The sequence below is a fragment of the Dryobates pubescens genome, chromosome 18 (genome assembly GCF_014839835.1).
Source record: "Dryobates pubescens isolate bDryPub1 chromosome 18, bDryPub1.pri, whole genome shotgun sequence".
Lineage (NCBI taxonomy): Eukaryota > Metazoa > Chordata > Aves > Piciformes > Picidae > Dryobates > Dryobates pubescens.
In genome coordinates this window covers 22,641,092-22,879,822 of record NC_071629.1, presented here as the reverse complement: position 1 = coordinate 22,879,822, position 238,731 = coordinate 22,641,092, and the positions used below count along the sequence as shown (strand labels likewise).

The 238,731-nt window shown below is 55.6% G+C and overlaps 11 protein-coding genes across 22 annotated transcripts; 7 read left to right on the top strand and 4 right to left on the bottom strand.

Moving 5' to 3' along the window:
• Window positions 1–16,341: 16,341 nt before the first annotated feature.
• On the bottom strand, window positions 16,342–19,632 carry SNX12 (sorting nexin 12). The gene is made up of 4 exons (XM_054169641.1): window positions 19,417–19,632; window positions 17,310–17,405; window positions 16,971–17,095; window positions 16,342–16,529 (listed from the first exon to the last, which is right to left on the bottom strand). Exons 1-4 carry the CDS (start codon window positions 19,579–19,581, stop codon window positions 16,427–16,429), a joined length of 489 nt encoding a protein of 162 aa, XP_054025616.1. The 5' UTR covers window positions 19,582–19,632; the 3' UTR covers window positions 16,342–16,426.
• An 865-nt stretch (window positions 19,633–20,497) lies between these two features.
• Window positions 20,498–42,124, top strand: FOXO4 (forkhead box O4). Its single transcript, XM_054169652.1, has 3 exons — window positions 20,498–21,023; window positions 32,502–33,743; window positions 41,627–42,124. Exons 1-2 carry the CDS (start codon window positions 20,625–20,627, stop codon window positions 33,723–33,725), a joined length of 1,623 nt encoding a protein of 540 aa, XP_054025627.1. The 5' UTR covers window positions 20,498–20,624; the 3' UTR covers window positions 33,726–33,743; window positions 41,627–42,124.
• A 7,379-nt stretch (window positions 42,125–49,503) lies between these two features.
• LOC104296354 (sestrin-3) lies at window positions 49,504–57,109 on the bottom strand. Of its 3 annotated transcripts, XM_054169597.1 has the most exons (9): window positions 56,946–57,109; window positions 53,988–54,191; window positions 53,623–53,805; window positions 53,298–53,528; window positions 53,103–53,214; window positions 52,742–52,863; window positions 52,162–52,352; window positions 51,384–51,528; window positions 49,504–50,843 (listed from the first exon to the last, which is right to left on the bottom strand). In XM_054169597.1, exons 1-9 carry the CDS (start codon window positions 57,009–57,011, stop codon window positions 50,754–50,756), a joined length of 1,344 nt encoding a protein of 447 aa, XP_054025572.1. In that variant the 5' UTR covers window positions 57,012–57,109; the 3' UTR covers window positions 49,504–50,753. The 3 variants fall into 3 exon arrangements, with proteins under 3 accessions (XP_054025572.1, XP_054025571.1, XP_054025570.1); XM_054169596.1 differs by lacking the exons at window positions 49,504–50,843; window positions 51,384–51,528; window positions 52,162–52,352 and having other exon boundaries at window positions 52,404–52,878; XM_054169595.1 differs by lacking the exons at window positions 49,504–50,843; window positions 51,384–51,528; window positions 52,162–52,352; window positions 56,946–57,109 and having other exon boundaries at window positions 52,404–52,878; window positions 53,988–54,914.
• A 4,266-nt stretch (window positions 57,110–61,375) lies between these two features.
• IL2RG (interleukin 2 receptor subunit gamma) lies at window positions 61,376–65,486 on the bottom strand. The gene is made up of 8 exons (XM_009896135.2): window positions 65,396–65,486; window positions 63,520–63,610; window positions 63,097–63,281; window positions 62,801–62,943; window positions 62,531–62,693; window positions 61,964–62,072; window positions 61,808–61,892; window positions 61,376–61,704 (listed from the first exon to the last, which is right to left on the bottom strand). The coding sequence occupies exons 1-8, from the start codon at window positions 65,481–65,483 to the stop codon at window positions 61,501–61,503; spliced, it is 1,068 nt and encodes a 355-aa protein (XP_009894437.2). The 5' UTR covers window positions 65,484–65,486; the 3' UTR covers window positions 61,376–61,500.
• Window positions 65,487–68,042: 2,556 nt separating this feature from the next.
• On the top strand, window positions 68,043–113,070 carry MED12 (mediator complex subunit 12). 2 transcript variants are annotated; one of them, XM_054169784.1, is made up of 44 exons: window positions 68,043–68,203; window positions 68,578–68,682; window positions 69,487–69,678; window positions 71,231–71,390; window positions 72,651–72,826; window positions 73,074–73,184; window positions 76,126–76,380; window positions 78,453–78,599; window positions 78,883–78,982; window positions 79,955–80,091; window positions 80,888–81,019; window positions 81,417–81,543; window positions 82,162–82,391; window positions 82,802–82,882; window positions 84,066–84,239; window positions 85,476–85,620; window positions 86,491–86,609; window positions 86,734–86,877; window positions 87,625–87,788; window positions 88,034–88,165; window positions 91,240–91,467; window positions 92,120–92,264; window positions 92,535–92,655; window positions 93,343–93,444; window positions 94,129–94,242; window positions 94,515–94,678; window positions 98,797–98,976; window positions 99,153–99,224; window positions 99,454–99,614; window positions 99,706–99,867; window positions 99,945–100,056; window positions 100,286–100,375; window positions 100,726–100,835; window positions 101,311–101,446; window positions 101,708–101,869; window positions 102,377–102,754; window positions 103,077–103,230; window positions 103,426–103,631; window positions 104,062–104,142; window positions 106,368–106,585; window positions 107,231–107,381; window positions 110,374–110,529; window positions 110,658–110,739; window positions 112,647–113,070. In XM_054169784.1, exons 1-44 carry the CDS (start codon window positions 68,105–68,107, stop codon window positions 112,688–112,690), a joined length of 6,459 nt encoding a protein of 2,152 aa, XP_054025759.1. In that variant the 5' UTR covers window positions 68,043–68,104; the 3' UTR covers window positions 112,691–113,070. The 2 variants fall into 2 exon arrangements, with proteins under 2 accessions (XP_054025759.1, XP_054025758.1); XM_054169783.1 differs by having other exon boundaries at window positions 110,371–110,529.
• Window positions 113,071–118,140: 5,070 nt separating this feature from the next.
• Window positions 118,141–163,240, top strand: NLGN3 (neuroligin 3). 5 transcript variants are annotated; one of them, XM_054169627.1, is made up of 9 exons: window positions 118,141–118,240; window positions 140,102–140,136; window positions 140,285–140,842; window positions 141,899–141,958; window positions 148,678–148,737; window positions 151,343–151,492; window positions 153,121–153,306; window positions 159,327–160,116; window positions 160,511–163,240. In XM_054169627.1, exons 1-9 carry the CDS (start codon window positions 118,212–118,214, stop codon window positions 161,346–161,348), a joined length of 2,706 nt encoding a protein of 901 aa, XP_054025602.1. In that variant the 5' UTR covers window positions 118,141–118,211; the 3' UTR covers window positions 161,349–163,240. The 5 variants fall into 5 exon arrangements, with proteins under 5 accessions (XP_054025602.1, XP_054025603.1, XP_054025604.1 ...); XM_054169630.1 differs by adding an exon at window positions 137,679–137,837 and having other exon boundaries at window positions 118,162–118,240; window positions 140,102–140,842; XM_054169628.1 differs by lacking the exon at window positions 141,899–141,958.
• A 4,496-nt stretch (window positions 163,241–167,736) lies between these two features.
• On the top strand, window positions 167,737–170,778 carry GJB1 (gap junction protein beta 1). 2 transcript variants are annotated; one of them, XM_054169643.1, is made up of 2 exons: window positions 167,737–167,788; window positions 169,786–170,778. In XM_054169643.1, exon 2 carries the CDS (start codon window positions 169,794–169,796, stop codon window positions 170,631–170,633), a length of 840 nt encoding a protein of 279 aa, XP_054025618.1. In that variant the 5' UTR covers window positions 167,737–167,788; window positions 169,786–169,793; the 3' UTR covers window positions 170,634–170,778. The 2 variants fall into 2 exon arrangements, with proteins under 2 accessions (XP_054025618.1, XP_054025617.1); XM_054169642.1 differs by lacking the exon at window positions 167,737–167,788 and adding an exon at window positions 168,972–169,093.
• A 665-nt stretch (window positions 170,779–171,443) lies between these two features.
• On the top strand, window positions 171,444–172,699 carry LOC104296351 (gap junction alpha-3 protein). Its single transcript, XM_009896140.2, has one exon. It carries the CDS (start codon window positions 171,482–171,484, stop codon window positions 172,469–172,471), a length of 990 nt encoding a protein of 329 aa, XP_009894442.2. The 5' UTR covers window positions 171,444–171,481; the 3' UTR covers window positions 172,472–172,699.
• Window positions 172,700–173,075: 376 nt separating this feature from the next.
• ZMYM3 (zinc finger MYM-type containing 3) lies at window positions 173,076–210,811 on the bottom strand. Of its 3 annotated transcripts, none has more exons than XM_054169305.1 (25): window positions 210,733–210,811; window positions 197,593–198,453; window positions 196,579–196,622; window positions 196,134–196,206; window positions 195,051–195,342; window positions 194,437–194,614; window positions 193,808–194,020; window positions 193,098–193,248; window positions 192,428–192,543; window positions 188,230–188,316; window positions 187,774–187,924; window positions 187,020–187,192; window positions 186,431–186,596; window positions 182,700–182,758; window positions 182,078–182,246; window positions 181,382–181,497; window positions 181,064–181,238; window positions 180,110–180,256; window positions 179,255–179,358; window positions 176,940–177,108; window positions 176,667–176,818; window positions 176,075–176,189; window positions 174,961–175,215; window positions 174,757–174,874; window positions 173,076–174,404 (listed from the first exon to the last, which is right to left on the bottom strand). In XM_054169305.1, the coding sequence occupies exons 2-25, from the start codon at window positions 198,437–198,439 to the stop codon at window positions 174,206–174,208; spliced, it is 4,269 nt and encodes a 1,422-aa protein (XP_054025280.1). In that variant the 5' UTR covers window positions 198,440–198,453; window positions 210,733–210,811; the 3' UTR covers window positions 173,076–174,205. The 3 variants fall into 3 exon arrangements, with proteins under 3 accessions (XP_054025280.1, XP_054025281.1, XP_054025282.1); XM_054169306.1 differs by lacking the exon at window positions 210,733–210,811 and adding an exon at window positions 210,155–210,212; XM_054169307.1 differs by lacking the exons at window positions 186,431–186,596; window positions 187,020–187,192.
• A 1,251-nt stretch (window positions 210,812–212,062) lies between these two features.
• NONO (non-POU domain containing octamer binding) lies at window positions 212,063–226,947 on the top strand. 2 transcript variants are annotated; one of them, XM_054169465.1, is made up of 11 exons: window positions 212,063–212,172; window positions 212,485–212,659; window positions 214,994–215,187; window positions 216,166–216,467; window positions 218,569–218,664; window positions 219,658–219,854; window positions 220,121–220,205; window positions 221,330–221,432; window positions 222,668–222,710; window positions 223,252–223,361; window positions 225,869–226,947. In XM_054169465.1, the coding sequence occupies exons 2-11, from the start codon at window positions 212,494–212,496 to the stop codon at window positions 226,004–226,006; spliced, it is 1,434 nt and encodes a 477-aa protein (XP_054025440.1). In that variant the 5' UTR covers window positions 212,063–212,172; window positions 212,485–212,493; the 3' UTR covers window positions 226,007–226,947. The 2 variants fall into 2 exon arrangements, with proteins under 2 accessions (XP_054025440.1, XP_054025441.1); XM_054169466.1 differs by having other exon boundaries at window positions 212,064–212,172; window positions 212,485–212,614.
• Window positions 226,948–231,295: 4,348 nt separating this feature from the next.
• On the top strand, window positions 231,296–237,779 carry ITGB1BP2 (integrin subunit beta 1 binding protein 2). The gene is made up of 11 exons (XM_009896129.2): window positions 231,296–231,424; window positions 231,592–231,641; window positions 231,733–231,789; window positions 232,352–232,497; window positions 232,639–232,751; window positions 233,006–233,064; window positions 233,923–233,993; window positions 234,236–234,338; window positions 235,670–235,789; window positions 236,248–236,310; window positions 237,446–237,779. Exons 1-11 carry the CDS (start codon window positions 231,361–231,363, stop codon window positions 237,692–237,694), a joined length of 1,095 nt encoding a protein of 364 aa, XP_009894431.2. The 5' UTR covers window positions 231,296–231,360; the 3' UTR covers window positions 237,695–237,779.
• Window positions 237,780–238,731: the final 952 nt, after the last annotated feature.

Sequence of the window (238,731 nt, the reverse complement as noted above, 5' to 3'; positions counted from 1 at the left end):
TCTGAAGGTTGTCTAGTCCAACCCCCCTGCCAAAGCAGGATCACCCAGAGTAGATCACATAGGAACACATCCAGGTGGGTTTGGAAAGTCTCCAGAGAAGCAGACTCCACAGCTGCTCTGGGCAGCCTGCTCCAGGGCTCTGCTACCCTCAAAATGAAGATTTTTTTTCCTTATGTTCGTGTGGAACCTCTTGTGTCCATTGTTCCTTGTCCTCACTGGACACCACTGAGAAAGAGTCTGGCTCCATCCTCCTGACACACACCCTTTATATATTGATCAGTATTAGTGAGACCCCACTCAGCCTCCTCTTCTTTAAGCTAATCAGACCCAACACTCTCAGCCTTTCCTCACAAAGTTCCCATTCCCTCATCCTATTCCCAGAAACCCTCTTACAACAGCCGCCCAGCAGGAGGCTGTTTCAGGCAGACGGAGCAGCTTCAGGCACTGAATGTTGGTCCAGCTCCCAGACCTCACACACATCCATCTTCCCAGTGCTCCATCCTCACCTTGCAGTCTGCTGCTCTCTCCACCCTATTCAGGGCCCTGATCCAGCAGCACAGGCCAAGGGCCAGAAGCAAGCACAGGCACTGAGCTGGCTAAGCACGTCCTGACAGGAGCAGCAGGAAGGCAGAGAGTGTCAGGTCACAGCCAGCACCAAGGAGTGTGGCTGCAGCCCAGAAGGGGACACAAGCCCTGCAGAAACAGATCTGAATCATCCCTCAGATGCCCATCACCCTGCACTGTCGTGCACAGCATTATGTCTCAAGTTGGAAGGGACCCATCAGGACCATCAAGTCAAATGCCCTGCTCTTTGCAGGAGTATCCCAAACTCACACAAATAACTAAGAGCATTGTCCAGGCATTCTCTTACCTCTGACATGCTTGGTGCCATGACCACTTCCCTGAGGAGCCTGTGCCAGGGACTGGCCATCCCCTCAGTAAAGAGCCTTTACCTAATGCCCAGCCTGAAATTCTTCCACCACAGCCATTCCGTTGCTTTGTATCCTCTTGCGGACACCAGAGAGGACATCAGCAGTCGGAGCCATGGAGGGATAGAATGGATCAGGTTGGAAGGGACCTCAGTGATCATCTACTTCAACCCCCCTGCCATGGGCAGGGACACCTCTCACCAGCCTGGCCTTGAACACCCTCAACAAGGAGGCAGCTACAACCTCCCTGGGCAACCTGTGCCAGAGTCTCACCACCCTCACACTGAAGAACTTCTTCCTCAGCTCCACTCTAACCCTGCTCTGCCTCAGCTTCAAACCATTCCCCCTTGGCCTGGCTCCAGACCCACTCAGCAAAAGTCTCTCTGCAGCTTCCTGCAGGATCCCTTCAGGTCCTGGCAGGCAGTTCTGAGGTCCCCCTGGAGCCTTCTCCTCTCCAGGCTGAACACCCCAGCTCCCTCAGCCTGGCCTCACAGCAGAGTTGCTCCAGCCCTTGGGTCATCTTTGTGGCCTCCTCTGGCCTCACTCCAGCAGCTCTGTGTCCTCCTTTTGCCGGGGACAGCAGAACTGGAGGCAGGATTGGAGGTGAGGTCTGAGCAGAGCAGAGCCCAGGGGCAGAATCCCCTCTGCTGCCCTGCTGCCCACCCTGCTCTGGCTGCAGCCCAGCACACAGCTGCCTGCTGGGCAGCAGGAGGCACTGCTGGCCCCTGGGGACCCCCAGGGTATTTTTTTGCAGGGCTGCTCTCAACCCACTCTGCACCCAGCCTGGATTGGTGCCTGGGGCTGGCCCAGCTGCAGGACCTTACCCTGTGACTTGTTGAACCTCCTGCAGCTGGCCCTGGCCACTTCTCATGCCTGTCAAGATCCTTCTGGATGCCATCCCTGCCCTCCAGTGAGTCCAGCTCAGCACACAGCTTGGTGCCAGCAGCAAACCTGCTGGGGCTGCCTCAATGCCACTGCCCCTGTGGCTGACAGAGAGGTCAAACAGCCCTGGAGCCAGGACAGACCCCTGAGGAACTCCACTTGTCACAGGTCTCCAGCTGGACATGGAACTGTTAATCACAACCCTTTGAGTGTGACCCTGTAGCCAGTGCCTTATCTACCAAGAGTCCATCCATCAAGTCCATGTCTCTCCATCTTAGACACAAGGACACTGTGGGACAGTGTCACTTGCCTTACACTCACTGCCTCGTGTTTTGTGCTGACCCCAGCACAGCTGGCCCCTTTTCAGTGGCATATAAACTGGACAGTAGCATTTCCAACTGGAACAAGTGATGAGATTATGGCAAGACCACAATGCTGAACCCTTTAATGCCAGGGCAAAAGGGAATCCCTTGTCTCTCTGGGCAACTCTGAAGGCCATAGTCAGTCCCAAACCAGGCCTCTGCTCCTCAGTCAGCACTGATGACATGGCAGGACACTGAGGGCTTGCCCCCAGGGCTGTCAATCTCTTGTACCCACAAGATGCAATTGGGGAAGGCTGCAGCTGTGCCTTCAGAAGGTGCATGCTGAATTTTACTGATGAGGGGGAATGGAAGGGGTGGATAAGGGCACAGCACCTTGCTTTGTGTTGGGGGGATGAGGGTTTACTGTGTGGAGGCTGTCACTCGTATCCATAACATCAGCAAGCTCCCTGCTGTGTCTGTGGGAAGAACACCACAGGAAGAGCAACTTCTGCAGATGAAGATGGAGGCCAGCAAGCAGTGAGAAAGGATTCACCTAGGGCAGCTGCACATCCCTCTGTCAAGTGTAACACTCAGTTATTGTCTAAGCCACCTGTGGCTTGGACAGATGCAGTTCTGCTTTCACTCTAAAGCTCTTTGGGATTGCAGTAGGGTGTTGTCCATTTCCAGAACACATCTGAACATCCCAAAGCCAAAACACATCCTGCCAGCACAGGTTGCAAGTGTCAGGATTTACTGTGGTGTGGGATCTGTGGAAGGGAGAACAGTGGAGGAGCTCTGTGGCCCAGCAGGAAAGCCTCCACACCACCCTGGACTGGACATTAGCCCTGGGGGTGCTGCAGTCTGAGGCACTTGGCAGTGGACTTCTGCCATTGTCACCTCCAGGTACCAGGCCACGATCTGCAGGATCCCTCCATCCCCTCTGGCACAGGGAGTGAGTGCCAGGGTCAGGACTGCAGTTTAGCCAGATTTGGCGACGACGGAGGTTCTTGGAATCAATACGGCTGACCAATATGATCGCGTATTGATCCTTTATTGTTCCAGTATTGCAGGCCTGTGGCTCAGGCCTATGGTGAAAGCATGGCACAGTAAAGCATGGAAGGAAAGGAGATAGGACAGGCAGGAGAAGAAGAAGTGCGTAGCAAGGACACTGCTACAATTTATATAACCTTGGAGTGCCTTGTTGGCATGGACTCATTGGTCCCCTGTGAGTGACCACACATCACACTACTGTAGATTATTGGTCCAGCTATGGATGACACACGAGGTTTGGTGATGCAGTGCATGTCCTGTTGTCCCCAGATAACTCACTATGCTTCTAGCTACCAGCGTCTTGTTTTAGTTACAGTGCTGCAGGCACTGTTTTGGCATACTGGTAGCTGGCTCTGCACTTGTGCTGAGCATGGCCTTACCACCATGTCAGGCTCTAGGCCTGCACTGCCAGATTGCTCACACCGCTCGTCGCTGGTGTTCCCACACTGCAGGGCTGGGCTGTGCGTTGCCCCTGCCCCTGGCAGAGCAGAGGTGGCAGAGATGAGTCCCTGGGCTGGGTGGGAGCCCCGGTCTCTGCCACCCCCCAGCCCTGCCAAGGGGCAGTGGCACTGGCACAGCCCTGCCACCGTGCCAGCTGCTGTCAGAGATGCTGCTTCCCCTGTGCAGGGGAGGCCTCATGTGGGGATGCAGCTGTGCCCACCGTGTCTGTCTATGTGGCAGTGGTCACCACCTCCCCTTTGAGCTTCCCAAACACTGGGGGCAGCCATGGCTGGAGCCATGGGACAAGGTTTGAGGCATCGTCTTCTGGCATCCATGTAAGGAGATGATGATTTCCCAGATCCTGGTCTGCTCTGGATCAGCCTTGACAGATGATTGTGCAAACTAAACTGATTTAGGGCAGAAGGATCTGGCATCTCTGCCTGTGTGCTGCCAGTTGAGCAGGGGCAGTGGCCAGCCAGCAGCAAGGGCCCCAACACCCACAGCTCGGCTTGGTCCTGGGGCTGCAGCAGTGAGCCCTGCCCCAGGGCTGTGCCTGCAGTGAGAGAGGCTGCAGCACCTGCTCTGGCCTTGTGCCAGGCACTGCCCGCCCTGCTGCCCCAGGCCAGGCTGCCCTGCCAGCCCCTCAGGCTCCAACACTCGGGCACAGCTGAGTCCTGGCACTAGCTCCTTGCAGGTGCTCCCAGCTCTGCCCATGCCTGTGCCTCCGTGTGCTGTGCTGGGTCCCATCACTGCCCCTGGTGGGCATCTCCTGGCCGGGGGCAGCACTTGGGGTCCTGCTGAGCATGCAGCCCCTCCAGCACCCTGGCTCTGTGTGCAGTTGGCCAAGCCTAGCAGGCAATGGGCAGGTGGTGCCACTGCAGCCCTCAGCTCCTGGCTTGGCACTGCTGCAGCCCCCTGTGCCCTGATGCCCCCTGTCCCCACGCATGTGTGCATCCATGCGCTGGCCTCGTGTGTGTCCATTTGTGCCCATGGTGATGTCTGTGCCCGGCTCCAGGCCACCCCTCTGAGCACCACTGGCCCATGCTGTGTGCCCATTGGGAATGGCAGAGCTCCTGACCTGGGGCTGGGTGCTGGGAGGCCTGGGGAGCTCCCACCACAGCAGCTCAGCAAGGAAGGCTCTAGCTGGCAGCCGTCAGTCTGTGCCATCGGCCCCTGCTGGTGCGGTGCAGTGGGTCAGTGCCATCCTGCCATGGGCACAGCCCCTGTACCTGCTCTGAGCCCTGGGCTTGGCACCCCAGCCTTGCCTGCCTGCCCACTCTGGGAGCCCTCTGTCTCTCTCTGCCCACCAGCTCCTTCTGCCCCATGCAGGTGAGCAGAGCACGTTCCTGGGGGGAGGCTGCCAGGTGCTGGGGGCCGCAGCCTGGGCTTTCCCCCCCATGCCAGTCTGGAAGGGCATTTTCTGGTTTGGGAAAAGACAGCAAAAAGCAGAGCCTGGCTTTGCTCCCCAGAGGCCCAGTGAGCAGCTCTGTGCACAGCTGCCTGTGGTTTGCCCATCAGCTGGGCAGGTGCCACCCAGCTCTGCAGCCCAGGCTGCACTCCTGCTACTTCCCAGCCCTGGGGCCTGGCAGAGCCCTCGAGGGAGCCAAACAAGCCCAGAGCTGCTCCCCTGCCTGTGCCTCTGCCACTGTGTGGGTTCTGGGCAGATGGGGCACAAGTGTGGGCAGGAACATGGGCAAGGGAGCCAGGGAGGCAGGGCTGGCTCCTGTTACAGTGCCATCTCACCAGTTCCCCTGCCAGGGGCAGCATTTGGGCAGCCCCTGTGGGAGCTAAAGCCAGGTCTTGGCTTGTGATCTCCCTGTTGCTGCCCTGCCTGGAGGGAGAGCTGCCACTGCAGAGCCTGCCCCTGCGGTGCTGCTGTTCTGCCAGAACAGGGGTGGCCCTGGCATGTGGAGATGGATTAGCAGATTACATTTTGCATTGTGATCCATTTGGCAGCGGCAGCCAGAGCAGGCTGGGCCGTGCTGCTCTGAGGCACCAAACAGGCCCTGGGGCGTTAAGGAGCTGCCTTCTGCCCTCCGAGACCAGGGAACACGGATGGTCACGATCTTCTTCCCCGCTGCTTCGTGCGGCAGGGCTGAGCTGGGCAGCTGCTGGGCGGGACACATCCGTCAGCAGGCTCATCCCCTGGAGCCTATCAGTCTTACTCATCCGCTCCAGGCAGGTCCCAGCTCTTCTGGTTTGTGTGGTAACGGATTAAGCGGTGCCCGGCCCCGCGCTGGCACGGGGCTGTGCCAGCCGATAATGCTGCCGCCCGAGCCGCGGCGGGGCCAGCTCCGATGGCGCAGGCTTAACCTTCTGGCCCTGCCTCTGCAGCCCTGCCGCAGGAGCTTGCTGCTGGTGGTGGCTTTGCTCTGCTCGCCGTCCTTCCGTACGCCGCAGCTGGTGAGCTGGGTCCCGCTCCTGCACCGCGCCACAGAGTGGTTCTTGTTACAGCCTGCCCCATGCTGCCAGCAGGCTGAGGCCATGGCACGCCTGGCAGGAGGCTGCTCTGCTTCCTCAGGGCTTCCAGGAGCACCTCCTTTGGCAGACGACTGTCCCAACACACCCACAGCCTCACCCCACGCTGGGAGGAAACCCCGTGCAAGGGCTGAGAAAAGGAGAAGGCAGAGGCAGCCAGGGTGGCAGATTGATGGCACAGCTGTCACCTTGAATAGACTAGAATAGGAATGGAATGGAATGGAATGGAATAGAATAGAATGGAATAGAATTAACCAGGTTGGAAAATACCTCAGAGATCATCAAGTCCAACCCATCATCCAGCACCATCTGATCAACTCAACCATGGAACCAAGTGCCTCATCCAGGCTCTTCCTAAACACCTCCAGGGATGGGGACTCCACCACCTCCCTGGGCAGCACATTCCAATTCTTCCTGGGAAGAGTTTCTTCCTGACATCCATCCGAAACCTCCCCTGGCACAGCTTGAGACTGTGTCCTCTTGTTCTGGTGCTGCTTGCCTGGGAGAAGAGACCAGCCCCCACCTGGCTACAACCTCCCTTCAGGGAGTCGAAGAGAGCAAGAAGGTCTCCCCTGAGCCTCCTCTTCTGCAGGCTAAGCAACCCCAGCTCCCTCAGCCTCTACTCCCAGGGCTGTGCTCCAGACCCCTCCCCAGCTTTGTTGCCCTTCTCTGGACACCTTCCAGCAGCTCAATCTCTTTCCTAAGCTGAGGAGGCCAGAACAGGACACAGGACCCAAGGTGTGGCCTCAGCAGTGCTGAGCACAGGGCACAATGACCTCCCTGCTCCTGCTGGCCACACTGTTCCTGATGCAGGCCAGGATGCCCTTGGCCTTCTTGGCTCCCTGGGCACACTGCAGGCTCATGTTCAGCCTACTGTCCACCAGCACCCCCAGGTCCCTCTCTGTCTGGGAGCTCTCCAGCCACTCTGACCCCAGCCTGTAGCAGTGCCTGGGGTTCCTGTGGCCAAAGTGTAGAACCTGGCACTTGGATGTGTTCAGTCTCATGCCCTTGGACTCTGCCCATCTGTCCAGCCTGGCAAGGTCCCTCTGCAGAGCTCTCCTACCCTTAAGACCAGGCCTTAAGCCTGGTTTCTTTCCTTAAGCTAGCATTTCAAAGGCCAGGCCGTAGGCCTGACTTCATTTCAAAGAGAAATAGTGAGCAAGACTTTGTTGGTTTTGGTTTTTTCCTTCTTTGCTCTGTTTTTTGGAGAACCCTGAGTTTCTCATCACTTCAGCTAGTCAGGAGGGGGTTTGCTGCCGTTTCACCACCTGTTCTGGAACGTACTGCTTTTGTCACATGTTGCTTTCAAACCTTTTCCTTTGCTTCCTAATCAATAGAGGTCAGGTATGTAAACTGAGATAAGAAAGGAAGTTTATAGTATGAGTTGTTTATCAGGAACTGAGGGCGGGTGAGAGGCTCACTGGAGTACAAGCCCTGGTTGCCCAGGTACCCTGAAGGGTAGTTTAAGCTCCTTTGCTTGGTGCTAACAAGGAGTTGGCTTCAGGGTTCTTTAGAGAAAGAGCTCCATGTCAGCCAGGGAAAGCGACCTCTGCTTCCAGCACATTCCCTGCTCACAACTTGGAGAGGCAGCCACATGGTTGCTGCTCTGGAGGTTTCTCTTGGGCCTCCCCAGGTCTCTCAGTCTGCTGGCTGCCCTGCCAAGGCTGGCACTGCTCCAGCAGTGTGAGCATAAAGGGTGTTCTCTTCTCATGGGACCTTTGTGTGCTGGTGAAAAGTGTCTGAAGGCAGCCTGTGGGCCTGAGTCTTCTGGACACACAGTGTGCCCCAGCCAGGAGCCTGCCCAGGGCAGGACTGCTGCTCCAGGACCCTGTCAGCCTCTGTGCTTGGCAGTGGTCTTTGGCAAGGATGCCTCTTCTGACTGATGCAGCATGGTGCCACGTGGGTACCTACGTGTGGCAGCACAGGCCAAGAGCTGAGAGCATCTATTGACTTGTAAATGTTCTCTTCTGCCTGTGGTTCTGTCTGGGACTGCTGTGGAAGGAAGGGATCCTGACCTTTACTGCAGCTGCAGTATCTGAGGTGGATTCTCCTCAGAAAATCCATGCAGCCTTTGCAGAGGGTGTGCTGAAGAGGAAGGGTGCATAGAGTGCTAGCCCTGCTTTGGGACTTGCTAAACGAGACACTTCCTCAAGGTGGAGGTGAGTGGGAGACTGAGGTCTGCATAGAGCTGGAATCAGCATCTTGCACAAACAGGGACTGATGCCTCCCAGTCACCAAACAGGTCAGGCACCTGGCTGAACAGATTCTGTGTCTTCTGTCACACACATGGGACTGATGTGCCCACACCAGGTTCTCCTAAGAGCAAACTGTTCATCCCAGACATCCATGCTGATATCTCTCTTCATCTTCCTTACGTTTTCCTAGCTCCTTGCCATGTTTGCCCAGGCAATTATTCCCTCTGTAACTGGTATGCTCCACCAGGGACTCCCCAAAGCTGCTGCTTGGCCATGCTGACAGTTGGCTGCTTGTCTTTGTCACTTTGGAGTCAGTGCCCTGCTCAGGGGCAGCCTTCATCACAGCCTTCTCAGTGCTGTCATTGCTTCAACCTGCTGAAGACCAGACCTGCAGTTCCTTCAGGCCTCCTGACAACTCTGCAAGCACAGCAACCTGCCTGGCCAAACAAACAGGCAGGAGACACTGCCACAAGCTGTGCCATCCTGAGGCATTTTAACCAACACCAGCTGGCTCCATACTGTAGGTTTCTGGACAATGCCAGCAGCTGACCCCTGGGAGACAAAAAGGTCCTCCTGCCATCATGTGAGATATGGACAGGCTGAGAGCTGGGCAAAGGAGAACCTCATGAAGTTCAGTGAGGACAAGTGTAGAGTTCTGCATCTGGGGATGAACAGCCCCAGGCACCAGTCCAGACTGGGGGTTGTCCTGCTGGGAAGCAGCTCCATGGAGAAAGACCTTGGAGTGCCGGTGGGCAGCAAGTTCTGCATGGGACAGCAGTGTGCCCTGGGGGCCAAGAGAGCCAAGGGCATCCTGGGGTGCAGCAAGAAAAGTGTGGCCAGCAAGGCTGGGGAAGTTCTCCTGCCCCTCTGCACTGCTCTGCTGAGACCACAGCTGGAATACTGTGTCCAGTTTTGGACTCCCCAGCTCAAGAGGGACAGACACCTGCTGGAGAGAGTCCATTGGAAGCTATGAGGATGATAGAGAGACTGGAAACTCTGTGCTGTGAAGAAAGGCTGAGAGCCCTGGGGCTGTTAAGTCTGGGGAGGAAAAGGAGAAGGGATCTGATCAATGTCTGTAAATACCTGAGGGGTGGGGGTCAAGAAGGGGCCAGGCTCTTTTCTCTGGTGCCCAGTGACAGGACAAGGAACAATGAGTACAAGCTGGAACCCAAGAAGTTCCACCTCAAAATGATGAGAAATTTTTTGTCACTGTGAGGGTGCTGGAGGCCTGGAGCAGGCTGCCCAGAGAGGTTGGGGAGTTTCCTGCTCTGGAGATCTTCAAAACCCACCTGGATGTGTTCCTGTGTGAGCTGCCCTGGGTGACTCTGCTCTGGCAGGGGTTGTGGACTGGGTGATCTCTAGAGATCCTTCCCACCCCCAGACATTCTGTGATTCAGTGGGTCACTGAATGCTCACACTGTCCTTTCTTTTCTGTTCCACAATGCTTGCCATGATGGCAGCTAAAGGGGTGGTGTTCAACCACCTAAAATCAGCTGCAGGACCCAAGAACTGCAGGGGAAGCACACCAGTGAAAACATCTCCTTCCAAGTCTGACACCACCCCACCACTGCCAGCGTGTGTGCCAGCAGTCAGAGGGTGCTGCCTGGGCTGGGGCAGAGCTGTAATAGCTTGAGGCTTGTCTGGGAGGCCTCAGATAAGGGGAGTTCACCAGGCAGGGTCAATAGGAGCTGACATTGAAGACCTCCTTAACACATCACTCTCACACCTCATGTGTGTGCAGGCTGCACTTCACAGAATCCCAGAACAGATCTGACTGGAAGAGACCTCCAAGCTCACCCAGTCCAACCCCCAGCCCAGCACTGCAGAGTCAGCACCAAACCCTGTCCCTAAGCACCAGGCCCACAGCTGCTGGAACACCCCCAGGGATGGGGACTCCAGCACTGCCCTGGGCAGCCTCTTCCAGTGTCTGAGATCCCTTCCAGGGCAGAAATATTTCCTGCTTCCAGCCTGAGCCTGCTGCTGCAGCCTGGAACCATTGCCTCTGCTCCTGTCCCTTGCCACCAAGGAGCAGAGGCTGCCCCCTTCAGGGAGCTGTAGAGAGCAATGAGGTCTCCCTCAGCCTCCTCTTCTCCAGCCTGAACACTCCCAGCTCCCTCAGCCCCTCCTCTAGCCCAGGGTCTCCAGGCCCTTCTCCAGCCTCACTGCCCTGCTCTGGACAGGCTCCAGCCCCTCAATGTCCTTCCTGCAGTGAGCGCCCAGAGCTGAGCACAGCACTCGAGCTGTGGCCTCCCCCATGCTGAGCACAGGGGGACGGTCACCTCCTGTCCCTGCTGGCCACAAGCCAGGATGCCATTTGCCTTTGTGGCCACCTGGACTCCCAAGGGATTTGCTTTTGTCCTTTTCCTGTGGATTTACTGGCTCAGTCTCACCATAGGCTATTTCTTCAGTTACAGCTTCCAGCCCCTCCTCACACCCCTCACACTACAACTCAGCTGAGTTATCTCTATGCTTACCTTTTGCCACGGCTCCCCACAGGTACTGGCAAGCCACTTCCCTGGCAACCAGATTATGCCCCATGCTCCCTGAACCAGCTGCTGCACCCACACTGACTCTCAAGGTCTTATAGCAGCTCGTGTGGCTCCCACAGAGCTCTGCATCCCTAAGGAAAGCCCTCTGACACTGGGGCTGCAAGGTGACACTAAGCTGAGTAGTGTGGTCAAAATACCACAGCTACAAGATGGCATTCAGAGAGACCTGGACAAGCTGGGAACATGGGCCCAGGTGAACCTCCTGAGGTTCAATAATGCCAAGTGCAAGGTCCTGCAGCTGGGATAGAACAATTCTCCTATTCGGTCCAAGCTGGGGGGTGATGAGATGAGAGCAGCCCTGCAGAGAAGGCCTTGGGGGTGCTGGTGGGGGAGAGGTTGGACAGGAGCCAGCAATGGGCACTGGCAGCACAGAAGGCCAAGGGCAGCCTGGGCTGCATCCAAAGCAGTGTGGCCAGAGATGGAGAGAGGGGATCCTGTCCCTCTGCTCTGCTCTGGGGAGACCTCACCTGCAGGGATGGGTCCACATACGGGGCGCCAACACATGAGGGACCAGGAGCTGATGGAGAGGGTCCAGAGGAGGCCACCAAGATGATCAGAGGTCTGGAGAACCTCTGCTATGGGGACAGGCTGGGAGAGTTGGGGCTGTTCAGCCTGGAGAAGAGAAGGCTCCAGGGGGAACCTCAGAGCTGCATTTAAAGATCTGCAGGGGAGCTGCAGGCAGGCTGGGGAGGGACTGTTCAGAAGGGGCTGTGGGGATAGGCCAAGGGACAATGGTTTGAAAGTGGAGCAGGGCAGAGTCAGGTTGGACATCAGGAGGAAGCTCTGCACAGGGAGGGTGGGGAGACACTGGCACAGGCTGCCCAGGGAGGTGCTTGAGACTCCATCCCTGGAGCCATCCAAGCTCTAGCTGGAGCTGTCCCTGCTGCCTGCAGGGGGTTGGACAAGATGCCCTTGGAGGCTCCCTTCCAGCCCAACACATTCTATGACTCTACAGGGCCTCACCCAGACATCAGGGAGTGACAAACTGCCTGCATCAACCTCCTGCACAGAGAAAGCAGCGGGGCAGGGCTTCCAGCACTGGCAGGCAGGGACAGTGAGGGACTGAGTTCCAAGTGCCTCTTCCCCACCAGCTGCCCCCAGCCGCTGACTCAAGCCCCCTGCTAATAAAATGGCAAATGGCAGCGAGTGGCTGCAGAAGCCCACAGTGCCTCCTCCCACACCCACTGTGGAGGGGGTTCAAGGCAGACACCTGCCTGCATGGGTCTGCCTGGGTCCACCTACCCTACCTGGAAGCACCACGTTTGTCCAGAAAGGCTTGCTCAGAGCCATGCTGTCTCTCCACCCACCAGAGGCCACCTCCTCCACACAGCAGCCCTCAAGTGTCTGGCTGAGCAGAAGCACCCAGAGTTGGTCTGCTCAGCCCTTTGGAAAACAGCAGGCAGCAGCAGGCACTGGCCCTAACCCAGCAGACAGCAAACATCACTGCAAAAAGATAACTTTATTCGAGGTAGATAATGTGTTCCTTCAAGGGCTCCACAAATGTCACTGGCCAAGTGGCTCAGGTAGGTGGACAGGTGGCTGTTGTGAGTCTCTCTGGGTGCTGGCTCTCAGTCTTTCCCCAATTCACTGCTCACCTCCACTGCTGCATCTTCAGAACAGATCCTTGGGGAGCAACAGCAGCATCTCAGCACTGCTGCTCCTGGTGGTCAGCATCTGCCCCGTGGGGAAGGCCATGGGCTGCGTCCTGCCCCCCGGCAGCCCTGTTATAGAGCACCCCCGCAGGCTGCCCAGCACCAGGGCTCACCCCACATGAGGGAACATACCTACTGCTTCTGGCTAAGCCTGCAGGAAGGAGGTGGCCCAGCAACAGGCTTCACTCTGGGCAGTATTCTCAGCTGCAGGCTGGAGTCAATTACATGAGTGCTCAGCCCAACCTCAACACCTCACCCCGAGACCATCTGAGGTGGCAGCTTGGATCCTGCTCTATGCCCATACAAGAAGCCAGCCCTGTCCCCACAGAGCTGCAGGCCTGGGCTCCAAGCAGCAGTGCAGATGTCATCTGAATTGCAGGTGTCCTGCAGCCTCCAAAAAAGCCAGCCCCACCTACCAAGTTTACCCTTCACTTGCTCCATCTCAGCCTTCACACACACCACCTCAGTCTTCAGATGCTCCAGCTCCTGCAGACTGGCAAGGGGAGGGTGTAAGTGTAATGCAGGGGGTGGTCAAGCACCAGAGTGACCTGCAGTCCTGCCCCAGCACAGCCCTTCCTCTGGAGAAGCATCTCTGCAGCAAAGCATGCACACAGTTGTTCTTGGGGAGCCCTGGTCACCCCTCTCCATATGTCACAGCAGGGCCCTATTTTGCCATCCAGCCCTGCCTCAAGAGCCTGCCCCTGCTGCAGTGCAGCCCAGCTGACCCTCCCAGCCCAGCATCCACAGCATCACTGCTAGGCTGTGCTCAAGGCAGCAGCAGTGCCTGGCGAAGGAGCCTCTGCCTGCTTGTCAGTCAGCAATGCCCAGTGCCTGTGGGTCACAAGGATCCTTTTGCCAGGCTACAGCCACACAGCTTCAAGCCCTAAAACTGCTGGCAAAGGCACAAACATCTTTTGTAGGGAGGAGACCTGGCACTTTGGAGCCTGCTACCAGCATGTCAGGAGGTACAAAAGTGACTCTGCAAGCCACAGCAGCTGTGCATCTTTTCAAAGTCACCTAAAACACATGGAGTCCTCTGAGTACTGGAGAGGAGGAAAAGCCACGCAGCAAAGACAAGGTCTTGTGGAAACCCCAGGGAAAGGCTAAAACCATTCAGGTGCCAACCAAGAAATTGGCAGCCACAGGTCCCATTGCCTTGCACCTGTGGCACAGCTGGCCCAAGTCATTGCCTGAGAGGTGCTCTGTGGTGCCAGGACACAGCTGGCTCCTACTTGCACAGCAGGGACTGCAGCCTTACGAAGCGAAGTTGGGAAGCAGGAGAGGTGCTGGAAGTGGAGTGCTTGCACAAATAGGTCTGGTTGGCTACACCTGTGAGAAGCAGCATCACCACCACTGCCATCCCCAACCCCCATGCACGCAGGCCACAGCTGCTCCAGACCGCGGAGGAACCTGTCCAAGGGAGAGAGAAGTCTTTAAGCCAATAGGAGCTGCCGGGAGATGATCCTACACCTTCTAGCTTCCATCAGCCCCGGGCTCCTGTTCACGCAGCTAGGACAGACAGCTTCACCCAGCACGGTGGGGTCGGCCTTCTCTTTCTCCGCAGGTTCCAGGACTGCAGGCTGCCCAGCTGCAGTCGTGGGGAAGGCAGCACACCCTCCGTGCAGAGCAGGCACCCCCAGGCATGCCTGTTCAGCCAAGACCCCGCGGGAAGCAGCACTGCCCACGTTTCCCCATGCTCAGCCTGACACAAGGCAAGAGCCCAGCGCAGACTCACCGTGGTGGATTCATTCTCTCCAACCATCCCGGCTCACCTCGGGCCCGCAGCAGCGGGCTCCTGGCCGGCCTTGGGCCTGCCGCCCAGCATCGGTCTGCATGCGGCGGGGGCCGGAGCCGCGCTGCGCCGGGGCCACGGCGGGGCGTGTCCGGGGCCTCGCAGCCACCCGTGCTGGGACCGTCGAGGGGTGACGAGGAGCACAGCGGCACAGCCATTAAACCGTCATGCCACAGGGGGCTGCTCGTGTCCGTGCGCTCGGCCGGAGCGGCGGCGAAGGAGCGCAGCCGGGACGCGGGGGCGCAGCAGTCGTGCTCCAGAGCTGCGGTGCAACGCAGAGGGGTGGCCGGCGTGCCGGTCGCGGCTTCCCCTGGGGGAGAGGGAGCCGGAGCTCCCCACAGCGCCCTCCTGCCACCGCATCTCCCACACCCCTGCTCCCGTCCCCTGCCGCCTCGGGAGCCTGCCCGCGCCCCGCCCGGTCCCGTCCCGCCGCCCCGGCACCGCGCAGGACCAGGCAGAGACTTGGCTTCACAGTGGTTTAATGCGAACGGACGCGGACGTTACACTGACGAGGTGCAGACAGCTGGGTGGGTGGCAGCCGCGCGGCAGGACAGGCAGGAGGAAAGGGCCGCCCCAAGCGTGGGCCGGCAGCAGCACGACGGGAACGAGGGCAGCCCCAGCGGCAGGCACGGCCGCCTCCATCGGCATCTGCTTCTGCGCTGCCTCCCAGCCCTTCCTGGGCCGAGCCAGCCCCCAGAGCAGTTCCCTCCCGGTCTCAGCGACTTGTCCCCCTCCCTGAGAGCCGCCTCTAGCCCAAGAGCACGAGTTCCTCACCAGCAAAGTCGGGAGACCTTAGGGGTTGCACTTGGTGGGAACAGGAGGGCAGTCACTGCAGGTCTGTCTCCAAAAAAAGGCTCAGCTGTGCCACTGTAAAGTGATCAAGTGCTTATAAACCAGCCAGCCTTGACCTGAGAAGCTCCCCAGCCGAGGCCCCACTTCACTCATTGCAGCTGTGGCAGCTGAAGGAGCCTCCAAAGGATAGTTCTGCTGCAGCAAGTCACAGCCTCGTGGTCCTCCTCAAGGTCTGAGCACCTCCCTGACCAGCCTTGGGCACTCGCTTCCACACGAGTAACTGCCTGGCTCACTGCAGAACAGGGGAGAGCACACAAGGAGCTGCTGCTACTTCTGCTTTGTAAACACAAGTCTAAGGCAGGGCTGACTGACCATTTTCTGCTGTCCCTTTCTGGAGAGGTGGCCTCATCCCAGGCCCCACTGCTGGGTTCCTCTGGTAACAGCCATCACAGCCACACACTGCAACACCCCCCACCAGTCCTCTCCTGCTCCTCAGACAGACCTGTCTCCTCCCCTCTGCAGCTGGGATGCAGGAATAGGTCACCACAGCTCAGCTGAGCAGGGAGCTGCTGGAGACACTACCACGCTGCTCCAGAGCAAAGCAGGCTGTGGTAGGATTCAAATCTTGGGCAGAGGCATGACAACACACACTGCTGCAGCCCAGCCTGCCCAAGACCCCACTTGCCAAACTGCCCCTTCAGAGCATCATGAGTGCACACATTGTGGGAACCCCTCGAGCTGCCAGCAGCACATCAGAAAGGAGGGGGATTAACACAAATACACCAAATGGGTCTGTAATGCAGGAGGCCGAGAGCAAGGTTAGAGTAGGTCTTGGGTTTCAGCACTTCCAGACAATGAAGAATGGGAGTTTCATGCAGGGTGAATGGGGTGGACAAGAGACCAACACACCCAGGCACCTACTCACTGTTTTGGATAAGCCTTACTAAAACTCTAATACCTGATGCGATCACTGACCAACATGACAACTGCTATTCTTCCAAGTCTCCTGCAGAGACGCTTGGGGCTGCACAGACAGGGGAGTGAAGGTCATCTCATACCTTCCTGTACAGGGAGAGAGGCAGCTTCTACACCGTAACGCCATAAGCAAGTTCCTGCTCCACACCTACTCACATCTTCCTCCGGGTGCGGGACAACGCGCTCACTCGCCTACATTTTCATACCTTTAGGCCAAGACCACAGCCCAGCAGAACAAGCTGCTGCCAGGTACAGAAGAGGAAAATGCTCAACAAACTGGGAGGTTCAAGAGAGGAAAAGCTGGTTCAGAGAAGACAGATTTAGTGTAAAAATAAATGTCATTTTTGCAGGAGGGAGGGTGGAATGGAGGAAGACAGTGCCAGGTGCTCCTACTGGCGCACTTTCCCGGGGACGTAGTTCCTATCGATAGTCTCCTCCTGCAGGAACATGTGTAAGCAGCGCTCGTTCTGTGCCAGGGGGTGTCCAGCAATCCTGGAAGAAAATCAGGTGTGGAAGTTAGCACAGCTGCCCCCAAGGTGCCCACCCCTCTGGAGGGAGCGAGGCAGTGCTGCACACACACACATGCTAGGCTCAGCTGTGCAACCGATGCCTGAGCACAGAGTGCTGCGCCTCACACCATACCCTGCAGGAGGGCATCAGCATCCTGAACCAGTGCCACCCTGCATGTGGGTCTGCAATGCAGCTGTGCTGCTGCTGTTTGCTTCACTCTCAGATCTGAGCACTAAACACAGCCCATGCTCCAAGCAGGACTTGCTTCAGGACCATGGTTTAATCACCCAGCCAGAGGGACCGCCCCTGAGCATGGCACCTGCATGCAGCACACCAAGACTCCTCCCCACTCAGCCCACAGCCCTCTTCCAGCGGCAGCAACCAGAAAGGCAGCACACAGCAAACCCTGGACATGAAGCTTACTTGTTTATAAACTGTTCTAGTCCCTGTCTCCGCTCCTCAATGAAGGACTCCTCAAAGATGCCTTCATCTCCCCGGAAGGGCAGCTGTCGTTTCAAAGCTTTTCCAGGCAGCGGTGGCACTACAATCTGAAAGCACAGAACGCCGCTCTCAGTGCAATGGCCACCTGCAAGAGCATGTCCTTTGCCATTTAACACTTCCTTCCAGCTCCATTATGTGCACAGAGATCAAGCACAGCAGATGCCCACCATCACAGTGTCTCTTCTGGTCAGTTATCACTACACTACAACTGTTCCCACACCTCCTGGATGCAGGAATAGGCAGGTCTGCGCCAGGCCTCACCTTACTGTCTCGTTCCAGCTCATTCTTCAGCCATTCAAAGTCACTGTATCGCCTCCTCACACACGACTCCTTCAGTTTGAAGATTGGAAGGTTTGTCTGTAACAAAAAGAAGTACTTAACCTGCAGGTTATTTCTGAATGGAATAGAATAGAATAGAATAGATCAAGTTGGAAAAGACCTCAGAGATCATCAAGTCCAACCAATCACCCAACACCATCTAGTCAACTAAACCATGGCACCAAGTGCCTCATCCAGGCTCTTCTTAAAACACCTCTGGTGATGGTGACTCCACCACCTCCCTGAGCAGCACATCCCAATGGCAAATCACTCCTCCTGTGAAGAATTTCTTCCTAACATCCAGCCTAAACCTCCCCTGGTGCCAGATAGTATTCCAACATGTAGCTGAAACCTGAAGCTGTGTGTAGAAAACCAAGCTCTCTGAGAAGGAAGCGTTATGACAACACTCAGCTTCTTTATCCAGGACAGAACACAAGTTCTGAAGCCCTTCAGAATCAAGCAAGCACTTGCAGGCCACTCCGAGCCAACCATTCCCACCTCTTCAAGTGACTATTTCAGGAACACACCCCCTCCCCAGAGACACACACTGCAACCAAGGCTCTCATACAGAGAAGGCTGAGTTTATTATTTTCTTTTTTAACCCTGAGCTCACTCCATTTTGAAGTGATCTACAGGAGAGCTTCACAGCAGCCTGCAGGGCAAAAGAACTTCCAACCCAGCACTGGCATTTCCCTGGAAGAACTAAGGAAATAAGTCTGTTCCCAGCAACTGTTCAAGGCTAGATCTCATGCTTCAGTCTTCTCTCAGAATGGATCACCCTAAGACACGAGCACCTTTTTCACTAGTGGCTTGTGTCACTGGAGGAACAACTGTGCAGCAATTCCCCAGCCTTCTCCCTCCTGCTGCTGGAGTCTAAAGACTACCAGCTACAGTAACTTCACCTCTACCTCACCAGCACAGCCTGAAACATTTTAGAAACTGAGGTAACAAAACCTTCTAGCAAGCAGCACTCAAATGAACACAGGTATTGCTGCAAGGTGTTTACCTGTATTCTCATGTCTATGAAATAAAACCAGCTGATTTCAAAGCATCTACACAAAAGCTACTTTCAGTGGGCCTAAGAGGTTCTCACTGCCACCTGGCAGGCACCCTTTGGCAGGCTGATGTAAATCAAGCATCAGAAGAAACACAAACACCCAATTCTGCTGTAAGTTGGTGGAGACTTAGCAGTTAAATCACACTGCAAACTGAAAGCAACATCAGCATCCTAACACATGCTGAAGGTAGCTTGTTTGATGTGATGCAAAATTTTACTCCCTTCCGCTGCAAGATGCAGAACTGTGAAGAGGTCCTCAGCTCAGTTTAAGGCACAGTGAATAGAATCCTGAAAGAATTGCTCAGTCTGGATCATGAACCTTGTAAAATGATCAAGCAGTCTCACAAAGGGCAACTAGACTGCACTGTGATCAGGTGCAAAGATACTGCTAGCTAGCTTTCCTCCTCTGCTTGACATAACCAGCTGAATGCAGTCACGGCTTGCTCCGCAGTGACCCCAGTGGTGCCGAAGGGACTCCAGAGAAAAGATACAGAAGGCTGCTGAGGCAGCACCCTCCTAGTCCTTGCTCATACCAACCCTCGCTGGATGCCGAAGGGCTCGGGCAAACCCACCAGCTGCGACTGCTCCGACCTTGAGCCCTATTCCACGGGAGAGCCGCAGGCAAGCTACCAGCCTCAGCCCGGCACTACCCGGCTTGCAGGGCCGGGGCTCACCTCTTCAGTCCCCCACCGTTGCGGTTAAGCACTAGGCCTACCTGGCTACCCCGAGTGACAAGAGATACACCCAGGCCTCCCTGCTCCGGCTCCCCACGCACGCGTTGCCCGCACAGGCCGCGCTGGCCAGTGCGCCGAGCCCACCCCCGCCCCGCCCACCCTTCCCTGGCCAGCTCGGCATCGCGCACCGAGCACTGCCGCCTCTCCCCAGGTCGTACACCCGGCCCCCTCAGCCCTGCCAGGGCCCACACGGGGCTCCACGGCGGGCTCCAAGGCCCGCCTGCCCGCCCCGGGCCCGCAGGCCCCACGGGGGCCGCACCCGCATCCGAAGCTCGTAGCTGGTGTATCTAGCACGACCCATGCCCACAGTCTGTGGGTTGAAGATGTCGATCTCAAGGAAGTTGCTGGGTGGCCCATACGCGTCCGTCAGGTCCTGCGGCTTGGCGTTCAAGCGCCGGGTATCCGCCACCGCCGCCTCCGACATGGTGGTGCCGCCACAGCCCCGCCCGGCCTGGCCCGCCCACTGCCGCAGCGCGCTCCGCCCGGGCACGCCGTGACGTCCGCCCGCTTGCCGCCTGCATAACGCGGATGGGATCCAGGGTTTGGGGCCCCGCAGCCGCCGCCCCGCTCGCGCATGCCACCGCGGCCGCCCGGAGGCCGCCTGAATAAGCGGAGAGTGTATTCAGGGCGCGGGGCCGGCAAGGGTCGGCCCAGGAACCTGCCACCTGGGCTCGCTCGCGACGCTGCCCCGCGCCGCCTGGGCCGCCCCAGCCACTCGCTGGCCAGGCTGTGCAGGGCCTGAGGCCGAGTCAGCTGCGTCAGGTGCCCCGGGCGAGGTACTGGGTGCGGGCCAAAAAAGCCGTACATTACGACTGCACCATACAGCATCCTGAGTGAGATCGGCCACGGGCGCTGCACGGCGCAAGGGGTCCCGCGGCCCCAGAACCTGGTTGCTGTAGTACTGACGAACAGCTCGGGGCTCGGGCCCGTCACGCCTTGCGCTGGGGCGTGTCCCGGAAATGAAGTGCCGCCCGTGACAGGCCGGCGCGGGGGAGCAGCGGTGCTGTGCCTGCAAACCCCTGCGTGCCGCAGCGGGCTCTTCTGACAGTGGAAACTACATTCCCTCTGGGGAGCTCCCGGCGAGGCCCTGCCCGCGCGGAGTCACCGGGGGCCAGAGACCGGGGAGCGAGTTATGTAAGTGCGGCCGCGGCGGTGCCCGCTGGGAGCTGTAGTCATGCCAGTGCGCTGCCTGCCACGCTCACCCTTGGGCGACTCGCTCCGCCTTCCCACCGCTCTGCCGGGGGACACGCTGGGTACTGTAGTCCACGGGCCGGGCCAAATCGCCTGCTGCTGTCCCGCCGGGACTACCGCTCCCGGCGTGCTCCGCGCGCGCACGCGCAGGGCGCGGCGTTGGTCCCTGGTAAACAGAGCGGCGCGGCGGTGGTGGCGGGGCCCGGGTCTCACAAAGGGGTCGATGCGTGGCGACAGAGCGGCTTAGACCTAGCGGCGGCTCTACGGCGAGTGCCTATGGCGGAGGCGGGCTGTTCCGCCGCCGCCACGGCGACGCCAGACATCGACCCCGACTTCGAGCCGCAGAGCCGGCCGCGCTCCTGCACCTGGCCGCTGCCGCGGCCTGAGCTGCCGGCGGAGACTGGCAGCGCGGCGGGCGCGGCGGAGGAGGGTGCGGGCGGCGCGCCGGTGGGGCCCGGGCGGGCCGAGGGGGCGCGGGCGAGCGGCGCGGCGGCGCGAAAGGGCGGATCTCGGCGCAACGCCTGGGGCAACCAGTCCTACGCCGAGCTCATCAGCCAGGCCATCGAGAGCGCCCCTGAGAAGCGGCTTACGCTGGCGCAGATCTACGAGTGGATGGTCCGCTCCGTCCCCTACTTCAAGGACAAGGGCGACAGCAACAGCTCCGCCGGCTGGAAGGTGCGCGGCGGGTGTGGGCCTGGTGAGGGACGGGCTTGGCCTTCGGCGGGGCGCCCGCAGCGTGCCGGGGCCGGGGCGGGTTGTGCGGCTGGGGAGAAGCGGCTGCCTGAGGCGCCGTAGCGCTCCCTGCTGCCGAGCCGATGCTGTCGCTTGCCCCGGGCCGCCGCACGCCCCGTCGCGCAGCTCCGTGCTCACCTGTAGCAACTCGTCCCTAGCCAAGCTCAGCGCACTCGACGTTGGTGCCAGCTCATAATCCTCACGCAGCAGCCTGGCAGCCGGGGGGTCGGCTCTGCCGGGAGCTGCTTTGGTGGCACGAATCTGCCCGCCCGCGAGTGTGAAATGGGGTCTGATCAGACCCAGCCCAAGCTCCAGCTCTGTGCAGCTGGAGCAGAGAGGAGTGGGCTTCTCTCGGTGGGTCGTCATGGTATTACTGCCCTTTGTGGATGCTGTTGGTACCTTTTTTGTGCTTGGAAGGTTTTCCAGGGAAGAAGTGAGAGTCGGTTAAAAAGCTGTAGCTGAGCAGCTGTGCATCAGTTAAAGGGTTTTTAAATATGAGGCTGTGGCTGTCATTTGACTGTGCTAAAGCTCAGTGTAAATAACTGTTACATAGCAGACATTCTTGGCTTTCAAGAGGCTCTCTTTAAACGGAGTGCTCTGTCCAGGAGCAGTGCCAGTGCCGTGGCTGTGCAGGGACTGGGGACATCTGCTGGAGTTCAGAAAAGGGAAAGCAAAGTCTCAAGTCTGTCTTCTCTCGTCTTGGAAATAAGCACGTGTGAAGCTTTTAAAGAGAAGAGCTGAACTCTGTTTCCATTCTCAGCAGGTGGCAGCTTGGTGCTCCTTTCTTTTTAGTCGAACGGAGCCAAACAATGAGAAAGGGAGATGTGGCTTGCAAAATAGCCTCTCAGGCTGTCCTGATAGATTGCAGTGGATGCCATGGTGGCTGTAGCCTGGAGTTGCACTGGACTCCCTTCTGCTTGCAGCCTGCCTCTCCCTTTGTGGCGCTGGTGAGCGGCTCTGCCGTGCTGCAGCTCTGCAGGAGCTTGAGCCAGGGAGGCTTAGGGCTTCTGTGGCTCCAGCTGTGCGTTCCCCTGCCTGCCTGAGCACTAAGTCAGCACAGAAAATTAATCTGGAAAGAAGAAAACACGAAATCCCCGACTGGTGTGTTCTGCGAGGTTGGCTCGCAGCTGGGGCGGGTCTCCGGAGCGCAGCCGCCTGGTGCCATGACTGCGAGTGTTTGCTTGGGAGAGGGGAGGAACGTGGTGAGAGGGACGCAGCTGGCACAGCTCAGGCTGGCACGGGCCGGGACAAAACTTCTCACCTTTCCTGTTTATTTGGCTCCCTGACAGTTCCTGGAGAGTGCACAAGGTTTGACTAAAACTGGCTTGACTTTTCCACCCACCCACAGTCCCCTGTTCGCGCAGCTTGAATCCTCCTTCTAAAGATCTGATTTGGGACAGTGCTTGAGTGCGTTTCCTTTCTTTTCAGAAGATTTGGTGGTCACACTGGAGGACAATTTTTTGCTTCCACAGGCTGGGTGTGCTGTGCAGGTCCTGCTGCTGCTGTGTGGAACCATGTTAATTTGTCAGGCAGCACTTGGGACTGGTGCATTTTCCCTTCAGGAAGGTGTCTGTATCTGGCAGCAGGGCCCCAGACTTTAATCTAGAGTTCAGTGTGGCTTCTGAGGTGCATTCCCAGGTATCTCATGGGGAAGGTGAAATATAGTGAAGTGTCCTGCTGGACTGGGTGCTGGAGTAGGTGGGCTTCTGGCTTGTTGTTTTGTTCCATTCATTCCTGTGTAACAGGGCTGGCAGTCTTTGGCTTTGCTCTGTGCTTTAACATATTGATCTTGCACAAAGGCAGAGATGAGAGTTTGTGCAGGTACAAGGATACAAGGGTAGAGGTCCCTGCTTCAGACACTGTTGCTGTAGCTGGTTTTTGTTTGGTTGGTTTTCTTATTTGTGACTTTTCAATGTGAGATTCGTTTGTAGTTTTTCACCCTGGGAATGAACTAACTCAGGCCTGGCTTTAGTAGAGGAAGGGAACAGATAATTCTCACTAGAAAAGATGGAGGAGAACAGAATGCTAGCAGCTGTGGTGGGAGTCAGCCTGTCTTATGCTGAGCACAGTTTTAAACCCTGGGCTTTAGCCAGTAGGCAGATAACCATGACAGAAACACAGCTCAAACTGTTTAAATGCCAGGGGAAATTCTCCTAAGCCCCAAGTTTTTAAACAACTATTGCCAAAGTCTGGGTTGCTGTGCAGGGGGAATGTGGTTCATCTTAGGTGCCTGTGGGGAGGCAAAGCCTGCTGCTGTATTCCCTCTGCTGTGTTTTAAACCCTGCTCACTCTCAAATCCTGTTGGCAGAGCCCTGTCCTGTGTGACCACAGAGCTCTGACTTCTAGTCTTGCTTTATGTTAACATGCAGAGATTTCCAGGAGGTTTTGTAGTCCATTGCATCAAGGTGCGTTAGATGAGGGCAGGTTAGACATTTACCGTTTCAACCCTGTGGAATCAACCAAATCAGTTCAGTTTGGTTTTGTGGCTTTGGCCTGATGGATGTGTGTGTTGTATTTAAAACAGAGTAAACAAAAGATGCCTCCTTGGCTGGGGAATGGACCTCCTTGGGGTTTTGTTTTGGAGCTGTGAAACTCTACCACCACCCCCAGCCCCCAATTTTTAAAGTAGTGCTTGAGTTGTTTTAACTTTATTGATTTCTCAGTTTTGAACTGGGTGAGTTTGGATGAAGGAAATGGATGTGGAGCTGCTGCTAAATGCTGATGCAGCATTTTGATGCCTGTTAAGAGTATGTACTAAGCTCCCAGAGTTACAGAATCATAGAATGGTCTGGATTGGAAGGGACCTCCAAAGCTCATCCAGTCCAGCCCTCCTGCAGTCAGCAGGGACATCCTCCCCTAGATCAGGTTGCCCAGAGCCCTGTCCAGCCTCCAGGGATGACTCCTCAACCACCTCCCTGGGCAGCCTGTTGCAGTGTTCCAGCAGTTGTGGTGTTCTTGTGTTGTTTGGGCAGAACCATACTGATGTGTGCTAGTTCTAACAGGGGACTTCAAAGGGGAGATGAAAAGAAACTCATCTTGTAGAACTTCTTTAAAAGTGCACTCGAGTTGCTATAAACCACATCAGCTCCTTTAGAGCTTGCTAATCACTGCCCAGCTGCCATCCTCCACTGTACAATTGGGGGAAGCAGAGCTGTTAGGCTGCCAGGGTGTAACTTGAATTCTGGAAGAATATGTTTTCCAAGAAGGTGGTGTTTGTTGTTCTGGAACCACTTCACGTGCTCTGTAAGGGAGTGATTTGCTGGCTGCACAGCCTGCCCTTTTCCTGCTGTAATTCAGCTGAAGTTAAGAATTAACCAACCCTGAAGGCAGAAGTCTCCTTGCTGGGCTTTGTAATCATAGAGTCATAGAACGGTTTGGGTTGGAAGGGACCTCCAAAGCTCATCCAGTCCAAACCCCCTGCACTCAGCAAGGACATCCTTCACTGGATCAGGTTGCCCAGAGCCCTGTCCAGCCTCACTGTGAATATCTCCAGGTGTGGAGCCTCAACCACCTCCCTGGGCAACCTGTTGCAGTGTTCCAGCAGCCTCCTGGTGCAGAACTTGTTCCTCACATCCATTCTCCATCTTCTCTGCTCTCTTTTCAAACCATTGCCCCTGGGGCTGTTCCTGCAGGCTTTTGGGAACAGTTCCTCTGCATCCTTCTTGTAACCCCCTTCAGGTACTGGAAGGCTGCTCTAAGGTCTGCCTGGAGCCTTCTCTTCTCCAGGCTTAACACCCCCCATCTCCCTCAGCCTGTCCTCGTAGTAGAGGTGCTTAATCCTCCCCTTGGTCCTCTGCATGCTACTCTGTGGATAAGAGGATAATTCCTTCTGGCTTTGAGATTACTTGGGGAAGGAAGGTTTTGAGGGTTTTGAGTAAAGCAGAAGTGCATAAAGCCCACTGAAGCAGCTTGCTCTGGTTGTTGCATTTCTTGCAGCTGTGAGTATGAGCAGGTTTGGCACAGCAATGTTCAGCACTGGTCTTCTTCAGGGAAACATGGTTTGTGTTCTCCCAAAGCTGTTGGCTGTGTAAGAGCAGAGTGAATTTTAAACCCATCCTTTTCACCCTTCACTGAAGCCAAAGCCAGACATTTCCTATGCATGCATCAAAGAAAGACTAAAGGATGCTGCAGCGTTGCACTGGTTGCAGGAGGCAGACAGCACAGCTCTGTGCTCTCTTGGGTTCGGATGTGTGACTATGCACACGTGTGCAGCAGCTCAAGCGGCTGAAACATTCTGCTGGTCTGAAACAGGTGGTGTCATCCAGCTGGCAGCTCATCTAGCTCTTCATCTGTGTTACAGTGGGCAGCATTTGGCTTTGAACCCCTTCCCTGCTTGTCTGAGGTGCACATTGCTCATAGCTGATCTTAATTGTTGACCAGGAGGGTTGGGAGATCTGGCTGAGGCCCCTCAGATGCTTCCTTGCATGTACCTTGCAATTCAGTTTATGGTGATAGTGACTTCACATGGCACTTTGGGACATGCTTTAGTGGCCATGGTGGTCTTGGGTTGATGGTTGGACTCAATGGTCTTAGAGGTCTTTTCCAACTGAGACAGCTCTGTGACTCACTGGCTTACGGTGCTGTAGTGCTGGCTCTGAAGGGTCCCTGGCCTCTCAAATTGCTGAGGATGTCTGATCTCCTGGCACAGAGTGCACAGCGCTCCTCAGCTTGGAGCTGCTCACCATGAGGGCCTCTGGAGCTCCTCACTGGAAGAGCAATAGGCCAGTATACAAAGGCAGGCTTTCCTCTTCTAAGTGTTTCTGCTGTGCTGCAGCTGGTAGGTGCTGCCACCTTGCAAGCAGATCCCAGCTCAGTGGATCCAATATTACAGGAGCACTTCTGCTGGGAAAGTTATCAGTGTGCTGCCTGCTCTTCTCCCAGCTTGTGCTCTTTGTCCCTGCAGTCAGACCTACACAAAAGCAGTGGTCAGTTCCTGAAGCAGTTAACTTTAGCTGTCTGCTTGTATCCAGCTGGGCTGTGCCGGAGGCTGCCTGGTCCTTGAAGGCTCAGATTTGAGAATTGTGGCTTCTTAACATGGGCAGGTAAGGGCCCAATCACTATCAGGAGAGGTTTACTGGTGAAATTAAAGAAGCCCTTTATCTGGAAGGGCACCTCTGGTGGGAACACTTTGCTCAGGGTTCCTTTGCTTTTAAGACATTCAAGATATTTCCCTGTATTTGCTCACTGAGGCATGACTGACTTGATGCCATAAAGCAAAAGGAAATACAAACCTGCATCTGAACAAGGTGTAACTCTGCCTGACCTTCAGCCTGCTACAGGTTTGTGCATGGGGATGTTCAGTCTGAACCTCTTTCTGCTGCACAAAGCCACCCACCTCAGTCTGTGACGGAAGAAGGCTACTTTCTGTTGCCTGTACTGGCAAAGCCCATCGTGATTGCTCTAAGTTCATGTGTGAAGTTCTGCAATTCCCTCTTAGATATTCTCACACTGAAAATGTAAGAATCTCAGAATGCTAGGGGTGGGAAGGGACCTCCAGATCATCCAGTCCAAACCCACTGCCAAAGCAGGGTCACCCAGAGCAGGTCAAGCCAGGAACACATCCAGGCAGGTTTAGAATCTCTCCAGAGGAGACTCCACAACTTCTCTGGGCAGCCTGCTCCAGGGCTCTGTGACCCTCAAAGTCAAAATGTTTCTCCTGATGTTGAGGTGGTCCCTGTTGGTCCTTCTCTTAGGATTGTGCATTCTAAATCAGGCTGGAACAGTGATGTCATTGCTGCCAGAGTCGGTGCCTTTTAAGTCCAGTTAACCTTTAGTGGTGGTGTAGGTGCTGCTGTCTGTAACGTTGGGATTCTTCTGGTGTCTTAAAAGTCGCTGCCCTGCAAGGGCGTTGGGATCCAGAGTAGCTGGAGGCTGCTGGACTCCTGCCATTGCCTGGTATGTATTTGTGTGGTGTTAGGCATGTGCTCAGCCCCAGCTGCTGACAACCTGACTGGGCTTCCTTAAATCAAGTGAGGAAATAATGAACAGAAGCTGAGCAGGGGCTGTCTAGAGGCTGCAGTGAAGAGTCCAGCATGGAGACTTGAGCAGCACAGGTGGCTTTTGTCCACTGGTCTTTCTTTTACCAGAGTCTCTTGCCTTTTAATCCCACCAGTCCTTAAATGGTCTGGTCTGTGAGGGCCTGGTGGGGAGGGAGGAAAGCAGCTGAGCATGGCAGGATGTTGTGGACAGGAGGATGGTGAAGTGCTGGGTGGGGAAAATGAGGCTGCTGGTGGTGTATAGGAAGAGGGTGATGGTGCCAGTGTGGGGTCACCAGGTGTCCTGTTTTTCAGGTGGAATAAAACTTACTGATGTGGGGTCAGCTGTGGTGAGGGCCCACCAACACCATGGACACTTAGCAGTTGTTAGGGTGACACCAGCAGCTCCTTCTCCTGCACAAGCCACCATGCCTTCAATAAGTGCTCAACTGATTTTTGTCTCGTTTGAAGCCTTACAGAGTGTAGCTGACCCCTCAAGAGCCAGGGAGAGTTTGCCTTTTGGCAGAAATCCATCTGCCCCATGCAGTGCAAGTCGAATTACCTGAAGATTTTGCTGCCAATTTATGCTGGAAAGCTGCTTTGCTGAAATCATTCCTCGCAGCGTGGCTTCATTTTCCAGCCAGTCTTCAGAGCAGGCTGCTCCTGGCCTGCTGAAGTGACTTGTTCCAACAGGTTTCCTCTGCTCTATCTGATCCTAATTGTTGTGTGTGCCTCCCTGGCTTGGTAAGCTTATAAATTGCCCTGCTCTTTAGAGAGCTAGAATTTTCTTCTGGGCTCCCACTGGAAGTTTGCAGAAAGGGAAATGTTCTGCTAAGATGCAGCTCCCCAGCTGCTGAGCCCGGAGCCTGTGCCTCCTGGAAGCACTGCTGGGGAGATGTTGCAGCTCTCTGGCTCTGCAGCAGTTGTTTACTTGCTGGAGTGTAACTTTGCAGAATCTCTGCAGTGAAGGCTTTTTGCTGAAGCCTTTGGAGCCAAGTGGGCAGGGTGAGTGCTGAGACAGGCACTGACACATGCAGCAGGTGGGTGTCCTTCCCTGCAGCCTCCTGGGAGTGCCATGGCAAATCATCTGCCATGGCCTGAGCCCCGGCCTGGCTCTGGAACGTGCTCTCAGCTGCTCTGACCATGTTCTTTGTATGCCTCCTAGACAGTCAGAATCATGCAGGGGCAGCTGCAGACACTCTGCTTTGCCATTCCCCCACACCCCCCCTCTATTTTTTTGTTGTCACTCATTCTTGAGAGAGACTTTTTGTTCAGGAATCTGCTGCCTCTCTGCTTTGCAGCAGAAACTTGGCTTTTCTTGGGAGAGTGACCCTGGCATTAGGGAGCAGTTCTGGTGCCCACGGCATAAGAAGGATGTGGAACTGCTGCAGAGGAGGCCACCAAGATGATCAGAGGTCTGGAGAACCTACCCTGTGGGCACAGGCTGAGAGTTGGGGCTGTTCAGCCTGGAGAAGAGAAGGCTCCAAGGAGACCTTAAAAGCAGCCTTCCAGCCCCTGAAAGGGTTCCAGGAGAGCTGGGGAGGGACTTTGGACAAGGGCTGGGAGTGACAGGACGAGGGACAATGGCTTTGGGCTGGGAGAGGGGAGATTGAGACTGAAGATGAGGAAGAAATTCTTGAGAGTGAGGCTGGGGAGACTCTGGCACAGGCTGCCCAGGGAGGCTGTGGCTGCCTTCTGCCTGGAGGTATTGAAGGCCAGGCTGGATGAGGCCTTGAGCAAGCTGTGCTGGTGGGAGGTGTTCCTACCCATGGCAGGGGCTTGGAACTGGATGAGCTTTAAAGTCCCTTCCAACCCAACCCATTCTGTGAGGCCATGAATGTGCAGGCAGATGAGGGCAAGCACAGCATTTTCAAAGCTTCTTTCCAGCCTTTCAGCATAGCTTGTGCTTGGCCACAAGCTCTGTGCTAGTGCAGGTCTTGCACTGCTGCTGCATGGATGAGCTTGTCACAGGAGGGTGAGTTTAAGCTTGGTTTTAGTGTGAGGAACCCTGAAGTCTGGACAAACCATCCTGAATGTTGTGACCTGGTCTGAGTGAAACTTCAGGTTTGCGTTTGATAGCCTTGGCCTTACCCACAAACCTGTTCAGTCCCCTGGAGAGGCTGTCACTGTCCTCTCTGTGACCCATTTGTGCTTTTCCCATAGGCTCTCGTTGTGTATGGCAGCTGTCCATGAGCTTGGGCAGGTGGGACTGCTGGTTGTGCTGCCAGCTCCAGTGGCTAATTCCCCATCTTGAGACCTGGCAGTGCTGGGCACTGCTGCTGCTGCAGGGGCAGGCCTGGTATGATGATGGGAAGTGTTCTGTCCTTTAAGTATCACAGTATCACCAAGGTTGGAAGAGACCTCAGAGATCGAGTCCAACCTGTCACCACAGACCTCATGACTAGATCATGGCTCCAAGTGCCACATCCAATCCCCTCTTGAACACCTCCAGGGATGGGGACTCCACCACCTCCCTGGGCAGCACATTCCAATGGCCAATCTCTCTTGATGGGAAGAACTTCTTCCTCACCTCCAGCCCAAACCTCCCCTGGCACAGCTTGAGACTGTGTCCTCTTGTTGTGGTGCTGCTTGCCTGGGAGAAGAGACCAACCCCCACCTGGCTACAACCTCCCTTCAAGGAGTTGCAGAGAGCAAGAAGGTCTCCCCTGAGCCTTCTCTTCTCCAGGCTGAAAGAATGACGAAGCTGAGCATCCAAAAAGTTCCTGCATGTGTGTGTGCCTGGCTTGAGCTGCTTGACATGGAGAGTGGAAATAACGTCAGGGTTGCCTAGGTGACTGAACTCTTGTTTTCTTCCTTAGTTTTCAGTGCTTGCCCCCCCCAGTGAGGCAGTTCACAAAAGGGGCAGAGATAAAAGAATCAGGAAAAGTACTACTTGAGGAAGGACAGGACTGCTTCTCGGGTAGGTTAGCCCTCTGAACAGCTGTGGAGAGCCAGATGCTTGTCAGGGAGGGCTGCAGATGAGGAGGGAGGGAGTGGTTTCTACAGCTCTTGCCTCTTTCCTCGCGTGGTGCCAGCTCTCTGAAGGCTTCAGCTACTCAAGGTGCTGGTGGCCCTGCAGTGTGCCTTTGCTGCCACAGGAATGGAAACCTGCCTGTAGCCATGCAGGAGAGAAACCCAGGGTCTAGTTAGTTGTGGAATGTTGAAGTCCTGAAGTTCCTTTTTGGAGAATGAAGCTAGGAGGTAGGGCCTTACTGTGTGTGAGGCTGCAGGGCCCTTCCCGTGGGGCTGGCTGGCATCCCCGGCTCACACACCACTGTCCACAGAGTAAGCGAAGAGTTAGCGACAGCCTGGTGCTTTCTGCTGCTCCAGCACTACCCAGCACAAGGTGCAGGGTGCTTCAGCACTGCTTCCAGCAGCCTTCAACAGCCAGGGTACCAACTGAACCCTTTGCTTGAAACTGGAAGGAAAAGAAAGCTTATTTGAAGAAGATGCCAGGCAGGAGATTTCTGTGGCTGTTAGTGAGAGCAGCTCAAGTGGTGCAGCTCTATAAGAGTACTGACTTGTGTTCCATCAGCTCCTGGCTCTGCAGTAACCCTCAGGATGCTCTCAAGTAAGAGCTTGTGTATCCTGTGCACAAGCAGCCAATCCTCCCCAAGCCCCCAGCAGTCAGAGGTTAACATGAGAGCTACTGCTGCACGATTCCCACACCGCCTTCCCTCTCCATGAAAACTTCTGACCCTGCCTGCACTGTTCACCTCCATCTGCTCTGCTCTAGGATAGTGCTTTTGATGAGATGGCCAAAACTGGCATGGTGAGAACTTGTCCAAGAGGAAAAGGGTGGGGAGAGGGAAAGCAGCAGGCAGGAAAGAACTGTGTTCAGAGGTGATAGGGAAGGGTGACAAGAGCATGGTTAGCTGTTCAGAATGAAGGGTGCCTGTGTGGGAGCTGCAGGCTGCCTTTTCATTTGTGTGAAAAAGGTGTTGCTTTTCAGCTGCTGTCATGCTGCCAGTGCAGCAGCTTTTACTGAGGGGTAATTTGGCCATCTGAACAAATTAAATGCAGCCATCAAACAAATGCATGACACAGGCTGCAAGGAGAGTTGGTGGAGGAGCTGCTCAAACAGTGAGATTATTGCTTGCTGATTCTAAAATGCCAGAGAGTTTATCAGTCGCAGGATGCATATTCAGTAGCACATCTGTTAGCTTGCAGTTTGCAGCTAGACCAAAAGGGAGTTGGGAGAAGCAAGGAATCTGTGCTGTGCCAGAGGGAAAGGTGGGAGAGGCTCAAAATGCCACCTACTGTGTGAGTGCACTGTGTGCTGCACAGCTTACCTCACCGGGAGCACAGTGGGAAGTGGGCTGCAGAGGGAGGCTGCAGGCTCCAGCATTGCTGCTCTGCCCTGCCGAGACCACACCTGCAATGCTGTGTCCAGTTCTGGGCTCCTCAGTTCAAGAGAGACAGAGACCTGCTGGGGAGAGTCCAATGAAGAGCTCTGAGGATGATTGGGGGACTGGAACATCTCTGCTGTGAAGAAAGGCTGAGAGCCCTGGGGCTGTTTAGTCTGGAGAGGAGAAGGCTGAGAGGGATCCAATCAGTGTCTGAGGGGTGGGAGTCAGGATGAAGGGGCCAGGCCCTCTTCTGTGGTGCCCAGTGATGGGACAAGGAACAATGTCCAGGAGGTTCCACCTCAATGTGAGAAGAAAAACCTTTACTGTGGGGGTGCTGGAGCCCTGGAGCCAGCTGCCCAGAGAAGCTGGGGAGTCTCCTTCTCTGAAGATACTCAAAACCCACCTGGATGTGTTCCTGTGTGACCCGCTCTAGGTGACCCTACTCTGGTAGGGGCTTGGACTGGGTGATCTCTGGAGGCCCCTTCCAAACCTTAATAGTCTGTGATTCTGTGACTCTTGTTCCACACAGCATCTCTCTTGTTTCTCCTGTTTGAGGGTGAGGATGGTAATGGGCATGTTGAATTAAAAGTGTGTTGCCATTTCTCTTCACCCAGTTTGATTCACTGCTGTGCTCAAACTCTTCTGAAAGCTGGCTGTATGAAAATGAAGACCTTCAGCCAGGGTTCTGCTGGCTGGTGGGGTTGGCAGAAGGGTGGAAGCAGCAGTAGCTCCAATTCAGTGAAGCTCATGCTGAAGCTGCAAGCTCTGGGCTCTCTTACATGCTCTGTGGTGTGCTCAGTCTTCTGCAGATTCCATAGGGTCTTGGAAAGCTCTTTTTGTGTTGGTGTTTTGCTACTTGTCAGCTGCTAGTTGTCATGGTGGTTTCACCCTTGGTGCTGCAGTGCGATGTGGCAGTGCTTGCTGGAGCTGCAAAGCGTGTCCAAGCAGAAAGAGCAGGTTGGCTGGGTGGGTCTCTGTTAGAACTTCCCTTGCTGGATGCTGTTGGAATGCATTTGTGCTTGTGAGGTTTCCAGGTGGGGGTGGGTGGGTGTCAACCATCGGCTCCTAACATCTTGCTGGTTTGGGTTTTTTTCCAGAACTCGATTAGACATAACCTGTCCCTGCACAGCAAGTTTATTAAAGTCCACAATGAAGCCACAGGGAAGAGCTCTTGGTGGATGCTCAATCCTGAGGGCGGTAAAAGTGGAAAAGCACCAAGGAGGAGAGCTGCCTCCATGGACAACAGCAGCAAGCTGGCGAAGGTCAGGGGGAAAGCATCCAAAAAGAAGCCTCCTCTCCAGGCTGCTCCAGAAGCCACTGCTGACAGTCCTGGCTCCCAGTTTCCCAAGTGGCCTGGGAGCCCGTCCTCGAGGAGCAACGAGGACTCTGAGGTGTGGAACACCTTCCGGCCCCGCACCAGCTCCAACGCCAGCACCATCAGCGCCAGGCTCTCCCCTATCCTGACCGAGCAGGACGACCTCCGCGACGAGGAGCTGCTTCCTTCCCTGGTCTACTCCAGCGCCTCCAGCAACGTCCCGCCGACCGTGAGCGAGGAGCTGGAGCTCATCGATGGCTTAAATTTGATGTCTTCCAGCTCATCTGTGTTATCCCCCCAGCAGTCTGCCTCGGGTGGGCAGATCCAGAGAGATTCCAGCTTCTCCTTGCGGCGCCCGGGCGCAGCCGGCCAGAGCGCTCCTTTCGGCAATTCCCTCTTCAACCCCGTCGATATCTCGCTGCAGAGCTCTGTCAGCCATTTCTCAGCACCCCAGACCTTGGAAGCTCTCCTCACCCCCGGCTCTCCGCCCCCAAGGGATGTTATGATGACTCAGGTGGATCCGGTTCTCCCGCAGACGGGCAGCAGGATGAGCAGCCGAACTCTGCTGCTTCTGGGCGGGCAAACCGCCCAGAGCAAGCTGAGCTCGGGCAGCCCGCGAGGGAAGCCTGCGGAGCAGCAGGCAGAGCCAGTCGGTGCCAGCGTTCTGCCATCAGCGCTTCCCATAGTGACATCTCCTCAGAACGCTGCCAGCATCACCACTTTGAAGGCTCCAGCTTCTGCAGCGGCTGCCCAGTCGGTCCAGCTGGGCAGCCCTCTGCTGCTTTCTTCTGCTAGCCCCGCGCCCTTGGGCTTGAACCAGGACAGGCTCCCCATTGACCTAGACATTGACATGTACATGGAGAACCTTGAATGTGATATGGATTACATAATCAACAGTGAACTCATGGATGGAGAAGGACTGGACTTTAACTTTGAACCCATTCTGTCTACTCCCAGCTATCCCAGCACCTCGCAGGCCTCCAACCATACCTGGGTACCAAGTTAACTTCAGGAGCACAAAAAGGTGAGTGTAGGTCTGTCAAATGCTACAGCTCTCTCATGTGAACAGCCCTGTCTGAGGCTTCCTCCACCCAGCTCTGCAGCAGTTAAAGGTCCCTCTTTGGAGTCCTGTCTGGGGTTCCTCTACTCAGCTCTGCAGTAGTTAAAGGTCCCTCTTTGGAGCCCTGTCTGAGGGTTCCTCCACCCAGCTCTGCAGCAGTTAAAGGTCCCTCTTTGGAGCCCTGTCTGGGGGTTCCTCTCCCCAGCTCTGCAGCAGTTAAAGGTCCCTCTTTGGAGCCCTGTCCGGGGCTCCTCTCCCCAGCTCTGCAGCAATTAAAGGTGCCTCTTTGGAGCCCTGTCTGGGGTTCCTCTCCCCAGCTCTGCAGCAGTTAAAGGTCCCTCTTTGGAGCCCTGTCTGGGGTTCCTCTACTCAGCTCTGCGGTAGTTAAAGGTCCCTCTTTGGAGCTGCAGGTGCTGTTTGAGTCAAAAGCTTCTGGGAGAGCCATGTTCCTTTAGGGGAAAAGGTGTTTAAAGGGAAGCAGATTTAACTCACCAGGTAGTAAACCTGAACAAAACTCACACTGCATCTCACCACCATGCATGTTGGTCTCTGCCATGCAGTGCCTGTAGCTCTGAACTGAGATACATGTGCTGGTTCCATACATAAAGATATGGTCATGTAGACACAGAACAGCTGAGCCCAGCTATGCACAGGCTGGGTGTCTGCCCCAGTTACTGTTACCCTTGCAGGGGTGTGCAGTTGCAGAGCTTGTCTGTGCCCTGTGTGGAGCAGCACACAGTCAATGCCAGTTTTCAGCCCTTCCCTTATGTCCCCAAGGTTTGGTCAGCTGGTTCATCAGCATGAAGTCCCCAGCTGCTTAGGTACCCATTAGTGGAGTGGGGAGTAGGAGACTGCAGTGTGAGTGGAGGTGGAAGGTGGAAGGAGGAAGGATGTGCTGCTCCTGTCCCATGCACAGCAAAGCTGCCTCTTCAGTGAGCTTTCATAGGTGCTCCAAAACGCTGAGTCACTGGCAAACAGCCATGAGAGCAAGAGTTAAGGATGCCCTCCTCTCAGAAGCTCTTTAAGGGGGCAGCTGAAGAGTTAGAGAAATGGAACTGAAGTTATACTTGATCCTTGGAGCTCAGCTAGCTAAGAGGAAATGGATAGTGATGGACTGGAGCATAGGTTGGACATTGCTTGGGAAGTGCAAGCCTTGCCAAGAATGTTTCTTGGTTAGCAGGCACTTGGTAGTGCTGCAAATTCAAGCCCTGCCAGCTGGGCAGGCAGAAGTGCAAACTGCAGATGCCGCCTCAGTCTCAGGAAGCCTCTGAGCTGCAAAATGATGGAGACTGAGTGAAATCAGCATGTGCTCAACCTTAATTCTCCTTCCTAGGCACCTGAGTAGCCTGAGGATAGTTTGGACTTGGTGATCTCTAGAGGTCCATTTCAGGCTAGATTTTTCTGGTGGCTTCTGCTGCTGTTTATGCTGGAGAGCAGACACTAAGTTAAATGTTTCTTCTGCACTGCCTCAGTCCAGCCATGCTAGGCAAGTGTTTTGGATCCAGACAGTGCAATGCTGTGCTGTGAGCCAGTGGTGCTTAAGCTCTGTGGCACACTGAAGTCCACTGCACAGGGACTTCTGAAACACAGATTTAACTCTCTTGCTCCAAGTTGCTCCTCTGCCTAGGATTTCATTTCTTAGTCATGTTCTGGTGTCTGTGCTTAACAGATCTCTTCACTGGACAGAGAGAGGCCAAGTCCAGCTTTTCTGGTTTGTTATGGGGATTGTTAACTCTGTTCTTGGTGAATTACTGAGTGGATGTCTTAAACTTAGTATCCTGCTGGGTTTTGACCTGCTGGAGCAAGTCCAGAGGAGGCCACCAAGATGATCAGAGGGCTGGAGAACCTCTACTGTGGAGACAGTCTGAGAGGTCTAGGGCTGTTCAGCCTGGTGAGGACTAAGGCTCCAGGAAGACCTTAGAGCAGGATTTCAATACCTGCAGGGGAGCTGCAGGCAGCTGGGGAGGGACTGTTCAGAAGGGGCTGTGGGGATAGGCCAAGGGACAATGGTTTGAAAGTGGAGCAGGGCAGAGGTAGGTTGGACATCAGGAGGAAGCTCTGCACAGGGAGGGTGGGGAGACACTGGCACAGGCTGCCCAGGGAGGTGCTTGAGGCTCCATCCCTGGAGCCATCCAAACTCAGCCTGGCTGTGTCCCTGTGCAGCCTGCTCTAGCTGGAGCTGTCCCTGCTGCCTGCAGGGATTGGACAAGATGCCTTTGCAGGGTATCTTCCAATTTGATGTGTTCTGTGAATCCCAGCTTCAGGTGGAATATGGAAACTCATTTCTGATTTCAAGGATCCTGATTTCAGCATCCATCATCTGTTGCTCTGTTTGCAAGTTAGCAGCAGAGCCTGTGGCCTTTGGAGCCTTCCCACTGGGTGCTCTTATGACTGTGTTGGGTTTATTGCTTTGCTTTTCCATGCCATGCCAGGGCAGCCCACTGTGCCTGAGGAGTGTGTGTTTGGGGTGATGTGTTTCACAGGGGTGTTTTCAAAAGGCATGCAAGCTGTGCTGCAGCCCTGGGGGCAGTCACTGCCTGCACAGACAAGACCTCTGTCTGCACAATATCAGGCAGTGTAAAGCAGAAAAGCTGAGGGAATGTTGATCAGAGGGTAGGATCTAGTACTGGTGTGGATGTGCTTACAAGGGGGAACATAAACTCTTAGAGCTGTGGTTATGTTCTTGTTCCATGTGATTATTCCATACCCAGCATGTCAGTGGCTAAATCCAAACAGAAGATCCAGCTGATGGTAAAAGTCCTGGATTTGCTTTATTCCCAGGTGTGAAGTTGAAGAGGTGCTTTCCAGTGAGTTTGGGGGTGACACCAAGCAGGGTGGTGTGGTTGACAGGCTGGAGGGAAGGGATCCATCCAGGGGGACCTGGACAGGCTGCAGAGCTGGGCCTGAGTCAGCCTCATGAACTTCCACAAGGCCAAGTGCAAGGTCCTGCACCTGGGTCAGGCCAGTCCCAAGCACTAATCCACACTGAGTGAGAAGTGGCTCCAAAGCAGCCTGGAGGAGAAGGCCTTGGGGGGGTCAGGTGGTGACAAACTCCCCAGGAGCCAGCAATGGTCCCTGGAAGCCCAGAGCCAGCTGAGTGCTGAGCTGCAGCCAGAGCAGGGAGAGAGCAGCACAGGGAGGGGATTCTGCCCCTCTGCTCTGCTCTGCTCTGCTCAGAGCCCACCTGCAGCACTGCCTCCAGTTCAGGGGCCCCAGCACAAGAAGGACCTGGAGCTGCTGGAGAGGATCCAGAGGAGGCCACCAAGATAATCGGAGGGATGGAGAACCTCCCCTGTGGGGCCAGGCTGGGAGAGCTGGGGCTGTTCAGCCTGGAGAAGGGAAGGCTCCAGGGAGACCTCAGAGCAGCCTGCCAGGACCTGAAGGGCTCCAGGAGAGCTGGGGAGGGACTTGTGACAAGGGCTGGGAGTGCCAGGATGAGGAACAATGGCTTTGAGCTGGGAGAGGAGAGATTGGGACTCAAATTCTTTAGAGTGAGGATGGTGAGAGGCTGGAACAGGTTGCCCAGGGAGGCTGTGGCTACCTCCTCCCTGGAGGTGTTCAAGTCTAGGCTGGATGAGGCCTTGAGCAAGCTGGGCTGGTGGGAGGTGTCCCTGCCCATGGCATTAAGGTCCCTCTCAATTGAAACCATTCTGTGAATCAGAAGGCTGGACACATGCTCCCAGGGGAAGATCAGGAGCAGCTCTGAAGTAGGGCTGTGTTGGAGCAGAGAGCACAGCTCCTGCCTGCCTCACTGGGGAAAGCTCTGAGGAGGCTGCAAAGCAAGGGAGCTGCAGACAGCAGTGAGGTCAGCATGGGGTCAGCTCTCTCTTCTCTGAGTCTCTTTCTGCAGTGACTTCTTAGGGTCCCTGTTGGAAATCCATGTTCAGGGGAGGCACAGCTGCAGTTCCATGTTGAGCCATACCAGGTCCATACTGACCCATGCCAGGCCCTGCTCCTTTCCTATCCTTTCTATGAGTACGTTAAAATCACACTGGAAAAGCTCCTTCCTAGTGATCACTGTCCTAAAATTGTCCTTCTGAGTAGTTAATGTGGGCTTAATCTGTAGCTTTCTGGGTCAGCTATGGATGTACTGCTGAGCAAAAACTTCATCAATACATTCAGCTTCACAGAGTGCATTGGCTTGGAAGGGAAACTCCAAGGGCATCTTGTCCAACCCCCTGCAGGCAGCAGGGACAGCTCCAGCCAGAGCAGGCTGCACAGGGACACAGCCAGGCTGAGCTTGGATGGCTCCAGGGATGGAGCCTCAAGCACCTCCCTGGACAGCCTGTGCCAGTGTCTCCCCAGCCTCCCTGTGCAGAGCTTCCTCCTGATGTCCAGCCTAGCTCTGCCCTGCTCCACTTTCAAACCATTGTCCCTTGGCCTATCCCCACAGCCCCTTCTGAACAGTCCCTCCCCAGCTGCCTGCAGCTCCCCTGCAGATGTTGAAATGCAGCCCTGAGGTCTCTCTGGAGCCTTCTCCTCTCCAGGCTACACAGCCCCAACTCTCCCAGCCTGCCTAATGCCACTCTGTGATTTGAACAGACTGAAGCTGAGGCAATAGCTCTTTCCATAGGCAAGAGAAGAACTTTAGGATGCAGTACTTTGTCTCTCTGCAGCACTTGGGAAGACACAAAGTCCCTGTTGCCCATAGTGCTGAAAGCTGACATGATTTTACCCCTTTCTTGCCTGTTAGATGCTAAACAGCCTGTCCCACAGCTTCAGCAAGAGCCTGCTTGACCCCTGTGGTGCTCCACTCAGATCTGACTTTGCAGCTTGCCTCTGCCCAGGAGGGATGCAGCACTTGCAGGCCTAGCCCTTAGCCACTGAGGAAGAAAGGCAACCTGCAAATACTGTCCTTGAGCAGGAAAGATCCAAACTGTGCCATTGCTGCTGCTGTGCTGGGGTAGCTGCAGCTGGTGATGCTGCCATTCCCTGCTGCAAGCCATGCAGAGTGACTTACAGGAGTCCTAGTGAGTAAGACTGGGGAAAGGGTAGCCAGAGCTGGAGGCCATGGCATCCAGGTGCTCAATCTCTGCCATCCACACTTGAGGCAAGCACCTTACACAGGTGTCCTCTGTTCTGACTGTAGGAGGTGTGGGTGGCCACCCAGCTGTCTCTGAGCAGCTCAGGCACTCTGGGCTTGCTCACCTGCCTGTTAGGTGTTTCTACAAGGCAGTAGGAAGAACACAGGATCACAGAATGGTCTGGGTTGGAAGGGACCTCCAAAGCTCATCCAGTCTGACCCCGCTGCAGTCAGCAGGGACATACAGGATACAGAATGAACCAGGTTGGAAAAGACCTTGGAGATCATCAAGTCCAACCTATTACCTATCACCATCTAATCAACTAATCCATGGCACCAAGTGCCTCATCCAGGCTCTTCTTAAACACCTCCAAAGATGGGGACTCCACCACCTCCCTGGGCAGCACATTCCCATGGCCAATCTCTCTTGCTGGGAAGAATTTCTTCCTGACATCCAGCCTAAACCTCCCCTGGCACAGCTTGAGACTGTGTCCTCTTGTTCTGGTGCTGGGTGCCTGGGAGAAGAGACCAACCCCCACCTGGCTACAACCTCCCTTCAGGTAGCTGTAGAGAGCAAGAAGGTCTCCCTTGAGCCTCCTCTTCTGCAGGCTAAGCAACCCCAGCTCCCTCAGCCTCTCCTCACAGGGCTGTGCTCCAGACCCCTCCCCAGCTTTGTTGCCCTTCTCTGGACACCTTCCAGCAGCTCAACATCTTTCCTGACCTGAGGGGCCCAGATCTGGCCACAGGACAGTTCTGGGCCCCTCAGTTTAGGAAGGACATCGAGACACTTGAACGTGTCCAGAGAAGGGCAACAAGGCTGGTGAGAGGCCTTGAGCACAAGCCCTATGAGGAGAGGCTGAGGGAGCTGGGATTGTTTAGCCTGGAGAAGAGAAGGATCAGAGGCGACCTCATTGCCCTCTACAACTACCTGAAGGGTGGTTGTGGCCAGGTGGGGGTTGGTCTCTTCTCCCAGGCAACCAGCACCAGAACAAGGGGACACAGTCTCAAGTTGTGTCAGGGGAGGTTTAGACTCGAGGTGAGGAAAAAGTTCTTCACTGAGCGAGTCGTTCGTCATTGGAATGGGCTGCCCAGGGAGGTGGTGGAGTCGCCGTCCCTGGAGGTGTTCAAGGGGAGATTGGACGTGGCACTTGGTGCTATGATCTAGTTGTGAGGTCTGTTGGAACAGGTTGGACTTGATGATCCTTGGGGTCTCTTCCAACCTTAGTTACTGTGATACTGTGATACTGTGTGACTCAAGGTGTGGCTTCAGCAGTGCTGATCCCAGGGCACAATGACCTCCCTGCTCCTGCTGGCCACACTGTTCCTGGTGCAGGCCAGGATGCCATTGGCCTTCTTGGCCACCTGACATCCTGAACTCAATCAGGTTGCCCAGAGCCCTGCTGAGCCTCACCTTGAGTATCTGCAGGGATGGAGCCCCTGTGAATAGACTTGGCTGTACAGTTTGTGCCTCAGCAATGAGTGTGCATCCATCTACTCTTCTGGTGGACATTAACTGATGATCTTTCATTGTTCAGTTAGACTCCCTGTAGCTTCATAGCCTGGAGGACTCTTTATGTCTTGCCCAGCTTGGTCTGGGCTCACAGTTTTCTTGCTGTGTTCTAATTCCCTTTGGTCCAAGCACTGTCTTTGTCTGCCAGAAGATTAGTAAATAAATCTCCATCAGTTTGCAGAGTCCCATAGAGCCTGTTGCACTGCCTTCAAACAGGAGTTTGCAGTTCCTGTCTGTTTCAGGGCTGCTTCCCTCTTGTGTAGCTTCTTTCCCTTTCCAGAAGTCTGTTTAATGCTCACCATAATTGAATGCAGCTGATGGGATGCTCCACATTTGTCTCACCCTTCTGCCCTCCAAAGTGGGTCATAGACATATGGTGGAGGCTTTACAGCAGTGACTGAAGTCTGCTTAGACCTGTTCCAGGGCTTCTTTGAACAACTTGCAGCAGCTTCCTGGAAGTGTGGCAGAAGACCTGAGAAGAATCTTTAAACTTGGGGCAAATGAGACAGAAATAATCTAATCATTTGCAGATGGAGGGAGCTGGGGCTGTTCAGCCTGGAGAAGAGAAGGCTCCAGGGAGACCTCAGAGCAGCCTTCCAGGACCTGAAGGGCTCCAGGAGAGCTGGGGAGGGACTTTGGACAAGGGCTGGGAGTGCCAGGATGAGGAACAATGGCTTTGAGCTGGGAGAGGGGAGACTGAGAGTGGATGTGAGGAAGAAATTCTTGAAGAGTGAGGGTGGTGAGACACTGGCACAGGTTGTCCAGGGAGGCTGTGGCTGCCTCCTGCCTGGAGGTGTTGAAGGCCAGGCTGGATGAGGCCTTGAGCAGCCTGTGCTGGTGGGAGGTGTCCCAGACCACGGCAGCGGGGTTGGATGGTCTTTGAGGTCCCTTCCAACTCAAGCCATTCTGTGAGTGCAGGTGGCTTTGTAGGCAGATGTGGGATTTCCTGGTGGGTGAGCTTGAACAGCTCCCATCTGTGAGCTCTAAAAATGCCTTTCTTGAGGCTTTTCCCTACCAGTTGATGTTTGTGGTTGCTTAGGGTGCTTGCTGCTTTTCTGCAATGCCTCTGGTGTTAGCCAAGTCATTCCTATGTTGGTGCCCTCAGCTTACAGGAGGAGCACTTACTCCTGACCTTGGCTTGTCTGTGAAGCTTGGAGCTGATCAAGGTCTCTTGTGATCCATTTGTTCCTGGCTGGAAGTTGGTGTCCTTTGAGCAGCAGGAGCTGACTGGTAGCAATGAGCTGCTTGTCTATGCACCCAGGAACCCCCCTGGAGCTGAGATCTAGCTGTTCACTCTGGTTTTCTTTTTCCCAGTGTCCTTCAGGTTTTGAACATTGGGTTCTGACTTCACTTCCCACCCCTGGCAGAGAAAAGAATTGGAGCGTGTTGGATTCGGTTTCCCTGCACACCATGCCTTGGGCAGAAGGGGCTGCCCACCTGAGAAGATGGAGCAACCTGCACCTGGCTGCACCAGACAGGAGGGGATTCAAAATCATCCTGTCCTGTGCCACAGCTCTTCCGACAGACCTGAGCCTCCCTTGGAGCACCTGGGGAGAACGTGGGCGCTGCACAGCCAGAGAGGGGCCCTGGTAAAAGCCTCAGCCAGAAGACTCTGTGCCAGGAAATGGTGCTCTCCCATGGGAAGAGTTGGGTTTCCTGGAGGAATCTTTGTGTGGCTGTCCCCTCTCTGCTGTGGCAGCAGGTCTCTCAGTGCCTCAGACTGGAGGGGGCTTGGCTGCTCTCCCCGGGCTGGCCCTCCGGGGCAAGCGTTTGGATCCGTTCAGGAAGCCATCGCGCCTGCACTCGGTGGCCCGCAGGCTCACGGAGGGACTGGAAGGAGCTTGGTGGAAGACCTGTGTGGGAAGGGTGTGCTGCTTCAGTGTGCCCATCCCCTGAGCACCCAGCCTTGATCTGCAGGGGAGGGGGTGGGGGTGGTGGAGAAGGCTTCCTCTCGTCCCCCTGAGCGGAAGGGGAGGCCGCGGAGTTTTTCACTGTGCCAATGGAGCCCCACTGAATCAGAAGCAGGCTTGGAGAAGTCCCCATGCTCTTCTCAGCACTTTCCCAATACACCAGGCTGCTGTAAAATAAGCACAGGTGCTAATAGCTGTTTCTGGCACAGAAAATCATCATTTTGGGTTTGTTTCTGATCAATTTTGCTACAGCAGAGAAATGGAGAAGCCTGGGTGTGGCCTTAACAGAGCCCTGGTTGCTTTTCAGAAGGGCATTTTCTATAGAGTAAATATTTTTGTACTAATCTGGGAACTTTCTACAGTGAATTTGAAGCCAATGTTAAGTGTGTCCCCATTAGGTGTGGTAGGCATCTCTCCTGAGGAGGAGGAGGCACCAGTGGCAGACCTCTTCTGCAGAGCTGTGCGAGGGACAAGTGAATTTGCTGTTGGATGATGTCTGTGATCGAGGGGACAGAGTTTGCAGGTCCCCATGGTTTCCAGCCACCTTCAGAAGAGTTGTACATTATTGTAACCTACCTGTAAAAGTAGCTGCAAATGACATAGAAGCTTTTCTAAACCTTTTAAAATATATATTTTAATTGAAAATGAGATTATTGGATAAAAAAAACCCCAAAACAGCAAGCACCACCTTTGCTGCATCTGCCCCCTGGATACCACATAACACTAGGAGATGGGAGGGGACAGGCCTTCAGGCATTTTGGGCCAAGAAGGTGAAAATGTCTTTGGAAAAGGAGGAAGGCCACAGCAGTGCCACTGGGGAGGGAAGGACTGTGCTGGCCAGAAGAGGTGGCAGGTCCCTGCGTGGTGTGGTGCCACAGCTGCTCAGTCCCTTTCCTGGCCTGGGCACTCCCTTCCAGCCAAGAGCCTGAATGAGGGAATGCTCATCATTAACAGCACACTCCTCAGCTAATCCTTGCAGTAGCTACTCCGTGGGACAGGTGCCCTGGTGCTGAGATGAGCTGGACTGGATCGTGCCAGGGCTGCTGACGCTCTGGAGAGCCCTTGTGGAGGGCACAGTCAATTGTATTTGGTGGCTCACTTCTGGGTTTCCAAAGGCTTTTGCTTTCTTGCTGAGGTTTGGCTGGTGCTGGGAACTTGCAGCCTGTAGGCAGAGCCCTGGGGGTGTGCCTGACATCCTGACCTCTCTGTTCTTGAAGGACAGAAGCTAGGAACCAGGAGGTTAGCTCAGAGCATGTTCCAGTCACCTTTCTGGTGCTTCGGAGGCAGGGCCTGGCAGGTGTGGTGTTCTCATGGTGTTCTCATAGGCTTGGTCTGGCAGAAAGCCTCTGCCATGCTTCTGAAGGTGGCTCTGGCTTCTGTGGAGAAGGTTTGGATCATGCAGTGGAATGCACCATGCTGTTTTGCCACCTCCTCTGCTCTGCTTTCTTGACTTTCACTTCGTTTTTGTTCAAGTGGAGATACGGCACAGGAGTGGTTGGCCTGGTTGCCTGCAACAAGGAGTCCTCAACAGTCTTCCCTTTGATCTGCTCTGCCATCAGAGCCTTGGAATAGTTTGGTAACCTTTGCCTTGCAGGCTGCCTTCGTGGCAGACCTCATGGTGATATGGTTCACATTTACCTGTGGTCCTCATGTCTGGCCACACCTCATTGTAACCAAAAGGCAACCCCTGGACATCAGTGCAGGCTGGGGGTGATGAGATGGAGAACAGCCCTGCAGAGAAGGACTTGGGGGTGCTGGTGGGAGAGAAGCTGGACAGGAGCTCTGGGGAGACCTCACCAGCAGTACTGGGTCCACATGTGGAGCCCCAGCACAAGAGGAACACGGACCTGGGGGAGAGGGTCCAGAGGAGGCCACCAAAACGATCAGAGGGCTGGAGAGCCTCTGCTATGGGGACAGGCTGGGAGAGTTGGGGCTGTGCAGCCTGGAGAGGAGAAGGCTCCAGGCAGATCTCAGGGCTGCATTTCAGTATCTGCAGGGGAGCTGCAGGCAGCTGGGGAGGGACTGTTCAGAAGGGGCTGTGGGGATAGGCCAAGGGACAATGGTTTGAAAGTGGAGCAGGGCAGAGGTAGGTTGGACATCAGGAGGAAGCTCTGCACAGGGAGGGTGGGGAGACACTGGCACAGGCTGCCCAGGGAGGTGCTTTGAGGCTCCATCCCTGGAGCCATTCAAGCTCAGCCTGGCTGTGTCCCTGTGTAGCCTGCTCAAGCTGGAGGTGTCCTTGCTGCCTGCAGGGGGTTGGACAAGATGCCCTTGGAGTCTCCCTTCCAAGCCAATGCAATCTGTGAAGCTGTGATCCCAGGCCTTGCTGACTGGTGTCTGCACAGCTCACTGCAGTTAGTTCATTCCACAACTGGGCAGATCCCCTACCCACAAACCCCCCATGGCATCTGCCACACAGCCAGCCCTCCTGGGCTGCAGCCAGTGGCTCTGGGATGTGTGTTGTTTGGCAGATGCCACCTTTCAGCTTGGACCCCAGGGGGAAATGAATCCCATGACCTGAGCAAGCTGTCTGGCTGCCAGTGCTCCGCAGCTGTGCCCCGAGCGACAGGACAGCAGCGTGGGCACATTGTGTGGGAATCCTGAGCCATTCCTCATGGAGACAGAGCCCAAAGCCCTGGGAAGGACAGTGCTGGTTACCCAGTGCTCCAGACCTGCAGATCCATGGTGAGCTGCTGCTGGCTGGGCTGGGTTGTGGGGCAGAAGTGCTGTCTTCGGCCTGCCCTGAGCTGTGCACTAGGTGTGACAGCACTGGGGCCCTGGCCTGACGTCTGGCTGCAGGGAGCCTGGCCCTAGGTGGTGGTCAGCTGGCACAGATCAGCCTGTTCAGCTGAAGGAGCCCAGGTGCTCAGGCTCCCTGTGGTTGGTGCCTTCCAGTGAGAGCTCCTAAGAGCAGTGCTCACACTGTCCTTTATTAAGGAACAGGGCACTGACCTGAGGCTTTGCTGGGCGTTTTTCCCCCTTACTCTCAGGCTTTTGGGTAATCTCCTGTCCTGAGGGCAGCAATGGAGGCAGAAGCAGCTCTGGCTGGAGTGCAGTGTGTTTAACCTCTCTGTTTTGGGGCAGCCCATGCAGGTGCTCTGTCTCCTCAATACAGCAGAACTGGCAGCAGTTGAAAAGGCCCAGGACCCTGCTGGTGCTGAGGGTGGTGTTCAGAAGACTAACAGTGCTCTGGGAGTACTCAGTGAAGCATTGGTGCAGAGCTGCAGGCCCAGGCAGGCAGCTTGGCTTCTCTCTGGATGTGCAGCAAAGGCAGCTTGGATCATGGAGGCAGAGGGCAGGGTGCACAGTCTGGGAGTTCTTCAGCCCCTTCTCAGATAACTTCCTTTGTCTAAATCTAGAGCTTTGCTCCTCTGGGATGTCTCCTGATAGGACACCAGAGACTTTTAAAGTTCCTTAGCTGCTGCTTGCTGCAAGGCTGTGCCTGGCAGTGGGTTGCTTTTGTATTCTTGCCCGAAGTGTTTGCTACTGCCTGCTGCTGGATTCAGGAGAGTGTCTTGCATCAGCACTGCAGCCCCCCAGCAGATTTTGCTCTAATGAAGGCTTGGGCTGGGATTTTGAGCTGCTTAGGGAGGGAAGGGGTCAGTAAGGTGGAGTGATGCTTCTAGGTAAGTGGCTGAGGGGAGTGGGCAGGGGAGCCTTGGCACAAAGTTTCCTCATCCCCTGAGGACTGCAGCCAACCTGTGGCAGTGTGAAGCCCCCATGCAGCCCTGTGCTGCCAAGGGTTTGGGTAACCAGGCCCTTGAATCCCAGCAAGAGGCAGCCTCACTGCTTCTACTTGCACCTGAGTTCAGCAAATTGCTGGAGCCTTCTCTTTTGTAGCTTCAGCATAATTTACACTCTCACAGCTTCCTGTGAGAGCCTGCAGCCCTTAATTGTCCCCCTTGGAGTGTTAAAAACATGTCATCCCCTTCCCTGCACTGCTTTAGAAGGAGCAGCTGAATCACCCTGGGAAGCAAGAGCAATGAAGGCAGTGAGAGCGTTCCAGAGCCTGGGAATGCAGAGTGAGGTTCCTGCTGGAAGCAGGTAGCACTAATCAGCTTTTCCAAAGGAAATGCCCAGAAGGCTTTTATATAGCTCATAATTTGTTACTTTTCTCACTTTGTTGTTTATTTATAGTCACAGTCAAATGCTTCAGGGCTGGCCCTGCTCCAGGAAGCCGAGTTTGGTGCCACAGGTCAGAGTGCTGTGGGAGTGGGGTCCTGGACTGTCACCAAATCGAGTGCAAGTTTGGACCCACTGTCAGAAACCCTGCCACAAATCAATCAGCTCTGGGACAGGAGCACAAACAAGGATAGCTTAGGGTTTGTCTCAGTGGCATGAGCAGGATGTTCTAATTAATGTGGGGAAAGCAAGAAGTGACTCCTGAGGCCTGAAAGATCTGACCCTGTGAAAGCCGAGTAGCTCGTGGGAACCCTGCTCCACAGCTGCTCTCCTTCACCACAGGAAACCCCTCTGCAGTGGTCTTTGTCTCTCCCACACCCTGATGTGTTTGTAGTCAAGGGACAGCAGTCTCTGTTGGAATCCAAGCTGCATCTGACACAGTGGTGTCAAGCAGGGAGAAGAGGCTGCGGGAGCTGCTGGTGGTGCATTTGTGGCGCTCTGGCTAAGGCAGTGTCCTGGGGGATGCTAGAAGGCTATGTTCACAGCTGGGGCTGTGGTGCTCCCCAGGGTGTCCAGAGGTGTGGCTGCATCGAAGATAGGTCACTTCTGACAGGAGCCTTCTTCATGAGGCGGTGGGGGTGGGGCTGTGGGATGATGCTCCCAGCACAGCAGTCTCCAGCTGGTGCCATCCAGCAAGGGCTTCTGCATTGCTAGCACAGACGTTTGCTGCACACAGGGCAGGCACCACTAGCTGACACTGTCCAGCCCATGCCCTCTGCAGGCTTTCACCCATTTCTCACATGTTTTTACAGAATAAATCTCTGCTTTTGCTGGCTCTGTAGCAGTGTAACTTCTGAACCATTGCAGGCTCTTTGTTACCATCTGTGCTAGCAAGACTGTAGAATGTACTAGACTAGGGGGGAATGTTTGACAAATAAAAACCTGTAATCCTCTGCTCTGTGTCTCATGAGGTTTGTTCTGCTTCTCCAGGGAGGACTTCATTTTTTTCCCCTTGGTTTCTTTCCTCTGCCCTGTTAGCTTAGGCCAGAGGTGGAAGAGTCACACTGTGGGAGCCCACAGAGCCTCCAGTGTGCTGTGCAGTGTGTAGAGCCACTCATTACAACACCGTGGCAGTGTGTAGGGACCCAAGCCCTAAAAGTGACCCTGGGGACTCTTCACTTCAGCAGGACTAGTCTGGAGTTATCCTAACCCCTTCCTTGCCCTTCTAGAGCAGAGTGCTGTGGATGACAACATTCATTTTACACAGCTACATTCAAACACTGAGTGTCAGCAGCTCTAGGAACAGAGAGGTAGATTTGCTGCTGCTCTCTTCTTTCAGCCATCCCATCCACGAGAGGTGTGGAGAGCTAGGACACACAGGTTACTACAGCTGGGAAGCATTTGTGATGTTAGAAGATAGTTCCTTGGAACTGCCCATCCAAAACAGACATGAATGTCAGAGTGGAACCTGGGCCTGTTCAGAGGTGTGTGAGTGAGCAGGAGCCCTTCGTGGGCAGGAGAAGGCTTCAGCCAGGTACCATAAGGCAAGGGGGAACAGAGATACCTCTGAGCCAGTGGAGCAGTGTGAGGAATGTGGAGCCCTTAAATCAAACCAGCTTGTCCTTCCAGCTGCTCTGCCTGCCTGGGATGGGGCTGGAGAACATGCCCTGGGTGTGCTCTCTACACTTCATGCTCAGGAGAGGTCTTACAGAGGCTGAGGATGGTTCACAGCCTGTCAGGGTGCTTTGGAGTGGAGGCAGGTGAGATGGGAGGAAAAGAGGGGAAGGAGTGAAGAGCACAAATGGCACTGGCCTGGCTAGGCACAGCAAGGCAGGGGTGCTTTAAAAACTGCTGAGGAGGAAATGTCACTCCTTGAATTGCAGTTGGTGGACAGGCAAAAAACTTGCATTGGGTATTTGATGGTCACCAAGAGCTGGTGCAGAATGCCACTGAGAAATGAGATTCCCCAAGGGCAAGGTCCTGCACCTGGGTCAGGGCAACCCTCAACATCAGTCCAGGCTGGGGGCTGATGAGATGGAGAGCAGCCCTGCAGAGAAAGACTTGGGGGTGCTTGTGGGGGAGAAGCTGGACAGGAGCCAGCAATGGGCACTGGCAGCACAGAAGGCCAAGGGCAGCCTGGTCTGCATCCAAAGCAGTGTGGACAGAGCTGGAGAGAGAGGATTCTGCCCCTCTGCTCTGGGGAGACCTCACCTGCAGGGCTGTGCCCAGCTCTGGGAAAACATAGGAAAGATGTGGACTTGGAGTGGGGCCAGAGGAGGGTCACTAAAAGGATGGAACACCTCTCCTGTGAAGACTTGAGAGTTGGGGTTGTTCAGCCTGGAGAACAGAAGGCTCCTGGGAGAGCTTAGTGTGGCATTTCAGGACTTACAGAGGGGTTACAGGAAAGCTGGGGACAGACTTTTTATCAGGGCTGCTGCAACAGGACAAGAGGAGATGGTTTGGACCTGAAGAGGGAAGATTTGGGCAGCACAGAAGGAAGAGAGTTTTTACAGTGAGGGTGGTGACAGACTGGAATAGGTTGCCTAGAGAGATGGTAGGTGCCCATTGCTGGAAATTTTCCAGGTCAGGTTGGACAGGGCCTAACCTGATGTACTTGAATGGGCAGCTGCTTCCTGCAGGGAAGTCCAACCAGGTGATCTTTGAAGGTCCTTTCCAAGCCAAAGCATTCTGTAATTCATTCTGTGGTGGTTGCTTTGCTCACTCTGCAGGGATGGGAGGAGATGGTTCCTTCATCTCTTGCTTTCTAGCCCTGAGATCATGTGGGAATGTTTTCTTCTTGTCAGGGAGCTGAGGCTGGCAGTCTCCCTGGCCTTGCCAGCACCTGTGCTCATTTCTGGTCAGGGTTGACAGCTAATGGAGTCTTTCATCTTCCTTCTGTGACTGCTGCCGCTTCTGCAAGCCAGAGCACGGTTAGAGGACATAGCTGAGCTGAACAGGATGGGTCCAGACTCGGTGCCCCACTGCTGGCCCTGCACCAGAGCTGTTGGTGCAGGATCCCACTGCAGCTGAGCACATTTCCTGGAGCCGCAGCCAGCTCAGGGCCGCAGGCAGCCAGGCACAGCTGTCCTGCCTTCAGAGCAGCCATCTAGGTTTGGATCACATTCCCAGCATCTGGCAGAAACACAGCATGCACCCATGTCAAACATAATATATTTATAGCAAAAATAGGCTTTTTCTGTAGCTTCCATACACAAAGTTTCTCCCGGTACATTTACGCAGTAAACAGGTCGACTGAAGCAGTGTGTGCTGGGCTGCCTCCACAGCTGCCCTTGCTTCAGGCTCCCACTTAACACAGGTGGCCTCATTCCTCTTCCATGGCTGCTCTCTGGAGCACCTCCCCAGCCCAGGGCTGCTGCACAGGCAGAGAGCAGTCCTGGAGCAGTGGTGCAGGCTCAGACAGGGACAGCCCAGCTTCAAGCAGCTTTCTGTAGTTCTCTGCTGACTGCAGGCTCTTCCACAACGCTGGTAAACAGTGAGGGACTGGGCCCAGGATCTCAGCCCTCTCAACGTGGTTAGAAGATACAAGCCACAGTAACTCAGGAAGCTTTCCTTGTTCCTCCTGCCCCTCTGCTGCTAGGGGGTAGATGAGGGCCTTTGGGACAACCTCCAAAAGGACTGCCCAAAGTCCTTGGCAGGAACCTTCAGAGCCTGAACACTGTCAGAGGCCTTCTCAACCCACTGTGAGAGCACTAGGGGAACCCTGCCAGCAAGAGCTTCACAGTTTGGAGTTCACCTGGGTCATTGCTTGTCCATCCCAGAGGGGTTTGGCACGTAGACCTAAAGGACGGGACACGGAGGCAGCAAGCACATCCCCTTCCCATGCTGGGCTGGAGAAGAGCCCTGACTTGGAGCCTGCACTCTTCCCTGCCTGACCATGGAACTCAGGACACTGCAATGCACCCACAAGCTGCTGCCACTTGCTCCCAAGTGAGACGCATCACCCCAACGAGGCCAAGCACCAAAGGGTGGATCGCAAGAAGGGCAGCCACTGCAGCACAGGGAAGGAAACCAGCTCTCCCCTTTGGCCTCCCTGCAGCGGCCAGGGCTCCTGCAGCACGCCGCCACGGAGCTTCTGCTGGCAGGAGAGCAGCCCTCGAAACCAGCCCCAGTCCCTTCCCACCCTCCTGCGCCTCTGGCAGTCCTCCTTGGGCACGTTCCAGTCTCCAGCATCACACTGACATCTCAGCAGCACGGGTTTGCCTCACAGTTTGGTAATTGCACGTAACGGGACCACTCAGCGAGCCCCCCGGGGGGTGTGGGGGGCGGGCAAAAGAACAAGACAGTCAGGGCAGCTAAAGTGAGCAAGCCCTCGGCGGCCATCCCAGCACGAGGCTCACGAGTCCAGGGGGGGTGGTGCCCGGCCCTGCCGCAGCACAGCTCCCCAGCCTCTAGGAGATCATGTACTGGGTGATGGCCTGCAGTGCGTACAGCAGCTCGGCCTGCATCCGGGCCTCCAGGATCAGCAGGTTCACGTGGACCTAGCGGAGAAGCAGGAGAGGTTCAGGCAGCTGCAGCGTGCGGCCCGCAGTGCTGCAAGCAAGCACCCACTCAGGCTACTCAGTCTTCTGGCATGGGAAAAAAATGTCACCAACTTTTCCAGCACAGGCAGCTGCCCCTTCTGCCTCTTCCCAGTCCTGCAGGCTGTGGCTGCCTCCCAGAGCCGCATGCCAGGGACACTTGGCACCATCAATGCCAGGCTGGGCTTGACGCTGGCACAGTCCCTGCCACCTACAGCAGCCACTCCTGTGAGTTACAGCTGGACCAACAGTTCACCTGGATGGGCTATAAGGGCCTGGGGGATGCCCATGCTGCCAGTGGCCCCTGTGCTCACCACACTTCAGGCACCCCCATGCCATGGTAAGCCCAACCCCTTACAAGCAGCCAGTTTCCATTTCCCCCCTGCCCACCTCAAACTCATTTGGTGGCTCAAAGGTTTCTGGTACCCCCACAGCCTCCAAAACACCCCCGCCTGCAGCCCCTGCCCGCTCCTGGCCCCAGCACACCAGTGGCTGCCTCACCTTTTCACTGTGCTTGAACTGCTTCCAGAACCTGTCGAACATCTCAGCGTTGGTCTTCTCTGGGTAGCAGGTGACAGTTTTGATGTACACCTTGAGCACCCTCTCCAGCAGCTGGTTCACCTCCGCGTAGTCGTAGTCATCGTACCTGCCAGCACAGCAGGGAGTCACAGCCAGCACCACGGCCCCGCACAGCACCTCCTCTGCTCTGCCCAGGGCAGAGCAGCGCTGCAGGACAGGGCGCACGGCCAGAGAGGCTGAGCAGCAATCCCCTGCCTCGCCCAACATCCGGGCAGGGAATTCACCGAGCTGGGGGTGTTCAGCCTGGAGAAGAGAAGGCTCCAGGCAACCCAAGTAGTGGCCTGCCAGTACCTGAAGGGGCTACAAGAAGGATGGAGAGAGACTTTGCAAAGACCTGCAGTGACAGGACCAGGGGCAATGGCTTCCAACTAGAGAAGAGCGGATTTAGATTGCATGTGAGGAGCAAGTTCTGCACCAGGAGGCTGTTGGAACACTGCAAGAGGTTGCCCAGGGAGGTGGCTGGAGCCCTATCCTTGGAGATATTTAAGGTGAGGCTCGGCAGGGCTCTGAGCAACCTGATCTAGTGGAGGATGTCTCTGCTGACTGCAGAGGGGGTTGGACTGGATAACCTTTGGAGGTCCCTTCCAACCCAGACCATTCTGTGATTCTTTTCCGTTTGCAAGACAACCCTAGGGCCCCACCCTTCCCCCACTCCTGGCAGCTTGGTTCTCCCCAGGGCACCACAAGGTTGTTTCCCTACCTGATGCCAAACATGCAGTGGATGTAGTTCCAGATGCCCCGCTTGAAGACGGAGGGTTCGCAGCCCTGCCTCTTGGCCATGGCAGTGCTTTGCAGGCCATCCACCATCCGAAACTTCTCATCGAGGAGATGCCCGATGTCCGAGTAGAGCCGGTTGACCAGCGAGAAGCCATGGTCCTCCCAAGAGTAATCCTGTTGAGCACACAAAGAGCCTTCTGCAACCGCAAAAAGGGCTCCAGGGCATGTTCCCAGGAAAGGCTGGAGACTCTGGGACACAGCAAAATCAAATAGGTTTGGTCTGGGGGCAGCACTGCCACAAATCACAATAGCCCTCATCAGCCAGCTTCTGAATGCTTCTGACCCTTGCCTACAGGAGGCCCTTTGAGAACAGAAGTCACAGACCACCTCCCTCTCCCCAGGCCTAGTGGGGCAGGTCCCCTCTCAGGGCTGAGCTCCCCAGCAAAAGCAGCTGCGCCAGATCTGGGCTGCACTGGTACCCCCATGACTGTCTGCTCCCCACCAGGAGCCGAGGAGAGGAGAGGAGCCTGGGCTGCTGCCCACCGGGAGAGCAGGAACCTCACCTGGACTCTGAATACCTGCGTCTGATTCTCGTCGCGCCGCGCAAAGTCCTGGTATCCAAAGTCAGGGTCCTGCATGTAGCAGGCAAGGTTGGTGGCACCGGTGACTTCCCCGTCAGGATCAGCTAGAGGGGAGAGCCCTGCAGATGAGTCAGTGATGCACAGCTGCCCTGTGCCCAGCTGCAGCACACAGCAAGAGCTGGGCCTTGCTTCTTTGGGAAGCATCACTGCTTTCTTCCCTCCCCACCAGCATCCCAGGAGCCCCTCTCTGAGCCACACATCACAGAAGATGTAAGTGCAGACACAGGGGAGTAATAGCCAGGTATGCCCATCCTGCTCACCCCCCTCCATCCCTGCCCCTCACCTTCCTCCCGGTCGTGCTGCAGCAGCCTCATCTCTTCCCTGCCCTCGGTCTCCACGTGGATCCGCTGCATGCGTTCCCGCAGAGAATCCAGCTCCATGCAGGAGTCCAGCGACTGCACAGACACAGGGTCAGGGGTGAGGGCAGCGGCCCCAGCCACGTCCCCATCCCCCTGCAGACCCAGCCTCCGGCGCTCACCCGCTTGCGGCTGACGCGCAGCAGCTCCTGGCCGCAGCCGTTGCTGGCTTCACAGATGCACTGGGTACCAGGGGACAAGGCCTTCAGCGAGCCGCGGCCCCCCAGCCCCTCGTCCTGCTCGCAGCCACAGCCGAAGACAAAGCTGGCGAGGGCATGGCAGTGTGCCAGGAGGACAACAGCGTGCACCAGCTCTGCCAGCGACCAGCTCCACTCACTGATCTTCAGCAGCTTCTGCAGGACACAGGCAGACAGCGGTGTGCTGCAGGCAGGGTGCCGGCACCCCCGGGCACGCCGCCGTCCCCACGCCCAGAGGCCCCCTCGGTACCTCAATGTGCTCCTTGGTGATGAGCCACGGCCGGTGTGCCAGGATCTTGTTGATCTCGTTGAGGTTGCGGAGCTTGGGGGGGATGTAGTCGAGGCCACGCAGCCACTGGGGATCGCCCCCCGCCTGCAGGAACTGCAGCACGTGCAGGTTCACCAGGTAGCGGCAGTGGTGCCGGGCAGCTGCCTGCAGGAGCAGCCTGTCAGCACCTCCATGCTACACCCCTGGGGCAGGTGTCCTGGGACCCAGCGCCCCCCCACCCACCCACCCTCCGCTCTGTGACACTCATGGCCTCTGCAGCCAAGCCCGTGGCAGGAGCTGGCTGCTGGCAGGGCTGGGCAGGAGCCCCCTGGCCCTCGGGTGCTCACCATGATGGCAATGTAGTGGCGGCAGTCAAAGGGCAGCGGCCCGTCCATGTGCATCAGGTAGTGCTGAGTCTTGAGGAAGCTGTCGAGGTACTGCGGGTGGTAGCCCATCTGCTGGGTCACCGCCTCCAGCCGCCCCCGGTTCGCCAGCACCTTCACAAGCAGCAGCTGGGGGCGCTCAGGGTCGCTGCTGGACATCTTCACTACCTGCCGGGAACAGGCTCTGCTTAGCTCTCCTAGAGCAACTCCTGCTGCAACAGCCCACACCAGCCAAGCCCGGGCTCTGTAGGGGCTGGGACCCACTCTCCCAGCTTGGTGCCCCCAAAGGAACACCATCAGAGAGCTGGGGAGAGCACTGCTTAGTGGGGCCACTGCTAGCAGGAGAAGAGGCTGCAAGAAAACACAGGTTGGTCTCTGCCTGGGAGAGGACATTGCCTGGGCAGCAGAAGCAAAGAGCCAACTACAGTTGATGTTTCCTTGCAGCCTTAGTGACAATGCAAGGGCAGAGCAGGAGAAATGTGACAGGTGGGAGACATTCCAGAGTAGAGCAGCCCATCAGCCTCATCTCCTGAACCCTGCACCACCAGCACTGAGGCCTCCCACCCAGCACTAGGACAGGAGGAGAGCTGTGGTGCCAGCTGAGCTGCTCCCATGCTTCTGCCTAGCAAGCCAAGGGGCAAGAGATGCTCTGGCATGCACCACTTGGTTGGGAGCACACAAAGGGGCTCAGAGGTCTTCCCACACTCTGCCCAAGGAGGTCCCACAGCACATGGTTAAGTGGCACAGCTAGCACCAGGTGTGCCCACTGGTGGAAAGACAGATGGGCAGCTTGGTGAGGGAGGTCCATACACACCCAGCAGCACCCACCCCAGCCAAACACAGCCACGAGCCACACCGCCCCTGTCCCTCCAGAGAGAGTGGTGGGACCAGAGGGTGGGGATGTGCAAAAGTCACCCTGGCAGCTGCTGCACCTCAACAACCCCCTTGCCACACCTCCTGATAGCAGGTTCTGCACCTGCAGCTCACCTGCACCGAGCCATGGGTGCAGCAGAAGCCAGCTCCTGTCACACAGCCATGGCTGCCGCTCACACACAGCGGTCCAGGCAGCACCCTGAGAGGCAGAGGGTGCACCTCCCATCTGGGGCTCCAATCAAAGTCTCACCTGGGAGCAATCTGCCACCCTGACACCACCTTCCTCCCACCTGTCTCTCCAAAGGCTGGTGGCACGGTGACTGCCGTGACACAGTGCAAACCAGAAGCACGTCTGTAAATCAGTCCCAGCATGGCTGCTGACCAGGACCCCTCATGCCCTGGGCACCTCACCTTGCCAGCAGCTATCCTGCCAATCAGAGAGCCATCAGGGCATTCACTTCTGCAGCAGCTTGATATGCTGCCATGGGGTGACCCAGGGGGTCGAGGCAGCACCAGCAAGGATGGCAAAGCCAAGGGGCATGGAGAGGAGCACCCCAGGGTAAGGGGGAAGCAGAGAGGGACTGAGCCACACAGCTGCATGGAGCAGCTGCACTCACACAAGCAGCACAGGGAAGCAGCTCTGGCTATTTTCTGCTGCCCTGCACTTGTGACAAACACACTGGCTCAGGTATCAAGAGATGTACTTTGTGCCATTTGGAGCTTCCTCTTCCCATTTGGTCAAGCAGGTCCAAAAAAAAAACCAGTCCCTAAATTAAGATGGGGAGGGAAGAAGAGCAATGAGTTCTCTGTCCTTTGGGAGAAGGTGCAAGCCAGAAGTGACCTGCAAAAGTCCCTGACAGAGTCCTTCTGCTAAGGGAAATGAGCTGCCCTGAGCACACCCCTGGGTCTACAGCTACTGGTCCCCTTCCACTCTCACCAGGGGAAGATGGTCCCCAGTGATGACCTGTGTGGGAGCCCAGGGCTCAGCCTCCAGGCCACCAGCTCGCCCTGCTCTCCTCCAGGTGATGACAGCTGGGTTGGAAAGGGAGGATAAAGGAAAGGTACAGGGCAACTCCTCATCACCCAGCTGGGCACTCCTGCCTGCTCCCCATGATACCGGCTCAGCCCAGGGGGCCTCCTGATGTCACCACATACACCCTCCCCGCCTCACCTCCCTCTCTCATCGCCCCGGTGCCACCTTCCTCAACCTTCCCAACCATAATCCTCCTCCTTCCCTGCGCCCATTCAAAGGCCTGGCCACAGGGGACCATCGTCCCCCTCCTGCTGCCTCCCTTCCCAGGAGGGGTTTCATGTGCCCACAGCACCCCTGAACCCCAGGAGCACCCCCGACCTCCCCCCCTCCCTGCCCGGGCAGGGGGGTTTGGGGAGCTATGCCAGGCGCTGCCCGGGCAGCCAATCGCCGAGCAGCAGTTTGCATGTAAAGCAGGCAGGAGGATGGAGGAGCTCGGCCGCTCCAGTGCCCTGCGACCGGGAGAAAGGCCGGGCGGTGCCGGGAGCCATGGGAGAAGGGCTGGGGGACCCCGGCTGGGCAAGGCTCGGTGATGTGATCCCCTCCTCCCTCCCTTTACAAGAGGAGACCACAGCTCCGCCAGGGCCAGGGCCCCCGCCGGTGATGCTCGCTGGGGCGGACACGTCTCGTCCGGTCCCCTGCCCCGGTTCTCGAGGGGCAGGGGAAGTGCCAGTGTCTGCGGTGCGAGGCCCGGCGCCGGCAGCCGGCAACCGGTAACCGGTACCGGGGTCCATTGTGCGGGCGGCCACAGCGCCCCCGGTGCTCGCTGCGGGCAGTGCAGGCGGAGAGAGAAAAACAAGTTTGATTGGCAGTGATGGAGGCACGGCGCCTCCCGCATCCCGCACAAAGGGGACGGGGACGGAGCCGCTGCACTGGCACCGCTACTGGGCTGCCGGTCACTGTATCGGGAGATTATGTCTCGCTGGCCTCACAGCCGCGCCGGGCCGGAGGCGGCGAGCAGGGCCGAGTCCAGTGCTCCGGTACGGGCTCCGGCGGCGGCGGGGCGGGTCTGGTCCTACCTGTCCCGGCAGCCGCTGGCACCGACTTCCTCGGGGATGCTGCACGCTCTGGGGACACACGATCATGGTGAGCCGGTGCCGTCTGCAGCGCCAGTGACCGGCGCCGGTCCCTACCGCCCGCCCCCTCCTGCCCCGTCCCGGCTGCCGGCAGCGCTGAGCCGGGGACCGCGGGGGCGGGGTCAGGGCTTTGCTTCCATCAATCACCGCCGTGAGGGGGCGGGATCATCGCGTCCCTTTCACCAATCACCGCCGTGAGGGAGCGGGGCCATCGCCTCCCTTCCACCAGTCACCGCCGTAAGGGGCCGTGCCCCCGCTCCGTCTTCACCAATCGCCGCCGCGAGGGGGCAGGGCTGCCCGCGCCGCGTCTCCTATCGGCCTCGAGGGGGCGGGACCCGATGTACCACGTGGGCAGGTGGAAAATTTCCTGTCCGCCAGGCGCAGAGGCACTGCCTGCCGCGGGCAGCCGCTGGGGGGCGCAGTGGGGCTGGGCTCGAGGCCTGTCCCGGTGTCCCCGTCTTTGTTTCCGCCTGTCCTGGTGTCCCCCTGTCCTTGTGTCCCCCTGTCTTTGTTTACCCCTCTCTTTGTGTCCCACTCTCCTCATCCCCTTCTTCCGTTTCCGCCCGCCTGCTCAGCCCAGGGTGCCTCCTGCTGTTGTCACCAGCCACATCCTACCGCCTTGCCTCCCCAGCCTCACTCATCGCCCCCGGTGCTCCCTTCCTCACCCTTCCCGGCTGTAACCCTCCTCCTTTCCTGTTCCCAGTCGAAGATCTAGGTACGGGGAAGCATCGCCCCCCTCCTGCTGCCCCGATTCCCTGGTGGAGTTTCATGTGCCCACCACAGCACCCCCGAACCCCGGCAGCACCTCCGACCCCTCACACTCTCCCTGCCCGGGCAGGGGAGCTATGCCCGGTGCTGCCCGCGGAGCCAACCAGCCAATGGCCGGACAGCAGTTTGCCTGTGAAGCAGGCAGGAGGATGGAGGAATTCAGCCGCACCTATGCCCTGCGACCGGCAGCCATGAGAGAAGGCCCGGGGGACGCCTTCTCGCCCCCCCCCCTTCAGACTCTGCCATGTGAACCATCCCACCCTCGGGGCTCCATCCCTCTGTAAGGCGAGACCAGGGCTGTGGCTGTACCAGTGGCTCTGCCAGTGATGGTGGTGTGCCCCTGTCCTCATCCCCTCCCTCAGCTGCCACCCACCATCCGCACGGATAGCACCAGCCAAGGGGCAGCCCCAGCCTTTATTGAGCCTCAGAGCTGTCCCTCCTGCTTCTCCGTCCCCAGACATGCTCTGGAGGGTGAAGCTGCCTTGTGCCAGGTCCACTCCATCCTCACTCTACCTAGGCCTTGCCCCAATGCCTTTGCCTGCACAGAGAGGCAGAGCACTGGGGGCTGCAGTGAAGGGGTGAAGCGGTGTGGGGACAATGAGGATATGGTCACAGGGTTGGCAGGGCAGGGGAATTGAGCCTGAGGATGCTGGAGGACACAGGGCATGAGGGTAGTATTGGGGCATGGGGACAGAAAAGCAGGCCATATTGAGCCAGCAGCCATGGGATCAAGCCAGGGCATGAGGGTGAAGGGCATGGGGCACAGCAGACATAAGGATGGGACTGTGGGGCATGAGGGGAACAGGGCAGCAGGGAGCAGGAGCAACAAAGCATGGGGACAGGAGCAGCTTCTGCATTGAGCTGTGTGCCCACGAGGTGCAAGAGCCCTCAGGTGATAAGGGCTGGCCTGCAACTGATAGTGTGCACCTGTCCCCAGGGCAGAGGTGGTCTTAGTGAAGGTTGGCAAGGCCATGCTGGCTGCCCTAGGAGCCACCAGCAGCCCCTTACTGCTCCTTGGCCTTGCACCATTGAGAACAGTCTCCATGTTAGGTGTCCTCTCCTCCAGCATCTGCAGCACGCCAACCTGCTTCCTGTGCACGTGCTCACCCTGCAGCTGCAGGATCTTTGCCACCAAAGCCAGGCCCTGATGCCTGTGCACAGCTACCTAGATGCTTCCCATTGCTGCCCCTTCACCTATCTGTCAGCACTGGCCTGGGGCACTCTAGGAGGGGTGTGAAGGACCACAGTATGACAGTATCACAGTATAACTAAGGTTGGAAGAGACCCCAAAGATCATCAAGTCCAATCTGTCTTGACAGACCCCACGACTGGACCATGGCACCAAATGCCACATCCAATCCCCTCTTGAACACCTCCAGGGACAGTGACTCCACCACCTCCCTGGGCAGCACATCCCAATGACGAACGACTCGCTCGGTGAAGAACTTTCTCCTCACTTCGAGTCTAAACCTCCCCTGGCACAGCTTGAGACTGTGTCCCCTTGTTCTGGTGCTGGTTGCCTGGGAGAAGAGACCAACCCCCTCCTGTCTACAACCACCTTTCAGGTAGTTGTAGAGGGCAATGAGGTCACCCCTGATCCTTCTCTTCTCCAGGCTAAGCAGCCCCAGCTCCCTCAGCCTCTCCTCACAGGGCTGTGCTCAAGGCCTCTCCCCAGCCTTGTTGCCCTTCTCTGGACACGTTCGACCAGCGTGTGTGCCCCTCCTCAGTCCCTGTGGGACAGCCCTGCAGTCCTGCCTGCCTGCCTCACTGCCTGCAGCACTGCCAGCATCTCCAGGGACTGGAGGCCTCCATTTGCCAGGACGCTTCCCAGGCAGTCTAAACTCCACCCTGCACACACCATAGGTGCCATAGGCCGGGGGGAATTTGTTGGCCCTTTCTCAGACCAGAAAGCTTTAACAGCAGCTTGGGAGTGCCCAGCTCATCCTGCAGGTTGATAACATCTAGAAAATCTGGGAGGTGGCTGCAGGCTGCCAGCATGGCAAGCTGGGGACCCCTCAGCCTGCATGGCATCTCCTGCCAAGACAAGGGAAGAGCTGCTGCCCCACAGCCAGGGCTTACTGGTGTCAGGCACCCCCACCAGGATGGCACAGCTGGTGTTGGCTAGAAAGCATTGGCCATCTGCAGGGAGAGCAGTGAGGGCTGAGGGCAGCAGTTGGCCCTGACAGAGCCCAGAGCCTGAGGGTGCCACCCAGTGTAGCCACAGTGCGTTCCACACTGTGCCCGGGTGGCAGCACCCAGGGGATGGCCGGCAGGAGCACCACCCTTGTGCTCTGTATGAATGAAGGTGCTGCTGCTGTGAGCCCAGGACAGTGGGGCTGGGGCCCACCCCCCTGCACTGCGGGGGTCAGAGGTGGGCCAGGCTCTGCCAGCACTGCCCCGAGCAGATGAGCCCAGCGGAACCCCCGGTGCCAAGGAGTTTTATTGCAGCAGAAAGCTGGGGTGTGGGTGAAGGAGTGGCGAGGCCCCAGAGGGACAGCTGGGCTCCCTCGGTGCCCCAGGGGGCAGCACCCTCGGGGTTGGGGTTGGCACGGCGGTGGCTGGGTGTGAGTGCTGGCACAGGTGGGACACAGGAACAGCCACACAGCCAAGGACGAAATGCAAAGAGTGAATTTATTTCCAGCACCTCGCCGAGGGGGATCCCTGAAGCAGCAGCCGAGCAGAGGCAGGCGAGCAGGGGTTCAGGCACCGCGGAGCTGGGTCCGTGCTGCAGCATCACTGCCCCTGCTGGTTTTGCCTGCTCGTCAGGGAGCACTGCAAGGCAATTCGCCACTGTGCTTTGATCTTTGCCACAGCGGGGCCGAGATCTCAGGCATGTTCCACAGGGTGCCTCTAAGTCTATCCCAGGCCTGTGTCAGCCAAACACAGATGTTCTGCTTATCAAACACACAAGGCTCAAGGCTAAACAACAGTTATGTGATCTGTGTATTTTCCTGCACCTCAGCTGCAAGTCACTTGAACATGCTCACAATTCCCCTTGCCAATCTTATTATTGTCCCACGCTTGACTCCTCTGGCCCTTGGTACTTCTCAGCCCCTGTGTCCTCATTAGTCAACCAGTGGTTCTTGCCTGCTAGGCTGTAGCTGGGCTTGGCATCAGCTAGGGTCAGGCCCCTGGGCAGCCCCCTTGCCACCACACATCTCTGGGTGTACTTGTGGACACTTAGGGGCAGGAGGTGGGCCCCCAGCAACTCCAATATGCTCAATGTGGAGCCTCACAGGAGAGCTCCCATGGTTCCACTCTGCCATGGTGGCCCTGTGAGGGATCTTGTACTCAGGAAGGCAGGATGCTGCCCAACTGTCCTGGCTGTCCCAAGGACAGGGAAGGTGCTGGCACCATGCACTGTGCCCAGTGTGCTGCAGCACACCCAGAGCAGCACCCAGTGCCCCCAGTGCATCAGATGCATGCAATAGTGCCCCCAGGATGCCGTGGCCTGCAGCACACATGCTGAGCACTGCCCCCATCGCACCACCCAGTGACCCCATCGCACTGCCCAGTGCCCCCATCGCACTGCCCAGTGCCCCCAGCACCCTGCAGGGCAGCCAGCATGCAGCAGGGCAGCACGGCTGCCGTGGCGCTGTGGATCAGGGCCAGGGGGCCTGGGCATTTGGCAGAGGCAAGGCAGGAGCAGGGAGCAAGGCCACAGGGCAGCGAGGTTTCAGGCAGCAGGGGTGCAAAGCAGGTGGGGCACAGGGGCGTAGCAGCATGGGGGTCACATTCCCAGGTAGCTGCTGTTGTAGGGGCTGTGCTCACGGGAGGCAGCCAGGGCCCCAGGCAGCGCTGACAGTGAGTGGTTGCTGCTCTCCCAGAAGGGCTCATGGCTGTCCCTGGATGACAGCTCGCTCACATAGCAGATGTTCTCGCTGTAGTTGGGTTTGAAGCTCTCCACAAAGTCTTTGGGAACTCCAACCCATTCCTGCAGGGAGCAGAGCAGGGTGAGAGTAGCCACCACAGAGCCCTGTCCCACCCCTGCAGGGACAGGAGTGAGCCCAGGGCAGGGCTGTCCACAGCAGCCTTACCTGGAAGTTGCCATTATGGGTGATGAAGAGCTCATCAAATTTCTTGCTGGGGTTGGGGATTCGGGGCATCAGGATGACCCAGACCCTGCAGAGGGGAGATGTGTCAGAGGGGAACAGCCCCAGCGCTGCTGTGCGCCGCCAGCTCTCCACACTCACCTTTCCATGCGCACCAGCAGCACCACGAGGATCAGCAAAAGCAGGCAGGAGGCAATGGGGATCAAGACTGTGTGGATCCAGAACCAGTGTGGCTGCTCCTCTGCCATGCCTGGAAAGAGACAGGGTGACACAGACCCCCGGCTGGGCCACCACCACACTGTGGGGTGGGCATGCCAGTGGCCCTTCGTGGGTGGCCTTGGGAGCTCAGCATTGTCCACTGCAGGGCTCAGATGTGAATGGAAGCTGGAGAAGGGACCCATTCCCAAGACCTGCCACACTGTCAGCACAACTAACTGCTTGTCCTGGACCAGCTGTGCCAGAGCAGCCCTCCAAGGCTAAGAAACCCCTGGGAAAAGCCATCAGGTCCCACTGACAGGAGGTATTTGGCTTCCAGAAATGCAAAGGATGCAGGGGTGGATGCTACTGCCTGCGCCACAGATGCCCGTGTGGGTCTTGCCCCTCTGGCTGCTGCCTCAGGCCACTTTTCCACTTGCTTGGCCAGCTCCGGCCTGCCGAGCCCCGCTGTGCCCCAGCCCATCCTGCCCTGCCCCAGCCCTCAGCCCCTACCGTTGCTGGTGGCATTGCTGCCCCAGACCACGGGGACGCTCCACTCGCTCCAGAGCTGGGTGTTGCCGCAGAAGGTGTTGATCTTGCTGCGCACGTAGAAGGTGTAGTACTTCTCGTAGTCCACGCTGGGGAAGGAGAAGATGTCTCCTTTCACACGGTACTCCTGCAGAGAGACGGGGGCCGTGCCATGAGAGCCTGCACGGCCAGGGATGCTGGTGCGTGGCTCGTCTTCAGGCACAACCGTGGGGTGCTGTGCCCCGCGCCCCTCACCGTCCAGCTGGTGTCCTTGTTGCTCTTGTACTTGACAGCGTGCTCCAGGCAGTCAGCGTTCCTGTACGGAGAGGTCCAGCTCAGCTCTAGCTGGTTGCCACTCATGTTGCGGATGGTCAGGTTCACAGGTGCCCCTGGTTTCACTTCAAGGAACAGGAGATTCCTAGTGAGTGCTGTCCCCGTGCCCTGGTGGCCCTGCTGCCAGCTGGGGTGTGATGTGGCAGCCCTGAGGACCCACAGCCCCGCTCCTGACCCACCGCAGCTCCACAGAGGGGGCGCCCCTCTGCGCTCCGTACCCAGGTTTTGCAGCTCCATGACCTTGCTGGAAGTCAGCGGGGTCCTGCCGTTGAGGCTGGCATTGAGGAGGACGTGGAAGGGCCGGAACTGGATGATCTCACTCTTGTTGAAGTGGCAACCAACACGAACGCCCTGGTCCTGCACGTACTGCTGGCACTCCACCACGGGCAAACTGCCCTTGTACCTGTGCCACAGAAGGTTACCAGGGCTCCCCAAGACTCTACACACCCCAGCCCTTCCCAGCAGCCTTGTGCCCAGCACATCTCATTCTGTGTGCCCTGGAGTCAGAGCCTCCTCTCCTGCAGGCTCAGGGAAGAGTGGCAGGCTGATGCCGAGCCCAGCAACGCTGACACCAGCCACCCATGCGGGGACCCTCTGCAGGACACTGCTATGTGGCTGGGCCCTGGGGAAAGGGCACCTACCAGTAGTAGAGGGAGTAGTTGGCTGTGAGTGTCTCTCTGCTTCCCCAGGTGCAGGTCATGTACTCCTCGTTGAACACGACACAGTCGACCCCTGCAAGGGACAGACACCACTGGGCACCACGGCGGTGGGTGGCTGCGCCGGCGCCCAAGTGTGCAGCAAGGATACACGCACACGGCAGGGGCCCTGCACGCCCTGTCAGCCTCGCTCAGTGTCAACGCCCAGCTCTTCTGGCGGAGCTGCGCTGCCGCCTGCCTGCAGTGCCGACCCCTTCCCCACTGACACACGTTGCGTTGGTGATGCCTGGGCTCCGGGCAGCCTCATGGCTTCCTTCAGAGCACTGCTGCCCAAGCAGCTGTCCCTCCAGTACCGCTGGCTCCTCACGCTGTGGCTATGGGCTCTCACCCGGATTTCTCTATCTGCTCCTCTTAATCACCCCATGGCTGCCATTTGCAGCCCCTGGTACTGTGGGATGGGATAGAACCCACTCCTTGCCAAGTCATTTTGCTTGTCCCAAGAGAAAAGTGGAAGTTCCCCAGCATTTGTGCCCCATGTCTCCATTCTGGCTAAATTCCTTTCACCATTACCCTTTTGGGTGCTTGTAGGTGCCCCTGTGTCACGGGCTATGCTGGGCTGTGCTTCCCACCACAGCCACTCTGCCATGGGGCCAGAGGGGAAACCTCAGCAATGTGGTCTCTGCAGGAAGCACTGCCGAGCCCTGGGGGGCTGAGTAGCTGCTCCAGGCACCCACGCTGGCTCCTCTGCCCCCTCCTTCTGCCACGCTATGCCAGCCCTGGTCCTGCCCACACACCTGGAGGCCACATCCTGAGCTGGCTGAGGGCTGCAGGGCTCCCAGGGTGGTGCCTGTCACCACATCAGTTATCACACCTCTGTGCACTCTGGTGGCTGGGGGCATGGCTCGCTGCAGGACAAGCTCCTCAGATGGACTGAGCTGCCTTGCAGGGACCTTGAAAGTGCCAAACCAGCCACTGGCAGCTGAGAGCTGTCCTGGAGGCTGACAGGAAATGGGATTGTCTCCCCCTGAAAATCAGGCAATGGGACACCTGTTCCCTTCCAAGGTTCAAACCCACCAGCCAGCACTGTGGGGGCAGGAGAAAGTTGAGCTTCCCTGGACTGCAAGGGAACACAGCAGAGCAAACCGGCACTGAACTCTGGCTGCTCCACACACGGCGATGGCAGGCGTCTTCCTGGCAGCCCAGGGGCACAGAGGGGCTGCCTTGCCAGCCAAGGCTGATGTTTTACTGACAGACAGCCAGAAGTGTTTTTTTTTTCTCAGAAAATGACATCTGGGATGACGATGCCAGGTGGAAAGTGTCCTCTGTCCCCTGTCACTCCCCTGCACGCAGTGGGGATGGTAAAGGCAGATAGCGCAGATCTGCTGCCCTGCCTGGCTGCTGCCTGGGGCCGATAGGATCTGCACACACCATCCTGGGGCAGCCCCCTGCTCCAGCCTGCCAGGGAAGACTCCTACGGCCAGGGGCCTTCCTGGCAGCGCTGTGGGGCCAGCAGAGCAATGGGGCCAGGATCTGAAGGGCCAGTATTGCTGCAGGCTGGTAGCCATGGGGGCCTGTGCTGCCAGCAACACTGATGCTGAGATGGGAACGAGGACACCCCAGCAGGGCTCCCAGTTACAGCTGGTCTCCCCTGGCAGCCTCACTGCAAGGGGCCATGTAGGTGCTGGGGGTCCCAGGTCACACCAGTGGTCAAGGACTTTCTGGCACATGCCCTAACAGCTTGCCAGCTGACAGCCCCACAGCCTACCCTCACCTGCCATCAGTGAGGAGCGACACCCTCCAGCCCTACCACCCACAGGCATGGTGCCATACTGCCCTCCTTGGGGCCCACGTTCCTCCTTACCTGGGTGGCCGCGGGCAGCAACAAGGTTTGGGCCCAGCCTGCAAAGGAGGAGGAGGATGGGTGCGAGGAAGGTGCTGGGCAGCGCCATGGCGGAGTGTCTCTGTGCACAGCCCACCATGCACTGGCAGCCACTTCCGCACCCACGGCGCTTCCTGCCCGGCAGCTCCGCCCGGCGCCAGGGCCCGACCCCATGCGGTGCCCCGTGGGCCACTGCCGTGGGGACTGCTTTTCACCGTGCCAGGGCCACGCTCCAGCAGGGGCCCACGGCTTGCCCCCACTGAGGCCCTTCCTGCCCAGGCGCTAGTGCTCACCCCGCCAGGCCTTCCTTTCCTTCCCTGCCTCCCGGGGGCAGGACCAGTGTGGGATCCCTGAGCTGTGGGTGTCCTGGGCTGGGGCCCTGAGGACTGGGCAGAACTGGGAATCACTGGAGCTGTCCTGGGCAGCAGCTACGGGAGAGAGGCACAAAGGGGCTCGTGGGGGCATATGTAGGGAGCAGGGGGCAATTATGGGAGGTGGTCGTAGAGGCTAGCCATGGTATCAGTGGCAACAGTGATGAGGGTGGGGTTGGGTGGCCACTGGGCTGCCAGGGAGGGCACAGGGAGAAGTGTCTGGGACAGCCTGGGCAGCAAGGGTGATGGGATGCAGGTAATGGTGGTGGCAGCCAGGGGTGATGGGGGGCAGGGCAGTGCTGGGGGTAAGGGCTTCAGGGCAGTACTGGGGTAAGGATGAAGACAGGCGGGGGGGGGGGGGGGGTGTGAGGCATAGTGCCAGGGTAACGGTGAGTGCAGCAGGGGGCTACAGGGCAGCGCAGGGGGCAAGGGTGAAGGCAGATGGGGATGGGGGCTGCAGGGTAGTGGCGGAGGTCAGGACAAAGGCAGATGTGGGTGGGGGGCTGCAGGGCAATACTGGGGGTGAGGGTAAAGGCAGCCAGGGGTGGGGGGCTGCAGGGCAGTACTGAGGTCAGGGTGAAGGCAGCTGGGGGCGAGGGGCTGCAGGGCAGTGCCAGGATCAGGGTGAAAGCAGATGGGGGCAGGGGGCTGCAGGGCAATGCTGGGGGTCAGGGTGAAGGCAGTGGGGGGGGGGGGCTGCAGGGCAGTACTGGGGTCAGGGTGAAGGCAGCCGGGGGCGGGGGGCTGCAGGGCAGTGCCGGGGTGAGGGTGAAGGCAGCCGGGGGCGAGGGGCTGCAGGGCAGTGCCGGGGTCAGGGTGAAGGTAGCCGCGGGGGGGGCTGCAGGGCAGTGCCGGTGTCAGGGTGAAGGCAGCCGGGGGCGAGGGGCTGCAGGGCAGTGCCGGGGTGAGGGTGAAGGCAGCCGGGGGTGGGGGGCTGCAGGGCAGTGCCGGGGTGAGGGTGAAGGCAGCCGGGGGCGGGGGGCTGCAGGGCAATGCCGGGGTCAGGGTGAAGGCAGCCGGGGGCGGGGGGCTGCAGGGCAGTACTGGGGTCAGGGTGAAGGCAGCCGGGGGCGAGGGGCTGCAGGGCAGTGCCGGGGTCAGGGTGAAGGCAGCCGGGGGCGAGGGGCTGCAGGGCAGTGCCGGGGTGAGGGTGAAGGCAGCCGGGGGCGGGGGGCTGCAGGGCAGTGCCGGGGTGAGGGTGAAGGCAGCCGGGGGCGAGGGGCTGCAGGGCAGTGCCGGGGTCAGGGTGAAGGCAGCCGGGGGGGGGGGGCTGCAGGGCAGTGCCGGGGTGAGGGTGAAGGTAGCCGGGGGCAGGGGGCTGCAGGGCAATGCCGGGGTGAGGGTGAAGGTAGCCGCGGGGGGGGCTGCAGGGCAGTGCCGGGGTGAGGGTGAAGGCAGCCGGGGGCGGGGGGCTGCAGGGCAGTGCCGGGGTCAGGGTGAAGGCAGCCGGAGGCGGGGGGTGCAGGGCAGTGCCGGGGTCAGGGTGAAGGTAGCCGCGGGGGGGGCTGCAGGGCAGTGCCGGGGTCAGGGTGAAGGCAGCCGGGGGCGGGGGGCTGCAGGGCAGTGCCGGGGTCAGGGTGAAGGTAGCCGCGGGGGGGGCTGCAGGGCAGTGCCGGGGTCAGGGTGAAGGCAGCCGGGGGCGGGGGGCTGCAGGGCAATGCCGGGGTGAGGGTGAAGGCAGCCGCGGGGGGGGCTGCAGGGCAGTGCCGGGGTGAGGGTGAAGGCAGCCGCGGGGGGGGGCTGCAGGGCAGTGCCGGGGTCAGGGTGAAGGCAGCCGGGGTCGAGGGGCTGCAGGGCAGTGCCGGGGTGAGGGTGAAGGCAGCAGGGGGCGAGGGGCTGCAGGGCAGTGCCGGGGTGAGGGTGAAGGCGGGTGGGGGGCTGCAGGGCAGTGCCGGGGTCAGGGTGAAGGTAGCCGCGGGGGGGGCTGCAGGGCAGTGCCGGGGTGAGGGTGAAGGCAGCCGCGGGGGGGGGCTGGTTGTGTTTGGGTGTCCGAGTGCATGGTGCGTCACGTGACCTCGGCTTAGCGCGTCGCCGGCGCAGCGCTTCCGCCAGGGGGCGCCGGGCCGCCCCTTCCATCTTCGGAACGTTCCGTCTCCTGTCGGCGCAGGCTCGGGCTCTCTTCGGCAGCGCTCGGGACTCTCCGTCCTTCTTCGGCCTCGTTTCGGGACGCCTCGGTTTCCCTCGGCGGCGCCCGCGACAACGTCGTGCCGCTCGGGCCTCTCCGGCGGCGCTCGGGCGGCCCCAGCGCAGGGCGCAGGCGCGGGTGGCTCCGGCGGCCCTTGTTGTGGCCCGGCCGCCTCCGCCCGCCGGCCGGCTCGGGATGGCGGCCTTCGGTGTCCTCAGCTACGAGCACCGCCCGCTTAAGCGCCCGCGCCTCGGCCCGCCCGATGTCTATCCACAGGACCCCAAGCAGAAGGAGGTGCGTGGCCTGGGCTTGTGGGGGTACCTGGGGTGCGGGGTCGCGGCTGTGGGGCTGGCAGTGAGGAGGCCCTGAGGGGACGCAGGGACCCGCCGGGGTAGGGAGCCCTGCGCCCCCGTGGTGGCCGGCCGTAAGGGAACCTTGTCCTGCCGGGCCCCTGTGTGGTGAGTGGAGAGCCTGTCCGAGGGACCAGTGGTTCCTGTGTCTCGGCACTGGCCTAGGGCACTGCCTGGCAGTGAGGGCCTGGGGGAGGCCTGCCGGACCCACTGGGCCCTCGCCTTACCCTGTGCCCACGCCGGCTGAGCACCCGCGGCGGGCGCAGAGCCTGCGGGCGTTTGTCGTAGAGGGTCCTTCTGATCGTCCTTCCCTCGCAGGATGAGCTGACTGCTCTGAACGTCAAGCAAGGCTTCAATAACCAGCCGGCGGTCTCTGGGGACGAGCACGGCAGTGCCAAAAATGTCAATTTCAACCCAGCGAAGGTGAGAGCCATCGGGAAGGTGCGGGGATTTGGCAGGGCTTGATGCTCGTAAGGACAGGCTGCTGGCTTCTGGACAGTCCTGCATCTCATTCCTTCTCCATGTCCGGCATCAGGAGGCCCATCCCCTTTAGGGATGTGTTAGGACCTAACTCTCTGTCCTGATAGAATCAAGGTTCTACATTGGTTTGGAACTGTGTCCCACCTCCATATGTCTTAAGGGCAGGTCTGTGTCTGCTATATCTGTTAATCCAGTGTCTAGAACTCCTTATATTCTGCAAATAAAGCACAAGACTAGCATGCCAGAAGTGGGAATCTTCTTCTTATTGATGTGGTTACATACTGGCCCCAGTGGAAGAGAGGGAAGAAACATCTTGCATTTCTTGAAACATCTGGTATTTTAAACAGGGGCATTATATAACAGGGTTCACCTCTGCTTCTCCAGTCTGTAAAATCCAAGTGTTAGCTTCCTGGCCTCCCTGATAAGAGGACCTGGGGTGGAAGGTGATCAATTAACGCAGTACATTTGTTTTCCTTGGCTGATGTCTGTCCAAGAAGCTTTCTTCCTGGTTTGACAAGCACTTACGGAGCATGGTGTTGGTCTCAGCTTCAGTCCCTGCTTGGTTACTGTGTGAGTTGTCTGGAAGCTTCCCTTTTGCAAGGGTAGCAAAGGGAATTGTTGGCAGGGCTTGTTTTCTTATTCAGAAGTCGATGCTGTTGAGACTCCTGGTAGGAATGAGAGATGAGTTTTTAAGCACACAGAATAGATCCCTGCCTTGTCATTCATCCTTTTTGTTCTGTGTTGCAGATCAGTTCCAATTTCAGCAGTATCATCGCGGAGAAGCTGCGGTGCAACACGCTGCCCGACACGGGAAGGCGGAAACCTCAGGTCAACCAGAAGGACAACTTCTGGCTGGTGACAGCACGTTCCCAGAGTGCCATAAACAACTGGTTCACAGATCTGGCTGGAACTAAGCCCCTCACTCACCTTGCTAAGAAGGTGTGTTGCCGGAGAGGCTGCCTGTCAGGGCAGAGCGTTCAGCCTTTGCTGGTTTCTGAAGTATTTATGCAGTAGAAGGTTTACACTGTTTGGAGGAGCTTTGGGGTTTTTTTCTCTCTGTCTTTGGAAGCTTTGAGCTTGAAGAGCACATCCTGGTGCTGCAGTGTACTGACTGTGGTTGCCTCTGCTCAAAGAACTGGGCTCTTGTCTGCTGTTTGGAGGTTGTGTTTGACTTGGCCTTTTGGCAGTGTGATACCACAGACTGATTTGTAAGGTTCAGGAGTTTTTCCAAGAGCTGTCACTGCTGCCTGTGGGCTATTTAGATTAGGACCATTCCTGTTGTGGACAATGTCTCAAGTTCTCAAAAGTCATAGTGAGAATTACTGGCAGTAATGACCTGAGAGACTTCCCAGACTGCTGTTGCAGTGCCACACTTCTAATTTTAAGCTGAGAAGAGTATGTGTGTTACAGCTTCATCTCAGCCAGTCTGGGCTCTAGGGCTGGAGATTTCCCTGGTAGCACTGAATTCTGTGGAGTGTGAAAGAAGAGTCTTGCTCTGCCATTTGACTGGGACAGGAGGAGCCAGCTATTTGGGTGAGCCTAGAAGCGAGGAACTCTGTGCTCCAGCGCACAGCTGCTAGTTGTGGAACGGTAGCGGAGCATCTAGTTTAGAGGCTGGTCCTTGGTGTTCTGAGTCACTCCTGGGGGAGAAGTAATCCCATTTTCCTGCCTCTTTACAAACTTAGTCCTTGTGTCCTTCTTTGTGTGTTGGCTGTCACTTTCCTGAGGTCCTTGTGAAAGCTTGAACCTCTTGAGGCCTTCCCCCAGTTTCCTGCTACTGAGTCCCATCAGCTTTCCTGAACTGAGACTTGAGAGCAGCTGCTGTTGGTAGGCAGGGAGCCTGTGTCTTTGAGGCACTGGGGAATAGTTGGGAAGTGTTTTCAGAAACATCCAGAGTGAGCAGTTGACTGTTGGTAGGTCAGGGCCTTTGAGATGCCTGCTGAATGGAGCTGTGCTCTGAGCTGGTGTAGTTCCTGTGTGAGCACAGGCAGGATTCTGCTCGCTGTAGCATTCTGTGGAAAGGAGCCCCACGGCCGCGCTGCTCACGTGCTGTGTCCTGCTTCCTGCTTTCCTACAGAAGTCAGGACTTTGTAACACTGGGGTTTGTTTCCAAAAGGAAGAGCCTGGTCTGCAGCCTGTGCAGTGGACACTCCGACTCCATCTTTAGGCTGTGTCTTCTGTAGTTGTTTATGTCCTCCCTGGGGGATGTCCTCAAAGCTGTTTGCAGAATTCAGGGCATGGATATGCAGTGATGCCTTTGCGTCTCCTGTCAGTTTGTTTTGTTTCTGTTTGTACTGAAATGCAGCTCTGGTACTGCTGATTTCTGCCCAGAGGTGAATTCTTGCAGCAGGTGTTCTGAGAGGCAGAGCAACTGAGTCCCATGTCCCTTTTGACTTGCACAGCTTGCAGTGCCTGTGGCGTGTGAGGTTGCTTTGGAGGAGTTCCCATCTAAACCCCTTGGTTCCAGCTCTCCCTCTCAATTCTGCTACAGGTGCCCATCTTTAGCAAGAAGGAAGAGGTCTTTGGTTATTTGGCTAAATACACTGTTCCAGTGATGAGAGCAGCCTGGCTCATCAAAATGACCTGTGCCTATTACGCTGCCATCACGGAGACCAAGGTGAAAAAGCGTCACGTCATCGACCCCTTCATTGGTAAGCCTCTGTGTGGAGCACTGCTGCTGCCTCTGGCAGATGTTTCCTTCTCAGCCTGCTCTTGAATAGCAAGAGCTACCCAGGAAAGCCTGCTTATAAATCCTGGTGCTTTGATGTGCATAACTGTCTGAGACAGCAGGGCCCACCTGTGAGCACACTGCTGGAAAATAACGGTTAGCAGCCACAAACCCTTCCTGAGAGCCTTCCTCTGCTTCTCCCTGTGCAGCTCTGTGCTGCTCCTCTGCTGCAGAACTTGTTTTTTGTTCCCCTACAAAGACTGTAAGTGTTACAATTTAGCAGTGACTGATTAGCTGCTTCTGGAGTGAGTAAGCACATTTTCCAGAGAATTCCAGTATGCTGCTCTCTGTGTTTTCAATTCCTGGATCCCATTTCTAACATCCTTTGCATCCTGGCCTCTCCAGATTACTGTGGTCTGGGAGAGCTCCCCTGGCTTCCTTGTATGACTAGGACTGCAGGACCTGACCATACTGCTTTGAAAAGCAGCATTAGCAGCTGAAGCCCCTGGAAGTGTTGGGGTTTTAATTTGTTCCTCCTCATTTATCTTTGGTGTGAACATTGCACAGGCTTCTTAGCTCTCTTTCTGGAGGTTGATGGATTTGTTAGATACATTTCTTCCATTTCCTGTGCCTTTGGATGCTTGTCCTACTGCTGCCCTTCTAAGTGTGTGTTTTCACCTGCTTTCTGTTTTGCCTTGACATTGCCCCAGAGGACTGTAATCATGCTATTATTGTGTGTGTTGAGTTTGTCTCTTATGCAGTTAGGATTTATGAAAATCAATGATTTTCAAAGTGTTGCTGATGGCTCTACAGTGATACCTGAGAGAGCTTAGGAATGAGTTCAGAGCTGAAGTGTTTGCAGTATTTCTGCTCTCAGATTACTGAGGATGCTGAACCAAGCTGGCCCAGCACTGCACCCCACTCCAGAGCCTCTTCTCTCCACTTGCTGATTCTCAATGAGTACAATTGAGGAAGCTTCTCTTTCCAGCTTCTCTTGTACAAGGTAGCTCTGCCCCCAGACACAGAAGTTTCTCCCCTTGTTCCCTGTTCCTATGGATGCCTCTTTCTCCCTCCCACCCCCGGTCATAAGCAAAGCTAATATTGTGGCACTTACTTTTTCTTCTTTGTCTTTCTGTCCTTTTCAAAGGACAAGAACTTTTTTGAGTTTACAGCAGTGCACCAGACTGGTTCTTTCCTGCTTGTGTTTGCCACTGCACTGGCTGCTCTGTTTGCTCTTCCCCAGAGTGGACGCAGATCATCACCAAGTACCTCTCGGAGCAGCTGCAGAAGATTGCAGAGTTCTACAGGCAGCTCCCAGGCCAAGGCTGTGGCTCACCCTCTGGGCCAATGCCCCAAGAGGTGGAACAAGCTCTGAAGCAGTGGGACTACAACGAGAAGCTGGCTATGTTCATGTTCCAGGTGAGGGCCTGGAGGGGGCTGCTGGCTGGGTGTGTAGCAGAGGAGGGCTGTGGGGCGTGGATGCAGATGGATTTATTTTCCTGTGAATGGACTATTAGGCCTGGATGCAGTTTGGAGCTCAGAGTAGTAGTACAGAACTGTGCAGCATCCCAGAGTTATTTTCACTGTTAGAAAGCCAGCAGTGAGCCTTTCTTGGTGGATGTTGCCTCAGGTTTTGTCCATTTGCTCTGCCCTCACCTGTGTGCAGGATGGCATGCTGGACCGGCACGAGTTCCTGACCTGGGTCCTGGAGTGCTTTGAGAAGATACGTTCAGGAGAGGATGAGTTCCTGAAAATGCTCTTACCCCTGCTGCTGAGGGTGAGAAATGGCTGCTGGCTTAGTCAGGAGCACTGACAGTCCCCTTCCTGTCACCTAAGGCACGATGAGTTGTTTTGTACTGACACCACTAGGGAGTGTCCCTCTGAGCATCCTTCTTGGCTCATAGCTTTAGTCCTGCTCTCTTCTGTTTCTTTCTCTTTTACCTGTTTCCCTGCTCTGAATGTGGTAATCAAAGTGTCATTTTGGTTGGAAAACACCTTCCAGATTATCCAGTCCAACCATTCCTTAATTGTACCAAGGCTGGTGCTAAACCATGGCCCTCATCATCTTTGGAACACCTACAGGGCTGGGGATTTAGCCACCGCTCTGGCCAGCCTGTGCCAGGCTTTCAGAACCCTTACAGTGAAGAAGTGTCTTCTGATGTCTGACCTAAACCTCCCCTGGGGCAACTTGAGGCATTTCCTCTCATCCTATCTCTTGATACTAGGGAGAAGAGCACAATCCCCACCTGGCTCCAACCTCCTTTCAGAGAGCTCTAGAGAGACAGAGAGTCTCCCCTCAGCCTCCTCTTCTCCAGGCTGAACACCCCCAGGTCCCTCAGCTGCTCCTCCCCAGCCCCTTCCCCAGCTTTGTTGCCCTTCTCTGGACCTGCTCCAGCCCTCAAAGACCACCTTGGAGTGAGGGACCCAAAACTGAACGCAGGACTCAAGGTGTGGCCTGACCAGGGGATCCTGGCCCTGGTCCTGCTGTCTCCATTTCCTGATCCAGGCCAGGCTGCTGGTGGCCTTCTTGCCCACCTGGGCACCCCCTGGCTCATCTTCAGCTGTTGTCACCCCAAGGGCTTTCTCTGCTGGGCAGTTTCCAACCACTCTGCCCCCAGGCTGGAGCCTTCCTGGGGTTGTTGTGACCCAAGAGCAGGACCCAGCCCTTGGCCCTGTTGAACCTCCTCCCCCTGGCCTCAAGCCCCTGGGTGCAGCCTGTCCAGACCCTTCCTGCCCTCCAGCAGCTGAAGACAGCCACCCAGCTTGGTGCCATCTGCAGACTCCCTGAGGGTGCCTCAGTGCCCTCAATGCAGACCATTGCTAAAGACAGTAAAGAGAAGTGGCCCCAGCACTGAGCCCTGGGGAGCACCACTGGTGCCTGACTGGCCAGCAGCTGGGCTTAGCTCCATTCCCCAGCAGCCTTTGGGCCTGGCCAGCAGCCAGTTTGTAAGGCAGGGAAGCATCCAGCCCTCCAAGCCATGAGCTGCCAGTTTCTCCAGGAGGATGCTGTGGGAGGCAGTGGCAAAGGCTTCACTGAAGGCCAGGTAAAGGACAGCCTCAGCCTGTCCCCATCCACTGAGTAGGACACGTGGTGGGAGAAGGTTGATCAAGCAGGACCTGCCCTTCATGAAGCCCTGCTGGCTGGGCCTGGTCCCCTGGCTGCCCTGCAGGTGCTGCATGGTGGCCCTCAAGAGGATTTGCTCTCTGAGCTTCCCTGGCCCTGAGGTCAGGCTGGCAGGTCTGTAGTTCCCTTGGTCCTCCTTGCAGCCCTTGTTGTAGATGGGTGTCCCCTTTGCCAGGCTCCAGTGGGCTGGCACCTCCAGGGCTGCTGGGAAATGAGGGGAAGTGGCTTGGTGAAGAGCTCTGCCAGCTCCTGCAGCAGCCTCAGGGGTTTGTCATCCAGCCCTTGGCTTGTGTGTGTCTAGGTGGTGCAGCAGGCCCCTGAGCCTCTCCTCTTGGACTGTGAGGGCTTTGTTCTGCTGCCCTTCTTCCAGCTCAGGGGGCTGGGTGCCCAGCAGGCAGCTGGTCTGGCTGCTGAAGCCTGAGGCAGAGAAGGTGTGGAGTCCCTCAGCCTTTTCCTCACCCTTGGCCACTGCCCCCAGCAAAGGCCTCCTCAGACCTCCTCCTGTTGCCAAGACTTCAGCAGAACATTTCCTGTTCTCTTGGGCAGCTGAAGGCAAATCTGTTTTCAACTGGGCTTTGGCTCTTCTCATTTCCCTCTGCACAGCCCCACGACACCCTCACAGCCCTCCCCAGTGTGCTGCCCCTTTTCCCAGTGCCCCCAGACCCCTTTTGTCCCCAGGCAGCTCCCTAACCTCTGCTCAGCCAGGCTGAGCTTTGGTCCTGTGGGGCTGGCCTGTTCCTGTGCCTTTGGGGCTTCCCTCTGGGCAGTGCCAGCCTTGCTGAACTCCTTGGCTCTCCAGGGCTGCCTTCCAAGGGCCTCTGCCCACCAGTGTCCAGAGCAGGTCAGTGCCTGCCAGATCCCTTCTTCAGTTCTGCCACACCTGAGCACTCTGCATTTGGTGGTGGCTGTGCCCCAGACATCCCCCAGCCATTCCAGTCCCCACCAGTGCTTCTCTGGACACAAGCAGCAGGTCCAGCAGGCACCTTGGCTCCTGGCAGCTGTGCCAGGCAGTTCTCCTGCACACACCCTAGGAGCCTCCAGCACTGCTCCCTCTGTGCTGTGTTTCCTTTCCAGCAGGTGTCATGGAAGTTGATGTCCCCCACAAGAGCAAGGGCCAGCAATCCAGGGGCTTCTGCCACGTGCCTCAAGAGTATTTTCTCTGTCTCTTCATCCTGGCTGGGTGCTCCAGGACAGACTCCCAGCAGGACATCTGCCTTCTTGGCCTTCACCTCCTGTTCTTACCCACAGACACTCAGCCCTAATGTCACCATCATCAACTTCTAATCCCTGCCCATGTCATAGCTGTGATAGTTGCTCTCACTGTGCACCACCACGTGGAAGCTGCTTTGGTTTCTGTTGCAGCAGGAGCTGGGCCAGCCTGGGGGTGGGTTCCTTTTGGTCCTCCGGTGGTTGCCATGGAGCATGCCAAGGGTTTCCTGATGCCTAGTAGCCAGTGGGTGATGAGTGGTGCTCGGGGGCTGCATCCAAAGGGCCTGTCTCTGCAAGGCAGTGCCACACAGTGTCCTGCTGGGGGATGGTCCAGGCTTTCTTGTGCTGCTCACAAGGATGTTTGCCTCTTGCCTCTTCCCTGCAGTACTCTGGAGAGTTCGTGCAGTCCGCGTACCTGTCCAGGCGTCTGGCCTACTTCTGCACCCGCAGGCTTGCCATGCAGCTGGATGGTGCTGGTGGGCACCCACCCCACATCCTGTCTGCCCAGGCAGGGAATGCTCTTCCTTCAACTCCCACCCCTCAGCCAGCTGCAGTCAATCCTCCTCCCAGCCCTTTCAGTGACTTACTGCTGTGCCCCCAGCACCGTCCTGTGGTGTATGGGCTCAGCTGCATCCTTCAGGTAAGTGTGGGTAGTGGTTGGTGATAGTGAGGTCAACAGGGACAGTCTGTGTGGTGTGCCATCACAGGAAAACCATTCCAGTCTGAGTCAGCAGCTTCCTGAGTACAGAAATCTCAAACCAGGGCTGTCACAGGGAGGTCTTTGCTGATGTGTTACAGAGCATTAGTGCTGTCACAGTGCCCTTGACTGACCTGCATGAGAAAAATAGGTTGGACTGCAGGCTTTTGCTCTAGTCACAGCTTCCTCAGGTGGCTGGGAAAGCTTTGCAGCAGAGGGGATGGGAAAGAAGGGGTTGTTCCATCCTGTGGAGGTCAGTAGCAGGTTGTCACCTAGGAGAGGCAATAATGCCAGCAATGAAAGGGTGCTTTGTAATGTAAGCAAACCATGAAAATCCCACCCCCACAGAACAGAAAGCCCAACAGCCAGATCACACAACCAGCACACCCACCCCACCTTCCTGAGAGGAGAACTGCTGGCTGAAGCACAGCACTCCCCCAGGAGTGGCAGGAGGCCATGAAGAGGAATGACTCTACACTCATAATCCTTAGACTTGAAATGGATTAAACCTTACTGGTGATAATAGAGCAAAGTTCCTGGAGTCTTATGGATAGGTGTTTGAAGGGCAAGTGTTGTGTCACTGTGGGATTCAGTCCATGCTGTCCTTGTGTTGGAGGGAGGGAGGTGAGTTAGGTTCAGTGTGTGTGGGTGTGTGTTCATGGCTGTGTTTTTCTCCTTCAAGAGGAGAGTGACTGGTCAGGTGAGTCCCTGCTGAAGGAGTGGAGACTGCCCCTTACAGGAGAAGAAAGGAGCAGGTTAAGGCAGACCCCAGAGAATGCAGGATAAAGCAGGAGGTGGAGAAGGGTTTAGCACAGCTTGAGAACCTGCAGCTCAGCAGAGAAACTTGTGCTCAGGGAGCCCTGAGAGGATCAAGAAGCAGCAAGCCCGCTCTCAAACAGGGTGGAAAGAAAATTCCCAGAATATGGCTGGCTGGCTGCAAGGGCTAGAGTGCAATATGGGGTTATAAACAAGACCTTTGTATTCCTGCTGGGTATTTCTTGGTCACTCTCAGTTAAGGTTGGGTTTTTTCCCTTCTAGTTTCTGTGTCATAAAGCATGTGTTTTGAAATACAGAATTCCTTTGTGAGGGAAGCTGGCTTCAGGGAACAGACATATGCATCTACAGCTCCAAAGATTTGTCTGAGCTGGGGTTTGACCACAGCCTGCTCCAAAAGTTCCCACTGGTTAATGAACTTCTGGTCCTTTTTAGAAGAAAGAGTCCTGGTAGAAGATCCACAAACCTGACCTGCAGAGGGTAGCTAAAGCTAAGGCAGGGGCAGAGCTTGGGCTTGGAGGTGGGTGAAGCCAGACTGCAGAAAGATACATCTCTAACAGTGTATAGAGCTAAGCTTTGCTCAGGTGTCCTTGAGCCACTCTGGATTCTTTGATTTGAGTGTTTACAGCAGCCTTGCTTGCCCACCCTCATGTCTGGCTGCTTGTGAGCCAGAAGCAGAGGGGGTGCATCCTAGGAGTCATTCAGTGAAGTTTGTGTGGGTGTCTGCACAAGATCATAAGCCAGTGCACATCTAATGTATTGTTTTAATCATCACTGCAATCATGGTTGTAATTATTACATGAGAGTAGAATGAATTTGACTCTGACTCCTGTTTCTTCTCACACTCCCCTTGATGTCTGATGTAAATGCTGCTCCTGGACCACCAGGGCTGGGTTGTGTGCTGGTGGTGTGAGCTGTAGAGAATAAGCTCTGGTTAGAAGCAGCAGGGAGCCCTGCAGTAGCATGCTGCTGCTTTTGGGTAACGTGGAGCCTCTGGTTGTGACTGCCTAAAGCATACCCAGAGCAAGTAGCTCAGTGCAGCAAAAGTTTCTGTTCTGGTGTGGCCTCAAGACTCTTTCAGGGCTTAGAGCAAAAAAAACCCTCTAATGATAAATATGCACACAGGCTGATGAATGCCTGGGCAGGAGGACAAAGGAGTGGTTATTTCTCTAGAAAGTAATCTGACTAAATAGTTTGGGCCTGGTTTGCTGGATGCTAACTGACTCTTCTGTGTGTTGCAGAGTATCATTTTGTGTTGCCCAAGTGCCCTTGTCTGGCATTACTCACTGACAGACAGCAGGATAAAGACCGGCTCCCCGCTGGACCACCTGCCTATAGCCCCATCCAACCTGCCCATGCCAGGAGGGAACTCAGCCTTTACACAGCAGGTGAGCAGCCTTCAGAAAAGGAATCTCTCCTGGTCCAGGATAATAGCTATGTGTGAGCTCTGTCAGGGCTTTCTTCTCATGTTGTGTGATAAGCAGAGCTGGAGGTACTGCCTCGCTCCAGAGCAGTTAACTGCTCCATTCTGCTCTAAGCCATGTCCTTGGGAGACAAAGCAGCTTTGACCCTTGAGTACAGTTACTGCCATGCTCTTTGTTTTCTGGTGCTTTTGTCCACAGGACTCCTGAGGCATCTCTTTGTTTGTTTACACAAGTGCCTTGCTTTCAGGTTCGGGCAAAGCTTCGTGAGATTGAGCAGCAGATAAAGGAGCGGGGGCAGGCTGTGGAGGTTCGCTGGTCCTTTGACAAGTGCCAGGAAACCACAGCAGGTAACTTGCTGCCAGTTATATTTTCTCTCCCTCTGTTCCAAGTATTACTCTGAGAGACTTTCTGCCTGGCTGTTTTGGGATTGTTTTTCCTGCTTGCTGCCATTGGTGTTTACTGTCAACAGCATTAAAATCCCAGGTGGCTCTTTTTCTTTCCAGGGCAAGGTCTGGCATGGGTCCATTTCCCCCAGTTAGGGGGGAGTTCTCTTAGTGGGAGCTGAAAATGTGTAACAGGCAGCTCTGCTCTTGTGTGTGCCGTGTTCTGATGCTTTCCCTAGCATCTGCTGCTGGCCACTCTTAAGAGTCAGGAGACTAATCTAGGTGGACCCTGACTGCTACAGTAATCATTCTGCCCCTGTGCTTGGCACTGGTTAGGCCACACCTTGAGTCCTGTGTCCAGCTCTGGGCCCCTCAGTTCAGAAAAGATGTTGAGATGCTGGAAGGTGTCCAGAGAAGGGCAACAAAGCTGGGGAGGGGTCTGGAGCACAGCCCTGCGAGGAGAGGCTGAGTTAGCTGGGGTTGCTTAGCCTGCAGAAGAGGAGGCTCAGGGGAGACCTTCTTGCTCTCTTCGACTCCCTGCAGGGAGGTTGTAGCCAGGTGGGGGTTGGTCTCTTCTCCCAGGCACCCAGCACCAGAACAAGAGGACACAGTCTCAAGCTGTGCCAGGGGAGGTTTATGCTGAAGGTTAGGAAGAAGTTCTTCCCAGCAAGAGAGATTGGCCATTGGAATGGGCTGCCCAGGGAGGTGGTGGAGTCACCATCCCTGGAAGTGTTTAAAATAAGATTGGATGAGGCACTTGGTGCCATGGTTTAGTTGATCAGATGGTGTTGGGTGATAGGTTGGACTTGATGATCTCCAAGGTCTTTTCCAACCTGGTTAATTCTATTCTCTTCTGTTCTATTCTATCTCCTTTGGCTCTGGAATCTGTTGTACCAGTTGTCACACAACACATTTCTCTTCTCTGTTCTCTTCCAGGTTTCACTATTGGCCGTGTCTTGCACACTCTAGAAGTTCTAGACAGTCACAGCTTTGAAAGATCTGACTTCAGCAACTCTTTGGATTCCTTGTATAACAGGATTTTTGGGCTGGGTCCAACCAAAGACAGTCATGAGGTGCCTTGGGACTTTGCTGCTAGGCCCTGATCTTGGACATGGCTCTGTTCTTTTCTATCCCATGGTCGCTGTCCTGTGCCTGTAAAGATAACTGGGTAGTGGCCTTTGCCCAAGGGATGTGATCTGCATTGAGTAGGATTTTGTGTAGCCTTAAGTTAGGGAGGTACTAAAGTGAGAATGGGGAGGTCTGTGCTGTAGAAAGCCTCCACTGACAAATCCATGCCCTCGCTGTGGGGAGTCTCTGAGTGGAATGCATCAGTCTTGACAACAGGTGGATGGTAGAGACAAGTCATATGGCTGAGAGAAGCAGATCCTAGCCTTGTCAAATCCTGGGCTGGCAGCTGCTTCCTGAGAGTCTGGGAGCTCACAGTTCAGGTTCCTCTCGGCACGGGAGGTGACTTTTTATTTAGGTCCATAATGCAGCCAATGCTGCCTTGGTTCCTGGAAGTGAGCTGCAGGACTGGTAGTTTGCATACTTTGTGTACTGCTGTTGAGCAGCTCTGTTTCACTCTGCACCAAGATTAACACTCCATAGATACGCTGCTGGAGGAGAGATGATCTTCTGAAGCAAAAACCATCCTGGAGATTTATCCAGGGCCGTGGATCAGCTTGTGTGGCAAAGTGGAGTCAATGCAGAGCTAAAGCAGGAGGGCTCTCGCTTGACTCCTGCCCTCCATGTTAGGCTGAGGAGAATGTAGGAGGCTGTCACTGCTACAGACTGTTCTGTCCAGCCTGAGGCCTTCAGACTGCACACCCTGCTTGGCTCAGGCTCTCACTAGTGCTCCTGTCTCAACAGATCTCCCCGGATGACGACGCGGTTGTGGCCCTGCTGTGCGAGTGGGCAGTCAGCTACAAACGCTCTGGGCGCCACAGGGCTATGGTCGTGGCCAAACTCCTGGAGAAGCGTCAAGCAGAGATAGAGGCTGAGGTAACTCCTTATTCCTGGAAGGCTGGCAGCAGTGCAGGGGAGCAGAGGCTGCCTGACTGGGATTGTCTAACTGCTGCACCAAAAGGCAGAGGCTGATCAGCACGGTGCCCCTCAGCGCTGGTGCAGGTCATTACGGCACCTGCTCCATCTGACCCCATCTCACCTCCTTGGTGAGCCTGTGGGATGGTCTCTATCCTGTGTGCATGGCTGAAGACAGGTGATTGCAGTATGGAAGTACTGGCATACTTGGGAGACACTGAAGTGGCTTGCAGGAAGCTATGTGATGACTTTCCTGTAAGTGCAAGATAGGGAAAGTCTCCTGAAGGCTCCTTTTGTGGTGTTTATGGGTCGTGGGTTTCTGCTCTGTGACAGCAGTTGGTAACTTTCTTTTTTGCAGAGATGTGGGGACTCTGAAGTCGTGGATGAGAAGGGCTCCATCTCTTCAGGCTCTCTCTCAGCAGCCAGTGCTCCTGTCTTTCAGGATGTCCTTATGCAGTTCCTTGACACACAAGCTCCTATGCTAAGTATGTAATAAGAACCTGTGGCCTCCCAGGTCTGGCCTTCCCTCTCCTGCAGTCTCTGAATTTGTGTGCTGTTCCCTTGTGTGAAGGGCTTGGTTGTGCCTCACTTCTCTCTCTAGATTCCTTGCAATCCAGATCATACCTTGAAAGCAGCCCCGAGGGGCAGATGGCAGAAAGATAATGCAAAACACTTCCCTTAACAGGGTGTTGGCCAAGAATAGATGAGTGCAGCTTAATGGGGAATGAATCTGGCTGAGAACTAGCAGCAGGTTTCTTACTAGTAAGTGACAAAGCTCTGGAGTAGTCTCAGTAGAAATACTGCAGACAGCTTAAGGGGGACAGGATAGAGCTCTGAATAATGCAGGCAACTTTTTGTGCACCCAGGAATGGCACTTGCAGGCTAAAATCCTGTATCTCTGGTCTGAGACTAACTGGAGACCTTTTGACTTGCTTAACTGACACCTGAAGCTGGGCTGTTCTGCTGCCATCTCCGAACCGTGTATCAGTCACTCACTGCGTGGGGATGTCTGGAAACACCTCCTCCAGTCCCGCTGGGCTGGAGTTGTTCAGCGTGTTGCAGCAGAGCTCTGACAGCCCTGCCTGTCCCTGCTGCCCTTTCAGCTGATCCTGGGAAGGAGAATGAGAAGGTGGAGTTCTTCAACCTGGTGCTGCTGTTCTGCGAGCTGATCCGCCACGACGTCTTCTCTCACAACATCTACATGTGCACGCTCATCTCCCGCGGGGACCTGGCCCTGGACGCCCACGGCCCGCGCCCGCCCTCCCCCTTCGATGACCCTGCTGAGGAGCACGACAGGAAGGAGGCAGAGGGGAGCAGTGGCATCAAGCTGGAGGTGAGAGCACAGGCACTGTGGCCCCTCTGTGCACGTCCCTGTGCTGTGCTGTTAGCAGCTTTGCAGCTTCCTTGCTGTCCCTGCTGGAGGATGTACCAGAGCCTTGTACCTTCCCCAACCTATTTCCTGAGTATTTTGGTTTCAGGAGTAGAAGGCTGTGTTCTAAGTAGCTGAAAAGGGCCTTCAGAGTGTAAGGGGTAGGCAGGAAAATCTTGCCCTGCTCAGAGCAGCATATTGGGAGGTACTGTGTGAGGCCTGCCCCTGGTGCTTGCAGTGTGTCAGGCTTCAGCTTGCCAGGTACTGTGGCTGTGCTGTTGCTGTCACGTTCCAGCATGGAGTGCTACAGTAAACTAACACTCTCTGTTCCCTGGTGCATCACTGAGATACAGAGCTGCTCTGTCTGTTTCCAGGACACAGGTCTTTCTGAGCCCATGGACATTGACCACAACTCCAGCATGCTCTTTGATGACATGGAGAAGACAGACTTTTCGGTACGTTCCTGCATTTTCTCCCTGCTGCTTGTGAGTAGGTCAGGGTGTTGTAGTGGGACCAGGGACTTGCTTTTGTCTGAGTACTTCCTCTCTGCCCTGGAGCTGCTACACTGGAAGTGGCTGGGCGGTAAAGCAGCCTGTAAAGGACCCTGTAAAAGGGTCCATGTAATCTGTTTATGCAGGTCAGGGTCCATCAGAGTAGAGCAAGTCCCAGTTGGTCATAGAATCACAGAATGCTAGGGATTGGAAGGAACCTCTGGGGATCATCCAGTCCAACCTCCTTGCCAGAGCAGGGTCACCCAGGGCAGAACACACAGGAACACATCCAGGTGGGTTTTGAAAGCCTGCAGAGAAGGAGACTCCACAGCCTCTCTGGGCAGCCTGCTCCAGGGCTCCAGCACCCTCACACCGAAGAAGTTTCTCCTCATGTTGAGGTGGAATTTCCTGTGATTGAGTTTGTCCATTGCCCCTCATCCTATCACTGGGTGTCACTGAAAAGAGCCTGGCTGCACCCTCCTGGCAGCCACCCTTCAGATACCTGTAGATGTGGAGATCTTTCACGCTCTGGCCACAGCCAGCCCAGTGTGTGGGCAGTGTGGGAAATGGATGACCCTGATAGCAGCAGAAGATTGGGAGTGACCAGTTGCAGTTAGCAGGGTTTTCTTGGTCACCTTGGAGAAGATGCAGGTCTGCTATCATCATGCTGCATGACCTCCTGTACTTGGTCAGTTTGTAGAGTTCTCATTATCTGTGTGCATAGCTCATGGCTGCAGGCTGCTCTGAGGCCCTGAGCAGTAAAAAGAGCTTGTGGTCGAAAGTCCCTCAGTCCCTCTGTTCCTGGAGCCACTGTTGGCCTGTGGGTGTGTGCTAAGCCAGGTGTCATGTGCAGAGCTATGTGGCTTTCCCATGGCTTCCCCAGCATCCTCACTTCTTCCATGGTGGTTGTCTCTGAAATCCTGAGTCTTATTTTACTTACTATACATTTCCTATTGTTTTTAACTCAGTGTACCACATGAACTGGGAGCACAAATGGGAGCAGTGGCTTAGCACATTGCATTGGGGAATTGCCCTAAGAGCTGGATGTTTCTGCAGCTCTTCCTGCTCCTTTTAGGCCTTCAGCAATCTGCACTATTGTGTGACTGTGTTCCCTAACTGCCTTGCCTTGTTCTTAACTCCTCCCTAGATGTTTTCTCCTCCAATGCACTGTGAATCTAAAGCCAGCCCTTCCCCTGAGAAAACAGACCCTGAGAAGGAAGCAAAGCCCCTGCTGAAGGATAAGTCTGTGGAAGGAATGCTGGCATCCCTGTACGACCAGCCTCGACACATTCAGTATGCCACACACTTTCCCATTCCCCAGGTATGAGACCTGCTCCCAGCTGCTGCCCTCTGGCTGCCTGGTGCTCTGGCCATGAGGCTGCTGGGTGAGAGCAGTACCCTGTGGTACTGCTGTGGGTGGGTGAGGAGCAGTCATGATTTCCTGCACTGATGCAGGAGCTGATCTCTTTAAGGTGCTTCCTTTCCCACAGCAGCTGCTGAGATGAGCTTTCCTTTTTTTGTGTTAAGGGGTTCATCTGTGTAACAGGACTGAAGCATTCAGTCTCATGGGTGCTGAGACACCTGTGTTTGGGTTGGGAAAGGCCTCTAAGAGTCCAACCGTCAACCCAACACCACCACGTTCCCAAGTCCCATGGCCACACGTTCCTTGAACACCACCAGGGATGGTGACTCTACCGCCTCCCAGGGCAGCCTGGTCCAATCCCTGACCACTCTTGCAGTGAAGAAAATTTCCCTAATGTCCAAGCTACGCCTCCCCTGGGGCTCCGTGAGGCCATTTCATCTCATCCTATCCCTTGGTACGAGGGAGAAGAGACCAACACCCATCCTGCTCCAACCTCCCCTCAGCCTCCTTCTGCAGACTAAATGACCCCAGTTCCTTCAGCTGCTCCTCTCCAGACCCTTCCTTAGCTTTGTTGCCCTTCTTTTAGATCTGCTTCAGCCATTCAATGTCCTTCTTGGAGTGAGGGCCCCAAAACTGAACCCATTACTCAAGGTGTGGCCTTACCAGTGCCCAAGGGGCCTGATCTCTTCCCTCCTCCTGCTGGCCACACCATTGCTGACCCAGGCCAGGATACTGGTGGCCTTCCTGGCCACCTGGGCACACCCTGGCTCATGCTCAGCTGCTGTCAACCAGCACCCCAGGGCTTTTCTGTCAGGCAGCTTTGCAGCCACTCTGCCCCTGGCCTGGAGCATTCATGGGGTGGTTGTGACCTAAGTGCAGGGCCTAGCACTTAGCGTTGTTAGACCTCATTCCATTTACCTCAGCCCATCAGTCCAGCTTGTCCAGATCCTTCTGTAGAACCTTCCTGTTCGTGACACCAAGCCTGGTGCCAGGCATTGATCTGCTGGCTCTTCCTGTTCATTCCCTCATGACCGCCCTCAGCTTGCGGGGTGTAGAGGAGAGCACTGCTTGTGCTCCAGACCCCTTAACCAGCCATCCCAAAGCCCTGAAGTCTCTCTTTGTTGCCTTTGGGCTTGTTGTTCCTTCAGCAGTGCCCACCTGAAGGAGCAATAGCGTTGTCTCTTGGTGCCCTAGGAGGAGTCCTGCAGTCACGAGTGCAACCAGCGGCTGGTGGTTCTCTTCGGGGTGGGGAAGCAGCGGGACGACGCTCGCCACACCATCAAGAAAATAACCAAAGACATTCTGAAAGTCTTGAACAGAAAGAGCACTGCAGAAACAGGTGAGGAGGCTTTGAGCCACTCCTTTCCAAAGGAGGAACACCTTTGCAGCTGGCTGAGTCCTTTGTCTGGCATCTGGCAGCGGAAGAATGTCACAGAGCCTGGAGTAAGTTGGGTCACTCGCTGAGAGTCTGCAGTGGTGCTCTATTCCCAGCCACAGCAACCAGCAAGTGACAGGGCTGGTCTCCTGCCAGCAGTATCTGTTTCACTGAACAGCTCTGCAGAAGAGGATTGACTCACATCCGGTTCAGAGCGAGACCCCAGCCAAAGCTTTGCTTTTTCAGATGTAATTTTCTTTACTTCTTGCACTGAGATCCTTGCACATGGAATAGAGGACTGTGCCTCTGCCTGTTTGGCAAAGGTTTTGATTGAATGTAGGTTGCTGTTGTGCTTGGGGCACCGCTCGCTGCAAGGGATGAGGAATTTGGGTAGTTGTGTCCAGATCTGACCTCCACTGACGCTGAATTTGGCTACAGTTCTTTTCCTGTCGTTCTGAAATGTGGCAGAGGGAGGATTCTTTCAAAGATGAGGTTCAATGACAAAGAAATGTGGAGGCCAAACATCTCCAGCCTAGAACATCTCTTCTCCTCAGGCAATCAATAACATCTAAACTGAGGAGGTGCTTTTCCAAGGAGCACCTTCACTTGGGATGAGCAAGGTGTTAACCCTCCTGTCAGTCCTTCCTCCGCAGCTGGCTGGTTTGGATTCAGTGTGGTCATCATCACTCGAGGGTCTGGGGCTCAGGCTTTTTTGCTGTGCTGCTTAGGAGGAGCTGATCTTGCTGAGGAACTGGCAGGTGTTGATGGCTGGTGTCTAATCCTCCTCTGATGAGGGAGGTAGCCTAATGCTGTTTTCTGATCCACCTTTGGTAGGTGGAGAGGAAGGCCAGAAGAGAAAAAAGAGCAAGCCAGAAGCATTCCCAACAGCTGAAGATATCTTTGCAAAGTTCCAGCACCTTTCTCACTTTGATCAGCACCAAGTCACATCTCAGGTATGGCACTTGCAAGACTTCTTGGGCCCAGACCGTCCCTTTGCGTTACTGGGAACAGCTTCCCGGCGCGCGGCGCCGCTGAGCTCCCTGTGCGGGGGCAGATGGCAGTCTCTGGTGCTTGCAGGTATCTCGCAACGTCTTGGAGCAGATAACCAGCTTTGCCTTGGGCATGTCCTACCACCTGCCTCTGGTGCAGCACGTGCAGTTCATATTTGACTTGATGGAGTACTCCCTCAACATCAGCGGCCTGATCGACTTCGCCATCCAGGTGAGTGCCGCCAGCTCCAACGCTTCCCGCGCAGGCCTTCCTCAGCCTGAGGGGCGGCAGGTCTGTGCTGCCCTAGCAGGGATCACCCTCTGGCCCACGTCGTGGAGGTGGTCAGATGAGGTGGCCCTTGCAGTGCCCCTGGGCTGCAGCTGTTGGGAGCAGGCTGGTTGTGGTAGTCTTGCATTCTGAGGGTTGTGCTTCCGGAGGCTTCAGGGCATCTCCAAAGGATTTCCGTCACGTCTCTGCCCCTGGCTGCAGCAAGGCCTTGTTCTGAGTGAGGGGGGGATCATATGTCTCTGGCAGCTCTCCCACCTTGCTCCCCTGGAAGGATCCTTGGCACATAGCTGCACAGGCTGCCTTCTGGATCCTGCTAAAATCCTCTTGCTGTTTCTGCAGCCTGTGCCAGGTGTCTCTGGAAGTTTTGCTGTGGCTGCTGACGGAATTGAGGCTGTTAGCCTTAAAAAGGGAGCTGAGTGAGCTTTATGCAGGACAGGATCTGCCAAGCAAGCTGTCTGCTGCTATCTGTGGCCATATCCCAAGCACTGACAGACCCTTATGCTGCCTGAGGGAGAAATTGTGCCTAAGTATGAAGCCCCAACTCTTCCAGGGGTACATCTCTAGGTCAAAAGTGCCTACCAGTCCCTTTGCTAGCGTGTCCTATAGACCATGGCTGTGGTGTGCCTGCTCCATTTCTGACCATACCTTACCCCTGTGGCTGTTGAAGGGTTTTTCTGTCATTGGGTGCAGTTGCTGAATGAACTGAGCGTGGTGGAGGCAGAACTGCTGCTGAAATCCTCCGACCTTGTTGGCAGCTACACCACCAGCTTGTGCCTGTGCATCGTGGCTGTGCTGCGGCACTACCACTCCTGCCTTATCTTGAACCAGGACCAGATGGCTCAGGTCTTTGAAGGGTAAGGGACTCTTCCCCTCGCTGTGTGGAAGGCAGCAGTGTATCTTCTGGGGGGTTGTGAGGGATGGATGTGTGTCCTACCTAAAAGTTAGCAGCTTTGTGCCCGAGGCTTCAGCTCAGAGAGTTTGAGGGGGATGGGATACGTTGCCCAGTGAGCACTGCTGCTGTGAGCTCAGGGGCATTTCTGTGTAATAAGGTTATTCCTTCAGTTTTTGTGTTGCTGCAGCAGTTTTTGTCTCTATACAGCCTGTGTGGGGTGGTGAAACATGGCATGAACCGCTCAGATGGCTCCTCAGCAGAGCGCTGTATCCTGGCCTATCTCTACGACCTCTACACCTCCTGCAGTCACCTTAAAAGTAAATTTGGGGAGCTCTTTAGGTGAGTCTGAGGCAGGTGGGATGCTGTGGGTGCTGAGCTTGGCTTAAGCTTTGCTTGTGATCTTGTTTGATGCTATTGTTCCTCCCAATGGGGAGCTGAAGTCTTGGGAGTAATGCCTGTTTACAGGCAGAAATGGCCCAGTGCATCACCTTGACTCATCATCATCATCATCATCATCATGTTGGTTTTGGTAAGCTTCTTTCAGTGGTCCTCTACACCTCCACAGCTCTGTTCTTACACTGTCCTTGCAGGACAGAAGTAGGGAGGTCTGGTTTTACCAATCTGTGATGACTGAGCAGTTCATTCTAAAGGTTGTTGTCTGCTTCTGTTCAGCTCCCTAACATCTGTGGACTGCTTCTGAACCTGCTTTGCTGGGTTCTGGGTTTGTTCTGCTCTGTTTTGCACTCCTTATCCTTGCTCTGCCCCTGTTGGCTCTTAAGGTTCTGCTCTGGTGATGTTGCCCCAAGGCTCTGTTGTGTGGGCTTACATTGTGGCCTTCTGCTCTTTGCTTCTCTTGGAAGCTGTTCCCCCATCAGATCCCTGTGAAGCTCCTCCCTGAGCAGCCTAGATCTGTGGAGGCCACAGATCTCCATGGTTTTTGCTTACCCCATCCTGTTAAAGGGTAATTCTCCTGACAACCCTGTGGTCCTGTGCAGTGCTTCACTGTGTCCTCTCCTGCAGTCCATGCTCCCTGCTGGTGTTCCTAGGGCAGGTGTGCTATAGGAATGTCTAACCCATGGTGTCACCTCCCCTTGAGGCACTGTAAGTGGCTTGTGCCTTCATATCAGGGGCTAGGGGCTGGGCTCCTGGCTGCTTTTAAAATCTCTGGACTGAATGGAGAGGCAGAGGGTCAGGAGAGCATTGGGTTGTTTGAAAGTGTCATCACACACACAGCAAGGAGAGACCTGTTAGTAGGCTGTTGAATAGCAACCCCTGGAATTTGTTCAGAGGAAAGGGAGTATCCTCTAGGAGACAAATGAGTGCCAGCTGCATGAGGTTCAGCAAGTCACAGGGTAAGGTCCTGCAGCTGGGCCAACCCCAGGCACCAATCCAGGCTGGGTGCAGAGTGGGTTGAGAGCAGCCCTGCAGAAAAAGCCTTGGGGGTGCTGGGTGCTGAGCAGCTCCCCAGGAGCCAGCAGTGCCTCCTGCTGCCCAGCAGGCAGCTGTGTACCAAGCTGCAGCCAGAGCAGGGTGGGCAGCAGGGCAGCAGAGGGGATTCTGCCCCTGGGCTCTGCTCTGCTCAGACCTCACCTCCACTCCTGCCTCCAGTTCTGGTGTCCCCAGCAGAAGGAGGACACAGAGCTGCTGGAATGATTGCAGAGGAGACCATAAAGATGACCCAAGGGCTGCAGCAGCTCTGCTGTGAGGCCAGGCTGAGGGAGCTGGGGCTGTGCAGCCTGGAGAGGAGAAGGCTTCAGGGGGACCTCAGAGCTGCTGCCAGGACCTGAAGGGATCCTGCAGGAAGCTGCAGAGAGACTTTTGCTGAGAGTGTCTGGAGCCAGGCCAAGGGGGAATGGTTTGAAGCTGAGGCAGAGCAGGGCTAGACTGGAGCTGAGGAAGAAGTTCTTCAGTGTGAGGGTGGTGAGACTCTGGCACAGGCTGCCCAGGGAGGCTGTGGCTGCCTTTTCCCTGGAGGTGTTCAAGGCCAGGCTGGATGAGGCCTTACACAGCCAAGTGTAGTTGAGAGGTGTCCCTGCCTGTGGCAGGGGGGTTGGAGTAGGTGATCACTAAGGTTCCCTCCAACCTGAGCCCTTCTGTGATTCTATGAAGAGGTTGGAGGCCTCCAACTGGGGAGTGGGAAAGAGTATTTTGAGGGTGATCACTCCCTGAGGCATCCCAGAGGGCTCTGCTGGTGTTTGTGCTGTTCTACTCGTGGGAAGTCATGAGTGATGATAGCAAAACTGTGTTCCTAGGTGACCCTGCTTTGGCAGGATGGTAATGATCTGATGATCTCTGGAGGTCCATTCCAACCCCTGCCATTCTGTGACTCTCTGGTGTATTAGTAGAAGCCAGCTGCAGTTTGTTGCAGGAGGATGCAGTGATGGTGAGCAGGTGATAAGCTGGCAGGTGAAGTTCAGTGCTGTTAAACACTAAGTAATGCAGGTGGGATTGTCTTTGTTCCCTTCTGAACTCCATGCAGGGATGGATGTCTGCTACCAGCTGGGTAAAGGATCTTGGAGCTCTGTAATTGAAATACAGACCTGTAACTGAAAATGTCATCATAGTGGTCAGGACTAGTCAAAAAGGAAAACAATGTTAGAAATGTTTGGGGGGAAATGGAAAACAGATCAGAGAGCATCTCTGGGCCACTGTTTAAGCCCTGGTGCAATTGTGCTTCCCTGTTTGGGGGCCTGGACTTCAAAAAGCCTCTCAAGGAGTTGGCCCCAAAGGAGGGGATCGATGAGACCAGAGTTTGGAAGTGACTTCTGAGGAACTGAATCTCCTCCCCACAGAAGAGGAGGGCTGAGAAGGAGTGATAGAAGTTTGTAAGGTTCTGGTTGGTATGGAAAATAAAGTGAGTGTTCAGTGTCTCACAAGGCAGGGACAAAAGGGAGTGAGCAGAAAATGGCAAGAGGTAAGCTCAGAACAATAGACCAAACCTCCTCATTTTCATGATTAACATGGAACTCGCTCCATGGTGTGAAGGTCCAGAAACCACTGGCTTCAAAAAGCAGGTGGACAAATGTAGGATTTGAAAGTGTTGAGGAGATCATTTTCTTTATCTCCGAGCATCTGTGAGCCCTGAGTTGCAGCAGGGCAGAGAGTGGTGCTGAAGCAGCATTACCTTGATCTTAAAGTCCCTTTAGGTGTCAGCTGTTGTGACACCGAGGGCTGGGTTAGGTGTTTCCATATCGCCCTGGAGCAGCCATTCCTATGCTGTGTCCACTAAACCTGTGGAAACTCCCAGGTGCTTGCACAACAAAGAATCAGCTTCACTCTTTCAGGAGAGGCTTGGCTGGTACTTTCCACGCAGGCTTGCCCAGGAAGGGCCTGTCTGGCACAGGGCTGCTTTGCTCAGAGTCCAGCACAAGCTGACTTCTGTGTTCCTGCTCTCTCTTTGCTTTCCTGTTAAGTGACTTCTGCTCCAAGGTGAAGAACACCATCTACTGCAATGTTGAGCCCTCTGACTCCAACATGCTATGGGAACCAGAGTTCATGATTGACACTATTGAAAATCCATCTGCACATAACTTCACCTACACCAACCTGGGCAAGAGCCTCAATGAGAACCCAGCCAACCGCTACAGTTTTGTCTGTAATGCACTTATGCACGTGTGTGTGGGACACCATGACCCAGACAGGTGAGACACAGGACTTGCATGGCTGTCCTGAGATAGTAAAATCAGAGAATTGTTAGGGCTGGAAGGGACCTCAAGGATCAGCCAGTTCCAACCTGCCTGCCATGGGCAGGGACACCTCACGCTACAGCAGGTTGCTCACAGCCACATCCAGCCTGGCCTTAAAATCCTCCAGGGATGAGGCGTCCACCACCTCCCTGGGCAACCTGTGCTAGGCTCTCACCACCCTCATGGGGAAGAATTTCACAGAACAAAGATCAAGTGAGCTTTTGCCCTTCTGCTTCACAGGAGGCTTCTGTCCTCCCTGAGCTCCTAACTGATTTCTTCATAACATCCAATCTGAATCTACCCATTTCTACCCAAATCTTTAGGTGAGGGGAAGAAGTCTCTGGAGACTTTGAAAACCCACCTGGGCACATTGCTGTGTGACCTGCCCCTAGGTGACCCTGCTCTGGCAGTGGGGTGGGACTCGACATCCAGAGGTCTCTTCCAACCCCGAGCATTCCATGGTTGTGTGAAAGCCAGTAACCATTCTTTGACTGTCCTTGGGTGTGAGGAAGGAGCCCAGGCTAGGATCCCTTAGAGCCTCACTGACCTGACAGCATGCAGGAGTCTCAAAGCTGACCCTCTGCTGTGTCCCTGGTTTGTCTGGCAGGGTGAACGACATCGCTATCCTGTGCGCCGAGCTCACCGGCTACTGCAAGTCCCTGAGCGCCGAGTGGCTGGGAGTGCTCAAAGCCCTCTGCTGCTCCTCCAACAACGGCACCTGCGGCTTCAACGATCTGCTCTGCAATGTTGATGCAAGTGCAAACGTTCAGAAGGGGGAAATGAATTGAAGCAGGAGTGGGAGAAGGCAGGAATGAAGAAGGGGTGGAAGCTTTGGCTTCTAAGGACAGGGGAAAGGCTCTGAGTGCTGGGGCGGCACTTCGGTGTTTGTCGCAGCCAGGGCTGATCGTGGACACTGACCTGGGGTTATGGGCCCTTCTCCCCCCACCTCCTGGGCAAGCTGACAAATTGCTGCCAGGGGAAATGAGGCTGTTGTGTTCACTGGCTGATCTCCTCTCTTCCAGGTCAGTGACTTATCTTTCCATGACTCCCTGGCCACCTTTGTTGCCATTCTGATAGCCCGGCAGTGCTTGCTGCTGGAGGACCTGATCCGCTGTGCTGCTATCCCCTCACTCCTCAACGCTGGTAAGTGCACCCCTGCAGCAAGCTGGCCTTGGGGCTCAGTTTGGGCCTGAAGGCCTGTGCTGCACAGACACCTTGTGAACCTTGTCCCTGTGAAATGTGCCTGCAATGCTTCTGTCGTAGTGTGGCGCTGAAGAATTCAGCACTTTGCTTTGGAGAGTTTCTGGCCTTTTGGCTTTTATTAGAAGCTGCTTGTGCTAAGGTTTGTCAGTGTTCTGCTCTCTGCACTTTGTGTGCAAGCTGAAATTGGCACTGGAAGATGTTACCAGCCATGCTGTCTGACCAGTGCAGTCAGCTCTGACCTGCAGCAGTGCCACCTCTGACTGCTCATATGCTTCAGCTAAGCATTTTGCTGGCTGACCAATTGGGCCTACGGCACCGGGCTCACTCTGCCTTGACTCTGCCATCAGCCTTCCTAGCTTTGCTTTGGGGGCTGCAACATCCAGCCCCTGACAGGGTGAAACTGGAAAGGTGGAGCAGCAGAATGCAGTTCATGTCACTGGGGATGGTACTGATGGGTTTGCTCACTTGCCTGTTAATTGCTGCACATGCACCACATTTGTAAACAGAACTAGGCTGCTGCAGCTTCTCCACTGGGCTGCTCTGGGGCAGTGCACTGTGAATAGCTGTTGGACTGAGTCAGCTGTCCCAGTGCTTTAGACCTCTCAGCTGACTGTTTTCTTTACACAGCCTGTAGTGAGCAGGACTCTGAACCAGGAGCACGTCTGACCTGCCGGATTTTGCTCCATCTGTTTAAGACTCCACAGCTGAACCCATGCCAGCAAGATGGCAGTAAGTGAATGAAAGTAGAGCTTTTCTTTGTCGTGGAAGTACTGAGGCTCATGAACCTCAAGAAAGAGATGCTGGACCCTATGTTTAGAGATCATGACCTGCTGCTTGTGAATAACAGCTTTCTGCAGAGGACAAAGGACAATATCCTTTCATTTATGTCACTCCATGGCAGCTAGGCATGTTGGGAAGGAGGCCTTCAGAGGCAGGAAACCAGCCAGCAGAGGTGGCCTTGCTGTCACTAAGCCATTAGAGTAATGATCACTCCTTTTTTTGTGTCTTGAGCTTTGTACAGCCTCTTAACTCGATGCCAGAAGCTGCTATTTACAGCGCTCTCTTTTTTTGCCTGATGATGGAAGCAGTCCAGGAAGTGCTGTTCTTGGCTCCTCATCAGTATCCTGATAGCTCAGATCTCTCAACCCAGCCTGTGTTCTAGGTGAGGGTTCTGCTGGAGCACAGGGCTGGTGGCAGAGCCTGTGCTCAGCACTTGGATTTCACGGTTCAGCTCTCGCGGTGCGCTCACAAAACTTCATTGCGTTGACCCTGTGTTACAGCTGGGAGAAGGCCTGGCATCAGGATGCCCTGTGCTGGATTCCAAGCAAGGGCTAGCACAGAAGTTAGGCAGCTCTGGAGCTCTCATCTCTCTCTCTTGCTGAGCACTGCCCTTCCCCACTGTCCTCTCTGCAGACAAGCCCACGGTGGGAATCCGCTCCTCCTGTGACCGGCACTTACTGGCAGCGTCCCAGAACCGCATTGTGGATGGGGCAGTCTTTGCAGTGCTGAAGGCTGTCTTTGTTCTAGGTAGGCACCTCTCTTGGCCTGAAGCTGCAAGAATGTGTGCTGTGGGCCTGGCAGAGAGACCCTGAGTTGTATGTGTTGCCTGGACAGAAGACCAGAGAAAGTCTCCTTTGGTGGATGTGTGGCTTGTCTGAAGGCCTTGGGTTGAGCTGTCAGAGTGATTTGTATCTCTTGGCTGCAGGAGATCACTGAGTTTGCAAAAACTCAAGGTGTTTGGTGGGCCAGGCTTTGGGTTTAGCATTGATAATTAAGTGATGCTTGTGCTTTCCTTACAGGAGATGCAGAACTGAAAGGCTCTGGCTTTTCCCACCCTGGGGGTGTGGATGATCTCATGGATGATGAGCTGGGCACCAGGAAGGCTGGTGGTCGGGTCGTAACTGTAGAGACAGCTAGCTTGGATATTTATGCCAAGTATGTACTGAGGAGCATATGTCAGCAGGTGAGTCTGTCCCATCTGTAGGGTAGTCCTTACCCCTTGTGAGACTTTCTGCAGGTTGGCTTTGGCAGGCATTTCTTTGAAAGGTTCATCAGGAACCTGTGATGGTGCTGAGGGTTGTTCTCCATCAGCAAAAAATGGACAAACAATTGTCCAGAACTAGGTGATACAGGGGGCAGGGGCTGTACCTCCCCTTTGTTCTGGCAGCAGCATAGGCCTCCTGTCCAAGGAGGGGAGTGCTGGAAGTTGTCTGCCGAGATGTGTGCTGGAGGCTGAGAAGATAAGCATGAAAAAGACAGGTTGTTGAAGTGCTAAATGGTACCTTTCAGAATGCAGCTTGCAGCTGGGCTGGTAATGTATCCCTGAGCTTTGCAGCATCCTGTGCAGTCAATTAAAGGAACGACAACAAAGCCCCTTGGCTTAGCCTGAGCTGACAGCTGACAGTTCCTTTGTGGAATAGTGGCATTTGAGGAATTGAAACCTGGCTAAAAAGGTATCTAGCTGCTGAATGGAGTGGTTCTTACCACTCCTGAATGAAAATGGGTGTTGAAGGGTGTCCTTGGCCTTGGTTGCAAGTTTATGCTGTCCAGAGGAAAGATGTAGAGTTGCCATTTGAAATCAGAGGACAAGCCCTTAGCTCTGTGTTGTGCTCATGCTTCCTTGTGCTGTCAATCAGCTGCCCAGGGAGGCAGCAGGGTACCAGCCCAGCAAACAACTGGAGGCACCTGCTGGAGAGCATCAATTCAGCATCCCTGGTGTTACTGAAAGCAGGCTGTGGCATTAACAGAAGCAGAGATTCCCTTGCTGGTCTCAGTCTGCTCAGGAAGGACTCACAGTAGGTAGAAGGTCTGTGTAGAGGGAGGAGCAGTTTGTGGCAGCGCTGCTTAGGCAGGAGTGAGTGTTCCAGTATACACCAGTGAGTAGCACCAGCACTGGCCCACTGCTCCTGCAGGGTTACTGCAGCTGTTAAGGGCTCATAAAGTGATGTGTTTAGTATTAGCACCTCCAGTGTAAGCAGTGGATGCTCACTGCAGAACTCTCACTGGCAGTGCTGAAGTGTCTGCAGGATGTCTTCAACAACAGGTGGTGATTTCTCCAACTCAGAAAGTTGTGTTGCATATCCAGGATATATTTTATAACAGACTTCATGAGGGGGTGGGGAAAAGGAGCAGAGTATGGAATTAAGATAAAGATTTGTTAGGGGAAGATGGTTGCTGGTCTGCCCTTGCATTAGTCTGATGAAATTATTGTAATGGTGACTGGCCTTTTGGAAAGGCTGAGTGCACAGAGCTGTAGGAAGCAAGACAGAGACTTGAGTTAAAGGTACTTACCTGAATCTGGTGATGGGAATGGAAGAGGTCTCCACAAGGCTTGGAAAAGACATTTTCAATGCAGTCATGTAAGGAGGCAGGGGAGGAGCTCTGGTTGGGTAACATGAATCCTGGGGAGGGGGCTGTTTTGTAAAGAAACACTGCAGAGAGAGTAGAGTAGAACAGAATAGAGTTAAACAGACCAGGTTGAAAAAGACCTCTGAGATAAGTCCAACCTATCACCCAGCACCATCTGATCAACTAAACCATGGCACCAAGTGCCTCATCCAGTCTCCTCTTAAACACCTCCAGGGATGGTGACTCCACCACCTCCCTGGGCAGCACATTCCAAAGGTCAATCTCTCTTGCTGGGAAGAATTTCTTCCTCACATCCAGCCTAAACTTCCCCTGGCACAGCTTAAGACTGTGTCCTCTTGTTCTGCTGCTGGTTGCCTGGGAGAAGAGACCAATCCCCACCTGGCTACAGCCTCCCTTCAGGTAGTTGCAGACAGCAGTAAGGTCTCTCTTGAGCCTCCTCTTCTCCAGGCTAAGCAACCCCAGCTCCCTCAGCCTCTCCTCACAGGGCTGTGCTCCAGACCCCTCCCCAGCTTTGTTGCCCTTTTCTGGACACCTTCCAGCAGCTCAACATCTTTCCTAAACTGAGGAGCCCAGAACTGGACACAGGACTCAAGGTGTGGCCTAACCAGTGCTGAGCACAGGGCAGAAAGACCTCCCTGCTCCTGCTGGCCACACTATTGCTGATGCAGGCCAGGATGCCATTGGCCTTCTTGGCCCCCTGGGCACACTGCTGGCTCATGTTTGGCCTACTGTCAACCAGCACCCCCAGGTCCCTCTCTGCCTGGCTGCTCTCAGCCACTCTGCCCCCAGCCTGTAGCTCTGCCTGGGGTTGCTGTGGCCAATGTGCAGCACCTGGCACTTGGATGTGTTCAGTCTCATGCCCTTGGACTCTGCCCATCTGTGCAGCCTGGCAAGGTCCCTCTGCAGAGCTCTCCTACCCTCTGACAGATCAACTCCTGCCCCCAGCTTGCTGTCATCTGCATCAGAGAGAGACTAGAAGTCCCTCAAGGGTGAAGACTGCAGTTGATTTGATACTTACTTGTGAGATCATACCAATACAGTGGGTGAGGAGTAGAGTTTGAATTCTTGTAGGAAGCTGGGCAAGTGACTTGAAAAAGAGTCTTCCCAAGGACATGCATGAAGTTCCAGGAGATCATGGTAGTGCTGAAGGGGAGAACTACCACAGGCGTGGGAGAAGCTACCAGGTCACGTGTACTGGCAGAGCAGGAGCTTCATCTGGGATGAAGATGGAGGCTGTGGTTTCCCAAGGGTTTCAAACCAGATTCAGCCTTCTGGTCTTGGTGCTGCAGTCAGTGCCTGGAGTGCTGTCTGCTGCTTCCTGAGCTGCATCCTCAGCTCCTCTGCTTGCTGCTTTTCAGCAGAATAACTCCACAGTCAGGAGTGCTCTGCAGTTGCAGAGGTGCTTGTCTAGAAGTCCTCTGCAGCTCTGAATTTCAGGAATTGGCCTGATTGATTGTCAATTTGAAAAAGTCCTGCAGGTGAACCTTTGCAAATGGTGTGAAGGAGAACCTGCCTCATGTTTGCTTTGGAAACTGCTGCTGTTGCTGTCATACACTTAGGGACCACCACCTGGAACTGGGAGGCTGACAGCTGTACTTTTGTGTGTCTTCCTGTCATGATTTGTGACTTCATGAATGCCTTGTGTCCAGTCACAGATTGCAATGGGTTGGAAGGGACCCTCAAAAGTCATCTTGTCCAATGCCTCTGCAGGCAGCAGGGACAGCTCCAGCTAGAGCAGGCTGCACAGGGACACAGCCAGGCTGAGCTTGAATGGCTCCAGGGATGGAGCCTCAAGCACCTCCCTGGGCAGCCTGTGTCTCCCCACCCTCCCTGTGCAGAGCTTCCTCCTGATGTCCAACCTACCTCTGCCCTGCTCCACTTTCAAACCATTGTTCCTTGGCCTATCCCCACAGTCGCTCCCCAGCCTGCCTGCACCTCCCCTGCAGGTATTGAAATGCAGCTCTCAGGTCTCCCTGGAGCCTTCTCTTCTGCAGGCTGCACAGCCCCAACTCTCCCAGCCTGTCCCCACAGCAGAGGCTCTCCAGACCTCTGATCATCCTTGCGGCTTCCTTTTGATCCTCTCCATCAGGTCCATGTCTCTTGCAAGTGAGGTCTCAGCAGAGCTGAGCAGAGGGGCAGAATCACCTGTCTTGACCTGCTGGTCAGTTGTGTCTCTTTGCAGACTTTGGGAAGTCAAGTCATTGGCTTTCAGGGAGGACAGCAGTATGTTTTCCATCACTGAGAAGTAAAGGCCATGCTTTTCCTGAAGACATGGTCTAGCTCAGCCTTTGCTCCAGCCCTGGATGATTTCATTTAGGACAGCTCCAAGGCTTTGTTCTGCAGGAAACAGATGAAATTATTTTAAGTGATCCCTTCTGATCTTTTGAGCCAAAGCAGCAGTGTTGATGGAGCCTGGACCTGGCAGTGGCTGTGTACTGTAAATCATCCCAGTACTTCACGAGGAGAGGCAGCAGCTACCGGGCTTCACCACTGCTGCCTTGCCAGAGCTGATCTTCCCTCTGTTGTGATTGCTGTGCCTGGCACTTGCTGAGTCAGGAGAGTATAGCTCAAGAAGAGAAGAGGTTATCAGGCATAACTGCCTGCTGATAAGGATCTTGGGAGTTGGATGTGTGCCCTGCCTCTCTCTGAGGCTGGAAGCAGGGGTGCTGGTTTGGGGTCGGACATCGGTTTGACTCTGCCTTTGTCTCGCAGGAGTGGGTAGGTGAGCGATGTCTGAAGTCCCTCTGTGAAGACAGCAATGACTTGCAGGACCCTGTGCTGAGCAGCACCCAGGCCCAGAGGCTGATGCAGCTGATTTGTTACCCACACCGGCTGCTGGACAACGAGGAAGGAGAAAATCCTCAGCGGCAGCGGATCAAGCGGATCTTACAGGTGCGAGCTCCTGGCAGCAGCTGAGCGCCCCAGGAACTGCCCAGTGTAGCACTGGAGTGGGGTTATCCAAAATGCAGCCCTCTGAGGGGCCTGAAGCTCATTATCCTGGGAGCTGAGCACATGGGTGGATGTGGTTTGAGATAAGGACTCATGAAGTGTGCATGTGTGTGTTGTAGAATCTGGACCAGTGGACTATGAGGCAGTCCTCGCTGGAGCTGCAGCTCATGATTAAGCAGACGGCAAGCAACGTGAGTTTCTGCTCAGAGACACTCAGCAGGGATGGGTACTGCCTGTGGTGCAGTGGCTGCTTCTGAGGCAGTGAGGAGGTGGCCTGGAAGAAGTGGGAGTAGGGAGAAAATAAACAAAGACAGGGCAGGTGGCAAACTGAGTTTGCAGAGGGTTGTGCTGAAGCCTGCAGGCTCTGTCAGTGGGTGCTCTCTCAGGATGATTTGGCTGTCTTTTCCTCCCTCTTTCCAGGAGATGAACTCCTTGTTAGAAAATATAGCCAAGGCCACCATTGAGGTGTTCCAGCAGTCAGCAGAGACCAGCTCTGCTAGCTCAGCTGGCAATGGAGTCAACAACATCAGTAGCTCAGCGAGTGCTACACCTGCCAGCAACAAATCCAAGCCCATCCTCAGGTGGGTGCAGTCCCAGCACGCAGCTGCCTGTGGGACAGGTCTGAATCACAGGCTGGGTTCCAAACTGCTTTTTTCTCCTGTGTTGTGGTAGCTCCCTGGAGAGGTCAGGAGTGTGGCTGGTGGCTCCTCTGATTGCCAAACTTCCAACATCAGTGCAGGGCCACGTGCTGAAAGCCGCTGGAGAGGAGCTGGAGAAAGGACAGCACCTGGGGTCATCGTCCCGCAAAGAGCGGGACCGGCAGAAGCAGAAGAGGTGAGTGCTGGGGACGGGCCGCGCCTGCTGGCTGCCCCCAGCCTGGCAGCGCAACTCCCTCGCTCTTCTCCCTGCAGCATGTCCCTCCTGAGCCAGCAGCCATTTCTGTCACTGGTGCTAACATGCTTGAAAGGACAGGACGAGCAGCGGGAAGGCCTCCTGACCTCTCTGTACAGTCAAGTCCAGCAGGTAGGTGTCTTGCTTCTCCCCTCACTTTCTTGCAGGGCTTGCTCCTTCAGCGGGCAGGCTGTTGGGCATGCCCTCCAGGGTGCGGTTGGGTTGCATGCTGTAAGGCAAAGATCTTACCCTGCTTAGCACAGGGTGCTTGAGCTGACCATTTCTGGGCAGTGGGCAGCAGCAGCTGTCCTGTGAACTGCAGCATGCAGCTCATGAGGTCTGTCCTCTTCCGATGCCTTAGATCGTTACCAACTGGCGTGAGGATCAGTACCAAGACGACTGCAAAGCCAAGCAGCTGATGCACGAGGCCCTGAAACTGCGGCTGAATTTGGTGAGTGGGTGCAGAGAGCGCTGAACCACACACACGTGGGAGGGGCTATGTGTGTCCTGAGGCAAGGAAAGGAGAGGCATTTGTGCTCCTTCCAGGTCTTGAGCCCTGAGTGGGATAGCATGCATGGGGAGATGAAATCCACAGCCTCGGTCTCTCTGGGATGTGCCTTCTCATTTCAATGCCCTTGCAGTGCATAGCACTGCTACCTGTGTCCCAGGTTTGTCCTGCAGCCTCCTTCAGCTCTCATCTGGAGTGACTGTAGCACAGAAGTTGCTCTGGGTTTGTTCCCTTGCTCGCTTCTCAGTGTTTGTCCGTGGTGTCCTTGTGGCTGAGCTGCTTTTCTCTGCCAGGTGGGGGGAATGTTCGACACGGTTCAGCGCAGTACGCAGCAGACAACGGAATGGGCTGTGCTCCTCCTGGACATCATCAGCAGTGGCACCGTGGACATGCAGTCAAACAAGTAACTTCCTGGCTGACTTCTGATCCATACCCCTCCCAAAGGAGGCAGTCATTAGCATGGGCCCTTTTCTCATGTGAATTAGCTGTCTCTAGAGCAGCTGTCAGAAGTACTGTGACAGCCAAGAGAGACTTCAGAGTAATAGCAGCCAACAGCCTAGGTCCTAGTATCCAAATGCACTCTGATGTATCCAGAGCAAACCTGGCTTTCCAGATGCAGGGGAGAGCTGGGTCTGGACCTGCTTTCTGGAGAAGCTGAATGGATAGACAGGGGCAGTCTCAATCTGTACTGCACTGGGCTCAAGTGTGAATGCCCTGCGGTGTATAAGCAGAGGAGGATTAGTGTGGGAGCTTATTCTGGAGAGCCCTCCTGGCTGCAGGCAGTACTCCTGGCAGTCTGACAGTGTTTGGTGTTCCTCAGATGGCAGAGGTTTTCAGATCTCCTTGGGTGGCTCTGACCTTTCTGCTCTGCCCAACAGTGAGCTCTTCACCACCGTGTTGGACATGCTGAGCGTCCTCATCAACGGCACCCTGGCTGCTGACATGTCCAGCATTTCTCAGGGCAGCATGGAGGAGAACAAGCGAGCCTACATGAACCTTGTCAAGAAACTCAGGGTGAGGGACAGCAGGCCCTGTGTGGGGAGCAGTGTGTTCTGTGCCATGGCTGTCCAGCTGTGCACATCTACCTGTGCCTCATGAATAGAGCTTGTCCTGTGCTGCTGTTCAGATGAAGCAGGGAGGGTGGCCCCGGTAGCTCTGTAGGGCTGAAGGGTGTAAAGGTGAGAGAGAATGCAGGGATGGAGCTTGTCACCAGAAGAGGCACAGGTGGGCTTTGGGTGGTCTTTCCCTTCAAGTGCTCTCTATTCACCGGTGCAGAAGGAGCTGGGGGACCGGCAGTCCGACAGCCTGGAGAAGGTGCGACAGCTCCTGCCGCTCCCTAAACAGACCAGAGACGTCATCACCTGTGAACCTCAGGGATCCCTCATTGACACCAAAGGCAATAAAATAGCTGGATTTGACTCCATCTTCAAGAAGGAGGTAGGGGAAGCTTTTATTTGTCTCTTGAGTGCAGGTGCCACCTTGTCCTCTGATGCCTTGAGTCTGTACAGCTTGGGAAGCATCTAGTTGCAGCACCTTGTTGCCTGCTGAGCTTGGCATGACTGGCTGCACAGGGACAAGCTGGCACATAGCTGTCTCCAGAAAGGGCAGAGCTGGGTGGTAATTCTCAGCCATACCTCCTGCTGCTGCAGCTTGAGGAGTTATTGAAACTTTGGGTTTGTACTTATGGCTATATAGAGCATAAAGAGAAACCCATAGTCTGCCAGTGAGCTGAAGACTAGCAGAGAAGGGGTGAAGGTGTCTGGCAGTTGCTGATGAAGGCCTTTAGAGATGACTGCTTCACCACGTGGAGGAGGAGGAGGCATCACTTGTAAGGGTTCAGGCTGTTTACTGCGATATGTGGAGCAGGGCCTGAAGAAAGCAAAGAATTTCCTGTACCCTCATAGGAAAAGATCTTGGAGGTTCTTATCTCTTTTGTTTCTAAAGGGTTTGCAAGTCTCTACAAAGCAGAAGATTTCCCCCTGGGACCTGTTTGAGGGCTTAAAGCACTCAGCCCCTCTCTCCTGGGGCTGGTTCGGCACGGTCCGGGTGGATCGCAAGGTGTCCAGGTTTGAGGAGCAGCAGAGGCTGCTTCTGTACCACACACACCTGAAGCCCAAGCCCCGCAGTTACTACCTGGAGCCATTGCCACTGCCCCCTGAAGAGGAAGAGCCTCCTACACCTGTGACTTTAGAGCCAGAGAAGAAAGCTGCAGAACCAGCCAAGGCTGATAAGACGAGCTCCAATCCTGCCACCTCTACTGAAGAGCGCAAGAAGAAACAGAGCAAAACCAAGAAACGCAACCAGTCTGCCAGCAAAACTGAGGTGAGGACAGTCCAGCAGCTGAGGGCCTCTGTGCCCACCCCTCCTGCTCACAGAGCACTCCCTTGACTCTTCCTGAGGAGCCTGCCAGTGGTGTAATGGTGAAGATGGGATGTATCTTCTCCCAGCTGGGAGTGTTGAGCTCTGTGCTGCTGTCTAGGCTGGGGCAGGGCAAACCTTTTCTTAATCCCTGATGGGAGGGAAGGAGGCTGCTCAGCTCAGGTGGCAGGCCAGGCTTCTTTCTCTGGGCTTTGCAACCCTTCATGCTCTGCATCCATTCCTGAGTTCTCAGTGCACATTGATCTTCCTGGCTCCTTCTTTGCAGGATTTTGTGCTGGGCCCCAGCCGAGGCGTCTCCTATGGAGTTGGCATGCCTACAGATCTCCTGCACCACCAGTCAGGAAGCACTATGTCCAGGCTGGCCTATGGGCAGTCTCCAGTCACCAGTATCTATGCCCAGAATCAGCCTCTTCCAGCTGGTAGGTGCACAGGAGAGGTGAGCATATTGCACCTCTCTGGAACCTCCTGTAAGAGCCCCTCCTGGGAGATGGTCTTACACAGTCCTGACACTTTCCCCTCTTGCCTGTCATGCCTGTAGACAGTGCTGAGCAGTCCTGGAGCTGCCAGGCTCAGCAGCAGCATGGCTCCAGTTAGCACATCTCTGCCTCTTGCAGGGGGCCCTCGCCTGGACACATCCTACAGACCTGTACGCATGCCCCTGGGCAAACTGGTTCAGAGCCGGCCTCCCTACAGCGGGGTGCTGCCTCCAGGGATGGGCAGCATGATGGGCATTGACCCCTCCTACAAGCCAGCAGTGTACAGGCAGCAGCCTCCAGTGTCCCAGGGACAGATACTGAGGCAGCAGCTCCAAGCAAAGTTGGTAAGTCAGCTGTGCTCTTGCTGGACCCCATAGTACAGCAAGCCCAAGATGTTTCCTGAGGCTGTCCCTTCTAGCCAGAACTCTTCAGCCCTGTCCCTTTCTGCCCTGGAAAGATGCCTCTTATGTCTGTTCCTGTGGTGCAGCACTGTTTGCCCCCTGCTTTGTGGGCCTTCATCACTAACAGCTGGTGGAGTCTGTCAGCTGTTCTGAGACACCTGTGGCTGTGGGGCAGTGAGAGAGGCATCCTGCTTGAGGGGTGGTAGGGACATTGGTGGCCTAAGCCAGGGAGAAGCAGTTAGCACCTGCATTGCTGTGCAGCAGTCTTGTAGGTGTAGCAGTGAAGTGACCTACCTGGTCTGGTGGGAGCTGCTGGGAACAGCAGCATCCTGCCCTTTGCAGAGGGTGCAAAAAGTTTCTGTCTGCCTTCCAGCAGGGCCAAGGCATTATGGGACAGCAGCCTGTGCGCCAAATGGCTCCAACCCCATCCTATGGAGCACTGCAGCCCTCCCAGGTAAATGGCAGTGACCCCAGGTAAGACTGGAATCTGACTAGGCACAGGGCAGCATCTTCCCTTCTGCTGCTGAACCCTGCAGTCTGCTGGTTCTCCCTATTCCTCACTGGGAAGTGTGAATCTGAATCCCAGAGATGGAATCATAGAATTATGTTGGTTGACAAAGCCCTCTAAGGTCACTGAGTCCAGCTCTCAGCCTAGCACCACCATGGCTGCTAAACCATCTCCCCAGGTGCCATCTCTACACATTTTTTTAACACCTCCAGGGATGGTGACCCCACCACCTCCCTGGGCAGCCTGTTCCAATCCCTGACCACTCTTGCAGAGAAGAAACTTTTTCTCATCTCCAACCTAAACCTCCCCTGGGGCAACTTGAGGCATTTCCTCTCATCCTACCATTTGATACTAGGAAGAGCACAATCCCTACCTGGCTCCAACCTCCTTTCAGAGAGCTGTAGAGAGCCAGAGAGTCTCCCCTCAGCCTCCTCTTCTCCAGGCTGAACACCCCCAGGTCCCTCAGCTGCTCCTCCCCAGCCCCTTCCCCAGCTTTGTTGCCCTTCTCTGGACCTGCTCCAGCCCTCAAAGACCTTCTTGGAGTGAGGGACCCAAAACTGAACGCAGGACTCAAGGGGTGGCCTGACCAGGGGATCCTGGCCCTGGTCCTGCTGTCTCCATTTCCTGATCCAGGCCAGGCTGCTGGTGGCCTTCTTGCCCACCTGGGCACCCCCTGGCTCATCTTCAGCTGTTGTCACCCCAAGGGCTTTCTCTGCTGGGCAGTTTCCAACCACTCTGCCCCCAGGCTGGAGCCTTCCTGGGGTTGTTGTGACCCAAGAGCAGGACCCAGCCCTTGGCCCTGTTGAACCTCCTCCCCCTGGCCTCAAGCCCCTGGGTGCAGCCTGTCCAGACCCTTCCTGCCCTCCAGCAGCTGAAGACAGCCACCCAGCTTGGTGCCATCTGCAGACTCCCTGAGGGTGCCTCAGTGCCCTCAATGCAGACCATTGCTAAAGACAGTAAAGAGAAGTGGCCCCAGCACTGAGCCCTGGGGAGCACCACTGGTGCCTGACTGGCCAGCAGCTGGGCTTAGCTCCATCCCCCAGCAGCCTTTGGGCCTGGCCAGCATCCAGTTTGTAAGGCAGGGAAGCATCCAGCCCTCCAAGCCATGAGCTGCCAGTTTCTCCAGGAGGATGCTGTGGGGAGGCAGTGGCAAAGGCTTCACTGAAGGCCAGGTAAAGGACAGCCTCAGCCTGTCCCCATCCACTGAGTAGGACACGTGGTGGGAGAAGGTTGATCAAGCAGGACCTGCCCTTCATGAAGCCCTGCTGGCTGGGCCTGGTCCCCTGGCTGCCCTGCAGGTGCTGCATGGTGGCCCTCAAGAGGATTTGCTCTCTGAGCTTCCCTGGCCCTGAGGTCAGGCTGGCAGGTCTGTAGTTCCCTGGGTCCTCCTTGCAGCCCTTGTTGTAGATGGGTGTCCCCTTTGCCAGGCTCCAGTGGGCTGGCACCTCCAGGGCTGCTGGGAAATGAGGGGAAGTGGCTTGGTGAAGAGCTCTGCCAGCTCCTGCAGCAGCCTCAGGGGTTTGTCATCCAGCCCTTGGCTTGTGTGTGTCTAGGTGGTGCAGCAGGCCCCTGAGCCTCTCCTCTTGGACTGTGAGGGCTTTGTTCTGCTGCCCTTCTTCCAGCTCAGGGGGCTGGGTGCCCAGCAGGCAGCTGGTCTGGCTGCTGAAGCCTGAGGCAGAGAAGGTGTGGAGTCCCTCAGCCTTTTCCTCACCCTTGGCCACTGCCCCCAGAAAAGGCCTCCTCCTGTTGCCAGGACTTCAGCCGAAGCATGTCCTGCTCTCTTGGGTGTGTCCCATCTTTGCCAGCAGAGCTGGTGTCCTGTAAATGAACCCAGGATGAAAGGACCCAAAGTCCTGCTGCAGACACCAAGCCTGGGGCCAGGCCTTGACCTGCTGCCTGCTCCTGTTCATTCCCTGATCACAGCCCGCAGCTGGGGGCATAGAGAAGAGCACTGCTCGTGCTCCAGATCCCTTAACCAGTCATCCCAAGGCCCTGAAGTCCCTCTTTGTTGCCCTTGCACTTGCTGTTCCTTCGTCAGTGCCCTGTGGGATCAGCAGTGGTTAGTGGTGTGAGGGCAGAGGAGCTCTGTGAGGGTGCCCAGGGGGTGCTGTGCTGAGTTCCCTGTGCTTTGTCCTTAGCCTGTGACCAATGCCTCTCTTGTTTCCTTCCAGGGCTACACACCTTATGTCTCCCACATAGGCATTCAGCAGCATCCCTCCCAGTCCAGCACCATTGTACCTCCCACCTACTCTGGCCAGCCCTACCAGAACTCCCACCCCAGCTCCACCCCTGCCATGGTGGATCCTGTTCGACAGATGCAGCAGAGGCCCAGCGGCTACGTACACCAGCAGGCCCCGGGCTATGGGCACACCCTGGGCAGCACACAGAGGTACTTCCACCCTCCTGGATGGCAGAAGGCTGTTTCAGCAAAGGCTTCCCACCTGTGCTCCTGGACAGGCCTGGCAGCAGTCTGTGAAGTGCCTGCTCCCTGTGCTGAGTCCTTGTGCTGTCACAGAAACATCAGAGTCACAGAATGGTTTGGGTTAGAAGGGACCTCCAAAGCTCACTCAGTCTGACCCCCCTGCAGTCTCCAGGGACCCCTCCAGCAGAGCAGGCTGATCAGAGCCCCATCAAGCCTGACCTTGAATATCTCCAGGGGTGGGGCCTCACCTATCTCCCTGTGCAACCTGAAATTCAGAGGTGCTAGCTGCAGGCAGGAGGCAGTGTCACCAGCCAGAGTATGAGGAAATGACCAGGGGCAGCCACAGTTCTGGTTTTATTTCTAACCATAAGATCCCTGTCAAAGGGCATAAACCCAGTGGGGAAATCCTGCAGAGCAGTGGGCTGAGGACTGTCACTGAAGGCTTTGAGAGGCCCTGGTGCCCCTCACCTTTCTGAATAGAGGCATCATGGATTGCAAGGAGCTTCTTGGGTTATATGGCTTGTTGACAGAAGAAGTAGGATTTGGGTTAAAGAAGCTGGCTGCCTGAGAATCTACTACTCCAAGAGCTTTCCTCCTCCTTTCCTCCTGCAGGTTTCCTCACCAGTCCATACAGCAGGCACCCATGATGAGTGGGATGAACCATTTGGGTCCACAAGGAGTCTCCTCAGGAATTCGACCCAGCCAGATACTACCTGACCAGCAGCAGCAGCAGTATCTGAGGCAGCAGCAGCAGATGCTGAGGGTGAGTGGCTGCTGACAGGAGGAAGGCTGCTGGAGCTGCAGGAGGCTTGCCCAGTGCCGTTTGCCTCTGTGCCAGCAACGCTCTGCTCTGCCCCATCTGTGCCAAGGAGAGCACCAGCTCTGTAACGTTCCCCGAGGGGAGCCTCCCCTCCTCGCAGCCGCTCCTCATGGAGACACCTGCTGCACTGCCTCTTGCCAGTCACACAGCAGGAGCTGGAGGGAAGTTAGGAGCAGAGCAGTCTGTTTAGTCCTCTGTAGCCTGTATCCCACCTCCTCCTGCTCCAGCTGAGCCCAAAAGGATGTGCAGAAAGCTCCCTGTCTCGCAGGAGCCAAAACGAGGGCAAAGCACCTCATGCTCACACAGGGGCAGGCAGAGCTTCAGGAGCATAGCTGCATCTCCACGAGATCAGAACGAGGGGCAGGAAGTTTCCAGGGGCAGGAAGTGTGGTGTGAGCAGTCCCATGTACTCCTCACCTAACAGCAGCTGCTGAAAACTGCTCCCAAGGGAGCTGTTAGACCCAAGGCTCTGGAAGCCCAGGGGTGGGTGTCAACAGGCAGGAGCACTCCGTGGGTTTGCATCATGGTGGTAAAGGCTTCTCTGCAGGGAGGACTGCATGCTTGCAGAAGTACTGAATGGACAGGGGAACACACAAGCAATTTGGTTGTCTTGGCCTAGAAAGCCTGTAGAACATCTGGAGGCTCTACACAGCATGGAGCAGTGAGGCTTTGTGTTCTGAGAGGGCCCTGAGCAAGGCAGTGGCTCCTGAGAGAGCTGCAGTGTCACAGAATCACAGAACGACTCAGGTTGGAAGGGACCTCGGAGATCATCTGCTCCAACCTCCTGCCATGGGCAGGGACACCTCTCAACTACACTTGGTTGCCCAGGTCTAGCCTAGTCTTGAACACCTCCAGGGAGGAGGCATCCAGAGTCTCCCTGGGCAGCCTGTTCCAGAGTCTCATCACCCTTGTACTGAAGAACTTCTTTCTCAGCTCCAGTCTAACCCTGCTCTGCCTCAGCTTCAAACCATGCCCCCTTGTCCTGTCCCCAGACAGCCTCAAGAAAAGTCCTGACTCTCCACTTGGTTTCTTTTAATATTCTCCATCCCTCCTGTTTAGAAAAAGGACAAGCAAATTGCTGGCACTTCTTCTGGCTCAGTAACTTCCACTCTGTCTTCAGCTTTTAGCTGACATTATTTGGTTGCTTACCAAAAGCAACCCAGAAAGCCCCAAATCTCCCTTATTCCTGTGACATCTGCTGTGGTATCAGAGTCACACAGAGGAGGAGCATCCTCTTGGTGCCTGGTTTGGCTGCCATGATGCAGTGACTTGTAGAAGGGGCAACTGGCTGCCTGCTTTGTCCTGCATGGGTTGGTAGTCAGCTGCTGCAAGAATCCAAGGGGTAACCTGGCTCATTTAGTCACCTGCCTTCGTGGTCAGTTCAGTGGTCAGACTGCTGAGGAGGCTGCTGCAGAAACTCACTCCCTCTGGCTTGCCCTGAGCCTCCACCTGTTTGTGACAGGTTCTTCTTACTGTCCTCTGTGCCCTGCTTTTCACTGGCTTGCTTTCCCTCTGGTGCTTGCCATGTGTGCTCCTAGGGACCACCTAGGGTTTCCACAGGCCAGGGTTTTCTGTTCTCTTCTCCTGACTGTAGTTTTGTCTGAGTTTTGAGTCTGGTCAAGATTTGAACCTTGGCCTTCTGAGCCAGTGGTCAAATCTCTACCTGGTATCACTGTGTTACTTTGCTATGATGTTGTTGGTAGCTTTCTCTTGCTCCTAGAAATTCTTCTGTCTAGCTGGGGAGTTCAAAACTTATTGGCAGATGGGAAAAGTGGCTGAAAATTAGAAGGTAAAACCCCTTGAGGTTTGTGGGCATGCCTGAATGTTCTTCTCCCCATGACTAGTTCTGGATTAGACCACTACACCTAGTTCTGTCTTCATTCTTTCACTGAAGTGCAGCACCAGCTGGCATGAATGACCACTGAACCACAGAACTGTTTGGATTGGAAAAGCCTTCTAAGTCCACTGAGTCCAACCACCAACCCAACCTCTTCTCCAGCTTCCTTGCCCAGCTTCCTTGCCCAGCTTCCTTGCCCAGCTTCCTTGCCCTTTTGTTGGACCTGCTCCAGCCTCTAATTGTCCTTCTTGGTTTGAGGGCCCCAAAACTGAACCCAGTAGTCAAGGTGTGGCCTCACTTCCCTCCTGCTGGCCACACCATTGCTGATCCAGGCCAGGATGCTGGTGGCCTTCTTGGCCACCTGGGCACCCACTGGCTCATGTTCAACCAGCTGTCAACCAACACCTCAGGCCTGTTCCTGCCAGTCAGCTTTGCAGCCATTCTGCCCTAAGCCAAGAGCAGCAAGAGCTGGCTAATGTGACTGGTAAGGCTGAAATAGCTGGACACCAAGTAAGAGAGGCAGAGACAGGAGGAGAGAGAAGTGTCCCAAGCTTTTTGTCTTCAAAAGAAAAAACCCTTCTCTGTTCTTGGCCCTTGGCTGCAGGACAAGGTAGAGACTAGGGAAAACTCCAGTGGTAGGGGTCATTGTGACCTGCAGTGGACTTCACAGGGAAGTTACAGGAGCTCTGTTGGTACCTCTGGAAAATTTCTGAGAGCAGGTCAGACAGATCCCCAGAGACGACATCATTTGTGCCCTCGAGCAGAAGGCAAGAGATGAACCAGCCAGCCCCTGAAGGGAGTGCTCAGTTGGTATCTCTCCTTGGATCTTATTTGCTCCTAATCACTCCTCAGCTGACAGATTCCTGGGTCTCTCCCTGGCCCCTGTTGATAGCTCATCTTGCAGAAGAGCTTTGTTGCTGTCTCTGTGTTTCTTCTCATTTCTCAGCCCAGGGCAGTGTCCTGGTGAAGTCTGTGTGACTGGGGGAGCCGTGAGGGCAGTGGAGCTAGAGGGCACATTACTGCCCTGTCTGTGCCCTCTCGCTGTGTGCATTGCCCAGACACTTCCCTCACATTCCCTTCTCTTCTGTCTTGGCAGCAGCAGCAGCAGCAACAGCAACAGCAGCAGCAGCAGCAGCCCCAGCCGCAGCCACCACAGCCGCAGCAGCAGCCCCAGGTCTCCACAGTGCCTCAGCCGCAGGCGCAGGGCCAGCCCCCCGGGCTGGGGATGCAGCCCCTGCCGCCCCAGCAGCCCATCGTGAGTGTACCCCAGCAGTGCTCCCCCTGCAGCTCCCCTTTCTTCCTGCCCTGCACTGCCCAGGCTCCCTGTGAGTGCTGAGGCTGCCAGCCTGTCAGCTGCAGCTGTGACTCTGTTTCTCTCTGCAGTTCCAGCGCCAAGGCCTTCAGCAGACGCAGCAGCAGCAACAAACAGCTGCTCTGGTTCGACAGCTTCAGCAGCAGCTTTCCAGTAAGCCTTCCTGTTCTTCATCCCGTCCCTAGTCGTCTCCTCACTGTTTTCTGTTGCAGGTACCCTGGTACAGAGAAGCAAAGCCAAGCCAGACTTGTTCTGAGGCCACAAAGGATGCTGGCAGGGAGCTGGCATCAGGACACAAAACTCCTGGCCCAAGGGGACACAGCAGCAGGGCAGACACTGCTTGCCAGCTCGTGAGCTTCCAGACCTTCCGTCTGCTGCCTGCAGAGGGACAAGGGAGCTGAGGCACTGTGGAGGCTGCCATGCAGCCTTCCTGAAGCATTCAGCCTTCTCTGAAGTATTCAGAGATGGTTCCTCTGCTGCAGATGACCTCTGAGTGGCACAAGGGGGCTGTAGTCCTGGGGCACTCAGTGGAGTATTTGTGTTGTAATCAGGACAAAACTTCTTGGAGTTAGGGAGAGCACCCTGGGAGGTGTTGCTGCACACTTGCTGTGTTTGCAGTGCTGTGAGCTTCCATGGCTGCTCTCAGAGCTGGGGTATAGGTGGTGCTCAGTGTTCCAGTATGAGCTGGGGATCTGGAAACAGAGCCCAGTGTCTGTGCTGCTCCCTTCTGACTGGCTGCTGTCCCACTGGAACCTCCCTGGCTTTCCTGTCAGAAGAGTGGCAGACATGCTAGGGGAGTGCCCAGGCATGGCACTGCACAGGGTGAGGCTGTGCTAGGTGAGGGGACTTGGAGGGGATGCTTATGCTTGTTCCCTGATGGAAAATTCTCAATCCTGGTGCCCAAAAAAGCACCTTCCCAAACCAGAATATTTAATGTTCTAAGTTTCCCACTAGCTTGATTCCCAAACCAGGAGTCTGTGCCAGGATCCCAGCCAGGACACTCAGGCACAGGAAGACCTCCTGTGAGGATCTGAATATAGCAGAATAGCCACACTTCTGTATCCTGTCTGCACAGCACATGGAGCTGGCCTATATAGAACACATGCGTGGGTCCAATGCAGCCATGTGGCAGCGTGCAGCTTCCATGCTCCCTCCTTGGGTTTGCATCAGTTCCACCAGGAACCATCTGGAGCTCTTATTTGTGGAGCCTGGGAGGGAGTGGAAAGAAGGACATAAAGCAAGAGCAGCCTGTGGGGGGGACAAGCATGCTTTGGACCTGGGATAGGCTGTGTTAGGAGGCTCCCCAATATCCCTGGGTATGTGACTGTCCACCAGAGCTCAGGAGGAGAGCAGGGCTGTGCTGGGCTCCCTTTCCTTAGTCTGTCTTAGGGTCAAACCTGCTGATGGGGTTTCAGAAAAGAAACTGCAGCAGTTTCTAAACTGGACAGTAGCCAGGTCTGCTGTGGGCTCTCTGCAGCACCAAACATCAGTCCCAGGGGTTTGGAGGTTCATGACCTTCTTGACTCTGGCACATTCCCTGCCCCTTGGGTGCCATACAGGAGTCCTTTGGGCACATCCTTCATCTGCACCAAGACAGCAGCAGGGAGCCAGGACAGCTGTCTGTGAGACCTTGCCAGCAGTGTTTGCTGGGGGTGTGCTGGGTGCTGGCTGTGGCAGGCCTGTGGCTGCAGTTGTGCAGGCTTACAGAGATGATTTTTGTTTTTTCCCCCTTTCAAAATCATAAAGTCATCCTGCCAGCCAGCTGCCACCTTTCAGGGCTTTGTTTCAGTGCACCACTTCCACCACAAGGGCTGAAGTGATCTCTGGAGCTGCAGGATGGGGACTGGCACATAGCTGTCTCTTCCTTGGAGCGTGTGGGGTCCTGGCTGTGCTGCTGCCTCCAGGCTCAGGCAAATGTGTGCAGCAGAGTGCCATAAAGGTTGCATTTTGCTACTTGCAGCCTGTGGCACGCTCCTCTTGCTGTGCTGCTGATGGTGGGGAGAGAGATCTCCTTTCTGAAGCAGACTTTGTGACTGTCTAACTCTGTCTTGGCTCAACAGACACACAGACACAGCAGAACAACAACCCCTTTGGACGCTACTGACCTGCGGTCTTCGGCCTGATCCGTGAGGGAGACATCGCCGTGGACCGGATGCAGCCTCTTCAGCCTGACCCCCACACTGGGACTGCCCCCAGCCTCTGCCCTTGAGCCTGTGCCCCCAGTGCTGCTGCTGCCCATCTCACAGGGAGATGCCAGGAGGATGGTTTTTATTGTACAGACAAAGTGTTTTTACTATCCGATTTCTACCGACGTTTCTGGAGATCCCTCGTGGCCGACAGTCTCTCCTCCCACTTTGGTTTCAGTTTTTACTCAGTTTTTAGTATTTTTGTTAAAATAATGATTAAGACATTGTAAAATTTTGTACTTTATTTATACCAGATGAACCCTGTGCTGCACATTCTTGGATGAATACAGAGAGCTTACTTTGCAAAAGCAGTGTGTGTTCAGAGCCTGCCTTGCCGCCGCAGCGCTCAGCCCAGCACCGCCTCTACACATGGGCCTCATCTGTTTCTCAGTAGCTTTTGTGAGTGGCTAAACAGTTTGGTTTGGTTTGGGAAGGGCTCTTCCCTGTTTGGCCCACGAGCTGCTGTTTGTATGAGCCTGGTGGGATCTGTCTGCTCAGAGCTCTGCCAGCACTCTGTGACGTGTTGCAGCAGGACAGAGGGACAGGGCAGAGGGAGTTACACTGCAGGGTAGTTCTGAGCCCCAGCAGCCCCCCAGCTGCTCAAGCTGGTGCCTCTGCAGTCTAGGAGGAGCTGCAGGCCAAGTGCCCTCCCAGCCCTGATTTTGCTGCTAAGTACCAAGGCTCCTCTGCTGACTGTGTCCTGTCAAGCCCCAGTGCTTTCTCTGGCTGGTTGATGTGCTGCATGCTCAAGTCTTCAGCTGCCTCATCCAGTCTCATCCCTGTAGCAGCCTGCTTTAACTTGGTACTCTTCATTCCTGCTGTGTAGTGATTCTGGATCCCTCCATCACCAGCACTTTTCTTCTGTCCTTGGCTCTTCCCCAGCAATTTGTTTGACCTGTGGTCCCTCTCATAGCTTTTCTTGGCCAATGTCTTTCTTTTGTCCTGTCCATATGGGATAGGGTGGCTTTCACAAGGACTCATGGAAGAGCTCCTTTGATCTTAATCTAGGTGCCTTGGGCAGGCCTCCTTAATGAGGACAGATGTGTGTGCAGGGCTGCTGCTTTGTGTATTCCTACTTGTGCCTTTCCATGAGGATATGGTTGGGGAACAGCCTTGAGCTTGCTCTTAGGTCCCAGAGGAGGCCTGTGCCAGGGGCTCTGCATGCCTGCAGCCTTGTGCTGTGCAACCCCACAAGTGGAGGTCCTGTTCAAGGCCATGGCTGTGCCAGCTGGCCTCTGCTCTAAGGGGCCTGTGCCTGGGGCAGGAGGAGGGCTATGCTACTTCCATCCTGCCTGGGATGTGGGCAGGGAGCGCCCCAGGGCTCATGGAGCAGAGCCTGGGGAGCTGGGCACTGTCTCTAGGCAGTCTCTGGACTTTCCCTGTCATGTGTAGCTGTGGCCATGCCCCACACCTCCAACCCTGGGAGGCAGCAGAGCCTGTGCCAAGCAGCATCTTGGGTGCTGTCTTCTGCATTGGTGGCTTGCAGGAGATGAGAGGGGGGTGGATCTCTGCCACATCTGGCACCAGAAAGCAGCATGGGCATGGGTGGGTTTGGGCAGGGCTGTAGTGGGCTGCTGTGGCAGGGCTGAGGTTGCTGCCACAGAAGAGCACTGAGCCAGGTGGTGCCTGCTTTGTGCCATTCCAGGCCCCAGTGATCTGGTGAGAGCACCCCCAGGGACCACTCTGCCTCCCTAGAGAAAAGGGGAAGATTCCTCCTGCCCTGAGGCCAGGTGCCTGCTGCCCAGGGTCCCTGCTTTCTTGCATGGTCCAGCATAGGGGCTGCTCCTGCCAGAGGGCCCCAGCTGTGCCAGCTGCTTCTCAGAAAAGGTCTGCATGGGATGAGCAGGATTCCAGCGCTCCATCATGGTGGCACACCCAGGGTTGCCAGCATCCAAGACCCTACAGAATACATAGAATACATAGAATAAACCAGGTTGGAAGAGACCTTCAAGATCATCGCGTCCAACCCATCAACCAATCCAACACCACCCAAGCAACTAACCCACGGCACCAAGTACCCCGTCAAGTCTTCTCCTAAAAACCTCCAGTGATGGCGACTCCACCACCTCCCCAGGCAGCCCATTCCAATGGGCAATCACTCTTTCTGTATAGAACTTTTTCCTAACATCCAGCCTGAACCTCCCCTGGTGCAGCCTGAGACTGTGTCCTCTTGTTCTGGTACTGCTTGCCTGGGAGAAGAGACCAACATCCATCTGTCTACAACCTCCCTTCAGGTAGTTGTAGAGAGTAATAAGGTCACCTCTGAGCCTCCTCTTCTCCAGACTAAGCAACCCCAGCTCCCTCAGCCTCTCCTCGTAGGGCTTATGTTCCAAACCCCTCACCAACTTTGTTGCTCTTCTCTGGACTCGTTCCAGCAAGTCAACATCCTTCCTAAACTGAGGGGCCCAGAACAGGACACACCCACTGTCCAGAGGTTTGCTGCAGGGGTTGTAGGGACTTGGGGCAATACCTGGTCAGGGCACGTTTAGGGACCTGTGCTCTGCTCGTCCTGGTTTCATGCCATGCAGCCACTGCTGCTGTGCTGCCTCTTGGCACTGAGCTGCAGCAGGTTTAAGCAGGTCTGACAGCTTCCAGCCCTTCTGTTCCTTCTCCAAGTTGTGGCTAAACCCTGCTTGTGACAGAGCCAGAGGCAGCCTGGGGGCCTCTGTGTCGTGCTGGCCACTGAGTAACCCATGCAGCTGTCCTGCTGTGGCCAGCAGCCCAGGGGAGAGTGTGTGTGGGGGTGTTTGATGCTGAGCTCTGTGGGGCTGAGAGACAGCCCCAAGTGGTGTCTGGGCAGTGTCCACAGGAGGTGTGAGCAGTTGATGCTGTACTGTGTGTGCTTAGCACATGAGGAGAAGCCTGAGTTCGGGTGGGCAGAAGTGGGTCCTATGCTATCACACAACATTAGGGATTGGAGGGGACCTCAGAAAGTCAAGTCCAACCCCCTGCCAGAGCAGGGTCACCCAGGGCAGGTCAGACAGGAACACAGCCAGGTGGGTTTGGAAAGTCTGCAGAGGAGACTCCACAACCTCTCTGGGCAGCCTGCTCCAGGGCTCAGCACCCTCACACCAAAGAAACCTTTCCTCATGTTGAGGTGGAACCTCTTGGGTTCCAGCTTGTATCCCTTGCCCCTCATCCAATCACTCAAAAGAGCCTGGCCCCTTCTGCTGGACACCCACCCTTCAGATATTTGTAGACATTGATCAGGTCATCTCCAGGCTAAACAGCCCCAGGGCTCTTGGTCTTTCCTCATAAGAGAGATTTCTCTATTCCCTTCATCATCCTTGTAGCCTCCTTTGGACTCCCTCCCTCCCTCCCTTCCTGACTCTCTTGAACTGGGGAGCCCACAATACTCCAGATGAGGCCTCACTAGAGCAGAGTCAAGGGGCAGAAGGAACTCCTTTGCACACTGTTCTTAATGCACCCCAAGATCCTCTTGGCCTTGGCCACAAGGGCACGTTGGTTTCTCATGGCCAGGCCTCCAAGGTCTTTCTGCTGTTTTCCAGCAGGTTAGCCCTCACCTCTGCTGGTGCAGGGAGTTACTCTTGTCCAGGTACAAGACTTTACTCTTGTCCTTGTTGACTTTCATTCACACCCAGCAGCCTGGCACAGGCTCTCCTCATGAGCCATGCCCTGGCCAAGGATGGCTCCTCAGGCACCATCAGAGCTGCTGTTCAGGAGGATCAGCTGCTGCCCCCACAAGCAGCTGAAGCCAGGAGTGGAGCTGCTCTGTGAGTGCTCAATCCTCCCCACGCTGGCCAGCCTGGGCTGGTTTTGCTGAGCAGCAGGACAGAGGGAGCCCTGCCTGGAGCCCTACCTGCAGCTGGTCCCATGCTTCTCAGGGCTGATGAGCACTGGTGGGCGCAGGGCAGGGTTGTGCATCCATCCCCCAGGATGCTGGACCTTGAGCTGCCTGCTCAAGGGCATACAAGGTGGCAGTGTGTGTAGCACCCTGCATATCATGGGCCAGCAACAAAACTGGTCAGGCTTGCAGCCACCAGCAGGCAGCTGCTGGGGGAAAGAGAGCGGTGCAGGAAGGACAGGAAAACTCTGACCTGCTCTGCAGTGTCAGCCAGAGGCAGTGGGGCAGGTGAAGCCCAAATTGTGCCGGGATGGGTGGATGTCCCTGCAGCTGCTCGTTCACCAATTCAGTGCACGTGGCAGTGGCATGCAGGGGAGCAGAAATAAATGCCTGCCCTTCACATGCTGCCACACAAGCATCCTGAAGGGGCCAGCTGTTCTGCAGAGCCCGGCTAGGGGCTGCGCTGCAGCTCTGGCAGCACAAAGGAGGCGAAGCCCAGCTCCCTTCGTCGGGATCAGAAAGCATGGAAGTGTCTGCAGTTGCACGGCCTCCTCTTTGGTCAGGCATCACAGCTGCCACTGCCCTGGCTATGGCAGAGCAATGCAGACACCAGACACATCCAGGAGGACCCACATTTATGCCCTGTTTGAAATGATTTCTGTAATCTCATCAGGCAGGACTGCAACAGAGAGGTAGTCTCACCGTGAGAAGCAGCAGGCTGAAGGAGAAGTGGCTTCTTGCAAGGAGCCCATGTGTGGAAGGGGAAGGTACCCCTACACCAAGAAGGGTCATGCCAAGAGGAAAGGGGACTGGCAGGTGCTGGGCCTTGCTATATGGTGCTGCTGGGGCCTCTGGGGCTCCAGTGCATGGCAGGGGGCTGTGTCTGGCCTTAGGGCTGAGGCTGGGACAGGGCAGTCCATACCAGAGCAGCTGGGCACTGTAGAGCGGTGAGAGAGGCAGAGGATGCTCCCCTGGCCATAGGGGGAGAGGCTGGAGGACATGGGGGTGCTCCAGCTGCTGTTGGATGTGCCAGGGCAGCACAGCCCAGGGCTCTGTGGGGGGGTGGAGGGCACCTGTGCGGAGCAGCTGGGGAGGTACAGGGGAGAGTGGGGAAGGGTTCTGGATGTCCAGGACTGTGCAGGATGCCCAGGGCATCGCAGGGTTGCCCGCGGTGATGCAAGATGGCCAGGGTAGAAGAGGATGCTTGGGGCGGTGCAGGGATGCCCCCTCAGGCAGGGTCGCTTACTGGGGCGGTGCGAGGTGCCCAGGGTAGTGCCGGTGCCGTGTGTAGGGCAGGGCTCTAGGGGCCGTGGGGGATACCGGGGGTGCACGTGCGGTCAGTGCGGGTACCCAGCGCGGTACCAGACTGCGCGATGCCCGGCGGCTGTGACACCCGCTCGGTGCATTACACAGGGCGGTGCCGGGGCGTGCGGTACCGGGGCCGGCCGGCGCAGCGGCGGAGCCATGGGGTGGCCCATCAGCGCCGTACACGTACCAGAACCGGCGGCGGCAGCGAAGGGGTGCTGCGGCACGGCCCCTCCCTCGCCCGCCCCCGCCGTGCACGCGCCGCGCGCTCTCGGTGCGGGGTCGGGCCGGACCGAGCGGGGCGCGGAGCAGCCGCTGCCGCCTCCGGCATGGCCCAGCCGCGCCGCCGCCCCCGACGGTGAGTGCGCCCCGCCCGGCCCCGCCCGGCCCCGCCACGGCTCTCGCTGGGGAGGGCGGCCGGGGCGGGACCGGCCCGGCAGCACGGCGCGGGGCTGGGGACGCCTCGGCCGCGACGGGGCCCCGGGGGAGAGGGTGGGCGGCGGGGCCGGTCTCGCCGCCGCTTCTGGGCCCGATCCCGGGGTCGGCGCGGCCGGGGCCGGGCGGCGGGGCTGGCGGGTAGGACCGAGCGCGGTGGGTAGCGGGGAGGGTTAACGGGGCCGGATGAGCGGCCGCGGCGAGCCGGCGGGTTGCCATGGCGACGCGCTGAAAGGGGGATTGTGCGCCCGCCCCAGCTGCGCGGCCCCCGGCCTGCGCCCGCCCGGCCCGCCCCGGTACCGCCCGGTACCGCCCGGCCCGGCCCGCCGAGCCCAGCGCGGGCAGCGGCTCTTGCGCCGGCTCCGATGCTCCCGCCCCACACGCTGGGGCCCGGCCCGAGTCGGGGTGCTAGGGGTGCAGATGGCGTCGGTCACTTGGAGCGGAGGGATGTGGCCGGTGCCGCCCAGCGCCGTGCTGCTAGTTTGGGCATCCCCGGGTGAAGGGCAGGCGGGAGATGCCCTCGGCTCCGTGCTCCTGGCATAGCCTGGGATGGCGTTAGCCATGAGGTGCCCGTAGCTAAAGGGCCATCCCCGGCCTGCTGTCCAGCAGGAGCTGTGTGGCACTGGCTGTTCCTGGGCAGAGCTGTGGGTCAGGTGCACGGTACAGGGGTTGCTGTGGCTCCACCAATGCACGCTGTGGCTGGAGCTGGCATCATTCCCTGAGCTCGGCTCAGTCACTCTCGAAGCCACAGAGCAGGAGTGGTGTGGTGAGTGATGGTCAGTGGCTAAGGGCTGTCCATATGCCGGCAGCAGTGAGAGAAAGGGGAAACAGTGACCCACATGAGGCTTTTTGCAGCCAGCCCTTTCTGGACCAAAGTCCTCCAAATGGTGACATCTTCTGGTGCCTTCGCTGGCAACTGTTCCCAAGGCCATGGACCTCCCTTGGGGAGGTGGCTCTGTCATGAAGTCCTGGTGAAGCTGGGATGTTCCCTGCATCCTTTGAGTCTGTCTAGTCCAGTGCTGCTGCCAACTTCACCCCAGGCAGTGGCACGGGGACTGGAGGTACCCTCATGGTTGGGCACATGTGGGTTCAGTGGGAGATGTAACAGCCAGCTTCCCATGAGCTCCTATGCTGCCATGCTTCATGTCAGCCTGGTGGAACCATCCTTCCCCTGGAAACCAAGGTGCTGCCAGCTGGGTAAAGGGTGGAGGTGTCCTTAGGAAGGGAGCTGCATGTTCCCAAGGAAAGGGTCACTCTGGGAACATGTGTGTTGTCTTTGCCCCCTGCTCTGCACCAGAGCACCCATGCCAACCTCTGGTGCAGGGCTGGGTGCCCTGAGGTCCCTGTTGGAGCAGACCTCCTCCTGGTCCACGCACTGCAGGTGACCACCAGAGCTGGTGTCTGCACAATGGTTAAAGGCTGACATTCAGAGGTCACACTTCCAGCACTGTGCATGTGTTTGCTTTATTTGCATTTGCAGTTAGCCCAGCTCAAGGCTTTGTCACTTGCATGTGCAGTTGCCATGGTTACATGTGCAGTCAAGATGTGGAGTTTGGTTGGACACCTGCAAACATGCAGCTCTCAACCTCTGGAGCACCAGGGTACGAGCAAAAGCTGTCAAGATGCAGGGCAGCCCTTGGACCTGGGCATGTGAGCCCTGTGCAGTGATCTGCTGAGGAAATGGAGTTACAGTGCCCATCTTGGCAAGGTCTGTGTGCTGCTGCCTTGCACAGCCTACAGCTGTCCATGTTCAATGCACAAGGTGCACCTATGGCAGTGTTGTTGGAGGGAAGAGTTGTGCCCGTGCTAGGGATGTTGCCCAGCACCTCACATGTGAATCTCTTTCCCAGAGCCCATGCAGAAGCACTTCTCCCAAAAGGCTGGCAGGAAGGTGCTTGAGAGCAGGGTGGAGAGGGCAGGTAGAACCTCAGAGTGACAAGAGGAGCTGCTATGCAGGCTGGCAGGGCCTCACCTGTGGGCAGGGGCCTGCCAAGGCTTCAGAAGGCAGCGTGGGAACTGGCAGAGCATTGTGGTGCTCAGCTTCAGCTGTGGTGGCTGCATCTGTCCTGGCTCTCTCTGAGGTCTGCTCTGAGTGTTCAGGTCTAACACAGACCAGGTGGCTTTTTGAGCAGAATTATACTGAGTCCACAAGCAAGTGTAAGGAGATAGTGACTATCAAAATCCTCTGTCACGCCCACATTAGCCTTGTCTTTGTGTCAAGGGAAGAGGACTTTTAGGTGTAGAAGAGACCTTGAGGTCATTGAGTCTCTTAAGCTCTGACTCATTCCTAAGCAGCACCAGCTTACCCAGCTCTTCATGGGGCTCAATAAGGCAAAGTGCAAGGTCCTGCACCTGGGTATAGGCAGCCCTGAATATCAGTCCAGGCTGGGGATGATGAGATTGAGAGCAGCCCTGCAGAGAAGGACTTGGGGGTGCTGGTGGGAGAGAAGCTGGGCAGGAGCCAGCAATGGGCACTGGCAGCATAGAAGGCCAAGGGCAGCCTGGGCTGCAGCCAAAGCAGTGTGGCCAGAGCTGGAGAGAGGGATTCTGCCCCTCTGCTCTGCTCTGGGGAGACCTCACCTGCAGGGCTGGGTCCACATACAGAGCCCCAGCACAAGAGGGGCATGGACATGGTGGAGAGGGTCCAGAGGAGGCACCAAGATGATCAGCGGGCTGGAGAACCTCTGCTATGGGGACAGGCTGGGAGAGTTGGGGCTGTTCAGCCTGCAGAAGAGAAGGCTCCAGGGAGACCTCAGAGCTGCATTTCAAGATCTGCAGGGGAGCTGCAGGCAGCTGGGGAGGGACTGTTCAGAAGGGGCTGTGGGGATAGGCCAAGGGACAATGGTTTGAAAGTGGAGCAGGGCAGAGGTAGGTTGGACATCAGGAGGAAGTTCTGCACAGGGAGGGTGGGGAGACACTGGCACAGGCTGCCCAGGGAGGTGCTTGAGGCTCCATCCCTGGAGCCATCCAAGCTCAGCCTGGCTGTGTCCCTGTGCAGCCTGCTCTAGCTGGAGGTGTCCCTGCTGCCTGCAGGGGGTTGGACAAGATGACCTTTGAGGCTTCCTTCCAACCCAATGCATTCTGTGATTCTAAACCTCCCCAGCCACCACAGCTCTGCTGCCTCTTGAGCAGTTTGCTTTCATCTTCCTGTGTCCTTCCTGCTAGGAGCTAGTTCTGCATACCAGTTGGAGGAGAAGGGAACTCCTCTTGGCTATCCAGGAGCAACTGTGGCCTTGGACAGAGCATTGTGAGGTGTCTATGCTATGCAAGTGGCAGCTGGAGGAACCCAATAAGAGGAAGAGAATGGAAGGATATAGAATACAGAATCAACCAGGCTGGAAAAGGCCTTTGAGATCACCAAGTCCAACCTATCACCCAACACCATCTGATCAACTAAGCCATGGCACCAAGTGCCTCATCCAATCTTATTTTAAACACTTCCAGGGATGGTGACTCCACCACCTCCCTGGGCAGCCCATTCCAATGGCCAATCTCTCTTGCTGGGAAGAACTTCTTCCTAACCTTCAGCATTAACCTCCCCTGGCACAGCTTGAGACTGTGTCCTCTTGTTCTGGTGCTGGGTGCCTGGGAGAAGAGACCTACAACCTCCCTTCAGGGAGCTGGAGAGAGCAAGAAGGTCTCCCCTGAGCCTCCTCTTCTGCAGGCTAAGCAACCCCAGCTCCCTCAGCCTCTCCTCACAGGGCTGTGCTCCAGACCCCTCCCCAGCTTTGTTGCCCTTCTCTGGACACCTTCCAGCAGCTCAACATCTTTCCTGAACTGAGGAGCCCAGAACCGGACACAGGACTCAAGTTGTGGCCCAACCAGTGCTGAGCACAGGGCAGAGTGAGCTCCCTGCTCCTGCTGGCCGCACTATTGCTGATGCAGGCCAGGATGCCCTTGGCCTTCTTGGCTGCTGGGCACACTGCTGGCTCATGTTCAGCCTACTGTCAACCACTACCCCCAGGTCCCTCTCTGCCTGGCTGCTCTCAGCCACTCTGTCCCCAGCCTGTAGCACTGCCTGGGGTAATTGTGGTGGGGATGAGGACATGGAGCATGTGTGTGGGCATGAGCTGTGGGGGACCCACAAAGGAAGCTGTGAAATCTGACGAGAGAGCATGGAGGTGCTCAGTTTCTTGCTGTCCTGGGGCGATGCACTGAGGGCAGAGGTGTAGGGCAGCTTTCAGTGCCAATGGGGTGGGACAGTTATTTGGTCCACGTGGGATCCCAGACACAGATTCCTACCCTGATGGTCTCTGGTTGTTGCCTGCCACTGACAGAGCGTTTCAGAAGATGCTTGATCAGGGTCTGGCATTTGTACCTGCAGCCACAGCTGGGGTGTGCACCAGTCTTGGGCTGGCATGCAGGAGAGTAGAGGGCAGCTGCCTGATGTGCCCCTCATCAGCAGGAGGCAGGGTGGAACCTAGTAGCAATGTGCTCAAGGAAGACTGGATTTGAGGGCTATGGCAGGGCTGTGAGTGGTGTTGCATGGTGGACTAAATGCTCTGATGGTCTCCTAACGTGATGCTCCCCAGAGCTGGGGACAGGGAGCAAGCTGTGACCAGTGCTGTGTGCTGCTGGCCTCAGCAGGATTCTGGAATGGGTGTGAGGGGAATGAATAAAAGGTCCTGCAGTGGCCAGAGCTGGCAGTTTGAACCCACATCATTCACACCCTGGAGTGAACCTGGCTGAGGGGAAACAGGGATGAAGCAGAAGCAGTGGAAAGACCTGGGGGCTTCTGACTGCAGCTGCCAGGTCCTGTCCAGTGTGCACAGCTCCTGGAAGCTCCCCTCTTCAGCAGGATACTTGCTGTTTGCTTGGAGGCTTGTCTGGGCTCAGGAGCAATGTGGTGCTGCAGTTCATGATGAAGCTTGTGGTCCTGCTTAGCCTTGCAGCTGGCTGTGGAAAGTCTGCCCTTGCACTCCACTCCTTTTGCCACGCTGTCTGTCCAGCAGCAGGGCAGGCACGTGACGTGGGACGGGGACGCCTGTGAGCAAGCCTTTGTGCCCGAGAGTGCTGTTTGGGCTGAGGCTGCCTTGGCAAGGAGCTCAGGGGATTGTTGGTATAAAAGCCTTGTTCCTGACACTGCAAAATGCAGAACAGCAGCGTAACATCTGTTATTTTCAAACTGCATCTCAGTGTGAGCATATCCTACGAGGTGCCTGGCAAGCGGAGCTGAAGCTTTGCCTGGTGGCCAGATGCTCTGACCATGCCAGCAGAGCAGGTGGCAATGTCTGGGAGAGGTTGCAGAGAGAATGTGTTACATGGCTTGCACTGTGCACAAGTCTTGTTTGAGTCTGGGCCTGGACTGCTGGGGCTCTCTGAGGTGAGGGTAAGGATGTTTTCTGGAGGCTGGTCAGGCAGGCTTCTGAGATGGGCTTGCAGAGGAGACTGCAGGGAGCACCTTTTGGTGAGGAGATCAGGAGCCACAGGGACTTTGCTTTCATCAGGCATTCATTAGCTGCTGCTCTAAAGGAGCTGGAGGAGAAGCCCAGGTCTGCAGCACAGCACAAGCATCTGCATGCCATGTAGTGTGGAGATGGCCACGTCCATCTCCTGTGGCCAGCACCCAGTGCTGCAAGAGCTGTGGAGGTGAGTCTGCCAGTCTCTGTTCCACACCTTTCTCTGCTCTTGCATGACTCCTGGCACCGGTGAGCAGCTAGACAGGGAAGTAGGAAAAGGAGGCAGAGACTGATCTCTGTCTGTGTCTCTGTCTCTAAAGCTGCCTGGGGAACTCAGGAGAGATGTGTGTGTTGAGATTGTGGAGTCAAATGCCTGGAAGTTGCAGCAGGAATGTCCAGAGGTCTGATGGGCTTCCTGCAAAAATTGTCTAAATAAGGCAGGGCTGTTCAGACTGGAAAAGAAATGACAGCAGATGGGTAAGGTGCATCTGCAGGGTGCCAGCAAGGAAGGGACAGAGGTTAACTGTCACTCTCTTTTCATGCAACTACAAGGTCACATCAGAAAGAAGGTAGCAGGAGGTGCCACTCAGGAGGAGGGGCATTGCCTCTGACAGACATGCAGTCAAACTGCACAAGTCCTCAGAACAAGGCATCACAAGTGGTGAAACCTTACATTGGTTCCAGGAGACAGAATGGGTTCAAGAAGGACAAGAAGCTCCCTCTGAGCCAATAAACACACCGAGCTCCACCTCTGACCTGGGCAGCTGCTGAGCTGCACATTGCTTCTGGGAAGAAAGTAGAGGGCAAGGTGGACCCTTGGTCTGAGCTGTTGCTTTCCCAAAGCTGTGCCTACAAGAGAGGGTGGTGCCAGACAGGGGCCCTGGGTTACTTGCTGGGCGGCAGTCAGGAAGCTCTGTGTTACTTTGCGTGGCACAGGATGACAGATGCCTGCTCAATCTCACTTCCTCGCTGAGAGCAGGGGGTGGAGCTGCACGGGATGGAGCTGCAGCTGGTGGGAGAGGTGGGATCTGTGCTAAGCACTGATCCTTGGCATCACAGGAGCCTTTGCTGGAGGGCTGCTGCACAGTTGCTGGCTTGGTTGGTTTGAAACTGGGTGGCAATATCCCTTCCCTCCTGTGTTACCTGGCACTTCAGCTTCCTCTGGTTCCGTGGGCACAGCATCCAGCATGCTGGCAGCAGAGCTGGATTCTCATCTCCAGTGTAGTCCCAGTTCCCTGGTACTTGCTGCATGTGGTGGGCACTGTGGGATCACCGAGCATCTGATCCTGATCTCCACCTCCCCTCCAATCCCCTGGCCCTGCCTGTTGCTGTGCACATCAGAAAACATCAGCCCCAGTTCTGTTCCTGGTTTCATGCTCAGATGAGGAAAGACTCTGCTGCCAGTGGTGGTCCAGTTCAGCTTTACCTTGGCATACATGGGATGCCAGAGGGGATGTCCCTCAGCTTCCCAAGCAATCCAGAGACATACAGGGACAGCAGGGAGATGTGAGGCTCAGCTTGTGAGAAATTTGCCTCTTGTGGGAGAAGCTGACTCAGGGAGGAGGATGCAAGGATGACCTGGGGATCTAGTGGTCTCCAGTGGGCTTTGGGTGGTGGGCAGCAGGATAAGGCCAAGCAAGGTTGGAGGTCATGAAGAGGATGCTGTTTTGCATCTTCATGACTTCCTGTCCATGAGGGCTGAGGGAAGTATCCAGCCAGCACAATGGCATCCTTGCTACCACAGAACTGAAGTCTGGCCTTGGCTGGCAGCTGTAGGGGGACAGATCCTGTGCTCCAGGGCAGAAATGGTCTCTTGTTTCTCTCTAGTTGCCATTTTGGTCACTGTTGCTGCTGGGCCTTCTTGATTGAGGATGTGAGGTTGCAGACCTGGGAGCTGCTGTACTCTGATGCTCATGACCTGAAGTGCTTACCTGCTTTCTGTAACCAAAACCTGCTCCTGAGTCTGCTGGGAGCAGTCCTTCGAAGTGGGCATCTGCTGAGGCAGAGCTCTGCTCAGGGCCCTCTGAGAAGCAGCGGGGAGCCTGGGAGCCTTCTTGGCATTGGGGATTGGCTTTCCTTGGCAGTGCTGGTACTCACAGCCTGCCTGTGTGTCCTGCTTTATCCCAGCCAGCTCCCTCTGGAGAGGCAGAGCATCTCCAGGCTGCCTGATTTGCTCTGCCTGAGCTTGTTTCTTAAGGAGTTGAACCACTAATGGTTGTTCTGCCAGAGGTTGTGGTCTTTCTGCTTTTTTTGTGCTTGAAGATAGAAAACACATGAGGAAAGAGCTGCAAGGGAGAACAGAAAATACATTTTGGATTACATTTGAACAGGCTTCCTTCCTAGCTGCTGGCTTGCCTGGCCTCCAGTCTTTAGTAAGCCCTGGTTGTGTGAGCAAGAGTCAGACTTTGTGGAGCTGACCCCCAGCTCAGGGGGTTTCCATGGTCTTCTGCCAGCTTTCCTTTCAGTGAGGGCAGGCTTCCTTGCTTCAGGAAGCTGCTTGTCTTAGTTGAGTAGAGGCTGCTGTGGGCTTTGGCTGGGCCATCTAACTGCCTGAGGTCCTTCCACGGTGACTAACACTGCATCTGTCCAGGCTGCCAGCTGTAGCTGTGACCTGTGACCATGGTGTGCTCTCTGGCAGTGCTGAGGTTGCTCACTGGAGCACGTAGCAGATCTGTGCATTTCCAGAATTCCTGGGAAAGCCTGTAGGGTTTCTGGGGAAACCAGCAACTCTGGGATTAGCTTTGATCACACTCAGCTGCAGATGGGTGGGTTTGGATGCTGTGCTGCGCCAGCAGCCTGTGTGGTCATTGTGCTAGGGGCCCCGGGGGTCCCCTCGCCCTTGCACTGCCCCCAGGCGTGGGAGGCACTGCCAGTACCGTGGCAGCTCTGCCACGAGCTGAAGCTGTCTGGGCAGGGTCGGTAGCTTTGCCCAGGAGCTCTTCCACAGCTGCCAGCCATTATCCTCAGTTCCAGCAATCGACTCTGGGGTGGAGCAAGGGGGAAGACAGATGTGGAGGGGGAGGGTGGCTTCTGCAGCACCTGTGTCTTATTCTAGAGCGTGCAAGTGTGAAATCCAATTTGTTGATAGGGCGGAGTGGTGAGGGGCAGAGGCCACAGCAGCTGCTGGAGCCAGGCAGTGTCTGGGAGCAGCATGCACAGCATGTCCTGCCTGCCAGCTCTTGCGGAGGCTGACGTCACCTCGGGAGCAGTGGCTGCTGCAGGCCCTGGCTGCCTGACGCTGCGTCATGCCGGCTCTGGCGGTGCGCCCCAGCTGCCAGCAGGAGCCCCGCTCGGGGCTGCTACCCTGGGGCTGGTCTCCGCTGCCCTGTGGGGGCAAGGGGCATGGCACGGCTGGTGGAGAGAGGGAGCTGTTGCTTTCTGCCATCAGCGACTTCCAAGCTGGGCAGCGGGGAGATCTCCGGACAGGGGAATCCGGGGCGCTTCCAACAGCAATGCACTTTTCCCATCTCCACCTTCAGACCTTCCCTTCCTCTGAGTTTCCAGTGAGTCCCCCTCGCTGGTGGGAGCAGAGGGAACAGGCACTACAGTGCCAGCAAACACAGCTCACGCTGGCCCACGCTCTGTCCTCTCTGTGTGTTGTTACCAGTGGTCACAACTCTCCTTCTCCTGGCCCCATCCAGGCCTTTCTGTGTCTCCCACCTCTAGGGTGCTTTGCAGAGGGCAGCCCTTGGTTGCAGACAAAGAGATCAGTATTGTGAGAGGCACATGGTCACCAGAGCAGTCACGGCAGAGCTGGGGACTGAGCAGTGCCCTGCTCCTTGGTGGTGGCTGCTGGGGCTGGCTGTGGCAAGCCACAGTGTCATGGAGTGGTCACTGCTGATGCCATCAGGAAGGGAGCACCAGCATGGTGATGCCAGGATGATCAATCTGTTGGTGCTCCTGGCTGGCCAGAGAAAGCACTGCTTGCCTCCCCTCATGTCTGGTCTTTGGTCAGAGCACTAACACACAACTCAGCAGCTGGTGTCAGTGGGATGTGCTGGGCACTCACCTCTCCCAGGAGGATGATGGGCTGGGGTTCATCTCCCTGGTGCAGGATAGGACCCAGGAGTCTCCTAGCTATGAGAAGCCAGGGGACAAGGGGTGGCACAGCCTTGAATCCTAGTGCCTGGGTGCATGAGTCTGCACCGAGCCTGTCAGGAGTTTCAGCTGGAAGCAGGGACTGCTGTAACAAGGTGGAGGTGATGTGGGCAGTGAAGGCGATGCTAGCTCAAAGCTCTCTTGGAACAGCTTTCCTCAGCATTGTCACCAAGGACCTTGTAGTGAGTAAAAAACTTGGTGCTGGACTGCAAAGCTTGAGCTTTCTGGCACTGTGAGGGAGCATGGCTCTGCTGCCTGCATTGTGACCCTGGAGGGGTGGCTCTGTACCTGCCCTTGCGCAGGGATTTGCTGTCCCTGTGGAGTCACCTTGCTCCATGCACTTGGTGGCTAGGTTGGTACAAGACAGTGCCAATAGGCAGTGCAGGATGTGCTTGGTGACTGCTGGACAGTTTGTAACCTTACCTCTGCAGGGGAGAGCTAATTCCTTGTGTTTCAGCTTCCATACAAAAGTTAGTTCCTGCATGTCTCTATTTTCCTCTCCTTTATTCTTGCCCTGGCTTTCATTACCTTTAGTGGGGACCACCTCCATGGCCTGGTTTGCAATTCTGCCCTGCAAATCTTTGCTCAGCTGGCATAGAGTGGTGGGTAGTGATATCAGGCAGAAATTGATGTCAGTAAAGGAGACAATCCTTCATCAGCTCTGCCGCTGGCACCAGGGGCTCTTACAGCCATGATCTGGATTGCAGCCTGTGCTGAAGTGGGTTTTGTCTTCCTGCTTTGAGCCAGGAAAAATGAAACACTAGCACCTTATTGTGGATGTAACTTTGCTTTCAGAGCACTCCTGGGGCTTGTTGTCCACCTTCTCCAGTTGCATCTGCAGGAAGTCTTTGCAGGCCAGTACCTGGGGCAGCACATCCCTCTGCCCCCGCAGAGCCATGGGCAAGATGGAAGTTAAGTGGTAGAAGTGGTTCAGTAGGAACCAAGCCTGTTCTGGACCTTTCAAGATTAAAGTCAGGCCTTCAGGAGGAGTTGGTGCACATTTCAGAGACAGAAGTTACAACAGGAGACAGGATGTGAATGAGGCCATCAGCATGGGCACCATGCCTGGCCACAGCACCTCCAGTGCCAGAGCAGCTCCTGCCTGTTGGGGTTACCTGCCTGCATTTTCCTTCAGGAGCATGGTTTGGGCTTCCTGCTTTGAGTCAAAGCAAACAAAACACTGATAGCTTATCTTGGGTGTTCCCTTTACTGTTGAACCTATTTCTCAGCATCTTCCTCACTGAAAGCCTTTGCATTTTAAGCTGCAGCCAGTTCCCCTCTGCCCAGCTGACCTCCTTCGATTTGTGGAGCCTCCTGTGGGCCACACTGGTCCATGGGAAGCATTGGCTGTGGACGTGCTCAGCCTGCTGCATCTCCTGGTGCTTTCTTGGCTTTCCTTGGGGCATGTGTGAGACCTCTGGAGCTGTTAGCACAGGTGGTGGTGTGGGGAGGACAGGGTTTTGTGCAAAGTGCCCATGGCTCATCTGGTTGGAGGGGTCCATGTCCTTTGCATGGTTGGTTTCTAGAAAGGAGCTTGAGAGACTGGGGTGTGAGAGCTTTGAGGAAGCTGGGTTTCATACCTACTGCTTAGTCTGGGGCCTTTCAGAAAGGAGGGTGTCATTGCATCAAGCCACCCTCTTTGGGTCACTGAAATCTCCTTCCTTTATTCAGTTTCACACCTGCTCTTGCTAAGGTAAAACAGATAGGCGTGTTTGGACTTAGAGTTTCAGAACCTTGTTGCTCTGTGCTTGAGAATCTGCTCCCTAACATGGTTCAGTTATAATGATCCATGTCAGCTGAGAAACTGGGGCCCTTGCTTGTAGTTCCCAAGGTGGTTTTCGTGGGAGAGGACATAGGGTCCATTACTCTGGCAGATGTGAGTGGGATGGTAATGAGCAGCTGGGATAATGTCACTGAAGCTGGAGAAGGAAGTGAGGGGAATGCTGCTGGTGCAGACAGCTCTCCCTTTGCTGGATGGGATTTGTGCTCCAGTTGCTTCCTGCAGAGTGTTGATCTCAGATTTCTGAGTGAGCTTAGATTGCCTTAAAGCAGGTGCCTGGTGCTCATTTGTGATGTGTTGGAGAGCAAGCCAGTTGTCTTGGCATGAACTTTATGCTGGTGCCAGGGACTTAACCAAAAGCAGATTGTCTGTCAGATTACTCCTGAACAGATATCTGCAAATTCCAGGATTCTGCAGATGCACTTTTGCATTGTCAGTCACCTGCCTGCACAAAGTGAGCACTGAAGTAAGTCTGCCTTTGCTTTGTGATCACTGTCTCCTATAGGAATGGAATAAAAGGGAACAGAGTGGACTAGAATTAGACTAGAATTGGAACGGAATGGAACGAAATAGAATGGAAGGGAATGGAATGGAATTGAATGGAATGGGATAGAATGGAATGGAATTGAATGGAATGGAATGGGATAGAATGGAATGGAATAGAATAGAATAGAATGGGATATAATGGAATGAGATATAATGGAATGAAATGGAATTGAGTAGAATAGAGTGGAATGGAATAGAATAGAATGGAATAGAATAGAATGGAATAGAATAGAATGGAATAGAATAGAATGGAATAGAATGGAATAGAATGGAATAGAATAGAATGGAATAGAATAGAATAGAATAGAATAGAATAGAATAGAATAGAATAGAATAGAATAGAATAGAATATTTCAGTTGAAAGGACCTGTACTGATGATTTAGTCCAACTGCCTGACCAGGTCAGGGCTGACCAAAAGTCAAAGCATGCTGTTAAGGGCATTGTTCAAATGTCTCTTAACACTGACAGATGTGGGGCATCAACCACCTCTCCAGGAAGCCTGTGCCACTGTTTGACCACCCTCTTGATAAAGAAATGCCTCTTAGTGTCCAGTCCAAACCCCCCTTGTCATGGTTTTAAACTGGTCCCATGTGTCCTGTCACTGGAAGTCAGGAAGAAATGCTGAGCACCTCCCTCTCCACTTTATCTCTTCAGGAATCTGTAGAGATCGTGAGGGCACCTTCAGGTGATGCAGAGGTTGCTCAGCCCATGTCCCTGCTCATGCCACCTTTCCTCAGCTGCCAGCCAAACAGCTCACTGCAGCTTGGGGAACACCCAGGTTGCTGCAGGTGCTCCCTGCCTTTTTGCAGGGTGGTGCTGCAGGGCGGTGCTATGCTGCAGGGCTGCGCTGCAGAGCTGTGCTGCAGGGCGGTGTTGCAGAGCTGCATTGCAGGGTGGTGCTGCAGGGCTGCATTGCAGGGTGGTGCTGCAGGGCTGCGTTGCAGAGCTGCATTGCAGGGTGGTGCTGCAGGGCTGTGTTGCAGGGTGGTGCTGCAGGGCTGTGTTGCAGAGCTGCATTGCAGAGCTGGACACAGCAGGGCTGCAGGGCCTTGCAGGGCAGTGCCGGGCCATACAGGACGCTGTTGCAGGGCTGGGCAGGGCATTGTGGCAAGGCCACGCAGGGCTGTGTTGCAGCAGCAGCTCCCCGCTGCCGGGGCCCGGCCGTAGCGCTGCGGGCGGTGCTGAAGGGACAGCTCCCGGCCCCTTTCCCCGCCGCTGCCCGGGCTCGCAGCGGGCGCGGTGCTGGCAGGGCCGGGGGTGCACCGAGCACCCTGGAGCCCCTCACACCATCTTCAGGAAACGGCACCAAGCACCACCCCATGGTGGTCGCTCCTGCCAGGCCGGACTGGGCAGGTTCAGGCTGGGATCGAGCAATGCCACATCCAGCTGTTGCGGGGTGGGGGGGAGGTGTGGACCACGTCGCAGGGGCTTCTGGAGTCTCCTCCGGGGCTCCTTGATCTTCCAGACTGGGTCAGATTCTCTTTGTTTTCTGCCAGTTGTTCTGGCTGGGGAGCAAGTGTGTGTACATCCGTGCCAAGGCCTGGACACTGTGTTTGCTGTTTAGACAGTGGTTCTCATTAACCTCTGCCCCTGCAGGGAGGCATTGGTACATGGAAACTGTGCAAGCAGCAAGGTGAGGGAGAAAAAAGCTGCCACCGTTTCTTCCTGCTGGCATCAGGAAGCTGTAACGTGAGATAATCCAGATTATTCCTACCCAAAACGTGGCACTGCACGGCCTGCTTCCAGCAGCTATTGCTGAGCCACATGGAGACCCCGCAGCCCACCGGGAAGGAGGCTGCTGCTGCTGCCCTCTTCACAGCCAGGGATCTGTCCTCTTGCTCACACAGCAGCTGCTGGCTTTGACACACAGCCCTACCTCAGTCTTCCGTCAGGATCCTGGGAAGCAGTGAGTGGAAGGGCTGGTCAAGATCTAGACCCGCTCAAGGGGAGCATGTAGCCCAGTCTTGGAAGCAAAGTTGTCCTCAGGTCCTTCATGGAGGCTACCCTCTCTGTTTGCATTGATGCCAGCAACGTCTATGCTGCAGTGCTCACTGGCTGTCCTTCAGCAGTGTTGCCAGTCTCAGCTCAGTGACACTGCCTTTTTGGAGCTTTTGATGCTAAACTGGAGTTGGAAATGAGCCAGACCACCTCACCTGCTGGGTGGTGTGCCTTCTGCAGCCAGGCATCAAACAGTGTGCTGGCATTTAACACCAGAACTGTCTAGAAAGGCTGAAGTGTGGGCAAGGTCAAGGGCAAGTTGCCAAGGCAGGCTTGGGTCCTTCATGGAAGGCCATGTGGCAAAAGGAGACAGGCCATACTGCAGCACCACAGCAGAAGTGGCACTTGGAATTGTCTGTTTCTAGGTATTTTAGGCACCATTCCTCTGAACAGGAGCTCTTCGGATCTTGGCACACATCTGAGACTTGTCAAAGAGCTTCTGTCCCACATATGTTCCTGCAGTAGTGAGGAACTTAACTGCCACTTCTCACATGGTCTCTCATCCTCTCCCTAGGGCAAAGAATGTGCAGTGGAGTGTCTCAGACACTTCTGATGTTCAGCTTGCTTTAAATATTGGTGGGCAGAGGTTAGGAAAGGCAAGTTACAGGGATGCCTCTTGTACCTGAAACAAATGAAGGTGAGGGGTTGTGACTGGTTTTCCTTCTGTCCCATCAGAGTGACTGTGGGCCCTAGATATGGGAGCTACTGCAGAGATGTCTCTAGGAGGAGAGTGAGATGGGGGACACCAGAGTCTGGGGGGAGGCTTCTGCAGAGTGGAGAGCAGATATGATGGGCCCCGTGGTGCTGGGAAGCCTCCTGAGTGTTCTCTTCTGTCAGAGTGTACTAAATACTGCAGGCTTTGTGGCCAGGGTGGTTATAGTTTGCCCAGATGGTGGCAGATGCTGAACAAATGAGGACAGGAATAGAACTGCCAGCCAGGGCTGATGAGAAGTGTGGGAGGCTGGGGATGCCAGGGGGTCACTGCCATGCAGCACCTTCTGCAGATATGCATGGAGCACTTGAACGTTCCCTGGTGTACCCCTGACTCCTGTTTCAAAGTGAATGTGTCTCCTACCTGGCACAGCGTTCAGTGTCAGACTGCCCTGACCTGTCTTTGGAGTGGCCTTTGCGTGTTCTAAACCTGCATCCTCTGACTTGTCCTGTCTAGGCTAGCCCTATTCTTCCAGGCTTTAGCCCAAGGTCTTTTGGTGGTCTTGCTGGTCTCCTGTGGTCTCTCTGGGCTGGTCTAAATCTTTTGGGGAATGAGCTGCTTCTCTGGAGACCTGTATAATTACTTAATGTGCCTTTATGAGCTGAAAGGAGAGCAGAGTAATTACTTGATGTATCTTTATAAGCTGGCCTTTCACACATCCTACTGTACTTGCCTTTTTTTGCGGCAGTGACATGCTGGCTCACGTTCAGTTTGTACTCTCCTATAGCCCTGCTGACCCTTCTGGCAGAAACACTGCTGTCTTTTCTTCCATTATCTGTTTGTGCAGTTTTTCACCTCCAAATCACTTGCAGTGCTGCCCATCATCTCTCAGCCCTTTCCCCAGTCTGTTGGAGCGTGTCAGCTCCTGAGCTGGCCTCCAACGAGCTGGGTGTCACATGCAGATCTAAGAACATGCTCTGTTGTGTCCCAAAGGTCATGCAAAGCAAAGCAGGGCAGCAGCAGCAGGGAAAACCTTTCTGAACCCTTACTTGTCTGTTTTCAGTGTAACTTTGAGCCACTGGTGACCATCCATTACTGTGCACCAGCTCTGTGCTGGGCCCAAGAACTGAGAATTGCTCCTGCAGGGCTGTGACTGCAGAAAACACCTGCCTGTGCCATGGGTGGGTACCCTGGGGTGGGTCAGGAGGACCAGCTGGACACAGGTCATGCCATGTAACCACCAGCATTGCTCTGTAGTATTGTCCCCAGGCCACAAGCATCAGGGGGTGCAAGCTGAGACCTGCTGGCAGAGGGCTGCTCTTCAGGAGGTATGGGAACACGTGAGCATGAGCACATCAGTTCAGACATGCTGCAGCTTCTGTGCCTCCACAGAATCAGAGTGATGGGGCTGGAAGGGACCTCTGGAGATCATCTAGTGCAACCCACCCTGTGCCAGAGCAGCTTCACCTAGAGCAGGTTGCAGAGGATGGGGTCCAGGCAGGGTTTTAATGACTTCAGAGTTGGAGACTCTGGGTAGCCTATTCCAGTGCTCTACCACCCTCAAAGTGAAGAAGTTCCTCCTCATGTTTAGATGGAGCTTCCTCTGTTCAAGTTTGTGCCCATTACCCTTTGTCCTGTCACTGGCACCACTGAAAAAAAGACTGGACCCAGCCTTCTGACACCAACCCTTGAAGTATTAGTAAGCATTGAGAAGATTCCCTTTCAGTCTTTTCTAGGCTACAGAGCCCCAGGTCTCTCAGCCTTCTCTCGTAAGAGAGCTCTTCCGGTTCCCTAATCATCTTCATAGCAGCTTCCTGTCCCTCATGCACTGGGGAGCCCTGAACTGGGCACAGTACTCCAGATGAGGCCTCACCAGGGCAGAGTAGAGAAGGAGAACCTCTCTCGACCTGCTGGACACATTCTTCATGATGCCATTGTCCTTGGCCCCAAGGGCACATCTCTGGCTCATGGTCATCCTGTTGTCCACCAGCACTCCCAGGTCTTTTGCCACAGAGCTGCTCTCCAGCAGGTCCCCCCTCACCTGTACTGGTGCAGGAGGTTGTTCATCCCCAGGGGCAGGACTTGCCCTTGCTGAACTTCATGAGGTTCCCCTCTGCCCAACTCTCCAGCCTGCCCAGGTCTCACTGGATGGCACCACAGCCCGAGGGGTGTCAGCCACTGCTCTCAGTTTTGTGTCATCAGCAGACTTGCTGAGGGTCCACTCTGTCCCCTCATGCAGGTTGCTGATGAAGGTGTCAAATAGGACTGGACTCAGGGTCTCCTGTGGGGTTTCTGCAGCATCACAGGCCAGCTGGGATGGGGCCAGGGGCTGGTGAGAGCCAAGGTTGCTGCCCAGCAAAGAAGAGCAGCTGACAGGATGGGGAGCACACCTGGCAAGCAATGCTACCTGAGCTCTGAACACCAGCCTGAGTTTCTGGAGCACAGGCTGGTGGAAGGGTTTGGAGCTCACTTGCCCTGGGGCAGGGGAGGCAGAAATTTCTCATGCTGCTTGCTCATGTCTGTGATGGGACATGGGGACTGCTCCCCTGCAACCTGCCACAGCTACACCACGAAGCAACAGGGTCAGGCAGTGAGCAGAGCTGCAGAAGGCAGGGTGGCCAGAGGGTGCAGTGGGACACCCCAGCTGCTTGCTCTCAGATCGCCCATCTGTGCTACCTGGGCAGTCGGAGGCCCTGGTCTGTCCTGGCTCTGGACTAAGTGGGACATAGAGCTGCAGCATCAGTGAGATGAGCTTGGGGTTGGGTCAGCATAAGTGCTATGGGGCAGGAGGCTGGACCTCAGAGAAGAGTCCTCTAGAAGGGCAGGCTGCCTGCTTGCTTCTCCTGGGCTGCCTTCCAGGGGAGGTGTGGACCTGGCTCGTCTGGCTGCTGCTGAGGCGCCCGACTGTGCATCTACGAGGGAGGCTTCCAGAGGATCCCACCCTTCCAGGTTTCCATGGAGAGTGTCTCCTTGTTGGGGAGGGAGCCGTCTGGAAGGCAGCACGGCCAGGGAAATACTGATAGAGCGTTTGTTTTCCAGAGCACATGAATGACCTCCCTAGCAGCTCGCAGCATCGCTTCCTCCACTCACCCCACCAGCGGTCTGGCAGAGCAACCTGGGATGCCTGCAGTGTCTTTATCCTCCCAGCTCCTCGCTTGTCTCAGCATCCCCAGTTGAGCTCTATCTGCCCGGTCCAGCCTGGTTTCTCTTCCAGCTGGCAGGCACAGCTCCTCCTGGTGCAGGGCTGCAGGGAGGCAGCAGCCATCTTCGCTGTGGGATGCATTTGGCTTTGCTGCTGCAGGGAAGGCAGCAAAACCGGAGATGTCCTGTCTCAGGTCTCCTGCTTGTTTTGCATGCTTTGAAAGACCTAGGGGAATCTTAAGAGCTGTTGAGGCAGCAGGCAGTGATGCAAGGCACATGCAGCAGCCCCCGACGTGAGGAGGGCCAAGCTGGGGTTCTCATGGCAGTCAGCATTAAATGAAGGCTAAATTCCCACCCTGAGAGTTAACATGAAGTTACAGCAGCAAGCACAGAGCGTGGAACAGCAACAGGAGGGAGCAAGATGTGTTATGGAGCTGTTGTAATCATCCCAAATGAGGCACTTGAAAGCCAGGGAATTTGAGATTTCAGGTTTGCATTGGGGTTTGTGTTTGTAATTGAAAAACAATCCAAGCGTGAGACAGCTTAGGAGCAAGGTGCTGGCATTGGTCGGGTGCCTTTATTCTGTGCTGCAGGGCAGATGGAAGGCAAAGTTCTTTAGAAATGGACAGAACAAAGGTGGAATGACAAACATTCAAGTGTAGTCCTCTGGATTGGAGGGTTAAGGCTTTGCAGGGTTACGTGAGGGCTGCTGGGTGCTGGCTGTGTGTCTCCATACCTGGCTGTGCTTGCCCACAGCTCACCTAACTCACTGCTGCTCCGTCAAACACAGCCTCGCAGACTGCCGGGATGGAAGGGACCCTGAGGTTCCAACCTTTCTAGGTGTCAGTGCAGTTGCCATGAGCTGGCTCAGCACCCTGGCAAGCTGAGTCTCAAACTGCCCAGTGCAGGGCACTCCACTGCTGCCCTTGGGAGATGATTCCAGGGTCTGACTGTGCTCATGGCAAACATTCTCTCCTGGAGTGCAATGGGAATGTCCCGAGCAGCGATTCATCCCCACCACTCCTTGTCCTTTCCATGGCACTGCTTGTACAAAGGGAGTCTCCATCCTCCTGGAAGCCACCCTCTGTTTCCTGAAACTCATAGCTGGAGACAGGTGCATGCTTTATTGAAGTGGAGGATGTGTACTTGGAACTTTAATTCGATTTTAGCTTATGTGTTTTTTTCTTTAGATGTTCATGGCTTTTAAAAGCTATTAAATAACGATGGGTGAGGATTAAACAAAACCCCAAAGGAGCAGCATCATAACTCTCATTCTGAGGAACTGCAGCAAGAGGTTCATTTTTAGCTGTGTTTGGTAAAACAGGAGTCCTCAGGGTGCCAGGACAGGGTGGCTACAGTGGGTGTGTGACGACTCCAAGGATGCAGGGTGGGTGGTGAGTTCAGCCTCAGTTTGGCAGGGGCTTGTGTGCACAGCCCAGCTGGGCAGCTGCAGGCTGTGGAGCTGCCCTGCCTGGTGCTGTGGAATTGCTTGGCTGGAGGAGTCAGTGGAGCAGCAGTGCTTAGGGCAGCTTGTGGCTGCAGCCCCACGGAAGCCCTTGATTGGTGAAATCAGCTGGTGAGCCACTGCTGGCAGGGCTGTGGTGTGCCCACAGAGGGAAAACAGTGACAGGTCTCCCTGTGGAGACTTGTGGGCACTACCATAAAGACTGGAAGCTGCCTGTAGCTTCCAGTCATACAAATGAGATATGACAGTCATTAATAATTTGGCTTTCTCTTAACCCATAGTACCCAAAGGAACCTGAGCAGAAGATTTGCACTGGGTGGTTTGCCTTGAGCAATGTCAGGCAGAGCAAGTCTGAAGCGTGTTTGAGATCCCGCTTGGGAATGTGGCTTTGGGGGATCCCCAGCCGTCACTGCATCCTGGGCTGCTGCTGTTAGGCAAAGGTCAGTTTTCTGCTGAAGGAGAAGCATTGTTGTGAGGAATATTTTAGATGAATGATGCTTTTTTTCCCAGAGCTGGAGGCAGAGTGGGGCAGCCGTGGCACTGAGCTGCAGAGGCAGCTCCAGTGGTGGTGGAGCAGACCAGAGCCTGAGATCTCTGAGTGCCTCACCTGTGTTTCTGTCCCTCAGCTGTTTGGCAGCTGCTTGAGGGATAACAGCAGTGTCATACTCCTTTGCTGAGACACTGGCACAGGTTGCCCAGGGAGGTGGTAGAAGCCTCATTCCTGGAAGGTTTTAAGGCCAGGCTGGATGAGGCTCTGAGCAACCTGATCTAGTGTGAGGTGTCCCTGCCCATGGCAGGAGGGTTGGGACTGGATGATCTTTGAGGTCCCTTCCAACCCTGACAATTCTATGATTCTGTGTTTCTGCTGTGGCCTGATGGGACAGGAGGAGGTGGAGGGCAATGATAGGCAGAGGTGATGAGGGTCAGATGTAGAGCAGGATCAGCTCCAGCTGTGATAGCACTCAGGTCATCCCTGTGCCACAGATGGGACAGTGGTATGACTGCTTCTCCCCATCATTTGTACCTGTGGCAGTCCCTGGAAAGGTGCCTGCACGCCCAGCCCTGTGAGGCCTCACTGCTGGGGCAGGCTGGATTCAGTAATGTGATTTCCTGGGCTGCGTGTTCCTTGTCATGCCTGTCAGGTCCTGATTGCTGAGCCTGCTGTGCTCCCTGGGCCCATTTCCTTAATGACCAGCCCTGACTTGCCTGCACATGTGCAGCACAGATTTGAGACACCCTCGTGGCTTTTTGCTGTGTTATTTTTTCCTGTGGATTTTCCTCGCTGGCTGAGATGCTCTCCACTCGTGGAGTCCCTGCCCAGCTGAGCCTACACCTAAGCCATCCACCTCCCATCTGCATACAGCCCTTTTTTTGTGCTCCAGTAATTCCCAGGCAACTCTGCTCCTCTCTCAGCTTGGGAGAGGTTTACTGGGTGGCCATGTAAGGATGCTCTGGGGTAAAATGGAGGTGCCCCACCACCACTGCCATCTCTGCCAGGCTAAGGACATGTGGCTAGAACAGGGTGAGCATCCTCTGACCTGCCAGCAAGCAGTGCCGTTTAGAAGGAGCCAGGCTGCAAAGGCACCTGACGAGGTCCAGAGCCGGCATGCCGCGGCTGCCGCTCCTGCAGGGGTGAGGGCGAGCGGTGGGTGAGCGCAGCCTCCACAGCTGCCCTTGCCCAGATCCCCCGGGAGCGGCGCTGGCTGGGGGGGCACTTACATAAGCCCTGAATGCGGCAGGCGGCGCGGGGAGGTGAAGGGCAGAGCGCTGAAAATCCACACAGCCTCCAGCAAGGGCTCCCTGGCGCTGGAGCTCTGCTTGCTGGCACAGCACCCGCAGGTCCCTGTCTGCAGCTGCTGCCCGCCCTGCCCGCAGCTCCCTGCCCCACAGACCCTGGGGCCGGCTGCCGCGTCTGCTCCCACCCTCACCAACGGCCCTGCGTGGGAACGTGGGAACAGAGCTCTGCCTCCCTGGGGCTTGCTCAGGTGGCTGGGAGGCAGCTGGGGCAGGGAGGGGGTGGCAGGGAGACTGCTGTGCTGGCACAGGGGAACACTGCCCAGAAGCACTCTGGCTGTTCCCTTTTTGTTTGCCCAGCTCCTGGGCTGTGCCTGAGGTCTTGCTGCTTAGGCCAGCGGCATGTGGAATTAAAAAACTGGCTAGAGAGCATGTGGGCAGGTGAGGTGGGTCCCTAGGTAGGACATTTGTGAGGTGGGGTATGGCATCCTGACAGAGGAGTGATGCTGGGATGGAGTCACAGTGAGGAGCACAGGTGGCTCCCGCTCAGGCAGAGAGGGGTAGGTGCCGGTGGGCACTTATGCAGGGGCCATGCAGGGCAGTTGTGATGCCAAACAGGTTTCTTAAGGGGAGTGATGGTGCCAGGGAAGTGGCACTATCCTGCTTTTCTCGGTGTCCACAGTCTCCTGCCGATACCCTCCTGCAGCATGGGGCAAGGGCATTGTGATGCCATGCAGGGCAGCTGCAAGGCTCACCCAGGCAAGGCAGAGGCAGGGGCTGGCCCCTGAGCACAGCAGACAGTCTCTGCATGTGCTTGCCTACTCCTAGAGCTGCCTGCTTGGGCAGTGGCAGAGCCAATGAGCACCCATGGGTGGGAGGGTCTGGCCAGGGATCCTGGCTCCTTCTATGATGAAGTTCTTTGACTCTTCCCAGAGCAAGTCTGCTGTTAATTCCCTCCATCTCTCCACAGTATCAGCAGTCCCCTCCGGGCCAGGCCTTTGGCAGGTAGGCAGCAGCAGGCTGGCAGGCTGTGAGGAGTGGTGGCACATCTCCTGTGTCCGTGCTCCCGACTCACCCAGCAGAAGGTGCGGCTGGGCTGCGTGCTCCTGACTCCTGACCTTCCCGTTCCTTCTGTTCCCGGTGGGCAAATCAGAGGCTCGGTGTGATGGGGATGCCCTGAACTGTCACCCCAGGAGCTTCAGGCCTGGATGTTGGTGCTGCTCCTCCCGGACGATGTGGCTGATACTCTGGAGAAGCCCTTTCTTGCCCCGTGTTCTCCAAGTGCCTGAGCTGGTGGCCGGCTGGGATCTGCGTGTTGCCCTCTGGGTCCTGAGCTTCGCCTCGGCGGTTGTGCAGATGCAGGGCCAGGTCTACTCGCCGACCGTCAACACTCACTATGGGAAGTTACGGGGAGTGCGTGTGCCGCTGCCCAGCGAGATCCTGGGGCCTGTGGACCAGTACCTAGGGGTGCCTTACGCCGCCCCCCCCATCGGGGAGAAGAGGTTCATGCCCCCTGAGCCACCACCGTCCTGGTCAGGCATCAGGAACGCTACCCACTTCTCGCCAGTCTGCCCCCAGAACATCCACAACGCTGTTCCTGAGATCATGCTGCCCATCTGGTTTACCTCCAATTTGGATATCGTGGCCACGTACATCCAGGACCCCAACGAGGACTGTCTGTACCTCAACATCTACATCCCCACAGAGGATGGTGAGTCCCCACCGGGGTGCCCGCAGGAGGTGTTGGGGGGGGTGCTCCGCCCCTCCCCAGCGGTGGTTGGTCTCACCTGGGTGTTGTGTTTGATGCATGTGGTTGTGGACCCTGCAGCATGCTCTCTGTTCGTGGAAAGCTTTCTCTGGCCACGCAGCTCCCCCCTGCCCTCAGCTGCCATATCTGTCTCGCGTGCTCCTGCTCTTCCACGCCTCTCCGTCCCCCTGCTCCACCTCCATGGCATTGTCACGGGTTCCTCTCTTGTGTTGCTAAATCTGAATCCGACTCTCTGACCGCAGATCCACAGAGCAACAAGCTGGTTTGTGCTCCTGAGGCGCCGAGTGCCAGGTTCTGTCTTGAGTTGGTTCGGGTTTGTCCTTCCTTCCCCCTTCCCACCCTCCCCAGGTCCATGCGCTAGTTGTGGGCGTGGGCTGCAACAGCAGCTGGGAGGAACACTCTGCCTCTCCCTGGGGAGATGCTCTGGCAAGGAAGGGACCACAGAGCCCTTTTCCGGCCCTGGTACAGCCGAGAGGTCGGGGACACGTCGCTTAGCTGCCCCCTGCCTGCTGGCGGGACGGCGGTGGAGCGATGAGCCTGGAGTGCCAGGGACCCGTGGGGCGTGATCCCATTGGGGTGAGGATGAGCAGTGCTGGGTGCCTCCTTCTCTAACGTTTTCCTTTGTAGGGGATCCCACCTGAACTGTAAGTAGATGGCAGAGGAGGCAGTGCCTGCCCCAGCCTCACCGCAATGGGAGCCCCTGGACTGGGCTGGAAGGGATGCTCAGTGGGTCTGCCGTGTGCAGCAGAGCAGCCTGGTGGCTTCTCCCAGGCCATCTGGCTCCACTTCTCTGTCCCTGGGGCCCTTGGCCGTGAGATGCATTGTGCCTTCCTTCCCGCCCAGCACGGCTGGCCCAGAGTTTTCCTCCCACGACGACGCTCCCTCCCCACCTCCCGCGGCCCTGGGGGTGGTGGGAGGGCAGCAGCGTGGTTGTGATTGCATGCCCACTCCTGCCAGTGGAGCCTCCTGTTATTTTGTAGTCTTTTATTCATTTTACAGTAAAACGGATTTCCAAGGAATGCACCCGAAAGCCCAACAAGAAAATATGTAGGAAAGGAGGTATGTAGCAAGCCGACCGGCAGAGAGGCACAGAGAGGAAAGAGAGAGAGAGTGAGAGAGTGAGAGGGTGCCTGGCTGGCCCCTGGCCCGTGACATGCTCCTCTGGCACCTCTCTGTGCCGCCACCCAGACCACGGCCCTGCCAGCAGCCTACCTCGCTGCTCCCCACTTCCCGCTCAGAGGAGCACCACGCAGGCTCCGGATACCTCCACTCCCCAGCAAGAGCTGTTAGGACGAGTGCTGGCTGGGAGCACAGGGCTGGGATCAGGTCAGAGGAGGATGCACACGTTGCTCCAGACCTTTCAGAACAGCTTCTCCTGGGCTTAGCCCAACGCTCCTGCCCTCATCCTGCTGGCATGGGCAAGCTCCCAGGCCCTGGGTGTGAGGGGGAGCCTCTGATGGCAGGTAGCACTTAAGGGCAGCCATCCTGTAGGGCTGTGTCCCTGCTGGGGTGTATGAACCCGCTCAGGTAAAAGGGGACTCCAGCCCATCCTGGGCTGAACTCTTCCCCTGTTGCATCCTTGGTCATTTGGCATCCAAAGGTTAAAAGCTTAAAACCTTTCCTGGCCATGCAAACACTGCTGTATTCAGCCCCAGACTGGGGTCCTGCAAAGGCTGCCCCATGCTGCTCACACCCCCACTCCTCTGCCAGCCCTGCCAGTGAGGAGCTGCTCTCCACTGCCCAGCACAGCATCCTCCCTGAGCGCCAGCTGCCATGTGGGCAGCTGAGCACCTCCAGTTCAGCCACATCTCTGCTTTGCCTTGCCTCCAGCCCCAGGTCTGGGCGGGACTCATCCTTTTGCACTTTGAGGCAAGGCAGGAAGCACCACCACCGTGCCCCAGAGTGCTCCTGATCCTGTGTTCCCAGCCAGAGAGTGGAGATGTGCAAATGCGATCTGGCTCTGTCCCTTGTTGGGCACAAAGCTTTGCCCGTCCCACCACACAGCCTCCTTGCAGGCAGGGTGAGCGCAGGCTGCTCAGTGCGTCCCAAAGTCGGATGCGTGGGTGGTTGGGCAGCCAGGCTCTTGTGAAAGGCTCAGTGCAGGGAGGGGGTATCTGGCAGGCAAGGGGCTGCCATCCTGGGCACCCTGCAGCAGCGTGCTCCCTGCATCCCAGCCTCCACCTCCCTGCACCCCAAGGCTGGCGGGACTGCTGCAGCTGGGCTCGAAGGCTTGGAGAGCTCTTTCCTTCCAGCCATTTCCCTCAGTTCTGTCATTGAGTTTCTTTGCTTTGCTTTTCCTGTTGCCGTCCTGGCTATTCACACGCCATCTCTCTGAGTGCCAAGGCTGTCCCCTGAAAGGGCTGCTGCATTAGGGAGTCTCTGCACGCCGCCTCCGGAGCCGGCGGTGCCAGCGATCCCCAGCCACTTCAAAGCGCTTCCTCTCCCAGCCCTCCCACCGGCTGCTGCGGCTGGCAGACCCCTGCAGCCCCCACCCCTGCAGCCAGGGCCAGGCAAGAGGGGCTGGGCTATGTCTGTAGAAGGGGGACAACGTAAGGCATGGTGGAACACCTTGGGTGCGCTCATGTTCTGGCTTTCCCCTCCCCACCCACCCTGCACACAGGCAGGATTTCTTTGCAGCCCATCTACAGCTGCTGCTTGTCCTGGGGAGCTTTTGGGGGATGTGCCCTCTGCCCCTGCTAGGCTCCACTGACTGCCAGTGCTGGCCATTTGGGAATCCAGGTGTGACACAGTGGGAATTAAAGTACCCAGACACTGCCCTTCAGCTCCAGACACAGCTTTGGTGGCCATTGGCTCAGATGAATTAAGCCACTTGTGATGAGATATGGGGGCTCCCCCACCCCCATCATGTATGCTGGGTTAGTAATGCTTGGGGTGAGGATAATATGCCCACAGTGCTGGTTCCCTTGGGCCGTGTGTTATTTGAACATCAGCTCATTCTGCAGTACCCTTTATTATTTCTAAGGCCACCTATGAGCAGTGAATGAGCTCACAGGGCAAGCAGCTGTGCAGTATTGAGGTATTTCAAAGCACCTCAGCTCCCACCTCACTGGAGTTTTCCTTGTTTCTGCCACCTCAAAGTATTTGATAGCAGCCAAAGAACTGAGAATTGATCAGAGTGTATTCCTGGCTCAGCAAAACATCCCTGTTTCCCTGCCCAGCTGCCCACAGTCATTTCCTATATGGAAATTTCCTGTGTACCAGTCTCCTCCATGCACGTTGGTCCCTTCCCTGGGAGAATGGCAGGGCAGCAGTGCTTAGACAATAATTAGCCATGCACAGTGCTGGGGGAGCTGCCAGCACTGGGGCTCAGCAGAGGCTCAGGTTTTGCTGTGAAAATAGCACTGCCCACCCAAGAGCATGTACACACACAGAGTGCAGTACTTACGTGCAGAACACAGCCCTGCCCTCTGCTTTGTGCTGCCAGCTCCTCTAGCTTGTGCTTGGCTGTGGTGGGTGCCCTGGGCAGTCCTTGCTGCAGGGCATGAGGAGGTGGATGTCATTTTTAAGGGGAAGAGTGTGGCTGCCCTGCACATTGCAGCCCTCCTTGCTTTTTCCTAGCGACTTGCCCAGTCTCTCTGGCTGGGACTGTGCAGAGTCTGTGAGACTGCAGAGAGAAACGTGTCAGCCCAGTGCTGTGCCAAGGCTGGCTGGAGCTCCCAGCAGCTCCTGGGCTTGGGAAGTGCTTTGGCTGCTCTGTGGGAAAAGCACTGTGGTTTCTCTGCTGCTCTCCAAGGAGCAAACTTGTCCAAGCACCGGCTGTGGCTTCCCTGCAGCTTTTGCAGTGCTCTCCTGCTGGAAAGCTTCTCGCCAGCCTCCTGTGAAAGCCTGCTGCTTTGCAGAGCTGGCTGGGAGCAGAGCACTGCCCTGGTGCTCCACTTCCAGTTCAAGGAGTGATTTGCAAAGGTGAGGGTGGGTGTTTGTGCTGGTGGAGGCAGCCAAGCTTGAGAAAATGCAGTGCTCTTATGGCATTTGCTCAAGGATGGAAATAACTCCTCTGCATCACCTAGGGATAGGGAGATGGCCAAGCAGCACCAAGGTGCACTGCAGTCCTGGAGCAAGGGCTGATGGCTGGTGGGGCTACCTGACAAAGGTCCCAGAAAAACTACCCCTGCCCATGGGGTTGAGCAGTAGCAGGTTCAGCAGTCATCATCAGTCCTTGTGCCATTCTTTGTTGCTCCCAGAGAAGCACCTGAGCCAGTGTGGCCACCAGCATGTGTGCCTGTAGGTGCATGTGGCCATCAAACATGGTGGCAGTGCTGCTGTGGGCTCCTGCTCTCTGCAGGGTCACAGTTGCTGTGTGGGAGCAGGTGCCCTGGGGAGCTTTCCCTGAGGAGGGGCTGTCGTGGCCACCTTGAGAAGGTATTTGGATCTGGAAAGGAGGCAGCTCAGGCTTTCTCTTGTCTACACCATGCTGAGTGCAAAGACCCCAGGGGCTGAGGCTCCACACCTTCCTTTGTCTCTGTGCTGGTGTCAGTGCTGTTGGCATGGTTTACCTAAGCCAGCATAAATCCAGTGTGGATGGAATGTGGTTTTATTTTTCACTGAACTTGATCTTAAATCTTCCTTGAACCTTCAGATAAGAGCATATGCAGCCTTCCTATTGGCCTGAGCAATGCCACTCACAGTCAGCTTAAAGTGGGTTAGTGGAGGCAGATTTTGATGGATAAAAGGAGAGTAAGAACTGCAAGGCCTTTTGGGTTTTCCAGCTGTGAATCCACGATCTTAAATGCATCCCTGTGAGAGCAGGCACTGTGGGGCTCTGCCTGGTGGCCTTTGCCAGTGTGGGGGAAGATTTCCTGGGATGGATGTCCTCGGATGTGGCCATAACTGGTGGAGGGAGGTAATGGAGCAAAGTGCAAGGGATAGCTGAGGAGAGTGAAGCTGTAACTGCTCTCATGAGCTGTGGAGCATCCCTAGGTTGCTGTGGAGGTGAACAAGGTAGCAAGACGCAAAAAGCCTGGATGGTGCAGCAGGCTGTCTCCTTGTGGTGCAGCAGGCTGTGCTCCTTGTAACCCCTCTACCCTGCCCCCTTCCTGCTGACAGGGAAGGCTCATGCTCTGCATCTGCCAAGCACACGTGCTGCTGCGCTTCCCCTTCCCCAGCCTGCATTACTGTGCTCCTGCTTTGCTTAGCTTCCCAGCACTACTTTCTACCATCTCTCCACGGTGTGTGAAGCTCAGGTTGCTTCAGGTTTGTCCCAGCCATTGTTAAGCTCTGGGGTGGTGGTGGATCTCCAGCAGGATCCCTCCATGCTCAGCCAGTTAATCAGCTCACAGGGCTGTTGTCCGCTCCTCAGAGCTGGTTCCTCTGTCAGTGTCTGCATGGAGAACTTTGTCCCTAGAAGCAAAGCAGATTGGAGGGCTGCAGCCTGGCCAGTCCCGGGGCTTTACCAGCACCAGGGCCCCCAGCAGAGGGAAGGGATCTCCAGCTGCCTGTGATCAGCTTCCCAGCTCTGAAGCACAGTGCCTATGAAGGCTTGCTGCCTTTATCCCCATCCATGAGCAGTACCAAGCAGGCTGGCACATAACACCAGTTAACAAACACTGCACAAGGACTTCATGATTGAAGTGTTTTGTGGGCTTGCAGCTCCCTGATGGACGTGCAGTAGGTCTGGCTGGGCATTTGCATAAGCCTGGCCAGGTGTGCTGGGGAGGGAGTGCATGAGAAGGACACTGCAGGAAGGGGGGTTGCTGGGGCCAGGGTGCTGAGATGAGAAGTGGTGGTGGGTGAAAACAAGAGAATGTATGAGGAGCTCAGGGGGTGAGTGGGTGGCAAAACAGGAGGTGGAGAGGCAGGTCTGGGGCATGAAGATAGTAGGCCAGCAGGTGAACATCAGAACAGCCCTGGAGACAGCCAGAGACAACTCCAAGCAGGAGCAGCTCTGGAGACAGACCCAAGCAGGAGTAGCTCTACCTCACCTCTTCCTGGCAGGATGTCTTGCCTGGTCTTAAACACCTCCCCAGGTCACCTCTTCCAGCGCTTTCCTGTCCATTCTGCCAGAAAGGTTTTCTTCTTGTTCAGCTGCAACCTGCCTCATGTAGTTCCAGGGCTGCCTGCACCCTGTGGCAGAGAGGAAGTTGGTCTTCTACCTCACTGCCTGGCAGTGGCCTTCTGTGTGTTGGGATGCTGAAGCTCCCGTCAGCCCTCTGCTCCTGGGATTTGCATGGCCCAGCCTCCTGCAAACTTTTCTTGCCTGCTGGATTTTTCTAGACTTCTGGTCATTGTTCCTCTGGACTTTCTCCAGCAGCTCATGGCTGCTTAAGGCCTTCTGCAAGCCTCTTGCTCCAATGGAGCTCCCTCACAGCCTTTTCAGACCTCTCACAAATTCCTCTTAAATTCAAATCCTGCCCTCCCATACTGCCATCTTTGTTATCCACTACTGCAGGATCCCACTCCCAGAGTGGCAGTGAGGATGACTCACTGATTTAGTTTCCCAGACAGTTTTGTGCTCATCTCAGAGCAGTTTCATTCAGCCACAGGGCTGCTCCTCGCTTCAGGAGCGTTACTGGAGGCTGTGTAAAACCCCTGCTGCTGTGCTGGGGGCCAGTTGGTGATAGCATCAGGACCCCAGGATCAGCTGGGTGCCTGGTGGGACCTTAGATCCCTGCATGTCAGGGGGAGGCTCCTGAGCAATACAGGTACAGCACAGGCAGTTCTGGCTGGGAAAACCCTCCTGTCACCCCTGAGGTAACCATCACCCAGGAAACAGTTTTGGTGCATGCATTAGGGAGCAGAGGACTACAGGCACTGCTCTGCAGCTTTAAGGGGATAAGGAGAGCACAGCCTCTTCCTGAAATTTGGGGCTGTATGCCACAGGGATGGCACCACTTGGTTTTGTGCCTACAAAGGCATGCAGCCCTTTGCAGCAGTGGGGCCTCTGCACTGTGTCTGCTCCCCACCAGCCACCTCTCCTGGCTGCTGCTGGCTGCATGCAGCTTGCAAGTGCTGCACTCGGTGCACAGTCTGCAGTGACATCCCCCAGCGTGCACTGCACCATGCCCTGGCAGTGTGGATTTGCTGAGGGCCATTACTGGTCTGGAAGGCATTCAGAACATTACAGAAACCTTTATCTTCAGGCTCTGCCTTGGTCAGGGCCAGCTTATCAGCAGTGGCTTTGGGAGCTGGTACAGGACAGAGCTGAGCAGCGCAGGGAAGCACCCATCCCAGCGGCTCCCTGCAGCGTGCTCTGGTGGTCTCCTGCTGAGGCAGCAGTGGTTTGCAGCACAGCTGGGCCGGCCACAAGGGAACGTGGGCATGATGGGCAAGGCCCTGGCTGGTGGTCAGTGGACATCCAGGGCAACCCTTCAAGAGGGCTCTGCTGGTGGCAGGGGATGGTTGTCCCTGGTAGCTCACACACGTAGGGAGCCAAGGGCACATGAGCAGATGGGGGCCAAGGCCAGGAGGCAGGAGGATCGGCAATGCTTTGAGAGGCTGACCTGCTGCCAGTGCTGATGCTGCCCCAGGCCCACTCCCCCTCCTCCTCACCACTCCAGCACTCCCCGGGGAGAATGTGGGAAGGGGTCCAGGTGAAGCAGCGTCCTGGCACAGCTCCCAGGCAGCGGTGCCCGTGGCCTGGCTCTGGGAGAGGTGCAGTGTGAGCAGCCAGCAGCGCCTGTGGGGCGCAGGCCTGGCCCCACCCTCTCTGCTGTCATGCTATTTTTGAATTCTCTTTTGTTTTTTGTTTTGTTTTGTTCTCTTTTTTTCGTTTGTTTCCTTTGTTTTCCTTTCTGTTCTGTCTCCTCGTGTTTGGTCCCTAGGAGCCAGCGCTAAGAAACAGGGCGAGGACTTAGCGGATAATGACGGTGATGAAGATGAAGGTATTCCTGTGCTCCAGGCTGCCACTGCATGTCACGCAAAGCACCTCGGTGTGCCCGCCCCCGCTGCCATCCCCAGGGAGCCCTCCGTGTGTCCACCTGCCGTGCCAGGCAGCTGCGCGGGACGGGGGGCAGGCTGGCTGGCTGTGCAGGGCGCCCGGGCCCTTCCCCTCCTCAGGACTGGGGTGGGGAGGGAAGCTCAAGAGGTGGTGGGTGATTTTTTTGCTTTGGAAGAAGTTTGCCCCTGCACCACTTGAGCAAGGGCAGGGAGGAAGCATGGCAGCTTGGGAGGAGAGGAGCCCTCAAGCACCTGGGCCCATTTCACCTTGAGCCTGGTCACATCCCACCTCCAGCCTCATCCCTCTGGAGTCAGTGACATGCATCTGGGAGCTAGCAACTCAGCCACCGCTCTGGGTGCCACCACAGGGTGGCCATGCCAGCAGCTTGACACCCACAGGGCGCCTGGCCGTGCCCAGGACACCTGAGGTCCACTCAGACATGGTTTCTGTTAACTTTTTCCTTCACCTGACATGAGCAATGTCTTTGCCTGCAACCAGACCATCAGCACCAGCCAAGGCAGATCCAGTGGGCTTCTGAGAAGATGTGACTCTAGATGTGCACCAGGCCTCAGCAAGCTTCAGAATGTGCTGTTCTTAGTAGTGTGGGGGTGTCCATCTGCAGGTTATGGAGTGTGTGTGTTTGGCTGCATGGAGGAGAAGGGATCAGCCAGGGTGCAGCCCTGGCGTGCTGAGGATGGGGGAGCCTCGTGGTGTACAGGAGTCCCAGGGCAGCTCGAGCATGGCCCAGCAGATGGTGTTTAGGATCTGGGAAACAGATGAAAAGTGTTTTCCTTGGCAGTACCAACCCCCTGTTGTTTACTCCCACTGACCTGTGCTCCAGGATCTTGTGTACCAGGGCGTAAACTGGCACTCAGCCTGAGTGTCTTGACTGTGCTAAACCTCCACACACTAAATGTGCTGCAGTGATCAGGAGCCATTTATTCCCTGGTACATCTTTGCACATTGCTGCCCTTCTCCTGCAAGGAAGTCCCCTTGTGTGTCACTGGGAGCGTGTGGCAGGGAGGACACAGGCACTCGTGTCCCTGCCCTTTGCATGTCAGGCAGGTTGCCCTGGGAAGAGCTGTCCTGCCATAGCTCTGCTCCATGGGCATGATCTGTCCTGGTGGAGCTGCAGGAGCTTGCTGCTCCCCAGGTCTGTACGTTTGCCTAGCTGCATACTGGCAATAGGGAAGGAGCTGGCACAGATTTGCCATATCCTCATTCTCCTGGAGGGAAGAGGTTTTCGACACAGAAGGAAGGCCACCCTTAGCCATGCTGTGGCCTGCAGCTGGAGGTGAGGATGGCCAGAGGTACCCAACAGCCCCCTGTGACTGGCAAGTCACGAGGAGTCGACATGGGCAGGGGTTAGATGGGCGTGAGGGAGCATGTCCACTCTGACCAGGCACCTCTGCTGGGCTGGTGTGGCTGTGCCCCGTGAGTCAGCCTGGCAGGGACTGTGGCAGGGACTGGCTGCTGGGACTGCACAGTGCAGCTGGGAGGGAGGCAGGTGATGCCAGCACACCTGAGCAAGGCACTGGATGTGGGGGAGCATGAAGGGGAACAAAGTCCATCAGTGCTGGCCTGGCAGCCCAGGAGAGGGCTGGGCACTACAGGCATGTGCACCACGACAGGTGCAGCTGCTTCCTCCCCCTAACAGAGGCAGGATGTGTCAGGAGCTGAGCATGGGCATTTTCCCTTGGCACGTGGGCTCAGCTCCAGGAGGGATCTCAGGCCAGTGGGGCAGAAGAGGTAGGGTGTCCCCTGGACAGGGCCAGTCAAGAGAGGAAGCATGGCAGCTTCCTGTCCCCTAGGGTCCTGCAGTCCTTGACAGGGTTCCATTTGCCATCCTCACTCCATGTCTCATGCCCTGTCCCCATCCATATGCTGTGCTCACCCCTGTCATGCACACGTGCACACACTGTCTGCCTCATCACCATGGCTGTGTCTGGGCACTGGGGTGCCAGAGTTCGCACCCAGGCAGCCGACAGGTTTCTGCCTTCCCAGGAGATGGGGGTGGGAGAGTCAGACATTGGCGCACCCACCAGTACCCCCTTGCCTTCCAGGTCCTGCACACCCCCATTCCTGCCCCCCTACAATGCCAGCTTCTGGGACTCCCAGAGCCAAGGGCTTGGGTCCAGCCAAAGATGGGACATGGTCCTGTATCCCAGGGCTGGACTCTGAAACTCCCACCCGCAACAGAGATGGCGCCGGTCTGGCTCCCGCGTGTGGCCAGAGCCCAGCTTTGGGGAAGAGCAGCCAAGTCCAGCCAGCATCTCTCCTGCGTGTGCTGAGACCCCCAAGGGGACAGCAGTGTGGGGATGGCACAGTGGCTGCTACCACCCGGAGAGGGGCTGATAGGGCTGGTTCACTAGGGGTTGGCTTTGGAGGTCTATGCTGTGGCTCCCAGGAGAGTGCTGGGTTTGGCTTCTGAGCCCTCTAAGCCCTGGGGAATTCCTGGCAGCTGGCATTGCCCTTGTCCTTGGTCTGCCTGTTGGGCAGGGTGCTGTGGCTGTTGGTGTGGTCCTGTGTTTAACTACCTCTCCTTCCAGACATTCGGGACAGCGGGGCCAAGCCAGTGATGGTGTACATCCACGGGGGCTCGTACATGGAGGGCACCGGGAACATGATCGACGGCAGCGTGCTGGCCAGCTACGGGAACGTCATCGTCATCACCCTCAACTACCGCGTCGGAGTGCTCGGTAGGGCTGCCAGCCGCCCCGCAGGGGCCACCCGTGGGCACCTGGGCTTCAGCCAGCTGGCAAGGGGGCAGGGGGCGCAGGACCCGGCAGGATGGGGGCTGTACTGCAGGCGCTGCCCCTGCCCTCCACGCTGGCTACCAAGCAGAGTGCCGCATGGCAGTACCCCCAGCAGGCAGTTGCCCACCCCAGGCTCACTGACACAAACTGGCTCAACTGAAAGCAAATATTGGTTTGCAGTTAAATAAATAATAAATGTGTTTATCCAGCACCTCCTGACAGGGCTTAGAGCCATGAGCTGCCAGCAGGCACTGCCTGGCTGCCCCTCTGGATCTGGCAGCTCTCCCTCCCCAGGCACACGCTGCCCTCCTGCTGTTTGGGCTGCCAGGACTCCCACAGACACTCACCATGGCCTGGCCATCTGCAGACAGGATCACCAAAGGGTGTCAGGTGCTGTATAGAGGAGGGTGGCAGTACCTTTTTCATAAGCAATGGTGACCTAGAGCGGCAGAATGGGGACACAGGGTCAAAAGGCAGTGTGAGCCCCTGCCTCTGCTGCAGAAACCCCCAGGGGCTGGGACACAGCTTTGCCTGGAGCATCACTGCTGCCTCCATTAGCAGCAGGGATAACGAGGAGTGCAGAGCTTTGAGGAGAGTTCCTTCCCAGCCAAGCTGCTGGCAGGGCCAGCTCTACTCCCAGCTGTCCAGCCTGGCATAGCACTGTCTCTAGCCAGCTGGGCCCTGGGCCAGTATCTGGGGCAGCACATCCCTCTGCCCCTGCAGAGCCATGGGCACGATGGAAGTTAAGTGGTAAAAGTGGTTCAGTAGGAACCAAGCTTCTTCTGGACCTTTCAAGATTAAAGTCAGGCCTTCAGGAGGAGTTGGTGCACATTTCAGAGACAGAAGTTACAACAGGAGACAGGATGTGAATGAGGCCATCAGCATGGGCACCATGCCTGGTCACAGCACCTCCAGTGCTCTGAACAGAGCAGCTCCTGCCTGTTGGGGTTACCTGCCTGCATTTTCCTTCAGGAGCATGGTTTTGGCTTCCTGCTTTGAGTCAAAGCAAACAAAACACTGATAGCTTATCTTGGGTGTTCCCTTTACTGTTGAACCTATTTCTCAGCATCTTCCTCACTGAAAGCCTTTGCATTTTAAGCTGCAGCCAGTTCCCCTCTGCCCAGCTGACCTCCTTCGATTTGTGGAGCCTCCTGTGGGCCATGGGAAGCATTGGCTGTGGACGTGCTCAGCCTGCCTGCATCTCCTGGTGCTTTCTGGGCTTTCCTTGGGGCATGTGTGAGACCTCTGGAGCTGTTAGCACAGGTGGTGGTGTGGGGAGGACAGGGCTTTGTGCCTGTCACCCTGTCACTGCTTACAACTGACTGGAGAGGCTTCTTGGGGCTTGCAGCTGTCCTTGCAGGCTTTCACCCCTCTGCCAGAGAGTGCCTGGAACTCGGTGGTGTCCCTGCTCCAGCTTCATGCTCACAGGACTCTGGTGGTAGCAGGGTCTCCTGTTGTGGTGGGACAGGGTCCCATAGAATCTCCCCTATGCCTGGAGGGGTGCCAGGGGTTGGAGAGAAAAGAACAACCCCCGCTTCCTCATCCCTAACTAGGCTCTCCTTGGCTTGCAGGGTTCCTGAGCACAGGAGACCAGGCTGCCAAGGGCAATTATGGGCTGCTGGACCAGATCCAGGCCCTGCGCTGGGTCAGTGAGAACATTGCCTTCTTCGGAGGAGATCCCCTGCGCATCACTGTCTTCGGCTCTGGCATCGGTGCCTCCTGTGTCAGCCTGCTCACCCTCTCCCACCACTCTGAAGGTAGGTGCCAGCTATCCCTGAGGATGCTGCAGCTACAAGCAAGCACCCTGCTGATGCTAACCCAGGGAAGCGAGCTCCTTGTTGCCCTAGCAAAGTCAGGGCAGCTTTTTATTAGGCAGTGATGAGACCTAGAGCCAGGGCTGGGAAGCAAAACCTTCTGATTGTGCACAGGGAGAAGGCAGTTTCAGAGCACATGGGAGCCAGGGAGGGAGGCAATGCTGCCAATGTGCAGGGCTGCAGCCTGGTACCAGCACCTGGGCATGGGGAGAGCTGGGGACCTCCCTGCCTGGGCACCCAGACTTATCCATGTACAGGTGTGGAGGTGATGTAGAGTCTTGCCCCTGGGAAGGAACAACTCCATGCACCAGGACAGGTTGGGGATGGACCTCTGGAGAGCAGTGAAGGGGAAAGGGCCCTGGGGGTCCTGGTGGATGGAAGGATGACCGTGAGCCAGAAACGTGCTCTGGTGGCTAGGAAGGCCAATGGCATTTGGAGGTGGATTAGAAGGGGTGTGAGGAGTAGGTTGAGAGGTTCTCCTCCACCTCTACTCTGCACTGGTGAGGCTGCATCTGGAATATTGTGTCCAGTTCTGGGCCACTCAGTTCCAAACAGGCAGTGAGCTGCTTGAGAGAGTGTAGCACAGAGCCATGAGGGTGATGAAGGGAGTGGAACATCTTCCATACGAGGAGAGCCTGAGGGAACTGAGGGCTCTGGAGCTTAGAGAAGAGGAGCATGAGGGGTGACCTCATCAATGGTTATAAAGATGTGCAGGGTGAGTGCCCAGAGGCTGGAGCCAGGCTCTGTTTGGTGGTGCCCAGTGACAGCACAAGGGGCAGTGGTGGAAGCTGAGGCAGAGAAGTTTCATGTAAATATGAGGACAAGTTTTTACCCTGTGAGGGTGCCAGAGCCCTGGAGCAGGCTGCCCAGGGGGGCTGTGGAGTCTTCCTCTCTGGAGATATTAAAAACTCACCTGGCTGTGTTCCTGTGTGATGTGCTCTAGGTGACCCCGCTCTGGCAGGGGGTTGGACTGGATGAGCTTTCAAGATCCCTTCCAGCACAAAATCTTGGTGCTGGGAAAGGCAGTATTCCAGTAATAGAAGGGAAGCCAGACCTGAGCCTGGGGAGGGATGGAGGGCCCCATCTAGTAAGACTGGGAGAGACAGAAGTGTTGCTGCTAGCAAAACACAGGTGGAAGTGATATGATTGATATCTGTAAACATAGCAAAGTGTTTACTCTAGATAAAGAACAGAATTATTTACTCTAAAAGATTTTGTTGGCATAAGTGCAAATGTGTATGAACTATTTGCAAAGACACTGAGCATTGGAGGGGGGAAATAACCATGGGAGCAGAGGTGTTCTGGGTGAGCCTGCTGAAGGAAACCACAGGAGCAAAGCCTGAGCTGGATAGAATCCAGAGGACCAGCCTGCCAGGGACTGAGTCACAGGGGTGAGGGTGCAGCCCTCTTGCAGTGCTGTGTCCTCAGACGTGGTGCAGAGAAAGGGATGCATACAGGCAGTGGACATGTGTAAGTCTGCACCTCAGAGACACAAAATTGCACTTCAAGCCATTGCAAAGAGCTGCAGTCCTGCTCTACACCCTGGGAACCACACAGGAATAAAGGAGACCTGCGGAACATCAGCAGGCTGATGACATGGCAGAGGGTGTATGGGATGAGACTGGCACTAGCCAGGCTGCTGGCAGCGTTGGGCAGCCTCCCTCTAGCCCTGGGAGCTGTCAATAGATGTGACTGCCCCGAAACTGAAAGCAGGAATGAGCTCAGCCCAGACTGCTGCAGAAGTGGCTACACCACGGTGTCCCAGCCTGCTCAGCTGTGCAGCCGCTTGGAGGTTTGCAGGGAGGTGGGCAGCACAAGGCTGGTGTTGGCTGCAGTGAGAGGTGGCAGAGTCTGCTCATGGTGGGTAGTGAAGGGTGATGCCCTGCTGAGCCCAGAGCTGGTATAGTACCAGGCTGGCAGTTCACTGTGGAGTTGAAGGCAAGCCCAGTCCAGCTGTCTTTTCCCAGATTTCTCCAGCTGCCCTTTTGGTTAAACGTGCCTGATTCTGGCAGAATGCTTGCTCTGTGATGAGCTTACCCCCATGCAGCCTCCCTGACCTGCTGGACTCTGCTGAACTCTGATGGTGCTTTCTCAGGAACAGGAGTGGCACTGCCTGTGCCTCTGCACCCATCCCTGCTGCCCGCTAGGGTGCCCAGCATTGGCAGCTGGCTGCCAGCTTCTCCTTGGACAAGCCAGTCATCTAAAGCAGCAGGCTGAGACCTGCTGCTGTGGCCTGTGGGATTAAGTATGCAGAAGAGCTCCAGAGTCTCCTAACAATGTGCTATCTCTGGCTCTGGAGCCCACCAGTGCCCCATGCTCCCTCTGCGCTGAAGCCTGTGTCACAGCCAGCACCAATTCACCCTGTGCAGAGTGCTCCTGCACTGAGTGGCTGCTTCTGCCACTGGGCTCCACAGACCAGACCAGAGTTCTGGGGGATGCTCTGCCCCACAGACCAAACAACTAAGATGTGTCTAGACCTGGTGGGCAGCTGCTTCCAAAAAGCTGGTATCTTGGGCATGGTGGTCCCTGGTCTTCCATGACTGCCCCACAGCCTGCTGGCACTGCTGGCCCTGCTGCTGGTGCCCTGCCATGTTGGAATAAAGCAGAGGGAAAGAAACTAGGCAGGTAAAGCTGTTGTTGCCTGCCCGGGATGTATCTGTTCTGGGTAACAGATGTGGCACCCCAGGGTGCTCAGGATGTGCCCTTCCCTGCCACCCCAGGGTGCTCAGGACACTTGTGATCCTGCAGTGCTCCTGCCTGAGTGCCTGGTGTCTGAAGTCAGCCTCTCTGTCGTCCTGCTCCCACTGTGCCAGCTCCTGAGTCAGATGCTCTTGGGGCTGTTGCATGGTGACTTGGACAAATATTAACAGGTGTTGGAGTACAGTAAGCTCAAGAGCATGGAAAATGTGAGTTACACCTTCAGAGCCACTGCAATACCAGAGCAGGGCAGGACCGGGGCTGCCCTCACGGCTTCCAGAGCTCTGGGAGTAGCATTCCCAGCTACCCAGAGCCATGCAGAGCAGGCAGCAGCTCTCTGGCCTAGAGGAGGAGATGCTTTTGTTAGCACTTGTGTTAGATGGTAAATTGAGAGAAACACAGACAGATCTTTGCAGGCTCATTTCCCAGCAGTGGGCATGGCGGGGGGATTCTCCGTGGCTGTGGGGGCCTGCCTGTGGCTGCACCATGTCCCTGTGTGGATACCTGACGCTCCATATGGCCTCCTGTCCTTGTGCAGGCATCCTGGGTAGTGTGGGCAAAGAGCTGGGAAGCCCTTTACAGGCCAAAAGCAGAGGTGTCACCTCTTTGGAAGCTTGGTTGCCCAGGTGACCCCAACCACTTGTATAGGCCTGTGATGGAGGGAGTAGCATGGAGGGTCTGCTCCCTGACTTCCCAGGCATGCAAATTACTGCTGTGCCACTACAGCACTTTTCAGGTGGCACCAGGCTTTCTGCCACTAAACCCTGCACCTGCCTGCCATGCCCTTTGCTGCTACGTCCAGCCCCAATGCCTGTGGTGTGGCCCTTGCTGCATTGCAGTGGTGCTGGGTGCCCTGCACCTTCACTGCTGTTGGCTGTAGGTGCATTGAGGTGAGAGGGGAGTACTTGGTCTTGCAGCCAGTGTTGCACATAATGCCATAAAATGGCTACACCCACCCCACATCCCTCCCACCTCCCCCCACCCATGGGGGTTACGGCATTACGTGCACCATTGGCTGGAGCAGCCCTCTGCCCAGGCGTGGGGCAGCTGGCTCTGGAGCATGGCAAAGGAGCTGCACTAAGATGCAGCCTGCAGCCCAGGCGGGTTTGTTTTTATTTCACCAAAATAAAGCTCATCATGATCAAGAGCTATTAATGAAGCTGCTAATTTGTGACTGCTCTGCCAGGCGCTGTGAGAGGCAGGCACTGCAGGCTGGTGCAGTGTATGCTGTGTCTGTCTGCCAGGGAGACCTGCAGCTTCCTTGCCAGCCTCAGTCCTCCTAGGTGGGTGGATTCCTTGCCAAGGACCAAAGTGCTGCTTCTCTCCCCAGCCAACCAGGGCAGGGCAGGAGTGGTCACTGCTGGGCAAACCTCTTGCTTCCTCTACTCCATCTCCTGCTCCATGAGGGCTGCTTCCCTTCTCTGCCAGCTTTGAGGATGCTCATACCTCAGTTGGACATGGCACCCTGCTTTGAGCAGGCCATGGCCCAGATAACCTCAGAGGCGTTTCCAGTCTCAGGTGCTGTGCAAAGTAAAAGGGAAATGAGGAGCTGGCAGCAGCCTGCAGCAGCGAGCATCCTGCTCTAGAGCCCTCATGCCACTCAGTACCTGCTGTGCCATGGCAGATGGCTCTGTAGGACAGGACTCTTCCTTCAGTGGGGAACAGGCAGGGAAGGCAGAACCACATCTTCCTGTCTAGGCCCCAGCAGGCCAAAGGGCCTGGATGAGCTGCAAGGTGGCAATGGCTCCCTGGGGTGCTTGTGGGCTTCAGCTAGGTGCTGGCATGGAGCGGGACAATGTGCAGAGTCCTGGCTCCCCTGGGTCAGGGTATAGCTGTGCCACAGCAATGGGCTCCATCAGGAAGGTGGCCAGCTGTTGGTGACCCCAGCTGCCTGAGCTTCCCCAGGCAGGGGCAGAGCCCATCCCAGTGGATCTGTCTGAGAAGTGATACTGCTGGCAGGGAGCAATAGCTGCTTCTGGGATGGCATCTCCTGTGAGCCAAGGAACCCTCACCCCAGCTCTTTGGCATGTGGATGATGGCGCAGAGCAAGCAAGCCTGTGGCTAGACTCCAGCCCGTAGGCTGGCTACAGCTTTCTGGGGCACTGGGAGGTGACTAGAGCTTGTGACTTCTCTTTGTCCCACTGCCTGGGACTTGTACATCAGGTACTTGGCAGAGTGAGGACAGTGCGTGCGGGCAAGAGCCGTGGACATGGTGGCTGGGAGTCAGGAGCCTCTGGTACTTGTGCTGGGGAAGGTGCCTGCTCCCCTGCGGGGTGGCACAGCCCTGGCTGCTGAGGGAGTCTCATGCAGGCACTCCACGCGTGGCTGCAGCAGCACCGTTGCTTGCCTCCTGGTGACCAAGTGTGGGGGGTCTCGTGAGGGTGCAGGCAGCATTTGGGGTGCGGGAAAGGTCTGGCCAGTGAGCAGGGATCCCAGGGTGCACCCTGAGACCAGCTGCCTTTCACTGCCACGGAGGCTTTGCTTCCTCGTTGCCCTTTGTATTCTAAGCACAAGCACCATTGACATGGGGCTGGAGCGCAGCCACGCATTCCTCCGCCTGGGCCAGGGCCTTTGTGGCCCCGTTTTCCAGGGCGAAAGTCCACTCCCTCTGTGTTCCCGGTGGCAAAAAGGCCCTCTTTGTGCATTTGGCAGCATGCTCCTGTGGGGCCGGATTGGCACCAAGCAGGCCCAGCTGGGCAGGAAGCGGCAGGGAGGGGGTGAGGGGGACCCTGACAAAGCGGTGGGGTGGGACATGCAGGGTTAAGTGTCCCTGAGCAGGCGTTAACCCTGCCGCTGCTGCCAGCCTGCATCCTGCCTGCCACCCTGAGCTGGAGCATGGCACTGAGCTGGGGGCACCGTATGCCCCTCGGAGGCTCAGGCAACATGTTCTGGGGGCAGCTGGAACAGCACAGGCTGCTCAGCAAAGCCAGGCTGTGATGCAGCCGTGGCCCCTCTCCTTCCCACACTGGGACAGAGGGATGCTGGGCCATCGCCTGCAATGGGATCCTCAGAGAGCTCAGGTGCCCTTGGCTGCTGCCAGGGGCACACACTGCATGCCCAGATGTCGCTTTACCACCCCTGTGGTGGCCCTGAGCTGAGCCCTCTGTGCAAGCCCACCTCAGTGGGCAGCGCAGACTGGAGCACTCTCTCCTTGCAGGGATCCAAGGGCATCAATGCTTTCTCCACACTGCAGCATTGCAACAGCAGGGTGCTGGAACCACTCTCACCCCACTGCAAGCTTCCTCCGTTCCTTGCCTGTCTTGCAGGTCTATTCCAGAGGGCCATCATCCAGAGCGGTTCTGCACTCTCCAGCTGGGCAGTGAACTACCAGCCTGTGAAGTACACCAGCATGCTGGCCGACAAGGTGGGCTGCAACGTGCTGGACACAGTGGACATGGTGGACTGCCTGCGTCAGAAGAGCGCCAAGGAGCTGGTGGAGCAGGACATCCAGCCAGCTCGTTACCACGTGGCCTTTGGGCCTGTCATTGATGGGGATGTGATCCCAGATGACCCAGAGATCCTGATGGAGCAGGGCGAGTTCCTCAATTATGATATCATGCTGGGGGTCAATCAGGGTGAGGGGCTGAAGTTCGTGGAGGGCGTGGTGGACCCTGAGGACGGCGTCTCGGGCAGTGACTTTGACTACTCGGTGTCCAACTTTGTAGACAACCTGTATGGCTACCCTGAGGGCAAGGACACCTTGAGGGAGACCATCAAGTTCATGTACACCGACTGGGCTGACAGGGACAACCCCGAGACACGTCGCAAGACTCTGGTGGCTCTCTTCACCGACCACCAGTGGGTGGAGCCGTCGGTGGTGACAGCTGACCTGCACGCCCGCTATGGCTCCCCCACTTACTTCTACGCCTTCTACCACCACTGCCAGAGCCTGATGAAGCCTGCGTGGTCCGACGCAGCCCATGGGGATGAGGTGCCTTATGTGTTTGGGATCCCCATGATTGGCCCCACAGACCTCTTTCCCTGCAACTTCTCCAAGAACGATGTCATGCTCAGTGCTGTGGTGATGACCTACTGGACCAACTTTGCCAAGACAGGGTGAGTGGTGATGGGAGCTGCGTCTGGGGAGTCCACACACACTGCAGCTGCACCATTTGGAGTAGTGATGGGGGAGGGGGGTGTCATGCCTGGTATGAGACACATGCCTGTGGGTCCGTGTGCTGAGGCTTCACTGGGGTCAGGGCACCAGCCACACGAGAGGCTGAGAGCACAGCCATCCCTTAGGACATGACTCAGACAGATGTGGGGGTGGGAGGTTGGTTGGCCATGGGTGAGAGCTGCCCCAGAGTTGGGGTGCTGCTGAGCCATGCAAGACCTTTTGCCAGGCCACCCTGGTAAAGGTCCCCCCAGCGTCCAACTCTGTGTTCAGCTCTCTCCCCTTGCTCCTACAGCTTTTCCCAGTGCTAGCTCTGTTTTGCCTGTGTTTTTCCAGGGACCCCAACAAGCCTGTCCCCCAGGACACGAAGTTCATCCACACAAAGGCCAACCGGTTCGAGGAGGTGGCCTGGTCCAAGTACAACCCCCGTGACCAGCTGTACCTGCACATCGGGCTGAAGCCACGGGTACGTGACCACTACCGTGCCACCAAGGTGGCTTTCTGGAAGCACCTGGTCCCCCACCTGTACAACCTGCACGATATGTTCCACTACACCTCCACCACCACCAAAGTGCCGCCGCCCGACACCACGCAGAACTCCCACATCACGCGCCGGCCGAACGGCAAGCTCTGGACCACCAAGCGCCCTGCCATCTCCCCTGCCTACAACAGCGACAATGGGAAGGAGAAGTGGAGCCCAGAGCAGGAGGCAGGCACCCTGCTGGAGAGCCCCCGCGACTATTCCACCGAGCTGAGTGTCACCATCGCCGTGGGTGCTTCCCTCCTCTTCCTCAACGTGCTGGCCTTCGCCGCCCTCTACTATCGCAAGGACAAGCGCCGGCAGGACACGCACCAGCAGCCCAGCCCCCAGCACGGTGCCACCAACGACATTGCCCATGCACCCGACGAGGAGATGCCCTCCTTGCAGGTGAGCCAGGGGCACCACGAGTGCGAGGCCGTGCCGCCCCACGATGCCCTTCGCCTGGCCGCTCTGCCCGACTACACCCTCACCTTGCGCCGCTCTCCGGATGACATCCCGCTCATGACCCCCAACACCATCACCATGATACCCAACTCGCTGGTGGGGCTGCAGACCCTGCACCCTTACAACACCTTCACTGCCGGCTTCAACAGCACGGGGCTCCCGCACTCACACTCCACCACCAGGGTATAGCTGCCCGCTGCCGGCACACACGCATGCACGCACGCACACGCAAGCAGCAGACACTGGCAGAGGGACCAGCGGGGCCAGCGGAGCACCCAGACGGAGGGGCAGCGCCCACGGACGGTGTAGCACCAAGCCTCGAGACCTGCAGGGTCCTGGCACAACCAGCTGCCCCACTCTCCCCAGCAGTTTTTCTTTCGTTCCTGTCTAACTTTTGAGAAGTGCTTTGACTCTTCTGGCTCCTGGGGCACCAGTGGGGTGCAGGGGGAACACCGTGTGTCCCCTGTGCCAGCGCACCAGCGCAGGTGGGCAAGGAGAAACCCGCTGGCAGCAGCCACAGGGCTCCCCAGACTGGGGCTGTGCCTCCCTACCGGATGATCGCATCCCCAGCGCTCCACCCACTGAGCGCTCCAGGACTGATGAGGAGCAGGGCCGGGCATTCCTCCCACCTGGTGCCTGGGCATCCCTAGGTGGACGGCATCCCGAGTGCCCTGGAAAAGGCTCCCTCACTGTGTTGAGAAGTGTCCCTGGGCCATGGTGCTATAGGCAGAGGGAGCAGGCGGGGTCCGGGGACTCTGTCTCATGCTGAGTGTGGGTGCTGGGGCCGCTGCCACGGCTCAGGGACCCCTGGAGCAGGGCCCCGGGCTGGAAACTTGGCACCTCTGTCCCTCTTTGCGCTGCAGAGAATCTCTTTTGTGTCAGTCGTTTCTCTTTGCAGAGACGTTTTTTAAGCAGATCTTTAGTTCTTTACACACTAACAAGAGTCGCCGCGTTTTGTCCTTTGTAAAAATTTTAAAACCAAGTGTTCTTGATATAAAATAAAAAGCCAGTTAGAAGCCAGCGTGTGCGCGCGGTGCCGGCCCCCCGCGGCTCCCGTCTGCCGCGGGCGGGCCCCGGACGGGACACTGCCTCCTGCGCTGCACTGCAGGGCTGCGCTCTTTTGTATTTTTTTATATTTTCCCTCCTCTGTTGCCCGTGCCCACGTGTCTCAGCCGAACAGCCTCCCCAACGGCCCGCCCGTGAACACCCCCTGCCCCAGCCCACCTCACTGCCACCGCTGGCCAGTGCCACCCACCGCCCTGCGCGGGCATCACCGGCTGTGAGCACTGTCTCCCCACTCCCATCAACACGGGGCGGCCCCCTGGCACCATGTCCCAGTGCTCTGCACGCTGCCCCTGCTGCCCTGGGAGTATGCCACATCCCTTCTCCATTGCCCCAGAGTCATGCTGTGCCCTCCCTGCCTGTGCCACTGCACGAAAGCAGATCCAGCAGTTTGCAGCCTGTGGCAAGGCTGGGCAACGCTGAGGGGCTGGCAGGAGCAGAGTGAGCCATGCATCGACAGCAACTCTGCCTTCCACCTTGCTCTCACTGTGGCCTTTACCCTTCTGTGGGGCGATCCCAGCTCTAGCACCTGGGATGTGTGGTTGGCATAGATGCCTGGGCAGAGGCTGCTGGAGTGGAGCTGCTGGGAATGATGCAGCCTGCCTGGAGCTGAAAGCACCCACACCAGATCTGGGGTACCTGCTGGGCTGGTGGTGGCCACAGAACCAGGAGCAGCAAGGCAAGAGGCTTTGGTGCAGCCAGGCGTGCAGAAGGAGCTGCCCAGAAACCCACACAGAGCATCCCGGTCTCAGCCCCCCATGGTGGGCACTGGCATTCGGGCTCTGGGGCTGCAGGAGTAAGGGATGAGTCCTTGCAGGAACACCACACCTCGTCCCTGTGCAAGGCGGCCGGCCGGCAGACGCTGCCTGCACTGGCGGCCGTGACGCACCGGTGCCGAGCGCAATCCCAGCCCTGCGCCCTGCCCCCGTCCCCCGCCCAGGCAGTGCTGAGTGAGGATGCTCCTTGGAGAATGTATTTATACCCTGTCACCCGCGCAGAGTAACCAGTTCCAAATAAAACAGAAGTGATATTTTTAATAGCAGTGTGTCTTGCCTCTTCTTGGAGCGTGCCGGGTCTGGGGACTCCCAGAGCGGAGTGAGGTGGCCAGCGCTGGCTCAGAGCCGCCGAAGCCGTGGCTGTGCCTGCATGTTCCCGCTACCTGCTGGGCAGAGGCAGCAGGAGAGCCCCGGTATCACCCAGCAGATGGAGGTGATGGACCCCAGCACAGTGCACATACAGGCCAGCACCATGCGATGCAGGATTGTCAACACCGGGTGCCACGGTCGGGGTTTTCCCGCCTCGTTCCCAGCCCTGCTGTCCCCACCCCCCCGTCTCCCCAGCACCGGGACACCATCAGAGACCTCGTCTACCCCACGGCCCCTTCCACCGAGCTCCCCCACCTCGCCTTTCCCAGCTCATTTCCCCTCCTGCTTCTTGCCAACCAGAAAAGCTGCTGGTTTCGTTTCTTTTTAACGTAATTTCAGCTGGGGTTGCCATGGAAACCAGGCATGGGTTCTGAACCGCCTGCAGGCAGCGCAGGCGGCAGAGGCAGTGCCGAGGCCGGGGGGTGGGTGGGGGACAGGACAGGCTACGCAGGGGGCTGCGTGGGGAGCCCTGACCAGCTCTCCCGGGGCCCCTCGCAGCTGCAGTGCCACGAGCACAAGTCACCCTGTTCAGCACTTTGCTGCAGCCCCTTTGCTGGACCCCACCATGCCCCCCTGTGCTGCCCAGAGGGGAAGCCTCTGCCACCCTGTGCCTTGTGTCCTGGAGCTGCAGTACACGGAAGGCAGCATGGGCATGGCTCGGGGTTTGTGGCTGGGATTGTGGCTAGCCTTTTCCATGGGGCAGAGGGAGAGGGTAGAGAAGGTGCTTGAGGCAGGCAGTGTGCACTGCAGTGCTGCCAAAGGCAGGGAGCACCTAGGACAGTGAGCAGCAGAGCCAAGCCACGGGCAGGACTCTGATGAGTTGATGGTACTCTTGCCTAGGGCACAGGGCTGTCTTCCTCAGGACTTCTCCATGCTGATAGGAAGAGCTGCTACCTGCAGACATAGCTTTCTGGATGGAAGAGACTGCTGCCCACCTTGAACCCTGACCTGCAGCCCATCCAGCACTACTCCAACCTCTGGCCCCTCTGGTCCAGTCTAGGGCTGTGGTCCTAGGGTGAGCCCCTGCAGCTGACAGGTGGCCTTGTTTTGGAAGAACTAAGATGAAAAACCCTCATCAGGCCACAGGGGCCTAGTTTCCATGGCAATGATGGTGCTTTGCTGCGGTGTGAGCAGCAGGGACAGCCCTGCTTGACGGCCAGTGGCCCATCCCACTGACATGGGCATAACCACCAGCTGCCTGCACTGCAGTGCCTAATGCCCTCTTGAAGGGAAGATGCCTTTTCTGCCCCAGAACAGGGGCTTGCACTGCCCTTCTCCCCTTCTGATCCTTCCATAGCCCAAACTGACAGCTGTCCCTTTATGCTAGCCTGGCCACCCCAGTTAGGACTACAAGGGCAGGCTGGTAACAGACAACTTGTTGCTATTATGCTGCTGCCTTTGCAAGACTCCAGAGCCTTCCAGCTGTCCAGCATGCCTTGACCATCAGCAGTGGAGACCTGGCAAAGCCCAGGGGACTGTGTCCTGGATAGCACATGCAGTTAACATCTCTGTAACTACTGTGGGACATCCTCAGCTTCAGGAGACAAGTTATGGGCTGCTGGCAAAGAGGATTGTATGGGAAAGAACAACCCCATGGAGCAGTATAGCTTGGGGGCTGACCTGTTGGAGAGCAGTGCAGAGGAGCAGGCCCTGCGGGTCCTGGTGGACAGAAGGATGCCCATGAGCCAGCAATGTGCCTTTGTGGCCAAGAAAGCCAAGGGCATCCTGGGGTGGATTAGGAGGGGAGTGATGAATAGGCTGAGAGAGGTTCTCCTCCCCCTTTACATTGCCCTGGTGAGACCACATCTGGACCATTGTGTCCATTTCAAGGGGCACTGGGGGCAAGCTGGAGCAGAGGAGGTGCCAAGGGTACAGAAGGGAAAACTTTGTCCCTGTGAGGGTGCTGAAGCCCTGGAGCAGGCTGCCCAGAGAGGTTGTGGAGTCTCCTGCTCTGGAGACTTTCCAAACCCACCTGGATGTGTGGGCTTGCCCTGGGTGACCCTGCTGTGGCAGGGGTTTGTACTGGATGATCTTTCAAGGTCCCTTCCAACCTCTAACATTCTGTGATTCTGCAGTTCTGTGAAATTAACGGCACAGGTGTCCCTGGCATGGCGGGGGGCTGAGGGACTTATGCCTGGATGCTGCCTGCTCCAGGAGCTAGCAGGAGAGCAGGGATACTGCTCTGCACAGCAGCATCACCAGGACAGTGTCCTGATCTTGGTCCCTGCACCTCTGATGTGTCCAGAACACAGGACTGCAGACCTGCAGGAGGGGAGCAGAAGTTGTTACACCATGCACTACCCTGTGCTGCAGCAGCACAAAGGTTTTCTGTGCCCACCCACCGCCAGTACCCTTTCCAGCAGAGCTGACTGAAACCGGAGGGGGTTGGCTCACTGCGGGCAGAAGCCTGCAGCCAGGGACACCTGTGCTGCCATCAGCCTGAGACTGGAAGCATGGCAGCCCCTGCACTGCAGCGGCCACCCAGACTGGTGGCGAGGCTGAGCCATGGGCCAGACATGGAGCCACCCCTGCCTGGGGAAGGATGCTAGGGAAAGGGGGTCTCCGAGCGCCTGCTTTGCAGCACGCTTTTCCTCCTGGCAACGGATGTGTTTCAGCGATGGCTAGAGCTTCATTTCTTCTGTCGCACTGATGCAGACTGCTCGGCTGTGAGATCTCTGACCCCAGCAACTGCATCACCCCCACCTCACCATCCGGGTGTTGGCTGAGCCCTGCCCATCTCATTAGCTTGTCTGCGTTTGATACGCCGACGTCCTCGAGCTCTTTGGTGCAACTTCAGACACCAAATTAACCTCATAATTAACGTCATTAAGCAAGAGTCCGTTTCTGGTTCACGTGGTTACGGATGGGGCAATTTTCTGCTCACTGGAGGCAGCGCCAGGCACGTCCGCTTAGTACAGCCCGTCCTTGTCCTTTGCACAAGGTTCGCCTGCCGGCCGGGCCCACAGGTCAGCGTCAGCCCCGGGCACACGGGGTCCTCCCATCACCTCCCACTGAGGACACCGGGCAGGCACTGGCTGGGCAGCAGAGCCCTGTGTGCCTCCTTCCTCCGCCCTGTGGTTTCTCTCCATTGATGGACTTTCAGGCGGACACCCCCCACCAAGTGCTGAAGCCCCCTACACTCGGAGCTCCTTGCTTTGAGCCCCAACCCCGCTCTGAGCCCATCCCCCTCTGAGCCCCCTGCTCCGACCCCCCACACGCTCTGAGCCTCCCCGAGCGCTGCCCCCGGCCCGGCCCCGCAGCGCCCCCTGCTGCCGCGGCCGCATGGCGGGCGCCGACCACCCCCCAGCACAGCCCCACTGCCTGCGGGCTGCCTCCTAGAGCCCCAGCGGCCCCCAGTGCCCGTCCAGGCTGCTGCACCGCCCCCAGTGCTTCACCATACTTAGCCCAGCCAGCAAACCCCTCCTGGAAGCCACCAGTTGCCCCACCCCTCCCTCTACTCCGGGCAGGACACCCCCGGGCCCCGGGTGCCCGGTCGGGGCGGTGCCGGCGGCTACAGCCGCTGCCGCTCCGCGCCAGGCGCTGCTGACTCAGCCAGCTGCTTATCACGGGCCGACTACTGCGGCCCCGGCCGGCCCCACCCGCCCCACGCCACTGGTGATCCCTGGCCCCGCGCTGCCCACCGCTCCCACCAGCTGCGAGGAGACCCTCCGCAGTCCCTCGGTGCCTCGTAGTGCCACCCTGCCAGCCTCACGAGGGGACGGCAGCACTGTTCCCATCCTCCTCATGAGGGGGAGGGCGGGGGAGGGGAGAGGAGGAGGGTGTCCCGCAGCCCACACTGGGGCCCCAAAATGCCGGGCTGGGTCAGCATGTCCTGGCGCGCTGCAGCTTAGCGCAGAGACCTTGGAACGGGCCGATAGATGGGTTAATGGTTGACAATTTGTTTGCCTTCCCCGGCTGCACTTTCACACATCAAATCTGGGTATCGTGACTCCCGAGGAACCAGCCAGCAGCCTGCTGCAGCGGATCGAGGTGCGCTGGCTGCTGGGGGTGCCCAGAGCCATGCTCCGGGATGGAGTGCGGAGCCCTGCCGTGCTGCATCTGCCTGGCTTGCAGGGGATTAGTCAAGGAGGGTGTTCACAGCAAGAGCACACGACCAGGGCCAACACAGAGCTCCCAGGGGGGCCATCCTGGGCGGGGCTGGCCCTGCCTCGGTGGTGCGGTGGTCCCTGGGCTGGCCCTAGGGGCTGTTCTGCCCTGGAAGTGTCGCGGCAGTGTGTGCACAGGCTGGACACACCTGCGGTGTTTACTTGGGAGCAAGTCCCTGAAAGGAGAGAGCAAGGCTGTTTGGGAGGAGGTGGGTGACGTGCTGGAGGGCAGTATAAAGTCCAGGGTGCTGTGCTGGCAGATGAGAGGCTACAGCGCTCCTCAAGAGCTTTGTCCCGGTCTTGACTTGAGAGCCTGGTGAGCATGACACTGCTGTGGGGATGGCCACACATCCCCCAGCTGGGGTACACTGGGGGGGTCAAGGATTGGGGCCTCAGAAGAGCTTGATTGTGGGCCAGGGAGGGCAGAACCGGGGTTGCTAACATAAATGGGGGGAGCAGGGCAAGGAGCCTGTTCCATGGCACTGATTGCCCTCCCTGCAGCTTTGCTGGAGATTGTTTGCCCACCACCATTTATTCAGCTCCAGGCACTTAAACTTTGGGCTGAAGGGTGGCAGTGGCATTTGCAATGGTATTGTTGCCCCACCACTCTGGGGGCCCCCAGCTGGTAGGGTTTTATTGAATGTGCTGCTCCCCGCCTGGGGGTGGGAACAAAACTTGAGCCTAACAGCTCCATGCTTGCAGAGACCGCGCACAGTGCAACAGTGTGTCTGGGACACCAGCCCCGAGGGACACAGGCACGGGGTGTCTACGAGTGCAGAGGCTGTTGCCCCCACCAGTGTGTCTGAACAGTGGGACAGCATCAGTGGCTCCCCACCTTGGGAAAGGCATGCAGTTCCTGCAGCTCCCAGCTCCTGCAGCTCCCAGCGCCTGCAGCACGCAGCTCCCAGCTGTCAGTGCAGCCTCTGCTATCGCACAGTCAGCGTCAGCCTGGTGGACTCTTTCTCATGGCTCCAATGGGATGGGGCGCATGCAAGGCAGCTCCAGTGCCCTTGCAGATGTTGCTTATGGCACCAGCCTCCTGGCAGCAGAGCCTCAGGCTGATGGTGGGAATGCAGAGGGGCTGTACCCAGCACACCACAGTCTTCTCAGTACCATACTGGGGATCATCCAGATCCTAGCTCCAGCCGCAGCACTTCATGCCACCCATGCGGGATGGGCAAGCAGCCAGGCTCTGCTGGGCATCCTGGGGAGGGGATCTGCAGGCACCCTGGGTCTGTCCAGCTGGGTGATGTGTGCAGTGCCAGTATGGGTTCCGCTGGGCAGAGCGACAAGCACCCCGTGGTTGGTGGTCGGGGTGGGGCAGAGCCATGGGTGAGGTGGGAGCGGGTGTGGGGCTGGCAGCGGGAATGCAGCACACAGGCACTTTGTTTGGCTGGGGTAGGCGGAAGTCAGGGCGTTGGATCTCAATGCCCAAGTGTGTTGTTCAGAGCCCGATAAAGGCCCCATTGTATGCAAATAGTTTATAAAGCAGCATATGACTGCCAGTGCAGGGCAGTGGCAGAGGGAGACGAGGACAGACAGAGCAGGACTCTTCTGTGGGATATGATACCTTAAGAGGGAACACTGGGGGCAGCTCACCAGGACCCTTCCTCACCGGCAGGTATGCACCTCAGGGACTCTCCTTACCAAGGGGATGCTGGAGGGCATGTCCCACCCACTCCCCCACTCCCCCGGCATTGTGCTCAGGGTGGGAAGCAGCTCCCAATGCTGCTCAGTGCTAGCAGGTGGTCCCGGTGGGGTGGGAGCCTGTGCTTGGGGTGCAGGGTCACTCCATGTGAAGGAGAGCTTTGATATTGGTCCACAGGTAAGGACATGGTTGCACAATGGGGGCTCCCCAGCATGGGGCTCCCCAGCTCCACTCCTGAAGGGAATGGGGGGACAAGGGCAGGGAGGTGCTGGTGAAGAAGAGGCCATGGAGCAGCTCGGGTCCATCCATTGCTAAGAAAGCTCAGCTCTGGGTGCAAATTGGAGGTCCCTATGGAGCTGTGGGAGCTTCATCCACACCCTCTGCAGCAGCCATGGGCCAGGATGTCTTGTGTATGTGTGGGGTGGCAGGGCAAGAGCAGCTGGAACTACAGGGCCAACTGGTCTTCCTGCTCGGGCCAAAATGCTGCCTTGAGCTGTGTCAGGGGTGGGAGCCATGCAGCCATCCTTCTGTGTCTCCAGCCTACCAGGGCTGTGGCAGTCAGGCACTCTGGGAGCTGCTGCCACCAGTGCTGGGACATGGTGGGTTTCAGCTATGGACCTCTTCCCACTCCTAACGCCACTGTCTGCTGCTACTTCCTCCTGCAGGAGGAACAATGAACTGGGCCGGCCTCTACACAGTGCTGAGTGGGGTGAACCGCCACTCCACCTCCATCGGGCGCATCTGGCTCTCTGTCATCTTCATCTTCCGGATAATGGTGCTGGTGGTGGCAGCTGAGAGCGTCTGGGGGGACGAGAAGTCTGCCTTCACCTGCAACACCCAGCAGCCTGGCTGCAACAGCGTCTGCTATGACCACTTCTTCCCTATCTCTCACGTTCGTCTGTGGGCCCTGCAGCTCATCCTTGTCACCACGCCTGCCCTCCTTGTGGCCATGCATGTGGCTTACCAGCAGCACCAGGAGAAGAAGCTGCTGGTGCTGACGGGGCACGCGGATCCCAAGCACATGGAGGAAGTGAAGAAGCACAAGATGCGCATCTCGGGGTCGCTGTGGTGGACGTACGTCTGCAGCGTGGTCTTCAGGCTGCTCTTCGAGGCTGTGTTCATGTACATCTTCTACATGCTCTACCCAGGCTACCAGATGGTGCGGCTGGTCAAATGCGAGGCCTACCCCTGCCCCAACACCGTCGACTGCTTCATCTCGCGGCCCACCGAGAAGACCATCTTCACCGTGTTCATGCTGGTCACCTCCAGCATCTGCATCGTCCTCAACATGGCCGAGCTGGTCTACCTGGTGGTGCGGGCCTGTGCCCGCCGGGGCCAGCACAACTCCAACCCCTCCTCAGGGAAGGGCTCATTCTATGGGCACAAGCTCTCCTCTGAGTACAAGCAGAACGAGATCAACCAGCTGCTGACAGAGCAGGATGGCTCCCTCAAGGACATGCTGCGCCGCAACCCCGTGCTGCAGGAGAAGGGTGACCGCTGCTCTGCCTGCTAGGGCCAGCACCATGGTGGGGCTCAGCCCTTGCTGCTGCCCCGCAGCCCTGTCCTGTCCCTGTCTCATGGATAGCATCCCTCGGGTGCCAGTCTGGCCCTGCCAGATGGTCGGGAGAGCATCTTGGGCCATTAAATATCCCTTCTCAGGTGCTGCCTCCCTCCTTTTGCTCTGACCAGGATGTGCCAGGGGCTCAGGTGGCAGTGTGGGGTGCCCACTCCCTCACCCTAGTCCAGGTGTGTGCTGCCATGGGCTGTGGGGACTACAATGCCCAGGCTGGGTTGGGACTGTGGCCACAGTGCCCCGGCAACTGGCAATGCAGGAGCAGTGACCCTTGGGTGGCATTGAGCAGAGTCCAAGGGCTCACGCTTCCCCAGCACCAGCCCCTGCAGCCCTGAATATAATTAGAAAGGTGCCCAGACCAAAAATAGAGGGAAAAAGGTTCCCCAATGGTTGTTTCATCTGCCAGTCACAGTGAAAGCCAATGGGGCACACAGCTGCCTCATACCCCAACAACCTCAGTGCCCACCATCAGGTAGACAGACACACACAGCTGGTGCAGACTCCACGGAGGACACAGGGACCAGCTGAGAAGGGGCCTCACAGCATCCCACACAGCCCTGACGAGGGGACTTGACAGCGTGGACGCACTGGGCTCTGCTCCCACACACACACCAACGGTGAGGGGGTCCCCAGTCCTGGCTCACACTGTGCTGTTGCCCATGTTGCTCCCAGTGCGGCAGGGCTGCTCTCTGGTGGAGGTCTTTGCTCCCATTACCGTGACAGCTTAGGGGATCCCATGGGACGCAGGGTGGGCACACTCCAGGGAGAGTCCCAGGCTGCGCTGCTGCATGCCCGCCCGGTCAGGGGATGGGGTTGGTTTGCAGCAGGTCACGGGCGGCGATGGCTGGAGGGTGGCTGTCTTACAGAGCACTGCGGCGCGGGCCATGGGGGACTGGAGCCTGCTGGGGCGGCTGCTGGAGCATGCCCAGGAGCACTCCACAGTGGTGGGGAAGGTCTGGCTCACCGTCCTCTTCGTCTTCCGCATCCTGGTGCTGGGGGCAGCGGCGGAGCGGGTCTGGGCCGATGAGCTGTCTGGCTTCTCCTGCGACACACAGCAGCCTGGCTGCCAGCACGCCTGCTATGACAGCACCTTCCCCATCTCCCACCTCCGCTTCTGGGTCCTGCAGATCATCTTTGTCTCTACCCCCAGCCTCATGTACCTGGGCCACATCCTGCACCTGGTGCATCTGGAGGAGAAGGCGCAGCAGCAAGTGGCAGCATGGAGCAGCAACAGGGCCAGGCGGGTGCGCCCCAGGCAGCCCCATCTGCCTGCAGGAGGCCTGCAGAGACAGGTCTGCATGAGGGGGGTCATCCTGAGGACCTACGTCTGCAACGTCGTCTTCAAGGCTCTCTTTGAAGTGGGCTTCATTGTGGGCCAGTATATCTTATATGGGTTCCAGCTGAAGCCCCTTTACACCTGCAGCCGCTGGCCCTGCCCCAACACAGTCAACTGCTACATCTCCAGGCCCACTGAGAAGACCATCTTCATCCTCTTCATGCTGGGAGTGGCCTGTGTGTCCCTGCTGCTCAACCTGGTAGAGATCTACTACCTAGGTCTTACCAAGTGCTGGCAAGGGCCAGGGTCCAAGTCTTGCATCCTGCCCAGAGCTGGTGGTCCTGTGGGGCCCCGTGCCCTTGTCACCCTGCCTGGCAGTAGCAGCCCTGTGGCCGCTGGCAAACCCTCTTACGGCCTGGCACCCCTGGGGAAGGCAGGTGCCCGCCTGGGAGCAGCCAGTGGGTGCCATGGGAAGGTGCGAGCAGCAGACCTGGCAGTGTGAACGTGACGCTGAGATGCTCAGAGGTGCGTGATGCACAGGTGGCCACGGCTGTGATTCTGTCTCTGGGCCCTGTCAGGCACACAGGATGGATCTCAAAACCAGTGCAAGAGATGGGCATGGCCCCAGGGACACAGCCCAGCTGCTCACTGTGCTCCTGAGAGCAATGGGGCTGAGTGTAGGGCCAGGCTGGGGCAGGGGCCTGTCAGCCCTGGGGGAGCAAATAAACACCTGCTGCACCTCACTCGACTCCTGCTCTGCCCACAGACACTGCGGCACGGCTCTCCAACTGAGCCTTCCTATAAAAACACTGAGTGACCAAGGCAGGGCCAGCACTGGGTTGGGCTGCAGACCTGTGGGCAAGGGGTGGACAGGGAGGACTGCAGGGGACAGGCTGGCACCATCAGGCATGGGGTCTGGGGGTCATCTGAGCCTGCCAGGTCTGGCAGAGCACCAGCGGCCAGACAAGGGAGGAAGAGCAGGCAGCACAGACAGGCAGGAATGGACAAGTGCAGGGTGCATGACAGCAGTAGGTCACTGGCCCTGCTCTCTTGCAGTGCCCACCCTGCCCTGGGGGAAAGGCAGGGGCTGCCGAAAGTTTTCCGCATCTTTATTTGAAATGAACAGTTTCCAGAGACAAGGGGTTAGTCCTACTGCCCTGGCATCACTACAACAAGACTGGTGAGCAGCTCACTCTCCACATGGACACAGAGAACAGATGGCCCCAGGCCAGGGCCCAGAACAATATATACAGGCTCAACAGGAGACCCATGTACAGCTCAAGAAAACCAGTCAAAACACGAGGAGGGGCAGGAGGCCGCAGGAGTGGCACAACTGGAGCCAGGCTCCCCCTGGGCAGGCTGCTGGCAGCCAGCTGCTTTGGAAGGGAGGGAGAGGCCAGGCAGAGTAACTTGCTTCTGCTAAAAGCTGCCTAAGGCCCTGGCCAGAGAGGAGGGGCTCACTGATGGCACCTTGCACTGGGGACAGGGGTTACACCAGGATATGGGACAGAGGGGAGAGAGGGGCAGTGCTGGTACACACCCATCTCCATCGGTTTTCTGCTGACTCAGAAACACTGACAGAGTTGAGGGAGCCAGCCCAGCCGCTGGACAGGAAGTTGTCCTCACACCAAGGCTGGGTCTCTGCCCTTGCATTCCAGCGCTGGCTCGCTCAGCTTCCCAGAGCCAGCCCAAACCTCTCCCATTCCTGGGAACAAGGCTTTCCCCTGACCCAGCAGGTCCCAGGCTGCCAGTGGCCCTTCCTCACTGGCTCGAAAACACCATCCTGCCAGCAGCAGCAGAGCTATCCTGCCACCCACAGCCTCCAGAGGGGATGCCAGAGGAAGGGGAAATTGAAAGCCTTGGGGCTGCTGGTCCCAGATGGTGCTCTGCCCCACTGAGGCAGGGGTGAGGGGAGTGGTGTAAGGGCTGGGAGTAGAAGGGGACAGAGCCGGGCAACAGGAGCTGCCCTGGGGGCTCTACCAACCCTGTGTTCTGAGGACTAGCCCCAGAGATGTCTCACCCAGCAGCTGGGACAGGAGGCAGGGCTAAGCACAGGGGCCATGTATGCAGGAGAGGCCTGTAAGGAGCTGGATGGGGTGTCCAAGTCCAGTAAGGACGAAGGGACAGCACTGCCGCAGCACCGCCCCTCCCACGCTGCATGGCCCTCGCCCTGCAGCAGCAGCAGGGTGACGAGGAACGCAGGGCTGGGGCGCAGGCAGCCCGCAGCAGCCTGCTCTCAGTCCATGTCCTCCTCCAGGCCGCCCAGCCGGCTGTGCTCCTCGTAGATCTCCCTGACGGCCAGGATGCGGTTCAGCATGCTCTCCAGCGTGCCGCGGTCCATCGGGATCACCGAGTACCACAGCGGGGACTCGGCGATGCACGACCGCTCGGGCTGCAGGTAGAAAACGTCGTTGCGGTTCCGCAGGCTCTGGGGACTGTAATGAGAGAGGAAGGAGAGCCCAAGATCAGCTCCAGGGGCTTGCCCTCATGGCTATGGAGGGCTCAAGGCTTGTCACAACCTCTCCTTCTTTGGCAGGATGAGGACAAACTGAGGCTGCAGCTCCTCACTCAGGAGCAAACCCGCTAACCAACCAGTGCTCAGACTACACTCTCCTGCCTGTCTGCAGAGAGGCAAGCAGTGGAAGGGGCCAGGGAGAAGCACGATCAACCGCGATCTGCACAAGCGGTGCAGACCCTGGGCAAGGCTTCACATTCAAGTACAAATGTTTGGAGAGCAGCAGCCACTCCACAGGGTGCCACCAAAAGACAGCACACCCCCCTTCTCACCATTTGGAGAGATAGAACTCGTAGAACTTGACTGGACACCGCAGGGGGTTCATCCTGTTCTCCCGCTGCTCCAGCACTGGAACCTCCTCCTCACGCTTCCGCTTCCCAGAGCCACCATCTGCAGAGGGGAAGAGAGCAGGATCATGGCTGGGAGCCAGTGGGGGAGGCAGGGGAAGGGCAGGGCGATGCTCTATCAGACCCTACCTCGACCTTTCTTCTGCTTGGCAGGAGCGTAGTAGCGGATGCTGACCACCTTGGTCACGCCGCGGGCCGTGCTGCACTTGCGGGACTGCCGCACCACGTTGGTGAAGGAAAGCTGCATGTGCTCCTCTGCTGTCTGCAGCCCAAAGAACTTGGTGTTGAAGAACATGAGCGTGTTGAGGAGTACAAAGGGTGAGTAAACACCCAGCTGCTTGCACTCCCAGAGGTGCTCCTCTTCGACGCGTGAGAAAACTGTGTCTGCAACACACAGAGCAAGAACAAAGTCACGTCAATGGTGGCCTTGTGGCAATCCCTTCACCCACCTGAGGCAAGCTCACTACAGAAGTCTGATGCTTCAGAACATCCCCTTTCCCATCAGGTTACTTCTACAGAGCCATCGAAAGAGCTAGGTGCTGACTCTGCCCAGCCATGAGCTACCCCAGAGCACCGCCAAACCACAGGCCCTAACCCAAATCAGTCCTGAGTGCTCAGTCCTACAGATGGCCACAAAATGAACTCCAGGTCAGTGCTCCACCACACTCAGCATGAGATGAAGGAAAAACAGCAGGCAGGACAGACATGGCCAGCTCCGGGCTAGATATACAGGTCTGGAGGCAAACACCTCTGCCTGGGACAGCCACTGTGCAGAGGTGAGACTGGATCTGTGAACTAACCCCAGGCAAGACACAGCAGGGGATCACAGCATCATGAAAAGCCTCTGCAGAGCTCTGCACTAGTCCGCTCATAAAGCAGCAGCAGCAGCACAGCAGCCCTGGCCAGCACTTTGCTCAGTGCACAGGACACACAAAGGCATGGGCCGGTCTCCTGGCTTGGTGTCTTCTTTGCCAAAGGGTGAAGACATCACTGTGAAGCCCTGCGAAGATTCAAGCTGTCCCAAGGTGTAAAGCCACCATGCTTGGCTCCCAGCCACCCTGACTCTGGGCAACAGCTGCTGAGGCATAAACCAGGCTGGCTCCACTGTCAGTATGGGTCAGCATGACCCCGAGATTGTGCTGCCTATGCCAAGGAAAACAGTTGAGGTTGGAGGAGCACAGACTTGGGAAGAATCTGAGGCTAGAAGGAACATGTGGTGACTGAAGGTCCTGGAGACACATACTGTTTGGTAGGATTGTGGGTTGCCAGCCGCTCAGGGACTTGTTCAGCTCCTGCACGAAGGTCAGGTAGTAAAGGTCTGTGAATATATTCACCATGCGATTGTTCTCCAGCAGGTACTACAAAGGACAGAACACACAGTTAGGAGAGACACAGCAGCACCTGCAGTGCAAACCCTTCCTAGAGAGCCCAGGGTACACATGCAGCACACACCTCCTTGCACAACCAGAGCTGCAGGGCAGCCTCCTAAAACCAGCTGCTTTGGAGAACTGTGAGGAAAACCCTGAGGCATGACAAAGTTAAACTTTGTGCTGAAGAAGGGAGTACATTTGGGGAGATGTCCCAGCCCTCCTCAAGGATGTACTAGAAGGGTGGCAAGGCTGGGGAATAGCTGCCACTCTCCCCATTGGGCTTGCGAACAAAGACAAACTGGGTGCACTGCTGCCCTGGGGTAAGGCACTGAAGGAGAGCCCAGTGAGCCTCTGTGGGGCCTCAGAAAGCAGATTAAAGGGTATGAGCTCCTCTCAACAGATATGCCCCCCCCCCCCCCCCAGGTCTGGCTATACAGAACCTCAGGGCAGCAAGCCCTCCCTCACCTGCTGGATGCCCAGGCAGAGGTAATAGATGCTGTCCGGTTCGTAGCGCTCCCCATTGGGCCGTGTTATCTCCTTGACAAACTGGGCCAGGCCGTAGTTGAGCTCAGCTGCAGTGCAGGCCAGGATGTCTTCCTTGATTCTCATGGGCTTGGCTGTGGAGACAAGCACAGCAGTGTCAGACAACAGCCTGCAAGGGCAGGAGGAACTCAGCACCCCGGGACCCAGCTTCTGGGAGGTTTGTGCCGTTGCACCCCGCGCAGCCAGGGCACTCACGGCCAAAGCGCAGCTCCTCTCCCTTGCTGGTCTCTCCTGCTGCATACTTGGCTTGCACCCAGGCCTTCCAGGCGTTCACACCGTACGAGTAGTTGAGCACCGTGCAGCTGGGCTGGCTGCTCATCGAGTCCCGGGAGCAGCTCTCCGAGAGCACCAGGCGCTTCTGCCCCTGCAGAGAGGCACTCCTGTGAGACTGGGCACCTCCTGGAGCAGCTGCCAGAGCCCTGGCCACCACTGACCTACTGACTGCCAGCTCCCTCCCAGTATGCCTGTGCCCATGCTAGCAAGCATCCTTCTGCTGGCAAGCCAACGTGGCCCATTAGGCTTGAGGATCACAGACAGGCAACAGGCCAGCTCTCACAAGATCTGTGGCATTCCAGGCTCCTCTGAAGTGACAGGCAAGTACTTTCCTTCACAGAGGAGTCCACAGGCCAGGCATGCCCTGAAGGGAGAGAGCAGAACCTCCCCAGCACAACGAAGCCTCTGGCATGTTTCACCTGAGTTGACAGACCACTAGGTAAAGTCCCTCCTACTGTATGGGAAGATCAAATTCAGGACCACCTATGGCACCTGAACAAGTCCAAGGGACCTGATGAGATGCATCCCAAAGTTCTGAATGAAGTGGCTGATGCAGCTGCAAAGCCATTCTCCAAGGTATGTGAAAAGTCCTGGCAGGTGAAGTCCCTGGAGACTGGGAGAAGACAAAGGTGGCCATGTTTAAAAAGGGTAAAAAAGAGCAGCCTGGAAACTACCAACCTGTCTGCCTCACCTCTGTGCCTGGGAAGATCATGAAACAGATCCTCCTAGAAGCTCTGATAAGGCCCATGGAGGACAGAAATGTGATTCAAGACAGCCAGCATGGCTTCGAGGTCTCTTCCAACCTTAGTGATACTGTGTTATTGGAATGGGCTGCCCAGGGAGGTGGTGGAGTCCCCATCCCTGGAGGTGTTCAAGAGGAGATTGGACGTGGCACTTGGTGCCATGGTCTAGTCCTGAGGTCTGTGGAGACAGGTTGGACTCGATGATCCTCGAGGTCTCTTCCAACCTTAGTGATACTGTGAAGTCCTGCCTGACCAACCTGGTGGCTTTCTACACTGAAGCGATTGCATCAGTGGACAAGGGAAGGGCCATGGATGTCATCTCTCTGAGCTTCTGCAAGGCCTTTGGCAGAGTTCCCCACAACATCCTTCTCTCTAGGCTGGAGAGGTGTGGATTTGATGGGTGGACTGTTAAGTGGATACAGAATTGGCTGCATGGTTGCATCTGAAAGGTCAACAGCTCCACATCCAGATGGAGCTGCTGACAAGTGGGGTCCCTCTGCTCTGGCACCAGAGCTGGGCAGTATCTTCACCAATGATACAGACAGAGACTGAGGCACCCTCAGCAAGCTTGCAGATGACACCAAACTGAGTGGTGCTGTTGATAAGACTGAAGGATGGGAGCCACCCAGGGGCACCTGGACAGGCTGCAGAAGTGGCTGAGGAGAACCTCAGGAGGTTCAATAAGGCAAAGTGCAAGGTCCTGCAGCTGGGTCAGGGCAACCCTTGACATCAGTCCAGGCTGGGGGATGATGAGATTGAGAGCAGCCCTGCAGAGAAGGACTTGGGGGTGCTGGTGGGAGAGAAGCTGGACAGGAGCCAGCAATGGGCACTGGCAGCACAGAAGGCCAAGGGCAGCCTGGGCTGCATCCAAAGCAGCGTGGTCAGAGATGGAGAGAGGGGATCCTGCCCTTCTGCTTTGCTTTAGGGACACTTCACCTGCAGTGCTGGGTCCACATATGGGGACCCCAGCACAAGAAAGACATGGAGCTGATGGAGAGGGTCCAGAGCAGGGCACCAAGATGATCAGAGGGCTGGAGAACCTCTGCTACAGGGACAGGCTGAGAGAGTTGGGGCTGTTCAGCCTGCAGAAGAGAAGGCTCCAGGGAGACCTCAGAGCTGCATTTCTGTATCTGCAGGGGAGCTGCAGGCAGCTGGGGAGGGACTGTTCAGAAGGGGCTGTGGGGATAGGACAAGAGGCAATGGTTTGAAGCTGGACCAGGGCAGAATTAGGTTGGACATCAGGAGGAAGTTCTGCACAGGAAGGGTGGTGAGACACTGGCACAGGCTGCCCAGGGAGGTTGTTGAGGTCCCATCTCTGGAGACATTCAAGCTCAGCCTGGCTGTGTCCCTGTGCAGCCTGCTCTAGTTGGAGGTGTCCCTGCTGCTTGGATGAGATGACCTTTGAGGCTCCTCTGTGAACTCATACATCCCTGATGGCAGCTTCCACTTCAAGCCCAAAGAGCAGCAGGCAGGCAGCACCCACAGGGAGCTCACCTTCCGGACAGCACGAGGCAGATCTTGCTCTGTGGACACATCATCTGGTCCCACCAGCCCACAGTCAAAAAGGAAGTCCACACTGGGGTTGATGTCTAGAGGGTCTGAAAGGAAACACAGGCAGAAGGCCTCAGATGAGAATTCTCATCCTGTCCCCTGTGCTGGTCTGTTTTTTACAAGAAGAGTAAGAGGAAACACAGCCCAGCACTTCACACCCTCCACCACTGCCTGGCATGAACTATTAGCCACAGCCCAGCAAACACAGCTAAGCTGTCTCAGACTAACCAGAGCTCCAGATTCTCCCCTCTGACAGTTTTTTGTTTGTCTGATTTCTAAACCTGAGGAACATTCCTCACCCATTTGTGCTGGGCCAGCACAGGGGACAGCCTGGCACAGGCGCTCCAATTCTCTGTTCTTTGCTGCTAGCAACCTGCCTCAGCGCTGCTGCGATCCTCTTCTTCCACCTCCTGCCTGCCAATGGACACTCAGTAATTCTGCCTTCTCCCAGGATGCCATACCCTTTCCAGCTCTGTCTCTCACCTTGATGGGTCCCTGGAATCCCTGCTGCTGTCCCTGCTCTTTGTGCTGTTAAAATCAGCTGCTTCTTCCACCTGCTGTGCTCACAGCAGCTCAGTCCAGCCAGACACACACTGCTGCACAAGTGGTGGTCTCCTCACCCCTGCTGAGAGCAGTCATTTGCACAACTCTCAGTTCCTGGCCTCAAACCCAGTCAGTCAAAGGGCATGGGGAAGTTCACACAGGTCTTAACGCTGCTGGCAATGGTCAGCTGAGGGCGGTGGGAGGACCCTGCTGCAGCAGGAGCAGCCCTGCATGCCTGCTGCACCCAGCTCTTACTCTTAGGGAAGTCAGCCTCCAGGTCCTGGCCTGGCTCATCGAGGACGTTTGCCATCTTGACAGCCATGGCCAACACGTCGTCCCGCGCCGGGCCAAACAGATCACAGTCCTCCAGGAGACCCTCTGCACTCTGGTTACTCACCAGGTCTGCAATGCAAAAGCAGATCATAAAGCAGACCAAGAAAGTCTTCTGTTTTCCCTGTTAATGGCTGGAAATCAGGCTCCTTACAGCACAGCTCAGAGCAGCCCCAGGACACCTGCACTGCCCAGCTTTCCCTGGACAGCAAGACACTGGATGTTTGTCCCCTCCCCAGCCACAGCTCTAGTCACCGGGGCTTGAGGAACGCAGCCCTCAAGTCAATAGAGCCTGTCAGGTCAGGACTGCTTGGCTTCTGGCTGGGGAGCTGCAGAGCCTGAATAAACTGACTGCTGCACGTGTGTCACAAGACTAGCACCCCTGAAAGGCACAGTGGCAGACACTGCTCCCTGCTGCATCTCTTCCCTCCTGGTACCTCCTCTGCAGAAGTTGAGGTCGTGCTCTTCCCTGTTCCCTTTTCAAAGGCTTTGTGAGAACAGCCTCTCCTCCATGGTGTCAAGCAACAGGGATAGAGGCAATGGTTCCAAGCTGCACCAGGGGAGCTTCAGGCTGGATCTCAGGAAATATTTCTGCCCTGGAAGGGATCTCAGACATTGGAACAGGCTGCCCAGGGCAGTGCTGAAGTCACCATCCCTGGGGGTGTTCAAGCAGCTGTGGGCCTGGTGCTTAGGGACACTGTTTAGTGTTGACCCTTCAGTGCCAGGTTGAGGGCTGGACTGGATGAGCTTGGAGGTCTCCTCCAACCAGATCTATTCTGTGATTCTGAGCTGTGATACAGCCAGGTGCTCTAGCTCCAAGAGTTGGCAAACCCCGTAAGATCCCGGCTGCTGGGCCTGACCAAGCTGCAGTAAACCTACCACACAGATCTGAGGAGGCCTTGTCCAGTTCCTCAGCCTCTGCAATCATCTCAGCCATGGCCAGGATGTCAGCCTCCAGGGGATTGGAGGGAATCTTCACCTTCAGCTCCTCAATGGTCTCCACAATCTTATCTGTGCTCTCCAGTGTGGTGGGCAGGAACATTGGCACAGGCACCTGTCAACAGAAGTAGAGCAGGCAGAACACTGACACTCAGCTAACTGACTTAAAGGCAGGGACAGAAGAGGATGAGCAGGGAGGCTGCAGAAGGCAGGCTCAAGACAGGGAGAGGACAGAGGCGAGGGGAGCGTGTGGCTTACCGGGACAGGCATGGAGAAAGGCACAGGTACTTTCTGGCAGTACATATGCATAGGCACGGGCACGAAGATCGGGACGGGGATTGGCAACACAATCACCTGGGGCTTCCAGTCAGCCTCTGACAAAAGCAAAAGGACATCAGTGAGCATGCTCCCAGATCCTCCACCCAGCCCTGCCACGTGCTGCCATGCCCCCAGCTATCCAGCACCGCGCTCCTTCCAGCCACCAGCTTCTGTGACTCACGGGCAAAGCTGAAGCAGCAACCAGCCGAACAGCCCTGCAACGAGAGGCTTGCCCTAGCCACAAATGCAAGCTCTGCTCTTACACAGCCCTGCTAAGGTCTAGTTGCCTTGCACACGCTGGAGACCACACACACGAGCCCAACAGAAATCTGCCCAGCAAACAGCCCCTCAGACAAGCTGTTGATCTCCAGAGGAAAAGAGTTGTCCCATAAGAGGTAGGCTCATGCTGCAGTGCTCTCTGCATCTCTCCCTTTGCTGCTGATGGAAATGGGTTCCCTACCTTCAGCCCTCCAGTGTGGACACTGCACTGCCCTGGGACTCCTCACCACAGTGCCAAACACCCAGCCGCTCTGCACAGCGTTACAGTCTGGATTCACATTTAGTCTGGAGCAGGGACGTGCTACTTGCCTTTCCCAAATGCCCCTGCAATCCTGCAGTTCTGTCTTGTGTTCCTACCTGTCTGACATCCTTTGGACTTCACTTCTATCTTGCAGGAAATGCCCCGGTTCTGCATCAGTGGCTTACACATGGCAGCTTTGTTCTTCCGAGGGGTGGCTGGGACCGCAGGCGGCAGGGGAGGCGGCGCAGCCAGAGACATCTGGGCTGAGGAGGTCTTTGTTGACAGCTGAGGAAATGCAGAAAGCAGGGGGATGGTGTCCACCTAAGGCAGTACCAGTCCCCAACACACACACTCTCCCTCGGTCAAACCCAGCCAAAGGGCTGCCACGCTGCTGCTGGCAGGCAACAAGCCTGTGCAGCATCTCTGCAGGAGCCAGCAGGGAGTCTGGCAGTAGTTGCTTCTGCCCCAGTGGGACAACAACTGCACCCAGAGACAGGAGAGCACCATGCAAATGGGGACACTGCAACAGTGGAGGCCATCATCAATTCCTGGGGAATCCATCCTTCCCCCTTGCATGAGACATGCTAATGCTGCCCTTCCAGCAGCTCTTATCAGCTTCCACTACCCAGAGATCTTGAAATGTATTGGTTGTGGAAGAATGAAATGTAGAAGAATGCAATGGCAGATCTGTCTTCTCTTTGTGTTATCTTGCAAACTCCTACCTCCAATGGGCCTTACCATGTTAGTCTCTGCCTTCTGTTGGGAAGGGGCAGGTAATTTTGGCTCTGAAGTCTGACCTGTAAGAGAAAGCAAGGATTCTAAGTTCAAAAGCCCCTGGGCCAACAGGTCCCACTGCTGGGACTGGAGGTGGCAGCAACAAGAGGACAAGGACAGGCTCCCCAGAAACAGATCCTGGCCTCTCCAGGAACAGTTTATGTTTTCACAATCCTTATACCTAGCAGCTCAGAAGACACTACAGCTCCAAAATCAACTAATTCCCATGTAACTTTGCTCTCCCTTGCAGTCCACCCCATCCCCATCACATCAGGTCAGGAGAAATTCCAGCCCATGTAGAGAGAGGAACCCAGGCCTCTATTCCCAGCTCTGCCTACTGGCTTGCTGTACCGAGCCATGACCCTCCCCATGCCCCCATCTCTCTGCTGCAATTATCTTGGCAAAGTGTTCCAAGATCCCTAGGAAGGTGACAGAGCCAGAAGAAGTGCTACAAGATACCCCAGAAAGCAGAGACAGCTTTGCCCCAGCCCTAGGGATGCAGTCATTCCCCTAAGGAAAGAGAAGATCACCTGCAGGAAGAGGCATGTGTGGAAGGTACTGGTCTCAGGTTGTGACAGTATCATCCTGGCTCGGATGATTCACTCTGCAGAGAACCAGCATCCATCTCAAAGGCTCGTGTGCTACAAGAGTACCTTCATCCAAGTGTCCTGGGAAACACAACTGCCTTCCACAGCACTGACTAATCTTGGGCCAAGCATGAATGAGATACCTGCAAGGCAGGCAGCAGGTCTCAGCACCCAGCGGGAGTGGTGAGTCCGTTTGCACCTCCTGCACACAGATGGGCTCCAGGACAGACCCAGACTCCCACAGGTCCAACACAGGGGCATTGGCACTGCACTGATTTCCCCTGTCCCAAGGAAACGCAGGACAGCTCTTGAACAACTGGAGGCCCAGCAGGGTCCACTTGCTGACCACTGCAGGGGAATGGGTAAGTTCCAGCTGGAGGAAGCTCCCTAGCCTACAGCTGCCGAGCATTCAGCCATGGGATCTGCAATGGTCTCAATGGGTCCAAGAACTCCCCCTGACCAGACCAAAGTAGATAGGCAGCAGGTCTAGGTGGGAGACATCAATGGCTTGAAGGAGAAAAGACAAGCTATGAAGTATGAGCAGAGTTTCTGCTGCAGCAGAATCAAAAGCAAAGTTCATTGCCTCACAGGAAAATGAATGAGGACTAAGACAGACAAGATCCTCCTGTCACAATGTCCTACATGCCCAAGCTTCCAGGAAAGCTGTGCCTTGCTTTTTCCTCTCATCCCAGTACCACCAAGGAGATGTCAAGATACTGCCCACACAAACCATGACTTCTGGTCCTCTATAGGCTCCAGCTGGATGGCCCTGCAGAGAGTCATCTCCCCATGGAAGTCTTTGGGCACAGTTCTGTGGCAGAAGCTTCTCAATTCCACATTGCACAGACTGCTCCCAGCAAAGCCATGTCCACCTTTGTCATTAGCCAGCATTTTCAGCATCACCAGCTTGGCAGCAGCCAGAGGTCAAAGGAACAAATGGGTTTAGTCAGCCATGGCTGCAAAGGAAGCAGGTAGCAGCTCTGCCCAGGAGAGGCCTGAAATCCAGGTTGTCTCTTGTGAGCTGGCAACATTGCTGCCAGGTCTCCAGGAGACCCTGGTCAGAGCAGGCAGAAGGTGTTCCTCAAACAGCTTCTCTCAAAATCCCAGCACAGCATTCTGTGCTGGAAAGCTCTCTGTATAAACAAACAGCAGGTCCTGACTCCAGTACCCTTCCTTTGCAAGCTGAGCAGTATGCCACAGTCTGGAACAAGGATGTCCACCACTATTCCACAACTGGCAGGGCCACAACTGTGTGTGCCAGAACACACAGAGGATCCAGTGGCACCAGTGTTGTTCACCAAGCTGCTGGGGCAGCCTGGAGCTTGTGCTCAGCTGAGAACTCACCACTGCTGATGAATGGGCTTTTCCTTGGCCACCCTCAAGAGTCCTCTGCCTTGAAGGGCAAACAGAGGCATAGTGAAAGGTGATGCCCTGTATGCCAAACAGTAAAGTTCTTGGGAGCCTCCAGGGACATGGTGGAGGGTGAGCTCAGATTCATGTGGTTGGTGGTGGTGGAGAAGGTACTTCTCAGTCTTGTGGTCCATGGCTTCAAGGAGACAATGGCCAAATAGTGTGGAAGATGCATCCCTCTGCAGGCAGAGCTTGCTCACTGTGCCCGTGTCCCAAAAACAGTGTTACTTGTCCCTCACAAGTGAGATGCCTTGAAAGTATAAGACAGATGGAACAACATGGCCAGGGCTGTGGAATCACTTAATGAGCTACAGGAACCATCAAGTTTAACACCTTTTCCTCCCCTGGCCAGCAGAACAGTGTGCCACATCAAGCAGACTCCTCCTGGGCACTCCTGTGCCAGCAGAAATCAACAGTTCCTTATCCAGGTCATTCCAGTGTGCTGCCACTTGAGCCATTGCCTCATGTGGCTTTTTACAGAGTATGGCTCTTGGAGGGCAGGTTGGGATGCCCCTGGCTGGGGAAAATCTGCTGCTTCTGGCAGAGCAGCTCTGCTTTGCTGCCTAAGCAGCATGGACATCCAGGGCTTCCCCTGTCTTGCAATCAGCCCACTTCTGTCAGGAGAGAAACCAGGAAGAGTCTGGAGACAGAGGATGAGGTGTCTCACGGGAGGACCCTTGTCTTGGTTTCCCCTCCTTGGCACACCCTAGTCAGGGTTTTACAACTCATGAAACTCCAGGGAGAGCAGCAAAGCCCTGAGCTTACAACGCAGGTATCTGTTGAGGCTTGATGCACCGGAGCAAGTCCCACCATAAGCTGCAGGTGTTTTAACTAGATCACACATCACCTAGAAGATCATGGCTTATGAAAGACCAACCAGAATGAGACTATGTAAGTGTCTGAGGGCCAAGCAATGTCTTGTCACTGTCAGTACGCGCATCTTCCATCCTGAGGGACCCCAAAGCACTTTGCAATCTTCCATAAGCAACTGGCTCAAGTTAATGACAGGAAATGGGGCAACAGGCAGTGAAAATCTCCTCTCCAGCTGGAATTCCACAGATGCAGAATGGGGTTATCCAGGACAGGGGGGGCTCACAGCTCCTCACAGCTGCAGCAATCTTGTGTAAGTGGTAGGACTTCAATCTAACATCACAAGGCAGAGTGCCTCCAGGGCTGTTCTAGGTTCAGTTCTGGCTGAGGAGAGCCCACCTACAGCATCACCAGCACCACTTCCTGCAGCACTCTGCATTTTCCTTGAATGATTCCTATCCAAGCACTGACCTGGCCCAATCCCGATTAGCTTATGAGATCTGAGAAGGTCACAGCTCAGAGGTGGTGTGGGGCTGCAGGTGGATTATCATGCCAAACCACGCTGTCCCCTAACCCTGCCAATCGAGCTCTCCGCTGGCAACATGAGGCTGTTAAATCCCTGAGTATCCTCACTAAGAGTGTGAGCTACAGGCAGCAGGCTGGCACCGGCTCCTCCCGTCTGGGCCCTGTGTGTCATAGAACCATAGACGTTAGAGATGGAGAAGCCCCATGAGGTCCCACTCCGTCCTTTCCCCCCAAGGGCCAGTGCAGGATTGTTCCCTAGCATCTCATCCAGTCCCAGGCAGGAAGCTTCCACCCCTCGCTGTTCAGTCTTCCCTGTGTCTCTCAGACTGAGCTATGCAGGTCCCCTCCCTCCCTCCTACTCACTGTTCAGCAGGCTCTCGGGCCCCTTCTGTGTGTCCAGGTTGGGCTGGTTCTGTTGGTTGTAAAATCGCAGCAGACACTGCTGGTTGCAGAAGTGTTTGATTTGCCCCCGCCAGTGGATGGTTTCCAGCAGCTTCCCCTGACGCTTGCAGGCATGGCACCGAGCTGCCTAAAGCCCGCATCAGCAGGAGAGAAACAACGAGTAACTAACCACACCCCCTCCGAGTGCAACACAACTCTCCAGTGAAGGGTGCACAGAGCAAGGTGCTGTGAGCTTCCCCGCAGCAGTGCCCTGCCAGTGCCAGCCGGGGACTCCAGCGGTGCGAACTTCTCACAGCAGCACTAGCCGCGGATCCAGCACTGTGAGCTTCCTCATGGCAGTGCTCTGGCAGGATCAGCTGGGGACTCCAGCTACATGAGCTTCCCCGAAGCAGTGTCCCGTCATTGCCAGGCAGGGCTCCAGCAGTGCCAGGTTCTCCGCAGCAGTGCCAGCCAGACTCCAGCAGTGTGAACTTCCTCAGTGCAATGCCCACTTATCTGGGTGCCGTGCCCACCACAGCACTTAGCACAAGCTGCCGGTGCCAATACTGACCTTGAAGTACCAGAGCAAGTATTTGCTTTTGCAGTCTTCACTACAGAAGTCCCAGGTGCTGCCCTCCAGCTGCTCGGTGACCGCCCGCTGGCAGGTCTGAGAACAGTAGGTGCAGGTGATGCAGCACAGGCCCAGGTTCTTGGTGAAATCCTGTTTGTAAAGAAGCACACACCCTGCGGAGAAACAATAGGAGTGAAACCTTCCCAGGACGCACTGGGGGCCTCCCTGACCCAAACACGACCAGAATCCAGGTTTGCGGAGACAACAGAGCACACGCAACACACTGCAGGGAACAATCCAGCACTGGCCCCTGGGGCTGGGATAAGATGGGACCTCATGGGGACTTGCCATCTCTCACCTCCATGCTTCTAGGAAGAGTCTGACTCCAACCTCCTGTGTGCAGGAACCCAGCAGGCAGGGCAAGGCCAGGTCAGGCCAGCCCAGACGCAAGAGCGTAGAAGTGCATGATGACAGGAGGAGCGGAGCTGCCATCTGCTGTCTCCCCAGCCCCCAGAGAGAGAAAAGCTGTGAGAAAGCCCTCCCCAAGGACACAATGAACGGTAAAGATCTTGCCCTAGGGCCTGGCTGGACAGCAAGCCATCCCCACAACTGTCCTCCCTTCACTGCATGGCAAGGCTCTCGCCCCAGGGCCTGGCTAAGTCAGTCTCCCCTCTGTTCCTCTCCATGCTCTCTTCTCCTCCCCCAGCATGGGCTGGCATGGGGGCTCTGCCTTTCCCATGCCTTCCTCATGTACCTTCACTGCAGAAGTTCTTCTCCACTCCAGAGAAGCGGATCTTCTCGTGCAGCAGCTTCTCCTGCTTGCAGTGCTCGCACTGAGACACCACCCCACGCAGCCGCTTGAAGTCCTCGCAGCAGTCCTTGCAGCAGAACTGATACACCTTGTCCTGCCAAAGACACCGCCGCTGGTCAGCCAGCCCGCCAGGAGCTCCCCACGCTTGTCAGGGAAGCAAGAGCGACGCTGCGGGGCTCGGCCAGCTCCCCAGCCCAGGGCACAGGGTTTGGCAGAAGCCATCTCCTCCTGCCCTTCTCGCATCCTGCTAAACATCAGGAGCACAGCACTCAGGGCACGGTCTCCAGGCACATCACAGCAGTTAAGGCATTCAGAGCAGTGGTGCAGCAGGAGTTCTGCTTTGAGACGGGAGATGAAGGAGCCCTGCAGTCCTCACATCCTCCTGGGGAAAGTCCTCACCTGCCAATCTAGGATCTCCGGCTTCCCACTGAATAGGTTGTGGCAGTAATGGCAGTTGAGATGGATCCCACCTTCCGGGCTGGTGCGCTGCAGGAGACAGACACAGCTGATGGGGGACAGGCACACAGACGGCAGTGAGCACCCACTGCACACTGCCACCACCTCCTGCATGCTCCACTGCTCACATCAGCCCATCTACCCCTGCTCAGACCTGCACTTGCTGCCACTGCCAATGGCTCACAGTCAGTCTATCAGGTCATGTCTCAAGCTCCTCAAGAATCTGTTCTCCAGGAATTTTGCTTCATTTCCAGTGCACTGGGTCCAGCTCTTCTCAGGGCACAAGCTTTCAAGCTGCTACCCTCCTGGATTTGAAAACATTCAGAGATGGGAGCTCCACCATCTCTTGAGGATTTCTCTGGAAGACCTTGAGCCACAGGTGCTTGGGTTTTATTTTCAGGGTAAAGCAACTCAGAGAATTCGAGCATCATGATCCCACCTTCCTCTGCCATTGTCCACAAGGAAACATTCATTAGTAAAGTCATCTTCCTGGTTTGCTCTCTGATCATGCCAGAGGAGGAGCTCTGTGAGTGCCTCAGGACTTGTGTTGTCCAAGCCCCAGGGTCACTTTTCTGTTTTTTTTTCAGCATGCTTACAATTTTTCTTCAATGCTGATGATAAAGACATTGGATAAACATCCTTCCTATCTGTGCCACATTCTAGGTAGCTCTTCTGCTCCCTAGACCACAATTTTTAACTTCCCCACACTCAGCTGTGCTCAGCCAAGAAGGTCTTGGCCTGGGTCACCAATGGTATGGCCAGCAGGAGAAGGGCAGGGATTGTGCCCCTGTGGGCACTGGTGAGGCCACACCTCAGTTTTGGGGTGCTCACTCAAAGAAGGACATTGAGGAGCTGGAGCAGGTCCAGAGAAGGACAACAAAGCTGGGGAAGGATCTGGGGAGCAGGGCTGGAGAGGAGAAGCTAAGGGAACTGGGGGTGTTTAGTGTGGAGAAGAGGAGTCTGAGGGGAAACTTCATTGCTCTCTACAGCTGCCTGAAAGGAAGCTGCAGTGAGGTGGGGGTTGGGCTCTTCTCCTTAGTCTCAGGTGATAGAAGGAGAAGAAATGGCCTGAGATTGTGCCAGGGAAGGGATAGGTTGGAGATGAGGAAAAATGTCTTTGCTACAAGAGTGGTCAGGGATTGGAACAGGCTGCCCAGGGAGGTGGTGGAGTCCCCATCCCTGGAGGGGTTCAAGAAGTGTGGAAACATAGCACTTCAGGTCATGGTTCAGTAGGCATGATGGTGTTGAGTTGATGGTTGGACTGGATGATCTCAGAGGCCTTTTTCCAACCTCAATGATTCTGTGACTCTCTGCTTGTACTTGCAGTAACTTACTGATTCCTCCCCTCTGTGGCAGCAAACTGTGATGCTCACACTGAATGGTTTATCTGCTGTAATCCCAGAGCCTTTTCAAACCCCTCCCTTTCCCAGGTGCCCACACACCTCCTGACTGAGGCTGACAGGATCTGTGTGAGCACACAGTAAGGGGAACCAATCTTGGCAAGCAATCCAATTGCTTTGCTTTCTGCTGAGGTCATGGCAGTCACAGGAACCACCCCGCCTGACCACTTTTTGTTTCATCTGCCATGTTTTATCAGTCTTACTCTGATTTTATCACCAGGTGCCTGACGAAGGTGTTGAAGTCCTTGGGTTTACCACTGATCCTCAAGAAGACATCTTGAAACCCTCTCTTCAGTCTTTTCTCTTTGACAAGTGTGTTCTGAGATCTGCCAGCAAGATGGTTCCTAATCCAGGTTATGCAGGGCTTTGCTCATACCGACTTTACATGGGAATGACTCAAGTGATCTGAGTTAGGTGAAGTTCCTTGGAAGCACTGCATCCATTTTTAATAACAGTAGAAAGGAGGATTTGGGGAACTTCCAACCTGTCAGTCTCACCTCTGTGCCTGAGAAGATCACAGAACAAATGTTCCTAGAAGTTCTGCTAAGGGGCAAGCAAAACTGGGAAATGATTTCAGACAGCCAGCATGGCTTCACCAAGGGCCTCACCAACCTGGTGGCCTTTTGTGGTGCAGTGAGTACTTCAGTGACCAAGGGAAGAGCTATGGATATCACCTCTCTGGACTTCTGTAAGGCCACATCCCCCACAACATCCTTCTCTCTAAACTGGAATGATGTGGATTTGATAAATGAACTGTTTGGTGGATAAGGAATTGATTGGGTGATCACATCCAGAGGGTGGTGCTCATCAGGTCATTGTCCAGATGGAGAACTGTGAAAAGTGGTGTCCTGCAGCAGTCTGCCCTGGGACCAGTGCTGTTTAATGTCCTCATCAATACTATAGACAGTGGGATTAAGTGCACCCTCTGCAGGTTTGCAGATGACATCAAGCTGAGTGGTGCATCTGACATACCTGAAGGATGGGTGTCATCCAATGGGACCTGGACAAGCTTGAGAAGCAGACCCCTGTAAACCTCATGAGGCTTCACAAGGCCAAGTGCAAGGTCCTCCACCTGAGCCAGGGCAGCTCCCAGTATCAGTTCAGGCTGGGGGATGAAGGGATTGAGAGCAGCCCTGTGGAGAAGGACTTAGGAGCACTAGTGGAAGAAAAGCTGGACAGGAGCCTGCAGGTATGCTCGCAGCCCATGGGACCAACCATGTCTTGGGCTGCACCAAAAGAAATGTGGCCAGCAGGTCAAGGGAGGTGATTCTCCTCCTCTGCTCCACTCTGGTGAGACCCCACCTGGAATAATGTGTCCAGCTTTGAAGTCTTCAGCACAAGAAAGACATGAACCTGTAAGAGCTGGTCCAGAGGAGGGCCATAAAATGATATGAGGGATGGAACAGATCTCCTCTGAAAAAAGGCTGAGAGTTGGGGTTGTGCAGCCTGGAGAAGACAAGGCTCCAGGAAGACCTTAGAGCTGCATTTTGAGGGGCTTGTAAGAAAGCTGAGGGTAGACTTTTTAGTAGGGCCTGTTGTGACAGGACAAGGGGTGATGGTTTTCAACTGAAGAAGGGCAGATTTAGACTAGACAAGGAAGACATTTTTATAATGAGGGTGGTGGTGCACTGGAGCAGGTTGCCCAGAGAGGTGGTAGATGCCCCATGCCTGGCAATATTCAAGGCCAGGTTGAATGGGGCTCTGAGCAATATGGTGGGGTTGAGAATGTGCCTGCTCATTGCAAGGGGCTTGGACTAGATGAACTTTAAAGGTCCCTTCCAACCCAAACCGTTCTACGATTCTATGAATCAAGTCTTACAAAGTCTACAACTGTAAAAACTCTACAGTTACCCTCCCAACACCATCTGCCATCTCAGGATCATTTATAAGCCCAAGGATTTACTGAGAAAAAAAAAAAAAAGAAAAAGGGAAAAGTCAACCCACTCAAAAAACCCACCAAAAACACCCAAAAAACCCCCAACAACAACCCCCCCCCGCCCCCGAAACCCCACCAAAACCCAAACCCCACAAACCAAACCAACACAAAAACAAGAGAAAAACAGCCCCCAGACAACATGCTGCAGCTGCCAGTAACTAACTCTACCTCTAGGTTCTCTATGTGTTCCCTGCTGGCCAAGGCATGCCATAGCCTAAGCCTCTCAGTTCCTCCTGGCTATGGCTTTGCTCCTGGACAGCTGCACAAAACTGATGTTCTTCTGGTTGCTTTTGACTAGCACAAGTATCGCACTCGTGCTGAAACTTCACGTCAGGAGATTAAAAACCACAAGTCAAGCCTTTCAGGATTATTATACATGAGGTATCCAGGCCTGCTGGTTGTAAGTTTGCAGACAATACATCCAAGATGAGTTGTGTTTCTCAGTGACACCTGCTTCAGGTCCACTAGCAGGTGCCTACTGTGCTAGCTTACACGCTGTCGCCTGTGCCCTCATGTAAGGCCACTACATCCCAAAGCACTCATGCAGCACAGCTCTGTGCTGCACTCCTGCTGGGCACAACCTCATAGGCAGGAGTGAATTGTAGCCCACCTTATCCCAACAGAGAAAGAAGAGACAGGGTGAAGACTGAGTTCTTGGCAAGTAAAGTCACTGCAGCTCCTGTGCTCCAGCAAAGACTTTCTTACAGCCCCTCACTGAGGAGCTTGAGGAAAGTGGAGCCCCTGCTGGCTGTGCAAGGAGGCAGGAGCCCTATTGCCCACCCCAGCACGAAGGGTGTTTCAGTACCTGGAATTTGGTCCAGCAGCTGGGGCTGCAGAACTGGTAGACAACCCGGTCTGTCTTGTTGTAATAGCAGGGCTCAGATAAACTCTTTCTGCAGAAGCTGCAGGGTCTAGGGGGACCTGAAGAAACAAATAGGAATTGGTGAAGGCAGCAGCACAGGATGTGCAACTGGATTCTGAGGATGGAATGCAAGCTACTCACTCATCCTCACTCTGTCAAGCTACTATCAAAAAGCAAAGGACAGGAACACCAGGAAACTAGAAGCACTGGATTCTGCTAGGACAGAAGTGTTAAACATGGATGGAGAGCAGAGTGGTTCAAGGAAGTGACCCTGGCTCTACAGGAATTTGTCCAAACAGGCTGCAGTACTTGCACCAGAGCCCATGCTCTTTCCTTGGTACTCTGTGCATTGGAAAGGGCAATGCCAGCACAGCACTACAACTGTTTCCTGCATTCTCCAGAGTAGCAAGGGATACTACCCCTCAGCATCACGATGTCTGTGTGCTGCAGGGGCTCCTCCCTCTCCAAACCTCCTTCCACATCTCACTGGACTGCTCCCCAGACAAGCAGTTCCCCAGACATGCCTTCTTTCCAGCCTCATCCACAAGCAATAATTAGTACCTAGAAAGGAGAGTGGAGAGGTGACAGATTCCCTGCAGATAGGTGCTCTTACCAACCAAGCCTGACTGCTTCACTTTGTGGGAGGTAGTGCAGCAAATGGAGCAGAAGAGGCCCATCTTGCCACTTCGATCCACGTTGGGCAGCATGTCAAAGTTCTTGCACAGCGTCTTGCACCACACACAGGGGTAGACCCGAGTGTTCTTCTGCAAATACAGAGCAGAACAGAGCTGCCAGGGAGATCACCACAGCCACTGAGCTCTGATCCTCATATCCCACCCCACTACTGTACCCACTGCAAGGCAGCTCTCCTGCAGGGAACACCTGATGCCAGAGCCAGGCTCAATCTGCAGGTTCAGGTGGTGGTAGCAAAGAAAGGCTACCTTCAGTACCTCACCTTGTTTCAAGGGTACACTAGCAGGAATACAGAGCTTGGAAATCCCATCAGGACCCTTAAGTAAAGCCTGCTCAGGCCAGAGAAACATGTAGCCACCCAAAAGAAGCCAACCCATGCTAACTGCATACTCCAGAGTCACTGCACAGTCCAGCTTATTGACTGCCTGACCCACGCTTGTGTTTGAGATGGGCCCCACATGGAATACATAAAATCTGTTTGCCTGCTCCAAAGTTTCTCCACAGCAATCCTTAAATGTTTTGCCACCAACAAAACTCAAGATGATTCAAGTCATCTGCCCTATTCCACATTGAGCAAAGGAGCTCTGTGCCCACAGAGGCCCCCCACCCTAGGCAGCTGACTCCACACACCTTCTTGTAACTGTTGAGACAGGCAGAGTTGCAGAAGCGTTTTTGCTGGCCCTCGTGAAAGAGGTACTCCAGGGGAAAGCCCTTGTTGTAGATATAAAGTCCACAGTTGTCACAGCAATTGGTTTTCAGCCCCTTGGTGGCCCGGAACTTGGTGAAGCAGGCATCGCTGCAGATGCGGTGAACCACATTCCCATTGCTGACTTCGTGTTGGATCTGCAGTGACATCATTACTGTCACTCCTCCACATCACCATGTGCCTCCTAACGTGCATGGCCATGGGGCACAGGTATTAAACCCAGGCCTCAAGCAAGTGCCACACTGGAAGCTGGTGTGGACTCAGGCTGGCCTCCCTCGCCAGAAGTCAGCAGAGCAATGAGGAAAGCAAAGTGGCAGGAAGCAAGGAGCTTCAGGGAGGGGAGGAGCAGAAGCTTTATTTCTTCTGCGGGGGTAAGAGCTGGTTCACGGTAACAAGGGACGACCCTGGGAGTGAGCTCAAGCCAGCTCAGGGGCTGAGGCCTCATGCTATGGGAAAACCTGGCAAACACCTTGTGATGGCCCAAGGCAGGGCCTAGTGCTACAGGTCACAAGCACCTAATCCAGGACATGGGAAGCACCAAGGATTTGTTCACCTCGCCAGGTTTGTGGCAGACACTGCAGCGGTTGGTGTCCAAGGCATCTGCAGACTGAGGTGTTGGCCTGTGCTGCTGGGCCTCATAGAGGGAGAGGCAGACAGAGGTGCAGAACTCGTGGAAAGAGCCTCCTGAACCAATCTGGGCGACGACAGAGTCCTTGGTGTTCCAGATCTCCCTAGGAATCAGAAGAAGCACATGTTAGTGCAGGGACACACCAGCTCTGCCACGGGGAGACAGGATGGCACGCTGCAATGCACAGGGCATTCTGTGTTCCCAAAGGCTGGAAAGAGCAGCTTCTGTCCCCGCCCAGAGGTGATGTGACTGAAGACGGAGCATGTGGGAGGCTGTTTCGAGGGGGAGCTGGGATACAGGGCACTGAGCTTTGGCACAGGCAGGGAAAGGCAATAATGTGAAGGGGGTGTAGGGAGCGGGTAATGTGCAGTGTGTGAAGGAAGCCAAGGGGCAGAAGCTGGCAGCAGGCAGGAGTGATGTGGATGCACTGAAAAGGTCACACACAGAGGGATGGCCACTGCCAGAAGGAGCAGGCCTGTGAGGAAGGCAAACTGGTTTGGAAGCAGAGGAGCACAGAGGGCAGGGGAACGGACACCCACTTTTTACAGAAGGTGCAGAGCTTCTTGCCAGGTGGTTTCTTTGAGAAGGTGGTGAGGCAGGAGCTGGAGCAGAAGAGCTGAGGGAGCCCTTTACGCTGGTAGGCGGTCTGGCCCTTCTGCAGCGGGGCGCGGCAGTTGGCGCAGGTCATCTTGGTGAGGGTGGCGCGGGCGGCTCGCTGCGCCACCTGCGAGCGCAGGGACATGCGCGTGGAGCGCCGCGTGCGGAAGGGAACGAAGTCCTCGTCGTTGGGGTCATCCACCATGGCGTCAGAGTCCTCGTCGGAGACGGGAACTGCAGGGCAGCACAGAGAGATGCACAGAAACACCTCGTGAGGAGCTGAGAGAGAAATCTCTGCCGTGAGACACCTGCCTGGGCTTTCTGGGTCACCTGCTTTGTACCTGTCTGGGTGGAACGACAAAGGAACCTTTAAAAGACATTCTGCTGGAACTGGAGAGGAGTCAGAAAGCTTTGATCTAAACTGAGCTTAAGAACAATTCCTCTCCAGGAAGCCATGATTGCCGAAGTTGAGCAGAAGCCTAAAGTGTGCAGACAATCTTCCTCAAACCAGGAGACCTTAAAGGGAACAAGTTGGATCAACGGCCCCCAGCACAGGCTGCGCAGGCAGGCAATGACAGAGCCCCACAGAGATACTAGGGGATGGCAAGGTGACACTCAACATCTCAAACAACAGAGACTTCTGTGGGAAAAGCTCCCAAATGCAACCTTCCTTCAGACAGCCTGCTGCCATAGAGACAAAGGCAAAAAGCTTCTGGCTGAGGAGATGGAAGATGGATTTCCTTTGGGAAACCCCCAAGTCTCATCCAGGGGAACCTGGCCAACCCCCAGATCTCATCCTATTATTTGATGCACGGTGTCTATACACCACTGAAAAATACCACAGCCCACCCTTCAACCTTTGTGCCCTCAGAAAGCAAGGCAAGCACCCCAGAAGGAAGATTCACAGGGTGAAGGTACCTGGCCTGTGTAAGAGGAATGCCTGCACAGAAGCTCCAGAGTTCCCCTCACACTTGCACTGTGAGCCACCTGCCCCCAGCAGGCCCTGGCCAGCCCCAGTTACTCACTGCTCTCAGAGGAGTTCACAGTTTCAGGCCTGGCAGCTTCTGATCTTCTGGCTCGTTCACTTCTTTTCTGCTCCTAGAAGACATTCAGGAAATACTTAGGCTAACCATCTGCTGGGACAATCATGGATAAATATTCCAGCTAATGATGCAGTTCCAGCTTCTGGGATTTGCTTTCCCAATAATCAGGCTAAAAATGGGTATCACCCATGGACACCTGACCAGAGCTGGCAGGATGAGGGAGAGGGAATATAGGCTTATGAGAAAGACATTCCAGATGGGGGTAGCACAGACACACTGGAGCAACAGTGGCAGTGCACAGGCATCCCTCTGTCACAGGAGACACATAGACTCCTTCCCAGACAGTCAGTATCCCTCACAGAGCTTGACAAGAGCCAGCCACCCTCTCTGGTCCTGCAGCATACCTACTTGACTGCATTCTCCTCACCTTCTCAATAGGTAGCTCACTTCCTTTCCCAGACAGGCCTTCTCCTGGAACAGAAGCACAGAAGAAGCTTGCATCTAACATCCTGCTTTTCTCCAACAGAAAAGGACAAGTGTTCTTCAAATGCAGCCACCCTTTAGGTCAGTCTGCACAACAAGCATCAGGCAGTCCTGGCTAACAAGCAGTTCTGCTGGTGATCAGACACAGGAAAGCTCCTATACTCACCACCTCCCTGCATGGGGCAGGTATGATTCCAGCTGCTTCTTACGAAGACTGGACACATCCTAAGGATGGCCAGCCTCAGCAAAGGGACTCTCTCCATTGGAAACACCTTCTGCTGGTGACCCTCACCTCCCATGAGGAAGAGTATGAGCTAAGCTGATGCACTTCTATGGCTCTATCAGGGAAGTTCCTAACTGACATAACCATTGAGAATGCTTATTTCAGCCTGGAGAAAAGAAGGGGAGATCTTCTCACTCTCTGCAACTCCCTGAAAGGAGGCTGGAGTGAGGTGGAGGTTGGTCTCTTCTCTCAAGTAGCAAGGATGAAAAGAAACGGCTTCAAGTTGCATCAGGGAAGGTTTTGTTTGGACATTAGGAACAATTTCTTCCCCAAGAGGGTTGTCAAGCCCTTGAACAAGCAACCCAGAGCAGGGGTGGAGCCACCATCCCTGGAGGGATTTAAAAGCAGCACAGATGTGATGCCAAGGAGCACGGTGGCAACCTGGCAGTGTTAATGGAACCATCCTAAGTGATTCTAGGATTTTATGAAAATCAAAGTTAAACTTAGGAAAGACAGAGTAAGAGCTTGTGGCCACCAAGGGAGCAGCTTTCAGAGTATTATTCCCTGTAAGCAAGATGCTTTCCCCAAGTCTGGCCCACCAGCAGTGCTGACGGTTTCCATAGCAGTGGATGCTGGGGAAGGTTGGAGCACAGAACAGACTCCAGCTCAAGCAGTGTGCAGTATGCTGACCTCCAGAGCAAGATGAAGTGCAGTTCTGCAGAGACAACAACCTACCTGGTGGTGGTGAGGCCTCCTGTGCTTTCAGTGCACTACTTCCTTTAAGCAAGTTGTTCCCACCATCATCCCCTTCCTCTGCCTGGTTTTCCTCTGTGGACTCAGAAGGGGCAGCGCTGTTGTCTGGATTCAGTTCCACCTCTGCTTCCCCTGCCATCCCCTCCCTCTGCATGGATGAGCTTTTCCTTGTGGCCTTCAACCTTGTCTTCTTTGTCTGTTTAAGACTGAGCTGGGAAGGGGGCATGGGTGGACTTGAAGATTGTGCTGCAATTTCTTCTGTGGCTGGGGCACTACGGAGGTCCCTGGAGTCAGGAACAGGCTGTTGGGGTGACTTAGGGGCTTTGTCATGAGACAGTGCAGGAATAGCAGCAGCACCATCTTCTTTTAGGCCCCCAGAATCATTTTTTGGTGCATCCTCCCCTTCTTTCCATGTTTCTGGAACAAAGGCTTCTCTAGAGAGAGAAGAGGAGTCCATCAGTCCATCCTCCACATCCTGACCCTCTGATTTATCTAGCTCCACCAAGTCAGCAGTTTTACCCAAGTCATCTAAGACATCAGCTTTCTCAAGCACCTCCAGGACACTAGGTTTATCTAGCATGAAGTCCTTTGATTTGTTTAGTTCAGACAGGCTGTCTGCTTTCACTAGAAGGTCCAAGTCCCCATCTGCACTCATCTGCTTGGATTGATTCCAGTCAGAGGGCTGAAGAACTGAAGCTTCCTGGGTAGAAGCTGTTTGGGAGCCCAGGAGACCTTCCCCAAACTCCACGTCAGCAGGGAGATCACCAATAAGTGGTTTGTCAGGCAAGGACAGGGGGTCCAAACTTCCTGAAAATTCACTGGAATCCATTTAGAAGATGACAACTAGAAATGAGAGAGAGACTTCCAAGTCAATGAAAATTAGTCTAACACAGCACATGAATTTTCATTCTTCTGAACACTGCTGGAGTGAAACAAGGCCCAGGAACACCACTAGCCATAACCAGGATCCCAGCAGGTCAATCACATCTGTTCATGAGGTTACAACTCTAAAGCCAAACAGCTGCAGCAGGACACAGCAGTTCAGGACAGCAAACCTCTGGGGACTCTGCAGCCTTCACGCACCTCGGCACAGCACAACAACCAGGCTTGCTTATGCCAAGTGACACAGTGGGGTATCAAAAAGGACTCTAGTACCAATTCAGGAGGCTTCACACAGCTCTTCTGCCCTTTCCCTGCTTTCCTCTCTATCTCATCAGACCCAAATAATGTCATCTGTCCTTTCTCCTGATTGATGCTAGTGGAACTAGCACTCTTTAATACCTCTTGTCTTAAACAGAGGCATAAAGAACTCCTTACAGCCCTGCAGCCTGTGCCTCGAACGAGACGCGGGATGACAAGCTGCATGATTGCTGTCAGAGGACAGATATAAACCACGTCATGGCTCAACTACAGCTACAGCATAGCCCCAAGTGTATGTGGGCTAATATTCAGACACAGGACAACTGGAAAAGCGTAAGTTAGAACTAGGAACAACTCCAGGCTGTAGCAAAAGAAAGGCACTAAAGCCCACAATGTTAAAAGCAGTCATAAGAGAAAGAACAAGTAGTAAAGTAGACGTGAGCTTGCAACGTGGAGTCAGGAAAAGAGACCAGTGTGACTTTGCACACTTGCACAGGAAGATGTGATGCTGACTGCTAACATCAGAGGGACAAAGTTACAGCCCAGGTCCTCACGGTCAACATTATCACAAGACAGATGGGGCACGATTGAGATGAGGCAAGTAAGCATTGGCTAAAAGTGAAGAACACTCCCTCAAAGAGCTAATGGTTGACAAACAAGAAGAGGGAAAGGGAGAAGGAGTCTGCAAGTGGAGAGGCAGAGTAATACTCAAAGTAGCATCACATCCCCAAACCAGGTTGTAGACAGACACTACAAGGAAGGCACTAGAATCAGAAGATGTGGCACCAAAATCTCATTAGAATAATTCTACATTTGACCTGTTTTAACCCCTGAAGCAGAAGATTTACCCTGCCTATTGAGGCTCACTATGGGCATAACTCAGCTACGTCAGTGAAGGAGGAAGCCTGAAATAACTTCCCTGGTAGTGACAGATTAATTGTCTCATTATACCCTGCCTTCTGAAAAGATAACCAAGAGTCACTCACAAAGGGTTTACTCAGAACTGAACAGGACATAGCTGGACAGGTAACACTCAACTTCTGAAACTCCTGTAAGCAGGAATCTGGAAAACCATACCCTACAATGGGAGTTCAAAGTCACTGACCCCTTACTTTATCTAACAACACAGAAACATTTTGTGTTTCACAGGGGCTGGTCAGCACAGTTCACACAATCACAAACAGCAACTAAACCAGATGTAACCTTCAGAGATGCTCAGCAAGCTTCACCACTGAAGACTTGGGTGATTCCATTTAAGAATGAGCCAATTCCAAAGCAACACAGGAGCCAATATGTGTTTCAAAGTGTCTGACAGAAAGAAGAACGAAGTGAAACAAAGACATCTGAAAGGATCTAAAGATCTGAAGCAGTGAGAATCCTACCAAGATGGCAAACATGTTTGTTCTGCTGCTCAAAATACAAACAATGCCTCCTTCTCAAAGACATCCCCCACCCAGACTCCCAGACAGACAGCAGACCTTACAACAACATGCAGCAGAAAGGTCAAGCCTCAGATGAGTAAGGAAAGCTTATTTGTAGCTCTACTGACCAGGACTAATACTCTCCTCAAATTCACCTTCAGCCACTCTGCACATGTCTGCAATGAACCACAGAGGTGATACTCCTACAGTATTTGCCACTCTCAGCTGGCCTAGTCTTTGCTTGGTAGAAAGAGAGTCTGGGAGCGTAAGAAATCCATTTGGGCATTCCCTGAGTGCTAGAAACAATCAGCCTACAAAGAGGCCAGGCTACTCCTGCTTTACAAACAGGCCCAAAGCAACAGGTTTGCATAGTGTGTTCCTGAACACTGCTCTCAAGCACTGGGCATGAGCATTACCATGCAAGACAAGACTGCCAGATTTCGTGACGGTAACACTGACCTGCAGAACTGTATTCAAGATGACAAGTACTCTGCAGATGGAGTACACTCTGAACTACCAGGATATGGTTAGGGCAGGCATGCAGACCTTCCTGCAGACCCAAGAGCGTGCAGTGAAGACCACTCACTTGCATGTTCTGGTTGGAAGCTCAGTGCTTGCCCTGTGTGTTCAGGTTCTGCCCACTTTCATCAGCTGCCTTTGGATCCCTCCAGCAGAACAGCTCAGGTGCTCAGGAGAATGATCCAGAACCAAGCTAAGGAGAGCTGCAGTCTGTCAAATAAAGGAACTGTGAATTCAAATGTCCTGTTCCTGTTTATACCAAGAATGAATATCACAGATGGCCAGGATGGAAAGGACCCCAAGGATGCTCTGCTCCAGCCTTTCTGGGTGACAGTGCAGTTGCCATGAGCTGGCTCAGCAACCTGGCAAGCTGAGTCTCAAACTGCCCAGTGCAGGGCACTCCACTGCTGCCCCTGGGAGATGATTCCAGTGTCTGACTGTGCTCATGGGGAAAAATTGTCTTCTGGAATCCAATGGGAATGTCCCCAGAAGTAACTTGCCCCCATCACCCCTTGTCTGTTCCATGGCACTCCTTGTGTAAGAAACATAACTAACAGGACGTTCCTCTTCAGCCTGCCCTCCAATCGAGTGGCAATCAGCTGCTGAAGACCTGCTGAAGAGCTGCACTGAGGCTGTCACTGTCACTGTTAGGAGTTCATGCTGAGCAAATTCTCTACAGTCTCACAGTATCCCTAAGGTTGGAAGAGACCTCGAGGATCATCGAGTCCAACCTGTCACCACAGACCTCAGGACTAGACCATGGCACCAAGTGCCACATCCAATCCCCTCTTGAACACCTCCAGGGATGGTGACTCCACCACCTCCCTGGGCAGCACATCCCAATGATGAACGACTCGCTCGGTGAAGAACTTTCTCCTCACCTTGAGTCTAAACCTCCCCTGGCACAGCTTGAGAGTGTGTCCTCTTGTTCTGGTGCTGGTTGCAGCCTAACCCCCTTTTGAATCAATTTATACCTTGAGCCTTCAAAAATTCCAGTGGCAATCCATCCTGCAGCCAAACACTGTGTTTTTCAAAGTATATTCCTTTTGTTTATTTCAACCCTGCTGCAGCAGAGCCCCATGACAAGGTGATACAGAGCAGATGAGTGAGGACTTCTAATGCATTCCTAAGAATCTGGACAAGCTGATGAAGTTAGAGATGAAGTTGGCCCCAAGAAAGTGATGCTGACAAGCGGTTTGAGTGAGAAAGCAAGGAATGCCTCTACCCATTGCTGCAGTTCTGTTTCCCTGACAATGAAGTCTTTACAGTGGCTTTCAACTGTCAGCTTTCAACTACCAACCTCAGCCTTCACCAGCTGAAGGCTGAAGAGGATAGCCTTAAGAACAGGAAAGATGTTTTGAAGGTTGCTCTGAAGTCAAACTCAAGCTAAGGAAATTAGGGCTACCCAGCTGGAAGAAATACTTCTTCTTAGGTTTGTCCCAGGCATGCAGACTCATCAGGGCTTTCTGCTGAGTGCAGTTTGGTTCACAGTGAGTTAAGGCACCAGCTGAATGTGTCCTTTACCTCTGGTGAAGTCTCTTCTTGCTTTTCCCAACAGAAGAAAAATAGTTTGTTCCTGGCAGATGCTGGAAGACCCACCACAAGTCATCATCATCTTTATTCCAGGATAACCTACTGCACAATTCACTCACTGGGCTCTGGGCACTGGTCTGCTTGAAATCTTCCTCTTTTCCAGCCACATAACTGGCAGTGAGGAGAGTATGCTGGAACCTGCCTCAGCTGAACAAAGAGGAGGCAGTGTGCTGAAATTCTGCACATTTCCAGTGGATACAACTGCTCTGGTGGACATTTGGAAACTCCTTCCTTAGGATTCAGCACCAGCCCCTCTGGAGTATCCAGTAACAGATATTTCTGGGAAGATCACATTCAAAGAGTGAAGTTCCCTGCACAACAGTCTGAAGCAGACTGCCTCCTTGGAAGCTCTTGCATGCTCCCTGAGAAGTGATGGGACAGCAGAGGGTCCTGGCACAGAATGTGACCTGCCCTGCCCTTTCTGTCCATGAGGAGGCACCTGGACCCCCGCTCAGACACGGAAGCTCAGGGCAAGGCATCTCTGCTGGGACACCCAAGTACATGGAGTGACTGCCTGGGACTTTATCAAGCTTGTTGAAGACATCAGTGGTTCTGTAACTGCACAGATCTTCCACACTGCAGTGTCCTCAGGTACCTATTAGCAGAGGAATACACAGCCTAGCTGCCATGAAACTGCTCAGCAGCAGCAGGTAGTAATAAACAACACTGCTGTTACTCCCTCACGCTGATGAATCCCTCAGGAGTCTCCACTGTCCAAAGAGCACAGCCACACAGCTACTGCTTTCCTCCTACAGAGGAACAGCAACTGCTTGGGTACCTGTCCCAGACCCTTGTTCACAGGTATGGATGCAAGACATTTGAAGGCTGAAGGATTTCTCTTTTTCACTACTAGAGACCCAAAAGGCTCTATAGGTTCCATAGGGCACTATAGACTCCACGGGGCTCTATAGGCTCTATAGGGATCCATAGGTCCCTCTAAGGCTCTTGAAGCTCTACAGGGCTCAGTAGGGCTCTACAGGCTCCATACGACTCCATAGGGGTCTATAGGGTTCCACAGGGATCCATAGGACTCCGTAGTATCTAATCCAGATCAGAGCATCAGCGGAGAAAAAGAAGTTCTTCCCATCAAAAGAGATTGGCCATTGGGATGTGCTGCCCAGGGAGGTGGTGGAGTCACCATCACTGGAGGTGTTTAAGAGGGGACTGGATGAGGCACTTGGTGCCATGGTTTGATTAGATGGTGTTGGGTGAGAGGTTGGACTTGATGATCTCAAAGGTCTTTTCCAACCTGGTTAATTCAATTCAATTCTATTCTACTCTAGCCTTAACTCTGAAAATCAAGATGCTTAAATCAACATTCCAGCTGATCCCTACCTATGAGCTCTGTAAGACTTGAGGAGAGCTCCAAGGGAAGCTCCTGGGGGTTTTTTGCCAAATTTTAGAGTAACCAGTAACAGCCAACCTAGCACTTGAAAGAACCAGCAGTGGTTAATACACAGGTCTGTCAATGAAATAATGCCATGTCCTACCAAGCATGGTTTCAGGGAACAGATTTTCATTAACTACATTGTATCCTGAGTGACACATAATGGCAAAAGTTAAACTCCACTGCTGAGACTAATCTCAGTTTATCTCAGTAGCTGATAGCTTTCCAGATCCAAGCACTGCAAACCTTTACTACAGACTGGAGAGCTGTGCAGAGGAGAGAGACCTGAGGGGTACTGGTGGACAGAAGGCTGCCCATGGGCCAGCAATGTACTGTTGTGGCCAAGAAAGCCAAAGGCAAACTAGGGTGGATTACAAGGAGTGTGGTTAGTAGGTTCTCCTGCCCCTCTATGCTCTGCCCTGGTAAGGCCACAGCTGGAATATTGTGTCCAGTTGTGGGCCCCTCAGTTCAGGAAGGACCTCCGGGAACTGCTTAAGAGAGTCCAGCCCAGAGCCACAGAGCTGCTGCAGGCAGTGCAACATCTCCCTGTGAGGACAGCTGAGGGAGCTGGGGCTTGGAGCTTGGAGCAGAGGAGCCTGAGGGCTGCCCTCATGGCTGGGGATCAAGATGTGCAGGGCTGGAGCCAGGCTCTGCTCAGGGATGTCCAAGCACAGCACAAGAGGCACTGTGGGCAAGCTGGAGCAGAGGAGGTGCCAGGGGAACAGGAGGGAAACCTTTGTCCCTGTGAGGGTGCTGAGCCCTGGAGCAGGCTGCCCAGAGAGGCTGTGGAGTCTCCTGCTCTGGAGCCTTTCCAACCCCCTGGCTGTGTTCTGTGTGCCCTGCCCTGGGTGACCCTGCTCTGGCAGGGGGTTGGACTGGATGACCTTTTGAGGTCCCTTCCAACCCCTAACATTCTGTGACTCTGTGATCTCACTTAAACAAATTTATGAAGGATCAGCAGTAAATGAAGCACACTGCTAAGGACCAGGTTTCAGTCCAGTCAAAACTCTCCAGAAGGAAGTAGAAAGGATCTTGTTATTCAGCAGTGGTTTTGGAAAGGTCCAAACTCTGTCTTCCATGGACACAAAGCGCACTGGTGACATTTAGCACACTGCTGCTTGCCCACAGTACCATGTTAGACCATTACTGTCTCATTCTTGGCTAGCATTTACATTTGCTGACCAATACTGGAAGAGCTGAGATGTTTCAAGCAATAAAACCCCCTAAATATCTGACAGGAGTGCAGGAATCCCACTGCGGTAAGAATGAACCATGGCTCAGGACACACCTCCCACTGACAAACCTGGGTTTGTTCCTTGAGAGAAAAGGGGAGACACGACTCATCCCAAAACCACACAAGGTCAGAAGATCTATTCAGGCTGGAGAAGAGAAGGCTCTGAGGAGACCTAATGGTGGCCTTCCAAGTATCTGAAGGGGGCTTACAAGAAAGCTGGGGAGGGACTTTTGAGGGTGTCAGGGAGGGATAGGACTGAGGGGGATGGAAAGAAAAAATACAGAAATGGGTAGATTCAGATTGGATGTGAGGAAGTTCTTCCCCATGAGGGTGGTGAGACACTGGCACAGGTTGCCCAGGGAGGTGGTGGAAGCCTCGTCCCTGGAGGTGTTTGCAGCCAGGCTGGATGTGGCTGTGAGCAACCTGCTGTAGTGTGAGGTGTCCCTGCCCATGGCAGGGGGGTTGGAACTGGATGATCCTTAAGGTCCCTTCCAACCCTAACAATTCTATGATCTACAGACTCATAGATTGCATTGTGTTGGAAGGGACCCTCAAAGCTCATCTTGTACGACCACCCACAGGCAGCAGAGACGAGCTCCAACTAGAGCAAGCTGCCCAGGGCCACAGCAAGTCTGATCTTGAATGTTTCCAGGGATGGTGCCTCAACCACCCCAGCAGAGGACTCCTCAGAGATACAGACAAATGCACAGGAAGTTGGACAAACTCAGCAGCAGCTGTTTCCAGAGTAATGCTATAGATGGTTACTTAACTGGCCCAGGGAAACGTAAACCCTCTGTGACTTGGAGACTACAGCAGCCTTCAGTGACTCTCTACAACTTAGCCACAGCCACTGCAGAGATCACTGGTCAGGCTCTTCAGCTTGTGCTTTGCAGGCAGGACTCAGTCAACAGTTGTTTCTTCTCATCTTGGTTCAGAGGAGGCCAAGAAGATGATCAGAGGGCTGGAGCACCTTCCCTATTGGAACAGGCTGAGAGAGTTGGGGCTATTCAGCTTGGAGAAGGCTCCAGGGAGACCTCAGAGCAGCCTTCCAGTATCTGAAAGGGGCCTACAATAAAAGCCTGGAGGGGACATTTGACAAGAGCTTGGAGTGACAGAATGAGGGGTTAATGGCTTTGAGCTGGAGGGAAGAGTGGAGATTGAGACTGGAGATGAGGAAGAAATTGTTGAGAGTGAGGCTGGGGAGACTCTGGCACAGGTTGCCCAGGGAGGCTGTGGCTGCCTCCTGCCTGGAGGTATTCAAGGCCAGGCTGGATGTGGCTGTGAGCAACCTGTTCTAGTGTGAGGTGTCCCTGCCCATGGCAGGGGAGTTGGAACTGGATGATCTTTGAGGTCCCTTCCAACGCAAACCATTCTGTGAATCCGTGGATCTCCAAACATATTCTTGGTTCTCTCAATTAGCATGCAAACAGCAGCAGCTATCACCAGGCTGCCTTCAGACAGTCTTTGTGTGAATGGAACTGTCTACACAACAGTGACTGGTGGATGGGGAAAAGGGCCTTCCCAGAACAACATCAATAACCTCAAGACTCCAGCAATGGTTTCCCAACAGTCCCAAGGCCAAGGAGGTACTAAGATCACCCACAGATTTTTCTACTGCAGTAGCACCAGTTTAAAGTGCAGCCCTTGAGCTTAGTACAGCAGGCACCCAGATTTGAACTTCCAACACTGAGGAGATGGTGCTGCGGAACAGCACCACGAGTTGCCTGTTGATCACTCAAAGGTAGGAACAACTAAATGAGACTTAGAGCTTCATTACAGAAATTTCATCTCAGCTTCAAAATGGTTCAGGAGGAGGAATGAATTTTAGAGAACTTCCTGCAGAATTGTCTGGAACAAGGTTTACCTGTACTGTACAGCCTTTGGATCTCAGCACTATCTGCTGCTAGCTCAACACCTCTGTACTAGCAGTAAACTCTAAGACAGCAACACAGAACATGCTCATCCATCCAGAACACACCCTGGCAGCAGCCTGAAACTGCTTGGATACTCTCACATCTTTTCCTAAGACCAGGATCTCCCTAAGTACTAAGTGTCAAGGCCCTGCAAAAGAGAAAGGAGCAACAAGTCTAGGTAGGTACACTCTGACACAACTTACTTTAACTGCATGTCTTACAGCACTGTCTGGTGTCTGGAGAGCAATTCAGCTCCAAGAACCAACTACACTTGAAGAGCAACTTAGAGAGAAAAGCCTCCTGCTGCTTGTACAGCTTTGTATCTATAGCATAAATAAGCAATATTTCTCCCAAGGCTCACCACTTGCCACATGACATCTGTCAGAAGAGTGCTATACACGGGGGAAAGGGGTAGGAGGGCAAAAAAGCTTTGGGAGTACTACCTGAAGCACAACAAAAAAAGGTATGGAGGTACACAGCATGGTGGAGTATGTCTGTTGAAAGTGCCCTAATGATACTAAGACAGAAATGGCACACCTGGAAGTGGTCAAAAAAAGATGGCCCTCAGGCCCTCTACCTATTGCTCAAATGCTTCAAGAGGGTCTCAAACCACCTAACTCGAAGTTTTGGACACCTCCTGGTAGCAGACACAGCCAGCTGGAAAGGAAAGCTTGCAGGCACAACAGGTGACTCTCCAAAGGAGAGCAACAAAGCCTTGGAAGAGGCCATGGATCCACTGGAGGACCTCAAAACTCAACTGGACAAAGCCCTGGACAACACAGTCTCAAGTCAGCCTTAATATAAGCAGGAGGTCGGTTAGACTAGAGACCTCCATGGGTCCTTCCAACCTAAATCTGTCTGTGGTTCTTTGAATAAACCTTACTACCCAGGGAAGAGAGAGAAGGCAACAGAGCAGAGTCTTAAGAGGATACATCCTTGAGGGCAAAACATCCCATTTTCTTTAGGGGATCTTATAGAGCCAAAATACAGGAAGCACAAGGTCAAATGTTTCCTCAGTCTCACTGGCAGCCCCAGGTGCCTCTTGCTGTCAGGTCCTCGAGAAGGCATCTCAGCACTGGGCTGCTTCAGCTCACGTGCAGCTGGACAAAGCAGCCCTAGGTTCGAACGCTGGCTGAGCAGACCAGGGTCACACCCAGCCTTGGGTCTGACTCCCTTCTCTTTCCACTGTCAAGGACTGAGCCAGCAGAGGAGGCTATGGGACGTGTCCAGAAGACACCACTAGAGTCCATGGCCACCAGGACTGGTGAAGATGCTCTCAAGCACTACACTTTTCTGACCTGTGCTGCCAGCAGAGGAGGAAGTTAACACTTAAACACTCTACCAAGATTAAACCACACCTCCAGTGAAATTTTGTGAGCCCAGACGTTCCTAAGCTAACAAAATCATTGCCACAGCTGTAGCCTGTTCCATATTTCCTGTGGATTGCTTTCACCACAACCCTTTTGCACCAGAGGCTTCTGCTAGCACACCTGTGTCCATCAGGGCCACACATCCCAGCATCACTGACCATAAAACATCTATAAAAGAAATAACACAAGGGGCTTTGCTCCCAAAGTAAGGCCATGGGCTCAGCCTGCAGTCAGAACTGCAGAGGAATCTACTGTGACTTACTAGCATCCTCCAAAGCAAGGGCAGCTGCAGTAAGAGATATAAGCAAGCCTGTGAAGAAACCGAGGTGGTGCAACTATGCGTGCTGGGGTTGGGAGCTGCAGGTTGGCCATTGCCAGCAGCAGCTCTCTATGTGGTGGTTATTCCTTTAGGAAAGCTGAACTGGCAATCACAGCAGAGCCATGCCCTTATCACCAGCTTTGATCCTGGAATAGGCAGCGTTAGGCAAGAAAATGCAGATCACAGAAGTTTTCCTGGGGAATGCAGCAGCAGCAAGAGGGAAAGTAGGTACTGCCCAGAACAAGAACCATAGCTGCAGCACAGCAGGGGAAGGGAAAAGCACAAAAGCGGCAGCTCTCATCCTCATCAGAGACTCTAGGAGCCATTCCCCAGCACTCAGCTGAGCATCCCCTCCATCACCTCACAAAGACCATGTTCAGCACTACCTCTTGCCTACACAAGCATATCCAACTGCCAGGGCCTTTTCCTGTGCCAGCCATATGCCACAGCCAGCTCCCATGTCACAGCCAGCTCCCACGCCACAGCCAGCTCCCACCTCTCCAGTGTGCACCCTCCCCTCTGGGGTCAGTCCTGCCCCCACATCTCTGCAAACAACATGGGAGGTACTCTAACCTTGCTGCTCACACGCAGCCCAAACTGAGGCTTTGCCTTCCTCAGTGGCACAAGGCAGCTTTGGCTTTCTGGGGCTGCACCTTTCCCTTGCAGGGCCTGATCCCTGAGTGCAGCACATGGTTTTCACAGACACGAGACCACACTCCAGGCCCTGCCCCAGCACAGGCCCTACAGCCTGCACAGCCATGCGGGAGGAAGTTGGACAGCACGATCCGCGGTTCACACACCAGCAGCTGCATGTTCTGCAAGCTCCACAAACTTCACCTCTATGTGCAGTGACAACAGCATAAAGGCTGCGACCCTCAAAGCATCTGCCCGAAATGTAGACAGAGGCAAGCTGAGGAAGGTGCTGGGGCAGAGCACAGGGTGCACATCAAGCTGTGGGGCAGCTGGGTGCCAGCAGGGCCATTTGCTGCCAGCCTGCAGCTCAGTTTCCTGGCAGACAGAAGCTCTGCTGAGGTAGGTACAGAGGAGACTGTGGCAGACCTCCCTGCCCCAGCCGTGACCCTTGGGCCCAGCCTGTGCCCAGGCACCAGCATGGCAGGGGGCACAGCCGGCCCCCAGCGCCAGAGTCGGGGCCCCCCAGGGCTCTGACTCTCACACTCATGCGCGGGAACGAGTGCCAAGCTTCCACCTCTCCACCATCTGGAGGGCACCCGAGGGCTGCTCCTGCCGGCAGGGGCGAGGGTCTCCCGAGGGGCGGGGCCCATTCACCCACCCCCGACCAGGGGTCGGTGCCGCATTAGGTGGGGTCCTTGGAACCCGCCCCCTGTGGGAGGGCGCCCCCAAGTGGTGGCCATCAGAAGTGGGGGCGAGTGGCGCGCGCGCCCCGCCCCCTGGCAGAATGGCGGACCCCGCCCCCTCCCGCCCGGCGCGCGCCCCGCCCCGCCCCGCCCCTCCCGGAGGGTACCGCCGCCCCGGGTCCGCGCCGCAGGCACCTCCCCGCCCCCACCCGCGGCACCGACCACCGGCACCCCACTAGCGGCCGCACGAGGTCGGTCCGCACCGAGTCGCCGCCACGGCTGCGCCTCCCGAGCAGCCGTAGGGAGGCGCCCGCGGCCGGAGCTGTTCGCACCTGGCTCCCCGGCGCTGCGCCGCCCGCCCTACTCAGAGACCGGATTCGGGTCGCGGCCCCTTTAAATGGAGGCGCCGCTCGGAGCCCTCAGCGCGCTGCAGCCCGAAGGGCGGTGGGGGGAGTGCCCCATTGGCTGTGCAGAGCGAGGGACGCTTTCCCATTGGTCGCGGCGGAGCCTGGGCTCGCGAGACTCGCTTGCAGGCGGCAGCCTCGGAAACGCGGAGCGGAGCCCCGAGCCCGGGATCGGCGCGGCAGCCCGGACTCCGTCGGGTGGCCACAAAACCCGTAACGGATCAGCGTGGCGGAGCGGGACAGCGCGAGCAGCAGCGCGGAGCGCAGCGCGGGCAGTGACCGTATCCCAGTGGGGCGCGGTGCGGTGCGGGAGGCGTGCGTGGCTGGGGGGCGTGGGCAGGAACAGGGCGCCCCAGTCCTCGCCGATGCCTGCGCGGCCACTCGCAAAGTGCGGAGCGGATCGTGCGGAGCTGGCTTGCCACCCCACTCCTCTCCCCCTCCCCCCTCTTAACCCTCTCACTGCCGCTCCAGGGAGCCCGGCCCGGCCGCGCCGCCACAGCCTCTACCTGCCCGCGGAGGGAGCCGCCCGGCTGGCTCCAGGCGCCACCGCTGCCTCCCTGGAGCTGGAGCGTCTCCCCGGGGCGGTGAGTGACAGCGCGGGCGGGCGGGGCTTCCGCGGGGGCCGGGGACACTACACCGCCTCCGGGAGGGGCTGCCCCGCCCGCTGCCCGCGCTCCGCCCCCAGTAACCCCGGGTGCTCCCCCCCAACTCCACCGCGACACCTCTCTGACCGAGCTCCCCTCCCCCACCCAAGCCCCATCCCCCTCCGTGCATCCCAGGCTCCCCTCCCCCAACCACGAGAGCCCCAACCCGAGCCGCCCTCCCCCATCCTCGGCAGCCCTGTCTGCGACACCTTTCCAAGAGACACCTCTCCCATCTAGGCGTGGACTCAGCCGTGCCCTCCGACGCAGGACCCCTCAACCAGACCTGCCGTGAACCCCTGCAGCTCCACGCCTGTTAGGGCCCGTGCCCCCCTGCATCCCAGAGATGCACTATTCCCTCTTTGGCTTTCCCGCTTCTTGGAGGCGCTTCCCCTTCCAGCTCTCTTGACAGCCTTCTTGTTTTCCTCCCCTTAGGGACCACTAAGGGTGCAGGGGCTGAGCGTGGGCTGGGCCCCGAGGGTACACCGGCGTACGCAGTGCTGGGGCAGGGAGGAAGCCCAAGCGACCTCCCGCGCTTCAAGGAAGCAAAGACAGGCTTACAGCCGTCGGGAGCGGACGGTTGAATGGCGGAGAACCGGCCGCGCTGCCGACTGCCTCCTTTTCCAGCAGGCTGCAAGCTGCAGCGGGGCCCCCGCGGGGTGCGGGGCTGAGGGTGCACGGCTTTTCTCCCGGTTACGCGCGACGGAACACGGGAGGTTTTATTGAAAGGCAAGCCCGACGGAGGCAGTTACGACCACACTCCGGCGCCAACGGTTCCTCCAGGCGAGCTGCAGTGGGGCAGCACCGCCTCGGCGGCAAGGGCTGGTGGGAAGTCAGGATCAGCGTCCGGGGGACTGGGAGTCTCACGGGGCCGAACTGGGAAGGGAGTGAGCAGCACAGAGTAAGCATCGACAGCGAACTGAGCGCGGCGCTGCTCACTCCGCCCTGGGCTCTTTAAAGGCAGCGAGCGGCTACTGCGCTTGCGCGCCCTCCTCGGCGCGCTCCGGCTGCTCGCGGGGCTTCTTTGTCCCTTTCTTGCCTCTCACCCAAGCGTGATGCCCGCGGCAGTGATTGCAGTGCGGGCGGCTGGCTGCCGCCAAGGCGCAGCCAATCGGCTCCGCGCTAAGGCCTGTCGGAGCGCCTAGTCCCGCCCCCACCGAGGCCGGAGTTGTGAGTGGCGGTGAGTACGGCCAGTGGCGGTGCGGCGCTGGGGAACGGGAGGCCAATGGGACTGCGGGCAGCGAACCCCTGGTTAGGCTGCGCGAGTTCCGGCCGTGCGCGCGCTCCTGTCCGGGCCGCTGCGGGGTGAGGAGGCCACGGTTCGCTCCAGCGCCGGTGTTTGCCACCAGGTGAAGGCGCAACAGTGGCCGTGTCGCGGCTCCGCTCCGCGTCGTCGCGAGGCGCTCGTTCCGGGGCGGTCGCTGCCACTAGGGCCCTGTCGAGGCCCGCTGCGGCCTGCGCGGCCCGCTCCGCCACCGCACGCGGCGGCTTGGGTGGGCGGAAGGGCTCTAGTGAGGCGAGGCTGGGGACGTTGGGAGCCGCTCTGGGGCTGGAGGTCGCGGGCGGGAACCGAGGTCGAGCTCTGGGCTGCGACCAACCGGGCGTGTCTTCCTTTAGGTAGGGGAGATGCAGGGCAACAAGGGCTTCAACATGGAGAAGCAGAACCATACTCCGCGGAAGCAGCACCAGCACCAGCAGCATCCACCGCCGTCCATCCCCACGAACGGGCAGCAGGCCAACAGCCAGAGTGAGTTCCGGGCCCGCCGCGGGGGTCCGCCCGGCCCCGTTTTGGGCAGGCGTTGAGCGCCCGCCCTGCCCTCGCTTGGAGGGTAACTTCATGTTCCGGCTAGCGGCCGGCTCGTACGGGTGCAACAGGTCTTGCAGGAAACAAGCAGAGCCCGCTCTTTAAACTTGAAATAATGGAAACTCAGAACTTTAAGCAAACCGCGACTTGGCGTTTGCTGTTCTCCAGCCGTACTGAAAGATGCATGCGATTCTCGTAGGTTTGACGGGGTTTGTTTATAAGCTTCTTGTGTTCCTGAACCTGGACAGTGATGTAGAATTTCTTTCTTTGACTCGAATTCTCGAGAAATGCTCGCTTAAAGAGTTTGGAGTTCTCTAAACCTTTATCCCCGTTTCTGTAAACCCTGCAAATACGACGGCCTGTTTTCCATTGGCTCCGTTTCACTTTTCCCCAGGCATAACAGATGGCTTCTCAACACAGGTTTCCTGAAGTACTAGTGAAATAAATTTGCAAACTAAAGATGCAGGTGTACTAAGAACGTTGTTACAGCAATCCATAGTCATCAGTTAAGACTAAAGTTTTACATGGGAGGGACCAGGAAATCCCACTTGATATTTCAGCATTCAAGTACCTGACATCGATGGTGGCTATTGCTCTAATCTGGTGTGTTCTCGGTCAGCGTGCACCTTAGTGCTGGTACTAGGGGTATGGAAGGGATGCTTGTGAGCTGAGACAACGCACATTCATGACTTGTGGGGCCTTAACTAACCTAACATCTTGGTTTAGAAGCATGGCACCAAGGCTTTGCCATTAGCATTTTCAGGAGAAGTGTTAAGTGTTCTATTGGAATGTTTCTTTTCAAGGTTGGGCGCTTTGTTCAAAACAGAGGTGTGTAGAAGTCACATGTGCACTTTGCAGAACTCCTCTGTGTGGTTTTTCTCTCAAAGTTGTAGGTTTTGCTACACACACATGCAGACACACTAGGGAAGTAAAATATACCTTGCCTGTTGTTATTAAATGACTTGTTGAACAGACTGCTTATCAGTGAATGGTGCATAATAGACAAGGATAGCAGACCAGTCCGTTTCCATTCTGGTGGGAATCAATACAACACAACTGTACTGTGGTACTCATACAGAGATCAGCTTACCTCAGATTGCTTTGAGTGGAACTAAGGGCACAACAGTGACAGTGGTACAACTGTGCTCTAAGTCCCTCCTAGTGGTTTTCACAGGCCTTGCATTCAGTTCCCAAGTGTTTCTGATAACATTGTGAAGAAGTTCACAAGACAAAATATTTCACTTATGCATCTCTGCTGTAGATATACCTCCTATAGATACAACCACAGTGTGGGGGGGTTGTGTTTGTTACTCATGGAAGTGTGCTTGTAACAGAGTTGTCCTGACATGGCATTTGTTGTCTTTGCATGAAAAGCCATTCCAGGTTAGGGCCATGCTTTGTAGCCTGAATCAAGCCATTCAGGTACATCTCATGGCCACACATGAAACAGTCCTCTGCAAAACAAAGGAACTGCCTTCTGTGGCTTGCAGTCCTGTGTGGGGAAATTCCATGTACCTTAAAGAAAATGGGACACAGCAAGATCAAGTGATGATAAAGCTACCCCTGTGTGTGGCATAGGGCAGAGTTTACAGATGAGTAAAGGGCTAGAAGATGCTATGTGCTTGTGGAGATTTGAGAGTGTTCCTACAACCTGTCCTGCTCATTAGTGTTAATATGGCAATATTTACTTTTGTAATGAGCTTTGTAATTTTTCTGAGGTCTCACTTACATGGCTGAGTCTTGGGGTGTTGGCTTTTTAGGTTTGGTTTTTGGTGTGTGTTTGGGTTTTTTTTTTCCTCCACTATTTGCACCATTCCAGCCCTTCTCTTCAGCCTGGAACCCAAGACTCTAGAACCCAAATTTGGTTTCATAGAATGACAGTTATCTCAAATGTTACCTGTCTGGGCAACCTTCCCTGTTGCTGACATAATAGTTGTGGTTTTTGAGTAAAGGTCTGGTTGCTGGCCAAACTCTGCAATTGTTCAGCTTGGGATAGCAAAATACTCTATTGTGACTACAGCTGATTTGTTGTGGGCTGGTCATCTTCAGCATATTTCCAAAACCTGAGTGAAATCTCAGCTGTTATTTAAAGCTGCAGTGTTCTTTTCTCCTGCTCTGGAGGTGTTCACTGGTGCTAGTGAGCAGCGAGGTTCAACCTTGTGGGCCCATTCAGTTGTTGTAGAGATGGCTGGAGAGGGTTGAGACCCAAGTGAATGGGTGGTGTTACCTATTATTGTCCTATGTCTTTGTGTTCACTGCGATGAAACCTAATAGAATTTATCCCCCCAACTGTAGAGCAGCTGTGTACCTTATTCCCCTCAGATGAAGGCCTGACTATTGACCTGAAGAACTTCCGGAAGCCTGGTGAAAAGACCTTCACCCAGAGAAGCCGCCTGTTTGTGGGAAATCTGCCCCCAGATATCACAGAGGAAGAGATGAGAAAGTTGTTTGAGAAGTATGGCAAGGCAGGTGAAGTCTTCATACACAAAGACAAAGGCTTTGGCTTCATCAGACTGGTGAGTGAAGCTACCCATGGGGTGTTTCTGTGGCAGTGGCTTGCACTGGAGGAGCATTGCCAGTTGAAAGTGGGAGATGCTCAGGTATCTTGCTGATGAAGCCTACTGTTGGTTTTAGTAATGTAGGATATGGCATCAGCTTCCACAAGTGATATGTCTGGGGCTTGTTCTAAGAAGGAATTTGAGTTCAGGCAGCTTGTGGCAGGATTTATGAAGCATCTGATGAAACTATTCTGAATTCAGCTGACAGACAACCTGAAGGCAGTGCTGTCACACCTGAGATAGACTTCCACTTTCTGTAAGGCTGTGAAAAAGGGATCCCTGTCTGCATAGGTTCTCCTGTAGTATTACTGGAGTGATCAGTGAATGGGATCTCTCGGTGATCATGTTAAAGCAACCAATACAGAGGAGTGGCTCTCAGGTTTATTGGCCTATTTGCTGCATTTCTGAAAGCCCCAAGGTGGGTGGAGAGAGCACAGGATTCCCACACTGAAGTCTGGGTGCTTGGTAGTGACTTAAACGGAGTGGAAAGGTGTGCAACTGGCATAGGATATCTTCTTTGCACTGCCATACCATCAGTGCTTCCTTTTGCAGTTACCAGACTTGGCTAATAGATCAAGCTTGAGTTTTATTTTTTTATTCCTTGTTTTTTTGTTGGTTTTTTTTTTTATGGCATGTTTTAAATAAAACTGCCTGGTAGACAATGATAATTTATTGGCCTAGTTCATGCTGGCTGTTGGATTGTCTTATGCCTAATAGGTTGGTTGATTTTATCTATGCATTTGTTTTCCCCTCCCAAGCTCTGTCCATGCCCATTCATCTCGAGCCCTTGGTAACAGCGAGTAGCTATGGTTTGCTGGGACACTTAACCATGCTGCAGGAGGATTATTTGTTCTCTGTGAAGTACTTGTGTAGAGGAGATAGGCTTGTGACTGTGACTGGCTGATTCTGTACTGCACTGACTTTCTTTGTCTTCAGGAAACTCGCACTCTGGCAGAGATTGCAAAGGTGGAACTAGACAACATGCCGCTCCGTGGGAAGCAGCTCAGAGTGCGTTTCGCGTGCCACAGCGCATCGCTGACAGTCAGGAACCTGCCTCAGTTTGTGTCCAATGAGCTGCTGGAGGAAGCCTTCTCAGTGTTTGGCCAGGTGGAGAGGGCTGTGGTTATTGTGGATGACAGAGGACGATCCTCTGGGAAAGGCATTGTGGAGTTCTCAGGGAAGCCTGCTGCTAGGAAGGCCCTGGATAGATGTAGTGATGGATCTTTCCTGCTAACTACGTAAGTGTGGAGGGCAAGCAGTGCTCTGCTGACATGTGTGCAGGTTGATGGGTGGCATTGGCTTGTAAGCAACATTTCTTACACCAGAGCAAGACACTGGGCAGGAGGTGGTACATGATTTGCCCAGGGAGAACTTTACTTAGCTTTATTCCAACAAGAGGGAATCTGTGCTGGAACTTGGCTCTGAAAACATTTTTCTGGGAAGCTGCTAGAGAAGTAAGTGCATAAAACTTCCCAATAAGCTCTTTCTAAGAGAATGCCTTCTTGGGCAATTAAAGCAGCCTTGAAGAAGCAGAGACCATCTGCAGTTGTTGGGAATGAAGCTCAAGTGTAGTTAATTGTGCACTGTGTCACAGGGTGAGTCTCAGGGTGAGACTCCATGCAGCAGCATGCACTGCTGGGTGGGATGCTGATCCACCACTGTGGGCATGAGATCTGTCAGAGAAGCTAGTCAGATTGTATCGTTTGGGCTTCACACCATAATAAACTGTGCTCGAGCAGCATGAGGCAGCAAAGCCTCTTCTTGCACCATTGCATGGATTTGTCCAAGTAAATGGCTGATTCCAGATCAGAGCAGGTCTTGTGGCTCTATTAAGAGAGCTGATTTTGAACTCTTGGAGAAAAAAATTGTGCATATCTTGTGTGCAGCTAGATTATTTTTTTTTTAACAGAATACTTCCTGAAATTGAGGCTATCTGGGTAACTTCTAAAAAAATGTTAAAAGCTTTGTTCTTCTCACTTCTTGTTCTTGGAGGCCTGCAGATGGCACAGTTGTGCACAGCACCTTCAGCTTCAAGAAGCAGTTTGGGGGGGGGTTGTGGCTTGTTTGTTTGTTTGGGGATTTGGGAGGTTTGGGGGGGTTCTCTGCTTTTTTCTGGGGCTGTGACCAGCACAGTGGGTAGTGCTCTGTGGGAGGATTGCTTTTGTTGATTCAGAAGTCCATATCCTGAAGACCCATGAATTTTCAAACATGATCATGTACAACTAGTGGTAACCAATGTGTAACTGAGAGCAGCTGAGGGTGACATTCAGACTTGTAGCTATCACAGTGTGTTAGAGCCTGATAACTAGGAACAGCAAACCTGTGTGTTCCTTATTTCTAGTTAGGGTTTAGTTCTATTAAGTTTGGTTTGACTTGTCCTAGTTGGTGACAGCTAGCCTAAGTGGTTGGAGTTGGTTCATATTGGACAATAAGAGTATTAATAATGGAGTCAAAGTGAGAAGCTACATTGTAGATCTTCAGCTGAGCAGAGAGATCTTAGTCTCTTCTCTCCTCTCCTTCCTTCAGAATGCTGGACTCTGGACACCAGCTGTTGCTTGGCTTAGTATGATGATTTATCTTCCCTTTCCCTGGCTGTGGCATGTGGGATTGAGGAGCTAATGAGAAGCTGTGATGCTGAGTATGAGCACTGTCAGTGCTGTGCTGGGGGGCTAATGGAGAGGCTGGGGACACTTCTGTGAAATAGTTTCCTCTGTCTGCAGAAGGCAGGAGGATAGAAGCCCAGAGGTACAGTGTCTGTGCTGTGAAGTACACCACTGGATTTCTTGGAGGGGGAAATTCAGTCAGAGCCCAACAGGCTCTGAAGAGAGCACTGCTGCTTGGCAATAATGGCATGTGGTGATCCTACCAGGCGAATAGAGCTGAGTGGTACAGCCAGCAAGCTCTGGTGAGGAGTGGTGTAGTTACTCTTCAGGCAGCTATAAAAAGGCACATGAGGACTTGAGCAGTCCGTGGTTGGCAAGTAAGGAAAGGGAGAAAAAGCAGACTCCAGAGATTACAAGCCATCTTGATGAGTAGATGATACTGGAGAATGTCAGCTTCTAGTTAAGCTGTTAATTTGAACAACCAACTGCAAGTATTCTTTCAGTGTAATATTGGCTTGGATTCAACACAGATTTTGATGAACAGTTCAGCTCCTGTTCTAGAGAGAAAGAAAAAAGTATTGAGAGCCATTTCTGGGTTCACTTGGGTTGAGATCCCCACCTGCTCTGAATTTCCTTGAGAAGTGCTAAAAGCAGTGTAAGTTGAGGCACAGTGCACGTGTTCTGCTTCGAGTTTCTTGATGAATTCCCTTTGCAGTATCTGATTTTTCCCTTGCAGCTTCCCTCGGCCTGTCACTGTGGAGCCCATGGATCAGTATGATGATGAAGAGGGACTGCCAGAGAAACTAGTCATCAAAAACCAGCAGTATCACAAGTATGTGCCTGCCATGCACTAAGGAGACGAGACTGCCTGTGGACTAGAGCATGGCCTAGTGCCTGAGTCTTAGGAGGGTGCATTACCGGTGTTCTGAGATTGCAGAAAAATTGTCCTCCTTCTGTAAACGTGACCTGACTCTGGAAAGGTAGAGGGGTTCCCACACAAGTTGTGGATGCCCCCTCCCTGGAAGTGTTTAAAGCCAGGTTGGATGGGGCTGCGAGCAGCCCGGTCTGGTGGAAGCTGTCCCCTTCTGTGGCAGGGAGGTTGGAACTAGATGATCTTGAAGGTCCCTTCCAACCTAAACCATTCTGTGAGAGTGTAGAGGAAATGGATTTGAATGCAGAGTGAAAACTTAAGGAACAATTGGAATAGCATTAATAGATTGTAGAGCTATCCAAGGGCAAGGCCATGGTCTTTGGAGGCTTTCCAGAGTCAACAGGTATCATGTGATCTGGGAAGTGGGAATTAGTGAACCATGTGAACTCAGGGATTTTTCAAGTCAGGAAGATGAGAACTTCAGGAGCTGGGAGGCTGCATTAGCAGTCATCCTGTGTAGCAGAAATGAGTGAATCAAGGCACTTTCGACCAGTGTTTGTTTCTGGAAGGATCTGTCTAGGAGATGTGCAACAGAGCAAAGACTTGTTTCTTTCAAATGTATTTCTCACTGAATCTTTTGGTGTCTTTCAACAGAAGTGTCATTGCTTGTTGTGCAGTCAGACAAGATGCAGTTTCCCTGTACAATTAATCCTGCAGGAGGATCCTCCCCTGGTCTCTCCCTCCAGTCATATGGTTCCTTAGGAGCAGACAAACTGGTATCTCAGCACAGCAGTTTGAGAGAGAGTGGAGGACAAGGTGGTTCCTTGCTCGTTGCACTAAGATTGCATTTCTAACTGTTAGGAGAATCTGCCATGGTGTTTAATGTAGGGGTGTGTTGTCCTTGGCTCCCCCTTGCTCTGCTGAAGCATTGATGAGCTGTGCCTTGCCCGGCAGGGAGCGCGAGCAGCCGCCTCGGTTTGCGCAGCCGGGCAGCTTTGAGTACGAGTACGCCATGCGCTGGAAGGCTCTCATCGAGATGGAGAAGCAGCAGCAGGAGCAAGTGGACCGCAACATCAAGGAAGCTCGGGAGAAGCTGGAGATGGAAATGGAGGCAGCTCGCCACGAGCACCAAGTGATGCTCATGCGGCAAGGTACCCACCGCAGGCGCCGTGTCAGAACGTGGCCCTGGGTAGCTCAGCAGGCTGCCCAGGCTCACTGCAGGGGGGCTGTAGTGTAGCTGCTGATCTGTAACCAGGCGCGGTGGGGGCCGAGGAATGGAAACGTTGTTGCGGCATTGCTGGAGACTCTCTTACCTCACCCTTGTGTGCTGTGGTTCTACCATGAGGACTGTCAAGAGTGGATGTGGGAGAGGAGTTCCACTGTAACAGTAACAGTTTGTTACTGTTCTCTCTTACAGATTTGATGAGGCGCCAGGAGGAGCTCAGGAGAATGGAGGAGTTGCATAACCAGGAAGTACAAAAACGTAAACAGTTAGAACTCAGGTAAGGGGGCAGGTTCTGAAAGGCCATGAAGGTGTAAGGCTGTGGAGTGGGGCAGTCCTTCCATGCACCTCATTGTTCATTGTGACAGTTTAATTACTGCTTCAAGTGTGGCTGTCACTGTGGGCCTTTTTGTTCATGGACCATACAGTTGGTTTCAGATGGAAGAGTGAAGAGTTTCTTCCACTGAATGGTATTTGGGTTTTTCAGTTTGGTGTCTCAGTTTAGCTCCTTGATTGAAGCAGATAAGAAAATCAGAATTTTCAGTGATTCTGTGGCTTCTGTGCTGCAGGGTGGGAAACCCCATTCTGGCATCTCTCTTCTCATTTGAGTGGTAACTTAGTCTCAGAAATTTCCTTCTCCATTTCAGCTCTTCCCTCCAGGGTCATTTTTAGAAGCTTCAGGAGGTTCTCAAGACTACTTCTCTAATAGAAGGGACTTGAGACCTGTCTGGCTTGTGTGCATTGTATTACATGCATTTGGGAGCTGCTGTGTACATAGAATCATACAGAATTTAGATTGGAAAAGACCTGGAAGAGCATCGAGTCCAATGGTAAACCTAACACTGCCAAGGCCACCACTAAACCATGTAGCAAAGTACCACACCTACTTTTAAATCCCTCCAGGGGTGATGACTGAAGTACTTCCTTTGGCAGCTTGTTTGGGTGCTTGAGAATGCCAGTGAAGAAACTTTTTTCTACACCTCCTCTGGCACAACTTGAGGCTGTTTCCTCTTGTTCTGTCTCTTGCTAGTTGGGAAGAGAAAGAGCCACTTCCTTACAGCCTCCTTTCAGGTAGTGGTGCAGAGTGATAAGGTCCCTGCTCAACCTCTTCTTCTCCAGACTGAACAGCCCCAGTTCCCTCAGCCACTCCCTGTGAGAGAAAACCATGGTTATGCTCATGTTGGGTTTGATAGTGAGCTCCTTAAAAGTGACCCTGTTGGAAATGTCCTCGTGTGCAGTAAGTGTTCTGTTTGCACCATGAGGTACCTCACGTTTCACAGCCTCCAGCAAAGTGATGTTCTTCAAGCTGTTGGCTTCCAAACAGAGCCATTAGGCAGCACTGCAGCTATGTGATGCAGGTGCTGGTTGGGTACTGTGCTGAGCCTCCTTGGACCTTTTTTGCAGGCAGGAGGAAGAGCGCCGGCGCCGTGAGGAGGAGATGAGGAGGCAGCAGGAAGAGATGATGAGGCGCCAGCAGGAAGGCTTCAAAGGGAATTTTGCTGACGCGGTACGAGTGCTGCTGCCTCACCTTGCACACTCACAGGAGGCTTTTGCCCTTTCACAGCCTGGGGCTCTCTGTGAATGCTTAACTTGGTGGCTGAGGGACTCTAGCTCTTTAGTGCCTTCTGCCCTAAATTATTGATGACTCCTGTTGAGTTTGGAAAATATAAACACCCCAATTACTGTCCCAGTCCTGTTCTGTAGGACTCTGGCCCAATGCCTTGCTGTGCAGAGGAATGCATCCCAACTCATTTTATACTCACAGTACCAAAGGTGTGCTGACCTGGAGAGCCCTGTTATGGTGATACACCCAGCTGTATCCCTAGCCTACAGTCTTGTCTTAGTCATACTTAAATAAAACTTTCCCAAGGTGAGGCACTGCTGCAGGCATGATAATTGCTTGTACTGGGAAGTTAGCTGGCCAGGTGTTTTATTGTAATGTGAAATAGTGGTAACCTGTCTTTTAACAGCAGTATCTGTAGTTCCTCAAAGAGCTGTCTTACAACTCATTTCCAGTCCCAGCAACTTGATACTGTGCAGGCAGCTGTGGTGCTGTCAAGGTGATGTAATGGCATTGATGTGACTGAGTGGCAAGTGTTTACATATCCTAGTAAAAACCTGGCCCTAAGTGAAATAGCTGAATACATGCCAAAGCAAGAGAGACAAAACAGTGTGACCAGCCTAGATGTGTAGGCATTGCCTTGCACAGCACAGCTCCACACTTCTCCAAGCAGGACTGCCTTAATGTGATAGCAACACTGAGCCCACAGGTGAAAGGAAAGCTGCTCATCAGTTCCCACTTTGGAAAAGGTAGAACCCTCCCTGAAGTGAGGGAGGGGTCTGTGGTGTGTCCCCCATGCTCAGTTCATAAAAGAAACAGCTCACTCAATGCAAGTGACCCAGTGCTTGCATTCCTTTCAATAGGAAAAGCTTCTTAGCTGTGCAGGGGAAGTGGCAAAACAAATTCTGTCTAATGTGTGACTGCTGCTCAGCAGATCTTAACCTCCAGGCATGCACCAAAGCTGCTGTTTGCTAAGGCCTGCACGTGGACGCTTCACCGTGATTGTGACAAGCTGATGCTTTTAAGACCTGTTTGTTCAGCAGTTGCTGGGTGAAGGTAGCTCAGATCTTCTTTGGAAATGTACTCTGAGAGTTAGTTTCCTGCCCAGTTTTGAGCAGTAAACCCCCAGAACTCAATGGATGTGTGTGATGACCTTTTTCAAGTGAGTGCCTCTTTTTCAGAGGGAGCCACCAGACATGCGGATGGGGCAGATGGGTATGGGAGGTAAGAGTGCTCTCTGGCTTCTTTTCCTATGCATGTTCCTTTCCTCCTTTACAAAAGCTGTGGTTTGAGAAGCCTTATTTTATGGGATTCTGAGTCAGAAATCTCCCACATGAGTGACAGGAAGTGTTCGTGTGACCGGAAATACACCAGAATGTGGGTAGGAAGCAGCCCTTGGTTCAGTAAGCAAAAGGCTCAACTGAAGACTGAAGGTCTGGTTGCTCTCAGTCCCACGGTGTTTGTACTGATGCACAAACTCCTAGGGCATGTTGTGTTAGATTTTGAGCCCCTGCCTGCATTTCTGTCTCCTGACTATCAGACCACATGTGAAGAGGCACTGTGGGCTTAGTGGTTAATGAAGGTGGTGAGTGTTAGAGCCTGCTGTACTTTCAGGCCACACTGGAAAGCAGTTTGTCTTGTCCTAGTGGCACAAAGCTGTTCTGTCCCTAGATACAATTGCAGGGAGCTTTGAGTAGCTCTGGAGCCTTGAGTAGATCCCAGTCACTGCCTCTTGCCAGGATTCTTCTTCAGTTTTCTTTTCCAGGTACCATTGGCATGAACAATAGAGGAGCCATGGGTGCTGCCAGTGTCCCAGCTGCTGCACCTCCTGCGACTGGGCCTGGAGCCATGATACCCGATGGAGCCATAGGAATGGTAATGAATCTCCACCCCTTTTTTGTGAACACCTTTTAAATGCAGATGATGTTGTTTTGGTTAAGTACTGTGTTGTTTGTCTACCTAGACTTGTTGTTTAACTCCTGCTGAAATCTTCAGAAGTTGCTCTTGCCTTGATATTAACTGATAATTCCCAGGTGATTGAACCCAGCTGCTTCACTTCCAAGACTAAAGCCTTTTGTTAGGAAGACCTTAGCGAAAATAGATGGTCATCTTTGCAATGGCATTGTGGGAAGCACTTCGAATTAGAATGTTTTGAGAGTTGATTCTTGCAAGCATAAAGCCATGCTTTCAGGAATGTTCTGTCACCAGGTTTCAATCTACTCTTCTCTACTAATAGTTTAAAATGAGTAAGACAATGGTATGGTAAAAATTGAGTTCAGCTGATTTGCTTTGGAGGTGAAGAGCAAAGAATCAGTGGAGGTTATGCCTATTTGTTTGCCTTTTTGAATTCTTTGAGTTGCTGGAAGGTGTCCAGAGAAGGGCAATAAAGCTGGGGAGGGGTCTGGAGCACAGCCCTGTGAGGAGAGGCTGAGGGAGCTGGGGTTGCTTAGCCTGGAGAAGGAGGCTCAGGGGAGACCTTACTGCTCTCTTCAACTCCCTGAAGGGAGGTTGTAGCCGGGTGGGCGTTGGTCTCTTCCCCCAGGCAGCCAGCACCAGAACAAAAGGACACAGTCTCAAGCTGTGCCAGGGGAAGTTTAGGCTGGATGTTAGGAAGAAATTCTTCCCAGCAAGAGAGATTGGCCATTGGGATGTTGTGGCCGTTTGAGGCTGTGCCTTTAAGAAAGGGGCACACTGGCTAAATGTTTGTAAAATATTTTGGTATTCTAAACAAATTTCATTGGTAGGATTGTGGGAGGTGAGGTTAGACCCAGGAGAGCTGGAACTTTCTCTCGGTCTTCCTTCCTTGTCCCTCTCAGCTGGATCTGCTTCTGGGATTCTGGCCAACTAAGATAAGATACTAACTCCTGTGCCAGGCCTTTCTTCCTTTCCTGCCCTGTTAACCGTCCACATCTCTTTTCTACCTCTTTTGGGGGAGAAGGGGGGTGAAGGGGGCACAGGGGGAAGCCCCCTCTGTGGGGGGTCTGGTTTCTGGTTGAGTTCATTTGCTGTATATTCCTGTATATATTGTAAAATACCTGTGTTTGTTGTGTTACATAGAATCTGTTTCCTTGTAAAATATACTCTCATTTCTCCGACTGGGTTTAGCCGTGGTCTCTTTCTCAGTGGGGGGAGGGAAAGCAGAGCCTTTCCTTTCAAACCACCACAAATGTGCTGCCCGGGGAGGTGGTGGAGTCACCATCCCTGGAGGTGTTTAAGAGGCACCTGGATGAGGCACTTGGTGCCATGGTTTAGTTGATCAGATGGTGTTGGGTGAGAGGTTGCACTTGATGATCTCAAAGGTTAATTCTATTCTTTTCTTTATATTTAATTTTGTTTTAAACTTCACTGTAGAGCTTTACAGCAGGCCATGACTTCTGTGGTGTCTGTCATTCCTCTGTCATACAGAGGATTGATCCACTCACAGTGTCAGCACTTGCATTCAGCAGCAGAAATGGCAGCAGTCATAGTCAAGTGTGTCCTTTAGCAGTTTAGAGCAACTGGTCCAAAAAACAATTCTCCTCCCACTTGGTCCTTTTGTGGCTATTGCATTACAGATTTGGTTGTACTTGGCTACAAGCTTTTGTGCCTGATTGGTAAGCACAGTGGAGCTGCTTAGGTGAAGGGAGTGTGTACTACACAAGGAAAGTAATGGGAAAGATGAAGGGAGGAATGGAAATGGAGAGGAGTTCAGAGCAGTGTGATGCCATTTAGACCACAAAGCAATCTTCTGTTCCTGTAATGGCCAGAAATACGAGTAGTCCTTTTGGAAACCATCCTGGCCATGTGTGGGGGTTTAGGAACTACTGGGCCCGTGTATTCCAGCTTCTTATACAGATATGTTGCATGTTTGGAGTGGTTCCAGTTCCCTTTCCTGTGTCCTACAGGAAAAAATAATGATAACACTGAATTTTTCATCTCTAGGTGTCACGGTTCATGCCTAGCTAGGAGGAAGGAGAGTCAAAAGCATGGAAATAACAGGATGCAGTCAGGGTACAGGACCAGCACCGCAGGCTGATCTTGGAGTTTGGAGCAGTGCTGTGCTGACAGTGCACTGCTCCTCCTTTGCCTTCAGTTTGGCTGGAGGAACGTGGTGGGAGTGGGAAGTTCTCCTTCCCAGGCTGCATTACTCACATGCTCCACATCAGGGCAGCAGGCTGTGAGGCAGTGCAAACACTTCCAGCATACTTGGCTAAAAGATACCTGTGGTCCTGGCAGTCCAGTTGTGGGGCTTTGGAGATGTTTTTGGTGGGTTGGAAGTGTGTAGCAAGGTCAGCTAAAATTGTGGAATGCTGGTAGGATTTCAGTGAACTTGACTGGCTTTTAACTACCCTCTGCTTCTTGTTTTCCCTCCTTGCCTCTCCTGCTTTTATCCTCACCGCAAGACTCCTCCACCGCCAGCAGATCGCTTTGGGCAGGGCAGCGCAATGGAAGGCCTTGGAGCCATGGGAGGCAACCCACCTGCCTTCAACAGAGGAAACCCAGGGGGCGACTTCGGCCCTAACAAGCGTCGCAGATACTAACAGGATTAAGCTATCCCCTGCACACGCCCCAAAGAGGAAAGGAATCTTGGCAGGCCTCACAGGGCTCAGCTTGGGGAGGGGGAGATACTAAAAATAATTAATCAGGGCCTGTTTTGATAAAGCCACTCTAGGACAAGGGGAGTGCAGTTGACTGGTTAAGGGGGTTAGAAAAGTTCATGTGGTGCATTCCTGTAATTTCAATGTGAAAATGGATTCTGGGAGGCTGCTGTGGTGGTTGAGGAATGGTGAAATCTGCCAAGGACCCTGATGCCATGACCGTGCCAGGTTTCCTGTTTGCAGCCAGAGTCCCGAGGCTTAGCTAGATAAACTTGCAGTATGTCTTGGATTTGTTAGTGTAGAGGATCTTACTTAAGAGCACAGGGAAGTCTCTGGAGAACTAGGGCAGCATCTGGGCACTTGGCAGCTCCCATGGTCCCCTGTGAATTTCTATAGTTCCAAATGATCCACCACGTAGTGAACTGGGGGAGATTTTATGTTGTTTGTTTTGGGGTTTGTTTTGTTTTGTTTTTTAATTACTATTATTCTCCTAACTTGTAGTTATTCTTTTTATCTGGACCATCTCTTCCTTTCAAATAGTTGACTGTCAGGTGCAGCCTGAATGGCTGGGAGGCTCTTGTTTGGACGGGGGGGAGGGGGCGGGTTTTGATAACGTGTTGTATCGCTGTTTATTTTTACTCGTAGTAAAGTACAATCTATTGGACACAGATCCTGTATCTCATGCTGAAGATTTAACTGAAAAGAGGAAAAAAAAAAAAAGAAAGAAACCCAACTGTTTGTATAATCCTAACCTTGCCTGTCTTTTGTGTAGAAGTACTACAAGATTTTTTTTCATTTAGTGTAAACTGTTTGAACACGAGCTGTAATTGTTCCACTAACAAGCCTGAGTTGGAGGAATGTTCCAGGAATGCATTATTAAAGTGGATTTTAAGCTTTTTTTATCTGGTGTGTTGACTCTTTTTTGAATGAAAGTGTGCACATATGGAGTGGAGTGAATCAAGCTGAAGAGTAGCAACAAAAGTTGTTCTTTTTCTTCTCTTTGAGAAGAGAGCGTTCACAGGCTGCGTCAGGTTGGAAGGGAGTCTCCAAGGGCGTCTTGTCCAACCCTCCTGCAGGCAGCAGGGACAGCTCCAGCTGGAGCAGGCTGCACAGGGACACAGTAAGTCTGCCCTTGAATTTATCCAGGGGTGGGGCCTCAAGCACAGTATCACTAAGGTTGGAAGAAACCTTAAAGATCATTGAGTCCAACCAGTCACCACAGACCTCAGGACTAGACCATGGCACCAAGTGCCACATCCAATCCCCTCTTGAACACCTCCAGGGATGGGGACTCCACCACCTCCCTGGGCAGCATGTTCCAATGGCAAACGACTCTCAGTGAAGAACTTTCTCCTCACCTCCAGCCTGAACTTCCCCTGGCACAGCTTGAGACTGTGTCCTCTTGTTCTGGTGCTGGTTGCCTGGGAGAAGAGACCAACCCCTTCCTGGCTACAACCACTTTTCAGGTAGTTGTAGAGGGCAATGAGGTCACCCCTGAGCCTCCTCTTCTCCAGGCTAAGCAACCCCAGCTCCCTCAGCCTCTCCTCACAGGGCTGTGCTCCAGACCCCTCCCCAGCTTTGTTGCCCTTCTCTGGGCACCTTCAAGTGTCTCGATGTCCTTCCTAAACTGAGGGGCCCAGAACTGGACACAGGACTCAAGGTGTGGCCTAACCAATGCAGAGTACAGGGCACAATGACTTCCCTGCTCCTGCTGGCCACACATCCCTGGGCAGCCTGTTCCAGTGTCTCATCACCCTCACTTCCTCCTGATGTCCAACCTAACTGCCCTGCTCCAGTTCCAAACCGTTGTCCCTTGTCCTATCCCCACAAGCCCTTCTGAACAGTCCCTCCCCAGGCTGCCTGGAGGTCCCCTACAGATACTGAAAAGCAGCTCTAAGGTCTCCCTGGAGCCCTCTTCTCCAGGCTGAACAGCCCCAGGTCTGCTGCATTTATTTTGTTTTCCACATTTGAAAGCATCAGCACAGGTTGCTGGCTTGCTGAGGTGACACAGTGTTTCCTGGTGGCTGTCAGGGTGGTTGTGACTTGCCTGTCAATACAGCATGAAGAGTTTGGTGCTGTTTTTCACCTGGCACAGTTGCTAGAATGGGCAAATACTGCAAAATCCCAAGGTGGCAAGAATGCTGATTAGCTTTTCTGTGGAGAAGATTAGTCTGTTCTTGTGGCCTGTCTGGACCATGGCTGGCAGGTGTGCACTAATGTTTGGTAAATGGATCATTTCCTTTCAAGGGAGAGGAAACTGAAGATGTAGCCAAGTGTCTGCATTGTCTCATTCTGCCCTCTGCTCAGCTGGCATTTAAGGAGTCAAAAGAGAGGTTGCTGCCTTAGGGAAATGCAGAGCTCTGCTGCTGCCTCAATCCTGTTCAAGTATTGATGGGGCTGGTTACTGCCTTTCCTTGTGAGAAAAGGCCTATAGAAACAGGGTGTGTGAAATGAGGACTTGCACTGCTCAAAAGTCCATCAAAACACAGACAAGGTGGAAATTAAAGATCCAATGACAGCAAAGGAGGAAAACAAACTCCACTGTGATGTGAATGCTAGAGGCAACCAATCTCACTTGCTGTGAGGGAAACTGAAAACCTGTGACTGAGGTTCTAGTAAGGAAATTGTAAAGCAAACCACTGCTAGGGTTTGCAGAGGCCTGCAGGAGGAAATGGTGCCGTGGGCTGCTTGCAGTGCAGAAGCATTTAGGGCTGAGCACAGGAGAAAGCAAGGCTGCCTAGCTCCAGAGCAATTCCAGATGCTGGATTCTGCTGAAGCACTTTGGGGTTTGCACTGCTTAGGTGAGGTGAGTCCAGCTCCAGAGACTGGCACAGGTCTGATGTGCTGAGGTCCAGCCAGTGTGCAGAAGGGAATGCTTGCTTCTGCTGGTGAGTGGGTTTACACTGCCCCTGCTCAGGAACAAACACATTACCTGGGTTTGAGTATGATTTGGTCCTTTTTTCCCTACCTTCTTCATGTTCTGTTAAGTATCAAAACAAGCTTTATTTTTAATTCTTAACCCATTCCTTGCAAGCTCTTTCAGAGGTGTGGGTCACAACTGCCCCTGCTTAGCCACCTCCTGTGGTGGCTTCTGCCTTACTTGCAGCTCCACCCCAGAAGCAGGCTGGACTCGGCAATGTAGTCCTGTGGCACCACTGCAGGCAGAAGCTGCAGCTTCAGAGCAGATGCTGTGTGATGGGCGTGCAGTCCAGCATGCTCTTTGCTATCCCCTAAACTTTATCTCCTCTTACTCGTGATTTCTAAAGCAGCAGCTGTATCAGGGCTGGTGGCTGACCCAGTGGTTTCCCTGGAGCTCCTCTGTTTCATGGTGGGTGTCATGCTAGTCTCCCAGGCTGCACTTGGTCACCTCGTCCTCCACGGAAAGCCTCCCCTTGGGCCAGGAGCAGTGGACACCCCAACTGACTGTATATCACTGTCCTGTGTCTTTAGGACCACCTTGTTCCCTGCAGACATTTGCAGCAGTGCAGCAAAGATGGGAGTGCAGAGCAGTGCTGCTGCATGCTCTCGGCTGCCTCCTGCTGCTCTTTGGGTGCTGAGAGGGCTCTGCTCAGCTGCAGTCCCCTCAGCTACCTGCTGGTCCCTCTGGGTTGAGCCCCAGTATAGGGGTCAGCCACAGCATCCTCTTGGTGTTCCCTCGGAGGCATGTGAGGTAACCTGAGCTCCAGCTTCTGGGCTGCATGGGTGGTGACAGCTGCATCTTTGCTGACAGCTTGTGCAAAGGACAAGGAGATCTGAAACCATGGAGCACCGCTCAGCCCCTGGGACCATAAATTCTTCTGTCACAGGGCTCTGTCCGGCTTCACAGGTCCTAGGCAATCCCTCCAGCCTAAGCAGAAGCTCTGAATGCCCACCTTTGGGATCATTTGGTCATTTATTAAGTCCTGAGGCACTGAAGTCCTTCAAGAGTGGTATCAGCTTGAAGACAAGCGACTCATGCTGCTGTGACAGCTCCCCACTGCCCTCATGGTTTCCTCCTAGCTTGTGGCTTGGATGCCCAGGTCCAAGACAGCCTAGTGGTGTCCTCCTCTCCAGTGGGACCATCTTCTTTGCTGAGCAGATGACAAGGAAAAGACCAGCACTGCTGGCTGGGGTGTCTCAAGGTGTGGATGCTAGAATTGAAAGTGGAGCAGCAGGGTGGAGTGAAATAGTCCAGAGTCATCTCCCTGGTGAGCTTCGGGGTTCTGGCAAGTGTTCATCCTCACTCTGGACTTTGGAGATCCCCTGGGGTGGTAGCAGATCCCACAGGCTGCTGTAGGGTGTTAAACCAGGTCAAATGTTGTGGGACAAAGATGGGGTTACATCAGCCATGGCAGACTCCGTGGGTTTCCCTCGTGAGCACACTCCCTGGGCAGCTGCTGCCTGCAGGACCTGCCCTTTGGGTTGTCTGGCAGTGCCAGCCAGGGTCTGAGCAGAAATGCTTTTCAAAAGCTGTGTGCTCTGGCAGCTTGGGGCAGCACCCAGGAAACAGCTGCCTCTGCAAACAGGAACAGAAAGAGAATAATCCTTGGGTTAGCTGCCCGTAGGAACTAAGCGAAACCTCTGACCTCAAGAAAGCTTCCTGTTTGCAGAGGAAAACCCTTGGGTTCCAGAATGGGAGCAGGGAGTTCAAGCAAAGCCCTCCTGGCTACAAGAGAGCACATTTGACATTTTATGCTCCACAACGATCTGCCAAGGGACAGATGTCAGCTGTGGGTAGCACAGGACTATATTGAAGGATGTCCTGGCCCCACACACTGCTTTGCTTCCTGTGCCTCTGTCTAGGCAATGGTTGTGCCTTTTGGGGCTGGGGGAGGTCAGCACAGGTTTTGCCCTGGGATTCTAGGAAGTCTCTTCCCTTATTTAGGAAACTTTCAGCTGCTTCTATAAATGCTGCAGGAGCTGAGAACAGTTGTTCCAGAGAAGCTGCAGGGTGCCCCAGGCCAAGCCTGAGCACTGGGGTGGCACCAATGCCCCCATGCCAGGTACTGCTAGGACAGCAGGCACTGGGAGGCCCTCTGCTCACCCCAGGTGTGGAGCCACTCTGCAGTGCCCATTCCCTCTGTCGGGAGCAGAGGTAGGGCAGAAATGTCTCTGCAGATAAAGTGGGCACTGGGTCCCAGCTGCTGAGCTGCTGTAGCCATCTTTAGCCTGCTCTCCAATTACAGCCTCCGGCCGCCTCCAAAGATAGGCAAAGCCACCCCCCGGCGCCGCGGGGCAGCGGCGGCGGGGGAGAGCCCGGGCAGGGGCGATGGGATTCTGCTGCAAGGAGTGAAGGACGTTGCGAGTGCGCCGGGGCCATGGCGTCGCTGTGCTACAACAAGGGCTGCGGGCAGAGGTTTGATCCTCAGCACAACACCAAGGGTAAGGGGGCAGCTCCGCCTCGCCCTGGGCCTGAGTGAGAGCCACGGCACCTTCCCAGCCTGCGGCCTCGGCTGCCATGCTGCAGCCTGAGACCCCAGGTGGCTTAGGGTCTGCCAGGCCTCAGGATTGCTCCTTCTAAAAGGTTCTGCCTCACGTTCCCTCTCCAGATTCATGCCTGTATCACCCGGGTGTCCCCATCTTTCATGATGCCCTAAAGGTGAGTAGGGCAGGAGCTGGGGCTGCAGAGAGAGACCCTGTGCCCAGCAGGGCTGCCCAACCTGACCAGTTTGTTACCTGCCGGTGCCCAGGGCTGGTCTTGCTGCAAGAAGCGCACAACAGACTTCTCTGAATTTCTCTCCATCAAGGTGAGTGACTCACCCCATCCCAAGTGCTCCCACTGCTCCCTCCATCCTCTCCTCCTTGCCCCTGTCCTGTCCCATCCCCATCCCGTGCCAAGGCTGCCCTCTAGACTGTTGGCAGAGGATTTTCTGTCTGCTTCTAAGAAGCCTGCAAGCAAAGGTGCTGCTCCCAAAGCCTGGGGCCAGGGCTCCCAGAGAAGGATGTTAGAGGGGGCTGAGGTCCTCCAGTAGGATCCTGTGGGAAGAACACAAAAGCCTCCAGTGCTAGCGCAGCTATGAATATCCGAGTGCAGCAGCAGAGGCCCAAGATGTGAGGAGACTCTCACTGCCCTTCAGCTGCTGAGCTGGGGTGCAGCAGAGCTGAGACTTCTTTGCTATGGCCCCAGTGAGGCTGCCATGCTGTCTTGTCTCTGGAAATCTCTGTAGACACAGCCCCTGCCCTAGGGCTGTGTCAGAGCCCATCCCTGCAGGATATGGAGCCACCAGAGCAGGGAAACTTGTGGGGTTTGGAAGCAGCTACCAGGTTAGGGAGGGGAAAGCAGGCATCAGGCTTGCCTCTGCTGCTCAGGGATGCACAAAGGGGTTTCACAGCAAGGAGAAGCCTCCTGAGCCTTCTAGCCAAGAGATCTCAGATGAGCAGAAGACCAAAGCAGCAAAGGAGCTCATAGTCCAAGGACCAAAATCAGCTGAGAAGATGCAGCGGGAGAGACCAAGGTGAGCTGGCCTCAGCTAGCAGTGTCCCCTGGCTGTGCTGCTGCTTCTGCATGCCTCCTGCCCTGATGCTTCCTCAGCAGAGGTAAGGACACCTTAATTGCACCAAAACCCCACTTGGCCTTTGCTGCTGATGTTTCCCAGCTCTGATGAGCCAAGACAGCTGCTGCCAATCAAAGTGTCCAGGTCTCTGGAGCAGGCACTGGAGAAACTGAACCTGTCCTCCAAGGCTGAGGCACCTGAGGGCAGCTGTGCAGGTAGTGATGAGCTGGTGGACGGCAGGGGGGTTGCACAGGGCCAGTTCAGCCTGGGGTTTGCAGGGCACAGGGCAGGGGGTGCTGCAAGCTCAGCCACCTGCAGACCCAGACCTGCCACTCAGAGGGGCATTGCAATGGGCTGTGCTGCAGGGCTGTGTGTGCCAAGCTGGGGAGCTGGCAGTGGGGCCGCAGGGAGGGTTTGGGGCAGGTGCACATAGCACATGCCCTGGTGTGAGGCTGTGTTGCCTTCTCAGGGGAGGCAGCTGCCCAGGTGAGAGCTGGCACCACCTGCACCAATGCAGCCTGCAAGGCGGTGAGTAACTGGCAGGGTCTCATCTTTGCACTGTCTGCACTACCTGGCTGGGGGGGTGTAATTTCCCAGCTGCCACCAAGTGTGGAGCAGGGTGCCAGGTGGAGTGGGAGGTGGCAGTGCTCAATAATGCAGTTCTTGGACCGGTTGCCTCTGTCATCTCCCAGCCACACCCCTGCACTGGGGTGCAGCATTCCCTGCTACTCACTGAATGCACTATAGCACATGTGACAGAGATGGGCACGTGGGTGAAATGCCCATGGACCAATTCCCACCTGCACTGATGGATGCAGGACAGCTTTCCTACATTGACTCAAGGCCACCTTGTGTAGGGCTATCTGCCTGCCTCCAGGTGTGTGCCTGAGGGAGTGAGCTGCAGGAGGGTCAGCAACCCGGGAAGGCAGCAGAGAGGGGAGCAAGCAAGGGAGCAAAAAGTGGATAAGGACATGACTGACATGCTCTGGGAAGGAGGGAAAAGGGCAGGGTGGCTGAACAGCCCCTTGCACCTCAAAGCAAGTTTTTGTGATGCCCGATGTCCCACTGCTGCCCAGCCCTGGGCTGGCACCAGGCTGTGTTTGGGAGACTGCACATGGAAAGGGCTGCTGCCAGGGTTGAGGGAGTAACACTGGGGTCCTGCTGAGGCCAGGTGGGCTGCCCTGCTGGCAGGGAGCAGTGGCAGGCTGCTGGCTGGGCACAGTCCCAGAGTAAGTCCTCACAGATACTGGACCCAGTGGAAGGGTGACATTGGGCATTGTGTTGTCCCTGTGAAGGGATGGGCACCAATGGGTGGGTGCCTGGCTGCGCCATGCTGTGCAGTGCCAGAGGCACAGCCCAAAGTTTCCTCTGCTGCTTACTCCACAGACCTACCAGGGCCCTGAGAGCAACATGGAGGTTTGTAACTTCCATCCTGGTGTTCCTGTCTTCCATGAGGGGTAAGGAACAACCCTTTACTGGGTTGCACACTGACACTGATGGGGACTGAAGGTGTTGCATCACAAGGTTGTGTGGCCTCAGCAGCATGGCTGATGCAGTCGTGGGTGACACTCCCCTGGGTGACAGGTGGGCAGGGGAGCTGCTGGCTATGAGCCCTTCTCCCCCACCACTTTGAAGTATGCTGTGGTCCCCTCTCCTGCTCCTGTGGGCAGTCCCTGCTCAGGTCACCTGCTCTCCCCAGGATGAAGTACTGGAGCTGCTGTGGAATCAAGACGACAGATTTCAGCGCCTTCCTGGAGCAGCCAGGCTGCAGCAGCGGGACACACTGCTGGAAGGGCAGGGGGGTAAGGAGGCTCTTGGCAGGTGTGACTTGTGTGAGCAAAGTGCCACTACTGGCACCTGAGGAGCGCTGCTTCCCTTGCTCTGCATTCACGTGGGGCTGTGCATTTAATTCTCTCAGTTGTCCTAGCTGCTAGCAGATGACTGTGTGGTGTTGAACACTTAACCTTCACCCATCTGATGGTTAAAATGCTGCTCTGCAGCCACAACCTGTCTCAGCTCTCACACCCCATGGACAGGTGTGCAACAGGAACCTGAATGAGGCAAGACCTGGCCCCAGGCATGGCTGCAGGCTCTTACAGAGGGGCAGACAGTTGAGCACAGGAAAACCCCAGAGAAAAGGCCCAGCAGTTTTGACAGAGGAGTGCAGATAACTCAGTTTGGTGTCAATGGAACTTTTGCTCTGCAACTGCTTCCCAGGAGGGCCCTCACCTACACAGCAACATGGTATTGTGGCAGGGCAATGGGGAAGGAATCCCAGTTCCTAATAGTGTGTGTGTTTCCTCAGGAAAGCTCTTGGCTGCAAACAGGCTTAGCTGGCAAAAGTGGCCCAGGATATCCCTGAAAGTGCATCATGGTCCCCTCAATCTGCACTGCTCTGAGCAGCCCTCTCTGAGCCCAGCCTGTTCTTTGTCCTGGAGCAGAAAACATTTAGTGGATGTAAAGGAGGTTGCAGTGAATGAAGTGTGATGTTGTGATGCAGATGCTTTGTGCTTGCACCTGTGCTGGGATTCCTCCTGGGGCATTTCTTTGGTCAGCAATGCTAAGGAATGCAGGGGATCCATCTCCTGGTGTTGCTCTGAAAGTCCTGGTGAGGCCACAGCTGCCTGTGGCACTGATCAGGTGGGAGTCTTGTGGGGGAAAGGTGAAACGTGGCCAGTTGCAGCTCATCTGTCTCCCAAATTTAGCATGGTGGCATGATCCATGTCCAGCAACTGTCCCTGCACTGCCCTCCAGACCAAGGTTCCAACTGCACCAGAGCCTGTCTCTGAGCTTGGGCACAGCAAGGTGACTCAGGAACAAGAAGGGGATATCTCTGGTCTTAACACATCTCTCTGGAGCAGCCCCAAGATGCCCCATGTTGCATGAGACAGCCTGGCAGGGGCTGGCCATCTTTGCAGGAACCACTTCTTGCAGGAACCACTTCCCCTCAAAAACCTGCACAAAAGGCAGAGCTTGATTTTGCTTAGCTGATGCCAACCTCAGCTGGCACTGATGCCAGCCTCAGCTGGCACTCTGAAGATGTGCAAAGCAGCATGCTCAGGCACAGAGCTCCCTGCTGTGTGGGGTGTGCTAAGGCTGTATGCAGTGCAGTGAGGGGTTCTCTCCCTGGCAGGACCAGAAGGTGGTGTCATGCCGGCAGGACTGGCACCAGACTAGCAGCCAGGTGGTGGTTACTGTCTACGCCAAGAACCCCCTGCCCGCTCTCAGCAGTGTGAAAGCCAACAGCACCGTGGTGAGTGGGGCTGGCAGAACTGGGCTAGGAGTGCATGCTTCCATGGCACCTGATTTAGAAGAGCCAGCAGCCTGGAGAGGGCTGAGTGCCTGGCACTCTTTGGTGGCCTGTTTGGTCTGTTGCTATAGCAGGAGTTGGCACTGCTGACCCACTGTCCCCAAGCTGGGAGCCTGGCAACTTTGCTGCTGCTGCAGCAGTGTCTGCCTGGCCAGTCTGGCTCAGTGGCTTTCAGCCTCAGCAGGTGGCTTTGAAGGCATTGGTTCCCCCAGCTGGTGGCAGAGGTGAACCTGGCATGCTCTGAGGGAGGTGAAGTGCTCCCAGGTGCTGAGGGGATCACCAGACTGTTAGTGGAAGCAGGATGTGGGATGCTACAGTGCTGGAAGGCAGCATGCTGCCTGGGGGAAGAGCTCTGACAGTGCCATGCTACCGGTTCAGATAATTGTCTATTGATCTTTCAGCTTGAAATTCACATCACCTGTGAAGGAAATAAGATTTTCCAGGCAGAAATGGATCTCTGGGGGGTAAGATCCTGTTTACTTCAATCCCTGTTCCAGTATGCGTGGGGCTGGGCTGCAGTGGTGCAAGGCAGCCTGTGCTCTGGGAGAATCATCTGCAGCCCAAGACACAGGCTCCCAGGAGGGAAAATTGCTCTCTGCATGGTCAGGATTCTCTGACTTTTACTCCAGCAGCTTCATAGTCCCTGCCTTGCTGTGGTTCATTGACAGCTCTTGAAGCTTTGGGTCCACCACGGCACAGCAGAGAGAACTTAGTTTGTCTCCAGTTTTCTATAGCAGCAAAGGCTGAGGGAGCAATAGGTTTTTAATCTGTTGATCCCACAGTGGTAGCATCCCCTGAGAGCCATGCCAGGACTGTGCCTGAGCTCAGTGCCCATCTAACTGGCCTGCACTATCTGAAGCATCCTAAACTACTCTCTGCCACAGTCCTGACTTGCTCTTGTTGAGGTCATCTAGGAGCCAGGTCACTCAGGTACCACCATTTATAGCCACTTCTGCTGGGAAATGCCTTACAGATTGTGAAGAGAGCTTTTTCACAGGCTCCTGGCGGTTGCACCAATCAGTCCTGGACTAAAAGCAGAGCTGGGTGTCAGTGCCAGCTCTGTAAGCATTCTGGGTTTGGTTCTAGACTGCCCCAGAAGGTCCTTGCCCTAGCAGGTCCCAGTCTCAGGTCCCAGCAGGTCCCCCTGCAATTCTGCTGTGTCTTCAAGCAGGCAGCAGTGTGAGGGCAGAGACTCTCTGATTTCCCAGCTGCTTGCTGGCTGTGAGGAGCAGTGACCCTCAGCAATTTGCATGTGCATTTCTTGCCTTCTTTTCCCACGTGTGCAGCCTGTGCCTGCAGGTAGCAGAGCGCTGCTCAGTCTGGGCATGCCTGCGCCTCAGCACAGCTCTGCTGTGGGCAGGGTGCTGTGCCACAACCCTGCACGTGGGTGCACCTAGCTGATCCCTCCAGAACTCTGCACCAGTGCAGCCCTTGCTGTTTAGCTGTGATACTGTGAAGCTCATGTGGAACCTGCTCTGCTTCCTGGCACATGAGGGGAGATTCGTCCTCTCTGCTCCTCTGGCAGAGCTCTGCAGTAAGGATGGACATGTGCTGCCTGTCCTCCCCTGCCCGGTTCATTGTACATTTCCCTCTCTTTAGGTCATCAAAACAGAGAAGAGCTTTGTGAGCATGGTTCCTAGCAAGGTGGAGATCATGCTTTGCAAAGCCAGCCCTGGCTCATGGGCCAGGCTGGAGCTACTCCAGAACAAGTTGCACTCCTCTGGCGAGCAGAAAGAAGCTACCAATGCAGAAGAGCTCTGGGCAGCACAGGAGGAGGACTCAGATGACAGCTTGAGCTGGTCAGAGGAGGAAGATGAGGAGCTGGAGATGGGAACACCAAGCAGCTGAGAGTCCAGAGGAACAGCCCCAGAGCAGGCTGGTATGCAGGCTCCAGCACGCCCTCTCTCCTGGGCAGAAGGGGCAAGTAATAAAAATCCAGAGCAAAGGTGATACTCTGAAATCCATGATGGGTGCTTGAGAAACGTCAGTGGGTTGAACCCTGCCATCTTTCTTGATCCTGTGCGTGACCCCGGGCAGGACAAGGGGAAGAGACCCTTGTGTGCACCTCCAACAGCCTGTCCCTGTGCCCAGGCCTCCTTGAGGCTAGTGCATTCTGCCTGACCCTGGGGGATGCAGAGCCCTGGTGCTGCAGAGTGAGCTGAGCTTAGTCCTCCTACATCTTGCTGAGGCAGGGGGAAGCTGGGCCCGGGAGCTGCTAAGAGAGGTGGCAAGTGTGGGCATGAAGGAAATGGCAGCACTGCCTGCAGCGCCAGCAGGAACCTGAAACTGCCCGGGTGCGAGAGGCCGATACCGCTCGCTGAGGCGCGGGGGATGCCCGAGAGGAGTGTGGCTGTGGGGCACGTCTCAGCGCTGGGGAGGGGAGCGGAGTGCGACGTGCGCCGTTTGCCAATGCGCTGAAACGCTCGGGTATTGGAGCCCGGCAGGCGGAGGGGGCACGGCGCGGACCACGTCTGCCTCTCGCCGACCTCTGCGCAGGGAAGGGTCACGCAGTCCCCCACCGGCGGCGGCGGCGCCCCCTCGTGGGCCGGCCGGGGGCGGCGTCGGGGCAGAGGGCGCGTGCGCGCGGCGGGCGCGTGGCGCGTGCGCGCGGCGGGGGGAGAGGCAGCGGCGGGGTGCGGCCGAGCGCGGGCACCGCTGCGGGCTGCGCTGCAGGCTCCGCTGCCGCCGCCACGGGAGTAGCGGCCGCCGGCGGCGCGGGAGGTGAGTGCGGCGCTGGAGGGCGGTGTCCCGGGCTCCCCGCGGGCGGTGCTGCGGCCCATGGCGCGTTCTGAGGGGCCGTAATGTAAGCCGAGGTGCGGGGGCCGGGGGCGCGGCCTGCGCGGGCCGCGGGCATCCCCCATATCTACGGGGGCTTCGCAGCCTTG

Bases quoted from the DNA above. Each gene is read 5' to 3' on its own strand.
- SNX12 (XM_054169641.1), bottom strand. From the start codon at position 19,581: ATGTCGGAGGCGGCGGTGGCGGATACCCGGCGCTTGAACGCCAAGCCG. The intron at 17,096-17,309 runs GTGAGGCCTGGC...CTGTGCTTTCAG, and splicing joins AGCTGGAACGAGACAGTAAG to ATTGTAGTGCCACCGCTGCC. The intron at 16,530-16,970 runs GTAAGCTTCATG...ATTTTCTTCCAG, and splicing joins CTAGAACAGTTTATAAACAA to GATTGCTGGACACCCCCTGG.
- FOXO4 (XM_054169652.1), top strand. From the start codon at position 20,625: ATGGCGGAGGCGGGCTGTTCCGCCGCCGCCACGGCGACGCCAGACATC. The intron at 21,024-32,501 runs GTGCGCGGCGGG...GTTTTTTTCCAG, and splicing joins ACAGCTCCGCCGGCTGGAAG to AACTCGATTAGACATAACCT.
- LOC104296354 (XM_054169597.1), bottom strand. From the start codon at position 57,011: ATGATCGTGTGTCCCCAGAGCGTGCAGCATCCCCGAGGAAGTCGGTGC. The intron at 53,806-53,987 runs GTGAGCACCCGA...CTGCTCCTGCAG, and splicing joins GCCACTACATTGCCATCATG to GCAGCTGCCCGGCACCACTG. The intron at 53,529-53,622 runs GTACCGAGGGGG...TGTGTCCTGCAG, and splicing joins TCACCAAGGAGCACATTGAG to AAGCTGCTGAAGATCAGTGA.
- IL2RG (XM_009896135.2), bottom strand. From the start codon at position 65,483: ATGGCGCTGCCCAGCACCTTCCTCGCACCCATCCTCCTCCTCCTTTGC. The intron at 62,694-62,800 runs GTGAGGGGCGCG...GTCTCTCTGCAG, and splicing joins ACAAGGACACCAGCTGGACG to GAGTACCGTGTGAAAGGAGA. The intron at 61,893-61,963 runs GTGAGTGTGGAG...TCCCCTCTGCAG, and splicing joins CTGCTGGTGCGCATGGAAAG to GGTCTGGGTCATCCTGATGC.
- MED12 (XM_054169783.1), top strand. From the start codon at position 68,105: ATGGCGGCCTTCGGTGTCCTCAGCTACGAGCACCGCCCGCTTAAGCGC. The intron at 92,656-93,342 runs GTAAGTGCACCC...TTCTTTACACAG, and splicing joins CCCCTCACTCCTCAACGCTG to CCTGTAGTGAGCAGGACTCT. The intron at 103,231-103,425 runs GTAGGTGCACAG...TGCCTCTTGCAG, and splicing joins GAATCAGCCTCTTCCAGCTG to GGGGCCCTCGCCTGGACACA.
- NLGN3 (XM_054169627.1), top strand. From the start codon at position 118,212: ATGGCCCAGCCGCGCCGCCGCCCCCGACG. The intron at 118,241-140,101 runs GTGAGTGCGCCC...ATCTCTCCACAG, and splicing joins CCGCGCCGCCGCCCCCGACG to TATCAGCAGTCCCCTCCGGG. The intron at 148,738-151,342 runs GTATTCCTGTGC...CTCTCCTTCCAG, and splicing joins TGACGGTGATGAAGATGAAG to ACATTCGGGACAGCGGGGCC.
- GJB1 (XM_054169643.1), top strand. From the start codon at position 169,794: ATGAACTGGGCCGGCCTCTACACAGTGCTGAGTGGGGTGAACCGCCAC.
- LOC104296351 (XM_009896140.2), top strand. From the start codon at position 171,482: ATGCCCGCCCGGTCAGGGGATGGGGTTGGTTTGCAGCAGGTCACGGGC.
- ZMYM3 (XM_054169305.1), bottom strand. From the start codon at position 198,439: ATGGATTCCAGTGAATTTTCAGGAAGTTTGGACCCCCTGTCCTTGCCT. The intron at 195,343-196,133 runs GTGAGTAACTGG...GCTGCCCTGCAG, and splicing joins TGTGAACTCCTCTGAGAGCA to TTCCCGTCTCCGACGAGGAC. The intron at 194,615-195,050 runs GTGGGTGTCCGT...TCTGATTCCTAG, and splicing joins CTCTGCACCTTCTGTAAAAA to GGAGATCTGGAACACCAAGG.
- NONO (XM_054169465.1), top strand. From the start codon at position 212,494: ATGCAGGGCAACAAGGGCTTCAACATGGAGAAGCAGAACCATACTCCG. The intron at 220,206-221,329 runs GTAAGGGGGCAG...CCTTTTTTGCAG, and splicing joins CGTAAACAGTTAGAACTCAG to GCAGGAGGAAGAGCGCCGGC. The intron at 223,362-225,868 runs GTAATGAATCTC...CCTCACCGCAAG, and splicing joins CCGATGGAGCCATAGGAATG to ACTCCTCCACCGCCAGCAGA.
- ITGB1BP2 (XM_009896129.2), top strand. From the start codon at position 231,361: ATGGCGTCGCTGTGCTACAACAAGGGCTGCGGGCAGAGGTTTGATCCT. The intron at 232,498-232,638 runs GTGAGCTGGCCT...GATGTTTCCCAG, and splicing joins ATGCAGCGGGAGAGACCAAG to CTCTGATGAGCCAAGACAGC. The intron at 233,994-234,235 runs GTAAGGAACAAC...TGCTCTCCCCAG, and splicing joins GTTCCTGTCTTCCATGAGGG to GATGAAGTACTGGAGCTGCT.